The 208,292-nt window shown below is 39.3% G+C and overlaps 1 protein-coding gene across 6 annotated transcripts; it reads left to right on the top strand.

The window, feature by feature from the left end:
• Nucleotides 1-17,481: 17,481 nt before the first annotated feature.
• PTPN3 (protein tyrosine phosphatase non-receptor type 3) lies at nucleotides 17,482-194,513 on the top strand. 6 transcript variants are annotated; one of them, XM_048046028.2, is made up of 27 exons: nucleotides 17,482-17,723; nucleotides 87,908-88,062; nucleotides 97,878-97,985; nucleotides 98,102-98,159; nucleotides 99,245-99,323; nucleotides 100,765-100,809; nucleotides 101,738-101,790; nucleotides 118,448-118,568; nucleotides 122,956-123,043; nucleotides 127,986-128,074; nucleotides 132,328-132,391; nucleotides 137,141-137,313; nucleotides 139,014-139,148; nucleotides 140,150-140,326; nucleotides 152,924-152,947; nucleotides 155,117-155,315; nucleotides 155,884-155,961; nucleotides 156,902-156,958; nucleotides 162,992-163,148; nucleotides 164,870-165,030; nucleotides 167,773-167,863; nucleotides 168,121-168,182; nucleotides 169,515-169,661; nucleotides 176,376-176,504; nucleotides 183,839-183,984; nucleotides 184,618-184,753; nucleotides 187,687-194,513. In XM_048046028.2, exons 1-27 carry the CDS (start codon nucleotides 17,597-17,599, stop codon nucleotides 187,762-187,764), a joined length of 2,937 nt encoding a protein of 978 aa, XP_047901985.2. In that variant the 5' UTR covers nucleotides 17,482-17,596; the 3' UTR covers nucleotides 187,765-194,513. The 6 variants fall into 6 exon arrangements, with proteins under 6 accessions (XP_047901985.2, XP_047901984.2, XP_013050786.3 ...); XM_048046027.2 differs by having other exon boundaries at nucleotides 17,485-17,723; nucleotides 164,867-165,030; XM_013195332.3 differs by having other exon boundaries at nucleotides 17,486-17,723; nucleotides 98,117-98,159; nucleotides 164,867-165,030.
• Nucleotides 194,514-208,292: the final 13,779 nt, after the last annotated feature.

Genomic DNA, 208,292 nt, shown 5'->3' with positions numbered 1-208,292 from the left:
TCGACTGGATTGCATACAGCTAGGGCAGCTTTCTTCTACCTGAAGGCCGGGAGACCCAATTTTCCATGGCCTTGCTGCACATCCACACATGTCCACCACCACCATGTTTCTTCTGCTCTGTCCCATATGCACTGCTGCAGGAAAGCAAAGCCATCGGCTTTACTGTCTGTGTCACTCCCTCCACAGGTATGTGTCCTTACCAGGGACGGCACAGTGCATGTGAAATTTTACCAGAGCACAGCTGTACCATCTTGCCCCTGCTATATCAGCTGCATTTTTCAGGCAGCTCCAGTGCTTGTGGCCTGGATCCCTTTCTGTTTCTATGCTCCAGGTTGAAGTAATCACCTCGTAATCCACCATTTTATCTGCAGCTCTTGTTTACTGGCCTCTGCCCTTTCCACCGATGTGCAGAGTTTTGTCAGAGTCTTCTGTGCTGATACCTGCTGTTCAGCCTACCTGCAGCTCATCTTGGAGGTGAGTGGGATGTTAGAGCTGGTGAGAGAAGGCAGCCAGGACCATGGGAAGTGTGCTGGGCTGTGCAGCTGAGCACATCACAGCCCCATTCTCCACCAAGTAATCTGCTTCAGAGGGTTGGTTACTCGGAGCTGAGGTCTTGGGAGTTAAGAGCTTGCCTAAGATCTATAAACTCCATGTGGTCTAGGACTTGTTCCATATCTGTCTCTGAAGGCTGTTTATATGTTTTCTTTTTTTGTTTTCTTTACTCTGCTGTTTGTGATAAAAACCATACACAAGTGACAGGGCTTAATTATCTTCATTGATCCACAAGTGGATGAGGCAGGGTATCCTTATCCTTTGGCCTTTTCCATGATCTAAAGACTGTCCTTCATGTGGAGAAAGAATAGGGAATAGGGAATTCCCTATTCTCCTGGAATAGGGAGAGGTTGAAGCAAACAAGGGAACTGAGCCCCAAACTTTCATGTCCTGGGTCAGCATTTGGAATGGCAAGCTCTGGAAAAGAGGAGCTGCTAGTGTTGCTTGTATAAGAAACATATGCAGGGCTCCATGGGATAACTTAGGCTGGAAGAGACCTCTACAGTGGGCATCTCCTCCATCCTCCAGATACCACCTCACCTAAAGGACAGGCAGAGGTCACCCCACTGCTGCCCATTCTTGTCATTGCACAGAAAGCAGTAGGACCTGGACCTTGTGGTGGAATATATGCAGGGGCAAGATGGAGATGGGTCCTTTTGCAGGATAGGAAAAGAGGAAAAGGTTGAATGGTAAAAAGAGCAAACTGAAATCAGGTCTCCCAATCAGCTTGTTTAAACCTCTTCAGTTGACCAGTTACAATCAGTACCAAAATGTGTTCCTTGCTTTAGTTGGCCTGCTCATGTTCACATGACTAACTGCAAAAACAGATTAAGTAGAAAGAAAAGTGGATTTCTGTACGGTTCCTCTAGATGGCAAACTTTATCTGTTCTATTTATCTTTTCAAAAGCAAATATATTCAGCACTGGAAAAAAAAAACACACTATGTTACCGGGACCATTCAGTCATTTCTGGAATATCAGTTCCTAGAGTCCTAAGCAAATTGCTGTAGGGAAAAGAAAATGTGAATCATATATCAAGCCACTGAGAAATATGTTTATTGGTGGAGTATGTTGGAAAGTAAAAGAATGAAACTTCGTTTGTTAGGCGATATATTTTGCAAACCTCCTTACCGCTCCCGATGATGAAGATGTTGTCCACTTTACTGCCAGAGGGATTTTGCTGTGGTAAATACGAGGGAAGTCTCTCTTTCTGCCCCAGCCTTTCTAGGTATTTATGCTGATCACTGCTTTCACTGTGGCTATACCAGTAAGGAACAAATGTTAGGAATCTGAAATAGAATGAGAAAATCAATAACATTGCCCTGAGAGCCAATCCTGATCTAACTCCTGTGTAATTAGTGATGACTCCAATGGACTTCCTGGCATAAAATTACTGTAAGATGTCTTTAGATGCACTCAATATTTGCATCTTAGATAAGAACAAAATAGATATTCGCTATTTTGAGGCCTATGCTGTCTTTTGAATTTCTATAAAGTATCTGTGATGGTAGTGTTGGGACATACATAGAATTGTATTACCAACTTCATGGTATTAAATGATTTACTGGGAAGCAAGACAGCAAAGAATCAAACCCATATCTCTGTCTGGAAATCAGAGCACATCCTCAGGCCTATGCTTCATGCAACAGAAGGGAAACTTTAAAAACTCTCTTGGTAATTGCAAAAACTCAATTCTAGCTATATATCATCATTGTAGTGGGGGTTTTATATGACAGTAGTTGCCATTCTGCACTTTCTGTGGACAAATTAAATGACGTCTGCGAAGACTGACGTTTGTGTCCAGTCCTCTGATGTTTGCATCTGTTCTGCGTGGTCCTTGCTGAGACTCCAACTGTTTTCCTTCATTTACATGAAACAGTTTGTGAACTCCTCCATGGAGAGATCACCTCATTCATTTCCTGGCTGTACACAGCATTTTGCCCAGGTGTGATGAAGGGAATTCTTGATCCATTCTCTTGGGAGATTCTTGTATGACCCTGTTGTGGTTTAACCCCTGGCAGGTAGCTAAACACCACAGAGCTGTTCCTTCACTCTCCCCAGTGGGACGGGGGAGAGAACCAGAAAAAGGTAAAACTCATGAGTTGAGATAAAGACAGTTTAACAGGAGAAAAAGAAGGGACGACAATATTAATTAATAATAACAATGTACAAAGCAAGTGACACCCAATGCAATTGCTCACCTCCTGCTGACCTGACACCCAGCCAGACCCCAAGCAGGGGCCCCACCTCCCTGGCCAACTGCCCCCATATTTATTGCTCAGCACGATGCCGTATGGTCCGGAATATCCCTTTGGCCAGTCTGGGTCACCTGCGTGGGCTCTGTCCCCTCCCAGCTCCTGCTGCACCCCCAGCCTCCTCGCTGGCAGGGCAGCACGAGAAGCTGAAAAGCCCTTGGCTCTGGGTATGTGCTGTTCTGCCACAACTAAACCATCGGGGTGGGATCAGCAATATTGTCACCCCAAATCCAAAACACAGCTCCACACCAGCCACTGTGAAGAAAATTACCAATATCCCAACCAAAACCAGGACAGATCTTAATGATCTATTTGAAATTTAATGGTCAGTTTAAGCTTGTGCTGCCCTAGTTGCAACCCATTACTTACTATTACATCCCTCAATCTCCCACTCCCTGTTCAACTTATGTGCACTGTCATGTGCATGCCATACTGTAAGGGTCTCAAACTATGGATTTTTATTTGGTCTATAAAATTTCTGAGCAATCTCTAAGCACTGTACGTACACACAATGATCCTAGCCATAGGATTTTTTGTTCTGCCTTAAGTGATTTGTCAGTTCTTTGTCTTTCCACCCTTCAAATATCTAGCAATTGCCTAGCCTGCCCATACTGTCTTAACTTTCTTCAAATCAGTCTTCCCAGCCTGCAGATCGTTGCTGGTGCCATTTGACCTCCCTCTGACTCAGGATTTGCTTTCTAGCAGAGGGATGCCCAGACCTCCGTGCACTTTTGCTGATTACAGCTCGGTCGAGTCACCTCGAGAGAGTTTCTTATCTCACCTCTCTGACGAGATGCCTCCTTGGTCAGCTTCCTGCCGCGTTGTGTTGTGTGCTCTATCCCTGACAGTGCCTCTTCTTCTCGCTTTGAGCTTCCCACCTTTCACTTCCCTTGTGACTGTGTCTGCCCTAGGCAATGAAGTCACTCTTGCATAACTTGGTCAGGGAGCCTGTTTTCTTGATTTCTTCCACTTAGAGCACTTTGCTTGTTCTCAGACATGAGCTGTCCCCCAAAACAGCAAGGGAATTGGATGAATCTAATTCCTCTGGCTTTTACTGAATCATAGGGTTGACTGATAATGAAAAGGAGAATGTGCCATGTCCTTATGTCAACACATAAAATGTATGAAATTATAGTTTTGGACATCATGTTGGCTTGATCTCAGCCAACAAATCTACTTTTCTCATGATTTTTTTCTCCCAATTTTTTTTTTCTCGCAATAGATTCTCCCAAATCTATTTTTTCTCCCAACATCTGAGCTGCCTCTTTTAGAGCAGCAGGTGTTTCTTTCACCCTAATTAAAAGATGTCCATGGCTAATAGATAGGTGCGGGTAGACCACCTCTTTCAAGGTCAGAGTGTCTCAAAGCATCATGATGAATGCCAGGAAATCTTTCAGAGTTATGTGTGTAACTGCTGAGGAAAAAAAAAAAATGATGATGACGTTATTGACTCTTATGCTGAATAAGCAGTGAAGGAAACGGTGGCCTCTGACAACATGCCAGCTAGAGAATTTGAGAAGAGGATATATTTCCTCACAGACTGAATGTGAAAAATGCTGTGGTTGCTGGGTACTGCAGCTGAACATTACACAAGTTTAGTTATTCTTTTCTTTCCTTGTTTTTAATACTTTGGATACATGTGTAACCACCCCCCCCCACACACACACACACACTTTTTAGGTACTTTTATTTTCTTTCTTGCTCACATTACATGGAAGAGGATCTGTCAATGTTGCTTGAATATTTATATTTCTTGTATTGTATTTCTACAGCATCTTCAAGTAAAAATCAATGGAAAGCCCCTGAGGAAATTATTTCCGGCCTATATTTCTAATCACAAAGGAGTACATCATGCAAACTAAACACGTCCCTATTTCCTTTGCTCCAGGCTATTCCCCTGGCCTGGAGTAGACCCAGAGGGCAGGATGTCTCACAGGGAGCTTAGTGCTTGGAGGCTACACTATCCTTTCGTGGGGTGCAAAAACAATTGCATAGGTATGTTTTTCTGCTTGATGAGAAGCAGGAGGAAGGAAATGGGCAGGCAGGTTACAATCGCCTTCTTCCTCTTACATTGGGCAATGAGTCTGAAAATTTGGGCTTTTGTTTAAATCATCTCCCTTGCTTTGCTCTAAGTGAGCAGTAACTTAAGCACAGCATCTGTGAAGTCTGAGCTCAGGTTCTGCTGTCTCCTTTATTAAATGTGTATTAGTGTGGAGGACTGCAGTTCTTCATGAGCTGAGTCCATCAACAATTTTTTCTGATGAGGTCTATTTTAAGAACATTATGTAAATATGTGTGTATAGATATATTATGGTACTTCTTACAAATGAGAAATGTCTCATAATGCTGATAAAATGGTGCTTTGGAATAAACAATTTCTTTACCTACCACAATAACAAATGCATTGGATGTCTTACCCTGTGCTGCACTGCTGTATACATTGATGACTGTGTATCATACTTCTAAATGTGCAATGAAGGCAAGCTAACAAATTCTGTGCCTCTGGACAAGCGATGCTTTGCAAGTCCAGCCTATACATAATTTTATACATAAGCTGCACTCATGCTGATAGCCAATACTACATATATTTTATGATGAAGAGAATGGCTGCTGGCTCTACGGCATTTGCAAACAATCCATCCCTAATTTGCTCTTCAGCACACAACCTACATCTTGTTGCTATTATTCCCCTTTCCTTTGAACAATTAACTCTCAGTTCATGAGGCTTTTCTAAGCAGGACCCATCCTTCAGGGTGCCTAGTAAGTACCAAGTGCTTTTGGCCACTTGCATTCAGCTTTCTGTTTCCTGCAGCAGAACCATCACAGATCTTCCAAAAACCAATGTCATAAGCATTAAACAGATGTCCCGTGGACGTGGTGCATTACTTGATCAGAAGGTCAGCACTCTGGGCACTACCATGGTCATACATTTTCCTATACACAGGAATAGGCTGGGATCACAGACAGGAGCTGGTATCTGAAGCCCAGCACAATATTCAGAGTAAAGCCAAGGCTGTAAAGTATCACCAGAGCTGTGAAGAAAAGGAGAAATCTCCACCGAATTGCTAACCAGTGGTCATAACCCAGCCTTGGATTCCTTTGTAAAGAACTTTCCTAATGTAAACAGCGCTCTTTGGGCTTCAAGGAAGATGACTGGGAGAATGACTGCCCGTACAAACGACTGTTGTTGTTACTTGACCTGTTGGCTCACTCAGCATCTTACATGTCCTCACTGCCTCTTGGTCAGAGTCATGTCATTATGAGTATATAATTGTGTATTTAGTTAGTAGCTCCGCTGTTAAGACTACAATTTAAAATAATGAAGGAGTTTAATTTGTATCGGTGATGCTGCCCATATGAGCTCAACGCAAGGCTATAATGAGCTGATTTATAAATGACACATATTTCCCTCAAACCCAGCCAAAAAGAAAAATATAAAAGTGAGGAGGACTGACTGGTTCTGTGCTCATTAGAGCTCATTCCAAAAATAGGAGTGAGCTGGTTAAAAATGCATTTGCTGAGGCGTATGAGCAATTTGAAAGTTTCTTCATAGTTTTTGCAGGCAAAATTAGACCAATTCAAGGATAACTGAGTCACGGGGCATTTTGATTGGCCCTTTCTTAGCAAGAATTAGAAGTAACATGTGCTTCATGCACACTGTTGGCATACATTTTAATGGTTTGTAATTTGATTTTTGAGAACTAGTCAAGCTGAGGGTTAAGAGGAGGCTCTTAGACATGGGAAAATTTCCAAAGCAATCTGAGACTCCATTCACTAATTGAAGTCAGTGTCAGGAGGCACGTTTTAACATGACCTTCAGGAAGTTCTTTAATTTGTTGTTAATATATTAATCTTCTCTTTTCCCTCTAGTATATTCAGCAGTTTTATAACATCTTTTTTTTTTTTAACTCTGTGCCCCAGCAAAGGCAGTAGAAGGAGCTACTGACACCAACAAGGAAAAAAGGAAGGCGGTCACTCCTGAAGATGCCTCTCTCCCCCAAAGAGACTGACACAGCAAGGTGGATGCCCACAGATTAGGAAACCGTTTCCAAGGCCCATCCTTGCCCAGGCGAGGCGGCTGCCTTTGGGTTACCCAAGCAGCCACAGCAGGCCAGCCCTGGATCTTCCACCCCTGCTGACCAGGAGCCTGAGTCAGGCTCTTCCAGCTCCGGTCACACCATTGTCTCATGCATTCGTGAGAGTGAGTTACCTTTTCAATGATGCTCTAGTCCTGAGAGGATTTTCCCCCTCTGGTCCTTGCTTCCTGGTCCCTTGCTTAGCTGAAGGTCAAACATAAAGCCCATTTCCCCACCCAAGCTGCCTCACAAAATTTTGTAAAACATTGCAGAGACATTTTGTGCCAAGAAGGCTATTTAACTGGTTGTAGAAGTACAAATGCAATTGTTCATGCTGTTATTTGCATGCCCTAAAAGAAATGCATTATAGCACCTACTTTTTCCTTTATGGTAACAGTAGTACCAGGGTTAAAAAAATAAATAAAAAATCTTCCACATTAAAAGTGGTGCAACCCCCATACATTAGAAACTGTAAATCTTTCCACTGCTTTGGCAAAGCAAGTAACAGGTGACTTCTGTGCTCTCCAAGATTCACACACTTTTGCATTAATGTTTTTAATGCCACCACTCCCAGGTTGGGAAGAGAAACAACAGTCTTTTTTGACCTCAGGAGGAGCCCAAATACTTGCAGGGCATCAGGTGAGGGAAGGAAGGGAGTATTGGCTCTTCTGCATGTTCAGCGATACACTTCCTTGGAAGGGGCAGCGCCTGGCACCACTGGAAAGAAATTTGCATTCTTTTGACTCTTTGCAAATGCACAAAGGTTCATGAATACAGAGCAATATATCATTTGCTGTAGGAGAACCAGCTAACAGGAGCAAAGGTGAGGCTCCTCAGGCATTTACCACAAATTCGGATGTACAGCTTAATTTTCTGCTGCCTTTTCCTGGAAAATAACTCACAACAGACTGAAGGGTTTCTAGGTAGCAGCAACTGCTGAAATGAATTGAACCATGTAGTTTTGTTATGAAACCTGCACTAGGCCATATCTGGAATACCAGTGTCAGTTCAGCAGCAGTTTAAGAACAGGGCTTTCTGGAAAATGGAATTAGGTCACACAAGAAACTCTGATATTACAAAATATTATGTTTTACTGTAGAAGTAGATCTACAGAGCATACACACTTGTTGTCTCAGGAATTTTTTATTCTGTGGTCAAAATGCATATTTGTGGCTGGAGCTGGATGCAACTCACGCTCTCACAGACCAAACCAAAGCACAGGAACTGGGAGAGTCACCAGCAAACCCTCCTGACCTGGATCAAGATGCTAATGCAGATGCATCCCAAATATGAAACACACAGTAGCAAAAAGGGACATCTGTTTACATTATTAGCTGTTGAATGACATTATAGGCTGAGGTACCCCTGACTACTGAGTTAAGGTTTCCAAGGCATCCTATAATTTTTATTTATTTTTTTTCAGTAGTGGATCTTTGGTCAAACACAATGTATCAGCTGTATTCTCTATCATTTTTATGTCTGGTTGTGTATTGTTCTGCAGAAACTTTTAATGGAACAAACATTACCTTGAAGTAAATCACTGAGCAGAACATCTGGGCTTTGAAGCAGAAACACAAAAAAGATGGTGGTAGATAAGACTTTTTTCTAATGCCCTTGCTACATAGCACTAGGCTGAGACTGGAGACTCTTGGTAATCACTGTTATTTATTTCCAGCAGTGAACACAGTAGAAGATCTCTTTTTCTTAGGGCATATAATAAATGTTAAATAAGAATAGGGTCAATTTTCCTATTGATTACTTCATCTCATTCATTTACTCAGCACCAGTGGACCATCATTCCACTTCTGTTTTTCAGACTCACTCAGTTAAAAGCTCTACCTGGTCCTTAAGGGCATATCAGAAAAGGTTGGGCTGAGAAGCATAAATGATTTGTTTAAACAAAACAAAACAATAGATAGTCAGCATTGTCACTGTAAGAACAAGGAGGTGAAAGTTATCAAAGTAAGAGTAATGAAACACGTCCGTCAGTTCACAGATTAACCTGCGTTATCAGCTATTTTGGTTAGAATTCAGGACTTAATGATTTTCTGGCTTGAGTATAATAAATTCTTTTTATTATGAGTAATTATACTGTTAACACTACACCTTAAAACACAAAACCCAACCCCCCTTGCTTTTATAGGCAAGTGTTGTTCTGAGTTTCCTCGCCCTCATAGTCTATTTTGGTTACACTTACGAAAGGACGAAAACATCTGCCCTCATCGCGTTATGGTAATGCCTCATGCTGCATTCATCTTTGGTTGGATTACTTACTGGTTTTGAGTTGAGTGTATACACTTCATGCTTAAAACCAACCAATGTTGTGTGAGGAGTGGGCAAGTTTCATATGCCTGTCTCATAACTGAAGTCTGTTTTTTAACTCCTGGTAACTCTTACACAAGCAGTATAACAAACTAGAGTAAAATCCTATTTTGTTCATTTATATGCCAGCAGAAATAATGAAGACTAAAGCACTACAAAGTCACAAAAAATCATGTTGTTGCAAAGAAGTAACAGACAGCATCACTTGGGGCATAGCACAGACCCACCCTGGGAAATTTCCCAAAGTTTCAAATCCTGAGGGAAACTTGCAACGTTAACAGAACAAACACTTTTAAGCTGATGAGCACATTGCAAGGAAGCACGTTAAGACAACGTATTTCAAATCCTTCGCTGCTACATATGTGACTACTTTTTGAGGCAGTCCCGTCGAAGTCGGGAAGGTATCCTTGTGCAGATAATAAGCAAGTTTGAATTGTTTTCCAGGAAGATTTTAAATCATGGCATCGGTGTGGATTTATAAGATCTGGGTATTTAAGAGCAGAAATACCGAGTGGTATATGTTGGCAATATATCACAGACATCCTTTATAAGCCATTAAGCACTGAATTGTATTTGGTAAAACAAGGCATAGTATTAGAACTGTAAAAATTCATAAAGTAGCATAAAAAATAGAAGTGTAGCTCTTGTTAGATGTCGGATTGCAATCAGGATAAATTGGGACCCTTGTTAGATGTCTTGGATCAGGATAAATTAAGAAATATTAATGGTTATTTTATTTGGTAGAATCAAAAGAAGTCACTGTAAAACCAGTAGGATAATTCTAAGAAACTGAATTGGAATTATTTTGTTAGCTTAGCTGAATATCTTTGTGAATAAGTAGTTCACCTTTTCAAAGTTAATGTCAACTCAAACATTAAAAAATTCTCCTTTAAACAGTCATATTTACTTAATAGTCTAGGACACCTTCTAGAACAACCTCTCCTTTTTTACAGAATATTGAACTTTTACTTCTAAGTTACCTGAACGGATAAAAAAAAGTTGAACCTAGACTGAATTTTTTGTTTACATCTTTGATCAAATCTCCTGATTCCCGGAACGCAGAGCATAGATGCCAAAGAAATCAGTAGCAGAGTGGATGATAAGGTAGAAGTCGTTACCTATTGCAGAACACTTGGAAATATAAAAGAATTCTTAAATTCACAGGTCTATGGCTAGCTGCAAAGACATCAATGGATGCACCACTTCAAAGCGCTGAGTTATAAAGCGTATCACACATCTGTGATAAAGCTGAAGAGCCTTGTGTGTAAGATGAAGCATCATCTATATGTAATGAATATAATAAGTGAAGACTGATTAAACTCAGCAAACGTATCCCTAGTATCTCTAAGAAAATTACATTCTTGAAATACTGGCCCTATGCAACTTTTAATATAGTTTCTTACTATCCCTCTCTAAGCTAATTTGTACCCAGAGTGTCACTTCCTTTCATCTAAGTGTAACAAATATCTAACTGAAGGAAGAGGCAAAACTTACTTGCTTTTTGATGCCACACTATCAGTTTGTGCAGTTCTTAGTTAGAGCATTAAGCAGCCGATGCCCTGTCCGCTTGCTGTCTGAGGGGTGAAGGACTTATTTGCTGGCCTGAGTGGAGACATTTGGCTTTCTAGCCCAGGATGAAGATGCACAAGGGCATTTCTAGCTCCTTCCTTAAGTGTAATGCTCAGTGCATTTGGCGCTTTGAAGGCAAATAGTCTTGTAGGGACAAAGACTTAACTAAAGGTTGCCTAAATGTGGATTGTCTCTGTAGGGACAATCTTTTCTCTGTTCTGGTGCTCATCTCCTTCTGCACTGGGTCTTAAAATGCGAAGATGTAGCAAACAGGGTCAGCCTGCCTTGTAGTGGGTTTGAAAGAGTCATGCTTGTGAAAATGAGCATCCAGAAAAAGAAATTATGGTATTCAAATCTAAGTTGTGAAGGAGTCATGCTTCTAAGGCTTGTGCCTATGGAAAAGAGAGAAGCACAACTCCGTGTCATTAGGGTGTCACAGGCACTTGTCAGTAGCATAGCCCTTTCTTGTTGACATTCTGTGTGATGATAACATGATGGCGATGACAAATCACCATTTTGCTGCATGAAACCATGTGGCTGTCATTTGGAATTCGTCTACCCTAAGGTATTTACTAAATACAGTGAAGCTTACACATATCCTCTGGTCAGCACATTGAAAAGAAGTCAAGAAGCTTACTCACTCAAGAAACGCTGTGTAATTAAACCCTCCAACTAACTCTGAGCAACCTCCTACACCATAAACGATCATTTTTATGATTGTTTAAAAATAAGCTTTTTTATTTCTTTTTTATCTTTTTTGGTAATATCTCCTTTTTTCACTTCATATATATAATCACACTAGTAGTGATCTCCTGTATATTTCACACACTCAGATGTGTCCCCCAGTTTTAACCTATCATCTCCAGCAAAGATTAGAATTATCTAGTCTATTTATACTTAATTACTGTTTTCTAATGAACTTGGCTACATGCATGAGCAATAGACAAGACTATTCTCTTCCTCTTGTTATTATACCTTTCTGGTTTTTTGTTCCCAACAAAAATAATTTTCAGCACTAAGGGTGAAGAAGTGCCAGTTTATGTTGATGGTAGTTAACTTTCAGATGAAAATCTAGAGCTTTACACAAAATGGCAAGAAATGAGAGTGGGACATGTACAGCACTGGTTTTGAACCAGCTTTGCTTTCCCATAACCCAGCACTGCTCAAAGCAGCTTCTGACCCCTGATGTACACATACATGCTTTAAATTGTGGGTGCAGCTGCAAATGGGATCTGAGGAGCCAACCTAACTGAGTGTTTCCATGGCCAAAGGAACCATCCATGCCCCCTGTCCTCTGAATTAAATTAATTGGGCTTCACAAATCCTTTGCTATAGGCTGATCCACAGGGATAAACTGGAAAATAGTCCCAGCACAGCCAGTGGTGGAGAACTTGTTCTCTATCAATGCATTTTGAATGAAAGCAACTGTGGTCTTTCCTTTTTCTGTTTAATGTAGGAACATTGAAAATGAACATATGTATTGACTTTATTTGTTAATATAAAGAGTCCCAGTGCTAACACTTGGATATCTACCTCTCCCTAGGTTTTGCAGCAAGAACAATCTTGACCTGGAGAGTTTGATATTCTGACTTCAGCTTGGGTCTTTTGCAGTTTATGTCTGGCTTTCTTTTGCCCATATGGGACTAGTACAATTCACTATGAGCAAAGCAAACAGCTACAGAGCTGAGAGATGTTGGCCCACCAGGCATCTCAGCACACCTTCCTCTGTAATGGCTGTATGAACTCTGGGATATCCTGAAGCTGGGTTCAAAGCCGTAAGTAATGAAGCCAGCCAGGAGAGCTCCGAGGAGACCGGCTGCAAATGTGAGAGCATAACTGAGCAGAGTTATGGGGCATCAGCCTTCTTGGTTCACCAGCCCATTGATTGGAAATTCATACCACATTCAGAGAGAAAACAAGTTTGAAAGAGAACCTAATACTTAAAAACAATCCTCCAGATGGTGCCCCCACTGACAGGCAGGATTAGACAGTGGAACAGCATGCAGAGTTAACTGGAAATCTGCAGGTGCTGGCAGCGATTTGTTAGTGAGTTCATTATTCTGCACTGTTTTGCCATTGCAATCACTGCACCCGCCTCCTTTTTGCCTTATGCAGTCTTTTTGTTTGCCTGGTTTTTAAGTCTGAGGTTTGAATCCATTCATATCTTCTTTGTTTAAACACATCCTTCATGCCTTCAGGTGTGTTTGCTGATCCCTTGAACTGCAGCTAGGAAAAAAAAAAAAAACACTTCTGGATTAACATCACATTGCATCACCTTCAAAGAGGGTGGGAAAGCACATCTCTTCCTCATAGCCTTTTGTCCCCGGATCCCTTCAGCTTTCTGCAGCAGCTCAGCAGGCTGATTTTATTCCCATGGCCCTTCCAGCATGGGAGGTTTTTCTGCTCATTAATCTAAAGCAATTGGCATTTTAGGAGGAAAAAATTTGATAGTAGTGTTTAATGGGCAAGAATTTAAAGCTGAATTCATTGAAATGTCTCCAGATGAAGTAGACAGTGAGCCAAGTGTCCGACTGCGGTTTGCAGAAATCTGTACCATGTCTAACAGCAGATACGTGTCACCAAGAAATTATCATGTCAATGGATGCTTGAATTAGATTTTGCCTAAAAATACATGATGGCTTCTGTGATCTTGAGAAACCAAGATGTTGAGATGATGTTCAGTTTAAACTAAAAAAACTAACAAACATTAAAATTGTTTTATATCATCTTCAGGATATCTTGTCCTAGGAAGAATTTCAAATGTTTCACACATGCTCTCTAGTTTTGCTTCTGGGCGGTGCCATGTTCAGCAGTGGTATTGCCACATATTGCCCTGTTAAGTCTTCTTGATTTTTAGGGTCCAAGTAGTCAGTCTCGGGAAGATGATGTCCCAGGGTCATCCTAGATTCCACAGGGCACAACTTAGTAGAAACTCTTCACTTCTTATCTGAGAAAGGGAACAGAAAAGTGTGTCTAGAAGGGTAAGTGCAACCTATTTGGCTTTGTGCCATGTCTGAAGAGCAGAATCCATCTCAGTAAATGTAGAGGTTCACCACAGGGATGGTCCCAGCAGGTCTGCTTTACAGGGCAGGTCTAATACACAGAGGGGTATATGGCATGGCTCTCCTCCTAAAAGAGATGCCTGGTACAGCTCAGGTGACTGACATCCTCAGCAAGCCTATTTCTCTCCACTGACTACGTAGACAGCCTAGGCTGAGCACCTCACACACCTGGGGATCTGCACTGTAGATGTCCAGTGCACATTGCCATGAAGCCACACTTACTATTCTGCTGAATTAAGCATTTTAGGGTCCTTGAGTTAGAAAGGCAAAGCAAAGATTGCCCACATGATCTGGCTGACTCTATCACACACCTCTCTGGACCAATATATTCAGATTTCACCTTGTTCCCATGGCACTGGGTAACAGAGCTGTTACCCGAAGTGGGAAACCCACGCTGTTTAAAGAAACAACTGGTTAAATCTGCTTCATTTGCTGCCAGCTAGGGTCCGCCCTCCAGCTTTTGGCATATTCCCAAATCAGCCTTGAATTGGACCACCTTTGATCAGTTCCACGGAAATCTAATGACACGTAATTGTAGGTTAGGGCCAGATATCGGGGCGAGGACAAATGGAGCATTATAAGGAAGCAGATGTGAACACGGCTTGGTTATTTTGTCACTTCAGTGACAGAAGTGGAGACAAGCATCAATTGCACAGTTACTGTAACCCTGTATTGTTTTTTCAGACAATGATTATAATTATAGATACGAGCTTCTTGGAGGATAAAGCACCACAATTATGGGATGTTTGTCATTTGAGCTCTCTTTGCAAATAACTCACATACAAATGTACCCATCAGTTCGAATGCTTGGAGTCTGTCCAAAGATATAAATGGCTGCTATCACTTCATATTTTAATTTCATGATTGCAACAGAATCATCTTGTATGTAAACTTAACTCTTCCTAGTGTTTTTGCTGCAGTTGACAGTACTGCTTCACTTAGCTCATTAGATGGTTTTCAGATTTTCAGGATTTGGTTTAAATGCATTCATTCATCCAAACATTATCTCAGGCACCAAAAAGCCTAACTTCACATGCTATTTTTCACTTCTTTGCTGAAAAAGTTGCAGTCAGCTCCCACTGTGCCTTTCATTTCCAAAGGCAGGGTAACGGCTTTAATTCCTGACCTGTTTCATCCACAGGCAGAACGGCAGCTCAAAACAGAAAGAGAAAAAAAAAGTTTTTAAAGGATTTTTTCTATCATTTTTATAATATCTCTCTACAATAAGCCTTTCTTTTTTCATAACAGTCCTCTTCACCAAAATTCAAAGCAGAATATGATAATATGATACTCGGTATGTTTGCAAATGTCATAAGAGTTTGTTTTTTGAGAAGTTGCCTACTGCAATTGTATGCATTCACACAATGCAAATAAATGGACACTCTTCTGTAGATGTAGTTCCAAGAGCTTCTGAGCTTGCAGCTCTACATGATTCAGTTCTCACTATAAATTGTCAGCGTAGTAACCTTAGGACATCTCAGAACATGGCTCTGAAGTTAATGGATTATGGAGTAAGAAGCGAGTAGGTTATACATTTACCAATCTCCTGGTCTGTAATAAACGTGGCTGGCTGTGTTAAGTCATGTAGAGAATTGTTTCGAGACTTAGGTAAGCTTTCAGTGTGCCAGCATTAACTTGCAAGCAAGGGGCATTTCACAAAAAGCTACTTCCCCACAGCCATTTATCTTCGATTCAGCGTTGCCCAGCTTAATCTCTGAGCTATCTTCCACGTTAAGAATTACCCAGGATTTTAGTTTAGGAGACTAAAGGAGACTGGCAGGAGAGTAGATAAGCAAATTTCTGGTGAGAATGCTGTTATAGGAGAAGGATGCAACATCCCCATTGAGAGGCCCTCAATGAGCAACACTGTAGAATTGAGGTGAATACAAGCATCCCTCTTGTTTTGTTTGCTGAAGAATTAAAACAAGTACAGGGCTCCCATGGCTTTAAGCTAAAAGAGGGTAGGTTTAGATTAGATATAAGGAGGAAATTCTTTCCTGTGAGGGTGGTGAGGCACCGGAACAAGCTGCCCAGAGAAGCTGTGGATGCCCCATCCCTGGAGGTGTTCAAGGCCAGGCTGGATGGGGCTTTGGGCAACCTGGTCTGGTGGGAGCTGTCCCTGCCTATAGCAGGGGGGGTTGGAATTAGATGATCTTTAAGGTCCCTTCCAAAAACCTATAATTCTATGGTTCTATATAAGTGAATTCAGCCACTGAAAAATGCAACTTTTTGTCAATCTGTCTATCTGCAATGAAGAAAAAAATCTTGGTGATCTTTGTTGGCTTTTATCTTTTAAAGAGAGAGAAAGAGAAAGGGGGTGAGTATTTAGATCTGTTGAGTGTAATGTAAACACTCACTGGCTGAAAAACGAGAGATATTATTTACCCAGGTGAGAGAAAAGCAGGAAATAGCCATATTACATCATTTTCCACCAGAGAACCTCTGGTAAACTTGCTGTTTCCAAGAGGGTGTAATGTTCCTAGAAGTGAGAATTGATTTAGATTTTTCTCTCAGCGCTCCACTGTGAAAACAGAAACTGGATTTGTGCCAAATTCTGTAAATTATTATTTTTTTAAACATAATAATAAGGTCATGACAATAAGGTCATGGTCCTCTTACAACATAACACTTCGTATGCACGAAATCTCAAACGCTCGCTGCTTATTGTCTGCCCCATCCCAATATTTAACAAGTGTGCAATAATGATAACTTCCTCTTTCATGCTGCATTTTGTACACAGATTTCAAAGCGTTTTCCAAAGAAAGGGAACTATAATTATCCATGTTAGAGATGGAGAAACAGAAGCACAGAGAGCTAAAGCAATTTGCCCAAGGTGACAGGACAAATTAGAGGCAGAGTCAGGTGTAAATCCCGCGTCTCCTGCTTTTTGGTTCCTTGCTAACCACTGCCTTGCTTGCACTTGACGATGGTACCACCAGCTTGTGGGAGCAACAGCGGCAGGAAACTGCTATGGGGATGCTACTTGATGTGCCCTGGTGTGAAATTGGCACAGGGCCTAGCGAGGGCCCAGCTACAACCACTCTTGGCCATGGGGTCAGCAGATAAGTGGTACCTGAGCTGCAAGGAGGTTGCAGGGCAGCGCTGGGGCCCCTTGCTGAGCCCCAGATGGGGTCTGCTGAAAGGCAGAGAGACCTCTGTGGCTGCTGCATGGAGAAGGCATCTCTGCAGGCACTGAAACGCCATTAGCCTTGTGTTCCTCGTGATGCATTTCTCAGAAATCAGGCTCATGTAGTTTGTTCACATCAGTAGCAATCAGAGGTGCTGTTCAGAGACACAGAGGTCTCTGTGGCAGAGACGTGGAGCTGTTCTGTCCCACCAGAAGTTGTGCCTTGGGGAGATGCAGAGGCAGCCCTTGCCACCTTGGTGCATAGCGAAAGGATAGCTGCTCTCCCACGGTGCAGGAGCATCCGAATTATACCGCTAGCTGCGGTTTATTTGGCACGTAAGACTGATTTTAAATTATTTCCTGCATATTCTCAAAGCAGTTTCCCTTTAAAGTGCAGCAGCTGTGACATATTTTAGGTTCTGTAATTTCAAATGAGGCACTAAGAGACGGCTCCTTTCAACGTCTTTTTTTTTTTTTTTTAATGAGGGTGGGTACCTGTTGCAATGAATCAATTAAAACTCTTCTGACACACAAGATGCGTGTTGCCAGACCTGTTTCACAGGTTCCTCAGGAGGGAGGATAACATGTGACAGCACACAGAAGCCAAGAGGACTGGGGAAGATCAGAAGCCTGCATGAGCGAGCTTAGGTTTCCAAAATATTTCCTTGAAACGCTATTCAGAAGACCACTGAACTCTCTGACAGACGGCGCCATGGTGGAGCAAGAGATGCTGCTGTCGTGTGCTTATCCTCAGGAAAAGTGTAAGTGACCAAATGTGATTTCGTATAAGGAATGAAACCAGGACGCTGGAGAAAGGAAATGAAAGAAGCAATCTAGCCATTATAATTGAAAAGACTGAGGGAGTAGAGGGGAAATGCTAAAATGAGGAAATAAGGAAGCTATTAACTTTATATTGTAGGCATGCAATTGAAATACGATTAGTGTACTTGCAAGCAAAAGAAAGGATGCTTGTATGAAGAACTCTGATATACAAGCATCTTGAGGAAACTTGCTTTAATCTTTGACTTTCTGCCTGTATTAGCAAAGCGCTGTGGCGTAGGGCTGCTTGTGTGGTGGAGAATGTGGACAATGGGCTTTGATTACCTCTGAGTAACTGGAGTGGCAGACTGGGGTGCTGGGAAAGCATTTTCTAGAAAGATACAGTAAAAAAAAAATAGTAGATATGATTAAGAACAACAGCACCTTTATTTTTTTATTTTTTTTTGACAACGCAAGCTGCCCAGAACTTTACCCAAATGTCAGCTAAGACTTACGGTATGGTGGAAAGATTCCCAAATCCATCCCCCCGTCCCAAAGGAAGCTGTAGCAGAATTTCTTTGCGAACGAGAAATGTTATTTCTCTTACTAGAAAACGTAACACGGGCTAGAAGGAACAAAAGAACAAAATCTGTATATTCTGTTTTTTAAAATGCTAAAAGACTTCGGGAGACCAGTTCCCAAGGTGCCAGCGAAGAGTGCGCCAGGCAGGCAGGAGCGCCGAGCCTGGGCTGGGCCTGCCTCAACAAAACGCTAAGCGAAGGTAGGAGCGGAACTGGTATGTCCTGAAGCCACTTCGGTGCGCTGCCAGGGCAAAGTTCAGCACAAAGAAAAACTTCTCTCTTTGAACTCCAGATACTTTGCCTTTCGAATGGGAAGGCTGGTTTTGGCAACGCAAAGAGGATGTTATTTAGAGCTTACTCCAGATCGGCTTTGTTCTGGATGTAAAAATGTCTCTGCTCAGGGTTTTCCACTGGATATCAAGAGCAGGGTAGGGCAGGGATGTCAGCAAAGATGCAGTCCGCCTATGGAGAGATGATTTCTCCTCCCTGAAAAGCCCCATATGCAGAAGATGACAGTTAAAATCCTCCCTTGCATGCAGCATCCTGCTGAGACGAGCTAGGAACCAGCCCTCTTGGAGCTGGATGACTCCAACAGGGCTTAAGCCGAACCAGGAGCTGTGATATTTGCATTATAAAAAGGCAGCGATGCTTTCTTTTCTGCTGACTAGTTGCTATTAGAGGTTTTTATAAAGCTTTATATATGCAGGATATCAGTGATCTATGTTTAGCCTTGCTGTAACCTAAACTTCACAAGTGGGTGTTTTCTCTTTCATGGAGTGATTTCCATTTTTTTTTTTTTTGGTTCCCCTTGCCTGTTGTTCACTTTCATGTTGAAAAAAAAAAATAAAAAAATAAAAAATCTAGAGCCATACTGGGTTAAAAACATCCAATTGCCTTCCACGGAAGAAAGAAGGTGACTGGAGCTCTCAGACTGCTCGGTTTTGTATACCGTATACAACTTAATACTGTGTGTCATTGTTTTTGCATGTGTAAAAGAGAGAAAGATTTCTCAATCTTTCTGGCTCTTGGGATCATAGGAATGTGCCAGCTGCAACACATGCAGCACTGCACGGTCTGAAAAGTATGCATGAAAATATCAAATCAAACGCAAAGGAAATAAATCCATAGGAGGAAGGAAACTGTGTAATACCTCGGGATGGACAAGCTGGGCCCTCTAATTACACCTTCTGGTGGTGTGAGTCAGCAGTGATCCCCCCGAAGCCAATGGAGCTGCTCCATGAGGACTGCATGGAGGAGCAGCCTCGTTGCATTTACGGCATTAAGCACTTGCCAAGGACAGGTAGTGCATGTTTCTGACACGTTAAAAACACACATTGAGCACTGAATGTATCCATTCCAGTCATAAAAGGTCAAAATGCCCCCAGTGAGCATTTTGCTGCATTTCAGCTCAAAGCTACGTGCTTTTGTGGACTGATCCAAAACGTCAGCCCATTGAAGAGCTTAGCTTATAAAGACAAAACTCATCCTTAAAAGAAATTCTTTCTGCTGTAGCATGACGGGCATTGTACATCTTTGGGAGTACATCTGGTACATCTTTGGGCTACATATCTGTTGCTATGCAAAGTTAACAAGAAACTTGAACCTTCATACCTGAACCATTGTGTCTAGCTGTCCATGACGGCATATTTCCATGCAGGTTCTGCTTACTGCTATTTGTTTCCCTAAATGTCTTTCAAGGAATAAAATAAGACATTTATGGTGTGGCTTTGGTTGGTTGGTTGGTTGGTTTGGTTGGTTTGTATTTTTGTTTTTGGTCCTCTAAGACAAACCAGGATGGTTACAAGACTGAAAGATTAGGCCATAGTTAGTCATAGAGCATGTTTTCCATAGGTCCGTAAAGGTACAATGCTGTAGTGCCAGGGTATTCACTCCACAGCTGGACGCTACTCTTTCCTGTGAACATGAGTTGGGGCCTTCTGTGGTCTGTCACTCTGTTTCATGTCACCCAGGCAGATGGAGAAGACTACTGACTACTTACTTTTGTCATGCAGCAGGCTTGTCTCATAATAGATACAACAAGAACAGGAAGATGAAATGTCCTGAAACAGCAGCACGCTGGCTAAGATGTCACCAGATCTTGCTGGTTTTTTTTTCCTGTCTCCGAAATTATCAATTGCCAAAACAATGTTGTTTGTGCACATACCATGTGTAGGCACAGCCGCCTAACTAGGCTCAGCCCGACACTTTCCTCATCAATCTCTTCAAAGCCCTTCTCCTAGGCCTTCTTGACAGAGATGGTTTCCAAAGGCAAATACCCCAGTTAGTCATTGAAATGGCTTTTACACCACTTAAGAAGCAAAATGTATGCAATAAATGCAGCTTCTTCTGGAGCAGGGGTAAACAAACTTCTCAAGTATATGACATAGTCCTAGATATTCCTAAACAGCTGCTTGCAAACATAAATTTTAAAGGAAAATAATAGAAGCTACTTTTTATTTATTTATTTCTCCCTTTGTCTTAATGTTTACTTTTATAAGTTTCAAATTTTTTCTCATGCACAGCTTTTTTGTAAAACAAAACAAAAATTCTAAGTAACAACAAGCTTACCACTATACAGAGAATTTTCTGATATTTTATTTGCCTGACTGATGAGAAATTGAATCTTGTTCTACTTTTACCTTCTGAATGTTTGCTTTTCAGATGAAAGCACGCTATCAAACCATGTTTCCAGTGTGTTAAGCACTTTTGCACAATTTCTAAATCACTTCTTTCTGTACTTGCCAAAAAAAGCCATGTGTGTTGAGCACCCTAAATTTCATTTGGTAAGGCTGACCTCTGATCTTTGGATCAATTTTTGGCCCTCCTTTGTAGCCTGATCAAGATTTCCATGTTAGTTGACCAACCTTTCAGTACTTTTTTGCTCAGGAAGTGGCAAATTTCAAAGGAGGAGTCTTTAAAATGTTCTGCTCTGGAACAGCTTTACCAGATGTTTGCTCATCCTCACTTCACTATTTTCAAATATAAAATCTCTTGTTTGATTGTATCAGTATACACTTTGACCATTTAAATAAATGATCACCCTCAATGCAGGAGTGATTCCCTATTAACAACCCCACTGGTTGTTTGACTCACCTAACAAATTTGCTGGGAAAGGCGTTCAATTTTTTTTGTTTGGATTGTGGACTGTAATATCAAATCATATTTCAGCCTAAGAACTGGTCCCTGGTGGACTATGAGAGAAATAGCCCCACTTATCTTCTCATGGACCTCTTGAAGATCTGCCAGTGAATCAATTTGTAAGCCATCTAACACATACCCTGTAGGTTCCTGTGCATGAACATTTTACATCAAAATGCCACGGACTGTCTTGGAAAAATCAAAATATACTGGCCTGACACAGTAACTGTTCTTGACCAGACCTGTCAAATTGTCAAAACAAAAGGTTTATTTAAGTAGTTAAGTTCCTTATTTTCCAGGGAACCGTGGTGCCTGACTGTCAGACTTTTTGGCTCTCATTTTTGATAATGTGCCAAATTAACACATCAGTGCATGTCAACCCAATCTATAATTGTAGTCAGCTAATAAGAAATGAAGTTGATTTAATTCCTTACTTTTTATATGTTCAAAGGAATAAAAAATATACCAAAAACAAGGCAGAAGTAATACACATGCTCTTCATATGTTCCTCATCTGAAAGCCATGTGGAAAGAGATATTTCCATGTGAATTCCTCTCTGTTGACTTATTTCTGGAAGAAAGACTTATGCAACGCATGGGTGGAGCCCAGGTAAAAATGTAAGCACAACTGTGCTGCCCAAAGGTGACTGAGAAGTGTATTTGGGAAAACTGTTTATGTTCACCCTGCAGAGACTGGCCACTAAAATGCTCCTCTGAAAAACACATAAAACGGGTATAACCAGCACTAGCTACTCATTCTGCACACAGATGGTGCTAGTTGTCCCAGAATTGTGCCAGACTCAGCTAGAAAAGGACCTGGAGCAAGCACCCGAGATGTGCAGGGGCTTGGCAGATGCATCCAGGCTGCTCAAGAACCCGGAGGATTCAGGGACTTTGCCCACGCAGCGTCCTCGTGTTTAATGTTTTGCTGTTCCTGCTGCTGTGGTAACGTGGGTGGGAATGCAAGCAGAGGAAAGCTACCAGCAGCTGGATGCGTTCAGCTCCCCGTGCAGGAGGACAGGCTCTGAGGGACAGCGAGCTTTGCAAGGGGGGAGATGGGGGGGGGGGGAAGCTTGAGGAAGAAAACATCAGAAAGAAATTAAAATGGGCCTGGAATATGTTTGCCATACTGCTCAGCATACACTTGGTGTCTCAAAGGCACATCCAATGGTTAGCTTCTGGGTCTGGAAGGCTTTCTGGCTCTTTGGAGTGATTTCCTTCATCACATCTGTGAGGTTTATGCTACACTGGAGATTTCCAGGGGACACAGACTCTGCTGCAGTGGACACATGGGCTGTTGCTAGTGGCAGGGTCTGCTTACCTGCGTTCTTCCTCACCGTACCATGGCCTTGCCTCAAAAACAAACAAACAAAAGAACACACTTCTGCTGCTGTATTTTTGGCCCAGTTATGCTGTCATCTGCAACACCACCACCACCTCGAAAGTTGTAATGGGGTAACTGAGAGCAAAGCTTTGCAGGGGGTTTCCTTCCAGAGAGATGATCTGGTCTGCAGGGGACTCTGTCCTCTCTCCTCATGTAGGAAGGAGCTAGGAGTCAAATCCATAACAGATTTTTGGATCTGGCACTTGACCCAACTGAGATGCTTAAGACTAAAAATCCAGCAAAGCCGGTGGAGATTTTATTTCAAGTATTTATTCGCTGTTTGCCTCTTCAGTTCACCGGGAGCCTCAAGCTGCACTTCTGTGCATGTCCTGAGTTGTCTCAATCCTGGTGGAGCTGTGTGAGCAACTCGAGCCTTAATTTGTACATATGTGACTGAGGTGCACCTCCTAGAGGGACAGCCAGTGCCACAGCAGGCCGCAGAGCTTGCCCAGCTTTCAGCACCCATTGCTCACCTTATCACACACCACAGCTGTTGCTGTTTGCTGCTGCAATGCAAAACACACATGGTTCCTCTTCTCCACCTTAGCAGTACAGGATGACCAGATTATTTATGTACAGGACATGGAAATTGTCATTCCCTATATGAGCAGGTCCAAATCTACTCAACCTCTAGAGAGAAAGCCTGCCCAGCGGGCGTGAGGCCTTGCTGACACGGAGCAGCCCCGTCCCTGCCCTGCCAGAGCTCCCTCAGGGCAGGCCGCAGTTTCAGTTCCCCTGCTGGGACCTCCTTTTTTTTTTTTTTTTTGTAATTCAGATAAAACAGCCGCTGGTTAAAATACAGAAAATCAAGTGCAGACAAGGGCCAGAAAGCTGGATGCCCTCATGCCAGGTGAGTGCCCTAGACATGAGGAAACATGACTGGGTTGCTTAATGTGCTCTTTCTCTTTATGGACTAATGAATCTTGAATTGTGCTGTGCACAGTTGCAGCTGGAGGATGAGGAACGTATCCCTCCAGCCCACTCACCCTGACCTACTTTAGAGCTGCTAATTGCATAATCCCTGGGGGGTGGTGGGGGGTTGAAGTTCCCTTTTTTTTTTAAAAAAAAAAAAAAAAGGGGGGAAAATAAAAGTTGATAAGGCTGTGTTTGGAAGGGATCCGGCCTGTGGATCCAGATGGAAAGGTCTGCCAGGTGGGTTTTCAGGTCGGTCCCCATGCCAGGCCACCATTATCGGCCAGGTCCAAGCAGATGCCGGCTGAGCTGCTCGGGGCTGTTATTGCAGGCACTTACCGCTCTTTGTGCACTTTATAGATCTGTTGCTCCGGATTCAGACTCTGCTCAAAGGCCTGCAATCTTAAGTACGGGGTATTACAACAACTTGTGCTGAGTCACCTAAGCCCTTTATTGAATCTGGCCCCAGTGCATTTTTCAGGCTTATTTACTGAGCAGCAGGTATTATTACCAGCAGTAACTGGGTTAATAACAGGGCCTCTAAGAGAGAAAGCAATTTGTAACACCTGTGATGCTTTGACTGAAACACGTTCATTATCCCAGTTATGTAATAAGAAGAACAATAAAAAAACGACTTCTCTTCGCAGAGATCTTGGCGGTGCCTGTTGCCTGTATATGGCCACTGCATCCTGTTTGCTCAGTACTTGCACAGTTACATTTGCCTGGAATGTCCTCAGCAGAATGCCCCTTGAGTTTTAGTAACCAGGCATGTATTAAAGAGATAAATACAGCAAATGCCAAAAAAAAAAAAAAAAACAGCGTTTATCTTTGCTGTGGACAGACAGTTGTTGTTGCACACGAAGCCTGACAGATGTGGTTTGCTGGCAAGTGGGTGAGAAAAAAGGAGTATCTTAATTCGTGGTAGGAGGGGTGTCAGGGTTTTCTTCAGTTCAAGACAAAAAGTTCTGAAAACTTTCAAAGTCGCTCTTAGTAGCTCCATATATGACATACGGTCCTTCCTGAGCTATTGACCATTCCCAACGTGGGACTCTGCCAAGTGAAAGCTAAACAAAAGTTACCCTTACAAAAATATTTAGGAAGCCCTGTTTTAGAAGCGAGTGCACATGTTGGCTGTGACTCAGAGCACACCCACACACTGGGTAGACAGATTAGCATCTAACCACTAGGCAAGTTCCAGTTCTCACTCAGAAGGTCAAAAAAGCCTGGGAAATGGCCACTGCTCCTTTTCTCCTCAGCACAATTATTTTTTTCCAGATTACAAAGTCATTTTGGATGGCACAGCAGCAGTGAAGTCAACTGATTGTCATAAACAATTGTGTTCTATGTTGGGAACCAATTCTGTCATTTCTGGACAAAGGAATAAAGAGGGGGATAAAAACAAACCCACCAAACCTCAAACCTTTTCCTTTGGACGTGTTTGTTTTAACATTTGTTTCTGCTTCACAGAAACCACTGGGATCTGTAAAAGGTTTACTAGGGAGGCACGTATTAGATGGAAGAGAGATGAAAGCCACCCCCGCCTTGATAATATGCTTGTTTTGTCCAGAACTGGAGAAGGTCAAATTGGACGTCTTTGTTTATTTGTTTGATTTGGTGTCATATTATCAGCACACATCAGCTCAAAAGAGCAAGACTGCCTTATGCATTTCTCTTGGTGTTCACATGCTGTGGCTGGCTTGTTTCCACGCCACCTGTGAATAAAGTCCCTGCGGGTCCTCAGCATTGCCGTGAAGGTGGTGGGTACCCACCTATTCTGTCCTCCTTCCTACGCTGGGAACACACAGGAATGGTGTTTGGAGTAGGACACAGAGCATTAAGAGCCTTTACCAGGCCAGACATTCAGCTGTCCTGAAGTCTGAGGTATCTCCTATTAAGGAAAAAAAAAAAAGGTATCAACCTGTATTTTCTGTTCTGATGCATGTTTTGTATCTATGCTAGAAAAAAAGGGTCGGAAGCTTGTGGGTTGCCCTGAAGCCCTTGGATAAGTCTTTTCTACAAGCCTTATGCAGGGAGTTCATGCGACTTAAAACTGAATATTTGTGGAATCAAAATAAAATAATGAAGCTTAAAGTTTCTGGAGGTGACAAAACTACGTAAATAAGAGACAGGTAGGAGTAAGGTCAGAATCAAAAACAATTTTGAGATTTCCAGCCACGGTATCAAATGAAAATCTGATTGCAAGAGGGAGCTGAGTTAGGCAATACTCATCATCAAGTGTTCTCAGCTATCTTCAGGGGTTTTTCCTGCACTTCGTCCAGAACTTTTACTGCTGCAGTCCAGCTAACAAGGAGATAGATGATGTATGGTGGGCATGGAGACCGACAGCAGAGTCTCAGTAGAAGAAATATTTTTTTCATTTTTCTTCTTAATAGCAATGGATAAAAAGGGACAGAATCACAGTGATGTGAGTTTCAGTAATATAGGAACAGCCCAGAGCTATACTCACTGCCGCAGACTCGCCGTGGAGGAAGTACAGCAGATCTATAAGATGAGTGCCTGTTATTATCGCTGCAGCTGTGCAGGCAAAGCAGAACTTAGTTAAATCTTTGCTAATAGCTAATCCCCTACAAAACCGTGGGTGGAAATACTAGCTCACCTTGCTGGCTTATGGATAAGGTTTCTTTTCCCCCCGGTATGGCTTTTCACTGCGCTGTCCATTGATCTCAGCTTCAGAGACAAATGGCCTTATGATTCCCCTCTGCATCCCACTGCCGGTGTTAAAGCCAGAGAGTAGGGGAGAGAGAGATGGTGAGGATGACATGGCTTTTCTACCTTCATTCCTCACACTGGTACTCTGTCAGAAGTAGCCCAAGAACTTATCCATCCACATCTATAAATCAAATGTCTCCAGAAGTGCCTAGAACCAGCGCTCTGCAAAACCTGCTTTTCTTCTGCGTTTGCAGCACCATTTCAACAGGCTAGATCTTGTTTCCTCTTCCAGAGTAACCATCACGTATGCAGCAGTGATGGGGCTCTTGCCAAAGCATTTTTCTTATCAGGATTTTGCTTTTGCAGGATGAAATAACAAAGAATCTGTATGGTTACTCTTTTGAACTTTTCCCATTAATAAACAAGGAATTCTCTCTGGCTTCAGAAATGCTGTTCATTAACCCTTTTCTTTCAACACTGAACATAACAAAAAGTTTTGAAGTTTATCAGAGCTCTTTGGGACACTATTCCTTCTTGGACTTTACTATTCTATTTCTTTTCTTTTTAAATCTTTCATTAAGACTATTTTTCATTTTCATTCATTTTTATTTTATTTATTAAACAGGTGTTGGCAGGACCTTTCCTCCCATCATAGTCCCGCAGGAAGTGCTCCCCAACCTCCCTTCAATCAACAGTTCACTCTGGGAGAAAGCTAGCAATATTGGGCAACTTTGTTATGCTTCGTTACAGAGGAATTACCCAGGAAAAATATAAAAATAAAAAGCTTTCTGTAGGAGGTGCCGTGCTATGGGGACAGCCCTAGGCAGCTAAGGATCATTGCAGCCCCACCATGCCCCAAGCGTGCGGGCTGACATCAGCTGTGGTCGTGACACACGGCGGGCTGGCAGTGCCTATCTTCCTGTTGTTTTGCAACCACCTGGGATCATAGGAAGCTATCGGCCTTTAAGGCTGCTTTAATAGCTAGTAGTCATAGCCCCCATGTCTGAAAAGCCTGTAGGAGCTGTGCAGAGTGGCTGCTCAACCATTCCAGATTTTGTCCGTGGCATTTGTTTATGTGTTGTGGCTGAGCTCTGACAAATTGTCTTTCTTCTTTCCACCACTCAGCGTTGTAGTATTCTTGCTTTTATTTCCTCCCCCCTTCCTTGTTGACTTTTCCTCCCTTGTAATACCAGCTCCCCTTCACTCCTGATCAGAGAGGGGCTTTTCCTTTGCCACTGGAGGAGAAGCCCTTATGGACCTGGGGTGAGGGCCGATGGCAAATTCACTAGGTGGCCTTCTCTCAGGGACAGGAGAAGGGTGGGATGCTGTTTGCCTCCAAAGGCTTCCTGGTGGGGAAGCTCACCCGGCTTTCCTGCAGCCTAAAGGCTGGCGAGGCAGGCTTAGCTCTGTGCAAAGCAAGGCACAGTCTGTCCTGTGCCGAGCCCCAGATAACGTTCTCCATCCTTTTGGAAGGAAAGGGGTCAGGCTGGAGTCCCGCAGCTTAATCTGTAGCACCTTGCTTGTGTAATTCGCTCCAACTCTCGTCTGAAATCACACCAGTATTTCTCAATCAGCATTTGGCATTCGTAACTAACTGTGTTCTGGCCCACGAAGAGGAAAAATGAGCAGGTTTCTCTCAAGGCATTGTCTCAGATGACCTTTTGCAGCTTGGTCTTGCCGACCCCAAGAGACAGTCAGTGGGAAGGCGTTCCTTGGGAGCAAAGTGAGGCCGTTAAATCTGTTCCCGTAGCCACGGGAGTGCAAACCTTTTGGAGAGCTGTCAGGCTGCTGTGCCACAAGCATGTTGGGAAAAAGAGTGGGAGAAACTACAGGCTCCTTGTGGCAGGGTAGAGGGAACAACCGTGTCCAGGTTCCAGATGGACTATTATCAGAATATAACGCGATTCTGATTTGCTTCTCTTTCTTTTTCTCTGCTATGTAAAGGCTTAGCAGCAGTAGCAACTACCAGACAGCAATTTTATGGCAAAACCATGATATGTGTGGCAAAGATTAAGTAGATAGTGCTGTTCCCTCTCTCCCAGATCTTCCTGGGAATGTATAACATACATGTGTGAAGTAAAATCTTATTTTCAGCTCTACAGAAGCAAAAAAATAGGTGTAGTATTCAAAATAATAAGGCGTTTTAGCAATCTTGAGCATACTCTTTTATTAACACTGGAGTGTGCCATTTTACCTGACGTGTGCTTGATTCCACTAACCTGGAAGAGATGACACATTTAATGCCCCAGGTCTGCGCTAGGTTTTGAACAATAACTTTTATTGCTATTCTGGTACTAAGGCTGGAATTTTTAATGAGAGCAACGAACCTGTATTCATCAGATTAATTTCTCTGAAGTATTTTGTCAATTTTAGGAAATGAACAAAAAGTTATTATACAAAGGAAATACATTGTGTGTCTGAAACCTGAAGCAGAGCATATTAGCAGTAATCAAGTTCATGCTTATTATCTTTACAGCCCCATAGGTGTGCATGGTGCTTTGTTGGCAAATATAATGACAAGCCTGTGCTTTTTTCCCTAGGCAATAATCTATCAGGTGACTCACTCTATCAGCTTGATTTTATATGCTCAGATAATCTAATATTAAAAACAGGGAAAGAGGCACCAGACGGGTTACTGCGATGAGTAGGCAAACAGCATGCACTACATGCTGACACTGAAAAGGTAGGGCTCTATTTTAATGTCAGTACAGTTTGGTATTGTCATGTCATATATTTTCCAAAGGTGACCACCGTGCATTTTACTAGATTAAATCTTGCTTAACCAAGGGGGGGGGGGGGGGGGGGGGGGGATGAATCTGCAACACATTACTTGAATCGAGCACGTCCCTATATCTGCCACAGACACATACAAATACCCTTGCAAATATAACCCATAACAAAACCCTTGCAAATACTTCCCACTGCCCTCATAGCCATAATACTTTCCTAAACTGGGGTGCAGGTGTTTACAAAGGCTCCATTCTTAACAGGGTGGTGAGGAAGTGAAAGAAAGCTAAAAACAGACAGCAGAGAGCCCCTGCATGGCCAGTTCTGTGAGCCTGAAGGAAAGAAATCTACCAAACTGGACTTGATACACTAGTTTCTTCCCTCCAGAAAGATGCTTGCACCATTTTCCACTGTTACTGCTCCGTGTGGAACGTATCCGCTGTGTTTTGTGTCAGACAAAATGAGTTAAGCAGAAATCTGATTCATGAGGCTGGAATCTGGAGAGGATAAGCTTCCTGGCAAAGGGAGACTCCTCTTCTCTGTGGTCTGATTAGCACTAACGATTCTGCTGGGGAGTTGTGTGCAATAACTAACATCTCACAGCTTAAAGAGGTGCATAGGAGTAGTGGATGTCGCCGTCACCCCTGGGCAGCTTGCACGTGTCAGTGAAAGAGGAGAGTTCCCAGCCTGGCAGCTGGAGTGACTGGGCACGTACGGAGAATTGGACTTCACAGGGACACGGCAAATTCCTTCTTCATTTTCTGTGCCACTGGAAGATTTGTCCGGTGCGTCCAGGAGGGGATGTAGTGATTTTCCTGAGTCTGAGCCATGAGACATCTGCTGGAGAACCGAAGGGAAGAGGCTCGCTGCGAATAATTGGTGGCGACGGATGAGAGCGGCCTCTCCAGCACCGTGGGCTGTCCCCTGTGGGAGGGGACGGGGTGAGCAGGCAGCTGGGTCCCAGCCCAGCTTGGCAATAGCAGCTTCAAAGCAACTGGCTTGTTCCTCCTATCTGCGGGGCTTCAGCCCCGTGCTGCTGCAGGCCTGCTGCTGGCCGTCCCGTGGTGGAGGAGCTCGTGGCTGCACCCCTGCCCTAGAGCTGGGTGTGCCGGCTGGCCAGCTAGAGCTTGGCCTCCAGTTCTGAGTATCTGCAAAAACAGGGCCAGGGCGATGGCTCTGTGCTGGCTTCAGAAAAACTCTGATAATTTGTGGTGTCTCCGCGAATCTCCCTGTCACCTTTGACAACACTCTTGCAGGTGGAAATACGACATGGGAAGGAGTCGCAGTTCTTTTGCATAACCCGCTGTCAGCCGGTGAGCGTAAAATGTGGTGAGCTGCAGAGGGTTTTTTTTAAATTATAAGCTTAGTGGAAAAAAAGCTCATTTTAAAAACAAGTGACAGGAAATCAGCTGTGTACGGTGGTTACAAATTGGAAATGGATTAGCAGCCTTTAAGAGAAAATCCACCATGTCTGCAAAATACGTGGAAAAATAGAAAAGAACAGATAGGGCAAGCAGAAAGGACAGGTGAAAGACATTACTTTCATTTGCTGGTACCGTGCCAATTCACAATTGCTAGATATTAGCAAGGTGAAAGGTGTGAGTTACAACGACAAGAGTCATTAAGCCAAATTTCAACAAATACCTTCATAGTTCGCCTTGTTTCTGATGTAACATAATCTCGTTTCAGATCTGTGTTTATGTTTAAAGGCAGGAATTAACCCACTTGGTAATTGCAGACCAGCTTATCCTGCTGCTGCGTACTGCGGGGGAGCGGTGTCACGGGGACGGTGCTGCAGAGCGCCTGGCACACCCTGTTTGCCTTGACTCGCACAGGCAATCCCTCCATCACTTAGCCCTCTACCATCCCTAAAATGTATCACACTTTATAGTAAAGCCAGGCAGTGAACCTGCTATAATGAAGGATGAAACAGGTCCGTGTTCCTATCTCTGAGCATTCCCCTGAAAACACGCCTACCTTCCTTTCCATCCAAACCTCCATCACTGTTGTGTGATGGGGAGGCTTTCTCTTCTCTTCCACTGCCTCTCCCTGTGTGCTTGAAACTTCCCAGTAAAACTCATAGTTCTTCCAGTTTCCTTATATTTCTAGATCCAAGATGCAGCCACAGTTTGCGATTTTATTTTTTTTCCCCTATGGTGAATTGTGGGAAGACAACATCCTTTTAGACCATTCCCAGCTGGAGGCAATTTCTCAATATTTGGCTTTGCTGTTGTTTCTTCAGAGCCTCATCCTTGTCTCTGTTTTGCTGTTCCCTTTTGTTTCTTTAAGGGTTTTTGGTTTAACTCTGTGCAGTCAGCCCGGAGACCATTGTGCAGACAGCCTGAATTCCCTGACACTGGTAACAACTTTTTCTGTAAGTGGTGGGACCCAAATGCAAACTGTGCTGCAGATTGTCCCACGTTTAATGGGGTGTGTATTTGGTTTCCTACCGTTAATGGTGTATTAAGTGTGTTTCTTTTGCAGCTGTACTCACCAGCCTATCTTCCTGAGATTATATGAGCTGCAGAACTTTCTGACAGCTTTGATCAAAACTAGATTCAAAACCTACTGGGGGAGTGGAAGGAGAGGAGGAGGACAGGCAAGCAGAGAAGCACACTCAGAGCATGGTAATGTAATCCTTATTTCCACAGGATAACAGTCCAAAGTGTTTCACAGCTAACTCTCCTCCTCCACAATATTCTGAAATAAAATTTCAGCGAGTCCAAATAAAATGTCAAAAACTGAGTTTGTTGAAGAGAAACATTTCAACAAATCCAAAACAAAAGTGATTTGGAACTTGCTTTTGGAGAACTTCAGAAAATTGCAGCCTTCTGTTCTTAAGTAAAATAAAAAGAAATTGAAAAAAAAAAATCTCCAAAACCCTGCAGACCTCTATGGGAAAAATAACTTACTATTTTACTTTTTTTTTAAACTCTTCTAATCCTTACTAAAAAGTACATAAATGAACTGGATATTTGCTAGCAAGGTATGCCTCAAGTATATCAGCTCACAAGATATGCATTTTCTGCTCCTACACATTCAAAACATTTGAACAAAGGCAGGTCAAGCAGATTTTTTTTCTCCTTTCACATCATGTCAAACTTCTTGACTAAATTTTTTATCCTCTGGCCAAGATTCAAAGACAGCACTTAGATGAAAAGCTGGGAAATATAAAATATTTAGCTTATATAAATACAGGGATTAACTCTTTTTTTTTTTTCCCTCCTGATTATAATGACAAAGACCTTAGCAGTTCCTGTTCATCCATGTTTCCAATGCAAAACCATTCTGAGTGTCGCTCTTTTTGAGCAACAGACTAATAATGAGATTCTGCTGTTAGGAAGCGAAAGCTCCATGACTTTCCCAAATAGAGGATACTAATGCAGTCTCGTGGTTCTTTTCTTTCCTTCCTTCCTTCCTTCCTTCCTTCCTTCCTTCCTTCCTTCCTTCCTTCCTTCCTTCCTTCCTTCCTTCCTTCCGTCCTTCCTTCCTTCCGTCCTTCCTTCCTTCCTTCCTTCCGCCTATTTTTAGATTTTAATTGAAGCTGATTAACATGACAATTCCATGTTTATTGAAAATGCAATGAGTCTGAAAAAGGACAAATATTTCATTCTGGAGGAAAAGAAAAAAGTTTCAAAAGTTTTCACAGTGGCAGAACAAAATGTTTTGGAAACAATCAAAATGTTTTGTTTCTGAATGAAATGGAGCTTGGGAGCCCACTTCCCATGGCTTCCATGTGGCCTGTAAGATCCAGTGAGAGGAGGGACCAGGCAGGAGATAAAAGCCGAGAAAACACTGGCTGAGTCAACTGGGATTTGAGGTTTGCAGCCTCCATACTGCAGAGTTAAAAGCGAAGCTGCAGTGAAGCTAAAAGTCCCAGGGTTCTGTGGCAGGACCCTGAGGGTTTTTTAATTGCACGTGGCAAAGCTGTGCTGGAATCCGACTAAAAAAAACCACAAGTATTACAGGCACTATGAGCTGTGGCAGCACCACAGCCTACCAGGTGTGTTGTCAGGATATCCTGTTTTGTTGGTAGTTTTGGGTGATTTAAATTTTATTTATTTTTTAGCAGTTTTACCTTGGATAAATGTCTTAGTTCTCAGAAATTGAATTTTCCAGTAAAAACATTCTGCTGGAAAATCCCCAATCGCCCAGACTTTCACTGCCTTTCTCAGACATGTTTGTTCTTTCAGGGTTGGGACTGAGGATTTTTAGGAACAAACAGGGTGTAAATGCGGTGGACTTGGAGGAGGAAGAGAACTTTTCACTTAGACATCTGGAGGCTGGACAGTAAGGGTGCTATCCTTCAGTGTGCTGTGATTACATCTTATGTATTATACAGGTTTAGCCACATTTTTGTGAGCTATTATTAACGCTGACTTGCAGCATACGCCTTTGGAAGCAGTACAGTCAACGTATACCTGCTTACAGTGGGAAACTAAAAAGCCTCAAATTTCCTCTTGGCTGGCTCCTTCCTCCTACGCCCAGCTCCGTCCATGCGGTTCGAAAACAGAAGCTGACATCCAGTCATTTTCTATTGTTGGAAGAACACTCATAACAAAACCCACATCCCCTGTTGTAAATGCATTGGGAGGCCGTGGAACAGGTAAATTTGCAGACTGCTTCTTTTTGGATTGTTCAGAAAGGTGTCATCTCCGTTTTCTTGCCTTCATGTGATGCTATTTTGTCAGCAGTAATAGGAATGGGCATCTTAGCTGCTTTCTAATCAAATTAGCCAGGCATCCTCCCACTCAGATGGAAGTCTGGTTGGATTTTCCAGCTTGGATTTATACCCTATGGACATGAGTTTGGAGGCACTTTATCTGCTCTCACGGCTTTAGGTGCCTTGTCACTGAACTAAAAGTACTGTGGCAGCTATCTATGTTACTTGTATATGGCTGCACAAAGATGAAATAGCTCCTGTAGGGAAAAAAAATAAATCTGTTTAAACCAGCTGAGATGATCAGACTTTTCATTAAGTGCAAAAACGAGACTTAAAGCAGAAGCATAGAACGGAATGGCAGGGATTGGCAGGTTAACAAGAAAAATGCTTGACAGATTCAGACAGGGCTCATCTTAGTATCAGGAGGCATCACGTAGGGTTTGAGGTAGCCGTAGACCAGGCAGGTATTGATCTGCAGCCCTCCTTTGCACAGAAACACAAATGGCTCCAGTGCTCTGCTGGGATTTATCACTACAGCCCCAATTATTTCAGCGATACTTTGACACTTCACAACAGTGAAGATAATTTTGTTTAAGGCATGTTTCGTGTCACAGCCTTAATTTTGCAGATAGAAAAGATTATTTTTAAGGACATACTGATAGTCCAAAGTCCAATTTCCGCTTTACTGGTATAACCAAGAAGAAAAATATGGACTTTCTACTTCAGATGCTTGTGTTCTAACAACTACTTTGCATCTATTTTTGTACTAAAGCTATGCTAATTTCCAGCCTCATTAATTAATTGATGCCATGAGTGTTGCTTCTTTAAAAGATGAATTTTCTAACTATCCCTTTGGAGACAGTTCTTAAACCACCAGGTATTTAAAGCCACCTTCCTGTCTGAGATGGATTCACTTTGGGAACAATCCCTGTGCAATTAAAAATTATTTTTGGATTTTTTATTTATTCATAATTTTTTAATATGTCTGAAACTCATTAGGATGCTAGACTTCATTTATTAGAATATCCTTGAGCAGGAGCAATAGCAGTAAGATTCACTTCATTAAAGACAAGTGTAATCCGTATAGTAATCAACCTACTGTTCACAGCAAAGAACTTCATTAACCACTTTTAATTTGAGGCAGAAAACTGCAAAATCAAAAAAAAAAAAAAACAACAACTGAGAGTGAAGGTAACTGGCTTTCTTTTGGTCTTCATTCCCTAGTGGCTTGGCCATTGCGAGCTTGTCTTTCCACATATCACATACAATAAAGCAATATAAATTAGCATGGGCTTTGATAAAGCTTTCTTAGACTACTTTAGCTGTACACTTAATCCCAGCAGTGATTTTACCTTTGGGAGACTGGAGATGTTGCAGTTGTGCCTGAACCAGCGTTGGATCTGTTGTGTAAAAAAAAATATATTCCTTGTTAAAAGGAAAAGTAGGCATTGTCTTAGGGCTACTCTACTACTACTTTCATCAGTTCATCCTGGGGACCAAGTCATACAGACAAGTTAAAAGGTGCGATGTGTTCTGCAGTCTCCCTTCCCTGCTTTTCTGGATAAATGCTGGAGGCTTTAGCTGGGTAATTCCCTCGAGTGCACTTCATACATCCTGCCCCACTTGATCCTGCCAGCACCAGGGCCTGAGCTGGTGCAGAGTAGGAGGAGGAAACCACAAACTTCCTTGCTACCTAGCCCTACAAAGGATTGTACTTTTAGGAATGTCCTTTTGTGTCCGGAAGGACAGGACCTGGTACAGGGCTAAGTCCCAGTTTTCTGCTGCTTGCGCCATCACTTTGCATTTCCCAGTTGTCTTAGGGATGAAGAAGGCACAGAGTTACACAACTTCTGTGCAGCACCTAAATCATAATTGTCCTCTGAACCCAGTCCATGAATTCACGTATCATTTACAGATGTGCAACGAGTGTAACCCTTAGGGAGACCCACCCAAGACTAAAGAGAACATGTCCCTAACACAGAGAATTGGGCAAGTACAAGCCAAGCAGCAGCTGCCAGTCACTGTCAGGAGTTTCCACAACCAGGTACATGAAGGTACTAGCCCAGCATTCAGAGATGCTTCACCTTACTGAGTGTATTTCCAGTGGACAAGCTACAGATTGTCCTGACAGCTAAACATTTCTTCAGTGGCCACCCTTTCCCTGGATGGTATTTCATATACTTACAGATACAAGTTGCCTCCAAAAAGATGTTTTGGTTTATTTTTCTTAAAGTGATGTAGAAATCCAGTTAAGTGACTGCACACTGTACATATTACTTTACTAGTGCTTTTACAGTTACAAATACTGGAAAATTACCAAAAGTTGTGTGTTGGAAACTAAAATTATGAATGAAATCCTGCTTTGATTAATTCTGGAGCTCCAGCTTCGACAGCAGCACCTTTTGGATTTGTTATTGAAAAGTGCTGGGCACTCTGTGTATTGCTTTCATTGAAAGCTGGAGATGTTTAGCACCATAAAGAACTGAAGAAATGTAAAGCTGCTGAACCAAAGTTGTGCCCGACTCTCATAAGGCCATATGTTTTGGTGAGGAGGTACCAGACCCTGGCCTTTTATCCCCAAAACAACAGTAGACAGCATTACAGCCTTATGAGTTTGGAGAACCCAGGTGCAGAGGCTCTTGTGGATTTCCCTTTCAGTACAGCATGTTGTGATGGCATTTTCCCTCAGGCATGCAGTCCCTAAAAGGCCATGACATTTATACCCTTGTTCCTTTCTGAACTTCAACATTCTCCACTGTTGCATCTCCCTGTGACTCACACGGTTTATTTATCCCAAGAAGCATTATACATTTGATACTTAGTTCAGTCCTATTTTGGGTAGTGTTACCGTTAGCCTTTCGGTTTTACAAGCAGCTGTATGCAGATGATGAGATTTTTGCAGGCTTGTTGCTGTTCTACACATGTGGAGAGCAGTGAAGAGCTCAAGCACCATGCAGAAGCCCAGTGGTAGGGCAGGGTCCTCAGGGAGGCCGTGACAGTGGTGCTTCACATCTTGATTCAACGTGGCTGCTGCCAGCCTGGGTCTCAGTCAGTCGATACGGATGACTTGGGGCAGGGGAAGGTTGGCTGGTTGTGCTTTTGGAGATCATCACTGCTCACATACTGGTGCCTGATCACGGCACAAGGTTATCTGCACCATGACTTTCTGGACTACAACTTGGATTTAAAAAATAAATAAAAATGCAGCTCTGAGAAACTGTGGCTGGCCATGTCCCACACGTAACTCACAGATCTCTCATGGGCACGGCTCCATCTACAGCAGCACCTGCAGCAAAGACCACAAAGCCAGGCCAGCCAGCGCTGGTCACACAGGCCTGCAAGGAGGGGGCGAGCAGGCAGAGTTCAAATCACAAATAACGTGGGCTGTACACGGCTCTTCCAGGGAAAATGGGAGTAAACCCAGACCCAGAATTTCTTTCTGTGGAAGCAACCGCATTGCAAATGTTATTGTAAAACAACACAGTAGTAATAGGAGCTGACATAAACTGAAATTGGTTATACTTTGCTTTCCCTCTCCTTCTCCAGTGTCTGAATTGGAATAATATGCTTTCTGCCTGTGATAACATTTCCTATGTTTTTTTTTTTTTTTTCCACATTATAATGCAGTTTCATTCATTAATTTCCTTAAAGCAGAGAATGCTTACTTCCTTCCTGTATTTGGCATTAGTCAATGAAGTGCAAGCAAATGTTAACTGAATTCTCAGAGATGTGGCTTTCCTTTTTCTAACTGAGGTTCAAAACAGCTGAATGCACATGGGGAAAATCCTATCCCTATGCTGGAAACAAATTCAAGATTCAGAACCAAACAAATGTTAATTTCAAAGCTATTTGTGGCCAAAAATAGGAATAATGACTGTTATGTGAGAATCAACAACTGGAAGAGCTTAAAATTAAACTTGGGTCTAAAATCCAGAAGTCACCAGGGTAGCAACCTTCAAACTGTTCATGTCTTGGAAATGAATCTCATCCCATATAAACAGCCTTCGTATGTCTTGGTATTTGTGGATGGATGAAAACAAATGCGTAGGAGAGGGATTAAGAAGAAGAAATGGAGTGAATCTTCAGGAACAGGGGATCTTGAATAGCTTCTGTTGTGAGAAAACGAAGTATCTTTCATGTGGGGCTACATAAGGCACCCACGCACTATCCCAGTTGCTTCTTTATAAAGTTGTGCTTCTTTATTTCAATGGTTAAGTAAGAATCAAAGATACAGCTTCTTTCAAGTAACTGAAAAAAAAAAAAAAGTAATTTTAGCAATCATTCTGGGTCATGCCTTTACAATTTTAGTAAATTCTTATGTCCTTCCTTATACTTTTCATCTTCTGTACTGCTGTTAGAGCAAAGTTATTCACAAGCTTAAAGCTAAGCCAATGTGGAAATGCTGCAGGATTAGAGAGTAAAGAATGTTTGAAGTCTCCTATTTGAAAACCAACCTTGTGAGATTAACAATTGAAAGATAATTTCATCAAAGATAAAGATAAATGAGTGTTTAAAACCCATTCTGCATTAATACAATGCACCTTGATTTGAATAAATAGGAGTCTGAAAATCTGTGCTTGTATTGACCATGTTCCAACTCACCTTGGAGACCCATACGGAAAGGTGAAAATATAACCAGAAAATAACACCGAGGCACAGAGTATCATAGTAGTTTGCCAAGACCTTTGTTTGATTTTGCCGATCCAGCTGCATTTCTTTAAATGTCACAAAAGAACATTAATTTTATCTAGCTGTGTTGATTGCAGTGCTGAGTGGTAAATGACTACTTCTTTCTCCAGTGCCAGAGAGGGAAAATGTTATGAAAGAATGCATAGGATGTATTGTCCTTCATTTTTTCTTTAGATCTCTGTACCTGTTTACATTCCTTGTGCTGTCAGGAAGGATCTTTCTGCTGCCTTCAGGGAAGAGATGGATCCAACCTCTAGCCCTCAGCCCAGCAAGACCTTATGCACATTCACAGCTGTGTTACTGGTCAAGGAGCCAAGTGGTTAGCACAGTAGGAAATGCCAAGGAGAGGGCGAGGGACTAAGCTGTCAGCTCGGAGAAGGCTAGGAAGCTAGCTCTTGGCTGAGTAGAATTAACAGCCGTGAACACTGTAATGGACATAGGCATATACGTCCGGTTAAGTCTTTAGCAAAAGTAAGGCATATAAGCAGCTATAACTTTGGGTTTCTCCCTACAGCTTATACTGGAGACTGATGGGTTTGTTTTTTTCTCCAATACACCTTATTTGGAGATAGGATTTGAATCCAGATCTTTAGGAGTTTTTGTTTGTTTGTTTTTTAAGTGTTTGCCAGAGCTGCTGTTTTACAGGGCCTGCCCTGAAGTGAGCCTTCATTTCTCCTGTGAAATCTGTCCCTCGTTGTGCCTAGTATTTATTCACCTGTCTGAGAGAAAGGTGAAAGATTGAAAGCTTGCCTCTGCAGGAGAGTTTTCCTCAGAAGCAGTCCTCAGAGGTGCATGGGAGGCAAATCCTTGGTCCTATCAGCAAGGTGGATGGAGGAATAGCTAGCCTGACAATCTCTGTGCAGGTGGCAAAAACTGGACTGCACGGCATTGCCCAAGCACAGGTTATCCTATACGTGACTGTAGAGTAACATTTCCTCCTCAGACCCTGTATGTGTGTAAACAGTAGGGAGAGAGAGGTTGGGCTATTGTGGGTGTAACCTCCACTTAAGCTCATACGCTTCCAAATATGCTGCTATCTTTGTTGCATTCCTGAGAGTGCAAACCATCTCCACCACATGAGGTGACCCAGAACTGGTATCCAGGCTGCAGCACTGAATAATTTAAACCAGTTTACCACAGTGGCTTGAAAACTAAAAGTAAAACTTCAGAGCTTTCAGGAGAATTCCAACAAACCGCTCCGGCACAAAGGTATTGCCTGTAATAGAAGCTACAGTAGCATTGCTCATGTCCAAAGGGAGGTCATATACTCCTCGTGATAAGCTTGTGTGTGCAGTTATGGGTGTTCCTGTAATTACAGGCAATGCAAAAAAGTATGGCTTGCTCAATAGCATACCTCCACCACCATGGCAGACACAGATAGGAACACGTCTCATGGTGGAGTGGTCACCTGGGTGTCCTGCTCCTCCTGGTCCTCTCTGTGCTGTGAACTTTTTGCCCTGAACTCCTCTGTTCAGACGTGGGTCCAAGCTGTGCTTGCTGCTGAGCATCTAACTACCTCCAGCAGCTCAGTACATCACACGTGTCATGTGCCCGGTCTCCTGTTTGTCCTCATCTCAATTTACATTACTTCCTCTCTGCAGGGAATCTAATTAGATCTATATTTTGAAGCTCAAACACACTTACAATAGAAGTGCATCATCATAACAAAGATAAGAAGCAAAGATGCAGAGTGTCTGGGAGCATCCTAGGGAAACTGCAAGCTACTTTACATGAAAAAAGGCAAAACTCTTGAAGATAACCTCAAAAGAAAGAACTGTGCAGAGGCTCTGCTGCAATACACTTCAGAAAGAGACTTGAGGAGAAAGGAAGAATGGAGCTGTAGAATAAGACACTTAAACATGAAATACAGATCCCGTATCTGACTATTTTAGCTGTTATTGTGCTTGATTTCAGCATGAACACTCCGGCAACCACACAAACATAAGCAACAACACACTCAGCTCAGCTTAACAGGGCTAATACAGCTGGGAGGTTCACTATTTTCTTTACGGCTAATGTCACATAGTTAAAATAAAAAGAAAAATACACCACCCAAATCAAAACCCCTTCATTTCCAGGAGCTGTAAATGATTATTACCATGCTGTAAGCTAGTGTAAACAGGTTCCTGGCCCATGACTAAGGCTTGTAGGCCGTATTGTAATACAACCAGCCGCGTGGAGATGTTCCAAAAAACATGAGGCACGGAAAGAATTCGGCTGTGCTTGCAGGGCCCCGTATCCAGTTTCAAGCTCCTTGTTTGATTAAGGGCATTTCTGCAGGAAATTGAAAGCTTGAGGGCGATGAACAGTGACCTTTATGGTTCACAAGAGAGGAACCGAAAAAGCTAGCGGGGACCGGTGGGGCTGTTTCCGTGTGAAGAGCATAAGCACATGGACATCAAGTGAAGAAATGGGTTTCTCAGGAGGTCCACGTCTCTCTAAACACCACCCCAGGGGAACAGAGCCACAGGGGCAGGAGTGGGGCTCCCTGGACCAACAGCCTCCCTTTTTTTCCCCCTTCCTCTCCCTTTTCCTCCGGAGGAAGCGGCGGAGCCCGGAGCAGGCTTCAGTCACCAGAGGGCGGCAAAGGACTGGCAGAAACACCCGGGAGCCAGTGTCCCTCACACCGGGGGGGGGGTGGGGGAAGCATCACACCTTTGTGATCGTAAAGAAGGAAAAAAGTGCCCTGTCCTATAAAAGCCAGGATACAAGAGATTTTTCCTTTTTTTTTTTTTTTTTTTTTAATCTTAAAAGCTACATTCATTTTTATTTCATGCTCTCTTTTTTTTTTCTTTTTTTCTTTCTTTCTTTCTTTCTTTTTTTTACAAGCTAAAATCAAAATCTAAACAACTCCAGCAGTATTTTGACCTTACAGTCGCAGAGTGCAAGGGCTCTGAAGGATATTTTTTTTTCTACAGCTCTCTTAGACTATGGTCATTTTGCCCCCGACTTTCTTTATACGTGCTTTTGGTAACTTCAGACCGCTTTTACAGCCTTGGCTGTTGACCGACTGATCTCATCTTTCTGAATAATCTGTGAATATTATTTTGCTGTGGGGTTGTAGCACTAGTGCGTACCTTTCAAGGTACTTTCGTCATGAAGGGTACATATGCGAACAGCACTTCCTTCGGGATCGTCACCAGGGCTGTTCCTGACTCACCCGTGAGTTACCGACCTGCAACAAAGCTCCCTTCTCTCGGGATGAGTACAGTCACACACAAAGTTACTCAAAAATACCTACGGTTGTTCACACCCTCTCTGCCGTTCAAGTGTTGACTTTACCCAACAGGTATTTCCCTTTGCACTCAAAGTGAGATTGCGCTGCTCTTGACTTGTGCTAGTGCTGCAGAGTGAGCAGGGCTGGGACACAGCTTGAGCCTGTTCTTGTTAATCACCCAGCAATGGCAAATTACTTGTAAATACAGCCTTAAAATCCTTATAATGCAGGCACAAATGGAAGCAATATCTTTCCTGTTTAGAAAGATGCTATAGACCCTGCTGGTATGGATTATCGCTGGGAGAGTCTATGACTAAGCACAGCATGCCTCGACCTCTATCAGCTTATCTAATAAAATATTACTCCCCTCTAGAAATGCCGTCTTCTTGTATTTTACCCTTCAGAATCCAACAGAAATCTTTAATCTTTGCAGCTAGCTTGTACAGTTTATCCATTTGACTGGATGGCACTGGTAAATGATGACCATGAGCTCTTCTTTCTCCTTCACACCTCTGTGTCCCAAGTATACAGACCATTAGTTTTCAGCACAGACACTTGCTATAAGCACTGGCTGTGAATTAAAATAAAAACCATGATTACATCATAAGAAAGGTATTTTTGGCCCCCAAGGAAGCAGAGTATCAGTGCATCAGTATCATCTGCTGGCCAAGTATAGTTTTGGCACAGATTTCAGAAAATCTGTATTTCTTGCTCTTTAGTTAAAGTACTGAAAAGGCAACTAGCCAACAGAAAGACAGGGAAAATATGGATTGACAAAAACCTAGAAAGAAAACGTTGGCAGAAAACCATAGTGTTTTTGGCTCTAAATGACTAGTGGTTTTCCTAGATCAAATTCTTTCAAATACATTAAGAACATCCTGAGATTAGTTTCTTTTCCTTTTTTTTTTTTTTCTTTTCTTTTCCCTTCTAAAATCTCTACATGTTCTTGGTGCCATCAGAGGAAATGCTATGCTGTCATTTCCTGCATACTTCCTAACTTTTCTTTTTTTTTTTTGACTGCTGTAAGTTTCTGATAATTTTCACTCTTTACAGTATTTTCCACCTGTTTTCCAGAGCAGTGAGAGCACAGGAGGCAGTTTTCTAAGGGGAGGATTTTCTGAAGGGTTATCACCGCATCAGATTAATCGCTAGGCTTTTTGTTTAGTCATTTGATTGAATATAAGTTGAATATAAGCAGACCATACCCAACCTGCCACCAAGCACATTAAGATAACAAGAAAATAAAACAATGCTTGCAGACTGTGACCCAATACAATTCTGCTGCTATGCATAGAAACCATATCATGAACTTTAAACACTCCTAGGTCCTATTAAGATTATAGCATTACATTTACATTGCAACTACAGAGCAAAATCACAACAGCCTCTGCAGTAAAGGACAAGAGCTGATGGGAAGAGTCCTTTAGGTTTGGGAGCAGGTAATGAGTTCTTTAAAACACCATTCCCTAGATTAGACTTTCAATGTGGATCACTTTAGCAGACACTAGAAATTAGGACAAATGACTTTCATGTAGTTTTACTTCAATTTCCTTGTATTACTGAGAGGTCTTCAAACTGGGGCAGAGTCAACTAAAATATCTCTCTCCTCTGAGATGGCTAATAATAGAGGTTTAAGGGATTCATTTCTGAACCTCGCTCGCTGCCAATAAAACAGCTTTCTTCAAATATAATCTATTTTCTCACTTTCAACTTACTGTACGACCGTTTAAAAAGTGTTTTACCCTCTTCTGTACACTCCAGACAAACATGATGTAATTTTACAATGGAAAGTATGATTTGATTGATCATACCATCATATATTAACAATAAGGTCATTTTCTTTCAGCAAACCCAACAAAAATAGATTTGAGTCTAGAACCTCCCTCACCTAACAAGCCCAATTGTCTTTTTCCTTTCAAGCCATTTTTCTTCTATAATGGTATACTCTGCAAATGGTAAAGCAAATCAGAAATATAGCTTCTGGGCAGATGGAGCTTTCCACCTGCATTTTGAAGTGGGCTATTAAATCACAAAATCTGAGTCTTCTGTGTAAAGAGTATTTTTGACATTACCAGAAATGAGCAACACATATGTTGGCTCTTTTCAAAAGTAGATGGGGCCGTTACAAAACACTAAGGCCTGGTTTCTCAGGCATTCAGCATCATAGAAACTTTTGCTCTGATTCAGCTTGACCAAGTCATTCGAATTCCTGCTCACTTTATTTCATTGCATTAATCCTTTCCAACTCATCCTCAGAAGGGGCTGGCAGGCAGTAGTTTCCAGTGCTCGGAGCTCTGATGTCACTTTCTAAGCTCATACTCTTACATTGTCTCCTGAAATCCAAGCTGGAGGAGTGGCTTCAAGAAGTCGAAAGAACATGTCCTGCGGTAAACTGCTTGTACAATTGGCTCGACAATGATTTTTATTTCCTGCATTTCGTCTCTCATCCTGTGATGTGTGGAGTTAAAGTGCAGCTTTATCTGATGAAAAAGATTTGAGATACCAAATGCTCTTTTCACTGGAAATAGAAGCATAAAGGGGAAAAGATGATGGATCATTAATGAGGTTGTTAAACTAGCCCTTCAGCTTACAAATGCTTAGGAATATGCTTTAACTTTATGCATATGAACAGTCCTCCTCAGCTTCCACGGTACTCTTTATGGGTACAGAACAAAACACAGGAGTATGTGCAGCTGAGAGTCCCAAAGTACATGCTGTGCTTTTATAATATCCATTTCAATACAAAAATATTAGTTTTGTCACCAGGGGGCTTCTTTTTCCCTTCCTTTCTTAGAACAGAAATAAATAACAACAAAATTTGAAAGAGGCTAAAATGGTTATTGATTTCTGGTATAATATCACAGTCTGCTTGGCTGCAAAATTTCATGAAAATCACTTCTCATGTCATACTATGTTTTACATCCTTGGCAGAATATTATTTTCAGCTGTAAAGTGAAACAAGTTCCATTGAAACAAGTTCCATTTGGCACTCAAAACAGACGAAAAGTGTCTGTAAAGGTTACATTTTTATATGAAAATGGCATGAGTTTTGCTCTAACGTATAAAGAAATAATTGCCATCTACTTCATCATGTAATTCTTTAAAAATTTTTACCAAGATCCTCATAACAAGCCAATCAAAAATTACAGTTATGTTTTACTTAAGACTTTCCTAGGCCTTAACTATAAGAAATAAATAAATAGTTACAGACATATAACTGCTTTTGGATGTGATGATATGTCATACTACCACTAATATTTCAGTGTTTGGTATTGAGGGCATCAGCCAAACTTTTCCACCATGTTAGATCTTGCAAAGATAATTGCAGCAGCACTTCACAGCCATATTCCACAAAGCTGTTTGCATTTTAACATCCCTATTTTGTCATGCACTACATTTTTTTTTCTACAGCAAGCTATGAGCAGTAGGAAAGCAGGTTATTTGCAAAAGCCTGGTTTTAAGAATACTAGATTTTCATGTTTTTCATTAATGCCTGTCTAAATTTACACAAGATACATCTTCCATCGTGGCAACTGCCTCGAGGTGTGGGAGAGAGAACAAGAAATGTAACCCCTGAACAAACTCTGGACATACCAGTGGAGCCCATAAGAGCCATGCACAACTTTTGAATGAAAGGACGCATAAAACCGCCTGCCACAAATCTCCAGAGACCCTCAGGCACACGTGACTTGCAGGAAATGCCTCGCTGTTGTTCGAACTCTTCACATCAATAAGCACAGGGAGACCGTAAGCTCCTCATCATTTGCTTCATGCCTGGTATATACCTCTTCCATTTCCCTGAGCTGCGCAGCCAGCATTTCCCAATAGGCAGGAGAAAAGATTTTTATGGATGTGCAGTCAGTAATCCTAGTGCCGGCAGTCAGCAGTGCTGCCAGGGATGAATTTATTGAACGTACTGACTGAAAGAAACTGTGCCTGTAACAGTTGTCTTAATATTGACAGGGACGAACTAGCCAGACCTGCACATGCTCAAGCATAATGCTGCAGTATTTATTAACTACTCTTATCTGTGAACGTCCTATATGTTCTCAACGTGAGCTCGTATATAAACAAGGTGACCTGAATACCAACAAAGAATACGTTTAACTCAGGCACTGTTAAAATATTCTCTCTTAATTACCCCTTTGGTGTCATTACAAACAGTGTGCATTAACGAGCTACCAGAGAGCTTAGGGACAGAGCCCACGTGCTCAGCTAGGGGCTGCACTGAAGCAGGGGATGAAGCTCTGCTCTACGCTGCTTGGCAGCGGGATGCAGCCATCATTCACAGCCTGGGTCAAGCTCTGTGCCCTCAGCCCAGGCGTACCAGGAGGAGTAAGCCGATTTATTTCTACTGCAGGCATGAGAAAGGCTGGCTGGGCTGGGTTCTTAACAGCTACTCAATACCAGATGCTTTCTGTGGTTTCATATCAGTAACTTGCACCAAAACTTCCTAGGGGAAGACAGCTGTTCTCCTTATATTTGTTTTGAGAAATACATTGTTTAAGTTTGTCTCTGTGGACCTTTGCAGCACAGTGGCAATGAAGCTTGTTCCTCTTTTCTCTTTAGAAGTATGCACATAAGGTGGTAGAATAGGGGAAATGGGAAAAAGAGGAAACAGGTTTCCCTTTCTTGCGATTATTTCACAGGTTCCTTTCACTTCTTCAAATGAACAAAGAAAATCTCTTGAAGTGGTAGCACCCACTTTGCATATATGCTCTTGAAAGCTTCTAGTAGCAACGTGTGGTCCCCCAAAACCAAATCTTTTAGCAGGCACTCTGAATTCCTTCCTCACTTCATGCAAATTGGGGCTGAAATTAGAAATGACCTTCAGAGACAGCACTGCAAGTGATAGTAAGAGCATTTGCAATAGAGTCTCTGGGTTTATGTTTCCAAAGAGCCTTGTAAAATTCTTTTCTTCTTCGCCTATGCTGTTTTGGTGGCCAGCAGAGCAGAGGTCATTTTGTTTGTTTTACCCCTCTCATGATTTTGCTTTGCCAGACATGTGTCTATAAGACACATTACAATTCTTTAAAAACAAATTGTGTCATGTTGTAAAAAATAGCTTTAAAATCACTGTGTCAAAGGCTATTTCTGTTCCCAGCTATTTAAACTGTAGCACATCTTTGCTATTTTCTTTTTTGCCTTTAGAAAGCTGTTGATCTCATACCCACAAGTGAGCCTAACTTTACAATTGGAACAACTGATGAAATACAGCGAAATCAATAGCGACGATGTTAAAATAAATATTGTGCGGAAAAATAAATGTTACTATTTATGAAGCAGGAAAGGTCACAGGCTATAGAAAATAATGAGCGCATTCATCTAAACCACTGTATCGCAGTTAAAATGAAAGCCCTCTGATCAGTGAGTCATCTCTTTGCGAGTGCCTCTCTGCTACATCACTTGTAACAGAAACCACTTGTAGATCCCCCGCCGGTGTTGTCAGTGCTCAAATCACCGAGGCACGACTGTAGGACCCCGTGGTATGGCGCTTGCTCCTGTTTAGTTCAAGTGGAGCCTTGTTTGATGGTGAAACTTGCAGCAGGGAACTATATTTAAAACATGGTGACTCATTCATCTTATGGCTTTTTGGAGTCATTAGTGGGTCATATAACTATATATATTTCATTCATGTTCCCATTATAGTTCCTATTTATAATTGTAGCTGTTTTCCTCCACTTAATTCTCCTAATAAAACAGCAGTCTCTACTTGTCTCACTGTAAACAATTCCCCCCTTTATTTTGCTGTCTGCTCTTCAACATTTTTTTTGACAGTCTGAGCTGAAATTTCCAGATAGGAACATACCAGGTCGCAGCAGAATTTGGCATGAGCTGTTTGGAGCTATCGGCTCATAGGGAAAGGTTTGGAGGAGGAGAATCAGGAAGGGTACTGTTCAATTGTAGGGAAACAACTGGACTTCACTTTTCAAATTATTTCCAAGTAGCCTCCTTGTATCAGCTTAATTAGCTTCTCTCCATACTTAAATAGTCTTTCAGCAGGTTGAAGATTTCAAAAATCCCTTTGCTTTGACATTTCCATCAAGGAAAGAAGTTATTATCTTTCTCCTTTTCTTTTTTCTTTTCTTTTCTTTTTTTCTTTTTTCTTTTCTTTTCTTTTCTTTTCTTTTCTTTTCTTTTCTTTTCTTTTCTTTTCTTTTCTTTTCTTTTCTTTTCTTTTCTTTTCTTTTCTTTTCTTTTCTTTTCTTTTCTTTTCTTTTCTTTTCTTTTCTTTTCTTTTCTTTTCTTTTCTTTTCTCTTCTCTTCTCTTCTCTTCTCTTCTCTTCTCTTCTCTTCTCTTCTCTTCTCTTCTCTTTCTTTCCTTTCCTTTCCTTTCCTTTCCTTTCCTTTCCTTTCCTTTCCTTTCCTTTCCTTTCCTTTCCTTTCCTTTCCTTTCCTTTCCTTTCCTTTCCTTTCCTTTCCTTTCCTTTCCTTTCCTTTCCTTTCCTTTCCTTTCCTTTCCTTTCCTTTCCTTTCCTTTCCTTTCCTTTCCTTTCCTTTCCTTTCCTTTCCTCTCCTCTCCTCTCCTCTCCTCTCCTCTCCTCTCCTCTCCTCTCCTCTCCTCTCCTCTCCTCTCCTCTCCTCTCCTCTCCTCTCCTCTTTCATTTCTTTTCATTTCTTTCATTTCTTTCATTTCTTTTCTTTCTTTTCTCTTTTGAATAGATATGAAAACTTAAGATATGTTTCAATAACAAACACATCAGTTTATACAGCCTCATCATGACAAAACATCTTTATGCACAAGCATCAGCAATGAGATCAGCTCTGCTTTGAAAACAGTTTTGTTAGCTATCTATCGGGCTTTACAGAGAGAGTAATGTTACCAGCGGAAGTGTTGGCGGTGAAGTCATATTTGTAATTCTAGCATTATAAAAGTCCCATATGGAGTGGAAGGCACGAAAGGGAGAACATGTGATGGTGCTATACACAGGTTTATTTACAGAAACAAAGCCTGAGGTAGTTAGCCAAAGCTACCCAAACTGCTCAGATTGGCAAGCTAGCGCCACACAGGAAACACAGGTGTCTGAGCACTGAAAACTGCAGTTCCTAGCAGGGCTTGATTGCCAGTGGCATTCCAAAACCTGCTTACTTCCTAGACTCCCTGACTTTAACAGCAAAACATCTGTATGTGATCCTTCAAAGACCAGCAAAAACCTCCCCCACCACCCTGGGGATTGCAGAGCTGTTAGATGTCACCCTTACCACAGGTTTAGTCTAGAAATGCTGCATTTGATCCTCGACTGGGAAAGTAGAAAACACTGACTGGCTTCTTTCTCTAACTGAAGCAATTAAAAAAATGTTTCTTGGGTACCTGACCACTCTGGGGAATGTCTTGCTCTGCTTGGAGTAATCAGGAATGAGGGTTTGGGACTGCAGTGTCAAGACATGGACAATAAATCTTCTTACTCTGGAAAGGAATGATCAATCTGAGGATCCAAAGTATGGACCTAGGAGTGCAAAATGGCAGCAAAGTGCTTCCTTCCCTTGGCCCACTTTGTAGAAAAAGGCAATAGAAACATTCATGGCAGAGTAAAGATGAGCAAGCCAAAACTGGCCAGTATTTTAGAAGGGTTAAAGAATACCTCTAGAGATACTTTCGTGACAAAGAGTATGTGGCACTCCAATCTATCCTCCAAAATTCAGTCCCTTGAGGCCCTTACTTTTTCTTGCACCAGAACAAAAAACTTTGAGCTGAAAAAATCCCTTTCCCCTTCCTTACTATTTTTTGCTTTCAGAAACTATACTAAAAAGTCTTTTCTTAGCACAGCACCAATTTTCCCTAATTAATCCTGCAAAAAGCATAAGTTGGGACTGTAAGTGATTGACAATGGTAAGTAATATTGTGCTGCGCTACCAAAATATGCAGGTGGGCAAATGTGGGGAGAGGACAAGTAAGAGCTTTTGTAAAATGTATGGACAAGTATGATGATAAATATCCACAAACTTATTCTGTGGTCTTGAATTTCAGGAAAACAAAAAAAAACACAACAACAAAAAAAAAAAAAGAAAGGAAAGAAAACCGTCCAGTATATGCTTTGCATCATTTTTTTACCCGATAGTCTAAATTTGTACTCAAACCCGTGTAATCCTCTCCAGTAGAAAGAAACCAGTATATAAATGTTTTGTGTGATGTTCATCCTCTCAGGAAAATATATTGGAGAACTGGGAAATATTTAATGTGACCCTATAATTGGTATCTATTCCAGGAGAGCAGAATTATAAATCTGTGAGTGATTCTAACACTGATATTTCCCAATTTGTGGTTGCATGTCTCTGCAAGCCGCATGTTCTCTTTTAATGCTTCTCTTCTATGTGTGCAATCCAAGGAATGACAATAGCCCCCACAGAGTTTCAGACCACGATAAGTCAGGTTAAGTATGAAAGGCATGTAAGGCCAGATACAATGTGGGTTTTCAGAAAGATTAGAGAGAGTGAGACTTGGACTAAATTTAAAACTCCTGCATTATAACCCTTAGTGTTTGCATGGCAGCTAACCAGACTGCCTGATTTTGATAACGCTGTCTCTATGTACCTTGATTTGCACTCCTGCAGTCACTCATATCTGCACGAGCAGGGCTGTGAAAGCACGACTCAAGAAATAGGTGAACCTAATTAGAACCCAGAAGTATGGCACATCAATCCTATTTGTGTTCAAGGGCACGCTTCCAGGAAATACATCCCGAGTGGACAGAGGTGCCTCCCTGGAGCACCTGGGGCTGAGATGTGAGACTTAGCAGGTATCCACGTACGTAGCACTTCCACCGCTGGCATCGGCATCTCTCTGCTGAATATGTTGACTAAGCATTCTCAGTTCAGCGTGCTGGCAGCTTTCCAGCATGACACGAGCTGGAAAATGTCGCCTGTGTACTCTATTGAAACAGCCCAAAAGCTGCCTGTGGGAGTCCTGGTATTACTCCAGAGGTGGGGATCTGGAAGTTCAGTGCTACAACATCCAGCTGTTGAGTCCTTTGACACAGACTGCTTTTTGTGCGTGTCACAACATATAGAGCCAGACAGTCATGTCAGAAAAATACAAGGTATCTTTGGATGGCTCGTAGCAAGAAAACCTCTCCAGTTGCTTTACACCTTTGAATACCCGGAATACAACTCTTCATAGTTGCTGAAAGCTTATAGCTAAACTGAGAACTTCTCCTTCCAAAACAGGACCTCATTAATATTTTCACTGTATAGATTTTTATAATACTAGTCTGGAAATCAATTAATGTAGACAAGCTCTTGCCTTCTGATCCCCAGACTCTAGACCTAATTCTTTAGGGCTTCTCCCCTTGGGTGCACGATAACCCTGTGTGCTGCTGGACTGGAATGTGCTGAATAGGAAAACGCTGAGGCATTTGCACATTTCATTAACAACCTCTTAAAAGAAATATAGTTACGTGATTTTTTTTTCCTTTCCATTACTTGTGATGCTCCGAAAGAAGCTGCTCTATTACTAATCTCCTGAAACATATGGTTTCCTTGTCGGGGGTGGAGAGCGGGTGGGAAGAGGGAGCTGATTTTTTTTCCATTTCTGAAAGCATTAATGAACACTGCTGTATGATAACACAGGCAAAGGAAGGCTATTTGTGCCGTTTATGTAGGATGCCAAATAACACAGAAACTCTCGTGTCATTAGTTGGTCTATAAGCCATCTGTTGGAAGGCGCTTTTGGTTTTCACGATGGTCACAACAGCATTGCTGGCAATGCAGCAAGAACAGTTGCCCAGTTAAACTCTCTGGGCACTCAGGAAAATAGCAAGTGTGGAGTTGTTTTGCTTTTGCTTTTCTAAAGAAAGCCTTATTACAGTAAATGTGCATGTAACAAATTAGGAGACTGATTCAACTCCTCTTAAATGGAATGATTTGATGGGAAATCAAGCAGCAGCAAAGCACGGTGATCTGATGGCACCCAAGTTAGGTTTGGCATACTTTGCCATGTAAATCAGAATGCTAAAATAAGATTTAGTTTTTTTTTTTTCCCTCTAGGGGACACATCAAGTCTCCTCATTAAGGCTTGTTGGTTGTCTGCTAAATTCAGAGCAGCATTTCCCAAGGAATTAGGAAAGGGACCTGTGTTAAGTTTAAAGACATTTATCCAGCTTGTTTATATACACGTGAACCAGGAAACCAAATAAAGAGAAGGGAATTATTCAATACAGGAGAACAAGGACAAAGTATTGCAGCTTACAATGTTCTGAGTTCACTTAAATATCAGGCTTTTCAAAAGAGTGTAAATAGTGCTGTTTTACTTTGGTCTGCGGCACAGTGTCTATTCCAAAGCTGACATACTTGTCCCTCCCTTTAAAGCTGAGCTCGTACTTCACATTAAAGCTGACACGACTAGTCCAAAATTAAAATGGACAGCCAGATCAACAACATTCCCCACCTACATCATGCAAATCGATCAACCAGAATGACGAGAAAAGTGCCCAACACTCCCTAAAGGCTCAATCCCGTATCTTTCAAACTTCAATTAAGGCAGCTTTCTGCAATGTTCCATCTCAAATTCAAATGATACAAGAACCTAAATGATTCAAAATGATACAGAACCTAAAATGGGCTCCTGCTGTACTTTAAGGAGTGGTAATTTTGAAAGAAACAAAATACCTTTTACAGAAAATTAGCATAGGGCTACATTGTTTCTCTGGTGCAGCTGTATATATAAACTATATTCGTTTACATAAGAGCCATTTAAATATGCTTTTCATGATTAATTGCCAAATGTAAAACTTTTGCAAATTTTAGACAAAGCAAAAATTATCTGACACTTCTGTCCTATGAATTGCAATTTTTTAAGATTAAAAATATATAACCTGAAGTAGGGAAATACTGTTACAGGTGAATGCAAGAAAAATATACGGGTTAAAGCAATGTCTTCAGAATAATTACATATTACTGGTAACAGGAAATCACAGAGTGGCCATAAGGTGGAGTAAAGGAATAGCAAGCCAAAAAGATAATTCGAGATGTACACTTCTCAGCGACAGAAAGGCTAATAGTCATGTAAATACGTATTTGTCATATTACTGATCAGATAAAGTGGAGATAAAAGTGATCACTTACTTTTTTGTATGTGCACACCCAAGAGAAATTTCCCAGCAATATATTTTAATCTGCAATGTTCTGCTTAAGTTTAAATGGTTGAGTTGATTGTGCTTTCACTGTTTCCCTTAGAGATATATTTCTTTACAGTCTGGAACATTTTCACTGTTTAGGACTAAGCGAAACATTGTAGGTACACCCCCAGTGTCTGTGTTTTCACGTACTCTTCTGTTTGCTCAGGCAATCTTTCATGATGCACAGTTCATGAATCAGCACACAACATGACTTGCTTCATATGTGCCTGTAAGCTAATGCGGGCACATTTGACAGTCTCAGCTGAAGTGAGGGAGCAGGATAACATCCACAAAGACCTGGCAAGCACGTAAATTACTTTGGCCAGACGAGTTACTGCCTAATTGCTGAGCAATACTCCCTGCCTACATATATACTGCTAGTCTGTATTGTCTCAAACTGGCGTTTTGCGATTGTGGGAACTTACCTTAAGTCACTTAAGGTTTTTTTGGAAAGCTCACTGTTAGTGTATATGCTTGGAAAAGATTGAGACTTCAAAAGGTATCTCCTAAAGTTGAGATAAGGACAGCTGTTAGAACCTGAGTGCCTCTGTGACCGGACTGAAGCTTAACCTGTGCATGCATACTGCAGATGTATCTATAAGGCAGACGTGACCGTAATGTCCAGAACTTGGATCACCTAACATTTTCCTTAAAAAGACCCTATTTCAGTCACAGCTACTCCAGAGTTTAATTATTTAGGATGAAGTTTCCCATCATGAGCTTTTGCCTTAGGCTGAAGAGTTCAAGCAAGTGTAAGCCACAGCCTTTTCCAGGAAAAGAGTTAGGATAAAGAATTATTATCTAAAACCAAACAACCCCCCTCTTTGTAAGTATCTATTGAGAGGCTTTAGCATGACCATGATTCGGACAGCAAGGAGTCTTTTGCTGATCTAAAGGAAATTCTTTAAAATTTGGCTGATTAGCTTCTGCAAATCTATATCTATGTGTATGTATGTATGTTTGTAAACATATATATATATTTACTTACTCTGGAGAGGCTTCCTGGGTTTGACAACACAAGCCTAAAGCCTAAAGGACTTTGCCTCCACAGGCCATACAAACAATGGACATGGGTTGAAAGAGGCTTCATGCAGTCCTTTTTTTTTTTCCACTTGGTTCTAATATAGACTCAGACCTTAGATACAGGATGTTTAATTAAGCTGTACGTAAAACATGACATGAAAGAGGTTCTGCCGTTTGCCCATCTAGCTTGGTTTATATCTAGTAAGACTTCTTCTAACATGGAATTGTAATCTGCTTTGCTGTGAATGAAGCTGCTTGCACTACATCCCAATCCCAGTGGTCATGGAGAATACTGTACCAGTGCCCTGCTCATGTGCTGTAGATAACCAAAGACAGTTGTTTTGTTTTCTTGTGCCCATCCCTATCCTGTCCAGATCTTTAATTTTTCCTCACTAGCCTTCTTTCTAAATAACTTACTCTTATTTCTTCCCCTTTAGGTTGTCCAAAATTGGATACTACATGTAGCAGAATCATTTTATACATCTCTTAAAACATGCTCTGGGATTCACTTCCACCTAAGTCACGCCCCAGCAGTGATCAGGACTTTTTCCTGCTCTACTTTCCCCAGCTACTGACACTGAGAAAAGAAAGCCAGTCTAAGCTGTGAAATGAGGCCATGGTTTCATGAACTCTCTGACAGGTGGCATAACCCAGCTATGCTGCTCAGCCTTCTTTTCTGCCTCAGCTTTTTACTGCGCTACACCTTTTTTCCTCACATCGCCACAAATGCAGGTGCAGCCATGTGGTGGACCTAACTGGAGAACTTGAATCAAAAGTAACACTACCCACAATTTTTTTCCTTACCGAGTTTTCATCAGTATGAGGTCCCTGGCCCCATTCAGCAGGTAGCTGCACAACTGCTGTTGCCACAGCACTTCTGGGAGATGCTGCTAAGTCACTGCAGCAGGACTTTGTCCCTTGGATCGGTGACTCGGCCCATTCCTTCCAGGAGTAAACTGAATAGAGATTCAGGTTTTGTTTTTTTATTTAAATAAGTGTTCAGAGAATAAACACATGCAGGAAGAGTGATTTTTAAAACCGTCTCCTAGGTATCTTCAGTGGGCTGCTCAGCAGAAAGAGTAGCCATCCGGTTCGTAGGTGTTAACACGTGCAGCGAAGGCAGCTGTTGAGACATGCAGTGAATGGGAGGTGATCCTGAAAAAAACAGTGCTTATGTAATTACAGAATATAATGGCTCTGCTGTGAGAGGTGAAATTAATAGACAATCTTTATCTTAGGCAGTTATTAGGGACATGGCTTAGTGGGTGATATTGGTGGTAGGAGGATGGTTGGACCAGATGATCTTGGAGGTCTTTTCCAACCGTAATGATTCTCTGATTCTATGATTTTCATGCAATTAGAAACATTTCCACGTTTGTTGATTGTGTGGTAGGAAAAAGAACTACAGGTAATGGATTTGTATTAAATTTAATCTAATTTAGCACTTTTTTAACAATAGAGGATGCACAGACAAATGTGTTCTTGAAACAGACATTTTGTTCTTAGGTGACATCACATGTGGTGGTAGAGATCATCTGCTGTTGGGACAAATTCATTAGTGCTCCTACAGCAACCTGTGTGCAGAAGTCACAGCTTCTGCATTCCTTCTTCTTGTCTTTGCTCTTAATATATATAGGACTCTCTGCCTTTCCATACCACTGAGAAATTTGGGAACGTGCTTTCCAAGAACAGTTTTATACCCGTAAGTAATTGTGTGTAATAGAAAGCTGTTGTTTGTTCCCATTAAACCTGTGGGCGATGCTCTTACTCACTGGTAGGCCTGACTGTACTTGATACCACAGGTAGCAGTTTTAACATACAGGGAGACTGCGATCATTTACTTTCTTCCAGGTACAGCAGTGTAATTTCTGATGTTGCAATGAAGTAACTGTCTAGCTGTACAGTGTTAGTGCTACTGAAAACACAGGTATTTTATAAGTAGATTGAATGCTTAAGATATTTCATCTCTATAATTAATCATGATCATAATTTATAACTATGATTAGTCAGAAAGTATTAGCTATCATGCCACTAAATGTATGCTCTTAGATTTACATGGGACTATTTGGAGGGTGAGATGCAGTAACCTTTATTACGGAGAGCAGCAGCCTGGCCCTTGCCCACTTGTTAACTGCGTTTATCTGTTAAATTGAACATTTTATTGCATTCTCCCTAAAGGAGGAGGTGATGACTACTGTTTACAAAGTACTTTGCCTGTTTGCAATATGCAAAGTATCAGTTTAAAGGAAGTTTAACTTCCTTCCACGACATGCAAAGTGCCGGAGGGCTCCAGCCCTCCGTGGCAGACGTGAGGTTCTGCTGGAAACATGCTGACCCAACGGGCTGGTCTGGGATGGGCTTCTTTGCAAACCCTGCCATTCTCAAGCTGAACACTTACACCCTAGAGGGATGTCAGGGAGTTAACAAATGAATTTACTCCTGCTTAGGGTCCGGTTCTCCTGCCTTCAGTTCATTGGGGTGTTCTACCTTCAAGTTTCTTCATCCAAACTGGCCAGCAAAGCGGCATAAGGGGAATCACAGAATCACAGGTTCACCAAATGGCCGAGGCTGGCAGGGACCTCTGCAGATCATCTAGTCCAACCCCCCTGCCTCGCAGGATCACCTAGAGCACACTGCGCAGGACGGCATCCAGGCGGGTGTTGTGTATCTTCAGAGAAGGAGACCCCACAGCCTCTCTGGGCAGCCTGTGCCAGTGCTCTGTCACCCCCATAGTAAAGAAATGCCCTTATATTCAGCCAGAACCTCCTGTGCTTCAGTTTGTGCCCGTTGCTTCTCGTCCTGTCACTGGGCACAACTGAAAAGAGACCGGCTCCATCCTCTCAACACCCTTCTCTCAGACATTTATACACATTGATGAGGTCTCCCCAGCTGGCTGGGTGGGCAGCGCAGGGCCAGCAGGTTGCAACAGCTACGTTGCATTTTGGAAAACCACACCTCCATCGCAGGTGAATGTATACCCTGGGAAGGGAAATTTTGGAATTTGGAACAGTACAGGGATGTACAGGGGCAGTCAGATAACGCTTTTCTCTGGCACACCGCTGGTTTTCTCTGGTGCTGCCTCTTGCACAGAGCACCCTGCAGGTGCGTTAACAGCGAGGGCCGGGGCCACACGCATTTTGGGGTCAGCTCTGCGGTGCCTCATCGCTTCACCCCAGCCCTGCCACGAGGGCAAGGGCGAGCGCCTGGAAGTTTCCCCAAGCCTCTTCCCCGGAGGAGCAGCACCCGGTGCCGCCGGGCCGCCCTGCTCCCGCTAGGCGGCGGCAGCGGGCGGCCGCCCCGGCCCCCCCGGGCCCCTCCGGGCCCCGCTCCGCCCCGCTCCGCCCCGCGCAGGAGCCGGCGGTGGCGGCGGTGGCAGCGGCGGAGGCTCGGTGCCGGGCTGTCCGCACCTGCTCGCCTGGACTCGGGGGCCTCACCGGCGGCCTTCGGCGCCCCCTCAGCGAGCCGGGCGGCGGCGGGCGGCAGGTACCGGGCGGGGCGGGCGGAAGGCGGGCTGCGGGGAGGGCTGGCTGGCGCCGCCGGGGCGCCTCCGGCAGGGCAGGGCAGGGCAGGGCAGGGCGGGCGCTGTCCCCTCCTGCCTGCTTCGGGCGTCCCCGGCCCCTCCGAGGGCCGGCAGGGGCTCGGCGGCGGCTCCCGGAGCTGCCCTGCCCTGCCCGAGGGTCGGCGGCGGGGAGCCCGTGCCCGGGGCGTGCTGCGGGTGCTGGGCTCGGGAGCCGGCTCTGGTGCTCCTCGCCGTGCAAAGCAGCCGCTTTTGGGGGGTTTTCTTCTTTATATATTTTTTTTTTCTGTGCGAGGTGTTACTGCCCTAACACCCGTGCGACGGGGACCGGGACAAAGCGGTGGCTTCGGTGACACAGTGCGGGGACTGCTGCTCGGCCCGCTGAGCACGGCTTGGTGGGAGCAGGTATTGGGGAAGTACCGATTTGGTCTGCTCTTGGGGAGAAAAGTTATGTGCAAGTAACTTAATCTTTTTGCGGAGAGTAACTGTGCCTTTGCACTCGCTCTGGAGCGGAGCTGCGCTTGGGAAAAAAAAAAAAGTAATCCGGCACCGATCAGTAGAAGCAGCAAATTATCCTTATTACCTGGGTGGTTTTGATCCTAAAGGGAACCGTTAGAGGAAAGGTTTGCTTAATCACCGTATCTGGAAAAACTCGCTACCGAAACACAAATACTAAATTTTTTATATTGCTGACATCCTCTGGCGCTGTCGTGTGGCAAGAAGGGCTTGATGGGCAGGTGACAAGCATTGAACGTGTCTCTGCTTTTTAGTTCTTAAAAAGAAAACTCAGTGCTCCTGGTATTTCTAAACACGCTTAACGGGAGCTCATTTGAAGAAACAAGTGGCTTGGATAAGATTAATTTTGTTTCATAAAGTGCTGGAATATTGCTGGCAACAGTTTCCTGGAGAAACTCTTAACACTTGTCATCTCTCCCTGTGATATAACTCGCGTTTATTACGTGTCCTTTATCACGTTTTATACGCATTCTGAGACTGGGCTCATGGTTTCAGAATTGAAATTTTGGGTAATATCACAGTGATATGTTGTACTTCACAGTAATTACTCTGCCCCTAAGCCTCCAAAATACTTTTAGTGCAAATTAAGACTGGCATAAGACTACAGTTATTTGTAATTTTACAGCATATACAGGAAGCTTCGTATATTATCGGTGTGTTTTATTGGTGAGTCAGTAACGATGCTTACTGCTAAAGATGATAACAAAACAGCTAGTGTGGTGGTAACATCCCTTTCCATGTGTTCGTTACTTGCCACGTGGTAGATCTTGTTTTCATCCACTCCAGTGATCTGAAACAGCAGATAATTTCTGAAGATCTTCGATGGTTTTTCTTAATAATCAAAACTGTAGGAGAAACAGTTGTCTGTACGTTTCTAAGCTATGACCTACTTTCTGTATTGATGGGTAAACAGCTTTGCACAGACACTAAAAGAGCAACCTTACGTAGGCACAATGGTGCAAGGGTTGTGTACAGAAGCCGTGAATGTTAAATTCTGCAAGGTGGACCAAATGCAGGTATGGTGAGCAACTCTTCTCTTTTGTCATTCTGTGTGTTCACAAATGATGTTTGCTATGCTGGCATAGACACGTAGGACTATTTATTCATTACATATCAAGAAGTTAAAAGGAAATGGAACATTAATGGGTGAGGAGGACCCAGTATATGCAGTTATCAGCTTTGCTATTTGAAGTGCCTGTTGTGAGTTTTGTAGGAACCTTGCAGCATGTTTTCTGGAATGAAGAAAATTCTGTGAGCTTCACAGCTTCGCAGGCGAGGACTGGGCAAGAGATATGGTCATCTACTGAAAAGTTTGCACTAAAATGGAGCAGTAAGAGAGTACAATGTCCAGTTACTTGCATAGAACTACAGCAGCTAGCGTGCTACGCTGTAATTTATTTTAATTCTTCAGTGTGTTGGTGTTATTTTGTAGTAGGGGTTTCTCTTTATACTCCCGCACACAGGCTGCCAGCAGATATGTGTATGTTTCACTCCACTGTGTTAAGTGCATCTGGTCAGCTGATAAAAGGGGCTTTGGCACAACAGCGATGAGCACTAGAGCATCCAGTTTGCAGTTGCCTAACTTGTGACGAAAATCTGTAGCTCTGGAGTGTTGGCCAGTGATGGGTGCATTGGCAGCCTTGGGCTAGAGCATGGAACATTTCTCATGTCAGTAGGAAGCTACCTGAATTAATCAACAGATAATTCTGAACTGGGGTTGTGTCTTAAGCCCACAGGAAAGGCAGGGCTTAGGCAGCCTAATCCAAGCTACGTGGAAGTGTCAGCATCAGCCAGAAACACTGCCTGCAGTTTTGTTTTGGATTTGGATGCTTTTCATTAGCTGTGGTGTTTCTTCTTATCAAGGCCTAAAAAAATCAGAAGGTGTGTACAGACTTAACTCATGACAAGTGGGAATTAATGAGAGGTAGGTTAATCTTTTCTGTTGAGGTGTCTGCTGAGGGGAAGGAGCAGGCGCAGAGGCATTGGAGTGGAGTAACAGATGTGCTGCAAGTTTCATCCTGACTTATCTTGAGATAATTTAATCTCCCCATACCCTAAGATACTGTTGGCTTCATATCAGCATGTACTGAACCTTACAGGGAGTTCTTACTTCTATTATTAGTGTTGTAATATGAAACTCAGTCATGTGTCCTGTATAGGACTTTGTATTCAATTTCTTTCTTCCCTCCTTTCATATCCTTGCACACAGAGTATTTCACAAAACGATAGGAAATCAGATAGTAGATGAAACATCCTCCAATAGCTCGCTTTATGAAGCTTTCTGGTTTTAGTTTTACTTTCTACCTGTTGGCAAACTGCATTCAAAATCTTGAAGAGTCGTCTCCATGAGGAAAATGGGGGTGCTTCTTTACCTAATTCAGTGGCTTGAGCTCTGCAGAAGCCTGGTCACGCATATATGCTCGTTTTTATGTTTTAGATTTCTGAACATTGCAAATGAGTAATAGAAACAAAGGGTTCCTGTCTGCTGGACCAGGGAGATTGAAGAAGAAGTTAAAACCCTTACTTAGCATTGATGAGGCCACACCTGGAGTATGGTGTCCAGTTCTGGGCCCCCAGTACAGCAGAGACATGGACATGGAGAGGCCACGGTAGGGCCACAGAGCTGTTGAAGGGCCTGGAGGACTTCTCCTGTGAGGAAGGGCCAAGAGAGCTGGGACCATTTAGCCTGTGAAAGAGGAGATTTGGAGGGAATCTCCTCAATGGCTATAAACATGTGAAGGGAGGGTGCAATGAAGGTGGAGCCATGCTGCTTTCAGTGGTGCCCACCCTCAGGACAAGAGGCAACGGGCACAAATGGGGACGCAGGAGGTTCCCTCTGAAGGTGAGGAAGCACTTTGCTGTGCGGGTGTCAGAGCACTGGCACAGGTTGCCCAGAGAAGTTGTGGAGTCTCCTCGTCGGAGATGTTCGGAAGCCACCTGGACATGGTTCTGGTCAACTGGCTCTAGGTGGCCCTGCTTGAGGAAGGGCATTGGACCAGGTGTCTCCAGAGGTCCCTGTCAACCTCAGTCATTCTGCGATTCTCTGTGATGCTGCAAGCACTCAGTGCGCTGCTGATCTTCTTTTCATCCTGTGTCCCACGTGCTTTTGGCTTACAAGTTTAAGAAGTCTATGCAGAATCTGAGTTCTGGGCATATATTTGGAATGCAAGTTCTCCATTTGGCACTCCTCAGTGAGACATGAGGTATTTTTAAAGCATTCCAGAAAAAAATTGGAAAAGAGGTGGATAGTATCTGTGCTGTTCACCGCTCTGACAGTTCTTCAGGCTTTCGTTAGCGTGTGTCCATAGTTCTAGGACATTCTTCTGTTCGTGCACGGCCTTGCTATCTTGTATCTTCACGCTTCATGTCTGGTAGCAACACCTCCATTTTATCAAATACAGTCCTGTAAAAGAGTCTTCACTGTTGGTTTAACAGGAGAGCATAGCACTGAATGAGGAGCGTGGTGGATCTCTGCAGTCTGAAGCCAGCCATAGTTATCCTATCCTGTTTGAAATGAAGATCAGAAGGACTGGGCTGATCTGATCATTCCTGTGATTAGGTTCCCCCTGATCCCATTCCCCAAATCTCTCTTCAATAGGAAGATTAAAGAACAGTAGACATGTAGTGGAGTTTTACAGGCCACAAGAAACAACAAAACTTATGTGTGGTGCAGATATACGTTAATATCGCATGTTGGCTATCATTTAATCATTTCCCTCTCTTGGTAAATTTAGATTTCATACAAGAGCTTACAATAGCATATTTTAAAGAGAGAGAGCATCCCAGGCTGTGAAGTATGACTAAAAGCTCTGCTGAGGAAACTTTTTGAGAACCTGGAATTTGGAGGAGCTCTTCAAGCTAAACGGTTATCACCAGTTTACTAGTAGAAGGAATTCAGGACAGTTTGAAAGGTGCTGCTTTGCCAAAAGCATGACAGATATTATTCCTTAAATCAAAGAGTAGAAATACAGCCAAAGTAGTATGTCATAGGTCTGCTTGTGTGGATCGATTAAGTATGTTTCAAGGGGTAATGTAGTTTACTGTTGACACAGCCACCTACTTTCTATCATCTTTATCAACAATCAGCTTTTATCGTCATAATTTAAGTTGGTGGTCTGTACATTATAAAGCTGGATAGATAATCATTCTTAATCAATACTGTTTGGTATTAAGATAGTAAGCCCAGCTCTCTCAGCCTTTCCTCAGAAGAATCTTGTTAATTCATCTCTGTACATGTATTATCAAAGTGGGCAGAAAGTTTTACAAGAGGTTTGAAGGTGTTTCATGGAAGTGAAAAATCAGTATGTTAAGTTTTCTGCAAGACAAAATTGGATGTACAGAAAGTGGTTCTAACTCTCCTTTGCTCTTCTATTTTCGTGTAATATGAAACAACGTGCTCTTCCTCTGAGTTCAGAAACTTCCAAACAAGCTAAAATGCTTTATTTCTGAAATGGTTCGGTGGACAAATATTCAAGTGTTTCATTGTTGTTTTTCACTTTCTGAAAGACAGGTAGTAAAATTGGTGTAGAATGATAAAATACTTCAGCCTTCGTAGTTGGCAAATAGTGTTCCAATGCTTTGGTAGCAGCTTTAATTTTAGTGACTCTGCCAGAAGCTAGTAGTACTAAGAAAGGCTGGATGCCTCAGTGGTGTTAGAAATATCAAGCAAAACATGCCATGTGCACAAAGTAAAGCTACTTTTTTGTTTGTTTGTTTGTTTATTATCAAGGAACAAAAACCTCCTTTTTAAGTCTCTTATTTGTTATTTGCACTGTTAACCAGGAGATTTCTTTTTAACCTAAACAAGACTTTTGTAAAAGAGCAGCTATAGGTAACTGAAATCCAAGAGCAAAGTATTTCAGTATGACGTTGCACAATGTCTTATTTCGCACTTGGAAGCATTAGAGGGGTTACAATTTGCCATCTCATTCCCTATTTCCCGCTGCCCTCTCCCTCCACCCCCAGGCGAGGTCTCAGCCCTGTGCGTGGTTCTGTGGAAAGCAAGCGGGTCGTAACACCCAAGTGCGATGAGTAACCACGGCTATTTCCCTGGCAAGCTATGGGATGCAGTTACACTCTGTGGAATGACGCATTTTATGAATCAAAGTTGGGAGTGTGAGCTGTGACTTGCATGTGCGTGGGGTTTTGTACTGTAGCAGTTGCGCTGTTTTGCCTGCAGTTGTGAATATGGATCCTGTCCTTCGATCCTGGACATCTCCCAGAGCTTAGCCCTAATTGTTCAAAAGCCTGATCTCTGGGGTTTGCTTTTTAATTTAATTTTTCTTTTTTTTAAGCACAATATTTTTATCCCACGTATTGGATGAACATCTGGTTAGCTTCTATTTCAATCGCTGCATTAGTATAAAATGTTTTCCCTCATTTATTTATTTACATTTTTGCATGTTATAGATGGAAAGATCTGCACCTCTTGAACTCAGATGGTACAAGTAGAGGTACAACTTTCGAAGGCAAACTTGGATGTGCACCTGAAGTTAAGCACTTGGAAGAATTTTTTTTGATTGCTGGAATTGCATCAGTGCTGTAGTCGTTTGTCTGGAAGAGGATATCTTCGTGCATGTGTTGCTAATGTTCTAAATAGCATATTCAAAATGTCCACTCTGCCGATAAAGCAGGTTGTACTTTGGTCAAGTTGAAGATCAGCTAGCACATGCTAAAGTACAGCTTGCCTTATCGCCACGTTATTATTTCCGACTGTGTTAGTCCATATTTGCTTTAGGAAAGAAAGGAGTCTTTGCAGCAACCCAGTGAGCACAAGTCGTCTTGGTTGGCTTTCATGTTCTTGTTTGTAGGATAGGATGGTTTCTAGTTTTTACACATAATTCTAGCTGTATGTGCACCAGGAAAGCTTTATCACAGCACCTCTGATGCTTGTTAAAATTTTTTGACTAACATTCTGGCTTGTGGATTAACTCCATAGTTATGGTATGGGTAAAATTTTATCGTCTCCCTGGTTTCTTATTTGTGGGTCTAGAAAGACGGTGGATTTTGCTAATTATCAGGAGACCCTTGGGTTTTCAGGAGATCAAGTTCTCAAACTCTGATAGTTTGCTCTTTCATGTGGGGGTCTCTAGACTACCTTTGTTTGATCTTATGATTTCCACCCTTGGTTATTATTAACTCAATATTAAATCTAGATTCTCTCGGTTTTTCCATCAAGTGATGTGATGATTAGAACTGTCCTTCTGTTAACATGAGTGATGTGTTACGCCCTGCTGGAATTTGATCTGTTTTACACATTGCCACCTTTAACTATGGAATTCTCAGAAACCTGGTAAAAAATAGTGCCACAGACTCAGCTTGGCAGAAACTTATTGATCAACTTCAGTTTAAGTAGAGCATAAACCACTTTTGGAATGATCTTGCACGTTATTAAGGATATGTTTGAAAAGAGGCCATGGCTACGTGGAGTCCTTTTATAGAATGACCCTATTTTATTGAGGAACACAAACTTTTTTCCCTTCAAAATGTTTCTGTAAGTATAATCTGTTGATTATATAATGATAATGTCTGATAACGACATCTGGAAAACATTGCTAAGATTTCACTGATGTGTCCGTTTGACCATCTAGTTAAGAACCTAAACTCTTTTTTCATAGTAGAACGATACAGCTTAGGCTGATCACAGAGGTAGGCATGTTTTTCTTAAGCTTAGTGTTTTTATGTCAAATGTAGGATGTCTGTGTAGTTGGCTTCTATTTCTACATCTGTATAAATAGTTTTTATTACAGTTTATAATTATGGGAGCAGCTGTATGGTGGAGGAAGAAAATCAATACTTTCCATCTTAGTCCAGAAATGATAAGTGATTTGAGGTGTCACTGATGTAATTCAGATTTGTTAACACTGGGCAAGTATTCACCTGTGAAAATGCTTGTGATACATATACCATGTATATTAAATTAACAGAGACTTTTAATAGGGCTGAACATAAGGGTATTTTTTTAATTTGGAGCCACGGCAGAATATTTTCTTTTGCTGTTTTTTTTTTTTTTTTTTTTTTTTTTAAGAAAAACAACTTTAGCAACAGATACTTCTTGCTTTTAGATTTGTTTGACTTTAGTAACACAGTTGTTCTTTGAAGTAGTTGCCAGAAATCTTCATAAGCTGAGAGCAAGCCTGTGGGACCGTGCCAGTCGGGGTGCACTACTGATGTGGCAAGAGACCAAAAATCCACGACAGGTTTCAGAAGTCGGCAGCAATACTTGTGTAGCTGTCTTAATTGCAGCTTCCTGTTCACTAACTTCGGTGGATTTTAAGTTTATTCTTCAACTTTGGTGGCATCTTTCATATTCATATTGAAAATGCACACCTGGGAAAAAGATAGCTATCTGAAGCAAGCTGGTGGCTTGGCACCTGAGAACTGATAGGGCTCCAGGATTATAGGGAACACGTGTTTTTTTTTTTTTTTTTAGTAAGTAGGAAGCGATATAATAGTGTTTAATAATGGAACCGGTTAACGCGCAGCCTTTTGACATCATGTGCTTTCACAATGTGGAGCAAAGGCCCTGCTCCAAATTTATTGATCGCAGGCTACTTCTATTAACAGCGGGTGCTTTTATGGAGCATTATTATACGATAACACACACACACAGAGCTATTCACGAATGTACATTTGCATTCTGCATAGGACCTTTGCTTTGTAGTGAACTATCTATGCCCTTAATGTAAGGATGGCTGTGTGTTGTGAAATTATCCTTTTGATACCAGCTTCACCTGTTGTATCAAGCATACAGTGCTTTGAATGCTTTTTTCCCCCATCTCCTTAGAGATTTAGTTCTCTGTCAATATGCTCCATAATGTGAAAGTGAAGGTACACACGTAATTTCTATTTCCCTAAGTAAAGATGAGAGAACTGTTTTTCTTTTTCTAGCCAGGTTTTTAGAGTGAGTTTTCTGAAAAGTTTGTAATCTCTTTCCAAGGATTTCTTGTTTTGTTATCTGAGTGTAGAGCAAAAGTGCTGGAAGCAGTGTTAGGGTTTCTCACGGTGTCCTGACCACTGAAACAGATTTCTGCCTCTTTTATTGGGGCAGTTGGTGTGTTTTTTTCTTTTATTAGTTGTAAATTTCTTGCATATTGAAGTGATGGAAGTAGTAAACTTAACTCTGTTTTATAATGTGAAATTCAAGTTATTTCTTATCAATATGAACAGAACACAATTACCAAGTTATTTAAAACATGGTAAACTGATAAATTCTGTTTATGAAGTGTTAATTTCTATTCAATTGAGTATATTGGCTTCAGGTCTTTTGTTAGCAGCAGTATGCTTAGTTTTACGGTAAAAGTGTCACCTGTTTAGAAAAGGAGTAGTTTGGTATACTTGACTTTGGAGCAACCTCAGGTTTTGTGGTAATGCAATGGAACATGAAACTAGATATATTCAGAATAGGACAAGTAGTAAATGCGGTTTGTCACTAGAATAAGTTGCTGTTACTTATATTGAATTCTTGATTCTGAATTCGTAAACGATACAAATAATAATAAAAAAATCCTGTTGGAGCAAAACAGTCGCTGAGCAGGAAGTATATAGGAAATGAAACTTATTTGTATTGTGTCACATATTTTTTTAGATTATGAGTGAGGAGTCAGACTCCTTCATAAAAGGAATTTTGATGGATAAAACCCGTCAACGTCTTCTGGGATTAATGAATGAATTGAGGGCTTAATAAATGAGCCTTTAAAATCTAATAAAGTCCAGTCTAAAGTTAGCTCTATCATCAGGTATTCTGAAGAACAAGAGGTTTTGTTACTGCTATCAGTTACAAACTCTGTTACTTGTTAACTAGTGCGTGCTCTGTGTTTGACTTGCTTAGGATAGTGCCATGTTTTATGCTAGGGTCATCTGTGTGTTTTTTTTTGTTGTTGTTTGTGGGTTTTTTTTGTTCTGATTTGTTTTTTGCTTTTCTATTTACCAAGGACATCTTACCCAGCATAAGAAAGCTTGTTTAAAATTTCTCTTTTGGGTGTTGAAGAAAGCAGCCGAAGACAGATCTAAGCTTTGTTAAGCTGGTGTGGAAAAGAGAAGTCGGCGTGTTTCTTGGAGTCTACCAAGTGCCCAACATTACAGCTTTTAACACCTCCGTTATCAAAGGCAAAATATCTCTTTTGTGTCCCCTGTCTTTCCCTTCCAACATTTGCAAACAGAAAACATTAACTTAAATGCCAAACTTGGCTCCGTCCCATTTCTTCATTTAGCCAAACTTACCTCTAAACCCAAACCAATGTGCATGTCCTAAAGACTTTCTGTGCACAAGCAGTCACTGGCCAACCAACTTCGCAACTGCGTGGTCTGCGGTCAGAGGCAGGGCTGAACTCCTATCGCAGGAAATAAAAAAGCTGGTTTTACTGGATTGCTCAGACAGTGGCTGCAAGGCAGCCCAGCAGGTAAGGTCGGATGGCACAATGAGCCTAGCTTTACTGGTCTCTTCCTTTCCGTCCACTGAGGTCCCTTTGGGCAGTTGATGTCCAGTGAGTGAGGTGAAAGCTTCAGTTTCTTCAGTACTTTCAATTTTTCATGTGCTCTCAGGTGACCCCAAACAGTGTTGGATCAAATGAATTTTCAGCTCCTGAATCTATTTGGTTGTCTGAAGAACATGCTGGTGGTTGATCCCTACTCTCTTCATCTCTGGGTCTGTTGGTTAGTTTCAACGTTTTATTAAAAAAAAAAAAAAAAAAAAAAGCATATGTCCTAAAGATATTAAGTTATAGACTATATGAAAAACTGAAGTATAGAAGAGGTTGTCGGGTTAGTGCCTGCCCTAAGGGAAGGGCTGCACTGTGGGACTCGGCAGGTTTATATACAGTTGTGCCATGGGGTAACAAGGGAGCAGGTGCTTGACTTGGTTTCAACCACTACTTCTGTTTCGTCTCTTTGCATCCTTTAACTAAAGGCTGGGCAAGAAAAGAGAGGCCTGGCAGTGCTGAAATGTATGTGGAACTCAAAGACTTGAGGACTGGGGCCAGTTGCATTGTACATGGACCAGCTCGTTCCCATTGCATTCAGATGCGTGTCTGTTCAGGAACTATCATCTATGTTCCGTTGTGTCGTGCTAGCTTGGTTTGTGAAGATGGGTTGCTTTTGTCTTTCCGTTGTTTTTTTTTTTAATTTTTAAAAGTGAAGACCAGTTAGCTTGTTCCCAGCTGTTAGAAGAGGTTAAAAACAAGCCTTGTAGGTCACGGCATCCATAGCATAGCGTTTGTATGTTACACCTCTTGTGTATGCCATGAGGTGAGTTTGTGATTCTGCTAACTTTGGAACTCTTCCTTAATATACATAAGAAAAAAGACATTTATGAAATGCGTGCATTGTCAACTGTAGTTGCTTGGAGTAAGCATTCTGTAGACCTTAACTTCTAATACCTGTCTGTGCCGGCTGTGTTGCTAATGTTAAGACCTGATGCTTGTCCAGTGTTGGGTAATTCACAGATTCACAGATTCACAGATTCACAGATTTTTCTAGGTTGGAAGAGACCTCAAGATCATCGAGTCCAACCTCCGACCTAACACTAAGTACTCCACTAAACCATATCCCCAAGCTCTACATCTAAACGTCTTTTAAAGACCTCCAGGGATGGTGACTCCACCACCTCCCTGGGCAGCCCGTTCCAATGCTTAATAACCCTTTCGGTAAAGAAGTACTTCCTAACATCCAACCTAAAACTCCCCTGTCGCAACTTTAGCCCATTCCCCCTCGTCCTGTCACCAGGCATGTGGGAGAATAGACCAACCCCCACCTCTCTACAGCCTCCTTTCAGGTAACTGTAGAGAGCGATGAGGTCGCCCCTGAGCCTCCTCTTCTCCAGGCTGAACAAGCCCAGCTCCCTCAGCCGCTCCTCGTAAGACTTGTTCTCCAGACCCCTCACCAGCTTGGTCGCCCTTCTCTGGACTCGCTCGAGCACGTCCATGTCCTTCCTGTAGCGAGGGGCCCAAAACTGAACACAGTACTCGAGGTGCGGCCTCACCAGAGCCGAGTACAGGGGCACAATCACTTCCCTCGACCTGCTGGCCACACTGCTTCTTATACAGGCCAGGATGCCGTTGGCCTTCTTGGCCACCTGGGCACACTGCTGGCTCATATTCAGCCGACTATCCACCAATACTCCCAGGTCCTTCTCGGCCAGGCAGCTTTCCAGCCACTCATCTCCCAGCCTGTAGCTCTGCTTGGGGTTGTTGCAGCCCAGGTGCAGGACCCGGCACTTGGCCTTGTTGAACTTCATGCAGTTGACCTCAGCCCATCGCTCCAGCCTATGCAGATCCTCCTGCAGAGCCTTCCTGCCCTCGAGCAGATCGACACACGCACTTAGCTTGGTGTCATCTGCAAACTTAATTCCTGCAGTATAAAGGTTTCACAGTCCTCACTTCAAACTTAGCCTATGCTATCGGATAATATGATATATTAGGGTAGTATGTTGAAATTTAAGGGTGAAATTCTTAGCGAACTAAACTACTTATTGCCTGGATATACGAAGAAAAAAAATCTTTGCCTTGAACCGTTAAATGGTGGCATAAGTTGCCTGCACAAGTGGTGGAGTCTCTCTTGCTGTGGAAATATTCAAGATTTGACTTGGTGGGACTTGGGAAAACCTAATTTAAAGTCCTGCTTTCAAGAACAGTTGGACCAGATGATCTCTGGAGCTCCCTTCCAAATTAGACCGTTCTGTGATTCTGTAGCCTAGGTCATGTATAGCCATGTTTTTTCTAACATATTGGTGGCAGCTTAATACTATGAAAATAACATCTATCTTATTAATAGCGTGCATTTTGTTCTGCTGAAAATAAATGGGGGAAATAAATTAATCCACCAGCACAAACCTTTACCGCTACTCAATGGTACTTTTAAGGGAGCTGACATTGGTTTTCTGTATTAGAGAAACAGGTACAATACTGATGGTCTGTTGTTCTGATTTATATGAGAGCAGAGTCCAGGATGAGGAAAGAGCTCTCAGGCTGCCTCTCAGAGGATTTTGCCTGATAGATAACATGCTATTAAAGCAATGTTTAAAAATGCTTATTTCAAATATAATCTGAAAACATTGATTAGTCCTACCAAAAGCTCATTTTTTTTTGCTTTGCTATTGGCTTTATGTAAATGGAGAATGCCTGAATGGAGAGGATTTTATGGCAGAATGTATATTTGTTACAGAACAAACTGAGCATGTTAGGACAAAGCTGTGAATGGTGGGAAAATGTATACTTTTAAGACACTTTGAGGTGAACAAATCCTTTTTATGTGTGTTTGGCTTTTCAACCTACTGTTTTCAAAATGGCTGGTGTTAGTGGTTTGCCTTCCTGAAGCAAGGCGTTTTGGTTTCGCCCCAGCAGCTCATTGCAGAAATCATTCAACAGTCGAAGTACGCTTCTGACTTTCCCTGTAGCAGTGTGCTGGCTGGGCTTTCGAATTTTGCCAAGGAAATTCTGCTCAGGAAATGGCTCAGGAAATACTCTTAAGATCTATGTTAGCGTGGTGGTATCTTTGTATATAAGAAATGAAATGTGTGTAGTACGTCAGAAAACGTGAAAATTTAGACCCGGCTTTCAGAATGGAACTTCATTGTCTCTTACTGGAGGTAACAAGTCCTGTAGGCTGCTTTATGGGAAAAATAGACTTAAATATTCAATAATCTTTTGTGCTCTTCTGTCACATACTTGCATGTGAAATTAAATGTAGGGACTGCTTGGCTTGGTTATGATTTGGGTTGAGCTTGGATAACAAATTTTGGGTACTGCTTGGAATGCTTAACTTTGCAACCAGAACCTAGTACGTGTATATGAGTTTACTTCATAAGCCTGTTTTAGAATAACTTCTTCTCCCTTAACCCCTGAGTTATGCTGTTGCTCTTGGACACTCTTTTTCTTTTTTCTTCTTTCTTTTTTTTGAAAGGGGAAACCATGGCAGTTGTCCCAGCTAGTAAAAAAGCATTTCAGTAGGGAAGAAACAGTTACAAGGTCAGCATTCCTCGGATGTGAAAGCCTTCTATTTTTTATCTCCTATATTGTTGCTGTTGACTTTTTTTTTCTTTTTTAAGATCTTTCTCTTCCTTTGCATCTGGATCAGCCATACCTATTTTTTTCCTGGCACCTAACCGTTTTAGGACCTGTTATTTAATTTGGGAGTAAGGTGTTTCTATTCTGTTTGCTTGTGAGAAGAGATGCTCAAGGGAGATGTTTCCTCCTCTTTCCTGACTTGTTAGCATAATTGCAGCCACTGCAGCCTGTGTTCAAGCAGACAGCACTGCTTCAGGCGCTGGCATGCTGTCACCTTTCTGCATTGATAGCTGGATTTATAATTAACGACTGTTTGCACAACTACAAATAGAATAATTTAGGTGACAGCTTCCCGTGGCGAGGAAGAAAGGAAGAAAAGATCCTCAAACGGGCTAACCCCGCAATAAAGAAGTCGCCTGATTGAAATGCCTGCTATTGCCAAGTAGTCCTTTTTCCACAGGCAGGGAACATGCAGGATTCGTTTCGGGCTCGCCCTTGGCAATAAGAAGCCGGCTTCCTCAGTGAGCACGTGTCCTGGTGTGCAGCGGTATGGGGCAGTCAGATCCTCCACGGCACCCCTCACTTCGGTGATTAAAGCTGTTCTGGGGAAGCTGGCAGCGCGAGGAGGTTTGTGGTGCTTGTAAGCAAAGGGTGCTTGCAGAGGTTTGCCTTGCCCAAGCAGTTGTCAGAGGAAAGAGCCCAGCTGCAAGTGACCTTTTTCCAAACTTCAGAACAGGTGTTTTGCCAAGAAAAATAGGCAGTTCTCTATTTTTATTGCTCTTAAGTAATTGTCACCTTCAGGTGAGGTATTAGTTGACTGTAATATAACAAATTTATTTTTTTATCCTTTCTTCCTGTCATTTCCTTTAGTTTAGCTTTCACTTTTATTCCAAAAGATACAAAACTTGTTTGGTTGTAAACATTTGGAACCCTTTCTTTACTATGTTTGTTATAGGAGGTATATTTTGATAATGAATTCCTTACACTTGGTAACAGTAGAGTTGAAGAAGAGGGATTTGGAATAAACTTAACAGCTTGTGGCTGGGCTCGTGAGTTAACCTCATAAAGGTGCCACAGCCTTATAGGATCTTCTTACTTCAGCTGTTTTGATACCCCGTTCTTTGCCTTCCAAACAGTTGTCTATTATTATTACATTAATAATACTTTCTATCAGAAGCAAGTTGCAGTATGACTCCTGACTGAAACCTGCTCAAGTAAGAATGCACATTTTTTTTCTTTCTTATAAGCTCAGTAGGTAAGGCTTGTAAGCTTTCTTGCTTACAAGCAAGTAGTGTAATGTTTTCACAGTATTGTCAGCTTTTTCCCTGATTTAGTATTGATCACTTAGCATTCTTTTCATGGCAGGAGGAAGGTAGCTTGATAAACCGTTACGTGTTTAGTTTGGATATTAGGAAGAACTTCTTTACTGAAAGGGTTGTTAGGCATTGGAATGGACTGCCCAGGGAAGTGGTTGAGTCACCATCCCTGGAGGTCTTTAAGAGACGTTTAGATGTAGCCCTTAGTGATATGGTTTAGTGAAGGACTTGTTAGTGTTAGGTCAGAGGTTGGACTAGGGGATCTTGGAGGTCTCTTCCAACCTAGACGATTCTGTGATTCTGTGTTGAAATGAGTGGAAGCTTGGGGTGAAGGAAAGTAATTAGTATGGTGTAAGATGATAGTTGTGATTATGCTCCTGGATGGAGCTACCATCTCTGCTCTTCTGAGCTTTCCATTTCCTTCTCTTTCAGGGGATGGTAATAAGGTGGAGTTGGAAAAATGGTCTGGAAGTGTTAGAAGTGAATGCTGACAAAATATTTTATGCTTCAGCAGGTCAAACCTTTGTCTGTTTGGAAAACAATAAGCTAAGATCTTTTTTTAAGTGTAGTAGTGTGTTTGGCACAGAAGGTAATGCCCGTGTCTGGTCACTGTGAGTCAGCTGTATGTACACTACATATTTGAGTAATGTTGTAGAAAAAGATGACAAATTGAGCCGTAAGAGTGCCAAATAATTGAATGAGATGCATCCAAGCCCTTACCAAACTGCAGATAATACTATTTGACTAAGACTCGAAGGCAGTGCTGTCGAGGAAACAAATTCAGGCTCAGCATGAAATCATACTGTTGAATCTTTCTGAAGGGAAGCCCACAGAAAATGCCTAAACTTCAAAGGATACTTAAAACAACAAAACTGTTGGCATTTCACAGTAAGTGGTCTGTGTCAAAAAAAAAAAAACAGAAAAACAAAAAAACACTTTTTTTCTAGTGTTGTTACTAAGAATTTGTACAAATGAAAACATCACCTATCCTAAATCCTTTATTTTTTTTCCTGGCTCCGTTCTTCTAGCTCGTTAGGGACAAACTTTCTTCATCGTGTTAAAGATGCAAGGTAACTCCTTTCCACTGTCTTACCTGATTTCTTCCTCTTCTAGTCTCTACCTTGCTACTGTACTTTTGTTGCTGTTTACTTTGTTCCAATCCATCCCCTTATGCTTTAATTCATCCTGTACTTGGTTTCATGCCTGATCACCTGCTTATTCTACTTGAAATCCCTATACTCCTCAGCACCTCTGCTAATCATTGATTCAATTGACCTTATCAGTTCTGGTGTAGATTTTCATTTGAACATTCCCTGATACAATGCTTTTAAAACTTTAGGAAGGAGAACCCCCCTTTTTTTTTTTCATGAATGCAATAAGATTCAAACCAGGAGGCATTCTCCTTGTGTTTCCTCCTGAAGGTTTTGAACTGCATTTTAGCCAGTGCTGTGTCGTGAAGCTCCCCCAGACCTCCCTTTCATGTTGCTGATGTGCTTCTCTGGCTGCTTTTCCTTTGCAGGTGCTGGACAGGCAGCCAGCCCGTGACCACATTCAGTCCCCAACAAAACTGTTCTTCCACTTACTTTATCTAGTCTTTCCCGTGGCATTTATGTTTAAACTCTTCCTGCTCTTGACACGTTGCTTCAAAAGGGGGAGTGTAAGTTACCGCATGAACTTACCCTGGTTGAAGGTTAGACACCTTACATATCAATTTCAGTGAAATTTGGGCTAGATTTGACAGTTAATCCCTATTACTTGCTAAAGCTGACTATTTTTTCTAGTTTTTGCAAGGGACAAAGTTCTTTAGGTGAAATTTCTAGGGTTTATTAATAGTAGAAAAGTGTGTATGGCCTAGGCCAGAGTTTGTACTTTGGTTCCAAAGATCAGATGCGGGTTGAGTGCATTCATCATGTGTAAATATTGATGGCACATTCAGAAAGTTCTTGTGGGCAAGCAGATCACTTACATGGTCGTGACAAGGTACATTTTGCACTAGGAAAGCAATTAAGGTTAAATAAACAAAGCTGAGTATTTTTATAGAGGTGTAATGTAGGGTAGACAGTCTGGAATAGGGGTCGTTAACTCTGTTGCTGATCTTAGCATAAGCTTAAATATTAGGAACCTGTATAAAGGTTTAGCTAATAGCTTTTAAAATAAAGTAGCTAATCTACTTTATTCAGTTATTGAGGCAAAATGAGCTTGACAGCATTGTTTGAAGAATTGATTTCAAATTAACTTGTCCTTTAAAGCTCTCATGCCAAGCAGTTCTTTTCAGGGAAATGGGCTTTGGCATTGATTTGCCATAGTGATTGCTTTTGGTTGCTTGACTAGAACCGGGAGTATTGTGTTTTCAAGTACTTCTTGTTTTCATGCCTTTCCTTTAAAATGTGCTTCTGGTGTGTTGCAGGGTTACAAAGAAACACAAATGAGAGAGCGTTGGTAATTCTGGACTTGTGTGTTATTTCTCAGCCTAGCTGTGACTGTAGCCCTGACCTGATAAGGTGCTGCAGTCAACTCCCTCTTCGTCTCTCCCAGCCCGTCCATACCACATTTTGAGGAATTTGCCTATTGCAAGGCATTACTTAACATCACTGCCACGCAGAAGTACCTAACGGTGGGGCAACCGCTGGAGAAAGATTGGATCTCAGCCCCTTGTAAGCAAGCTCTCCCTTTCTGCTCCTGTTTCAGCATAAAGCAGCAAAGTTGGCCCAGTGTCTGCATTCCTCTGTAATCAGTTGCCACAGCATGCTAAGGTTGCTTTGAGGGAAGTAGATAAATATTCTACCTGCCAGCCAGGGATATAAAAGCCGAAATAGGAGGGACTGGGGAATGTAAGATCTACTTGGCAAAATTTGGTGTTCGTGTGTGTGTGTTTGGAAATGCCTGGCATCATCTCACGTGTTAACTGATTTGGAAGCTAAAGTTGGAGGCTAGTTTGTTTGTTTTTTAAACTCTGGAAAAATAGCAGCAGTTGATATGTAGTGGGTAATATGGATGTGTTTTAAAATAAGGAGGTGATTTAATTCTGTAAATTAAACGAGCCTTGCTGTGCATGGCAGCCTTAACAAGCTCATAAAGACAAGGTTCAGGAGACTTGCAGTACTTCAGATAGCAACGAGAAGCTTCGTTACAAATGCTCCGTGGTTGGGTAGCTGCGCTGAAAATGAACAAGGACAACAAAAACCCGAAGTGGGCTTGAATTACTTGTGAATGCACTGTGTGTCAGTGTGATAGCCAAATACAAAGAAGCCCGAAACCATGGAGTACTCCACCGGGAGCAAGCAGGTCCTCACCGAGTCAGCTCTCCGCAGCCGTGCTCTGCCTCGTCCGGACTCCAGCCAGCAACACCACACGTGCAGAGCTTGCACGGCTCAGAGAAGTAAGCCTGTCGGTCTGGTAGCCTCACAGCAGAAGGTTGCACGCACGATAGCTTTATAGACAAGTGCTCTCCGTGCAAGACCGCAGGATCTGTTCCCTGTCCTGTCCTCCCAGGTGCTACCTGGGCCGAGCTGCTCAGTTGCCCAGCCAGCCCCTGCGGCTAAAGCTGCACCAGGTGCTGACCAAGGGACTGCCACTTGACTGTTTAGGGCTACGTAAACTCATTTCTTCAAAGGAAGAACTTGGCCGAAAGACCACCACTCTTCCATACACGGTAGAGGGAAGACACAGGCGCATCTATTTTAGCGTAATATTTTTTGGAGTGGTTTCCTCGTGGCACAGCATGCTGTGGTCACTTGGTGCGTGTTAGTCTTGTAGGGTGATGAAAAAATTACCTAACTGGGATGTAACGATATAAATGTTTAGATTTCCTTGGTCTAAAACATACACTGTTTAAATGCTGATGGAAAAACGGAAAGCACAGAGTGTTTGCAAGCAAGAACATGTCCAGTAATTTGTTTACTCTAATTTCTTCTTCACCGTGTGTAGGAATTGCTTTCTTTTTAAAATGTGGACAGGCTAACATGTGCAGGGGTCGGACAGATTGCTGGCTATTTTGGGTGGCAGTGTTGCTCCTTGTTTTGTTTGCCTGTCCTCCTTTTTGCAGGAAGGGGACATGCACCAGCTGTGTGCAATCAGTGCCACTGCAGGTCCTGGCAAACACTTCGATCCTGTTAGGCGATAATGAACTGATGCGATCCTGGGTGCTTTGAAGTCTTTGCAACAAACACCCCCCCACGCAGTCCTCCCCCCAGAACCCCAAAGTGTGCTTTGGTAAGTGTGAAATACAGATTTGTCAGCTGATCATAAACAGGGAAGAAGATGAGAAGACGAAGCAGGAGCAGTAGCAGAAAACCGTTCTTCCATGACGATTGTTTACAAAGTGCAGATGTTCGTCCGCTGCCTTTTCTAATTCTCAATTTGTTTTTTCTTCCTGAAGACTTACAAAACATCGCGGTTGTAAACTTTCTGGAGAAGTTGTTCTCCCCCATCCCTTCAAGTAAACTTCAAACGTGAACACCTTCAGTTTTGCAGATCTGAATATATAAAACTTATGTTCAGAGTATCAGGAGGTGTTTTAATTTCCTCATGCTATTTAGCTTCTGTCTCTAAGTTACAAGACTTCTGCAACGCATTTTCAAGCTCTTTCCTCTAGTTTGTGACGTAGAATTTGTGTAATTCTTTCAAATAAAGTACCTTTGTGAGACTTCAGAATTTTCTGAACTCGTGTTGCTTTGAACAGCCCTGCAGGATAAATTGAGCACAGGTTTAGTCTCTTAAAGAAAGTTTTTCCAGTACTTACAGATCTAAGTCAGGTTGGCAGTTTTAAGTTCCCTCCATAACATAACCTTTTAATTTTGTTTGCACTTGTGTCCTTCCTTCTTTTTTAAAAGAGGAATTGCTGTGGTTAGGTTATTCTCCTATCCTTTTTTTTTTTTTTCAGTAGTATTCTGTGCTTTGCTCTAGATCCATTTGGGGACCGTTTGCGGCTGTAAGCTTTATAGCATAGGAAGTCTTCTGTCATGCTTGAGGGAATGTATTTAAAAGCTTGTGGCAGAACATGGATTATAAAACACTTGAAGCATGAATTTATAAAAAGCAGTTCCATGAGGTTTGAAACTTTAAGGTCTAAAGGAAAAGTCTGGATGAAGGAAGAGAATTCTTAGTAATTTTAGGGAGAGTTGTGTGTTCATTAACACAGTTTACAAGACAGGATTTTTTCTGAAGTCTGGGCATTTCTCTAACAGGAATGCTTTCTTGCAAAAAATAAGGACTGGGTTTTGTTGCTGCCGCTTTTTCACAAGTTTGTAAAGAACATGGTCCCATATTGTGTTCAGAAGCAGATTGAGTAATGACCGTCAGTGGAAAATCGTGGATAACGCTGCAGAACTTGAATTTAGGGTTGTCTGGGGATCAAGAGTACTGCTCAAAATCTAGCATGTAATTAAAAATTACTTAACCTGTTCCGAGTTCGTCAGCTTAATACCAACTGCAGGAGAAAACTTTTGTCATCTGTCTTGGTGACTGCAGCTTGCCTGCTTCTGAGGTTTGTGAAAACAACAGAAAGTGTTTTAGCTAACTGTTTGGCTCGACAGTATTAGAAATCTTTAAGTAATGGGGGGCATCTGTGCAGTTTTTTACAAATTGTGGGGCCTTTTGATGTTGGGTGTGCATAGGACATTAAAAATACGGTGGTATTTGGTCTTTTTTCCTGAAGCTTGTGAAGATATCGCTGCTAATGGCTTTCTTTATTTTATGTCTGAATACTTCAAATGAACCTCAGGCAGCTGGAGATCTCAGCACTGTCAAGCTTTTTGCAGCTTTATGACTATACATGTAGATACGAGAGACCGTCATTGAAAACACGAGATTATTCTAAGGTGGGACCTTCAGCAGAGCAGGCATTGCGTCCTGCTACGCATTGATGTTCCGAGTCTGCTCCTCCTGCTCCTTATTTTATGTTTGCCTTTCATCCCGCTCGTCAAGTGACAGGAGAGCTCATACAGAGTTACGAAGCAGTGTGTTTGATCCTGAACCGTGCCCACTCGAGAAAGAAACCTCAGTCATCTGTAAACTCAGGCCATCTCTCAGGTGCTGTAGCAATGTTTCGCGGAACTTCACAGCCCGCTGCTGTTCGCTTCAGGGTTAGCTTTGTGTGGCATCAGTAACCCTCCCTGTTGTGATGAAGGCTTTTGTTCTCCTCTTCCCCCCCCAGCTTTCCAGGGGATGTCATGTCACTGCTGCTGTCAGAATTCATTAGCAGATTTCAGCTGTGTTCGGTTCTTTGTCGTGCTGTGGCAGTTAATGGTGCTGTAGCAACAAGCTCTTAACTTTCTCCACAAGCCAGTTAACTACAACATGCTTTTTTTTTTTTTTTGGTTGAAAAGTATGCTTTGGCAATTAGAGAACAGTCATGATCCATGTTCAATTTGAAGAGAAGTGACCTGTTCACAAAATGTCTGTAGTGACAACATCAGATATAAAACTTGGACACTTAGATATGGAATGTACCGTTCTATTTTTTTTGTCTGTAGCCTTGCTTTTTTCTGCCTTTTTAACATATATATATATATAAAAAAGCTTAAATTAGATTAAATTTCTTTTTTCTGTAAACAAAGATGATGAAAAGTACAATAACATCAGTTTTGATGAGAGTAATGAAATGCTTGGTGACTTCATTATGCATTATCTGTAGTTTTGACATGAAAATGTAACGTGTTTTTCAGAGGGAACAATTGTAGAAAGAAGTCCTTTAATGGACTGATTAATGTATAGAAAAAATATTTTGGACATGCAGTTGAGATGAGAGGAAATTCCGATTTTGGAAAGCTGTATTTTTTATTTATTTATTTAACATACCTGTAGGAATCAACTTAGTAAGAGGTATGACCTACAAGCCATCTATACATATATACATATGGCTTGTAGGTCATATATATATGACACATAACATATACGTATATGTATATATATGTTATCTATTAGTTGTTAACCATCGTGCTGCAGAACTACTATCAAAGGAAACACAATGTTTGAATGTAGATCAGCAGTTTTGTAACTGATGGGTAATAACTTTGAACTCTTGTCCTCTGTCACAAAACAGCATGTCTTACATAGTAAACATGTGAAGTTAATTGTTTCCTACGACTGTAGCTGGCAATAAAATTGACGTGGTGATTTTCATTTGTCATACTGTACTTTCATGAAATATAGTTTATTGCCCACTAACGTAATATGAGGACTTTTTAAATTTTCTTTTGTTGTTTTAATTAACTTGATACCTGAGTTTTCAGAATATTTTAGTAGCTTTTCTTTGTAAAGTTCAAGGACGAGTGCTTACTACTTTGGTTTTGAAGATCTGAGGACATGCATTATTTATTATAAGCTAAGGGCATTATTTGGTTACCTGAATAGTGTAGGTGTGGGTACAGGTTTGTATTTGACATTACAGTTTTAACAAAAATTTGCCTTCGTATAATTTAGTCCAATCTGAACTATTTATGAGAAGTGCTGATAGTTGGGCACTGCAGTGCTCAACTTCTGTTTAGACTCAGCTTTTTTCTTCTTCTAGTCTTCAGTGTTAACGTAAGACAACACTGAGCTAAGGAAAGTAAACTTTGACTTTCAATCTGCAGTTTCTAATTGACTTCGTTCAGTATGGTTTGTAGCCAAAAAAGGCATTATTTAGGAAATAAATGCGTGATAGATCTTGCCTTTGTCTGTGAACCACTTTTCTTTTGAGCTGTGGTTGTGTTCCAAGCTGAAGCAGACCATAGAGGAAGCTATAGAGTTCCTGAATTCTCCAGTTCCCGTGGTGCAGGAAATGGAGCAACAGCCATTACTGCGGCGAACACGCTGTTTTAAGGGGTTATTTTAAAGGTGAGTTTTTATAAAGAAACAAGGCGGATACTGTATAGATCTTGTACATGAGCAATAAAAACTACTGGAAATTTGAGAGCGTTACAAATGTTTGCTGTTCTCACCCGTATTTTATAGTACTTGAGGTAGTGTAGGGAGAAGGTCTCTGCAATTACTTCAATTGCTTTTTCCTCCTGTTTGTTTTTGTTCTCTGACTCATTCTGCATATAGTAGATGGTATCGGCGGACTACTGCTAATCCGGTATCTCAGGTCTGACTGTAATGCTCCGCGCTGTGTAAGATGACACACTGGGTCCGGCAATGACTTAGCTGCGTGGTTTATTTCCGCGGATGTAAAGTGGCGTTGGTGAGGTTGGTATGACCAGATTCACAGACCTGAAGTTTGAAGGGTCACTCATACAACCTGGTTTGATCCTTTGTAAAAAGTGTTTGCCTCAAAAGTTGAATTAAATGACGCTTAAGAAGCTGAGTACCGAAATCGATGGTCAGTATTGGTTTTCCACCAGTAAGCTCTTCTAGAATTTAGTTACCTTCAGGTTATCTGATTTCGAGACGAAGCTTTCAGATAAGTAGTCTTGCTGTTGAACACGTTGCAGAGGCTGTGGTAATTCTTCTCCCTGCTCCCCCATGTAAAGACTTTCCAACAAGTTTTCAACCACCTTGCAGCCTCCTCTTTGACTAAGTGGACGTGTTGAGCTCTACAGCCTTCGTATCGATACAAGTCATCTATCTCTTCCTACAAATACCTTTTCCCTCTTCTAGGCACTTGCTCCGTCCTTTGCTGTAGCATACATTATTTCCAGACCCTACATTGTGGCAAATAATATTAAAGCTCATGTTCTGGAGTTGTATCTTTTTTGCCCAAATAAATCTATTAAGCTATAATAGCAACCTGTCCTGCTTTATTTCTAGCTAGTTTGTGTCCTCTTAACAGAAAGGACTGTTGGTACACCTGAAGCTATCCATGTGTTTTAAGGCTTTGCAGGCAAGAGTCTGTAGGTGACAAGTAATGCAAATCTTTTGGGAAGAGAAGAGGAAGAAGGTTCTCAGAAAAGTTTAAGTAGAGTCTTTGTCTCTAAAACCGATCTTGGTCTATACTTGATATGAATATTCCTTTTTTAAGGGTAATTCACTTATTAAGTGTTGTTCTTCTGTCACGGTAAGTGCAGCTGTGCTTTCTGTAACTTATCCAATATTAACATATAATCAGTCTGAAGAGAGCAGAGCCCTTTTTGTTACAGCTACACAGTATTTTGAGAGCCCTGAGTGTCTTCAAGTCCCTCTCTGCTGTCCTTCCAGACCCAGTCCAGGGGCGTGAGTTTAGACAGCCTGGCTTAGTGTGCTTTGTGCCTTATCTGCGCCTGGTATTTGCAGCTTCTCACAGTGCTTGTATTACCTTCAGGATGGTTTTTGGCTTAGTGGGGTCTTAGGGACATGTCAGTCAAGATAGAGTGCAACGCCGGAATTGAAACTCATGACTCTTTCCTCTCCCACCCACCTCCTCTGGTTCATCTTTGACATTCGTGTACAGTTGTGCTGATTCTGGACTTCAAGTTAGCTGGACTCTTTGAAGACTCTGCAATACGAGCTTACCTGAGATACGTTACAGTGGAAAGCTTAAATGATGTGTGGGGAAGATTTGCAAAGCACTTTATAAATCTCAATTTTATGCGCTAATTAAGCACTAATTAAGCACTGAACCTCTTGAAGTGGTGCAGGGATTTTTAAAATTTATTCATCTGTAAGTATAAATCCTCTTCTTAGAGGCAATGACTGCTGGTAAGTACCTGATTTCTAGACATAGGAGCAATCCAGTTCGTCTACTTATGAGCGTATAAAATGAAGTTAAGTTCCAGTTTTGAGGAGTTGCCATAGGAAAGAATATTCAAAATCAGTTGTGGTTTGTTTTTTGTTTTAAAATCAAGGCTTTTTTTCCCTTATAACTGTCTATATTGAAACTAAATGCTTTTAAGTGTATTCTAAATAAGCAAATAAAGATACAATCATATATACAGTCTTCCCTGAAGGCTTATTTGTGAATGAACTCTGACATATTGAGTTGAAGGTGTAACTTAAACATTGCTTATTTGCGTTTTCCTTTTTTTTTCTTAATGGATGCATTTTCTGTAAATAATCTCTGCCTGTAAAATCTGTTTTTCGGTAAAACTTAACAGAATGACTGAAACCTTGATCCTGCAATCTTTGGAAGCTTTCTTAGGATGCTCTGCTATAACTGTTTGCTATTTGTGACAGGTAGATAATTTTGCTGTGTTGGAATGCATCACAGATGTTACCCACTACAAGTAAATAGAAGAAAGATGAATCTTTTAATCTTTTATGTTAATTTTAAATTCAATTTGGAGGTGAAAGGCTTCTATTATAGTGATGTTACTGCGTGTCTGAGGAATGATGGTTTGAAAACTTGCAGCTACTGCTTTGGAGATGTAGGTATTAACCTTTATTCTTGTTCTAAGTAAAAAGATGCTGCAGCAACAGGTGGCCTATGCTTCGTATCTCAATTTGGAGGTATTTTTACACCATAAGCTGTAATGCTTCTTCATCTAAAGCTTTTGTATTATATATTTGTTCTGTATTTATAGTTTGATTTTTTTTTTTTAAGGGATGCAAAATTTTACCACCTGATACTTCAGATTTCCAAGATGACTTTCTGTGTATTGTATGATCAATATGTCAGGCACAGTTTGTGGGAAATAACTACAGATAAGGAGTGAGTGCTAACCTGCACACATTGCTCAAAGTGAAGTTTATCTTTTACTTTGGTTGTGACTTTAGCAATGCCCCTTGATTTGTAAGGAAATTTGCAAACACTGTGTTGCAGTTAAACACCTCATGGGATTTTCCTGTGAAACATTAGAGTTGAATTTTATGTTAATGGTGAGACATCGGGTTTCATATTGGCAGTGTAGAAAAGGAGGAGAGTTTTCTCTGCAGAAGGTGAAAACAGAAGCTTGTTTTCATAGGTGTCGAGTTAAACTTCAGTCTTCTATTCAGAAAAGCTGGCTGGATAACCAACCCTCATTAAGATGCATTGATGGCAGATACGGCTCCAAGGTGTGTAAATAGTGCTGAACTACAAGGGAGGAGGAGTCAGAATGTAGATGACAAATACTTCAGGTTTCCAGGGTTGTGTTTTTCTGAGAATTTCTTGGGAAATCATTTTAACCAGCAACTAGGGAAAGCTGATGCATGCTGAAAAGCATTTGTATTGGTTGTCCTAGAGCTACAAATCGATGCAGAGACATCTTGAAGGTGTTACACATGTTTGTAATCCCATTCACTTGATTTCACATCTTTTAAATAAAGTAATAGGTAGCCACAAAGTGTTACTCTTACTGAAAGGGCATACAAGACTTAGCCGTTAAAATATGTGTGTAGTACTACTGTTTTTCCCTTTGCTGTCAGCTGGTATAATGCAAGTGGGTGAGCAGTGCAAGCCCTTCCTAAATGACATTCGCACCTGTAATACCAACATTTTCAGGAGACCAACACGGAACCGTAAATTTTCAGTGATGGATATAAAGAATACTTAGGGTACAGCGGTCTCCTTCTAGAAAAAAAGAGTGCATACTTGCAGGAGTAGAAATATCGCCATTTACCTAATGCAGTGGTGGAAGTGAGTATTTGTTACTTTTGAACCATTCGTAGCTATGCGTGGTGTGAGTCTATGTAGAATGTCCTGCAGTATATGAGCAGAAAAGCTATTCTTGATTCATTTCCTTGGCGACAAACACGTTAATGGTGGTTGCGCTGAAAATTGGGTCGTAAGTTTCTTTACCAACAGTTTCTAAGTGAGTTGTAATGATACGAAAAGCTGGCATGGAAAAGGTCTGTTAAAGAGCCAGTCTTTGATACAGCAGAGAAGGAAAACATATTTTTTTGTTCTGCTCGACTGCTGCTTAGTTCCTGGGGAAGGCATGCATAACTAGACTTGTTCAGAAATGTGTTTAACGCTCTTGGAGCACATTAACCTCTTTCTGTAGCTATGTTTGTCATTCCTGTTTGCCCGATTTGATTAGGGGATAGAATTTCATGTGTTTGTTTAATACCTTAATGTGAAAATAAGGTGTGGGGTCACTCGCTCTCTGGGCCTGTGATCCCGGGGACCCTTTGCCTGTCCCAAAGCAGCTGCAATTGCTGCTTTATGTTTCCAGGTACCGCTTTATATTACACTGGGGTTGATAAGCCAGGCCTTTCAGAATCTAGGTCTATTTTTTTATTCTTTTTAAATACAACTTTTCAAACAGATCCTGGATGAAAGCAGAGTAGCAGAGCAGGTGCTGGTAACTCATGCTCATCTCTCTCCGGTTTTTCTTTAGCACGGGCTCAGATGAAGTTGTGTCATTAATGACTTACAGTGGCACAGTAAGCTCCGGCACGCACGATGACTTAGGCTGGTGCCTGCGGCGCGGTCCCTGTCAAACAGCTCCCTGGGGAATTTTTAGCTCCTGTGCCGAATGACGTTGAAGGACACGTAGCTGGCAAGTAAAGGCCAGCTTTCTGCGCCCTGAGTGCCCAGCTGCTGGCACTTCTCTGGGGCTTGCTTAGGCTGTCTGAGCTCCAGCTAGACTGATGGCTGCGGTGTCCAAACACCCTGCCACTTATCCCGCTCTTGGCGCGGTCTCTGTGCTCGGCTGCTTCTGCCAAGGACGGCCCCAGCTGGAGACTCAGACTGGGGGCTCCGCCTGCGTTACTGACTTCACTTTGCATGAAAGTATTAAAAATAAGTAAAGAAAAATCCCAGGTTTTCATTTGTGAACTCGATTCAAAGCGGGTCGCGCTAGAAACTCTAAATTGCTTGTGCTGAATTTCCAAGTTGCTTTTTCACTTGGGGTATCCGGCATATAACCTAAAGATAGGAAACAAATCTTCCGTGAAGCTCTCAATCATAAAGGTGGGAGACTGTTAAGAACTAGCATGAAAAACAACTGTAAGTTCAGTCTTAAAGCGAGCACCTCTCTGATTTGACAACAAATAGCAGTATGTGAGGAAGTGTTACTGTTAGCTCCTGGCTACCTTCCATGGATGCTTGGAGACAGATTAACAGGTTTGTGGCACAGAAAAGAGCAGGTCTGACTCGTTAGAGGAGAGACGTGGAAGTTGTAAGAATGTGTATTGGACGTTCTCTTTGGTCACGCTAAAAATTCCATTTAATTAAAAATCTGTGAAAACCTTCAAAACGGCATTTTATTCTTGTTGCAGACAGCTTTAAGGTGGAATTCCTGTCATCTCTTGTGTGTAGGAGACAGTAATCGACAGAAAAGTGGGCTTGGATTTAGGGAGTACGTTGCAGTGTAAGTGGGGGAAGTTAATTTTGTGTAAAGGTTAAAACACATGGAGAGAAGATGTATGGGGGTTAATTTAGAAGAGGCATAGGAGGCCACAGTCTGAAAAGGAAGCCTAGCCTAACAAATCTACCTGATGTATGGGCTAGGCTATCCAGGTGACTTGCTAGGCTTTCTGCAGAGGCACCTTGATAGGAAGTGCTCTATAATTTTATGTGTTGCTGTGCACAGGCAGCTAAATAAAATTATTTATTTCTTTATTCAGGTAGATTAGGGTTTTTTTCTTCCCTGGGTAGCGAGGAAAAAAAAAAAAAAAGCCAGTGGGGCTGCCGTCCGCTCTGCACCTGGCTCATAGAAAGCTGCTCTTCATCCAGGGGCTGGCCCGCAAGAAACCGACATTTTCTCCTCTTACCCATCAGTGGGCTAGCAGGTAGGTGTAGTTTCAGGTTGGAAATTAGGAGACATTTGTTAGAAAGAGCAGTCAGGCATTGGAACGGGTTGCCCAGGGCGGTGGTGGAGTCACCGTCCCTGGGGGTGTTCAAGGAAAGGTTGGACGTGGTGCTTAGGGACATGGTTTAGTGGGTAACACTGGCAGTAGGGGGATGGTTGGACCAGGTGATCTTGGAGATCTTTTCCAACTTGAATGATTCTGTGATTCTGTGTCTCTTTCTGCAAGTGAAATGTTTTTGACCTATGAGTGTGGAAAGGGGAGGAGAGAGTACAGTATAATTTGTGCAGTCACCTGGCTTTTTGGTAAAAGAGGAACAAAATAATGAATAAGTAGCTGAAAATGTAGTTGCTAGAAACTTAAAGAATATTAAAATGAAGATTTTATATGCAGTCTTAATATATCCTCACCTTTTTGTATGCCTTTGATAATTAGGTAACTGCGTGTTTTCTTCAGCAACAACCATTCTTGAATAAGACTGGCTATTTTCTGGGTTAAAAAAAAACACAATCTGCATTGAATCATAGTACACTGATATATCAAGAACAATTTCAAAGCAATAGGAGTGTATAGTGTTTTATATGGAAACACTGTTCAGAATTCACCTAAAGATCACCTCCTCCTTTTTTCCCTCTTTAAAGAAAAAGAAACAAACCAAAAGAAATCATGTCTGGGAAAGAGTGAGAGGAAAATATTGTCGAACTGCCAGGAAGAAATGCAGTGTGCTGGCTAAATAAATCAGTCTTGGCAATTTACATACAGTTTAGATTTTAGGAAATAAACAATAGCAAACTATGAATTGGCTGACCCCCAAAAATATGAGTACTCGTTGAATGTCTGACTTGTGAATTTTCAGTGTTTTTTTTTCTGAGAAGGATTTGTTTGAGCTGCTTCTAAGTACAGATTACACGTTGTTACACGAAGATGGATCGTTGCATTGTTTTGATGCCTTTGGTAAAATTTCATGCCTCTAAAATTTCATGCCTTTCACATGTACTTTTCACAGGGAAATGTGAGTAGATATGGTGTTTCAGAATTTTAAGTAATTTTATTCTGACAAGTTCATTTTTTTTAGCTGTTTTAAAGAAAAGTCAGTCAATGTTTTACAGGCAGACGGACAAACAAGGGGAGATTCCAAAATAGTCCTGACATTGGTCCTGTCTAGCTTGGCCAGCTGTCTAGGAAACACATTATGCAAGTCTTTTTGTAGCTAGCCTCTAATAAGTGAGGTATGATTCGGTAATTGGTATGGTAATTAACCTGGAAAACTATCCTCAGCTTCGCTTGCCAACTGGCTTTATATGTTGTGATGTTAATTGGTAAACTGATCTAGTGGAGAGAGGCTTGAAATGTTTACAGGCTTGACTCTATTTAATTCACTGTTTATTTTGGTGAATGTTTGCTTTTTCTTTTCTTTTCCTTATTTTTTTTTCTTTTTACATTTATGAAAAGTATGGTTTTCAGAGTTAGTGTTCTGGAAGATTTTTCCAAGAAAAAAAAAATACAATTTTTGTGGGTTGTTCTTCTTGGTTGTAGATTTCTGGCTTCATGAATTTATGCATGGTAGGCTGTAAAATAGTGACATATTTTTATCGTTAATTCTGGCTGCCGTACATATGGTCTGTGTGTGCGTTCCTGTAACAAAATGCTATTTGACAGAATGTGATCTGCATTAAATCAAGAGTTAGAATTTAGAATAGAAAGAATTGTTTTCTTGTAGTAAAACTTATGTGGTAAATATAGAAATATGTAGGAAATTATACAGGGGCGATGAATTTACTAGGTACAGATGGTAGAAAATTTTCTTAACATTGCCTTATCTGTTTTATAGTAGGTGGGTTTTTTTTCTTATTAATTCAAATTAAGGCAACAGTCCATGCCTAACCTAAGTATACTTTGCAGTGGTTACCTGTGATTCGGTTAAGCTTGTTAGATTTGAAGCATGGAAGCCCCTCTATAGTTATGTGTGTTATGGTTTACGAACTGCTAATTTTGTATTTATTTTTATCTTTTTGTATAAGAAGCCTCTGTTAATCTAAGTATTTGGGGTGTAATGAGGCCTTCATGTTGTTGTGGGTTTCTTAGAAAAATATTGGTGAAATGTTAGTGAATTATAAGAACTGTTATTAAATGTATTTTTTGTTTTATAGGTTATTCAGCAATAGTTATGAACTCCCGTTTACGAGCCTTAGGTGGGAGGATAAATAACATACGAGCATCGGAACTACCAAAAGAGAAAACCCGATCAGAGATAACCTGTAACGTTCACTTTTTGGATGGCTCAATACAAAGCTTCAAAGTCAATGTAAGTTTGGAAAACTATATATTTTTTAAATCCATAAGTATTTGTTTGAAAGATGATGAATTGTGGGACCCTGAGGTATGGGATTTCCATAAGATGTTGAAGGCATATCTTTGTCACTTAAATTGCAGAGTTACTGATTATGAAATAGATTTATGAAGCGATGTTTTAATTTTCTCTGAAGTCAACTGACTGAAGAGTCATAAAATCACATCAAGCAGATTCTATCTGGAAAATGGTCTTCTACATGGTGTAGGAATCACTGAGAAGCAGATAAAATGATCGTGATTGGCTATGAATAAGTAATTTGTATCTAAAGGGGAATCCCTAATTTGGATGTACTACTTCTTTTCTGTCATCAAAGGACTGGTAATGCTAAAAGGAGGCCATGTAAATTAATGTAGTGAGGTCAGTACATGTTTTCTGAAATACAGAGATGATGCAAGTAGCGAAGACAGCATGGTTTAGTAGGACAGGTCAGTCTGTGGCGCTTCAGTGTGTTTTTTTTTATCGGTTTACCTTTTAGGGGAGCAGAGCGGGAAAGGGGATGGAGGATGTTGGAAATTTTGGACAGGCTTATATAACTTAATGTAGAGTAGTTCAGTTGGAAGGGACTTAACAAAGATCATCAAGTCCAACCTCTGAGACAAGTTTGTGCTACAGAATTTTTCAGGAATATCTGTACTGTGAAAACTGCTAATAGAATGCAGTTATACAGATAGGACATTATTCAGTAAATATTTAGTTTTATAACCCTTATTACTGATTAAAGGTGTTATTTCATTTTTAGATGAAAACAAAAGAAATACCTTAACTCTTCAATCAGTTTTTGGTAGAATTATTTGACCATACAGGAAAACTGAATAAACTAAAGTGTAGTGTGAACTTGTGCATGATGCTTACTTTGTCCATTTTACCCAGTTTGAGAAATAAGGGAGTTCTTATAAGGACATTCTATTGCTGGATTTCTTTAAAGTATGGCATGCATTCCTACAGGAGTCTCAAAGACTCATTTGAGAACTTATTTTCGAAAGTGTTGTTATAATTCACTTTGCAGACTGATTTTATTTCTGAATTTTGTCTGGATGTTTATTGAATAAAAATTAATATGCTAGCCAAACAAATTATTTTCATTTTAATTGTTTGCATTCCAAAACACGCAGAATTAGTCCAATATTTTAGTATATCTTTTATATAGATAAGCATATATATTGGTATATATGTGTTATATACACGTAGATTAATATATAAAATGTATATGTAGGTGTACATGCACATTTATATATGTATGTATGTGTGTATATATATATATAAATGTAATAGGAGGTAGCTAACAGTGGGGAGCAGGATGCTGGGGGGAGGTAGGAATATAAGAGAAGGAGCAGCACACTAATAGGAAATTTTCATTGTTCATTTCCAGCATGCCCTATAAGATTGCCTTGTCTGTTAATTGTGACTAGATCTAGCATAAATTTCTCGTCCCCCAGACCCATGTACGACGACCTTTGAAAAATGAGGAATTAAAACTTTTTGTGTAGTGTAGTTTTTGTAGTGTACTCTTCCCTGTAAGCAAGTGTTTACAGAGCTTTAGATTTAGCTCTTGGCCTGATGAAATCTAGCACCGTGCACCTGAACTTTGTGCTTCTCATTTCATCCTCTAAGCAGTGAGTTCTGTACAAAAGATCAAAACTGTTATGAACCTCTGGACCCAGCTAATTCATCTCCCTGCCTCGAGCGTAGCCGCAGGGTGTCCCTGCTGGTTGTCTCCTTGATCCAGGAGTCAGAAGGGCCTCCTTCCCTGCCGCTGTAACGCTGAGCTGCCCTGAGGGCAGCACAGGACCCTTCCTCGCAAAGAAGCGAGGAGCGTGGCTACCTCGCTGTGTTGTGTGTTAGTGCAGGGACAAGGTTTCACGAAGATTAATGTCCTCACAGTACTGAGCTCCCCTACCAGCTCCGAGGGAGGCTGTGCTCATCTGTCAGGCCTGCCCTTCCTGATTACCTGACCTTGAGGCCTGCCTCAGGGCAGGCTTTGCTGCTCTCTGATTGTGTCACAAAGTCCAGCTCTGAAAAGGACTGGAAGCCAGCTGCTGAAAACTCATTTGAGTTCTGCTTATATTAACAGACAGATTCAGCTTCATGAAGTTTGCATGCATGTTATTTTCACAGCCAACACCATTTGGTTTTATGTCTGTGAGCAAAGCACTTCAGCGTATCAGTGAAAAACAAAGGCTGGGAAATCTTCAGGGCTAGTTTGTGGGCTAGGGGCACCTCATAGTGATTTATGAAAGCTCTGAGTTTGGATGTATGTTACACTTTGACCTAATATTAGACTAATATTCACGTACACATAAGTATGCCTCGTATTTGTAGATGTAAATATGTTTCCACCACAAGTAGTGGAAAGTGAATGGGGAAAAGCAGACTATCCAAGTGTAAAGCCTAAGAAATCTTCGCTTTCTTTCATGCAATAGTCTAAGTGGAATTAAAGACTCCTCCAATTCTAATGACAACAAACTGAAAAATATTGAACGTTGTTTTGTCACGTAGCAGTTATCTGAGCACAGAATTCTTACTCAAGAGGATTTCTTTCAAAGTCATGGAAGTATTATAGAGAGGAATAAACATCAAAAAAACCATCAAGGATAAGAAGTAGCTCAAGAGAAACTTGCTTTGAGTTTAAGCAAATAGGTATTTTGAGGTTGTAATTTCTAATGTCTCGCTGGCACTGAACAAATGCCTAAGACTAATGAATTTTAAGTGAATTTGAATCTATCACCTTTGTATTAAATTTAATAGTCTAAACAGTCAACCTATTCACACATTGAAAATAAGAATTTATGTATTTTGAAATTTTGAACTAGTAGGGAAGTTAATGTCTTGATACTCATGGTACCACCAAATATATAACCTTCTGGAGAACAGGGAGAATAGAGAGCTGACTTTTTCTCTTCATTCTGTAGCAACTGGATGTTTATCGAGCCCCCACAGTTGAATTTCCTCAAACTTTGTTGGTAAACTGCATGGGCTTAGAAAACTTTCCAAATCGTAGCTATAGGTGTCTCTATCATTCTGCTACGTGGGACTTCTCTAAATGGTTGTACCTGTAACAATGCGAACAAAATCCAGCCGTCGTAAAATGGGGCAATGGAAGGAGGAAGATGGTTTTTGCTTGTGGAAATAACCTGAGGGACTTTGATTACTGAAAAACCTCGGGATAGTTGCTTAATTTGATTTCTTTGAGTTTGTTCTAATTAAGCTCTTACGCTAAAGAATGTTGGTAGCTTGGCCAGGTGAAAAGGAAGATTTAATTTCAAGAGAACCATTTTTTTCTTTTATATTTTGGCTTTGGCACAGTAGTGCAATAGCCTTTGTTGTTCATTGTTTTTATTTAAAGGAGCTTATACTTGGTGAATGAGAAATTTATATTGATGGTATCACAAAAAGTTAATATAACTTGTGGTATGTACTGTTCTTAGGTCATCTTTATCAAGAAAGTTCACACTGAACTTAGACATACACGTTTTGCTTCTTTGCTTGCATTCCAAATAGAAGTTGTACGTTAATTCTGCCAGGCTGAAATGGCCTGTCTTGTCTTTCCTCCATCATGTGTTCCAGTATTTAGATGGAACATGTCCAAAGTCCACCCAAAGAATAGAAGGTGCATGTAAGCTAAAATTTGGAAATATTTGAGACCAAGGCTTGACTGCGCTTCATACAGAATGTTGTATTTGAATATATTCAAATTTTCTTGAAGCCTTCAAATAAATGTCATGTGTTTGAATTTTGTGATAAGTTTAATTCATTTGTCTCTGAACTTATGACTGTCTTCACATGAGGAAAATGTTATTTGTCATTCTAATACATACAGAATGTGCTCACATACCATGTTTGGGTGTGATAAATAGGTATATATTGAGTAATAATGCAGATCTGTTTGCAACTTTTGGTGTAAACATACAGGAATTTTCCATTATTGCTCTACTTTGACTCATTTACCAGGAATGACTACTTGGGAGCTATGCGTCTCAATTTCCAGCAAACTGACTTTTGGGAAAGGTTAAAACATAGTTTCAAATAATCTCTGTATTGTATTATCTTTCTGAAACACAGTTGATGCTTATGTTTTTAGTGCCTGTGATTTTTGCTATTAAGCTACTTGGCTTCCTTCTAGAAGTAGGGTTTCCTTCTAGAAATACAATGATTTGGTCGTGATAACTAGAAGTCGTATGACTTGAAATTCAGATACTAAGGATTGGTGTTTTTTCTGTACCATTCCAATCAAGTTCCTCTTTTTAATATTTTGAGAAGGAACACGACTGTTAAAATTATCAGCAACAATTACTACTGATATGTTTAAAATAATGAGCAGAGGTTCACTTAAAGGTTCTATTTGGTTGTGGGTGTGAATTAAAATTTTAAACTGCTCATACTAAACTGCGGCAATACAGACGTGTAGCATCTTCATCACTTAAGTTTTCCTACTGGTGGACATTGTTTGATAAAACAGGAGAGGTTGGTGGTAATCTGCATCTCTGCATGTGGAAAGAGTTACTGTATGAAATTTCAGGCTAGCAACAAATATTTAGTTTTATGTTGAAGCAGATCAGGCTACTCTATGCCTGGAAAACAATAAGACAGTATGAAACTTGATGACTTTGAGGACAGTAAGAAAGTGATCTGACCTACTGCAGGCTTGTTAGTCTGATCCCTTCAGGGTGCCTGACTTCGTAATAAATGCTGAAGGAAAGTATTTGTGCAGGGGAGATATTTCCAAAGTTAGATCTGGCACAACAAGCATCATATGTGTTCAACAAACAAAATCATTTTTGAGACAAAGAAAATGCAGTGAGTCAATGCTCTGTGGGCTTAGATAACTTATTTTGTGTGACCTTTATAAAGGAAAATACTGAGCTGTAGTGTAGGAAATATAGCAGTGTTATGGGATGGGCAAGGAGTTGGCTCAAGGAGGTGCCAGTAGTTCCTGCTGAGAAGAGAAATGTTAAGCTGTATAAGGACATTATCAGTGGAGTTACCAACTGGTAATTTCTTTAACATGTTGCTATTAATTTTTTTCAGTAAACCAAAAAAGTAAGGTTTGAGGCCTTATTTAAAAACCAACCCAACAAACAGAAAGAAAATAGGAGTATGATATAGCAGACAGGTTACCGTGAAAAATGAGTAATGCAGTCGGAAAAATCAGTGGTATAAAGTAATAGCTTTCCTGAGACGTATTTAATGTGGGCTGTTTTATTTTTTTGTTTGTTCAAGCTTAGTTTTCAGTTGTAAACAATAGAGGAGGAGAACACTGGTAGTTTGTAGACAGAAATACTTCTGTTGTGGCTGTGAAAAAGGTGAGTGTTCCTGCGCATGAGGCAGGAGCTTTGAGCCAACGTCGAGGAAGTATTAGCAGTGTTAGTCTTGGCATTGGGGCCAGCCGCCATGGAAAGTCATGTGCAGATCCACGAGCAGACAGAAAAGGCAAGTTTCAGCTTGGGCAGGCAGGGAAGGGACGACTAGGATGCTCTGCAGAAGTTGGGACCTGAGAAAAGAACAGGCTGTTCTGTTTATTTTAGCTAAACAAAATCTTGCATGCTCTGAATAAAGGCATCAGGTGAGTAAATAATTTCCAGCAAGAGGAAAGGGCATTGTTAGCAGAAGAGCAAATAAACTAGCAGTGTGTAAAATCAGTGTGGATATTGGAAAAAAGTGTAGCACTTTGTTCAAGCTCTTAGGCATATAGGGACCAAAAGCTGTTAGTAGTGGATGAGTGTTAAAGGCTTAAATCAAGAAAGGATGACCTCAAACAACACTTGAGGAACAGTGGGCATTGTGTCTGTAGTGAGATTGAATTTGCAAAAGCGTAGGAGGTGCTTAATTGTGAGATCGTCATTGCCAGAAAGTGGGGCAAAGCTCTTGCAGAGGAGACAGGGAGGTGTGTTGCACTGTCCTCTGAAGGTGTTGCTTTGTACAGGTTACTCTGTGGAAGGTAACGAACTGAAAAGGATGATTTGCGTATTTACCCTTCCACTCCAAAGAGCTAAGTCTTCATTTACATGATGTTTATGCAGTTCTTAGGACAGCGAATCTTTGATCATACAAGCTGCTAGGCAGTACTTAAAGTTAAAAAATAATGAAGGGGTTCTTTCTCTTGAATTTTTAGTAAGCTACAAGATTTGAAGTAGGCTAATAATTTCCAGCTGTATTTAGGGAATTCATGTTGTGGCACAGGCGGACTGTAACAGGTATAATCTTTAAATATTAATTTTGACCTGTCCAGCATGAGGTGAAACATGTTTCAAAACAGATTTAAATGGACTGAAAAACGTGTAGTTATGAGGTGGTTAATGCAAAACTTTTAACACCAGAATAAGGATTGGTGAATGTCAGAAAGATTAAGTAAATGGAAACTTCTTTCAGAGCAGAAACAAGAAACCATCTCAGGATCTCGTGTTGTTGTAACAGTACTCAAGTGTGAAACGTGCATAAGTTTTTACCTCCTTGTAGGAAGGGAAGAGCTTTATGTCTTAACTACTTGCTGTAATGATTCGTAGGGTTAAGAACTTGGTTCTAACACCCGGTTCAGCTGAGTGGTGTTCATGTTGTTTTGTCCTCTGCCCGTGGAGGAGAGGAGTAAGATTATTTTACCTTTTAAAGCACTTGAGACTTTGTAGTGTTTGAGTACTATGTGGCTTTGGACTGTCTATTGGAATGGATGTCAAAATTCAGAATCAGTGATGTGACATACTTAGCCTGCCTCACTTTACACCTAGTTCTGAAAATTGTATATGTGCAAAACAGACTGAAGATAATGCAGCATGAGCTGTGTGGGTAACTTTATTTTAGGTATATAGGCTGAAAAATAATTCATCTGTTTCTTAAAACAAAACTAAAGCTGTGTAAATACAGGTTTTGTTCAGGAAAAATAAAAACCTTCAGATGCAGGAATTTTGACAACTGGAAAAGGTTTTAACAATTGGAAATGACTTCTTGTACTTGGCTTAGATTTCGGGAGTGGGTGCTTCATCTAGGCACTGTGGAAGAAAATTTATGCTTTTGATACCAGAGAGCTAGGATTGGAGCTACAGAAAAGCGGTGTTGACGATTGCTTGTCAAAGAAAATGGAGAGGAGGAGGAGGAGGGAATGCTAGGTAGGTAGAGGAAACTACTTCTGGCTGCTGTTAATGCTGAGCAGGTGGGTTTAGGATTCAGAATAGAGAAACAGGGAGCTTACTTGCTTTTAAAGGGAAGCAGTAAGAGTGCTTAGCATTTCATGTGTGGCACAGGAAAAGAGGTGTACCACTGTGGTGCAGGTGGGGATAGAGAAGAGGAAGGCATTTGAATCATGTTGACGAACCAGAAGTGTTAAAAATGAGAAAGGAACTAGGAGGTAATGGTGTTGTGAGGAAAGGGAATCAGAAGTGTTTGAGTTTACAGAGCAAATTAGCAGTAGAGTCTGCCCACGGTAGTCTCCTCCTGCCCTGCTTGTAACAAAACCCAAGATTCCCGAACTCTTTTGTTTCAAGTGTATGTGTCATCCTGAGTAATGACTGCTTTTGGTCACAGAATAACCATCAATTTCTCAGTTTGCTCAGTGTCAGAAGTGTGCTCCAGAGATGTGAAGTCAGAGTTGTGCAGGTGTCATGTGGTGCCACTCGATAGTTTTTAATGTTCTGCTTGTAAGCAAAAGGGAGAAAAAAAAAAGGAAAAAAAATCCCAGGTAAATGAATACGGATGAAATGAATATGGAATGAGATGCCACAATTTTTACTCTGGGTTTAAGTCTATGTATGCTATTCCAGAAAAAAAAAATGTTTTGATTGCTGCTGTGATTTGAATGTCCCAAGGGATGTTAGAAAGTGGGGAGTTGGGAATGTATAGCTTGGGAAAAGGGAGAGAGGACAGAGCTGCGTTTGATGGCAGCACAAAGTCACTGACTTGGTTTGACTTGCAGTTATTGCAAGACTTGCAGTGTTTGTTGCAGAAGTTAAGCAAGATGGGAGACTGATGGAGGGAAAAAGGTGGTTTCATACATACAACAGCTAAGTGTTGCCTACATTGGTTTCTTCTTATGGGACTTTGCTCCAGAAAATTACGCACAGCTTTTCATAGGAGGCCAGTAGTTGTTTTCCTGATACCTTACCTTTTTTTCTGGAGTCTGGTGTAGAAATAGTGAGCATTCAGATCCCAATGGAGCTAGTGAGCTCTGCTCTAGTAGTAAGTGTAAGGTAATATTCAGTACTCCAAAATAAGGTACTAAAGTGTGTCTTGTGATTGAATTTTTGGTGGTCCTTTCCAGTCTTCTAAGTAGGAACAATGTTTTTACGAGATAAGGGGAGAGTATGGTATATGTTCATATTTAAAGCACTCTATTACAGTGCTTTGGTGCCCTGTGTAAAAAGGGGAGAAAAAAGAAGAAGAAAAAAAAAGGCCCAAACCAACAAAAAGCAGGTAAATCTGTCTTCTGAGTGAGCAGGGCTTAAGTGTTGTGTAATAAACAAGGTCTAAACAAAGAGAAATGAATAAAATATTGTGTTCTTGGCTTAAGTGAACGCTCTTACACAGTGAATAAGACTGGGGCCATCCACAAAGATGTGGTGTGTAAGTTTCTATGAATGCATAAGCATCAAGTCCTTTGGTTTCTTAAACAAAGTGCTTGTGTCGCAGCCTGAAGAATTTTCCCCTGATGTCATTTTTGTGCATGTGTGCAGCTTATTTCTGATTTTAAGAGTAAGACTCAGAAAATTCAAAAAGAAGATTCAAAAAATTTACATCTATAATCTTTTATAGATTATAGAACAAACTCCTGGATTTTGTTCTGTCCAGCAACTTAGTATATAAAGAACTACACTGAAAATGCATTGCAGCACGGCAAGCTGTGTTACATGTTAGCATCTTTAAAACTGAAGCCTTGTTCAGGGGTTTTGTGCTTTGTTCGTTCGGTTTATTTGTTTATTTGTGTTAACAGCATTGATTAGCGGTGTGCTTTGACGTAAGCTGGTTAATCTCTATTCCACACTGCAGTGGTGTGGAGGTATGCTAATTTAATTTCAGGGGAAATATCCTGTGCTTGTGCATCCGGGTGTCCTGTGGCATTCTCTGGTTACACCAGTTCTTCTGGGAATACCCGGCGGGATGGGTGTCCGGGGTGGCATAACGGTAGCAGGGCGAGTGGGAATTCAGGCTAATGAAGTCCAGGATCTCATGGCTGGGATACAGCTTTCTCCTACGTTTTTCCCCCCCCCCCATTCTGGTATATACAAACTTTCCCTTCTGAAAGCTGATGTGGAAACAGAAAAAGCTGCTTTGGTGGTGACATCAGGGCCCACAGCAGCCCCGTGTGGCTGTAAGCCAGGATTGCAGGGTACAGCCCCAGAGAAAGGGTATTGCTCCTGAGGGCTGATTGAGCAGAGGTGGTCTGCATGAAAGGCAGCCGCAGAACCGACCTCAAGGACCTGAGTTCTTGTCAATTCATATTATGAGATTTCTGGTACCTAACGTATTCTGGAAAGAAAGTCTCTTAAAAAAAATAGACTTTTATCAATTGAAGTTCTTACGTTGCTGAGGAACATTGAACCAATGAATTTTTATTCACAAATTGTTTATTTTTTAATAAAACATATTTAAATTAATTGTATATCACAGTATATAAGTGTCACAGTTTAATTTTTAATAAAACTTATAGAAATTATTTAAATTGTATATTACAGTGTGTAAGTGTTGCAAAGTTTATTTTTTTTAATAAAACTTATTTAAATTAATCGTATATTACGGCGTGTAAGTGTTGCAGAGTTTCACTTCTAAACTTTTCTTGTTTTCAGAAACAAGACACTGGTCAGATTTTGTTGGATATGACCTATAACCAGCTGGGTGTGACAGAGAAAGAATATTTTGGTTTACAGCAAAATGAAACGTTGGTAGATTCACCTGTAAGTATAGTAAATAATAAATGTGTGTGTATATATATGTGCATATATATACATACACACATATATATAAAAATAAACACCAATTGTTTGTAAATATTTTTTAATCCATCTAATAGTTTTTCATTTCACAGCGGTGGCTTGAACCAAACAAACCTATTAGGAAACAGTTGAAAGGTAAGATCTATTTTTATATCTCGACTGTAGCTGTGTAGTTCAGCTTTTTTATGTTCTTATGAATGGAATAAATACAGTTGCTGCTAATTAGTGCATCGAGATGGTAGATTTTCTTTTAGAGCAAGTCTTATCTCTGCCAGTCTTTTCGGCAGAACTTTCTGCATCTCTGACTGCTCTCTGAGTTAAGTCATGACAGATCACTAACTGTGCTGTGTCAGTGTCTACACCTCACTTCTGAGCACTGTTGGACATCATGGCTAGGAAAGCAGTAGTCAGTTTGGTGCCAGTAAATTCATCCCTACATGAAAGATAAGAAAGAGGGATTTTGTTGAGGGATGTGTAGCTAATTTATTGTATCAAGTAGAATAAAAAATAAAAATAATAAATAAATAAATAGTTAATTTTATGCAAAGAAAAAAACACGCCACCAACAAAAAAAATAAGTGCTTCCAAATGCATGCATTTCTTTAGTATGTTTCATTTATAAAGTTTTAGGTAGCACAGAATGCTTACCAAGAGGAAGGAGAGCTTAAGGACAGGCCAGCCAGCATGATAATGCCCAGACAGCAGCCCAGAGGACGTGGAGTAGTAGGACAGTGTCCCAGTTTGTGCTGGAAAACTTGAGCTGTTTTTAAGCTCTCTTCTTTCTGCTGTATTCTGGAGATTGTGTAGAAATTCAAATAAAAACACATGAAGTTAACAGGGTGAACTTCTGCATTTTATATTTCTGTTATTAAGATAGAATTATCCTGGTTGGGACTCTTCATATACATTTGCTGCTTTTTTCTTTTCTAATAGCTATTAGAGCAAAGCAGCAAAGATAGCTAAATAGTGCTTTTTATGTAAAGTAGCATGTACTAAGTACTTTAAACGAAAGCATCATAATACTTAAGAATATTTTCTTTTCATAGTTGGTGTGGGGAATCAGGAAAGACTTCTCTCAAAGTAAACCACAAGAAAAACACAGGAGATTTTTATGTGGTTATTCATATAACTTTTCTATAAATCTAGACGTAAGAACCTTGGGTATATCTTTTTTTTTTTTTTTAAAGAGAAAATTGATTTGGTCTTCTGAAATATTTTAGGAGGTTTTCCCTGCACCCTTCGTTTTCGCGTAAGGTTTTTTATACCTGATCCTAACACACTTCAGCAAGAACAAACCAGGTAACTTCTGTTTGATGTTTGCTTCTATAAACTAAGTATGTGTAAAGCCTTCCCTTCCACCTCCACTGTCTGGAAAACTACAGTATATTATGTAATATAACCTCGTATAATTCTTTGTATTAAATGTGTTTTGAATTAGCAGCTTCATGTGATGATTGTAATGAATGGTTTCTGCTATAGGCAGCCAGCAATTCCAAAATACAGGCAGAAGTATAAGCCAGTTACAGAGATGTCAGTTGTTTTATTTGCACATTGGATTCCTTTTTGAACTCTTTATTGCTGCATATTGTTTTCCTACTCTTCTGATCCCTTAATTAACCAGATGCAAGGATTAAAAAATGGGGAAGTTCAATGATTAAGCTGTCTGCATGCCTGAAGTCTGTTAATTTTTTTTTTTTGTATTAGCACTGAGTCAGTTCTGAACACACTTGGTAGATTTAATTCCAAGGGTGTGAGAGGGCGTTGTTTATTTTCTTTCAGGAAGAGCAGATAACAGTTCTTGTTTTCTAGTTCACCCATTACTTGTAACATACAAAGATACATAATGGTTCAGTTTATAGCAGACCTTCAACATTTTCTTTTTTAATCTGAGTTTTGGGAGTGATGGGGTACATGAATTATAAGTAATTTTCAATTAATGTGTCAAAAGACTTGAAATACTTGTTTTGTTCAGTGTACAGGATTTAGAATTTAGAATTCACAGGCTCCCACTCATCTGGCATTTTAGTAACATTTTCATTGTTTGTCTAAATTTTAATAGCTAATTTCAGTGCCTTGAGAATATAAATAGTACAGCATTTTAAAAGGTTTTCTTACAGAGAAATGAATTATTGACCTGTTTTGGTATTTGTTAATCATGTAAGCCGTAAGCTGTTCTGTGGTTGTAAACTAAAATTATTCAAAGGCCTGCTCTGTGTGATTCTTCACTCCCAGCACTCCAATACTGCCATCAAGTAATTTTGTCAAACACCCTAATATGAGAAAGACTAAACTGCTCTTGGAGGGTTGTTTAAGAGCTTTTGTCAGCATATGCTGCTTGAGGAATGTCTCATCCTCCCTTGATCATTAAAAATAGTCCCAAGATAGACTATCGCAGATCTATTTATTTTTTTAAAGAAGTTATATCCAAGTTGGCTGCTCCTGTGAGAAAGGGAGACTGGTTCTGTAATTGTTTGTATTTTGCAGTGTTCATTATGACATTAATACTGTGGTCCTTGGGTTGTGGTAACGACTGTCAAAGATCTTTCAAAACCGTTGTGAGAAGAGAGTGGGTGTGTGATGACGTATTTGTAAATGCCGCTAAGCTTTATTAATCTGTTTGTATAATTTGCAAGGAAACCTACCCCCATAATAAAATAAAATTAATACTTGGAACCATTTAAACCATACCTTTTAAATATGAAAATTAAGTCTTTTTCTTTTCCCCAAAAATATTTCCTAGGCACTTATTCTTCTTACAACTGAAGACAGACATTGTGGAAGGAAGGTAATAAGAATCTTCAGCTTTTCCATAATTCTGTTGAAAATCAAAACCAATAAAACAAGCCTTTTTCTGATGATATCTATTGTTGCTATAAAAATGTACATCACGAAATACTGCTTTTAAAAAAATCAGTTGCTTGGAAACACTGCAAATTTTTGCATAGCTCAATTATTAAGAACAGTTTAGGAGTCTGTTGTGAATGAGCTGTAGGAGATGGTGTTTCTGCACATACAATGTCTGCTTGAGACACCCTCTTTCTGCAAAGCATGGTGTGCTAGACAGTATTGTAAACATGAGGGGTCTGCTGTCTACTGCAGTAACAGGAAGGGAATAGCAAAGGGCAGTTCATATTACTGTTTCTTACTGTTTCTCATGGTCATGGGGTATCTTTCCTATATAGTGTGAACATATATACCCAGTGGTTCTTTGGGTTGTGATTCCTGTGTGCTTGTAAATTAAAAAAAAAAAAACCACGAAAGAGAAGGTCCAGCTTATCAGCAATCCTAAATTGCCTTTAGGATTTCGTAGTAGGTGTTGTTTATGGAGTCACTTTTGCATATTATATTAGAGCTTGCCTGGCATTTGGCTTATTTTAGAGTTTGTGTCTAGTTTTAAATATACCAGACTGCAGCTATTAAAATAATGTCTAGAGCCCCATAAAAATCCCTTCTTTTGTTTCCAGAATACGCATCTAGCAAGAATATGTCCTTTTAGGACTAGATACATCTATTTGCACAAGAAGCTGTTACCCAGCTAGCCTGTAATGTTCAATCTTACTTTGCTTTGACAATCAATCTCTGTAAGAAAAAAATCAGACACCCTTTGAAGATAAACAAGTCCTTATGTACTGAACTTATGAACTGAACTGATTGCAAAGATGTCGTTAGTGTTTATACTGTTTGTCTAAATGAAAATATTTCCCTCTTTCCAGGTTGTCATGCCCCCTTAATTCTGCTGTTGTTCTGGCATCGTATGCAGTACAGTGTAAGTAATGATCTTTCTTTTGTTAATAAATGTATTTGACCAACCACCTTCTCTGCTGTTCTGCAGTGAAAACTAAGGGAAGATTTCTTTCCTTATCTGCTGGTGTGGAATGTCGAAAATGCTACAGGTGATGTTTTGTGGCATTTGTAGAGGACGGGAAAGTTACTAATGACAACCTTCAGATATTATACGTAGAAAAAGTGTACTTATTGTGTCTGTCAAAAAAACACAAATAAACAACAACAATGGTGTTCTTACATTTGTGCGCTTGTAGAATGTGTACTGCTGACAAAAAAAAAAAAAGTGCATTTTCATTGCCATTGGAAACAAAATGAAGCTTAGTGTTTGTTACAGTAACTACAGGAAGGCATTCCAGGGAAATAAGAGATCATCTAGAGAACAGTTAAGGGGAAGGTAAATTGATTACTATGATTAAGAAACTCAAATGTTCTTAGGTAATGTTTTCTCAGGAAATACTGATTTGTTAGATATGTAAAAACTGGCAGTTTGCAATGTGTTAAGGTGACTCTGCTTTCAATAATTTACATCCTTGTCATCTGCCTGCTGCTAGCAAAAAGAAGTTCTAAGGGTAATATTAGAAGAATAAAAATATTTTATTTTTGCATTTAAAAAAAAAAGATTGTGGAGCAAGCATAATAGAACAGTTGTATAATTACTTTGACATTAGCAATGTCCACAGAAATGATTATAGGAAGGCATGAAACTGAAAAATTAAAATTCAGTTTTCAAAGGAGAAAGTGTAGAGTGGCAAGCTGTGGGTCTCTCTGAAAATCCCAAGTGACTGTGAACAATCCACTTTTATGTTCATTGTGTTTTTCATCCTTCTATTAAATGGACCTTTAACCATATTCAAGATTAATAAGAACAGTTGAAACCAGAACATGTTTTCCATGGTAGGCTAGTGTCCTAGTTTTGTTGCAAAAGAGAATGCATACGTACTCCTGTGTCTTTGGAACACAGTAGGGCACTGAAACACTGAAACAGTCAAGGATGCTAAGTGCAGCATTGGCAATGTGGTTGTGCTAAAGCAAGAAGATGAGAAGGTACACTGAAGAGTGCAAATACTTTTGTTCATCCTGAACTTGTGATTGATTTTCAAAATGAGTTATGTCACGGGTAGCGTACCCCAAATGCCAAAGTAATTCCTGTTTCCCTTTGGTTTTATGAGAGCTCCCTTTTCAGTGCTTTTAATAGCTAATGATGCAGTTAGTTTTATGAAAGCAGAATGACGGAAGATCAGTAAAGGTTGTGGAAGCGTACTAGCGTATTTTAATATCTAGTGATACTTTTTAAGGAGAGTTTAAGGTTTTTGGTAGGAGGTATCTGCTTGTTGTGAGAAACACTCCGTAGCCAATAACTTAGGCTCAGGCGAGGATCTCAGTGAAGTAGTAATTTATTCGCGATTGCAATGGCGGGCGCCCCACAAGCAGGAGAGCGCGCCTACTAGTTCCAAAAACACAGTTTATATACTTTTTGATGACAGGACCCTCCCCTGTTTCCCCACTGGAGTGGGTAATCCAGGTTCACAATCTACCTGATGCTTCACAGACAATGCCTGGCCTTCAGTTGCCGGCCTGTTTTTGAGATGGTAATGTTTTCTCCCCTTATCTGGCTTGACTTAACATAGTGATTTTCACCTGATTGCTCTAAGGAGTCTGGTTGTCTGCATTTTAGGAGGACACCTGCTGAGCTTTCTTATCACTGTAAGCATATCTCAATACCACATTCCTTCCTTCTATACAATGTAACACTGCAAAAACAACATTTCTATTCCCACAATTCCCCCCTTTTCTCTTTTTATAATTTGTTGATTTTTGCAAAATTTTTCTCTAAGATGTAATCTGGTAGATGTCTTCCTCTTCTTTACTTTCTTTGCTTTCCATTTCCTCTAATATCATCATCTTATCTGAGTAGGGTGGTGGATCCATGGTCATTTGTTTCAAAAGTGCAGTTTCAATTAACCGCTGGACAAGTCCCCTTACACAGGGGATAATGCAACAACCAATGGCTGTCAAAACTCCTGCTACTACAATCAAGGATGTAAATATGGACACTACCATCCCTTTCCATTTACCAAACCAAGATTCCAACCATCCTGTGATGGAAGTGTCTGCTCCTGAGTTTTCTGCCAATTCATTGGCAAGGGTGGTAAGCCCTTGCAATGCTCTAGTTACTGTGCCATCCGGGGCAGTATTGTTAGGGATAAAAGTACAACAACGGTTGCCCAGCATCATGCACACACCACCTCTCTCCGCAAGAATCATATCTAATTCTATTCTGTTTTCCCAAGCCATTTTGCTGGTGACATCTAGTTGTTCAGCGATTCCTCTTATCGCATCTCTTGTATAGTTTATGAATCTCTGCTGATTATAATAGACATAATTAATCCAATCCACATTTTTATTAATTGTTACCCACCAGAACAGTGACTCAAACCCTGCAGCAATTTGATTCCTGGCTTTATGTTCATCAGGAACTCCTCTAGGCACCCCTATAGAATCTATGTATACTCTATCATCAAATGATATTCCTAAGCCTCTTTTACTTCTTCTGGGTATTTGTGATGTTTCGCTTTCAAATGCCAGGGTGAAGGGTATAGCTAATTGAACAAGTGCACAAGTGCCTCCCCAGTTAGATGGTAGGGTGGACCGTAAGATCTTCCCTCCACAGTACCACCAGAGATCTGCCCTAGGGATCTCAAGTCTTGAATAGTTTCCCATCAAGTCCTCGGTAGCATTCAAGGTTCTCGTGCACAAGGCAAATTCTCCCAGATGCCAGGTAGCACTCACACCCTGCCGTGAGAGGCAAGCTGTATGGTTACCTATAGCTGTGGAGAATACAGGGGGAACCCTGATATTGCTATCATGCGAGGAAGGGAATAGCAAAGAGAGAGACTTACAGGCCTCATTTCCCCAGGCAGTCTTTTCTTGGTACAATGCAATCATACATCGCATTCCCTGGGAATCCTCGGTCCACCCCAGTGGGCAGGGCACTATCTGGGCAATCAGTCATCCCGAGGCACAAGCATAGCAATTGCTATGGTTGAGACTCTGGACAGTATATTTGACCCATTCTATCCAGGCATTCACATCCCCGTACCCTGTTTCAATCTCAAATGTTTGAACTGCCGCATTTCAAAGAGGGCCTCCTGTTTTCTCTCCTGTTTTCTCCTTGAGTTTCTCCCTTTCTCTGATGGCAATAGAGGATCGTTTCCATACAGCTATTCTCAATCTGGCTGTTGGGTCTCTACCAGTTATTCGTTCCCTCTGCTCAATTGTCGTTGGGCATTTAAATCTCCACAAGCCAACACCTCACAAGCATCAAACATGGCAGATCGTGGTACATAACCCTCTGTCACATTCACCCATATTTTTATGGGGTATCCCATCTTACTATTATCTGGTCATGCCTTTTCCAAGTTGCCAATTGACCAAGGCTTTCTCTGAGGCCTATAATCACTGAAAACAAAATTAATAATTGATTTTTCCCTGTCATTATTTTTAAACCTTAGGTTTCCAAATAATTATTAATACAAAGAATAAGATATACACTACTACCATAACAAACCCCCCTTGGGAACACTTCAATTCACTATAGGCCAGTCCTTTCTCTCAATCACAAGTCACACTCACTAGTTACCTGTGAAAATAAAAGGTTAGTTTACAATCGCAAGCTCTTATCCCGCTCAGAGTCCACTATGAGATTTTTCTCTTCGATTTCAGCTTCCAACAAGTCTTCTGTAGGAACAGCTTCCCAGGTACTAGGGTCGACGGATGCCTTCACTCGCGTATAGTGAGTCCAACCTTTTTCCGCAGTTCCTATGGCTGTTTCAGTGGTTAGTAGTACTTGGAAGTGTCCTTCCCATTCGGGCCGGAGTTGATCCTTTCCAGGTCTGAATCAGGACCCAATTTCCCACGGGTCCTGAGAAATGACAAAGAAGAGGACAACCCCAGAACACAGTTCTTAAGAAAACTCTCTTGTTTCGAATTGCGGTATCTCATCCCTTCTGCCCAGATAGGGTAATCCGAACAGCATCTCATACGGTGAAATTCCTATATCGTTTCTTGGTGCTGTTTGAACCTGGAGGAGTGCTAAAAGTAAACATTTTACCCAAGGAAGTTGGGTTTTTAACACTAATTTAGTTAATTGCTTCTTTAATGTCTGGTTCATTCGCTTTGCCTTCCCAGAAGAGGAGGGGTGCCAGGGGGTGTGAAAAGCCCACTCAATCTCTAAGGCCTGCATTAACCCTTGCAGTACTTGTGAAGTGAAATTATTTCCTTGATCTGAATCAATGTTTTCAGCTATCCCATATCTAGGGACTATTTGCTCCGGTGATACCTTAGCCACCGTGTTTGCAGTGGCAGATACAGAGGGGAAAGCTTACACCCATCCAGTCACGTGGCCAATTAGGACAAACAAGTACTTAAATCTCCCTCCTTTACGTAACTCAGTAAAGTCTACCTGTATACTTTGGAAAGGTCAAATCCCTGGCTCCCGTCCCCCTCTAGGTTAGTTACAAATGACCTTTTTATTTGCCTTTTGACATATGGTACATCCTCTGCATATTTGCTTCACTAAAGTGTATATTCCTACACAGACATACTTTCTTAGCACAACATCACACATTGCTTGCATCTCCCAATGACTCTCTTGATGTAAAACATCATATTTGCCTCATTGGTGCTTTATTCAGCATTTCTCTCCCATCAGGGAGTATCCATTTTCCCTCAGGCTTTGTGGCTCCTGATTCCTTAAAGAAATCTCTCTTAAAAACTTTTTAGTTCTTTCTTAGTTTTCAACAATTCCCTGAATCCTCTCTGGATTTATTCTCAGTTTTCCCTCAGACATTAGATGCCTTAAATACCTGACTTCTCTTTCTACGTATTGTAATTTATTTTTCAATACTCCCAAGCCCTGCTTTCCCAGAAAGTTGAATAGCTTGTTAGTAGCTTCCTTCACAACTGTTTTCTCCTGTCCTGACAATAAACAATCATACACATTTTGTAACAGAAATTCCTCCTTGGGAGGTTGGAATTGCTCCAAAATCTGTTCTAGAACTTTGCCCAAATTAATCAGAGGCCCTGTAAACCCCTGAGGTAAAACTGTCCATATGTATTGTTGCTTCCGCCCCCACTTCAGAGTCTTTCCAGCCAGAGGTGAACATATCTTTGCTCTCAAGGCCTGAGAGCACTCCATTAATACCACTGTTATTCCAGTCTAACAATTTACTATTTGAATGCCCAATTTCATCATCAAATCCCTTCCCAACAAGTTAGTCCCTGGCTTGGGTACATACAATAATTGCCCAGAGATCATTTTATCCCCTAGTCTCAGCTTGGTACCCCCCAAAGGTGGCACTGTTACCCCAGCCCCTTCTACCCCCATCACTTGTTAGGGTTTCATTAGTTAATTTAATCCCTTATACTTTACAGGCCATTAATGACCTAGCTGCCCCTCTGTATTGTGTTTGATGGCAAGGTTCGGGAGGGGGCTGCAGTGGCAGCCCCCACGAGGAGAATCCAGAAACCACCCCGTAGCAGATAAGGGACAATTTCATCCGGCCCCAGAGGGGCCCACCGCTGCCCAGAGCCAAGCCATGAGCAACACAGTCCGTGCCTCTGTGAGAGCACATCCACGAAAACAAACATACAAACAAACAAAAACCTGCTGCTCAACAGCAGCTGGGAGAGCGAGGAGTGAGAAACCTCCCCGCAGACACCAAAGTCAGCACAGACGGAGGGGGTGGAGGCGCTCCAGGCGCCGAAGCCGAAGCCCCCTGCGGCCTGTGGAGAGGCCCCTGGTGGAGCAGGCTGCCCCCCCTGCCCCCCCCTTCTCGATACTTGGGAAACTGACCAAACACCACAGCAAATATACCAAAACTTCTAGACGGTTACTTAGATAATGCCTACATCCTCTTTCCCTGCTCATTCAACTTTCCCAACTCATTCAAAAAACAGCTCTGTCAAACATTACATACCACACCTTTAACACCTTCAATAACTCTTCTTAACACTTCTTCCTATCTTTCTCCAGCCTGTACTTTCTCCAAAGTCTCAGTCATTAGCCAACTTAATTCCATACCTTTCTCCCTCATCCCATTTTCCTTCTCTCCTCCTTCTTCCACTCCGGATATTCCTACCTGAAGTGGCCAGCCTGCCCACACTTAAAACATCCCATCAAAGCCTGTCCCTGCTAAGATTCAGGCCACAACACGGGTAGCTTTCCTTGCCTGCCATTCCTTCATCTCTCTTCCCCTCTTTTCCATCCTGGCCCTGACTCCCCCTGAAGATTTTCTTCCTCTTTCTCCAACCCTCTGCCTGACTACCTGCTACACTGTCAATACCATTAGTTTCACTCTCTGCTGTTCCTTCTCATCTCCCCTCTTGACACACACGTTCAGGGCCTCCCACAGGAGGGCCCCCAGTGACTGTTCACTACATCCCCCCCACCTTCTGGAGCATTTTCTGTGCATCTTGCCAGGCTTCAATCACAAAATGAACTTTCAAGAGCCCTTGGGATACCAGGTCCTCAGGATTCATCCCCAAGTACTTTCTCATTCTGACCCCAAGTCTCTCATATGATTTCTGTGTTGCACACTATTATTCTTCCAGCCAGGATCGGCAAGTGGTTATTTCTGCCCTGCCGGTATTACCCCTGGTCCTGGAGGATGAGTTCTTTCCCATTTTTGTATTGCAGCTCTCCTCCTGATCATTCCCATTTCTTTCCCTGTAAACAACATATTTATATACATAATTCCCCCTCCCCAAGAGTATAAGTTAGGCCCTAGGAAACTCCTAACCTCTCTGCTGGTAAGGAGGGGGGGAAGTTCACTTAAGAGGATACACAGATAGTGTTAGTGCTGTTAGTATCAGGGAAGGCAAAATTCTCAGTACCTCTTCTACCTTGTTCTAATTCTTTTACCAGTTTGGGGTACCTCCTGTTCCCAGAGCTAATGTTATCTATAGTTCCTGTCTCTTCTTTCGGAGAAACTGCTACAGCAGCCGCTGCTGCTGCAGCAACTTGGGGGTTATAAGGAGGAGGTAAGTTATCCAGAAGGTCCCATTTATCACTTGTCTCTTCCTTTTTCTTTCCCTCTTTATTCTGATTTTTGCTCAAAACCAAATTTATTCCTTGTATCCAACAAGCTGCATACTCCGATTCTTCTTCCGAAAATGGAAATTTGTTATTAACATAAAAATTTAAGGCCTGACATACCCAATCTTTGTCAGACCCGTATTTTGGCCAAAATACTGCAGCTCCTTTAATTGGTTCTTTCGTTCAGACTGATACACAATATTTAACCATTTTCTTCCTATCTTTTTCCTTAGTTTTGGGGTTATTCTTCCAATTTCTCAACATCCTTCCTAAAGGACAGTCGGGAGGCACTCCCCCAGGGATATCTCCCTGTCCCCTGGAACTCATATTTCCCATTTTTCCTATCCTGGAAAATGGGGGTGTACTGCCAAGCACTACCCCGTGCAAGGATTACCGCACACCAAATTTCCCTGGTGTACTGCCAAGCACTACCCTGTGCAAGGCTTACCGCACACCAAAATTCCCTGGTGTACTCCGAGCACTACCCCGTGCAAGGATTACCGCACACCAAATTTCCCTGGTGTACTGCCAAGCACTACCCTGTGCAAGGCTTACCGCACACCAAAATTCCCTGGTGTACTCCGAGCACTACCCCGTGCAAGGATTACCGCACACCAAATTTCCCTGGTGTACTCCGAGCACTACCCCGTGCAAGGATTACCGCACACCAAATTTCCCTGGTGTACTGCCAAGCACTACCCCGTGCAAGGATTACCGCACACCAAATTTCCCTGGTGTACTGCCAAGCACTACCCCGTGCAAGGCTTACCGCACACCAAATTTCCCTGGTGTACTGCCAAGCACTACCCTGTGCAAGGCTTACCGCACACCAAATTTCCCTGGTGTACTCCGAGCACTACCCCGTGCAAGGCTTACCGCACACCAAATTTCCCTGGTGTACTGCCAAGCACTACCCTGTGCAAGGCTTACCGCACACCAAAATTCCCTGGTGTACTCCGAGCACTACCCCGTGCAAGGATTACCGCACACCAAATTTCCCTGGTGTACTCCGAGCACTACCCCGTGCAAGGATTACCGCACACCAAATTTCCCTGGTGTACTGCCAAGCACTACCCCGTGCAAGGATTACCGCACACCAAAATTCCCTGGTGTACTCCGAGCACTACCCCGTGCAAGGATTACCGCACACCAAATTTCCCTGGTGTACTGCCAAGCACTACCCTGTGCAAGGCTTACCGCACACCAATTTCCCTGGTGTACTCCGAGCACTACCCCGTGCAAGGATTACCGCACACCAAATTTCCCTGGTGTACTCCGAGCACTACCCCGTGCAAGGATTACCGCACACCAAATTTCCCTGGTGTACTGCCAAGCACTACCCCGTGCAAGGCTTACCGCACACCAAATTTCCCTGGTGTACTCCGAGCACTACCCCGTGCAAGGATTACCACACACCAAATTTCCCGAGACTCTTCCTTTCTCTCCCTTATCTCACGCTTCGTCCGTCTCCGGCCGCGCCCCTCGCGGAGCTACGGAACCGCGGATCAGGACTCCACACTCGCTTCGTACAAAAGTACGTCTCAATCACACATCACACATCACACAGAGTCTCACCCGACCCCCAAGGCAATACTTAATATTTCTTACCTTGGTCTGTGCACAGAGTTACCGGATCAATTCTTAAAACCCAGAGTGCCTACCTTCTTCCTTTCCCCACTACTTCACGGATCCTGCCTCTTTAATCAGTCTCGGGCCCTCTGTCAGCTCTCTGCAGAACCGCCACCGTCGATGCACAGGACCGCTGAAATCAGCGGGGCATGCCTTCCTGCTGCTGCGGCGGTGGGGCTCCCCGGTAGGTGACTGGCTCCCGGACGAGCCCCCAAATTGTGAGAAACACTCCGTAGCCAATAACTTAGGCTCAGGCGAGGATCTCAGTGAAGTAGTAATTTATTCGCGATTGCAATGGCGGGCGCCCCACAAGCAGGAGAGCGCGCCTACTAGTTCCAAAAACACAGTTTATATACTTTTTGATGACAGGACCCTCCCCTGTTTCCCCACTGGAGTGGGTAATCCAGGTTCACAATCTACCTGATGCTTCACAGACAATGCCTGGCCTTCAGTTGCCGGCCTGTTTTTGAGATGGTAATGTTTTCTCCCCTTATCTGGCTTGACTTAACATAGTGATTTTCACCTGATTGCTCTAAGGAGTCTGGTTGTCTGCATTTTAGGAGGACACCTGCTGAGCTTTCTTATCACTGTAAGCATATCTCAATACCACATTCCTTCCTTCTATACAATGTAACACTGCAAAAACAACATTTCTATTCCCACATTGTTAAAAATCAATTTTCCACAGTTGCCATGGGTGGTTTTACCTGAGCTGTTTCCTGTTAATGCAGCTTCTTGGTGTTTTTCAGGCTGCTGTTTCCTTTAACTTCCATTGTATGCAGAGGGAGAGCTCACAGCTCTTTGATAACTTTATGCTTATTTAAAAAAGGTGGAGCAGTTGTCACTAGGGGGAGGGTTGAAATTGATGTCTTTCACTACGCATGAATGAAGCCTGATGTTTGATATTTCTGCTCTTGTATTTAACTATATTTAACTATAATCTTTACATATGGCAGTTCTGTGGTTAACCTTCACAGGCTTCTTTTGAGTTTTGCAAGCAGATACTTGGTGGTGATGGCTGCTGTGCTGTTAGGATGCTCGTTATCTCGGTTGCTCATTGAAGGGATGTTTGGGTCTAGTACTACTGTTCTAAAATAAAAGAAAACCCTGTTGTCGTAATCTTTACCTTCATGACACACCCTGTGTTGTTTGATGGTGCTAATTTACAGGGGAATACAAATGTGTGTGAATAGTGTGTCCAGTTAAATAGCATGTGACTCAACTTGATTACCAATTCAGTTCAGACATTTGTAAGTATAAGTTTGTTTTGGATGCATTTATGAATATTAAACTATCAGTGAGTTTTGAAATCCTTTTTTAAGGAGAGCTTACTAAGGTGCATTTCAAATAACTTCAAAATTTCTGAGACTGAAGCATGCTCCTCTATTAAAATAACAATTTAATGGGAGATTGTACCCCTTGTTTTCTACCACTGTAAAGTGGGAATGTTGTACAGTCAAATTAAATAATGGATGTGTATCGTGTCACTTTTTATTTTATGTCATGTAGCTGATTTAGCTACACTTACTTTCTGTTCCTGCCTGTAGTAAGTTCCCATTTCCAAGACACTATCTAAATGTGCCTAACTACAAGTATGCAAGAGGTCCCATGGATTTGGTTGAAGTTTTTGCTCGCTTGTGTGTTAGTCATTTGCTAGTCTGGGACTTGAATCTAAAACACAGCTGCAAAGCCAACATGAAATGCTATGAATACTTCTAAGCTTTCTTTTTCCTGAACATCAGTTGTTCAGTGATTCATTGTGACTGTCTTTTTTTTCTTTTTCTTCTTTTAAGCAGTATTTGTCTTATCTCCTGTGATATGGTTCCCTTCTCAGCTGTGCTTGGAGGTCTGTAGCACACTGCTCTCTTTCTTCCTGAATTTACTCGGGAAGGGGTTGATGGGTTGCTTGAGATTTAAGTGGACTTCAACCTCTTTGAAGAAAAAGAAGGCAGGCAAGGGTGAGGATTTTAGGAAAGCTGAGCTTAGCATGCAGGTTCCTCAGGAGGTAAGAGATTCTTACAGTTCGGAGAACTCCAGCAAGCGTTGGCCAAAGGTTGAGATCCTGTCAACCTCAGAAGAGGAGGCAGGCCGGAAAATTTAGGGGAACATCAGTTCATGAAAACAACAGAATATCTACAGTGAGAGTTGCACCATGTAGTTTCCCCATCCACTTTCCTCTTGCTTAATTCTTCTAACTTAGCTTCATTTTATCCTCTTCTTTTTTATAGAAAATCCATCAAAACCTTTGGCTTCCTTTGCAGAGACCTTCCTCTTTGCAGCTAGCATTTTTTTTAATTATTATTATTTTTTGTACCTTTGTGCTTGGTTCTTGCCCTTTTTTTTTTTTTTTAAGGGAAATAGTGTTCTGAAGGACGTTGTGTAAGCTGATGGATTTGTTCAAAGGTCAGTCAAGGTTCCTGCTACTCCAGGGTACCTGTAGCCCTTTTGCTTTGGAACCAAAATCAGATTTGATAAATATAGAGAACTTTGACTTGAATTTCCAGTGTTTGAAGTTATTTACCAGATGTTTGTGTGGCCTATCCATTCTTCTGAAGCCTGCAGCAATGCTGTTTAATCATAGGAGACATTTATCGTGTCCTACAGTGCTTGTCATCAGCAGTACCAGCGTGTTACCTGTGGTGGTGATGAAACCCCGAATACTAGAATCCTGCTTGGAGAGATGAATTGAAATACCTGCCCGTTTTCTTCCACATGGTTCTCTGTGGTCTAGATTGCTGGTTCAGGGCTTGCTGGCAGCTTTCATACAACAGCAGCTTTCTTGCTGTTCTGGATTGTTCTTCCTTAATTATGCTTTACAGTTGTGATAAGCAATACAGAGGACACTTCAGAAGATAATTACTTCATGTGTTGTTTGTCTGAGGTTCTTCCACTATGCTGCAAATAATTGTTTGAATCTGTAACACTTTAAAACATTGAAGCACAGTGCTGTAATCTCTGGAGTGGAGAATCCTAGACTGGGATACTGGCTAATACTGTGTGGCTGAAGGAGCTGACTTCTTATAGTGCCTTGTAGACCAGCTGCTATTTCATCTGTATTTTTAAGATAGATGAACCTTTTAATAAGTACTTCTGTGTGACATAATTAAAAAGGGGAATAGAACAGTTACCAAGGATCAAGGTCCATGTGGTGCGTTACTACGCCCACAATAATGAGTTGTAGTGAATTGTGAGGCACAACATGTGACTGATCAGTGGAGTTTTAAGGCGTTATTAGTTCCACAAATCCTCCTAGTGTTTTGGGAGTACTGATAATTATTCCTTTTCATAAGTATTTTATCCTAACCTTTGCCCCTACCCCCAAAGTTTTTCAAGAGAAATACTCCTTGTACTTTGGATATGCTTTGCTCTTCTCAACACTTTCTGATTGTGATTGGATGGTTTCTGAAGTACATTTGTATTTAAGATTTAGAAATAACAACTCACTAGAACTCATTTTCAGCTTTATTCTTACTTCCCGTGTTTTTCAACTTTTGTCTGAGTTTTCAGCATCTGATTTTTTTTTTTTTGAAATAAAATGCATTACGATGTGTTTGACTCGTTTTTCTTTCTGGAGTGTTAGTGGATAACTTTGAGACCACCGTTGTGTATGTATAGTTGCCATTTATTTCTACAAATGTTTCATTACTTTTTTTAATACCTAATTTCTCTTTCCATCTCACCACAAAGTGACCAGTTTCCATAAGTGTATTCAGCAACAATTTACAGTCGTCATCAGCAAAACAAGTTGGTTTTATCCATGTGTTAGCTAGCTCTTCTTGCCCAGTGGGGAATTTGTGCTTGCTTACTTAGTGGTTCTCTGAGTTAAGAGTTCATATTCTTATCCTTATTTAGTTACAGGTTGCTTTTGTTGAAACAGTTTTGATTCTCTTAACATCCACTTAAGATTTTTTGGTCATTTTTGTCGTCTTTTTCTGATAACTGTTTTCAACATGGTATCTTTAACTTCTGCATCTACATGGATTTTTAACCATTTCAATGCTCCTTTTAATTATTATTTTTAATAAGTGTTTCCATTCTTACGTTGGTTCTTCAAAACTGAACTCTGGTATAGCGGATTTTATTCCAGATTCCAGAACCATTTCCATAACTAGTAGTTACTACTTCTCAACAGTAGCTAGCAAAGTCTAAACTGCTTGAACTGTGGAGATGAGGATGCACCTTTTCTTTCTGTACCTCAGTGTCCTCATGAAGATAAATTTGTCATCAGCCTTCAATATTATGTTTCACTCTCGTTTCATCACATTATTGCCATCCTTATATGGAGACCAGTCATGTGGCCCTAACTATATTTTAATCCTGCATTGCAATTTTATTACCTGAGGATTTTTACTCCTTGGTAAAAAGTTAACTAATTTAACTTTTGACTTAAACTTCCTTTCATGCCACTCCTTCAACATCACGAGCAACTGCGTTTCCTATATAACTCATATTCTAAACTTGTCCCATTATTTGGTTATTTTCGGTTCCACTGGGAACTCGATCTGCTTATGTAATTATCCTCTTTTAAAACCAGGCAATTCAGTTCACTTTATTCGTGTAACCTAAAATATTCAACCCTGCAAAAAGTTACAAACTCAGTGCAGAACTACTTGATCATTTTCAGATATACTTCTCAGGTCTTCGGAAAATTGATACTAAACCTATTTTCAGGGACTAGCTTCTATAGGCATTCCTTTGGACTGAAATGTTTTTATTATCTGTGACTGATTCTACATCATGCTTAGTAAATGAAGCATTCATACATCAGCTTCTTGTATCCATAGTTATTTGGAGTGCCCATATGCATAAACAGGTTTTGGTGCTATTACTTTGTCCACAAATGTTTTTGTTATTGTTAATAAGGAAACTTTCTGGAATCGGAGACCGACTTGTCTTTTGCACCTGTAAGGATATCAGATAAATGGGGACCATTTTCTATTCCCTATATAAGTTATACAAAGCTAACAGCTTTTATTTTCTACTACTGTGCTTTGTGGGGCTGCCTGACATCTTTGTGTAAATAAAGAACAGGGCCAAACTGAATTCACTGTTTTGGTGCTGGTAGTGTTCAACAACAAATTAACTTCTAAAACCAGAAACAAGCAAATAGTTATCTTGGTCATGGAGCAGAAGGCTTGCATGTCAAAAATAACTTCATAAAAGTAGAACCAAAGAAAGATTCAGCTTGGAAGAGGATTCTTCAAAATCAGACGAGGTTGCTCAGGTTGCCTTTCCGGTTCAGTTTTGACTCTCCAGCGCTCACGCTTCTCTTGCCTGTCATCATTTCTGTATCTGAGTCTCACCAAAATGTGTACAGCCCCTCTCACCTCCCACCCAGCCACGCTTGAAGTAGCCCTTTTCTTTGATGTTTTCCTGCACGAAAGAAGTCTTTTTGCTGCCACGAGGCAAAAATATATACCTTCGCACATTGTTCTGAGAAAATTCTTTGTAAAAAGTCTGAAAAAAACATGACTTCTTTAGGCTGCACTAGGATACCCGATTCATATCCAGTGTCAACATGTTTGAGCTCAAGACTTATTGTTTATCAAGCATTCATAAATTGATATTGTATCGAGAGCTTACACAAGTGGTACTTCACCAGATCAATGTGGGACTTCACCCAAGGAAAATTATTGCATGGTACTTCACTGTCCTTTTACTGAGAGCTATAGAAGAAATGACTCTAAATTGAATACCAACTTCTAAATGAATGGTTCCATCATGTTACCTTCTTTAAAACTTTTTATATTAAATTATACAACTCTAAAATACAAGAAACTGATATTAAAGTAACTGATTTTTTTAATTCCTCCTTGGTTCAATTTTCTTTAATTTTACCTGGTTATGATGAATTAAAGAGCAATGGATGATTAGAATGGGGAAATGTTTGGAGGAAAAAAAGAAGTTACTTTTATCCTCACTGAATCAGTTTTATCTGCTGCTGCTGGCCTGTGTGATCAGAGCAGAAGCTATGTGTCAGGAGAAACTGATCAGAAAGGTCTTTACTAACAACCTCCCACCCCCTGTCTTCTGGAGAAATCCATTAAAGAGCTAGAAACCTTATGGATTTTTCTTCCTACTGAGGTCTTGATATGCCCTAACGTTTTTTTTCCTATCTGGATAACTAAAATCCTGCACAAGAACATTACTGTTCCAAGATGTCTACTAATCAGCATTTATAGTTTCTCTTCAACTGTGACAGTTGGCTGGGGAGCTGGAGAAGCAAGTAGTACTCTGACCTGCTCCCCTTGTTGCCATGACCTCAGATAGCTAGGAGGAAGAGGAAAAAAGACCAGAGCCACATCCATATTGGGAAGATGAGCAAGAAGACCCTACATCATAACCAATGAAGGAACAACAGTTGCCCTCTTTAGAGAAGGTAAAATTACAGTAAAAATATTCTTACCTAATACAAATAAATGAAGTGGACATTTGCATAGTCTAATTCCTGGCAATCTGGTCTCTTCCCATTGACAAGGATGTAATTCAAACCGACTGCAACAAAGCTCTGTCACCAGAACAACATTAAAAATATATGTTATGTTTCACAGAAAAGATGAGTTATGTTAATGGCTAATAAAGGTAAAAAGTCTTCAGTCAACTACTGTCATCCAGAATTGTGTTTCATTTTTCCCCTGTTACTAATGTGCCTACTTTGTATGAAGTTTTCTGTTGTTTCATAGTCATAGCCTTGTTCTTGGTAGAAACTTGGATTTCTGTTGATATGTAGGTATTCCTAAAATTATTTCAGCTTCTTGTTATACTTCTGGCTCTTCTGGCTTGTATTCTTGTTTCATTTTGTTTTCTTCTTCTGAGGTGCATTATTTGACAGCACTATTCAAATATGTGTTTTAGTTCTAATAGTAAATATTTACTCTTTTGCCAGCCATTCTGATAATTTAAAATTCAGGCTACCTTTTAAAAAAAGTCAAAGCGCTGCAGGAACATCTGTATTCAAAATATACTACTTAATGTTTATCATTCCAATTTTTATTTAAGTATTCCATGCTGACAACTAGGTGGGCAGCTGTATTAGTTTCTGACTGTATTTGCTTAGAAACTGTTTTTTATCATGGTGGTTCACTTTCCTAAGCTCTACAATTCATGCTTTTTGGATAAGCAAGTGACAAATACTTGTTATACCCTGCATTGCAGATACTCCATAGTTATTCTACCTGTAAGTTATTTCTGAAGTGCACAACTTTTTTTATTTTCTCACTAGCCTGAATCATTTAAATCAGTCTTCTATACTTTGTCTTTTCTGGGAAAATAGTGGTGATAGCATTGTTCCAAAATGTTTGTTCTTTGATTTAGTTGCAACCTTACATGCTGAAGTATTTGCAGTCCACACAAGTACTTTCTCTTGTGCTACTTTATACATCATACAAATAACTTCTGTGAAGCTTATTGCTTTGTAATAAAAACTTTATGCTCCTAAGCAAAAAAAAAAAAAAAAAAAGCTAAGTGACAGATCTTGTTGAAGACTTCTAATCTGTTATAGTCAAATAAAGATATTTCTGTGTAATTTCATTTGTCTCAATGAAGCAATTTGCTTCCCTCTAATGTTATAGTATTGGTTGTCCGTGCCAACATGGCACGTGTTGCCCGTGTAGTGTTTTTACAGGTTGTGATGCAAAACTGTGGTTATATGAGTAAGTACTGAGTTTTTCAGTGCCTGAGATTATAGTTAGAGTAAGCATATTTTGGGAAAAAACAAACAAAAAAAACATTTCCATTGATGTCATAAAATTTGCTGTGTTCAATACTGCTTGTCCTTTGGGAAATAATTTGTAATTCTTGCTTTTCCCCATATGCATGCATATTTTGTCATATTTTAACAAGGAGGAGGGATTTCTTCTAAATGGTAATTAACCATGGAAACTTCGTATGTGTGTTTCTTGTTTTCTAACAGCACAACTTGGAGACTATAATGCTTCAGTACATCATTCGGGATATCTGTCTAATTACAACTTTATACCAGAGCAGAACAAAGATTTTCTTACCAAAGTAGAATCTCTACATGAGCAACACAGGTAACATTAACTTGCAATTCTCTCATGCCCCATGAGTTGTTAAAAAAAAAAAAAAAAAAAAGGTGTGGGGGGGAGTGCAAAAAGGAAGATGCTAAAAAGGAAGTTTTTAGTGGTTTTATTTCTTATGACTTCTATTAAATAAAATACATAAAATACTTGTTTGTTAGCACATAGATGCAAAATACATATTTTTCAGAGTGTCACGTCAATGTGTTAAAACTTTTAAATGAATTTCTAGTTATAACAAGTAGATCAGTTAGCATTACACATTGCTAATGGTAACTATCTAGAACACTGTACTAGATGTTTGAGGTTTTTTGGTGACCATTTCTGAAATGGTACAGTTTTTTTATGCACATATGGAGGGGATATGGCGGCAGGGGGAAGACCAATACTCAAAAACTTAGTGCTTTTACTCCACTCTCCTGAGTATAATATAAAGGCTGCAATTGATTGTTCCAGTTGAAGTCTACTGCTAATTACTCTTGCTAACCCTGCTGATTTGTTCCTTGTAAGACTGCAGATTTAGAATTAGTGGTGTCGATCAGATACTTGCATGCTGCATACGAATACCTAAGAAATTGCCGCTTACATTTGAACAAATGAAATCTGAATCTGTTAAGACTCATACTCTGTCCTTATCTTTATTGCAGCAGAGCTAGTTTCCCATCCTCCCAATTTCTCTGATTTCTTGTTTTCTGCCCTGAAATATCTCCATTTTCCTCAACCCCTAATACTCTTTTTTTTTTTTGCCTTCTTTCAGTACTCTCACCTCTTCCTTGTTTCTTACCACTGGTGGAGTTAGTGAGGTATAGTGAGTAGTTCTGAACTTCATGAGAGCTGCCTAGCCCAGTCCAGAGCCTGCATGCTGTTGTCAGTTATGGAGGTAAAATGGCAATAACCATTGAACTCATGCAGCAGCTGTTCCTGTTGCATAGGTACTAATCGGGACTGTGTTCTGAGCCATTCATCTGCAGGAAGACAATACCTGAGGCTTCTATTTCTTCCCAATTAATTCAGTTTCCAAAAGGCTCAGAAGTCTTTAGTGAGGAACTTGTAGACAGGAATGAATAAATCCTGTTGTCTTTAGGAAGAAGTGGACTTGGAGACCACTGAGGAAAGACTTTGAGGAGTCTTTGAGTGGGTAGGTTGAAGTCATGGCCTTAGTGCTGTCGTAGCCAAATATATGACCAATTATGTCCTCCGGAGAACACACTAGAGATTACCATTGGTCTGCATGAAGGTGTGGTTGAGTCTGTTGGAAAGTATTTTCTTTTCTGGGACCTTTCAGTGAAGCTGATGCTTTCGTTGAATGTTTTTTGGTAGATTGAAGCTATCATGATCATGAAGTCTAAGTGCTGTATTTTAAGCACTCTATTCACGTAGGTTATGGAATTAAAGTTATAAATAACAATACTTGAATAGGCTGCATTAGCAAAAATGCTTCTTTATTCACTTACAGCCTTTCTAAAAACTTTGGTTTTCAGGACTGTTTATTTCTGAGTGCAGGGAGAGGCAGACAAGTTTTGTGTATTCTAGCAGTATTTGTTACATCTTCCTTTGGCATGTATCGTGAATACTGATATTTGAGACCTTTTTTTTTCTGTTTTTTTTTGAGACAGTGCCGGTAACATATTTGACAAGAATGATTATGGTGTTCACTGGGCCTTCTAAGAAAGAAATATGAAAGGGAAAATTTTTCATCTTATGATTTGAATCATCTTATGGCTTCTCCTCATCTCACTGAGGAGAACAGTGTTTTGAAATGAAATTCTTACTGATCTGAAGTGAGTTGGTAGTATTTGCAATAGGCCATGTGTAATACCTGAAAATTATTATCCCTTATAAATTATCATCCTTAGATTGCCGGGTTGCAAAGCCAGCCCTATGAGCATCTGCTCTTTTTCATTCTTTCATATCCATCCTTTGGGAAACTTTTGTGGAGAAAAATTAAAAGGTCGTAATTGCTGAAATGCAATATAGATTTGAGAAGCCATATTGCTTCATAATTATTCTAGCTTTGCTGTATTTTCAAACCAAATTTCATATTTTACCAGATTTGAGAAGGTAGTTAGTTCTATGATCAAGTTTATGTGAGACACTTCAGCGTGCAGTAACTGTTGGGAAAGCAACTGTTTTCATATCAAACTGGTAAAGTTTCAGAAATATTTCTTCTGTGTTCATTCCTAACTCTGTAGAGTGATTTTTTTATTCTGTATGTGTTTTTTTCATTATTTGTATTTCTTAGTTTTATTCTTTACCTTAAGCACCCAGAGTTCTTAACATGTGGCTGTTATCGAAATCGGTACTGCTATCCTAGTGCTTGCTAGATTTAGCCATCAGTTTGAAGAAATGGATGCATTTGAAACTTCACACTATGCTTACATTCTACGTGATGTTTGTTAGCCTTTCAATATCAACAGCTATAAAAACTGGTAGGAGGTACCAAAATCAGTTTCCTCTTACCTGTTTATTTCACTGAGTAACTACTGCCTGCTTAAGGACCTCTGGGTTTAGCTTTCTCTTTATTAGAGTAGGAGGAGAAACAGAAAAAAAAAATCGTAGTCTGTGCTGAGGCTTTTCTTACTGGCCTTTCAAGACACAAGACTTGATTGATCTGATGTAAATGATGCATGCAAACTGAGAATTAAAACTTGCAAGCATGTCTTGTTGGTATGCATCAGACTTTCCCCACCTTTCTGAAAAGTTCTTGATCAAAATTTAAAAGATGAAAATGATATACTAATGCAAACAGCAGGTGTTCTGTATTCAGCATACTGTTGCTGAATACAACAGTAGCCATTGTGTTGGTTTTTCCCCCTCAGCCTTTTTGACGTAAGTTGACCTTGTCTCTTTTGCTTTTTTTTTCTGAAGTCAAGGTGCAGTAGTCAGTGTAGGTGTGGATCTGAGTAAGTAGTTTGTCTGCAAGCAGCTTATTTTACTTGTAGTCTTTATTATGATGTTGTGACATTTTCAAGCCACACTTCTGGCAATGGCTTTCTGGCTCAAGATCACTTCCAGTCTTTCTAATTGGTTTTATGGAGCATAATGTAATATTTCTTAGAGTGGCGGTTTCAGGGAAGATTAGTATGATGGTCTGGGATTTACGAGGATGGATAAGTAATTTGAAGTAATAGATGTCCATCTTTTGAGGTAAAGCTTCCTTTAAAAAAAAAAAAAAGGAATTACTGCTTTATATGGAATGCCTTTCTACCTCGAGTTATTGTTACATGTGTTTCTTACAGGTTGTTGGTTTAAGTTATGTGTGATTAACATAATTTTATGTCCTTAGTTTCAGAAGAATTCTTTTATCTGCAGTTAGTTGTAGCTATGATAAAAAAATCAGATACCATCTTGCTTAGATGTGTGTAGGTAATAATGAGTTGGTCTCTGTTCTGACAATTCCCTAATATTCTTCAGTGCCTGAATCATTGTTCGCTTCAAGGCCAGGATCATTGCTGGCACAGCACGATGGTGATAGGCTACAGCAGGTTCGGGACTAGTGGGCTGTTGTCGGATCAGTTCTCAACAGAGAGAGACTCTTGGCCCTACCGTTCGTTAGAAGCAACTACCTTTTTATCATACGTAGGGGGATCTTGTGTAGCTGCACTTCAGTCCTCTCAGGTGAATAATTAGTAGGCTGCATGGGATAACTATCTAGGTAAGGATTACTTTCAGATTCTTTGTTTTTTAAAGCTCCTAGCGGATTCCATGTAGCCCTTCCATGAAGTTATAAAATCAGTTTATTAGACATGGGGATGTTTGAGTTCTTCTCTTTGAAAGCAAGCACCTCACAGAATCTTAGAAATTTCCTAGAAAACTAGGAAATAGAATCATTGTAAGTCTTGCACACATTTCACATCTAGTGGCAGGGGAAAATGTATGTTAGGACTTTCTGCTTATTAATTATGGATAAACTCAAATGGTTCTTCCTTGGTGAGTTTTATAACTTCAACTTCTTTAATATTCTCCCTCCCTCTTCCACCTTATTTTTGAGTAGATTTCTGCTTCTAATCTTTCTTCTAAACAACTTTATTCTGAGAGGCTATGCAGTATAGAATGTATAGGGATAGAGCTTCTCATTGTAGAAGAAGCTTTTGCAGGGGAATTGTTTCTTCACCCCTTTAAACAAAACAGGTAAAAATGATTTTTCTAAAAATATTGGTGCAGAATGGCTGATGTGATGACACTGTTTATGGTTTGCTCAATTTTGAGAGGCGTTTAGGAGGCCCTTCACAAGTTAAGTACTTTGTGGCACTATTTAATAAGGTTTATTTGTCAGACACTGGGCTGTAGGATTCTTTTTTTTTTCTACATTTGGAATAAAAGTAATTTCACGTCTTTTATTTTTAACTATGGTCTGCATCTTTTTTTTTTCCTCTTTCAGTGGCCTCAAGCAATCTGAAGCAGAGTCCTGCTACATAAATATAGCACGAACACTTGATTTCTATGGAGTGGAGTTGCACAGTGGTAGAGTATGTTTACATTGCAATATTTCACTTGGACTTTTTTTTATACACCTTTTTGTAGATATCTTCATAGCAGTAGAAACAGTAGCATTTTATTCCTTACTGTGTGTTATTTTTAACTTCAGTTTCATAATTTTCCCCAAATTTCTGTGAAATGTAGGTCCTAGAATTTCAACTAAATATGCTAGCTAACCTCAAAAGAGTTGCAACATGTTTTTAAAATACGTTGTTTCAATGCTGCAATACATTTTACTTAAGAATTTTACTAAAGTTCTTGAACGTCTCAGTATGAAAGAAAATGCATGTTCTGCTTAGTGCTGACACAGCAATAAAAACATGGAGATTTCTTTTATTCCTGTATCTCCTGAATCTAGGCTAAATCGAAGCAGTATTTAACAGCATGGAGGATGGCCAGTAAAAATGTGTTTGAAATCTTTCAGACACAGGGTGTTCACTGATGAGAAACACATCCAAGTACTTCTTTGGCTACTGTCATTTAATTGTTTGATTACACTGTTTGGGAGAGGAATCTCCAATATGTTTTTTTCGTGCATACAGGTGTTCAAATTACCATTTTTGCTTTTATGGAATAGCAGACTATTTTGGCATAATGTTTGTAGCACAAAAACCTAATGAAGTATAGTGCAGATAATTGATTTCCTAAATGAAGATGACTACTGTTTTTACTAACATTTATCTGAGATTTGTTAATAATCCCGTCATTGCAAATTTTAATGAAAACATCATTTTTTTTGTAATGATACCATGGATGGAAAAGGTCATCTTCTTTCCTCAGCATGATGCTTTCTTCTTGTTTTTTATTCTATATACGACCGGAAAGAAGTGAATGTTGCATTAAATTCTTAAGGATTCCTAAAGTACTCCTGTATAAAATTACAGTAACTGCATTCATATTTCTGAAATTTGATATTCAAAAACAGTAGTGCCCTTTTTTGCGGTGAGTACAAAGGAAGGAGTCAAAGTGATCAAAATATGAACAGTCTATGCTCATAACAGCTGATACGAACATCAGGAGAGGCTACTTATGGGAAAATTGTTAACATATTTTGATTCAAATGCAATGGTTGTGGTAAGTAATCTAGCATACATAATGAAATTTCTTATATTCTTGTCTTCTGACAATGTAAAAAGTTTCCCTTTAATGTTAAGTATTTTCTTAAACCTGACTTTGTCTAGCTTCACTGTGCATTGCCATCTGTCACATTTCTACTGTAGTGAAGAACCATTTACTTGTCACACTTAAGATTTCTGTGTGTGCCCTTAACTTGACCAGTCTATGCCTTTTAATTTCTATTGTAGCCTAGCATTTTGGTAAGCAACCTTAAATTCCAAACTTTCACCATGAGACAAGCATTCCATTCTCTTAATATTCATGGGATGTTGTTTCTGAAAGTACTTCAATTTCTATAATCCTTCCCAAATTGTAGGCCACTGAAATGCACCCAGGTTTTCAGTAGTGGTGGTCATACAGGGTCAAGTAGAAAGGATAGTGGGCTGAGACATTTTTAACCAAACAAAATTTCATTGCAGTGTGCTGGACTGTTCTCTGTGAGTAGCAGTGCTGTCTGGAGATACCTGCTTAAACAGTGTATTTCTGTTTTCCAGTGCATTGTTTCATATTTAATGACCTGGGGCTCAGGATGTCAGGCTGCTTGCTGGTCATAAGCCCCTACCGTGCATGACACCAGTGTTTTTTGTATGATCTGAATCAAATGGACTAGAGATTTGAGTGAAAGCCTTCTCTATTACAGGCTCCTAAGATGCAGACTGTCTTGCTACTATTTCAATCCAAATTAGTATTTTTGTTACAATTCAATTTCTTTCCTTTTTTTTTTTCTTTATAAAGCCTATGAGAAAAAGTGATAGCACTGTGTGTTTTATCAGAGTGGACATTCCTGGTATTCTGTTCTGGTAGATACTCTTTCATTTGCTAAATGCTTTGCCTGTGCTGCAGCAGTCCTACAGATGAATGTTCATCCTTTGGTCTCATTCGGTAGCTCATGTTGTCTGTAAACAGTTTTCCGTAGTTCGAATCAGTTTGCTGGAATGGTCTCTGTTTCTGAAATTTGCGGTGAAAGTTACATGTCCACGCCTCCCCATGCTTTGACTGAGGCTATTACATTATACCCCAGCTTTAGCAGAGATTTTTGGCATTCCTCTTCATAGCCTCCCCTGCTTAGTACTGCTCTTAAATCACTCTTCCCATTTTGCTGAATCCTAGTGCTTTGAACAATTGCTAGCAGAAGCTAGTTATAAAACTGTCTTTTTGAAAGGTTTTTGTCTCTGTGAATCCTTATGATTCAGCTCTTCCCTTGCTGCTAAAATAAAGTCTTCATCCTCTTAGATATTCTATATGGCAAAGAAGCCAGGTAACAACTGGGTTTTATACTAATGGCCAAAAGAAGCTGGTGCAAGTCAAGCACTTTGCAGAAATTGTGTGAGCTTTTTTCTAGCGACCAAACGTGACACTTGAAGTAGTGAATTAATCTGCGTTCAGTTTTCATCTGCAATCACTTTTACTTTACTCTGAAGATCAGTCTGAGCTTTTAAAAGTGTTATATTCTAAAATGAAATACTATTAAGAAACTCAAGAGAGTGAATTTAATACCTCAAAACTAAGAATTCAGAAAGTGTCAATAAAATCTCCTTTTTGCACTGTCATCTGATGAATAATTAGTCTGATATTAACCCATCTTTCATTTTTATGCAGAGGAAGGGTGCTTATAGAAAACAATGGGAAACTTGTAGAACCGTGCTATTTCCACATCTATGAAAGTCCAGATGGCAAATGTAATTAAAAAATGACTCAGTATTTAACTAAGAAGATCCCTGGCATGATCATTTTTTAGCATTATAAGTGCTTTTATGACTATATAAAGAAATAGGCAAAAAGAAAAGGATATGTGTGATAGACAATTCTTATTTGTGCAGTTTAATGGCACAAATGTTTTGAAATGGAAATGATTGCACATCTACATCTTCTTTCTATTGTAAGACCCTATTTCTTTGCTAGTTCAAGGTCTTGTTTTTCTTTGTTTCACAAGCCTTACTTGTTTAACACAAGACAATTCATTATAATATAATTAATTATAATAAATAGCGTGGCAGATTTGGGTTTTGGACAGAGGTGGGGGGGCAGTTTATTCTGGCACAGCTTCTGAAAAAAAAGAATAGTTTTGGCCTAAATAATCTCCATTAAATGTTTAGCTAATCCTATTTCTGCTGAATCACATAGGTTTTCTAGATTTTCTCCTAAAGCTGTTTTCCTTCAGACTATTGATTTTTTGAAAGCTGGAACTTGGAGTAAGTTTCAAGTGCCAGTAATACAGATTTCTGCCCTGCATTAGAATTAGCATGGCAGCTAAATTACATCCGATTCATCTGCTAAAGCGCCTCAGTTTTCTCTCCATTGTATTAAAATACATGGATGCCAGTTCAGGATTACTGTAATATGCTGACACAACTCTGGCAATCCAGGAGCCTCTTCAGATGGACATTCAACCACCTCCTGTAGCAGCACTCTTTGGAAAAGTGGGGCAGTGGGTATCTAGGGATTGGTAATCATTTCAGTTGATTCTGCACTACCCTGAGATTAAGCTTATTTGGACAGCAACCTACATAATAGTTTTCCTATATTAAACTCTCAGAAATAGAATCAGTGTCTCTCTCATCTTCTCAGTCTTTAGTGCCAATACACTATTTATTAAATAGGTTATGCTCTTTCTCTCTGAACTGCTGTGGTATTTCACTGGAGGTTTTCAAACTGTGTTGCAAATTGAGTTCAGCTTCATTCGGTCATATACCTGTATCATACTTTTATTCAACTATTTTTTAAAGGATTTACAATAGACTTTCCACTATTTTTAGATTGTATGGTGCATGGTCTATTCTTCTGTACCTTACAGAAGAAAGGTCTTATTCTTCTGTACCTTAGGAAGAAATAAGGATTGGATGTACAAGACGACTGTGTATTAAATGAGCACAGAGTACCATCTAGAGGAGCAGCTAAGCTACAGAAGGCTTTAAGAGAATCTGTTACCTTTGGCCATCTCTTATAAAATATTCTGAAGCTACTTTTGAGTCAAACCTGGTATTTTAACCAATGGGTTCCGTGTTTACATGTAGATTTATGCTTATATTCAGCTCTGTTTAGAAACTTGTGTATAATGTACTAGAACATGTCAATCATAATGAAAGGTAACTTCTGTAACATCAGTGTAGATTTAACTTCAAATTCACCTTTCAGCTCCTGCTCCCCGTTTTTTTGTATACTCAAATGTTCACCTTATATATAACTATGTATTTTCTCACGTCTATCTCACTAGACATAATGCTGTTGTAAACTTATGGATGAGTTTTTCCAGTTAAGCATGTTAAGCTAATACACAGTTTTTTGTTTTAATTGACAATGGATTCAGTTTTGTTTATGAAATTTTCATATACACGTGCATGTTCCTCTAGCGTACTCCCATATGCAGAATTGTAGTCACCTCCTGCCTGGTCTTGTTAAGACCTTTTTGAAAATGATGAGGAATTATTTTACTTTGTCTTTTTAAGCATCTTAGAATAAGATAATTTGTGTCTGGTTTCCAAAATTGTGACGCTTAACCTGGTTGATCTTGGAAAGTACTTCAACTTATTTCCCATCACTGAATTAATGTAAGGGCTTGAAACTTTAGTCTGATGCTGACATAAAGAATGTCTAATGTAGTAAAATGAACATTAAAGCTTGTTTTAATGATTGAAATACCTACCAGGTAGGATCAAAGGAAAGACATGCATAAGAATAAAAATCCAAATAAGTTGATTGAATTCTTGCCTCAGGAGTTATACTTTAAGTATAGAAAAATTGAAAATGAATGTATAAATAGATAACTGGGAATAACACAGACTACATCTCTGTTCTTACATTATTTTTCTCTTGCAGGATCTGCATAATCTAGATCTCATGATTGGGATTGCATCCAGTGGAATTGCTGTATATAGAAAACTCATCTGCACAAGCTTCTATCCCTGGTAAATTCCTTTATTAACAAAAAATTACATCTAATCTTTTAAATAGAATTTCCATTTGCTTTAACACTTATTCCCAGGAAGCCTGCAATACACAGATTTGTCCTTTATAGGGTATCATGGTATTTCCTTGTGCTGAGAGAAAAATTAACCTGTTGCCTAGACTTTTAATTCCCAAAGGCTTTTGAATTACTTGCTTTATGTGAAGTCTCGATCAAGTCCATTCACTTACAGGTGTGAGTATATCATTAGAAGGACCTTGTGGTTTTAAAGATTTCTGTTGTTGTACCCAAAGACACATTTCCTCACATAACTTGCAACAGTTTTTCTGGAGAATGTATTCAGTAAGATGATATAATATTCTTAATCGTGACAGGAAAGTGTATTGCAGTAGGTTGTACTGACTTTTTGCTCAATTGTACGAAAAGGTGCCTGTTAGCAATATTCCTTAAATGTACGAGTCATTCCAGCCGTTCATTATGGATCATTAGGGATTAACAGGTATTCCTAGGAAAAAGTAATAAGATAGGTTATATATATATATTATATATATATAAAATATATATATAATATATATATTATATATATTATATATATATATATATATATAAGATAGGTTTCATTCATTCATTTGAATTTCAGTGGAAAAATGTACTGCATAGTCTCTGGATTTTTTTTTCTTTGCTGTGAGTTGTCTTTCAACTCACTTGAGTATACTGTAGCCATCCTCAATACATGTCAATAATGTTTTCATACAGCACAGTAGCATCTTGCATTTATCCATCTCTAATGCACGCTAAAGCATAGAAGACTTCTATCTCTCATCTTTATGCCCTGAGCTTTGCTCTTTCATATGTCAATCTCTCAGCTTCTTTAAACAGCTGCAGGTTTTTAAAATGCTCAGCTGGAGGCACATTTTCTGCCTTCTGCAGGTCTTGTTTGTAGTGTAAGCTTTCGATTTCTTTTTAGACATCAAAGCAGGATGCATCTCGGTAGTACCTGGAGTTTTAATGCATGTTGGTTGTGTTGAAGGTGTGCAGCAATGTTCCTTACAGAACATTGTATGACTTAGAACACAAAAAATATTCAGATAATTGAAACTGTATTTAGTCGTCTTATGTAACACCATTTGTAATAAGTAGCTCTTCCTGTGAACTGGGAGAGCTTCAGCATTAATGTGGTGGAACTCAAGGTGGCAGCAGACACCATCAGAGCACTCTTTCCAGTACAGTAAGTAAAATACTCTGCAGCATTAATGGGTGACAACGATACAACTGTGCCGTATGGTGGTAGTCAAAGGGGACCAAAAGTTTTCAGGAATGGAGGCAGTGAGACTGTACTGCCTTGCAAAAGGAGGATTTTCAGTCAAAGCGACTTATGTAAGAAGCTCACTGATCAGTCAGAGGCAATGCAAGTCGCGATGGGTTTATAAAATAAATTTGGATTTAACACAGTGAGCTCTGGGAAATTATTCTTAGGGTGCTTGGCTGTTATGTGATAATTTCCAGGTCTTTTTGCAAGTAAAATATCTTAAAATATACAAGATCTCTGTGTTATGTGAGCAGCGATTAAGATGGTACATTAAATGCTATTCAGTGTATGCAGTTTCTTTGCTTTGAAAACTTCAGAGAAACTGCTACAGGAATATATGCTACATTACTAGTTAAAATCAAAACCCCACTCAACTGAGTGTTACATAGAATTTGACAAAAACTTTCCTGCTGAATCTTCCTTGAGCAAAGTATGAGACATACAATTAAATATTTTTGCTTCAGGTCAAAAACTACCAGCTGTTAACAGCGAGTGCCAGGACAGGACTGCCAAGATGATCAGAAATTAATAACTCTGCCCACTAAGTGACAAATCTGCTTTGACCCTTGTGAATGATGGAAGAAGACAGGAGCCAAAAGATTTATCATTATCCCTAAGCTTCAGCTATTGTATACTTTAAAACTTAATGGTGAAATTTAGTTAGCTGCATAGTCACTTGGACAGACTGTTGGTGAGTGATAGGGGCAGCTGAGCCACTAGTTGGAATAGGAATAACTGCATTCCATTCAGCTCATGTTCTGGATGTGGCACCTTCAGGCACTCGTTAAATCTAAATCCTTCAATACCTTAATCTCTTCCTTTTTTTTTTTTTTTTTTGTGGCTTGTGCTATATGCGAACATTCCCTTGGCTAATAGGCATGGTGCTTCAAACGATTTTGAGTTAATGTTAAATAAAACTGTCAGATTAGTAACTGTTCTTTGTCGCCGAATTAAAAAGATTTAGTTGTGCTTTAAGAGGAATGAATAGAGTTGAGAGGCATACTGTACGTAGAGGAGAGTCAACATAAAAAGACTTGAAGCCCTGATTTGACATGAAGTGATTATGTGGCCATGCAGTGAATTGTTTTAAAAAAAGTGGGGAGAGATGAGAGAGTTTTGTTATTTGTAGATGTTGTCTATCTTTTTGTTGATTGGAGGTTTTTTTGCTTAGTCTGCAAGGTTAGTTGTTTGTATTTTGTGTTTCTGCTGGTACTACATTAGCTAAGAACAGGGAGTGACAGCAGCTGTGTAAGCTGAGAACAACTCCAAACACTCACTCACTTGCTGAAGTGTGAGCTAAGCCAAGAAGCGTGGAGGGAAAGAACCAGTAACCCAAAACTTGAGCAGTACTAGTTCAGCTAGAGTAACACTAGGATTAAGATTTAAATCTTAGATTTTTAAGATTATTTTTTTTTTTTTTTAAGATTTTTAAGGTTTAAATTAGTTCCACTTCAGTAAATAAACTGAAAATTTATATGGCTTACTGGCGACATGCGAATACAAAACTTTTGTATATACAGTGCAGATCATTACCACTGGAAGCAGCAAGTCAGATGGCACAAGTATTTCCAGAAGGAGATATGATTTAAACCTTCCATTAACTTGCACAATTTGGTTGCAAAGAATGCTGTGGATGAAATTCCTGTTTCTTTGTGGCTCTGTAATTGACAGAGATTTTTGGAAATGAGCATGCGTTCGGTTTTCCACCCCTTTTGTGCAGGGGTGAGGAATTGTTTGTTCAGTTATCTTTCTTGTTTGTAACTTGCATATATAAACTCTTCTCTGTGAACAAGGGATGTTGTGCTATAACAGCGCATCACTCTTAGGAAGTGGGGAATGGATGATATGACATTCATTGTTCCACGTGCTGAGTATGCAAAAACTGTGGTAACAACTGAGATGGTCTTCAGTATACTTGAGAGCTGATGAGATCTAAGGTGCTGTGAAACATCAGTTGAAGAGAATATTTTGAGACCTTCAGCAGCAGCCTTCCAAAAACCTTTCCTGATGTGCAGATGTTCTTTTTCACAAACACATGACTTGATCAGACCTTCAGTAGTTTTCCCCAGGTATCAGTATGGTTCCAGGTGATCACAGATCATGGTTTTCTTTTTCCAAAATGCGTAGGTTTTCAGTTATTGAAGTAGAACTATTGTAAAGAAAATCTAGATAATTTAGATGAATCTTGTTTTCTTGTAGGAAGATGCCTGGGCACCTAGAAGTTTACTTAATTTAGCAAAACTGCTAAGGATATAATTAAAACGGAAAGTGTTCAAGCACCAATTGCAATGTAACTCTAACCTTAAAAAGTCTTTATCATACAGTGTATATATAGAAAAGACATGTTCAATTCTGCTACATAGTTAATGTAGCATTTTTATGCAGTATTAATAAGTGAAAAATACATTAACATTTGCATTTTTTATCCTTCAGGGTTGACTTTAATTACAATGTTTTAGTTGTTAATAGAAGTGAATTATCTTTTAACATTCTAAGTCAGTTCTGTGAAGTCTCAGAGAAATTTCAGATACTGTATGACCAACCTTGTCATGTCATTAAGGTCTTAAATTTTATTCGTTTAGTCACAGTTGTCATATGATTCTTAAGTTATACAAACTTGACACGTTTAACATTTGTGCAGCTAGTAAAGGATGTCATCAAGTTTTTGCTGCAAGAATAGATTTGGTGGGAGAGAATTGCTATGTGAGCTATTTAAAGAGTAAATGAGGAAGAATCTTAATTTTAAAAAGACCTTTCCTTCTTAGCTATTTTTTTCTTTAAGTTTCTTGAATCTATATACCACTCAGCACTCAGGAGATGGTTGCATGTTATTTACTGAATATTTAACAGCTGTAATCTTTTAGACTGCACACAGTATTATTTTAAATTGCTTTTTTTCCCTCTAGGCATTATTTAGTATTTCATGGTCTGTCTCTCTCTTTTAGGGTGAACATATTAAAAATTTCCTTTAAAAGGAAAAAGTTTTTTATACAACAACGGCAAAAACATGTAAGTAGTCATTTCACTTTGTTTTGCTTAAATGGTTGTGTTCAAATTTTTGGCCTTAAAATATAGTCAACAGAGGGCTGGACCTGTAGGTACTATGTTATGATAACTTGCCTTTGAAATTCTGTTTGGTTAATTTGCCCTTGCTGTCGTGGTCCTTTTTATGCTTATTCTGTTTCCCATTTTTGTTTCCTTTCAAACATGGAGTACTTCAACCTTCAGTTTGTTGGACCATGTCTTTTTAACGCAGGTTTATTTTCCCCTGCAGACTTGGGGGAAACACAGATGTTCATCCTCTCTAGATTTAGTAACCTAGCCTTTTTCTTGCAAGTAACTGCTGCTCTTTTCTTGGCTCACTGTGCTCTGTAGAGCACCTTACGGCAGTGAATCTGCTGAACAGCTGCTTATCCTATCTGGGAGGACTTTGTGAGGTCCCTTCTGGTTTTGGGACTCAGAATTCTGGGAGGAAGGAAGGTACCCGGAGGAAAGGGGAGCTCTGCTGCTGAAAGATACAAGATTGGGAACGGGGTTAGTACGTAACCTTGTGAACACAGATTGCTAAAGAAGTCTTTTTTTTTTTTATTGATTGATCGATTTTTTGGTGGTTGTTTTTACCCCAAAAGGGGAGCATTTTCTTTTTTTTCCACTAGTTTAGGTATTTTGAAAACTTAAGGAATGTGCATGCATGTACACATTCCTAAGTGTCAGGGCTCCTGTGTAAAGAAAGTTGAAATCTAGAGTTATTGTTGCTGCACTAATGCGTGGATGTAGGCGGGGTGCACAAACAATAGTATTTTGTCTTTTGGGTGTCATTACCTACCAGCAAAGGGTCTGGAGTTTTTTGCAAACGATATGTTTCTAAATATATTATTTATATGTAAACTTATTTCAGTGTGCTCAAATAATATATTTAACTGTATAAAGAAATGAGTTGAGTGAGTAGCAAGTCACCACTTGTGAGTTGAATTGTATTATGTGGTGTATTTGTATTACATGTACAGGTATTACTTTCTAGATTTGAGAACTAAAAATTCACTGATTAGTAGTGTTAAATTCTAGGTATTTTTCTTTATATGCACACATTTTAAAGACTTTGTCAAACTGAAGTTCTCTTTCTGGAGACCAGTGTCACCTTTGAAAAGAGCAGCATTTTTTTGAAGTTTGATCATTTGAACTTTTGTTAAATAACAAAGGTCAAGGACCTTCATTTTTTTTAAACTAATCTCCTCTTAGGTAATCATAGTTCTTTACTTTATAACACATTGAGATTACAGTAATGCACACCATGTCTTGCTTAAAATTCTACAGCACTGTAGGAAAAGTAAGGTCAGCCACATGACCTTTCATTTTTTCTCAGTAAATATGAAAAAGCAGACCAGGTGTGCTATTAAGTCTGTAGGTACAGTCATCCTTGTCAATTATCCTCCTTTGCCTGAAATGTAGGGCAGCAGTCTACATCCTTGCAGTCCTTTAATGGTACTGCTTTGAACAGCCTGCTGTTGTAATGCAGTGGGAGCAAGGGGGCAGCTGGACTACTGTTGCTTTTCTCCTAAATGCTGGGTCGCTTGAGTGGTTTCTGAAGGCAAATGTCTGAGGCAGTGTCATCTTTTTCTTGGAAGTGCAGAAAGAAATAGTTAAATAAGGCTGTAAGGAAGGAAGACGAAGAATGTGGGGAAAGCAGAGCAGATACTGCATATTAGTTGTCAAGTTTTAATTCAAGAAGGCAACAGTGCTATAACATCTCAGAATTTTGCATGTCATATGTAGCTTTCTTTCCAAAATCTACAGAAGTTCTTAAAGGCTATGGATTTGCAGTCATCTGGGATACGCCGTGTTTCATTGATTTATTCTACTCATTTTCCTCGCTCCTTTTTTTTTTCTTTCCTTATGCCACTGTTTTGAAGAATCAATTTACCTTCTCTCTCACTCTTCATTACTCATCTCCTCTTTTACCATCCCACTGCTTCAGTCTATTGATCAGCTACTTGATAGAAGTATGCAATATTTCTGTTTCTACTAAAGAGCTACATAAGGACCGGGAAGCAAGACTGATGAATCAGTGAATGTCTGATGTTTTAAAAGCTCGTGATACTTAGACTTAAAGGTGTAAGATTTATGGTAGGAATAGGAGCTGTGCTGATTTACAGACAACATTTTAAAGCTTCCAAAATGGAACTTTATATCAAATGTGCTTATGTAATGCTTAAAAATAACTGCTCCTTTTTTTGCATTGTAGCACGTATTTTTACTTCCTATGCTGTAGACATTCCCAAATTCTCTGTCAATGTAATAGGCATTGAGTTCAGAGATGAGATGAGAGTTATTCCTGATGTTCAAATAGCAAGACACTCATTTTAGCCACGGAGAGTTGTTCCCTTTGCCTTAATGGCCACAAATTTCTCTAATTCTCACTTCTAGATAATGACTAAAAGAACATTCTCTAGGAACTCACGTTGAGAAGGATGATAAGCACTAAATCCATGTATCCCACTAAAACACTCTTCATCTTATAAAATAGTGCATCGATTTAATGGCATGACTTGCAAGGTGGCCTGTTAGTGATCCAGAAGACATAGTTAATAACATATATTTTTTTAATTTAAAAACTGACTATATTTTTCTAAAACTTTTTAAAAGTATTCATCACAGTATATGTCTATATTTAAATTCGTAGCCCACTCAAAAATATTTAGGAAGATTCTTTGTCAACAGTTGGGATAAATGCACTTGTGACCAAGATTCGGTACTCTTTTCAAACCTAAATTTAAACATGGAAAACTAGGTGTACTTAATTTCTTATCTTTACACAATGGCTTTTCAGTATAATTGAGATGTTCAGATAAACTAATTTTTATGCTTATTGAAAGACCAGTGCTCTAGACCAAAAAAAAACCAACCCTGAATATTTCCTTTAATTTGTTATATAAAACACTTCAAGAGGTATTTAGCCAACAGAGTAGGTTAGAAATGCTCTTTGTCATTAAAGCTTTAAGTGCCATGTGCTTTTCATCTTGCAAGAAATTCTGAGTTAAAATTTCACAGTGCCTGCACACATTATCTTATATAAGCTAATTAGAAGTAACTGTGGTGAGCTGACGAAGATGAATTGGTTCCAGCATGCTTGAGGGTCAAAGAGAGAACCCTACTTAAAAAATAAAATAAAAATGTTGCTTGTTTTAATAGAGATAGGAAGAACATGCCTGATAGATTACAATCAGTTAAACACTTTGTAATGCCTAAGCAGAATTAAGGGGCAAACCCTTTTTAGCTTTTTCTTGTGATTCTCATTGTTTGTTGGTTTTTGTTTCATTTACAAAATAGAGAATCTGTAAGTGAAGTCATTGCAGTAGCTCAAGTGTTTTGCACAATGTGGTATTGATCTCTGATACCTGACATTTTACAAATGTTACAGAGAAAGAAAAAGAATACAAGGAAAATCATTTGATTATCCCAGCCAAAATGGTCTGTAGTTCCATTTTGTTGTTTGCTTGTGAACACACAAAAGGACCGTGCAACTAGAAATTAGGATTTTGTCCAGATGGGACACTGATTTATTGCTGGAGTGTGCGAGAAAGAGTTTTACTAGGTCTCCAAGTCATTTAATAAAGAGGCTTTGCAACGCAAATCCTGACATCCTCCAAAGTATGAACTAGAAAGAGAGCTTTACCGACATGACTACCTGCCTAATTATATGTTATGATGTCAAAATTCAGTCATAATTCAGAATAAATAGTTGCAAAGAATAAACAATGAAGTTGCAAGCTTGCTTTATTTTTTTTCACTGAAGTGCTGAGATCTGATAGCAGTGAACTCAGGTCTCCCCTTACCTTGCTTATTACCCATACCTTTCTCCTCTGTGCTTTACTCTTTGTTCTGCTTTGTTTGTGTTAATAATTGCATTAACTAGCCAAAGCTGTAGCTTGTGCAAAACTTTCTGGAGCACTGAGACCTGCAATAGTTCAACAAGTGCTATAGTTGTCCAGCACATAAGTGTGGGTGGTACAATTGTGTTACACCTGTGTACCACTGAGCACTGAAATTGCAAGTTTTCATGGAGAGACGCAAGCTTTCCATTCTGCTTCCTTTTGATCTCCTTATTTTGACCTTGTGTTATCATCCAGAAAACAGGATTGGATTTGAAAAGCAGTAGCAGCACCTCTAGTCCTTCAATTGCTTTCCTTTCCCCAGAAGGTATCACTGTTAACATCTTTAGTATCTTCTAAAAGAATATAAGGCAGATGCTTTTTGCATTCTAGCTCTTGAAACAACATTTATATGAAGTCTTACATGAACAGTTTGAATTCAAAGATAATTTTTTTTTTCCTTTCTACATTGCACACTTAATAAGATGGTTAAGAGTTTTCTTTGTCATAGGAGGTCAAGATCTGACTGGAAATCTGAAAATCTGTTCAGCTGTTTAGTATTACGCTTATATATGCAAAACCTCTGGCACTCTAGACTTAAATATTTCATTAACATTGTAATGATCAGGAACTGATTATTAATAATTTTAATATTGCTTACACTTTTAAAACGTTCACTTTGGAATTTAGAATTTTATGTACTCACAGGGCTGTTTCATAAATCTCCAGCTCAAAGTCTACTGTATGATGAATTTTTGTTTTCCTAAATGTAATTCGCTTATTTAGGCTAAAAGTAATTTCATTGTTATTTATATGATAGGTTTATGACCTTGTTTGCTCTGTTTGATCTGCTTCTGTGTATTGAAACATAAATTTTCTTACATTACAGAACGAGTCCAGAGAGCATATTGTTGCCTTCAACATGTTAAATTACAGAGCATGCAAAAATCTTTGGAAGTCTTGTGTAGAGCATCACACATTTTTTCAGGCAAAGAAGTCGCTACCTCATGAGAAAAAGATATTGTCACATTATTGGACTCTGGGTTCTAGAAATCCAGCAAAGTAAGTATTGTGTGAAAGCATGTTTTACGCTGTAAATGGGAAAGGGAGGATTTTTGTCAGAGATAGATGAAGTTGGAGTTGCAGAGCTCAGTTCTGCTTACCGCTGCATTGGTCTTTGTAAACTGTTGGATAAATTATGTATCTTTGTTTTCCTTTTTTTCCCCAACATGTTTTCATTACAATTCATAAAAAGTTATTTGAATATAAGTATGTTTTACTGGTATTTTTTCAACTTGCCTTTTCAGTTTAAGGCATAAAAACACTTGAAAGTAAATATGTTATGTGGATAATGATCCAATAAGACAGTTTGCAGAACAGATTTGTTTTGAACTGTTTACTCCTTAATGTTATATACACAGTTTAATATGTTAGTACCATGCTCTTCAGAAATTGCCCTAATTGAGTACTAGGATGCCAATTAGTGACATGGAGATGAATGTATTTTCCCCATCCAAACATTGAAGATACCACTATCATGACACTTCTTATCATTTGTTTGCTTTCTTGACTTCTGCTAGTCATTGAGCTGGTGGTTTCATAGCGGTGTCTCAAATCTAGTTCCTGAAAAGTTGTACTTCAAAGCCTGTCATTTTGCTCCTTGAAGTTAGGATTGACTCTTCCCACATGCACCATGTGGGCTGGAAGTCTTACGTCATTATCCTCTCTGAGGATAATGGTTCTGGGGAGTTCTGTAGTTCTTTGGTTATCTGTACTCTATGTAGACTTTCTGAAAAGCTGCTTGTTTTGATGTTTTTTGGAGAAGTGTTTTAATTTTCTTTCATTTATTTTTGCAGCATCTTCGCTTAACTGTTGTTCCTTTTATTTAATTTGTCTGATTATCTTTTTCATATTTGGGCATAGATTCAACTTCTAACTGATGTCATTATGCTTCAAGTAGCTTCCCAGACTTTGTGGCTGGCTTTTCATATTCTCATGTCTCTTTCAATACTGCAGAAATTTGTACCAAGGGGACTAGCATTGCCTGTAAATTAGGGCAGTAAAGCCACAAGGGTTGTCCAGCCACAAGAATGTTCATAAAATTCTATTTTCCACTGGAGTGGAATTTCCATATTTTTACCTAATAGTAGGTCATACTTTAACCTAAGTGTTTAAACATCTGTATTTTGAGGATTAGCTCCTTTATGGGTTGTTATGAACTTGTTCTTCCTGTGGTGATGGTATTGAGGAGGTGACTTTCTCAAAGCTTTCTCTGATGGTTTATTCCTGTAATGAACATGTCAACCAATGTGGCTTCATTCTGGAAATGGTATATATGTATTGTTAAAGTGGTTCTGCACTCAGTTAAGCCATTAGTGAATTGTTACCCTTTTAATGAGTTTTAACAGGGAATGTCTATAATCTTTTGCCTATACTTGAATAGTTTTGTCAGACTCTTGGTTTGGTGCCAATATAACATACCAAATTTCCTGTTTTCCCCTCCATCTTCTTGAACACAATTAGGTTAAAAATAACTCTCAGAGATGGTTATTTTTACCCAGGTTTTTAATTAGCATTGTAGCAGGGATGAACAGTTTTATTGCCACAAGTAAGGGACAGCAAATGGCTCTGTGATTATGAGGGGTAAGCACAGGGAACTCTTTAAAACATGAATTTTGATATTGACTTTCAAAGCATATTTTATTTCATTGAGTTTTCCTATGCAAAATAATTAACAGGTTTTTATTTTTGTTTCTTTTCAGGTCTGTAAACAGCCAGTACTGCAGAAAAGTCATAGGTGGGATGGTTTGGAACCCATCTATGAGGAGATCTTTATCTGTTGAGCATTTAGAGACCAAAAGCCTTCCTTCTCGATCCCCTCCTATTACCCCTAATTGGTAAAATCAAGTTTCAGCCTTTACTCTCCCTTCCAGCCTCCTACCTTTTCTAATTGTATGTATTCTAGCAGACTAGTTATGTAGTGCCTACATACATATGCTGTTATTTTGAGAATCGATATGATGACAGCAGAGGAGTGGGTATCATTTACCTCCACATTAGCAAAGTTTTTAATACTGTCTGCAAAAATGTTCTATCCAAGTTATGACACTTTGTTCTGGATAGGTGGACAAACAGATTAAGAAAAAATGTGGGTGGGGTGGGGGTGGGGGGTTGGATGACTGCAATAGTTTTTATGCTACCTGAAGACTAGTAGCAGGTGGAGTAACTACCTGAATATATTAACAGAAGCACAGATGGTAGATCAAGGAAGTGAGTTATCCCCATTTTGTTCAGCATTCACTAGACCTTCATCTAAAATGCTGCAACCAGTTTTGGGCCCACCAATACAAACAGGAGTGAGCTCAGCAAAAGCCACCAGCCACCAAGACGGTTATGGGGCCAGAGCACTTCCTCCATGAGGCTGAGGTTAGCTATTAGGAAGAAATTCTTTATTATGAGGGTGGTGAGGCACTAGAACAGGTTGCCCAGGGAAGCTGTTGATGTCTCACCCCTAGGAGGGTTCAAGGCCAGGCTGGACGGGGCTTTGGGCAACCTGGTTTAGTGGAATGTGCCCCTTCCCGTGGCAGGGGGTTTGGAACTAGCTGATCGTTCAGGTTTCTTACAACCCAAACCATTCTATGATTCTGTGATTATAACTTCAATAAGTACAGGTAGCGTTTGGGGGACACAAGTGTACTGAACCTGGCAGCATATGATCACCTAGTATACCATAACACTTTTTTTTAAACCAATATATCCACTGTTTAAGATGAGACCTGTACACCTAACATGAAGACTTTAAGACATAGATTGCAGTAGGATGGAAATCATCTTGAAAGAGTTCTACGCACTATTTGATTACAACCTACCTACTTGTGTTCACGTTCCTTTTTTTAAGGCGGAGTCCTAGACTACGTCATGAAATTCGTAAACCACGACACTCATCTGTAGATAACCTTACAAACGAGATTACCTATATTACTGAGACAGAGGATGTCTTTTATACATATAAGGGCTCTCCAACATCAAAAGACAGCGATTCGGAGTTCTCTCAGAACCGTAGTCCACAGAGGAGGTAAGAACTTCAGCAAACAATTCATTGCCTATTTTGATTTAAAACCAAACCAAAACAGCTTTAGCACAAAACAGTCATAATATTAAAATTCTCAGTAGCTGAGTTCTCAGTAAAATTAAAGAAGACATGCCTGTTCATACCTGTAATATCCCATTTCCTAGTAGCTTCTGCAGTCCTTTCTCACCTGTTATAAACTTTCTTTTCTTTTGGGGAACCTTTACTAAACTCTTAAGAGTTGATTTATGTTCCCCATTATCAGTTCCAGCTGAGCTGAAAGACTTACTGTATTTGATTAAACATGCGGACATAATACTAGCAGTCATCCATCTTTTTCTATCTCAGAGGAACTGTAGATTGCCTCTCTGAAGGCGGTCTCTTCACCTTCAGCTACTTTGCTCTGTGTCAATTGTTCTCCCTTGTGGCAGTCTAACCACTGCTAGGTTTACTTGCAGGGCTTGAAGCTCCTATCTTTGCACAGTGATTATTTGTTTGCTTATATATTTAACGTATGGCTTTCCTATTATGGAGGTATTTCTTCATGAGTAACTTCATATTAATGCAATATTAACTTTAAAAAAATAATAAATGTATCAAGTCATTGATTGGTCAATTTCAGAAAGAAAACAGAGCTACTTTGCAACTTTCAGATGGGAGAATACTGTGCATTAAAACGCAGCTTCATTTATAGTGTTACAAAAGGAAAACCGTTTCTGGTGGCCCCTTATAACTCAAAGGCATGATGTATTTTGAGCAGCAATGTATTAATGCAAGTTGAGAGGAATAACCTATCTCTTTGATAGCGTGCAGTCATTAGCTGTGGCTGTAAACCCTGGATGTACGCTATTTTCTTCATATTTGAAGACAACATTATTGTTACTACATTATAGTAGAGAGGTTTCTATGAAAGAACTGAAAATTTAACATGTATGCATATTTGGAGCTTGTCACTGTGGTCTTTGAAAATATTTTTTTGTTTTTCTTACTGGAAGTCAGAGGAACCGTAGTACTAGTAGTATCAGTAATAGCCATAATATATATGATGCGTCTAGATGTTACGAACAGTCATAGATATGAAGCCACGTCTTTCCTGTGTTCTTGTACAGGCAGATTATACACTTGCAGAAGTAGTTTGCAAATAAAGTCAATGAGAGGAAGATCATATGTCAAGATGATGAGTGTAGTAGTGTAGACAAAAAAAAAAAAATATTGCCACTCTGTGTACTGTGACTAGTAGATTGTGTCCTGCCTTCATCATTCTTGTTTTTGTTGTTTTTTCTTCAATTTTCTTTTTACTTCATCTGCATTTTTTCTCCTTCCGGTTTCACCTTTCCTATGTCTACAGAGAGTGGAGGGGAAAGCCTGTTTTTGATGGTATTTCTCCCAGTGAAAATAAGGCATTCTAAATTCGAAAATAGCACATTGATTTCTTTTCTGAGCAGTGAAAGATTCTGCTATATCACTCACTCTGGAGAAAATTATGTTACAGAAAACTAGGTTTATACGAATTAATAAGTTATTCCCAACATATTCTTTGTTTCTTTGGAATATTTATAGTATTTGATACTATGCAGAACTGAAAAAATGCTTGCATAAATCTGATGAACTGTTAGGCTTTTGTGAAGTAAAATGGTCATTAATACCTCAAAAATTGAGGTCAAATACACAGTAGCCAGACAAATCAAAAAATGTTTCTTCTCTACACTGAAATTTTCAACAGTTTATATTTGTCCACCTTCCAACTTTTATTTTTAGATGTTCTTACTTTAGCCATTACGTGCCTCACTCCATTTGTTGTAAGATAAAAAATAAAATTAAGTCTATATGTGTGGACAAACCTTTCTTTCTCTGAGTGCTTTATTGAAAGAGCTATCTACCAGCTAAATCTGCTTTATAAGAAGAAAAGCTTAACTAAAAAAGGGTAGGTTTAGATTAGATATAAGGAAGAAATTCTTTACTCTGAGGGTGGTGAGGCAGTAGCACAGGCTGCCCAGAGAAGCTGTGGATGTCCCATCCCTGGAAGTGCTCAAGGCCAGGTTGGATGGGGCTTGGAGCAACCTGATCTAGTGGGAGGTGTTCCTGCACATGGCACAGGGTTTGGAACCAGATGATCTTTCAGGTCTCTTCCAACCCAAGCCATTCTATGAACTTGCATTTCTTTAGTATTAAGTATAGACAAACATTTGTCCTGGACTTTTGCCACAGTTCAGGAATATTTTGTTATTAACTAGCAAACACCTTGCAGTGTACTGATAAATCTTTTAAAGCTATCTTACCTATTTTTGCTGTGCTTGTCTTTAGTAGATTTGAATTGACATGATTGAAACATGCTTTGGAAAAATACTGAAAATGAAAATCTGTCATTTCTTTTCTTGTAGAGGAGGGCCAAGAGTAGCTTCTTATAGTCCTGCCATCCTCTTTAGAGGGCTCATTTTTCTCCATACCTGCAGTCTCATGTTATCAAAAAAAGGTGTTAGTTAATACTGATTATAAATGATGAATGTGTTTGATGTGAAGAAATAATCCAAAACAATGTGGAGAGTTACTAGCAAGCAACTGTAAGACAGTGATTTTTAATCACTAAGTTGTTAGATCTGGGACCTTGAATCTTAATCATATAGCTGCCTTTTTTATTATTAAATATGTTTGCATAAGTTTCATTCACTGTCTGAAGCTCAGGACTGTTCAAGATGCAGTTAGCACAGCATATAGCTACTTAGTTTTCAAACCGCTGTGAGCATTTTAGGGGTAGGGGGAATGGCAGATAGTTTTTGCTCGTTTTTACTTCAGACCCTGGGTAATGTTTTAAGTCCTTTTCCTCAAGACAGAATTACCTTCAAACTGTTCTGTTTGCTTTTTTGGGACACATTTATAGATAAAACTTGTGTATCGAGACTTATTGTGTACTTAATCCTTCCAAGGCATGTTTGGAATCTTGGTGGACATTGGAGTTGCAGAAGATAACGTTGCTGTCAGAGTGTATAAACATGCTCTAATTTCCCTATAAACCTTTTTTTCCTCCTGACAATACCAAGTATAATTATTTTTAATCGATTTTTCCTTGCTGTATTTAATCATTTAAGGGTGATTTAAGGGTCTTAATCAGTCATGTTCTATTTTGTTTCTAAAAACCAGTACACAAATTAGAAAATGAATTATGGGGAACAGTTCTTAGTTTAGAAGACTTGAAACATATCAATTATTAAAATTATCTTCAATTTCTTCTTCCACTTATTAAATATATTGTACTGTATCAACGTGTCAACACCTAGAACTGTTTCCTGTTAAATAATTAAAATAACCATGCTGGAGATGACGGATATTTTTTCATTTATTATATTGTTTCCCTGAAGAACACAGCGATTGTTTTAAGAATGTACTTTGAGTGAACGTTTGACTTTCTAAATACAGTTTGAGGAATATCCTACAGGCTGTGGCTGAAAAAAAAAAGACACTTAAAAATTAGAGCGAACTTTGAACATAGGCAAACTACAGAAAACCAGGGCAAGCTTGTGTTTTGTTTTGTACTGGTGTAGCTAGACTGCTTCTGCTACCCAAATTATCTAAGGTACTATCATATTCGAGTACAATTTGAGGCTGAGCTGTAGACAAAAGAAGCATTTTTCCTCTCTCAGATTAGAGTCTGCAGGAAAGATTGGAGCTATTACATATGTATTATAGACAAAAAATTGCTCTAATCCCAAATGAACATATATTAAAGAGAGCTTTATTCACAGGGAATGAATAGGTTTGCTTTTCCAAGCCAAGCCATCTCAAATCACAGCTGCATACTAAACCTGTCCTTAAAGACAGTGCTGAAGAGGACTTCAAGAAGACTTTTGTTTAGTCCAGGGCTTCCTAGCCTTTGTGAAGAAAACTTCCCTGTCAATTTTTTCTCCTCTTGCTTGCTTTGCTGCTGTCCATCTCATCTGACTACTGCTGCCACTGAAAAGTTAACACTGATGCATGCATGGAGTCTACACTGACACGTCCCAAGTCTAATAGATTGCTTTGTTGTTATACCACGGTTTTATCATTGCTGTGCCTCACCAGTTCAGAACAGGTAATTTAGTCTGTCTTCTGACTATATCTTTACTAACTATGTTCACTATATTTTATCCTATGCCTGCATGCATATATACATTACTACTATTATTTTGTTTTTCAAATGATTTCAAGAATAATACTAAAGTAAAACATACTATTTAGTAAGTGCACTTGTTTGGTAACTGTTTTTCAGTTAAAATTAGCTTTCCCTAGTCTTGACTTGAGCTTCCCTGAAGGTGTTTTGCTCTTCTTGAAAGATTTGCATTTTCTTCATTGAAGCAGTGCTGCTACTGACTTGCTGCACATCTCATTTTAAGCAAGATGGAAAATCTGTTTTTGCTTTGTTAGGTTACGTATCTTCAGAAGTCCTTAAACATTAAGGTATACATTAGGGAAGAGTTATGAATATGAAGGCTTATGGCATTCCTTTAAGATAGAAAATAAATTATGTGGATTTATTATTTCTAAGGTCTGCTGAAAAGCTGCTTTAATGTGTTTTTATTTTTTATTTTTTTCCTGAAACTGTTTGTGTCATACCAACAGGCTACCTGACATGAAACTATCCTGATAGGTTGATTTGTGAAATGGGGAATCTTGCCTTTGGGAAAAAATGTTTCAGTGATAGATCTATATTACAACTAGTTATTTCTAAAGGCAGGCTGATGGAGTTGTGCAGGGAATTCTTTTCAATTGCACTTTTTTTTTTAAACCTGCTATGTACCTGAAGATTATCATTGTTGCAGTCTTTCTTCATAAGGGTACCCTTGCAGCTTCCAAATTTGAAATGAGGAAAACCTCTCTGGTGGAGAAGAACAAATTATTACCCATTTGTCTTTCTGTGACATTAACACAATCTCTATGCTGCTGTGTCATTTAAGGACAAGAGGCTATGGTAAAAATTAAGTAGTCCTATTGAATTATGTGATATTGTTTCAAGACCGTATTAGGATATTCCAAAATACCTTCAATTTTATTAGTAACCTTCAAATCTAAGTGTTTACCTGGAGCAATAGATTGATTACATTATGGAATCATATAATCTAACATGCTTGATCTTTTATCAAGAAACGATTTTTTGTCTTGACACAGCACTGTCCGTCCCTGTGTAAAATCTGTTTCTCAGTATTGACATCTATTAAAAAAAAAAAAAAAAAGCTGATATATGGGGAATGTCAACGGAATATATATCATACCTAGTAGTTCATGTATAAGATCCTTCAGGGCTGATTTGGTAGAAACTGGCATATCCATTGCCTTCTATTAAGTAAGAGAAAATTAAAATGACTAAAATGAGTTTGCTTGTTTCCGCATTTTGTAGATGTAAATGGTTCAGTAATACACATTTTAAACACTTTGTGATCTTGAAATCCCAATGGCCAGGGGTTGCCATAAAAAAAAGAAAAATGGGGTTTTAACTGAGTAGTATTTAGGGAACTTTGAACTTCATTTTTCCACATACGTTTCTTTCTTTTTTCTCCCTTTTTTTTTCCTCCCTTCTTGCCCCCAGCAGTATTACACTGGAATTGTTGGTGCCTTAGGTGTGACAGCAATGTTCACACTTCACGGTGAAATGAAAAATGAAAATAAATGATTGAAAGAGAAAGGAAAAAAACTGTGAAAGCCACTGTTTTGTTGAATGTTCTTAACCTCAGAGGATCCATCTGTGGGAAGCTGCATGTTTTTCAGCCCATGACTATGAAATGGGAGGAGTATCCTCTACTCATGCCCGGGTAGTATATTTAAGTTTTTAATCCAGCTCTGTGGGAAGACCATGTCATTGTTACAAACACCCACGCTTCCTCCTTAACTGAATGTTGTATCATTAAAGTTAGCTGGTGTTTCTTTCAGAGATGGCAAGGCTCTAGAAGTGAAAGGTTAGTGAAACAAATGAAGTTTTTAGTGGTTCAGGGTAATGTTATTCATGTTACTTGTATGAGACCAATTTGTCCTTTATGTGAGGAGCAGAGTTTCTTTGACCTTGCAAATTTGGGTTTAATGGCTTATTTTTTTTTAATGTATCTATACCCCTACTATAGGTTTGTTAATGTAGTGTATGGATTGTTAATGTAGTTGTTGCATGCTCTTCTAAAGTCTCTTTCATGTTTTTGAATACACATGAGTGCATGTTAGTAAGAATGTATAAATTCAACTACATGTACTAGGTGCTATTTTAAGGGAAAAAATAACTGAGTTATTGGCTTGGAAAAGACAAGTATCCCAATTAAGCTGTGTGAAGGGTATTAGTTAAACTATTCAGGTTTCTCTTGTTCCCTGTGTAATGAAATAAATCAAGGCTTTGGTCTGTTTGGTTTGGAACAGCAGACTGCATAGGAGCAACTGATTCAGGAGGGTTTTTTTTGAGTAGACTGTGGCCTAACAGAACAGATTAGCTTCAAAATTCTGCTTAATCTGTATTTCAGAAAGAAGACTTGTAAAACACGTTTCAAAGAGACATTCAAACTCATTACAGTATAAGTCAGAAAAGCTGACAAATGAAGCCTTGTATAGATCTTGTACTTATATTTAAAGACTTACTGTTGATTAATCAGCAAAATAAACCTGACTAATTATTCACAGATATGAGAAGAGGCAAAAGGTTGGAGTGAGGAAATCAGTCACATATTTAAATTATACTGCCAAAAGAGGTTTATTAAGAATATGGAGTCAGTCTCTTGGAGGCATGCAGCAAATATACATGTGAGGTGATAGACCCAAGTTACCCAAGGAAGTTCTGAAAAGACACGCAGAAAATAAAATTCGTACTGAGCTTGGTTTATTCTTCAAACATATTGACAGAAAGGTTGAGGTGTTTCTGTCCTCAGAGAAATTAAAATCTGAACAGACAAGGACCTGAGCACCCTTATCTAACTTGGTTTAGATGATCTCCCAGGCTCCTTTCCAACCTAAATTACTTCAATTCTATGATTCTACTTACTATAAATGCAACATATTCCTGCGTGAGCTTTTTCCTTAGTTAAACATGCTTGCCAAAGCTATAAACCTCTTTAACTTACAATCTAAAACTATCCTTTGCTGGTGATACAGAAAATATAAAGGCTACAGTCCCAGAGTTGGAGGGGAAGGAAACAAAAGGTTGAACTAGTGTGCAAAAGGAAATTCACTGACATTATGCTATGAATTTCTGGAAGTGCATATATGCTCCTAGTGTAAGTGTGATGTATCATCTGGCAAAGTTATTGCATTGAAAATAGATTTCCTGCACTTAGGCTGCATTTGGTCAATTCTTTCAGCTTAATGTTTTGATAAACTGTAGCCACTTAGTGAGATTTGGTAAACTTACTATGGGAACACATCATTATTTTAACTAAGATATTCATTTTGTATACAAAATTTTTAAAGCACTGCCGTTGATGAAAGTGCCCTTCAGATGTATCCAGCTAAGTTCCAGTAACTACTACCTTGGTAAAAAATTGCAAATAGTTTTAAAGAATTTAATTTAAAATGCTTTTTCCCTTGGTCCTTAATCATATACAACCATGTTTAATTCCTCATTGTTACAAATTCCCTGCACTTCACAAGTCTGTGGTCCTTGTTCATGTACTTCAATCTTTCTTAAGGAACTTTCTTAAGGAAGATGCCCTCCAAAACTAGGCAGTGGATCTCAGAACATTTCCATTTCATTTCCCTTAACCTTGTCATTCCATCACTTACCATTTGAATCCTCTTCATCATTGCACTTGAACACTTTTCTGAAACGTTTCTATTGACTAAGTTGATTAAATGGTTTACTGTCAGTAGACCAAGTGCAGAGGAACCGAAAGAATCCTTTCATTGGTAATGGCAGCAGCTTATCAATGTGGATGTTTGCAGCTTACAGAAAATCACTGAATAACTCATGTATACCGTGAAGTCCACAAGTTTTCTCTGTAATGGAATTCAAATGTGCAGCACAAAGAATCCATGTGGCCTTGCACAGTTGTTCTGTTCACAGAAGTGCTGAATGTTAGCTGTGCAAGTCATTCTGTATATAAACTTCTCTAAAAGGCAGCAAAAAAAGATGCTGTAAATATCTTCCAGTTAATTGGTTCATGAATAATAATCCTAGTTTAAATGGGGAGTTCTCATAAAAAAGATAATGGAAGTGCTGGCGTATTCAGTCTCCCCACCCCTGCAGGTGTTAGGAAGAAAAGAAGCTTAAAGAACTTTAAGAACACTGCAAGGGCAAAACCTACAGATGTTTCCTTCAGTTGTTTGTAGAGAGGGAGTTTTGCTACAGTTCTATTGTTTCAGTTGTCCCTTTTCTCTTGGGGTTTGACTTTAGCTTATCATCATCAGTTCTCAGAATAGCAGAATTCTCTGGTAGGGCACACAACTGTGGGAAGGAGGGGTCTTTCCTTGAGACTTGACACAAAAGGAGAGTTGGATTTTCACAGCAAAGAGTTTTATTGTAAAGATCATCGCTGACAGAGCAGTCCATAGTGAGTGACAGATTGAAATAGCATCTTTTTAGACATATTGTGGAGTAAGGAAGAGGAATCACTTGTAGTTTACAAGTGTTGCTTGCATGTTAGCTGATCCAATGGAAAGTTTAATCGCCTTGCAAGGAAAGTCTCTCTTTCTTGATGAAAAGGTTGATTGGTTGGTCTGGTGAGTGTTCTCTTTATTGACTTAAAATATGGTGCTTGTTGTATGTTGTGAAATAAGGAAGATAAGTTAGTAAAACGTGGGATACAGTATAGCCAGAAAAGATGATCTCAATATTCCTGTTCAAAGTACTTTGTCACGCTGGTGAATAGTTAACTGCCAGAAGTAACATTTCATTGAGTTGCGAAGATAAAAATCTGCAGCTATAGCATGCTGTCCTGATAAGAACTTTATGAATGAATACACAGCACTGATGTATCTTGTAAGGGTTGGATTTGGTCATTTTCTAGTCTAAATTTTTGGTTACCTTTTTGTATTTTGAAAGGTTGCAGAATGATTCAGTAACTCCTTCAGATGGATATGTTTGAATTAAAGTACAATAATTCAACTGATAAACCTTCAACAATATTACAAAGAATTTATATCCCACATTTAAGTCTCCAGATATTTTATTAAGATAATTGAGAATCTGCTGTGTGATTATATGAATGGAAGTGCAAGTTGTGTTTTTGTCTCAAATAACCTCACTGTCTTGCATTGGGGATGGGAGAGATATTATATTAAAACAGGGACATTGTATCAGAATTTTATGTTATGTAGGGTTTTTTTCTTTTGTAGGAGTTTTCAAATGGGTTAACAACAGCTTGAACTCTACAAAGAATTTGATAATAAAGCCGTATCTCTTCTGTGGCACAACATAGAAAAATGCACAGCTTCATTGTTCTTTCCCTCAGAAGGAAGTCAATTAGCTTAAACTAAAATAAATCCTATGATTCTTTATTTTTAGCATGACTTCCAAAGGAAATAAGGCTTATGTCATCGCACTGCCTGTCTGTGTCCCTTCCCACTTTAGAAAGTCTGGACAACTGCAGTCACATCTAATGTGGGGATGGAGCTTTCAAAGATGCTTTATTTTTTTACGAGCTTAGTGAAAACTGGTGACTAGGTAGAAAAAAACTTGATCTAATCTTCTCTCATTGAGTAATTCCATTATGAGCTCAACAGTTGTCTGTACCTCTTAGATTGGCTGCTCAGGCAGCATATGTGTGCATGGTGCCAAAGGATCTTTTGTACTGCTGGCAGTTAGGGAGTACAAGTATTACTGGGATTGCAAACAAGAGAAGTGAAGGTACTTGTGGGAGAAATGGGGGTGAATGTCAGTGGGGTCTCAAAGGTGTGGCATGACTGCGGTAAAGAAAGAGGAACGATAGTGTTTAAAAAAAAAAAAAAAAAGTACACACAACCCAAACTTCCACAAATTCTTATTGAATCAGGCTCACCATCTTTGCCTCTCAAGGAAGAATTTGTTCATCTTACAGAATACACATAAGGAAACTGAACTAGAATGAACTTTATATTTCAACTGTAGTTTTTGATGAAATGTAGTACATGAGTCTTAAGCTTATTTTAGAGAACAACATTTGAAAATATAACTGTACTGTGAATTGCTTCCTGTAATTTGACAATTCAACTCTGCATCCAAACCAAACTGCTTGTTTTTACTTTTCCAGCATGGAGTTGTATTGCTTAGGCTTTTTGGTTGCTACTTACTAAATTTGTAAAGCTCTGTTCTATCTGCCATAAAGACTTTGATTTGCAAGCACTTTTTTGGGGTAACCGTTACTTTCAGATTTATTCTAGTATCATACCTAATATTTTAATTGACTTAATACGGTTTAACTCACTGCTTCAGATGGTTTCTGATGAAGCTCCTCAATTGCTTTAGAAATCTCTTGATTGTGGTTGTCCTCTGTAAAAAGCACAGTGAAATATGTTGCTGTACATGAGGAAGACATGCCTGGCACTTGAGAGCTATCACAGGGCTTCCAAAATGGGAAGGGATTGACCAAAAATTCCTTGCTTGGAAGGGGGCCTGCTGTTTTTAAGCCACACGGACATGGTAAGAGGCCGAAAAGCCAGATGGATAAAGATGCTCGTATGGTCAGGTCTTAAGGCTTAGAGCAAAGATTCTCCTGATGAAGAGACTTCTACTATACATAACAAATTTACACATACCAGCACTAATTACTTTATTTTCAGTGTTGTGGAAAGACCTTAAAGGTTGTACTTGGTGCTTAGGGACATAGTTTAATGGGTGACATTGGTGGTAGGGTGATGGTTGGACCAGATGATCTTGGAGGTCTTTTCCAACCTGAATGATTCTGTGATTACAACTTTTGATATTTTTCTCCAAGTGTAGCTATTATTTTTTTGAATATGTTTGCCACACATACAAAAAAAAAAAAAAAGCTACCTAATAAAACAGATGAACAGTAACATGATCTCATTTTACAATCTGACAGCTAATTTATGTCTTCACTGCTGAGTAATTATTGTGTTGAAATGTTTAAAGGAAAAACAGTAGTCGACAGTATTTAAGTCCTATTCTTTTCGTAAAAAAAAAAAACTGTGTTTGTTTGTTGGTTAACTGAATTGAGTAAGAGAACAACAGTTTTGACAGAAGATATTATAAAAAAAAAAAAATGCCATAATGTGTGTAGCTAGGTTACTAAATTCAGGAGAAGCTGGCGAAGAAATACAAACTTGAGGCAAGTCAGTGCTTTGCTTTGCATGAAAGGCAGTGGTGTATTCATGTATGGCTTTCACCAATAAATTGTGTCGTGAACAGCTTGCTGTAAGGCAAATACCCTGCTATCTAAACAGTTTTAGCCTCCAGCTGTGACCTTCTTCTGGAAAGGAGGCACCCGAGAGGGTAGTTGTGGTGAGGGGCTGCTGTCCCAGCAGTGCACCTGAGTATCAGGACTACTTCTGACCAACAAAGTCTTTCTTTTGAGGTGTTTATAACAAGGTGGTGGAGGCAGAAATGGGAGAGGAGTAACTGGATTGTAAAGGGATTAGACAGACAGTCTAAGTAGAGAAGCCTGTAACTTTCCTTAACTTTTCTCTTCTGCATGTTTTAGAGAATATAAGAAAACTAGAACTTCTCCCTGATATGATTAATTGCTTCTGTTTCCAGCCTCTATACTCTATTTCAGTTTTTCATTTAAGTATGGTTGATTAAACCCCAACTTCAACTTCAGAAGTCTCAGAACTGCTAATTGATGGTGGCCATGAGAGACTTCTTAAAAAGCATCACTAAATGTTTACCCAATTTTCCAATGCTTTTCCTAAGCATCAGTTAGCTGCTTCTGAAAAAACAGAATACCAGGTTAGATAACCAATCCAGCACAATATACTGGCTTTCTGGCATTCTTTTTTTTTTTTTTTTTCCTCCCCAGTTTAAGCTAATTGTTTTTTCTAGCACAGTAAGTTTTACAATTACCTAGATTCCTTCACTCCTGGGTGTGAGCAAAAAGTAGACTTTATCCACATCAGATGCTGTGTGTGGATGTTATCTTGATGATGCTTGAGGACTCTGTTATAATCAGCCAAGCTGCTCAGTAAAGAACCCTAATTAACTGCCTTTCTTTTCTGTGCTGGATTGTCCTTGCCTGTGTAGCCACTTCTACTTTAGCTATGCTTTGTGTTAAAATTCCCTGTCAGCATCTGTTCTGCTCTTACGCTAAGTGATGCTTCTGAAGCAGCCTATGCTAATTTCTCCTTACCTACATGTAAAGAAATATAATCAGTGACATCTTTAGTCAGTGTGATCCACAGCTAAAACTTTCTCAAATGATGTAGCATGTCCTGTTCAATAATTGCCTCTGTAAGCTCCAGCAGAGTTGACATTGCAGTAGCAGATGTGTTGTCTGTCATTGGGCTTGTGCCAGAAGTGGAAGTGAGTAGTTAGAACTGCCTGGTGATTTTTTTGTTGAGTGTTTCATAAATGCCATAATTGTCTGATTCAGACCTTCTGCACAGGATTAAGTATTCTTTAATTTTCTGTGAACACACCTTCTGGCTTTCACACAGGCATTTTCTTTAATTAGAGTTTAGTTCCTGTTTTTCTGAAGATTTAACTCATTTTTGTTTACTGGTTTTTAACAGGTCTTCGGAACAGGAATCACCAAAGTGAGTTTTCTTTAAACTTTCTGTGATAGATTACTTAGCTTTAAACTATGTAACAAGATACATAAATTATTTTTTCAAAGTATTTGTATAGTTAGAAGACAGAAATAATTGTGTAAATCAATGAATATTATAAAGCTTTTTTTAAAAAAATGATATTTTGGATCAGGATGTGGGAGGTTTTAGGTTCTAACATGACCTAAGTGTTCTTAACAAAATAATAATAATTTTAAACTGTTCAATATAACCTTTTGTAAAAGTTTACTGATGCTAAAATCGGCTGGTAATTTTATCTGGTGACTGTATATAGTGCCAGAAAGCATTAACTGAAGTAATTTGTCATGTTCTTCTGGTTTTGTGAATTTTTTCTACACTGGAAAATCATTAAGAGCTATGCGCTCAAGTTGCAAGTGAATTTTTTCTTAATAACATATGTTCTGAAAAATGTATTATGATGTGTTTACATATACAGTGTTCCTGCTTACTTAACAATGACTTTACAGAAATCATGAAAACCTCTTGGAAGCTACCAGATTTAAAAAAAATAATAATCATAATAGTATAATTCTTTTCTTTTTAAGTGTCATTATTGTTTGCTGAAGTATTTTCAAATTATTGAAAGAGCCAAGTGAATCATGTCTCCTGAAAAATATTTCCTGTGGTAACTGAAAATCCTGCAAATGTTGTACAAACCATTTAATTCACATTGCCAAGAACATGTAATAAAACTGAGCATCAGAAATATTAAGGCAAACCCAAGTTTGCCTGATGACGTCTTTCAACATAAGTTGTAGTCAGATTTCTACAAACTGAGAAATAAGTGTTTGCATTATTAATGTTTGCGGGTCCTGTATGTTAAAAGTCTACATTACATTCCTCTATAGCATAGTTTTACTTCATTGACAGCTAGCAGTGGCCCCTGGGAATGGTTCAGAAAAGCTCACATATATGAATAGAATTGTACCAGAGCAGAGACAAATGTTTGAGTTCACAAATTCTAATGCCAAGGTTTACTTCTGGTGCTTCCTCTCTGTGAGAATTCGATGTTGCGTTTTAGGAATGGTGAAGTAGATTATGAATCTTATACACGCTGTAAAAAACTAATAGCACACGTGCTTCCAAGGATCAAATGTACTTCATTTCGGTGTTGGGTTGTCAGTAGCAGCGTAGAGTATTCCTGCAACTGTCCTGCCGCTGAGCATCTATGATGCAAGTGCAAGGTCAGTCTGCAGTGCGGCACACCCCAGTTTGTGCCATACACAGCACTATATGTTAATGATAGGACGCTGTGTCCAAGCTGCACTGAGCTTTCCCAAGACACAAATTTTCACAAAGTATTGTGTAGTTTTCATGAAGATGGATCTTTTAGTATGTATGGTGTCTGTGAGTTTGATCTAATTGAAGAACAATTTTAGTTGTATTAGAGGTCTGCATTTCTTCACCTTCAGAAGAAATAACTGTAGCTGAGTGAACATTTGAAAGGTCATGGGGCACTACCAGGCAGCTTGTCCAATTCTAAGATCCGATGTATTCATTTACTTACTGTTTTCTTTTTTTTTTTTTCATCATTGAATTTTAAGGTTCTTGACCCATTAGTTCAGGTCTACACTTCCATTTAATTCTGGGTCCTTCTTCATGGCTATAATTACCTCAATGACAGAATATAGTACTGTTATTAGACCTGTCATTGTCACTTCATTTCCTATTTCTCTGACAATTTACCATGGCTTTTCTGCAATCCATCTTCTCGCAGAGAGATAAGGTTGAGCTGGCATTCACGTGAGTGGAATGAAAAAGAGTACTTTGCAAAAATGAGTGGAATCACAGTATACAGTTTTCATGGGTAGGAATGGAGTGCCTTTCCCCTGGGGCTCAACTCTCATTTCCTCCATGTTACTGTGATTTCCTGTACCACTTCAGTACTGCCTTTCACTGCTGACCTCCAAGTAATTTGCTAAAAATGTTTCTGCTACTCAGTTTTGTTTTGTCCGTTCTTCTGGACATCCACAGATCAAATAACTGTTACTTTGAATGGCAAGAAGTGTTAAAATCCAAGTATGAAATTGGCTTGCTCTTGGAACCGAGCAGTACGTTTGAATGTTTTACACTGTTTTACATAAAAATCTGGATAACAATACCTTCCTAATATTTATTTATCTTTCTTAAATGAAGGAACGTATTGGGAAATAGTCCAACTCGGAATTCTCTGACCCATACCTCACCTAAAACCTTGGCTCAGTCTCCCAATGGATTTGGTAACATTTCTGGCTCGTACCCATTGGAAGGGGTGGATAAACACTTCTTAGAAACATATGACAACATTACAAAAAGTAGCTCAACAGAAGATTCTGGTCAGTACTACTGTGATAAGGTATGTTCAATTGCATTCTTTTAAAGTCAAAACTGGTGCTAAATGTAGCTTTGAACTGTAGACTTAGAATCTACAAAAATTGTGATTATATCCTGGGATGAGCGTGTTTTATGCAGTAATAGGAATAAATCTTCTTGTCTTATTCAAACTTATCTAAGACGATATAAAATATGATAGGCAAGCCTACCAACTACATTGTTTTCCCCATAGTGTCCAGGTTTCAAGGGTGTTGTACCTATCATTTTTTTTTCCTTCAGTCACCTTTAGCAAGGACAACATGTTGAAAATTTTAATAGATATCAATTGGAAAAGCTAAGATGAAAGTAACAGTGTTAGCGCAGAAAAAGCATAGAACATATTCACCATTATACATGCTGCTATTTTTTAAATTAAAGGTTACAATTGTGAACATATTCTTTAACATTAACTTCTTCCTTTTTAAAACATGGATTTACATAGAATATACTTGTTCAGCATGTCTACATTTGGGTACGCTATATTCTAATTTTGCTGCTGTCTTGTTTTAAAAATTAGAAAAGTTTGATGTTGATTTTTCTGTATATTACAGAATGAACTAATTGAGGGAGATTTACTTTTGGTGCGAATCACACCAGATGAAGATGGGAAGTTTGGATTTAATCTAAAGGTAAAACACCAATCTTTTGGTTAGTTTTACAGGATTTATGTAGATGATTTAGCATTATGATTATTTTTCATTTTTAATGTAATGCTTTGGAGGAAACAGTATATTCTTGTGGACTTAAAAATTTTTAGAAATGGCAGCCTAATTCTTAAATGATAAAGGTTTATTTTCATGTTACTTTATTAGTTCTGTATTCTTTAGCTGCCTGTACTATGGGTATGACACATTTCCAAAGCAAACTGCCTATTTTGCTGCATAAATGTGGACTCCAAAATTTAATTTAAGGTATTAATTTCTGGAAAAATCTGCTTCTGTGTTATAAAACAAGTTAAATAGTTTGTGCTATCGTGCTGAATATACCCATAAAAAATCACATTGGAGAGATGAAAATTAATTTTGGAAGAAAATGGAAATAAGTATTGATTTCCTTGTAAATTTTTGACATCCCCTCACTGAAATTCTATTTAAAAAGATAGAGTAGTGTGAACTAGCCATATCAAAATCAGGGCTGAGTTTGATGGTTTTGCTTTAAGCATTTATTGGTGGAGCAGTCATAGAGCTTCATGTAAAGGGAATAAGGGAGTATAGCTGTCTGGAAGTTTGCTACCTGATCTCTTCCAAGTTCATCACAGTATTTAAGGATACTGTCCACCTAGTGAGTTCAAATGTTGAATTAGGCTAGCTCGAAGCGTAGGATTTGAGTAATGGTGCATTTGATCTGTTTATCACGTGTTAAAATGTATGGGCAGGCAAAGACACTGGTTTTAGTTAACTGGAAAAAACATGCCCTCCTGACATTCACTCATGAAAATCCAATCTAACTGACTTACAGTGATAGAACACTAACTTTATAAAAATAAAATTAAAATAGGTGATTGCTTGTTTAAAATGCTTATGTTTATTATAATGATACATTTACAGTCATTATTTACTTGACCTCTAGGGTGGTGTAGATCAAAAAATGCCATTAGTGGTATCAAGAATAACTCCAGGATCACCTGTAAGTAAATTCTTGCCATTTTTAATCTCTCATTTATTACTTCTTCCACCAATGTCTAGTCTTTACTCATAGGAATTTGGAAACACACAACCAGTATGAAATAATAGATGAGCTGGTTTCTTTAGAAATTGATTTGACCAGTGTTTTCTTGAGCCATGGATGAAAAGATTGGGAACTGTTGAAAGCATGTTTGTTTCCCCCATCATCTCAAAAAGTGCATCTTGAAACGGCTCTGGAAAATGGAAAATGTTTGAAGAAGGGCAAAAAGGATATTTGAAGATGCAGAACAGAAGTGAGTAGTCTGGGCCTCAGCAGCCAAGAAAAAAAGAAACAGTTTCAGAGAGATATGGCAAAAATCTGCAAGGTTTTGGAGCACTATGAAACAGGTAGCAGGGGATTCCATTAAAAGAAGTAGGGAGTATCAAATTAAGTTTGTGAAAGTCAGGTTGAAAATGAATGAATAGTAGTGGTTCTTCATGAACAAGACACCTATGAAACTGCTTGACAAAGGATGTTGTGGTTAAAATAATTTCGTAGGGTGGTTAGGAGAGGATAAATGCTTGAGGGAACAACCTGTTGACAGCTTGTTGTGGTCTGACTATTCAGTAACTGAGGAAATCCGTAGAGCTAAAAACACTAAGAGGATGGGGGAATACTGAGGGCAGGGCAGGGGTTCAGGAGTGGGGAGCAGAATATGTTCAGGCATTGGAATGAGTTGCCCAGGGAGGTGGTGGAGTCCTGGGGGTGTTCAAGGAAAGGTTTGTTCGCGGTGCTTAGGGACATGGTTTAGTGGGTGACATTGGTGGTAGGGGGATGGTTGGACCAGGTGATCTTGGAGGTCTTTTCCAACCTTAGTGATTCTGTGATTCTGTGTTTGCACTCATCTTGTTCTGCCATGGATATTTGCTTATGGCAATGTTTCTGGACTAGGTGTGACATTCATCAGAATCAGTACAGCCGTTGAGTTCTTATGTTGAATTGTGAAATAATAATAGTGATTTAACACTGTGGTAACTTTTTTCTAAATAAGTGGTTCATAAGTTTGTGAGGATATGCATCTTATTTCACTCACCTTCTTCCAAAGTATATTTCCCAACTCTCATAAAACGATCTCAGTGCTAACTTGATAGGAGATAGTCCCGACTTAATCTTACAAGTCTGTTGTGCTCTACATATTAGAGACTCTTGAAATGTGATAAGCAGACACAGGGCTGATATCTGAATGTCATGATGTAAATCTAGCTAAAAGAAATTGTTTGAAAACTTGTATTCTGTCCCATTTAAGATTTGTGACTTGACTTAACGCAGTACATAGCAGTCTGTTATGAACTACAATATTTGAATAGAAGGGTAATAGGAAATTATCATTATAACTTGAATCCACAAAGCGAAAATGAAACAGACCTTAAGGGTTTGTGTTCAACCTAGCAAACTTCGTAAGGGTTATTTGAGATATTGAAGTGAATGTAAGACAAACAGGCTCATTCCACAATTAGTGAAGGAAGGATGCTTCTCCAGAGGCAGTGGTTATCCTTTGGCGGATCAGACTGTCTTCTGGGAAATATGGAAGTATCAATCTGTTTTTCTCTTTGTTGACTGGAGAAGGACTGTAAATCTAACTTAAAGGCTTCATTTAAGTATCTCCAATTAGTAATTGTAGGCATAAATAGAAGTGAACAGTTAGCTCTTTAGCCTTATAAAGCAACAAGTGAGCAAGTTATTGAGGGTCAGGGGATAAACTGGAAACTGTTATACAACGCAGTATGTATTCAATAGCAGTCTTATGTAAATCACACCATATTACAGGAAGAGGAAAAAATAGAGAGCATAACAGTATTAATGTTGATTATATAGTTTTCCATAAACTAAATTTCACTATCTCTTGACTATTTAATAAAATGTAACTGATATTTGAAAGTTTAAGTAGTTGTATGGAATGCATTTTTGGTTTATTTTAGCTCCATAGAACATCAGTGATGTCATTCCTTCATTGTATTTGCTGCTGTTTCAACTTGTTCTGGATTCACTCATTACCAAGCAAATTGTGCTCAGGGACACCATTTAATAATATTATTTGCCAAGATTATTTATCAGGTTTGTAGGTTACTTTTTTTTTTTTCAATTTTCCTTCAAAAAGATTTGTCTTTTTTTTTTTTTTGTGGAAGAGAAGAATCTGTACTCACAAAATAAGGCAGTATTTTCCCTTTGGCATCCTAAAGTTGTGTGTGTTTGTTTTTTAAATTCCTTTCTACTACAGCAGTAATCTAGAGTGCTGGAAAATTTTGAGGACAGAATAGCAAAATGAGTTGCAGGAGAGCATAAATCTAAAGAACAACAACTTCTTGCAACTGGTATTTTTTTTTAACAAAATTTCTATACTGTTTTTTTTTCCTCCCACAGACAGTATTAATGTCCAAAGGTGATAAAGAAATAGTTATGGTTGTATTTAATAAAACTTCTGACTGAAAAATAGTATGCATGCTTCTTGGAGCAATAACAAAGTGATTAGCATAAAATGAAACATTGGGTGTGTCAATAGGACAGGAAGCCTTTGACATAATTAATTGTCTGAAAAAGCTCTATATCTGAAAAATCTACAAATTATGCTTACATGGAAAGAATTAATTCCCCTTTGAGATATATTTTATACAGTCAGATGATACAAGCAAGAGAGCTGAGGCATTAACATGTCACATGATTAATATAGCTTCTTTGAGCATAGATATTCATCTTCTCCTGTAATAAAGAATAATAGCCAGCAACCAACCAAGAATTCTAAATTGTAGACAAATGTAGGAGCTCAGAAACCATTCCTTCTGTATTTTTGTTGACATCTTGACACTCCTAGACTGACCAGATATGGTCTGTGTGACTGATATGATCTTTATATCATTTATCTTTTCAAATATTACTAACAGCATTTTAGAGTGATTAAATCAGTTGTTCATAGTCGCATTCTTCAGTCTTGCCTTCATAAATTGTACAAAGTACGTCAGGAACTCTTTTGGGGAACTGTGAATATCTGGTTAAATCAGTGTTGAAGGACACCATGGATGATTATAATTCCCATTCTTCCTCTCTTTTCATATCTTTTTCATTCATCATTGACAATCTTCCATATCCTTTTTTCTTCTTTCTTTAGAAAAAGTTTGGGGAAAGCAGTCTTAATTTTTTTAATATATTTTTAAGCAGCTTTTCTGATTGGATTCTTTTTTCTCTTGCATACATCTTTGTTTTCTCTATCTTCCTTCTCTTCTCCTTTATCTGTTTTTTGGCACTTACACACGTTTTAAATTTTCTTTCCTTTTACTTTATTTTCTGACACAAGTGGTTCCCAATTTATTTTCATCTCCCTATCACTTTTTTTTCTAGCTCTGCATTTTTCTTTCTGTTGGTTCTATCATCATCACCTCTCCTTTCTGTCATCTTCTGTTTTTTACTTGGTAATGTAGTACATCACTGATAAACTTAGTTCGGGAGAGCTATCCATGCTTCCTGCAAGGCATAACCAGGATCAAGAGGAAAGGGCTAATTTGAGCGTCTTGTTCACATTTTGTTTCTTGATAGGGCTAATAACACTGGATGAACAAAGTTCAGGGAACCTGTGGTAGCATGAAGGAAATAGAGGGAACAGCTATGAATACAGAAAAAGAGATTGTAATGGACTTAGGTCTCATTTACAAAAGATTTCAAACGGAGTATTTAAGTATATGACTCTCGTATAGCTGGGTACTTCCTAGACAAACTGAAAATCGAGATAGCAATGAAAATAGAATTGTTACGTAAGTTGACTGCCTTGTCAAAGGTTGTCTTGAATATCTCCAAGGTGGGAGACGCTGCAGTCTATGGGCAGCCTGTTCCAGTGCTCAGTCACCCTCACAGGAGGGAGGAAAAAAAAAAAGTGTTTCCTGATGTTCAGATAGAAACTTCTGTGTTTTAGTTTGTGCCCACTGCCTCTTGTCCTGGCTCTGGGCACCACTGAAAAGGGCCTGGCTCCATCCTCTTTGCACCCTCTCTTCAGGTATTTATATGCATTAATAAGATTCTCCACTGAGCCTTCTCTGCTCTAGACTAAACAATCCCAGCTCTCTCAGCCTTTCCTCATGCTCTGGTCCTTTAATCAACTTTGTATATCATAGAATCATAGAACGGTTTGGATTGGAAGGGATCTTAAAGATCACCTAGTTCCATCCCACCTGCCACGGGCTGGGATGCCACCCCTAGATCAGGTTGCCCAGGGCCTCATCCAGTCTAGTCTTGAACACCTCCAGGGATGGAGCATCCACAGCTTCTCTCAGCAGCCTGTTCCAGTGCCTCACAAGCCTCTGAGCGAAGAATTTCCTCCTAACCTCTAATCTAAATCTCCCCTCTTTTTAGTTTAAAACCGTTCCCCCTTGTCCTGTTATTGTCTGCCCAAGCAAAAAGTTGCTCTCCATCTTTTTTATAAGCCTCCTTTAAGTGTTGAAGAGCTGCAATAAGGTCACCCCGGAGCCTTGTCTTCACCAGGCTAAACATCTCCAGCTCTCTCACACTTTCTTCGCAGGAGAGGTGATCCAGCCCCCTGATCATCTTCGTTGCCCTCTTCTGGACCCTCTCTAACAGTCCCACACCCTTCATGTGCTGGGGGCCCCAGACATGGACACAGCACTCCAGGTGGGGCCTCACAAGGGCAGAGCAGAGGGTGACAATCCCCTTCCTCCATCTGTTGATGCAGCCCAGGACACAGTTGGCCTTCTGGGCTGCAAGCACGCATTGCTGGCTCATGTCGAGCTTTTTGTCCACCAGAACCCCCAAGTCCTTCTCTGCAGGGCTGCTCTCAATGAGTTCTTCTCCCAGTCTGTACTCATGTCTGGGATTGCCCTGGCCCAGGTGCAGCACCTTGCTCTTGGCCTTGTTGAACCTCATTAGGTTGACATGGGCCCACTTCTCAAGCTTTTCCAGGCCCCACTAGATGGTGTCACTTCCTTCTGTTGTATCAACCACACCTTGGCATAATCTGCAAACTTGCTGAGGGTGCACTTGATCCCACTGTCTATGTTGTTGATAAAGATATTAAACAGTACCAGTCCCAGGACAGACCCCTGAAGGATACCACTTGTCACCAGCCTCTACCCTTGATATAGAGCCATTGACTAAGACTCTCTGGGTGCAGCCTTCGCGCTAATTCATCATTAAGCTATTATCATCATCATTCTGGCCATGGCTTGAATTACTTTGTGCTGGATGCAAAGCTAAGTGTGCTAACAAGTGTGGCAGGAAAAAAAGCCAAACAAATCCTAGAATACAGAAGATAAACTAAATTGCTGTATCCAGGACAAGCTATAATGCAAGTTTTCAGTTGCAATGGGGAGAGCTGTGTCCTAGCATTCTATGCATCGCAGGTAGGTAGCACCGAAATGTGTTGCAAATGCAAAGTACTTGAGCATCGTAAATCAAATACTCACCTACATCATCTTATTAAAACTCTAAGTGAATGAAATGGGGATATCATTTGATATCTACCAGTTAAGAATGATAAATAACAAAAATACGAAATGTGTATAAACTTCTTAAAATTGTAAAAAGAAACACATGTACAGGGAATGTCACGTTACTTAAATTATCCTCGGTTTAATAACCTCAGTCATATTTGGGCTTTTCAGTATTCACTGCATAAAAAGTGAAGGATGTTTACTTAATAAGTCTGTCATCTTGTATGCTTAGGATGCTTTTTCCAGAAATTCATTTGCTGATGTTTAGTTTTTGAAATTTATATCTTTAAGAGCAATTTGCTAATGGCTATCTGATAAATAAAAATTCTTTTTTTAGCTATTAGTATGCTGTTTGAACTGTTGCTCATCTTCATTGAGAGGCTTTGAAGCAACAAAAAGCTTTAGATCTGATCTCTTTGATAGAATTTCTGTAACAGAAGATGAAACTTTATCAGGAGGACTCTGAAGAATTTGCTTACATGATGAACTTAATATTCTGATTTGTTCCTGCTTACATGACTGGATGCAATGACATTAATATGTTTCTTTGGTCTTGAAACAGGCTGATAAATGCATTCCAAAACTGAATGAAGGTGATCAAATAGTATTAATTAATGGCCGAGATATCTCAGAGCACACGCATGACCAGGTGGTCATGTTCATAAAAGCCAGCAGAGAATCTCACACGAGAGAGCTTGCACTTTTGGTCAGGCGGAAAGGTAACTGGGCTTATTTTATTCACTTTTAATGTATTCGAGACTGTTGTTCTTATGCTTGGGTGGAATGCCCTCTATTTAAATACATGCGTTCTCGGTTCACTTGGAATATGTCCATGCTAGAAAGTTCTCCCTGCACTTAAATTAGTATCATAAGTAGTTTTAACTGGAGGCTCTTTCCAATGCAACAAAGAATCTGTCAAGTTAGAATTTCTTCTTATGTTTTTAGCTCTAAAAATCTACAAAACAGCAAATGATTCCTTTCAAAAGTTCATTTTGTAAATATAGCATCATTTCACAAATCTTTAATTGCATGTTTGCAAATACCCATGAGCTGCTGTTGCCCAGCACGATTATGCTACAAAACAAGTCAAATGAGCTTTTTTAAAATTCTTACAGTAGATGTTTTATCATAATAATGAGCTTGACCCATGCAGTCTACTCACTAAATTGCTGCTGGCAAACAAGACAATCTTTGAAATATGTAGGGTCATAGGTCTTTATATTTAAAATACAGAGGACCAATCCTGTTCCATTTGCTTGCTCCTATTTAAAGACGTGCAGATCCCAGGAGCTTTCAGATGAAGTGAAACTTCTGGTTTATTATTTACTTTCTTTAGGAGCTATGATGAGACCTTAACACAAATGATTATAGAAGGGTTTTGCAAAGAGTTTCTGATTACATTATGACTTAAAAATCTGGAGGGATTATGCATTGCTGGGAAACAGGAGGCAATAAAACCTCATAAATGTTATAGGCCTCTGTAGCATTTACTTTATTTTAAATTTTGTATGTTTCTTGGAAGACAGATGTCTCTGTGTTTTGTTCTACCTGAACATAGTCCTGCTCCTATTATTGCAGGCCTCTCTGCTGGCTATATGCAATATTTAGTCTTTCCTTAACCTTTTTTCTAGTCCCCCTCCTACCTGCAGATAAGTCTCTGCTTAGCTAAAGATAACCTGTGGCTCCATGCCAGTCATTTGTATAGGCATGAGTGCGAACAGCTCCACATTTTCTGTAGTTTGGCAGGTATGGGCCATTGTGAGCATTGCAGAGAATATCCACAGATGGACACATTCAGTGATACAATAGCTTTCATAGAGCAACAGAACTGCTGTGTAGTTTTTCATTAACGTTTTTCATGTTCTTCGACATGTTAGCAAGAAGTGGCAAATATAATGTTTTATAATTTATTAAATCAGTTCCCTCGGTGTTAGTATAAGAGATTAGGAAAGAGAATTCAGGTACTGTAACGGAAAAGGAGTACAGTATAAGTATGTTTGTGTTCATTTTACTGTGGGAGGTCCAAGCTTTTTGAGATATTCTATTAATTAATTTCTAAATTATTTTAGGCAAAACTCACGTAGTTTTCACAGTGGTTAATGTTGTGGGCCATAAGCCTGTCCAGCAGTTCCATCTGCAAGACTAGATGGCAGCAAAAAAAAAAAAAAAATCTGTGCATTTGAAAGTAGTGGTTTGCCATCACAGTTAACTCCTTAAGGAGTTTATTTTTCCTAAAGACCATGAGGACTTTTTACTCTTTCCCCTTCCTTCAGTAATATGGTATATAAAGAAATGAAGTTAAGTCCGTTGCTGTTACTTGCTTTCTTGAGACCTGAACTTTGCAAATCTTGTTCTCACAAGCTGGTAAATCTTAGTATGTGTTGCAAGCACATTAGTGCTGTATGTAATGGATTTTAATTTTCAATGCATCTTTCAGTAGTTAAACAGTTTGTGGAGCCTAAATCAGAAGATGAAGTTGATTCCCAAAATCTCCCAGATTCTCTTCTTCCTATCTGTTCCGAATATGCTGATACTCTGGAGGAGTCTATGGAACAGCTAAGGAAAGGACTGGAAAGTGGGACAGTACTTATTCAGTTTGAGGTAGGTAATACTCAACTCTCAAATGCTATTAATACAGACTAATAGCAGCTGTGACCATCAAGTAAAGTCAGGGCTTAATTAATTACAAAACTTATTGTTCCCTTTCAGTCTTATCTGAAGAGAACACGAATATGAGTTGCCCATCAGTTTCACACTCCCCTGCAGGAGAAAGAGGAGAATGATTGATCAGTCTTGCATAAAACATTATCTGCTGAGAAAAATGTTTTAATTACCATGTTTCTAGCTCAAGTACCCAAAGCTTACTAAATGTTGGGTTTTTTATTGAGTAGAATAGCAGGGAGTTGACAGAGGATAGTCTTGTACTTTGTTTCTTTTCCTGTGCTGCTCAGTGAAGTTTCTGAAACCTTTTATACCCTAACTTGGTTTTTCACTTTCTCATATTTTGCTGCCTTTCATGGAGTGACAGCAGCAACTTGACTGTTCCTGTTCTTCTTCTCTTAGAGGCTGATATGAAAGTTTTGCTATGTTAATTTCTATTCGAGGCTTGTAATGTGCAGTCTGTGGTATTTTTCCCTAGCAAGCTAAATTGATGCTTACTTCCTGGGCAAATTACTCTGTAGGTGAGATTCCCCCCTATGTAAGATAAGACTTGGATGAACTGCTGTATAGATTAATTCATTAATGTTTGTTATATTCTTCAAAATATCAGCAGAGAATATCCTAGAAAACTGACTAATAAAATGTTATTGTAGTTTATTAAAATAGTTCTTCAGTGTTAGCATAAGAAATAAGAAAGGATAATTCAGTTCCTTCTCTAATGGAGACAAATTAGAGTGTGAGTATGTTTGTGTTCATTTAGCTATTGGGGATCCAAACATTTTTTGTAACTTTGGAGAAACCCTGGTTGTTGTCATCTATTAATTTCACATAGTTGAAGTCTGACATAATCCTTTCTAACTCTGGAAACTTGTAGAACCGCAATGCCTTCTTTCCCTGTTTTTGATGTTTTTCCTTCATTGTTGGTAAAAATGCCATGAGATTCAATGGTGATTGCTGAAGAGTTGTGGTGTTATTTATTGTATAACCATTCGTTTTATGAGGACTGCTTTGTTTCCAAAATTTGTGAGTGTTAAGATTTTCCCCACTTTTTTTAAAAGAAATTCTAGACTCTGGTTTCTATCAGATCTCCAAAATCCACACCAGTAGTTACAATGCTGTAGTAACAAGTCTGTTAGCTACCGAAACAGTAACTCAAAAGATATCAGCTAGCCTTTGATTGTGCTTATTGTGCATAAATTTAGTCAACAACTTTGACAATGTTTCTTTAATAATCTTCATAGAATGTTTGATTATTTATGACTTTTTTTTTTCCTGATAACATTTTTAAAAGGATATTCTTGATGTTACAAAAACAAGTGCAGAACCCTTTTGTAATGTAATAAACTTAGTTTAGTGATAGCTTAGCGATCTTTTTTCTTTCAATTCATTGTTTAGTGACCTTCAGAAGCAGAGGCAATTGCAACATCTCATCAGCTTTGGTAACTCTCATAATCTCCATTCATGTTAGTAAAATAGAGAATAAGTATTTAGTACATTATCACATATAAAGTTTTTCCAGAACATATTCCTATAATTATAATTTATGTCCAGTTAAGCAGAATTTAACAAGTCTGTCAATGGTATATGACTTTTTTGTCAGGCAACAACAACAAAACTCCAGAACTGTTACTTAACATTAAGTTATTCTTCCTTGTCTTCCACTAAAAGTAGAAATCTTAACTTGACTCAGGCAAAATGGAACTTAAATTATAACTAGTGGAAGCTGTTTGATTGCTACATAGGTTATCAAGTTCTCTCCCCACATGGCATCCTTCCTCATTCACGCTGCGCAGTTGAAAAATGTGGTGAGCCATGATACTGAGACCCAGGATTCAGCAAGTCTTTTAATAGAATATTTTTGTACATTATTCCCTTTCTCTTAAAGTAGGGGATTTTAGCATCCTATTGGTTTCACTTAGTTTTATGTGTGAAACCATATTCTAAATCTTTAAACATGAAAGATGTAATTACGTCTTTGTTAAGTCTCGTGAAGTACTTAAAACTCTGGCGCAGCCGGGTTACTCATTTGTAAGTTGCTTTCATGTATATTTAATACAGCAAAATTGTAATTGTATAATTGCATTTCTTGATTTGTTGTTGTTGTGTTTTTCCTCCTGTACCCTTTATTGCCTTAAACCATGCTCCCAATGCATTTTGATCTTAAAATTTATTTTTGGTTATATGCATACTTGCCCACATTCATTTCAGATAAAATTTGCGAGGTAGAGCTTGGCCCAAAAGAAAGGGAGTCACGTATTAAGAGACTGTGATAAAGATTTGCTTTTTCAAATATTTACAGGGTTGAATGTAGTAGTTTTCGTCCAGAAAACGTTTGAATTTTTGTATTACAGTTGATTCCAAGAAATATCGGTCTGTATTTTTTTTCTTCTGATGTTTTTTATTGCTCAGTTCTTCCACGCTCATTCTCAGTTTTACTTCTAGCCCTCTCCTGTGGTACATCTTATAAGACAAAGAAGACTTTGCAAGAAAACAGTTTATGTATATCAATGATTTGCATATTTTCTCTTTTTTCCTAGAAATTCTTCTAGAGATGATGATGATGGAGTAGGAATAATAGAAATTATTTTCACATAAAAAGATACATTTATATAAATAAAACTCAGGAATTTTGCACAACCGTATCCCCCAAAAACTCACCTATTTTTAAATTCTGCCTTGCAGCAACTTTATAGAAAGAAACCAGGGTTGGCTGTTACATGTGCAAAGGTACCTCAGAATATGGACAAGAATCGATACAAAGATGTTCTACCTTGTGAGTACTAAGTACAGACTTTTTGCATATTTTTGTACTCTAAATGATAGTTTATAAGACTGTTGTATTTAATTTCTTTGTAAAGATTTAATTATATTATCCAAGTTATATAAATGTTCATTTTATTTTCTAAAAGATCTATTTTGTTTTGTAACCTGCTGTTTATGTCTGCAATTCCTCATTTTTTTGACTTAAAAGGGAAGCATGACCCCTAATTTCTAATTTAATTCCTTCTTTATTTTATTTTTTGTGTGCAGATGATGCCACGAGGATAATACTGCAGGGAGATGAAGATTACATTAATGCAAATTATGTGAATGTAAGTCATACAGAGACCTGCATTTGCTCACTTTCTATATTACAATAGCAGGCTAAATTTAGCCTTTTCTAAGGAATAAGGGTTATTCATTTTACATTTTGGGGATTCATAAATGTAATAGATGTGTAGATTCATAATGTAAGAGAGGAGATGTCTCTTGTGAAACAGGTGGTCACTCTGATACACAGCAGATAAAAGCACATGGAATCCACCATAATTTTCCTATACTGCATGACATAATTTTGTGGGTTTAATATTTAGCTCCTTATGTAGACCTGAGAAAATGGGCAACATTCCAGACTAAGCTTTATTTTGTAATAATATTTTTAATGAAAATTGTTTTCGGGTTTTTGTCTTGTGGCTGTGAATAATGATGCATTAAATTGATGAAACAGAGCAGTTAACTCTTGTAGGTTTTTGTTAGTTACTGAAAGCGTTCTCCTGTCTGATCAGAGTCTTGGAGATTAAAAATAGTTTAGCATTGCTTAGGTTAGGTATTTTGTCAACTTTAATTTCTCAATAAATACCTCAGAAAACTTGGAAGTGTTTGAACAGTTCTTGTCTGTCAATCACGTTCTCCAACCTGTTGTTTTTCTGATAGCCTTTGACTGTATATTTTAAAATGAACCTTTCCAAATTAGCTTGTTAGCTAATTTAGGTATTAGGACCAATCTTTTTCAAAATGTAGATGAAATCTGTGATTTTGATTCAGCTCTTTCTGTAAATCGTTTTTGTCTATTTTGTAAATTCTGAGGTTGTCTCCTATAACTTAAAACTAAGCCTTTTTCGTCTAGAACCACTTATAGCCTATCAGCTATACTATAAAGGGTCCGGAAGAGAAACCAGAACTCTCATTGCCTAAATCACGTGTTTAAGATGGGAGACAAGGAAAAGAGGGGGGGGGAATGTTTGTGTATCAGATACATTTGGGAAAGAATAAACTATTAACTTACTGTATCCAGTATCAACTATTACATAGCTTTTGCTAGTGCACCTTTGGTATACCTTGCCGTTACTCCTTACTAAATATTAAAGAAAACTTGGAAAGCTTTGCAGTTTCAAGTTTTGAAATACATTTTCAGTATTAATTAGCTCTTCCTATTTCAGTTGAAGGGATGTAGTATCTATAGTATAGAATTAGTTTAAATTAAATGTTTGAAGATTATCACATAACAAATTGTGATCTTGATGGTCTTCTTGCTCAGCTCGTATTCTTAATCTTTCCTCAAAACTTTGTTTGAATGAAATGCTGAATATTTAAAAAAAAAAAAAAAAGGCACTAATTGAGTAGTAAGAACAAATTTTACATAGGGCATTTCTTTCTCCTTATAGATGGAAATTCCTTCTGTGGGCATTGTGAACAGGTACATTGCTACACAAGGACCTCTTCCTCACACATGTGCACACTTCTGGCAAGTTGTCTGGGATCACAAGCTGTCGCTGATTATTATGTTAACAACTCTCACAGAACGAGGACGGGTAAGTATATTCAGGTTCTTTGTATGCTAAAGAAATATACTATGCCTTCATACTATTTCTCCCATTGTTATGATCAAATAACCCTAAAATAGGCCACCTTATTCTGTTGAATCATTTCTCTGAAGGCCAGACTTTCTGAATTACTTAGAGGAAGAGATTTTTTTTTTTTTTCTGTTATGTTTCTTTGAAAACAAACCAGCTATCAGATAAACAGAAATCACTGCACTGAGTCCGACTTTGTTGATCAGCCAGCTATTGCATGCTGTCCTTTCCCATAAGAACTGAGCTCCATGTTGCAGTGACCCAGTGGTTCAGCACGTCTGGAAGTTCTGAGCACACTGAGCAAAACTTCCAGTTGGGCTTCAAACCAGAATCTGCCATTTCACTACTTACTAAATTAAGCATGTTAGTGGTCAGAATATAACCTGTTTGCTTTTACTTAAGTCAAAGGTTCTTTCCTAGAATTGCTCTAATTCCTCTAATTTTGCTTAAATTCTAGTGTTCCGTTAGTTTCAGGATAATAGTATAATAATAATAATAGCATAATTCAGGATAATTCAGTGAAAATTAAAGCAATATCTGTTGCATTTTGTTGTAGCTTGAGTTAAGGTGTCCTTTTTAGTTTTAAAGATGAAGGTTTTAGGTGATTAAAGAAAGGAATTGTTTTTGAAGTTTCAGAAGCTAAAAACTGAATGGTGGGAAAGATGATGTTTGGATGCCTTTACCTTAGTAAAGGTATCTTTAGTTTATCTTTATTTCCTGTATCTATTCTACACTATCAAATTTACCTGGTATCCCAGTCAAAAACTAATGTTTTTGGAATGCAAGAGAGCAAATACTTGAGGTCCTAAATAGCATCATGATTGAGAAGGAACACTTAAACAACAATGTAATTCCTCATCAAAGTGTATGCAAGAAGTGTAAAAGCTGAAAAGAATAAATTTTAACCATGGTCAGACCACACATCTATTCATTTCAGGTTGGAAATAAGGAGACATTTCTTCTCAGAAAGAGCAGTCAGGCATTGGAACAGGTTGCCCAGGGAAGTGCTGGTGTCATCGTCCCTGGGGGTGTTCAAGGAAAGGTTGGATGTGGTGCTTAGGGACATGGTTCAGTGGGTGACATTGGCAGTAGGGTGATGGCTGGACCAGATGGTCTTGGAGGGCTTTTCCAACCTTAATGATTCTGTGATTCATAAAGATAGACATTATTGAACATCATCTGGCACAAAAATGCTCTCTTATCTTTCCTCTGTATTGCAATCAAAATAACTTCCTTTTCTTAAGAAGCACAGGCCAATATTTGTCTGTACTTTTCTCAGTGAGTTGGAACTTTCAAGGCAATATGCAGCTAACTTCTAACCATCCTGCCTTTACATTTATGTACCATGCGCTGAGTTTTCTTTACATTCAGATGTGACCACAGTTTGTGAGTGAATTTTTAGAGACAGAAAAAGATGTACAACTTTGCCAGAATATCCCTATTGGCAAATGCCATTCCTCTTTTCAAGGCCCAGAGATCTTATATTCTAGATATATATATCTATTTTCAACAGTGTTAAGATTTATAGCATGGGATTAAAAAAAAATCCAGTAAAGTTCCTTTTTTTTTTTTTGTAGAAACGACTGCACTATATTTTGACTTAGATTGAAAGGAGAAACAAGACTACTACAGTAAAAGTTATGGGCATAATAGTTAAAATTTGAATAATTTCTTTTTATAAGTCATTGAAAACTGAGCCCTAAAAAGGCAGAAGGAACAAACTGTAACATTTCAAAATTTTCAGCCTCAGCTGTAGTAGTTAAAAAATAAAATAAAATAAAATAAAATAAAACACACTTTAACGCACTGGCTTAAAGGTTAAGCCATTATGGGAGTGTATGAAATGAGTGTGAGACAGAGGAGCAAGTTACACTTTTCCTGCATCAGTAAGTATGTTTCTGGGCCTATGTTTATAGCTATAGCATTTTGACACAGTTAGTCCTTTAAGACATCTGTCTTCAGTCTTACATCTGACATCTTAAAAAAAAAAAAAAAAAGTCATGTTGCTTATCTTCCACAAATGACACTCAGATGAACTGAAGTTGTTCATCAGTTCTTCTAGTTTCTTAGCTCAGTTTGCCCTAGAAAAATGTGAAGGGCAGCTTTCATTATGTGACCCAGTTACTGTATATTATTGTCCCTACAATAACTTTCTGTAAAGTATTCTTGCTACAAGTGTTTATAAGCATCATTGTGTGTTAATTGTGTGTTAATCACATTAAACACACAAAATGTTGTCAAATGGAAAAATGAAGACTTTTTTTTCCCCATTCAGTGAATTGCTGTCAAAAACTAAAGTTGTGCATAGCTCTTAGTGGCATGAAAGAGGTATAAACCTGAGCTGAGGAAGTTGTCTTTACCTAGGGTTGTTTCATTTCCTTCGTCACTTTCTTTCAGGGGTAGGGGACAGGAAAGCGTTCTTAAGGACGCAGCTGAATACGTACCAGGCATGCTGTACTTCTGGAGGAGTGCATGTTAAGGAGTGACAGAGTGCTGTTATTCTTTTTCCTGCTTGCTCTTCCTGTGCAGACTGAGTTATGTTTTAGGGCCCTCAGAAACAGAGCATGCCTTGCTCTTGCCTTCAGCCATGAGACTGCAGTATTGGAAGAGGGGCAGAACAGACTGGTTTGCACTTCTGCTTGCTTTTTCTTGCTAGCACAGAGTAGTTGGGCTCTGCTGAAGTTTCCTACCTACTGTTAACTATAGAAACAGTGTTCTTACAACACTAGTAGTTCATCTAATTACTACTTAATGTTTATAATATTTATAATACAACTTATTATAATTAATATTTGTAATAAACCATTTATGCATTCCAGCATGATCTTGCTTTAAGGTTAAACTGCCTTATTGAAGGTTAACTGGGTCCCACTGGTATATACTGAAACCTGTATAGATTTTTGAACAGTGACCTTGGTGAGCATTGATCATCATTGATTTGGTAATGCAGTTTGTGTAGATGATTGTGGTCATGGAAAAGTCTGTCATGTCCTTTTGTTGAAAGGAAAGCATTAGATTCAGTTATTTAGGGCTCTGCTGAGGCAAGTCTTAAACACTCCCCGGAAAGGATATTCCATCACTTGTTTGGACCTAAGAAGTGCCAATGTTTAATTGCTGTTTCACATATTCCAAGGTTAATTGTTCTTAATAGCGAAGAATTTTATTCTTGTATCCTGGAAGAATTTCCCCCTGAAGCAACCTCTGCCCATTGTTTAGTGGCCTGTCACTGCACATCCTTGTGAAGACAGCACAGTTTTTTGTATACCTACCTTTTAGATATTGAATACCTGCTTAAATCCTCCTGGATTTTTATTCTCTAGGCTGAACAAGCCCAGTTTCTTCAGCCTTTCTTCATATGTCAAGTTACCCAATCCTTTACTGATCTAGGTGGCCCTCTGCTGGATCCTCTCCATTTTTTCATGTCTCTTGCAGTGGCATACATTCTTTATTGATTGTATATCCACACTGAGACTTTACTTACATTCACATGGAAAGGTCTGTTAAGGTTTTCTTTACTAAGTGATTTACAGCTTGGTCTTGTACTTCATTTTCGTATAGTAGCTTTTAAAGTTTCAAAACATATTTTTACATATAGATCTTTAAGTTGTGGAAGTAGGCATATAGTTGTAGACTCTGTTTTGGGGAATTAAATACTTTCATTTTGGTCTTCGAGTCGCCTCAAACCTGGAAGACTTGCAAGTGGTTGTTTTGCCTTTATGATGAGATGTTTCCTGAAGATGTCTACTTTTAATAATTGTTTCATACGCATTTTCAATTTTTAGTTTATTCTGTGGTAAAACCATCCAGAAGAGCTGGACTTAGCGCTTCATGACCTTCTGTGTAGATGAGAAAATTGTCAGTGCTCTGTTTCAGTGAGTTCAGCTCAGCTCAGCTCTTCCTCTTTCTCTAACCATATGACCCAGACTGCCTTCTCTCTTCCACTTCTTTGATGAAAACAAGTACAGATTTTTCACCTTTCATGCAGTGTCCGAACCGTTTCCACTGGTAAAACTGAATTAACAAGCTTGTTTGGTTGTGGCTGACTTGTTATAGATAGGTGTGTTTTAACTGCATGCATCTCCACATTCTCACAGACCATGTTTGCCCTATGCAGCCTAGCTTCTAATGTGTTTGAGGCATGCTTTACCAGTTATGAACCACTGTGATGAAGCTGAATGTGATCTTAAAACTACTCAGTATCTTCCAGGGAATCTTAATCAGGTTACCTTATGCAATTCAAAAACAATATATTCTCTGTACAGACCTGAAAAATAGAAAGCCACAGCTTTAACTGAACTGGAAACTAGATCCACAGCATTCCCACCTGCTTTTACCTGATCTGTATCTTTCTGCTCAGTGAAGTTCCATGCAGCTGGCTGGAAAAAACATTCAACACAGAGCAGGAATATTTCTTATAAAACATTTTACAGAGTGCTTTAAGCAGTTTATTTCTTTCAGGGCTATCCTGGTGTGTCGTGCTGAGGGAAAACCTGGACTAGCATATTCCCTTTTATTTTTCTTGCACTTTTTTTGTCAGCATAGTATTTGGTAGCATTTTTCTCTCTGTAACTGAAATCCTCTGACCACTTTGTAAGACTTTATACCAGTCTGATCAAGTCTTCAACTGCACTGTTCTGCAATACAGAGCTCTGAAACTCATTCAAGGTTTGTGATGGAATGTAAATTAGAAATGTGCTCATCGAACTTTGCCCTGCTTTTCAAATCAAACCATTTGAATAGAGCAGTAAGCAGTACATGCCAGAAAGCTTATCAGTTTCGAAGTGTAAATCCTAAAGCAAGTGAGAGAAGAGCTAGTCTGCTCTGACTGCTCATACTGACATCCTATAGAAGCTGAATCTTCTTAACAATCATCTATGGAAAATTTGGGTCGGAGGAGAGAGGAGCTAAGTCTGTACCTCTAACTTTGGCAAGAACAAATGATGGTAGTTTGTCAGCATGACTGGCAGTAGTCTTAGTGGTCTTAGGGTCTTAGATACTGTCAAGGTTTTGATTCTGAAAGAAAGAGAACAGAGGAAAATGGTGATAGTGTAGTATACTGCAGAAGAGAAGATGAGAGGTAGAGAAGATGAGATATGCCTAAAGAGAATATGTGATTGAAGTGGTAGACTAAGCTAGTTAGCTAGGCAGTGGCACTTTTTTAATGACACTAGAGGGTCAAGATTTCATTTTTCAAGGCCAATAGATGGATGTTCTTGTAAATGAAGTGGGATTTGATGAATGCCCAAGCAGGTGTCATCTGAAGATGAATGTAAAGGAAATATATAGCACCTTATGAGATTTATAGGTAAAACTTTCCCTTCAACTTTTATCTTGTCTTTCTCATACAAAAGAAAAATTGCCATCCCCTTTAAAAGGGCGGGGGGCGGGGGAAGAGGAAAACCATTGAAATGTATTAATTTTTTTCTCTGCTACCCTTGTGATCAGGACTTTACAGATGATTAAAAAGGGGTGTTAAAGCCTTTTTATGACAGAACACTGAAACAAAAACCCTAAATCACCAGTGAATCCCAGAACTTCAGAATTCCATGCTCTCTCTTCTATCTACACTAGCTGGTATACCTATCCCATTCACCAGTACGTTTACTTTCTCAACGCTTCTTGGAGTTGGAAGACTTCCCTGTAATTACTTGCATGCACATGAGCACCTACTAAAGTTAATTGTATTAATGATTCTGATCCTGGACACTTGTTTTGTTTTCAGAGAATATCTCAATTTTCACATATCTTTAAATCTGAGCATTATATGTAACGATGCATTGTTTATCGTTTTGGGGAAATATTGTTTATATGAAATCTTGAAGTAGCACTCAAATGTTTGAAGCCCAACTCCTATTTGAAAAGCAAATTTCACTGACTTAATAAAAACTATTTTGCAGGGTTTTCTAAAACATTCTTTTTTCTTCTCACATCAACATAATGCTGATGACTTTTGTTAGGCATTAAACAATAGAGACTGCATTTTTTATGCCCTTAAACTGAATTCAGTTCTGAAGGTATCTCTGGAGATATTGTTCCACCTATCTGCTTAGAAGAGGCAACTCTGAAATCCATGTAGATTGCACAGGGTCACGTTAGTTAAGTTTTGATTATTTCAGAGGATGGAGATTCCACAGCCTCTTAGAGCAGCTTGTTTTTGTACTTGACCATCCTCATCAATTTTTTTTTGCCAACATCTAATCAGAATTTTCCTTTTTGCACCTTTATGCAGTCGTCTATTGACCTTGCATTACACGCTTCTGGGAGATGTCGGTCTTCACCATAACCTGCTACTTGGTAGCTGAAGATAGTAATTAATCCCTCCCCCCTATACACACACGCTTTGCTTCTTAAGATGTAACAAATCCACGTTTCTCTTCCTAACTTATATTTTGAGAAATTGTTTTCAGAGATGGCAGTTTAGTACTAGACAGAAAACTCTTTATCTTATATCCTATTTGATTTTTTTTATTATAAATGTCTAAACCCGCAAGTTTATAGAGAGTTTAGCCCATTCTGTCATGTTAGGTTCCAATTTGGATGTAAACACCTCACCAACAAACCAAAGTAGTTGCTCCTTGAATTCTCTGAAGCATAGCATAGGTGGAAAGGCTAGAAACAGAAGTACTTGTTTAAAGTCTTGATGTGTACTTAATTTTCCTTTTGTCTTTACAGACAAAATGTCATCAGTATTGGCCTGATCCACCAGATGTAATGGAATATGGCAGCTTTCGTGTCAGATGCCACTCTGAAGATTGTACAATTGCATATGTTATTAGAGAAATGGTAGTTACAAATGTTGAGGTAAGTGCCTGCTGTCTTAAATTATATCCAAGCAAGCTGAATGAATACCTATGTAGATAGGTAGATATAGACTGGGAGTATACACATCTGTGTGTAAATATACACATTTCATAAAAGATATGTGTATAGATAATATGAATCAACATCGTATGATTATTTCTATAGAGCTTCCTGAAAACGTACTTTTTGAAGGGTTACATTGTCCTGTAATAAGTTAATCCATTATGCTGTACAGGTACTGTGATGAGCTTCATAAAGAAGTTCAGTGCTTCGCTGTTGACATTGTTGCAGTCACTGACTCTTCACAAATACTTAGATTTTCAATGAGATTTTTTTCTAAGCGTGCTCTTTCACGGTGAAAATACGGGGCACTTGGCTAATAGCACATGTGACTAGAATAGCTAGTAATGAAGCAAATCACAATAATGTCAATTTTAGAGAAGACAGAATTTCACCTGCTCCTTTTTATCATCTTTTGTTACAGTTCTAAAACTCCTTACCTTATAATAGTTTTTGCTAATGAGAGGGTTATAAAGCAAAGCAGAAGTGAAATACATGGAATACTTCTTATGTATGAGTTATGTATTTATGTAGTGAAATTTATGTTCAGATCACATCTATACTTCCCACAACCTGAATATAGGATCTGAAATTTGGCTTTTGTTCATAAGTTCTCCTACATTCTTACATATTTCCCTCTATCTGTTTTCCAAATTTCTGAGGTCACAAATATTTCTAAAAAGATGAACGGTTTATGCTATCATAAGATACTTGTATAAGAAATCACTTAACTGACCAAATGCTAATCTACAGTTTTAGTACTAGTCGATCTTCTGTGTGATTGTGCTTTAGTGTTACCAGAGTTGCTAGTATTAACAAAAAAAAAAAAAAAAAAAGGTTTTAAAGTGCAGTGTTTCATTGGCATTCTTACAGCAAGATCACCAGTCCTGTAGTCTCATAAATTTGTAACGGAATCAACTGAATCTTGACAGTGCACATAAATTTGTCTTAATGTGATTCAGATTTCTGTTGTAGTCCTAACTGTACAAGATACTAGCGCTTATGCTATTCAAAGATCTTTCAATTAGGATTGTTTACACTGTCTCGGTTTCTAGTTATGAGAAACCATCCAGTCAAGGAGCAATAGGCAAACTTCTATTCGCTGTCATTCAAATTAATGGATTGCAAATTAAATTTGGTTAGGTAATGCTTCTCCGTTCCAATGCTTCTTCCTGGCTAGTGTTTATCACTGTTTCATAATTTTGAGTAAATTCATCAGTATTCAGTATGTGTTTGCACTTCCAGTGTGTTGTTAGTAGCATGTGATATGTAAAAATCCTGTTGAATTTTTTTCATAAAAGTTTTTTTGAGATAAAGGCAATGTAAGAGCTTAGAGTGCTTTTTCAGACATACTAACAGATTTGATAGTACAAGGATCTCATACCCAAAGTTGTCCCATGGAAGCTCTCGGGTGAGAACATCATTTCTAATGCAAAGGCATATGCTTGCTCAGAGTTCATTTTCATGAGACAAAATGGGTGTGATTTTAAAAATTATTCTGAATTCTTCTAATAACTCTAAAAAGCTAGGCCGAGGTGGATGCATTTTTGTTGGGGAGGAGATTGTTTTGATTGCGCTCTGGTTTTTAATCCCTTTTTTCCACTAAGGGCAAGTTTGCTTATACAGTTAAATGGAGTGGTCACACTCAACCACTCATCATCCAGCTGCTCAATGCAGTAAAAACAGGACTCTAATAACTGGAAGCCTTGTGTGAGTTTGGTATTTCAGATGAGCAATGTACAAAGATTTTTATTTCAAAATCTAATGAAAGAAACTCTTTGAAACACTGAAGTATCTTGAAGTATCTCCTTGTTTTACATACCGTTTGACATTTGAGCTGCCTTTTTAAAGCTGATCAAATATATTCTCCTGGGGGCATCTTCTGCTTAAAAGTAGAATTTGCAAAGCTTTATATAGGCTCTCTGTCACAAATATTGTTGTTGGGTTCTTTGAAGAATACATAAAAAGTCATCTGAATTCAAATCAGGGTTTTATTAGTCCCTGAGTTAATGTGAGCATCATTGGATTGGTCTTTATGAAGTAGCTTTTAGTAGTAAGATGGATAAAGCTTCAAACCTCACAAGAGACTTGATTCCTGTTGGAAAGGCATATTTGTGAAAAAGTTTCCTGTGGATTAAGTTGCACAGGTTTCTAATTTGTCTTAAGGGAAAACAGCTAAAAAGAGAAGTTTATGAAATGATGCTCTTGGCCTTTTGTTCATATTTGTTTGGAAGATTTGAGGAACAAGAAACTTCCTAGGATTTTTCTGACACAGTTTATCTTGGTGCTTCTTCACCTGTAATTGAAGATCAGCAAGTGACTGAGGATCTATGAAATATTTGGAGCTTTTCTAAGCCTTGTGAAATTAAATATGGTTTAATTTCTGGCCCTTCTGTTTTCAAGACTAAGATTGAAATCAATCCTATAGTAAAAGGAAGAGAAAGCATATAAAGAACTAAGTTGTTTGTTTATTTATTTATTTATTAAAGCAACTTCAAAACATGTTTGGTCCATTTGTTCTGGTCCCCCAAGGAGAGAAATTGTGTAGTGCAAGTGCTAAATTCATCACACAGTGCACTATTTTGTAGAACAAGATAATTGGTTACTTTTAACCATTCAAAAAAAATAGAATGAGAAGTCTGAGGTAATCTTTCATTCAGTTTCCTTGAAGATAATTGCCTTGCAGCATACCAACCTCTCCAATTTTAGACAGTTACATTTTGAGCACTTTTTTTCTGGTTTCTTCTGCCTTTAAACAAGTGTTTTTCCTGATTTCAGTTAATTTTAACTAGAACCTAGCTGTGAAACCTAACAAGGCCGTGAAGACAATGCTTACTGAAGCATATTATTCAAAGAGCTTGAAATAAGAAGAAATGTTGCAAGTTTTTTTTTCATTCTGCTACATCTTGTTAGTTGTTTCCAAAGTGCCCTGTCATTCTCCCACCTGATTTGTTTTATTAACTCAAATAAATCATTCAACCACAAAGAAAAGAATTCAATGTTAAAAAATGGATTTAATTTAATCCTTTAAAGACCAATTACACCACTGCCATAATAACGAGTGAGCACCACAGGAGAGCACTGACAACCCGAGTCAAGGTGATTAATTAAGACAATTCCTTGTGTCATAATATGGACTGCTTAACGTGATTTCACAGACGATGACAATGCAAATAGAGGGATTTGGGGAGAAAAGTTTCTTTTTAATTTAAAAGCTATCACTTTCCATTGGCATCACAATGATGGAGAAGGTGGTTTGAAGGAAAAGGAAATAAATTGAAGTAGCAATTCAAAGAAATTGAAAATTAAGCATAAATTCACTTTGCTAAGGAAGGATATTGCTGTTTGCTGAAAGAAGGTAAAATTGCAAGACAAAGAACAAGTGGTATCTTTCTGTTTATGAATGACCAGCATGCAGGCTTTCTAGTGATTGCATTAAATTAATATTAGGTGAAACAGAGATAACGTAGATAAGCAACACTTTCTGCTGTAAACAGCTGAAAATAGAATCTTCGTAGTTTTTTAGAGATCTTAATTGTTTAGGCTTAGGCATTGCATGTCATATGGCAATTTGAGGGAAAGGTTCGGTTTGTTCATGTTACAGATTCTTGCAAAAGTTTCAGAGAAACAACCTACCCACACATTAAACAAGACCTTGTATTTTCTTTCCAATGAAATCTATATAAATTTTACAGTGTCACAACTGTCTTGAACAAACCTGCTGCACTGCAGAGGTACTTTAAATATGAAGTGTCTGGTCTAGATGTATTCTTTTCTGTCAAATACTCATGGTAGAAGAAAATAAGTTGGTTTTGAATAGTAAAGATTTGAAGAACAAGAGTAGGCTAAAAGTTTTATAGAAGGGGTGTCAAGAGGCATAATGAGACGGGAACAGAAATTAAGCCTTAAGCCTGATCATTGAGTTTCAGCTTTCAAGATATTTGTGAAGCCCATTAGCAAAGAGCATACCTTTTTCTTGCTTAGAAAATAGGTCCTTAGATAATAGGACCATTTTAAGGTTAATGTAGAAAAATATCTGTGTTTTTTTTTTTTTTTAACTGAAGATTAAATTATAACCTAAAGGGAAAAAAGAAAATGCAAACTCAATTGCTTGGACTTTAAGAAAAGTCAAAATTAATGTTGACTGCTTGAACCTAAATTTCCTTCCTTCAATATGAGTATTATAATTCTTAGCTGTGTGTGCTCTTTTCCTGAAGAACACCTGATTTTTTTATTTATCAGGGAGAGTCATTATAGCAGAATGAAATGAGGAAGCCGGCTTTATGGTGTAATTATAAGAAGCAAGGAACAGACTACCAAAAGATGAAGGATGGATATTTTTGTTGCTAAAAGTTTTGACAGATTGTCTCTTAAGAGGTACAGCAGCTATTTGAGAGATTACCTCTGCCAACCCTATACTTTGTCAGGAGTTGCAATCCCAGTGGTAGACTTATTAGAAAAAATCATGGCTCTTTACCCTGACTGTTTTTGAGCGAAATCCAGGATGTTAGCTTAACCACTGTGAAGCTGTGTATGCAATTAGATGTCTTGAATTTGCACAGAAATAGCAAATGCAAGTACGTCTCTTTTTCAGCCAGCATTTTTGCTGCAGCGATAATAATCATGAGCAGAAGGAAAATAACAAATACCATGGGACACAGATATGATGTCTTAGACCTGTGAAGCTGCTTGCTAAGTAAATGGGCGGGGGGGGGGGGGGGTGGAAGGGGGCGTCAAGCCCTGATGCAGCTAATATATATATGTTTAGACTTGTAAAAAAGGACTAACAAAGCCAGATTTTATAAAGAGAAATTTTTCATTTAGCAGTAATTAGGATGCTACTATAGCGATTGTCACTGAAAATCTTAGTGGAAAAAAATAAATCTGTGGTAAGGATTTAAACTGACTTGCAGACAGTAATGGTTTGATAAGCAACTTGAGCGTAACAAGAAGGTACCTCTTAATTTTTCATTACCAATTTTGTACAGAGAAACACGGTCTGGTAGGAATAACATGTTCAGAAATACTGGTAGTAGGGCATGCACAGTGGGGCTAACTATGGAACCAGTGACTATAATTCTACCACTTTTTTGTTTAGCTTCTGAGCACTAGATAAAGATTAAAAAAAAACTAAACATAACTAGAATTCTAGACTTCACAGTAATAGTTTTGTATTCTCTGAATGAGACATTATTAGAGTTCAAAAACAACTAGTTCTAACATGACTATGCATAGCGTTTACAACAGCTTTAGCTTACTAATAAAAATTGAAGCACTTAAAATACTTTGGCATTTTGAAAAGCAAATGATATAGCAATTAAGTTTTAACAATGTGTATCATCTCGGAACAGCACAACCAGAAGAATAACAAGCTGATTATATAAAAATGCCAATAACTAAAAAACTATGTTGAAACTTGAGGAATACCTGGAGTAACTAATGGACAAGTACGTTGGTTTCTAGGAATGAATAGGGCATGTAGCAGAAAATGGAAGATGATCACACCAGAAGAAGCTGTTTTGAGGACTAACAGCATGCTCTTACAGTGTATTCTTACTCTGAAGAGGTCTTATGCAACGTGCTTGTTGTACTTGTTGTCTATAAACTACCGTTAAAAAAAAAAAAAAAGTCAACTCAATATATTCAGGCCTGGATTACTAACAAGTAAAAATTAATAGTTAACTCTTTCCTCTTTTCTGAGCTTGTAAAATGCCTTTTTGGTAAATTTCTGTAATTACCTTGCCTGGAATAAACCCATTTCCTAGCACTTTGCTTGGTACATAAGCGGTAGGTATTCTGTCGCTTTACTTCTGTGTCTTACTGACCTGCTCCCTGGGAGTGGAACCACTTCCCCTAATGGAAGAGGAAAGCAGAAATCAAAGTCATTTGAAACAGGTCATATATTTCAGTAAATGTTAGCTTAAGGACAAAACAATAACAGCAACAAAAAACCTCTTGAAGTCACTAGCATTATGAAAGCATTCCTGCATGGACCATTAGTGAGAGGTCAGCTTTTATAGACTAACGCAGTGATAAAGGAGGGTTTTATTTCAGTAGGGTGTCAAATGCTAAATTTGACTATTGAGATTGGTAAAACACAGCTAACAGTTTAACCATTGCTAAACAAGTGGAAGAAATAAAGGGACAATGTGAAGGCTTGTTTCAGTTTGTGAAGAGAGAGATCCTCATTGTATGATGCAGCAGAGCTTTTTCTTTACATTTTGTTTTTCTCTCCACCCTAATCATTAGTTATATTTGTAGCATAGCAGTGGAGCCCAATCTGAATGCAAAGGTGACTGAGTGGTTTTCTAGTCAAAGTTAACAAAGAGTTAAATTGAAAGAACTTCGGTAAAACTGTTTTTTAGGTATAACTGAATGAAAAAAAAAAAAAGCTCTTCATATAGCAGAATCTTTCAAGTAGTTAAATTCTGTTTGTAAAGAAAAATATTTTTCTGTGATGGAACAGAAATCATATGTTTACAATAAAAACACATATCTATCTATATACAATGAACTATATATGTATTTGCGTTTTCTAACGAACCACAGTGAGCAAATGTTGCAGAAAACTTTGTAGTGTGACTGAATTTGTAAGCACACGTATATTTAGAATAGATACACAGCTGCACTTTGAGAGATTGAATTGGATTGCAGAATGAGATAAAAATGACGTTGTTATTTCTTGTGAGAGAACCTAATAGACTGCAGGTAATGAACGAGTGATATGAGTCTTACAGCGCAGAACCAGTATGCCAGCATAGCGTTCCTAAATACTATATGTACTACAGGACATATGGCCCCTTTTTTGTGAAATGTAAAAACAAAACCATGCTTTTGAGCTGTGATTGGGCAGCCCCAATGCCCTGCTGTTGTTCTGAATGCTTCTTCTGTTTTCAGCAGTTTTTTTTCTATTTTTCATTCTGTTCTAAACTCTTGCATGATACTGTTATAAGTAAGTCTTGTAGCATTTTACCTCAGGTGAATTGTTGATGTCAAGGTATAATTGGTCAAGAGTCAATAAATTAAGAAATTGAAAATCTGTTTAGATCACAGAAATTAAATTTGGTACCTCATTGATTTACCAACAGTTAGTCTTTTGCATGTTAAGAATTACATGTTTATGCTTTACTCTGAACTATAAAACAACAAACATTTTCCATGTCCTATTTCTCACAACATCTGCAGAATATGCTCACTGTGAAAAGTATAACTTGTGTCTGTCAATACAGGAGTTGTAACATTGAACACTTTTCGAAAACCTTACTATATTTTAGACAGAACAGCAGCACAACGTCACCCATCTCCAGTACGTTGCTTGGCCTGATCATGGTGTTCCTGATGACTCCATGGACTTCTTGGAGTTTGTGACCTGTATGAGACCAAAGAGAGTGGAGAATGAGCCGGTCCTTGTTCACTGCAGGTACTTGTGTTTTAAAATTCTGATTACAGATTTGGTTCAGCCTTTGAACAAGCATTTACTTTGAAAAGTGTCTGAAAGGCAGCAGATAGCTTGAATTAGATGAAAATGCTAAGACTATGCAATACCAAAAGAAGGTGTTCTTTTTTCTCTTCCTTTCTCCTACAATTTTTTGGTGAAACTGCTTAGTTACATAAGTATCGCAGAGCTGATAATCTGTAATGTAAGTTGTTCTCCATTTTTATCCTCCACCAAGCCTGTAAACTCATCGTGAATGGTACTGGAAAGTTTTTCTGTGGATAAAGAACCTGTCAAAAAGCAGTCATTTAGCTCTTACCTTTTTAGTCAAAAATATAAAATCAGTACATGTAGATTATTAGCAGTTATAACTGTTAAAAATCATTTACTGTAAGTGTTCAGGTTTTAAATTTTTTTATGCAAAAACTATTTTCTTAGTAATCATTGGCAAGAAATATTACTGAAGTTGCTTTAGAGATAGGCTTTGTGCACTGCTCTAATCATAGAAAGGTCTTTCTGTAATTTTGTAAGGCTATTTAGCATCATAATATTGTGATAAGAATCTGATGTATTGCAAAATCCTGATTTTATTGACTATTTTTCTATTATATTTCACAGTGCTGGAATCGGTCGCACTGGTGTACTGGTCACTATGGAAACAGCCATGTGCTTAATTGAAAGAAACCAACCTGTTTATCCACTGGATATTGTACGAAAAATGCGAGACCAGCGAGCTATGATGGTGCAAACATCAGTAAGTGATGGAGATGGAGAAGGAAGCCTCATTTTCTGTATATTGCACTTGTTCGGTTTTAAAAGAGATGCAAGGTGTTAAATGACCTAGTCCTATGAGTCTTCAGTTGCCGTTATATTTCATGCTTCCTACATTTAACATACCTTAACACAATGAAAAAGGCTGCTTTACTTGTTAGGTGTGTATTTAACTGTTTATAAATATTTCTTACCTTGCAGTTAAAAGGTGATTAATTTTTATACCTTGCAAGTAGTTAGAATACAGAAAGTCACCTACCAAATCATGTGTTTATATTCCTTCATCTAAATTCTATGCAAAAAGCTAAAATAATTTCTTGGTTTTCATTCTTTGTACAAAGCCTCATAGGTCATTGTTAAACTGAAGGTAAAATTAAAGGGTTTGTGCTACAATTTGTAGAGGGAGTAGAAATTTGATAGGAACAACATATGCATCTTTTTCAATTGTGCTGCTACTCCAGTTTAGGAGAAACAAAGGGCAAGAATGAAATTCAGGAAAAGCTAGGGTAATATCAATAACTGAAATATGAAAATAGGAGGTGATTTTCTTTTTAAGATGGAGATGGTTTGATAACAATTTGAGATCATGAGGACAATTCTGCTAGCTATGAAAATGAACTTCCTGATGTTAGAGATGAGGGATGGGAGGCTCCACTTCCTTGTATAGAAGTTGAATAACTGAATATTAAGTATGCGTTATCTAAAAGAGCTAAATGCCCTACAGCAAATCAAAGTAAAGTGGTCTAGACCAACAAAGTCAGCAGTTAAATCTTTTTTTTTTTTAAGAAAAAAAAAAAGAGCTTTGGTTTCCACTTGAACAGGGAAATCCCAAAATCACAGAATGTTTAAGGTTGGAAGGGACCTGATCCAGGGGGGTTGCTCAGTTATAGCAGTCTGGCCTGAAGCATGTTCAGGAGCTCATTAGAGACTGTATATGTACTCCAGCTCTACAAAGATGATATACATAGCCAGATGCATGTTGTGAGTTAAGATCAGGGCATACTCAGTAAGAATGGACTTAGCAGAGCTATTAACAGATCAGTTTAGTGTCTGCTGTTAATCATGCAAAAGCTGTAGTTTCTCAAAGATCTGTAATTTGGTTATCAGGAACAGGAAGACAAAAGCTTCAATCAGTGTAATAATGCTACAATAAAAATTGTATAGCTGTGTGGCCTTCCATTTGGGGGCGGGGGGAGGGGGGGGGGGGGGAAGCACTATATTCCATTAAAGAGAAATTAGATATATTAAACGAGGTAGAAAGTAGTGCTTTTAGGACGTAGTAAGAACTAGTTACCAACTGAATGGTAGGAATACAGGCAACAGATAACAGCAAAGAAAACAAGTAGTCAGAGCCTGAGTCAGAGGAAGCAATGCTGAAGTGTTCATTCATATTTGTTCAACAACTTGATCATACAAAGGAGTTAACAGAAGTATTGAACAGCGCTAAATATCACAGTTGACTTGTTCAGGCAGTAAAAATATGCAAATGAAAATAAGAGAAAAGTCAAGGTAATTAAGAAATAAAGACAAAAGAACAAAGTGATATTGGAGGTGGGAGTAATTGAGTGAAGGGTTGAAAGAAAAGGCAAGAAAATTGAGATGCAGAAAATGAATTTCTATCTCCAAGTTTTCCTTAAGCTTTTCTGTGCTTAAGAGAAAATGTATTGGACATGTATGGACAAGAATTAAGTTCATAACTACTGGTATTGAAATGCAACATGAGGTCCTTCACAGTGTGAGCATCGTGCTCTAGTCCTGTCCTGTGGGAGATACTGGGGGAATGTTTCCAGATCCTCTGTAAAAGGGCAGCTGGGAGAATGTTTCAAATATGTAAAAGGGGATTCAGAAAACATGAAGTTGTGCTTCTCCTAATATGACATTGAGATTTTGAGAGAGGTGCTCATTCAGGGGTTTGCAAGAGTAGTCGCAAGTTCTTTCGGAGGAGAGGTATCCTTTCATCCTTGTGAATTCATTTAAATTTCCATTATCTTGTGTTCTCAGTATTGTGTTAATCGTAAATATTTATTCTGCCTATATGGATTTTTAGTTGCGTTATCAGTCTTATTGTAATGTCAACTTGTATCACTTTTCAGAAAGAAGCTCACAGGCAAATTGCTTTTAACAAATAAGTACATTGAGACATCATGGAAAATCAGGCTTTGTAATAGTATAATTCAGAAAGCAAACGTCTAATTTGTGAATACCTTATAAAAACTAAATGAGCTCAAAATGTTGAGGGACAAAAAAATTAATGTAGCTGCTACTCTTCAAAAAATACTCATTCCAAAGGTTTTGATCACTTTCTGCTATGACAGGAGATGATGTGTGGCTCGATTACAAATTTAAAATCGAGCAACTATGTCTTCTGCAATAGTGTAGCCAAAAAAAAAAAAAACCCAAGTTTTAGTAAGGTATTATGGACTCTATCAATATATCCTACATGATAGTCTAAATGCATTTTTGGTTATGTAACTGAAATGTGTCCAGTAATATCTAACAGCAAGATTGGCAAGATTAGAATACTTGTAATTACCAGATAACAATACAGAAATATTTAGGTGAGATTTATAAAAGGTTTAAATATCTAGTTGGACTAAATTCAGAACAAACATGAAAATTTACATAGCTTTTACAAATAAATTATATTATCTGGGATTTAAGGCTGTTCTTTTAAATTTGGGTATTTGGTTTTCCTTAGTGTGAGACTTGTAATGCTTCTCATTGAAACAAGTAAATGTTCCCTTTGTGTCCTGTGAATGCAACCAGAGGAGCTGGATTTTCTCCTTCTGTCTTTTTACCTCCTCTCCTGCCATTGTCCAGGAGAAAAGGAAGCAGTGAGACTGTTAGAAGTATTAAATAATAACCGTAAATCAGGAGTTTTAACTAATCCACCAAAAATGTTTTTTTCTTTTACAGAGTCAGTACAAATTTGTTTGTGAAGCTATTCTTCGTGTTTACAAAGAAGGTTTGATTCGACCACTGGATTCCAGTTAGCACAGCAGTGAAGGATGAAACTATTTTCCCCTAAAAAGACTGCTTTTTAAGTAAAGCAGAGGCTTGTTTCTCAAAGCAACTAGAATGGACTAGAAGCCCATGGGAAGACAGATGAGCACATTTGAACAGTGGCACTTTAAATTTCTCAAGAAAATTGCTATATCGTGTACAGTATAAAGAAATCGTGTAGATAAATGAGAGCAATTGTGTGTAATATGCTTTATTTACATAAGCACCATAAACAATCATGGAAACCTTAATACATATCTTATCTTTCACTGCCTTAAAACACCCCTTTCTTTGGAAGTTACAAAAGTCCTTGGGTTTCTTCTGAAAATACAAAAGGAAAACTACTAGTATTGAAATTATTCAGTTTAAGAAGGTTATTTAGTATCTTTGTATTGTATGGAAGTTCACTGAAGGTGAATTTGTAGCGTTCTTATTGGGACACTAAATATTCATGAGAATGTAACCTTAACTTCAAAAGGCTGATGAAAATCTTCAAAGGCTAATGCATAACTACTGTACGTTAAGAGCTGGATAAATTAGGTATTCAGTTTCCATAAATCTATTAGTATGCCAGCTGTTATAATATGCTGTATCACTGCTTGTAATGTGCAAAATGATGTTGCATTTATACAGGTGGTACAGTCTGCATCTTTTCTTGATCAGTTTTACTTGCAGTTTATCCTTTCAACAGTGACCTACTTCTTAGTGTTAGCTATTGTATTTCTTTTCTTTCTGTTTCTGCTGTCCTCCTTGACACTTGTTTTTCATTGCTGTTTCCGTATGTGGACTGAAAACATATTAACCTAAAATGAGGTTTTATTCTCTTTCACCTTTGTTTCCATGTGTATTATGAGTTCTCAGATGTAAATGTGGATTAATGTTGCACACAAGTACTAGACTTTTGACTTGCTGTATATGCAAAGTAGTCTAATCCAATACTGGAAGAAAAATTACTACTGAACCCATCAAATATGTTGCTGCTAATTCAAGGTGTGAAGCCTACAAGGGCATGGGTGTTGCTAGTGTTCAGGTGGTGATAAAACATTGACTTGCTGCCCTTCAGCAAAAACTGTACTCTTATCCAGTGAAACACAATTCTCTGTTGCAAGAGTTCTGTGGATTTACTGTGTTTCTTGCTTTATGGAAATGCAGGTAAATTCACATGAAGATTGACATAGAAAGAGAGAATGAGTTTGTACATTGCTAAATAATTTACCCTAAGGTACACTGGTCTCCATTTCATTTCAAATGGGAAAATTGGACTTTCTGAACAATATAACCACATTTGTATGATGTTAATTTATTTTGTGTGTGCTTTTTGATTACCCTGAGATAGTTCTTCATTTTTGAATGGTGTTAAAAAAAAAAATAATAATCTAAGGGACTGTTTAAAACTATGTTATTTAAAAGATTAGTCCTAAAAAAGGTAAAACATTTGAGGCATATTAGCCAGATGTTTATATGTATATAGAAGGGAAAATTAGACAATTTTCTTTTTAGATATATATATATATTACACATACACAAACTTTCAGATATATTTTAGAACTATGGTTTGTATTATGGATATTGTCATATATCTGGCGTTTCATTCTAGAAACTGCCATGGCTGTACAATACGCATCTTTCATGTTACCAGAAGGTTGTGTTTGTTGGGTTTTTTTGTTTTGTTTTGTTTTTTGTTTTTTTTCCCCAGGATGACTGAAAAGTGAATGTAGTATGTGCTAAATTGCTAACCCTGGTCTCCTGTAGGCCTAGTCCTTTCTTCCAGGTTACACTATTAGTTATAAGTAGAGAAAAGAAGATACCTGGTTACTATTTATTGATCAAAAGAGAGCTTGTTGGTTGGAACACACAGGGTCATTGGCAACACAGAAATCTTCTTGACTTTGGAGGTTGAAGTGTGAATAAATTTGTATTCGTTCTTATATATTGCATTCCAGATTTTACCTTTGCTAAAGTTTTTATAGTGCACTGGGTTTTTAAACTCCTACTTGACTGGGCACAGATTAGAAGGCAGGAGACTAACTCTGGTTCACTCTTCACTTGCTAAACTGCATCAGGTCACTCAATCCATCTGTGGCATCAAATGTGGAATACTTCTGGAACTGCACATTTTGCTTGGGAAGCTTTTTTTTGAAAAATGCATGTGGAAAGTTGTTGTACAAGTTGTCTGCAGTTGTTTGGAGAACACTGAGGAGTGAGAAAACGTGGGTAGTGGGCACTGAAGAACCTGTGCTTGCTGGCTAGTTTTTTAACAAAAGCTCTCTTTTGTTGTAATGTATGTGCCTTTCTGTTAAAACATCTTGCTCTCAAGTTGTGCTGTGACCAGATCTCAGAGTTGTTGCTTGCAGGTGGCATGACTTGTAATTAATAGTTTGTCAAGAAGTGAAAGAGGCACAGGAAAAAAAAAAAGGCAAGAGAATAAATAGTAAGAAAATATTTAGAGCATCTCTGTGACATTTGTTTCTTTCATAGAAGTAATTGATTACTTACCACTTGTGTTCAAGGTTAATGACATATTCCTATCACTATTTATGTTACTTCATGTTGAATATATATTTACCAAAACTTGGTAAATTTCTTCAGTATGTAACTCCAGCCTTAAGATACATGGTATGGGTTGACTTGTGTTAGTGTGTGTGTTTTTATTTGATGGTGGTCGTATTATGACAACTGCTGCTCTTGTTCTGGTAAAGTTAGATGGTTTCAGTAACAGCATTCTTGAACTCTTACTTGGATTTTAATAACTTGAAATTTCTAGCCACTGATACTCCGCTTAAAGCTATAAAAATGGTAATCTCTGTATTTGATATATTTTTTTTGTAAAACCACAGAGCAAATATTAAGTACACAATTATCTTGTGCAGTGTGTCCATCTTTATTTCAGTCTTGCTGGGTTTTGCACGTGTACCTGTAGGGTCCTATGAGAGAATGAAGGGGTTTTTGTCTTCTCTCTGTACTGTGTGATGACTTTGCACTGAACGATGTATGCCTTAGATTTGATCTTGCAACCTAAGGATAATTATGAAACCATCATCTTAACTGCTGGCTTTTGTTTCTGAAAGAACTAGAAAATTAAAAAGGCACAGAGTTGCTTGATTTTTCTTGTAAGAGTTTTAACTGCTAACACACAAAACGTTTAACTGTGCCAGACAATTGACAAATAGCAGAAAATGCTGTGAAGTCAAGATTCTATATAATCTTCCTAAACTTTTTAACCTTGATTTTTTTTTTTTGCCTGTGCCTGTGTGAGCACAACAATAAGCATTCAAAATTTCTAGCATGGTGAAGGATGAGGAAAACCTTTGGGATTTTCACCACTGTGAAATACACTAACATGAATTCCTCAGAATTAAACATATTTTGATTAAGTGGCTTAATATTTGATACAGAAATAACTAAAATGCCTATTCAGTGTGTCTTCAAGAATATTAAAAGGGAGCACTTCTGAGATAGAGGTGGGAGGGAGAGGTCTTACTATTGAAAATTAGAAAAAATAGAGCCATAAGCCATCAATGCCCTTTGTGTAATAGGATGTATAAAATACAAATCATTAAAATACAACCAAACCTTGAATAGTGGTATTTTACACCAAAAAAAAAAAGTTTTTTAATCCAGGATTTTGCTCTCTGTAATCTTGTCTTTAGATGTTGGTACTAAGCTACATTCAATCAAAATATACCTAAGAGTTCTGCAGTACCTTTTAAAGCACACTCTTTTTCTTTCTTTAACAGATGGTTTTCTTTTCTTCCCTCCTTTTCTACTATACAATCCTTGGTTTAAAATAAACTTGGTTTAAAATAAATAAATAAATAAATCTAAAGAACTGTAGCTTTGAAATATGTAATGAATTGTGCATTTGCTTTATTACAAGCATAATACTGTTTTACAAGACAAGATCCTCCTTGTAGATAGTGTTCTTAGGAGTCAGACGGAATGCATAAATGGTCCACTGGTTGAAAATAGACATGGTGTGGTTCATTTTCAATCAATTAAAATTTAAGCATTGTTACTTCACTGAAAACAGCTTTATTGTCATATCCTTAAATGTAACATTTAGGTGCAAATTTATTTTATTCATTCATACAAAGCTTTTCCAGAGTGCACGCTGGGAAGTGTTTGTGCTTCAGTTGGTAACCTGCAATTAGTCTACTTGGTTAAAAGCATTTATGAATAGAAACTATACAGAAGGTAAAGTTGTGTCATGAAGCACATTGTTCAAAGGCAGCTGAAAGCCAAGTGAATGATTAATTCATTATATAAAGCATAATGTTTTGATTAAATGAATTCTCATGCATTTAAGTTCTGACACTGATAGTGTTAAGCCATCTCAGATTACTGTCTATTTTAACAATAGCATTATATTAACAGCTTAAATATAGCAATTTAATGAAATATGGGTTAGTTTTAGTGTACTTTAAAAATATTTAATGTTTCATTTGTTCAGTAGCTGTACAATCTTCAAACAACAGTATCTTCAATCACTATAACTTGCCTTAAGAGGGAGAAAAAAAATCTTGTAATGCAAGGGAATGACTAGCATGTGATTTTCGATGGACTTCACCATTCTTCAGCTCAGACTAACCCTGTCACTGTAGTGCTCTGATCTGACCATTGGTAAAGAGCAATGGTTGAGGACCATGAATGTAATGGAAAAAACAAATTCTGTAGACTGCTGACACTGTTTAGTTTGGGCTATAGTTAAGACACGGGTAGCTATTCTTTTTTTTGTTTTTAATAGTTTCAAGTTCACCTTGGGAGGCAACTCCAGGAATGGGAAGCAGAATGTACCTTTTTAGACCTCTCAGATTTTGTTGCAGACTACTTGGATAAGAGTCTTAGGCGGCATGCTCTTTTGAGCTTAGCTGCAGTTTTTGAATCTTCAATGAAATTTGTGTTTAAAATATTAAAGCATTGCCTTTAATGAAACACTTCAGTTTACTGTTAGTTCCTCAGTTACTTTCTTGGCTTTCATGATATAATTTCTTGAGTTGTCATTGTTTTCCCTTATCAGACACTTTCAAGTTTCTCACAACTGTAAAACTGTAGGGAATGTCTTGTTCAGGGCAGATAAGATTTGTATTTTTATTTTTTAAAAAAGGAAAGAAGATGTTTTAAACAGCTACAGTAAGGATGGGAAATGCTTTAATTCCTTTATGGAATTCCTTTATGGAATCATTTTCTGTGTACTAATTGCATCATTTCTGTTGGAACGATTTCTTTAGTAAAAAGCTCTACTGTAGGGATTTCATTTTTGTAAAACTGACCCAGAAAAGAATTATGAGGTGAATATTTTCCTCACTTACTGCTGTTTTTAAATAACATTAACCAAAATTGAAATCTTTCCCTTATAAAAAAGATGTTCATTGCTTTCAATTAGTGTCTTTTTCTGTGATATATGTATGGAACTTGTATGGGGCTGGGTAACTAGTGAGTTTGCCACGCATGTAAAGGGGAAATATGTTCTGCTAGATCAATTAAAGCCATTATCAACATCAATTACCAACTGAAGCCAGTCTGTCATCATATTTCTATCAGCTGTTTCTTGATAGGAAGCCTTTGGAGCTTGCTCTCCAGACATCAGGAAGTCATCTTGTGTTAAACTAAAATAGACGTGTTTTTTTTCTTTGTTTTTATGTTTGTTTGTTTGTTTTTTTCAAGAAGAAAAAATATCAGTAAAAAAGTGAGGTAGGACTATTTATTAAAATGTACACACGCTTATACAAAAAAAAAAGGCAAGCTGATTGATGGTAGCTGTTGAGTTATTCTTCATCAGTGCCCCACTATTTCAGAGCTTAGCATATATGAATGAAAACCTGGTATCTGATGCTTTCTTATCTTTTATAGAAATTAAGTGACTGTATGTAGAAATTGGGTGGGGAATTGGTATATGTGCTCAAATATAAATATATTTCAAATCCAGATTTTGCAAAATAAATGTCAAGTATCAATGCTCATATTCCAGAGAGCTGTGCGGCGAGTACTGAATGTAATTTATTCAGGTTTTCACACTTCATTGTGTAACCTTAACAGAGGAGATGTAAGATAAATAAAAGGGACAGTCCTATCAAGGCTTGAAGTTGTTGGGCATTCATAACAACAAATGATGTATTGTTTAAAACTGACCTTTGTTGCAACAGAGAGGGGAATGCGCTTAATAGTGTTTTAGTAAATTACATAAAATCTGGGAAAGCTGAAGTACAAGCAAGCTTTGTACAAGATTCCACTATTCTAGTCACTAAGTTTGTATTTCCTTATGTGTTCAGTTAATGTTTTCTGTCTGAGATGTAGAAAAGCCTCGAAAGGTAATATTCATTTAGTGATACAGCTGGTTTTTTTTGTTTTTTTTTTTTGTCAGTGGATGTTTCTGTACCACTCTTTAGTTTCTTCTTCTGAGATCTTAGGTGCCAGTGCGTTAAAGTAATAAAAGAATGTATCTGATGTATTTGGAAGGTAAGGAAAGAGTTTATTTTGTATCCCAAGCTGTGCTTTTCTTTAAAATCATTTGAAATGTAAATTCATGTTGATATTGCAAAGCCTAATTTATTGATAAAGATGTAGACACCTCCTGAAATGAATGTATCTTTTTTATTATTATTTTTATAGGAATAAAGTATTGGTTAATGTTTCCAGTATAGTTTTCTTGGGGTTTGGAACTGTTCTGAACAAAACTATTCCAGCCACCATTTTATGCTTATTGGTTAAAGGCTAATGGTGAAATAAAGCATTTTTGTTTATATGGCTTTACTGTGGCTTTATTGATGAAATTATTGAGTTGTATGAAAAAGTTAATTTTTGAATGCCTTTTAAAAATCACACATGGCTGTAGCTTGAATTTTATCTAAGCAAGCAAGCTGGTATGGGAAGTGTCTGCTCCATAAAGAGTAATTTTTTTATAAAGAGCTTGCTGGAGAAGTAAAGCAACGAGTAAGCCTAAAATTTGTAGGACTATTCCCCTTTCAAAAAAAAATTTTAATGAGAATTATCTTGATTAATTAAACCAATAAGCCTTTGTAGTCGTGACACATATGGCCACATACACAAGTGTTTGAAAGTAGATTTTATTTAACTTTTTTTTTGCCGCTGCCTATGAAATGTGTAGATGGGATTTCCCATCCGTCACAGTACTCCCAGAGTCATCTGAGTAGCCATATGTCCAATACCTGCTGTTACTCTGGGCTTCTTGTCATGTTTTCACACCAAAGCAGAGACTAGTAAAGCCGTTCTTGAATTATTTTCCTTTGTGTGTGTGTGTGTATGTAAAATATAAGTTTATAGGTTTCAAACCAGAAAATACACTGAAGACTGAACCCAACACTACCAGATGGATCGAGCATTGACCTTTAAATGTTTGGAATTTGGTTAAGAACTGGAATAGCTGTTAGTAAGCACTTTTTGCTATTGGCAGGAGATGGCTCTGCCTACTAATCTTTTTTAAACTTGAGACCAGATTCTAATCCTTCAGAATGATTGCTGAGCACCCTGATGAAGCTACAAATTCAATGAAGTCTTGGTGAGAGAAAGCACAAGGCCAAAACGAGCCATGTGGGCAGCTGGGCCATAGAATATACGTAAGGTTGGAGTCTCTTACAGGTGCAGAGCAAACTATACGATGTTGGAGGTTTTGCTGAAAATCCACATGAAACAGCTTACAGAAAGAGGTGGCAGTGTCTTCACTACATGTTAGCAGGATAGGACATGGAAGAGCCTTTTGAAGGATATTTAAGGCAGAAGTAGATGTATGCATGCTTCACTTGCTTGTATACTTGACTCCAAACCCAGGATTGTGTTGTCAAGGCTTGCCCTGAGCTTTTAGACTGTTCTCATTTAGAACTAAATATTGAACTGTTGCTCCTTGCAAACTACAAAGCAATAACTTGTCTGAGTATGTGGATCCTCAGCTCTGATCTGAGTAGCTTGGATTATGCATGTTCAGAAGCATTAACATAAACGTAGTGTAGCTCTTTGGATTTACGTTCATTTATACAGATTCCAAGTTATCATCTGCTCTCTGGTTTCAAAGTGGGCTAACTTAAATATAATAATTGGCCAAAGCGGATGTAGTGACTCCAGCCTTCTGGTGACATGCCAAAAATTGAAGTGTATTTTGTTTTTGAAGCTACTTGTTGCTGTATCCAGACCAGATGCAATGTTATTTTGTGTTCAGAAAGTCGTATCTGCATTATTTTCACCTGTGCTGCTGCAATATGTATTAGTTTAAGAATTGCTATTACAAGAGAATCCACCCTCATTGCTTAAGTGTTCCTCAGAAATCTCATTGCTGAGGGCATTTGCATTTTGAATAAAGTGTCATTTTTGTCCTCACGGGGATTTGCTCACAGAGTTTCCTGTAGTACTGTATCTCCGCTACATCTGTAGTGCTGCCTGCGTTTCATGAGGTACCAGAGGATAGGCAGGAGGCTCTGGCTGTCTCGGGCATGCAGCTGGGAACAGCCCACTTGTCCAAGAGCTCTCCATTGTACTGTGAAGCCATGGGGCTACTTTCGAAGATTAAAGCGGGAACTGAGGGAGAAACAGAACCGCCAGCTCAAGGCAAGTTAGGACTGAACAGAGCCCAGATGCTACACACAAGGACCACAGAAGGACACTACATGCTACAGGACCAGAGCATGACTGGACCTTCTGAAGCAGCAGGTGGATGACAATTTACAAGGAGCTTCTTCCTCTTCTTCCTGTTCCCTTTAGATTTTTACTTGAAGGAAAGCAGGCAATTAGCTAAATTTCCTGTGGTAGGAGTGATAGAGCTGGTCTGAGTCCCCTTTGGAGTGGAAAGGTTTCCTCTCTGCTGTAAAGCCAACTGTTCTTTCACAGCCTGATGCAGGTCATGTTACTATACTGTTACCTTACAGAAGTAGCAGTAAGTACTTAAAACCAGCCTGGTCAAACCAACAAGCAAACAGTTAGAGCTCCTGAGCTGTGTGAGCCATGTAACCAAGAAACCCATCTTAGCAAACCCTATTGCAGCCTTGAAGACTCGCTGAAATTGCATGACTTTCAAATGCTGTCTTGTTCTCTATCAAGTGTATAGTGGGGGTGTGTATAAACACATGTATATACATATATGCATGTGTGCATATATATGTAAAAGAATATATAAATGAATAATGAAAGTAACTCCAAATAGGGCAGAGCAGGCATACATTCACTTTGACTTCTCAAACACAGAATCCAAAAGGGAGGAGTCTATAACCAAGGTGGCAAGGCAGGTAATATAAGTTCGTGTATTAATGATGAGTGCTGTCTTCCATGCCACTGTAATCTTTGTACTAAAGTAAAAGCTTGATCTGAGATACTGAAAAAAATTCTGTATATCACCTGTTTTTATAATTTATATGCATAGTGTTTGCTTTTGCAGATTCCTGTAATATATGTAGAAATTTACTTGTTTGATTAACACTGAATATTACTTGCTTTTTTTGCCATCTGTGATAAAGTATGTTGTTGTGGTTTTTTTTGTTTGTTTTGTTTTTGTTTTATCATTGCACCAAGGTTATTTAGATTGAGGACTTTTCTAAGACTTCACTTCAATAAGTGAATTTCCTGGAATTTGAGGGAGTTTAGATGACAAAGAATAGGGAAGATAAAATACTCTATGTAGCCATAATTGCATTCAGCCTATACTTAAACTGACTTACATACCCTGTCTTGTGTTCTTAATCAAACCACTTATTTGAGTTTATGTGATACAATTAGGGTGCTTGATGCTGTGCAAATAACTATCAGGTGCAGTCCCAGTTCCAAAGGGCTCTCAGATTGGCTCAGAGCAGAGACAAACGGTGTATATGTGCACAATCAACCAGACAATGAGATGTAATGAAGCAGGTATACAATATCCTTCTAGGCTAAATAAGAAAGCAAGTAAATGTACTCTTCCTACATCATGGCTCAGTAACAGAACCAGTCCCACAAATCATTTCAGTGTGTTAGGAGCAGAAGCCAAGCCACGTGAACTGAGAGGGTTTCTGAAGCATCCAAGTGCAAACAGGGAACAGTATTGTTTGGAGCCTGGGTTATCCAAGCACAGAAAGAAGAAAGTCATAGAAACTGGAAGTAAGGCATTGGCACAGTGCCTTGAGAGGAAGCCCACATAGTGCAGAGCACTTTCTGGAAAGAGACTTGAAACCCTGCACAAAAATTTGCTCCTGCTGTGATCCTATTTTTTAATGGAAATAGGACCTTGGTGAAACTGTGCTGATTACTTAAAGATTTGTACAAAAAAAAAAAAAAAAGATTTATTTTCTAATACAAGGATCTTGCTAGCTTTTTTACATTGCTTGTTTATGCAAAAAGGAGAAAAAAAAAGGTAGTAATAGCTGAAATTTTGCAAAGGAGAACACATTTCGTATAACCCCCAATGGATAAAGTACTGTGAATATCTTGTTGCCAAGCAAAGTCTGATTTACCATAGTGTGAGATGCGGTTATTTATATCCATTCTCCAAAGGGGTAAGGCTAGGTACAGGGACAGTTGCTCACAGCAAAGCTATCAGATCAGGGATCTGAACTTGCAGGCTAAATTCTGGTCCTCTGCACATGCCGGGGGTAATGCCAGGGATAATACCAGCTCCCAGATTGCTTTACTTGTTCTGTGGGATATCCTGTTTGTAGAAAAATGTTATGTGAGGTTCTGCTCTGGAGAAGGCTTGTATTAAAAATGATTGTGTACTGGCTATAGCTGGTAGTAAGGAAGCAGTAGCTTTGGGGGGCCGCATCGGGACAAAACGGTTTACAAGGGAGTGAAACATTTGCTTTTCCCAGGGTGAATTTAAGTGTAGCCCACTCAGCATCCTCTCTGTGCTAGCCGTGGCCATCCCTTCCTTAACCTAGTTTGTTCTCCTCCATCGCTCGCAACACATGTGCCTCCCCTGCGTGCACAGCATGCAGCGTTAAATTCTGGCTCTGGCGAGTGGGCAGAGGTGGGTGAGTTGCTGTTGTGCTGGAACAGATGGTGTCTGCAATGCAGCCACCAGCCTTGTGCGTATGCTGTAGGTGGTTGCTAAAGGAAAAGGGAATAATTCAGCGCTTTTGTTGAAAAGCTTCGTTGCCTTTCTCTTATTTATTTTGGGGGGGGGACAATTAGGAAGCTGGGGTCAGTTTGCGGGCTCTGGTGGCTGATGGTTGTCAGCGATGAGGCTTGGTTTATTTAGAAGGGAGCTTGATGCACTGGGCCAAGGTGACGTGATGGGGATAGTTAAGGGGAATCTAACCAATGGCTTTCTGCCTCTTGATAATTTGCAAGGAGATGGATTACTGGACCACAGCCCACCATTTCCAGGTGTTCCCATCTTCCTCTAGTATGTCCCCATTACCTGTCGTAGCCGAGGCCTGCACTTGGGCCACCTGCCCCTCGCCTGGTACCGTGGCCTGCACGCTGCCCCTCGCCCTGCCAGCAAACAGCCTGTGGCTACCAACAGGTTCCTCCTCCCACTCGGAGGCCTGGGGCAGGCAAGTGAGGACATTCTCCATGCCCCTGGCATAGTGGCTCCTCTCCTGCCTTGCTGCCCCTCAAGTGACACCGTGCGGGCACCTGCTCCAGGCCACAGTGACCGCCTGGCCACTGCCACAGGGCCGGGTGTGCTGCACACCCTCCTTGCAGGGTCCCCTTCCACGGGGGGGTTGAAGAAGGTGTAAAGGAGATGTTGAGAGTGATGGCTGGTAAATAACCAGGTACATTGGTGATCCTCCATTAAAAAAAAATGGAGGATCCATTATGGATCCTCCTGCTCCTGCCCCCTGGGTTTGAGGTCCTGTGTTGGTTTGTGGGGCGTTGGGCATGTACCCCATGCATGTCAATGCATCTGTGCTAATCGCTTTTGTTTGGGAAAGGCGTCAAAGGTTGACTGGTTGGGAGTAGCTTTTCATGAAGGTTTTTCTGTAATGATGATAAATATCGTGATAAATGTGCTTTTTGTTGCAATATTTCATCTGTGGCAGATAGAGTTTCTTTAGCTAAAGAAACTCGAATCTACATGATGGAAAAACTGACAAAACTTGGAGGAGGAGGTAGAGTATTCATGTCCTACAGCCCATGAGCATATTTTTTTAGTACAAAAATTGCAGAATATCCTTGAAGATCCGTGGCATTGAAAGTAGGCACTGAATTCCCTTGTTTAATCATGCAGCAAAGGGTCTGACTTCAGCTCTTCGCTGAGAGCTGTAACACAACCTTTGCTGATTTCCCAGTAACGTTGTACTGTGAGCTCCTGCCTAATAAAATTAGAAGATAATTCACATATGTTGTATACTTCACGGCTTAATGTTTCATGCTGAGTGATGTAAGGTATTTATCAACTGGTTTAATAGATCAGATCTCTGCCTGCATCTCCCCACGCTCGGCTGCATGTGGATTGAGGCTGACAACTCTGCCTTTATGAAAACGTTCCTTCCTCAACCCTGTGACTAATGCAGATAATTATTTTTAAGACAACTCTGGATACCACTGCAGTACGCGTTCGTGTGCACACAGAAATGTGTATTACATTCATCTGGCATTTGTGAACCCCAGGGCTCTGTATAAATCTTGCTCTTACAGTGCAGTTTAAATAAATATTTTGTGGGGCCAGTGCCACAGTGGGGAGCCAGTTTGCACAGTCTGGATAACCAGAGGAATAAAACAGCGATTGTGAAATAAATGAAGATAAGCTTCAAAGAGATCTCATTTCATGGCATGCTATTAAACTCTTGTAGTCCAGAAGACCCTTGAGGTTGGTCTGTTTCCTACATTGACCTATAATTTCTCCTATCCAAACCCAGCTGAACTTGGGAAAGGCTAAAACCATCTTCTAAATGAGTGGAGGACAGTGGTGGAATGGAAAAGGATTTGAAAAATCAGATGCAGAGCCCTTCACATGAGCTTTGCCTTGCTTTGCTTCCAGGGCTAGGCAGGGTGTCACAACAGCAAGAAGGCAGGGGGACTTTTGTTGTGATTCTGCATCTGGAGAAATGGCTGGCCTGACTTATGCATTGGAAACAACAGTGAATAAATTCTTGTGACATTTACATAAAATAAAGAAAGAAAAAAAAAAGTCACTCTTAGCTTTTTACATCCCAGTATGGCAATGGGTTGAAAGCTAGATTGATTTGATCTGATTTTTAATGAGTTGGTGTTGGTGGCTGCTTGTATCTCGGTTGCTTGCTGCATGTTCACATATAATTAGATAATTTGTTCCAGTGCTTTTCTAGGAATTGAAATCGAAACCACTTGCTCTATTATCCTCGGACATTTCAATTTCTTTTTCTTTTTTAAGGATGTACATCTTGCTTGTCTCTTTCCCATTATCCCACACTTTCTCCAAGTGCTCAGCAAAAACTTCTAGTGGTTCTGACGAGCAGCCTGGATGTATCTATCTCTGTTCTGCCTTACCAGAATACTCTTTGGCTTGCTCCTCTTCTGGAATCATCTTGGCACTTACACCACATCCCTGGGCATTATTCTCCTACCCATCCATGCTCTAGCTGGATCCCTTTCAGTGAACACTAAAGCAGAGAGGCGTTAATTGCTCTGATCCTCAGTGCTGCCTGCTCCTTTCCCACTGAGAAGTGATTATTGTCTTGCTAATATGTTGATTTACATACTTTCCTGTTAAGATTACCGTTCTCTGGGACTGGTTTGAGTCTTGGCCTTTGATTTTACCCTTATGAATTCATGCACTTCTGTCATGTTTACCTTGAATAACTTAACACATTTCCTAATTTTTATATTCTTCTTAAGTTTCAGGCTGTTGCAGAGCTTCTGACAGAGTCAAGTTATGCTTCCTCCGCACTGGCACAGCATGCGCACGTGCTGTTAACAGTGTTCCTGTAAGGAGCTACAGAGCCTCCTAAACTCCCTCGTCTCTTTCCAGAAAACCATTGCTGTCCTTGAGTGATGAAAATCATTGAATGTCCAAGAGCATTCCAAGAAGATCTTGAGTCTTTTGCCTGTTTAAGAGCTTTCTTTTGGGAAAGGAAAAGGCAACCAAAGTCTGCACCTAATGGCTTAGGGAAAAAATAAAGGGGAAAAAAAAAAAAAGGGCAATTGAAACTGTCTACCTAATGTTTATTATTAGATAACCTGCCACAGAACTTGAGTGTGTCCCATGCTTCTTTGCCTATTTTCATTACTAACTGGGGACTTAAAATAAGTTTATCCCTGTGTCCCGTCAGAAAAAAAAATAAAAAATGTAGAAGATAAAAATAAAATAATCCACTGATACATCAAACAAAATAATTCCTTTTTCCTTGTTAGCTTTTTCTATACCGCTATAAACTTTTTTCCTAATACTCATGTTAACAGCAAGAGAAAAACCAAGGAAAAATTCTATACTTGATGCAGCAGGAAATGTGATCACTGAGGGTAAGGATAAGGCTGAGGATCTCAATGCCTTCTTTACATCTGCGTTTAATAGTTGGATCAGTTATCCTCAGGGTACTTTACTCTTTACTTTACAGGGTACTTACAGGGACCTGGACGTCCCCTGTGATTCAGGTAGAGAATCCCCCCCTGTGATCCAGGAAAGGACAGGTAGAGACCTGCTCCTCCGTCTGGAGGAGCATACCTTTAAGGCTTCACCAGACAGCCTCCCTCTCCTGCCGTGGCCCATGGAGAGCAGCAGTACTCCTCCGGTCCTGCACCAGTCATGCAGCCCTTGCACGAGCCTGGCTGGCACTACCCATGTGCAGGCAAGCATGGGCTCAGAAGCAACAAATCACAGCTCTTATCAGGCCCTCAGTGGCTCTTAGAGCTAAAACCACTTCAGTGGTTTTTTTTTTTTTTTTTTTCTTCCCCACTCCCATCTCATTTTCCATAAAAAAATATTAACAATGTGGCTTTTTTCATCAAACATTTTCTCCTGGGGTAGAAATTCATTTTCTGCCCTCTTGAAATTCTTCCTTCCTAGACCCCAGGGGAGAAAAGCAATATCAAAGCCCGGGCTGCTGAAGTGATATGTGCACAATGTTCTGACAAGCAATGGCAAAGAGACTTGATTGTATTTGCATCTCACAGCAGCTGACACTAATGTGCACAGCTGAAATAAATCCAAACGATACCGCACATTTATGATCAATGCTTAAGCAAGTTGCTAGCTTAGTAATCAGACAGGCTAATGATGATTAAATTTGCCTGGAAATACACTAGCACGCAATAAGTAATATTTTTATCTCCTCGCATAACTGAATTAGATTTGAAAGTTACACAAAAACTACACAGAATCTTTCCTTTAAGCTGGATATATGCTTCTAGATGCCTTAGAGGCAGCATTTATGTATTTTCTGAACATTAGTAAGTGCACTGGAGGCCAAGCCTGTTGGAGCACTTCTGCTGGAGAGGAAGGAAAAGCAGGCAAGGCACTTCAGGCAGCGCCGGGGTGGTGATGTGGGCACCAGCAGGCTGGGCTGGGATGCAGCGAGTGAGGGATGTGTGAGCGAGGAGTGAGGGAGGTGAACCTCTGCTCATCATTTCAGGAGTAGTTTCCTGCTGATAGACAGCAGAGAGAGGCCTAGCACCCAGCCGAGGCTGCCCTGAAGGTGTTAGCCTGACATTTTGCAGCACACCAGCAGAGCACCTGTGCTGGTGGAGCACAAGTGAGAGGATTAGTTTTATTCCTTTGCACATCATGTGTTCCTGTTGTCAGATGGGTGAGAAGGAGTTCAGTTAATAACAAAAGTGAGGCACGATCTTTTTCCTCCTGGCATAGTTCTCTGCTCTGGAGCACCAGGCATGGATGTAGCTGGGTAAAGGTTTCACCTTCCTGTGTATTACTCACTGTCAGGTCTGGATATTTTACCTAAGGCAGGTTCCTGCTGTTCACTTACCGACTTACTGTGATTTTTGTCCTTCCCCTTTCATCCTGCACAACCCAGGGAACTGCTCAGGTGATGGCCCAAGCCAGCTCCTGCAAGCAGTGGGGGTGAGAAGGACTGGAGGAAGCTGGCTGTGCCTGGAAACAGCACCTAAGCCAATAAGGCAGAGACAGGATGGCTCTAAGAGCTCTTGCGCTTGCCTTATGCTTAGAGGTATGTGGGTAGTTTATTCCTGGGGTGACGGGTGCTACTGATGGAGAAGGGGATGCAGGCACAGAAAGCATCCTCTCTGGGAGGTTTTCTTGCATTAAGCCTTCTTTAATCTCTGTTTCTGCTGGCCATATCATTGTGGTGCTTAACAGGGACATATGCTCAGCCTTAAAGAGTGACTAAAACGTGACACATTTCCCTGCAGCTTGGCTTACAGCCAGCCCTGCCTGCAGGCTTTAGTGACTGTGGGTGCTCCTGTGGTGTTGGGAGGGACCCCTGTCACCAGGATACGAGCAGGACTCGCTGCTCGGTCCCCTGCAATCACAAGAGCTGCTAAGTGGTAAGTCCCTCCTGTTGCACCAAATTCCCTCATCACTTGCAATTGCAGGACCTTCCTCAAAGCAATTTGTGAGCAAGGGGGTTTCTCAGACAGCAGGTTTACAGCTGTCACTTACTGCGATGGGTTAACTTCTTCCAGTGGAAATGTGCTGGCTCAAGGCTCCAATAAGAAAGAGACCCTGGAAAGCCCTTGCCAGCTGCAAGCAGAAGGGTGGCCATGGGGTCACCTCAAGGCTCTTCCTTGGCTTGTAGCTAAGTTTCTAAGGAAAGAAGAGATCCTAGAGGCAGTCTGACCTAACATATAGCTTCTCGCATGCTTGCTTGTAGTTCTGACTTATTGGTGGGTCTAGGACTGCACCCAAGAATCTCCTTTACCTGTCAGCTTGAAAGCACCATCCTGCCTGAGCCTACAGAGCAAGTACCCAGGGAAATCCCAGCACTGTGGTAATAAAATGGCTTGGAAAAATTGGAGTTTTTGCCATGGGTCTCAAGCAACCACTTGATATTTTTGTTAGTCAAGCTATTCGGAACAGAAATGTTCTGCTTTGAGAAGCTGGGTGTTTTTCTGTTACTAGGACTGATGCTCTTATGCCACCCAAACATCAAACATCAGTATTTCTGCAGTCCCCAGGATGCATTCCCCACCTTCAGAATTAGCAAATGTCGTTTGTGGGTTCGCTGCCTTGGATGCATACGCAGGAAACCCACCCCTCATTTGGTCATTCCATGTAGAAGAACTGATGCCACATCAGACCTCAGTCTCCTTTCAGAAACAGTGAGCTTTGCAGGCTGCATCAGTCAACTAATTTATCTGGCCACATTGTGCCAGCCATACCAATATAGTCTGTGTTTCCTCCCCTCCTTTTGGCACATTTTGGGGACCAAAATTTGTTCTACTTACCATTTCTGTGAATAGGATAGGGAGATATGGTCTAGAGCTTTTTGCTCATTTGTGTTTTTTTTTTCATCTTCTTGTCTTGTGATGGAGTATCTGGCCTTCTGCAGCATGCACAGTCTCTGATTAAAACAGTGATCAAGTCTTTAGATGACTGTGAGAAGTCACTTCACTGCTGTGGAAGCCAAGTGATCTTTGGGATTTCCTTAAGTGATGCAGCACCCACCGTGCTTTGGCAGCAAAGGTGGACACTTGCAGGAGATAACTCATCTCAGGAACTTTTGAATTCTTGTATCATCTTCTGCTCAGCAGCCCCTCTTGTCCTATTATATTCCCCCAGCCACTACTGATTTTCCCCATCCGACTTTTTAGGTCTTCCTTCTTGCAGCGGACCCAAAAGCAGTTCAGCACAATGTGCTGCTGCTCTGTGCTCTCCTGCAGATTTACAGCAATGAATATTCAAGCAGGAGGGGTGTGATTGTGTGGGCTTTTCTGGTTGCAAACTCTTACACTCTCAAGCTGCTTTCATGAGAGGCTAAAAGCTTTGCTATATGTATATGAAAATTGTAGCCTCTTTTTAATTGGAAAGAATTATGATCAAAAGCTGAATGTTGCAACAGCATCATCCACTCTTTCTTCCACAGAAACACAAATAACCTCTTAGAGGAAAGGAGGAAAGATACTGTGTGGCACACTTGCAAAGCTGGTGTGTTGTCCTTCTGCTTGTCCAGGTAAATATAGAGGTGGTACATGTAAATGCTCCTGTCTTGGAAGACAAACAAACAAACAAAAACCAACCAACCAAAAAAAAACACGAAAAACCCAACACCCTGCTGCTTTTCCTCCCAGCAGCAGTCCAAATCACAGCAAACCAGTGGATTGGCTTTCTTCTAAAGCAGGAGGGAGCACTGGCTGCTCAAAGCCCATCATATTTTATTGATATGCATTTCCTAGCTTTAGAGCAAAGGTCATCTCAAGCAGTGTACAAAGAAACCCCCTGCTCAAAGAAAGATCATCCTTATGAGCCCAGAGTTACGGTTTCATACATTTTCTTTCTAAGTACAGGGAATAAGCCTGAGAGCAGGCTCCCATTCTTCATACCACAATTTCTCTCAAAATAATTTTTTTTATTATTATTAAAAACAAACAACCAACCAAGAAAGCCTCCAATCCCTTACAATGCAATATTTTTTTGAAGATTAAAAACTTGCTCAGAAGAATTAGACAATCTAACAGGGCCACCTAGTGATGCCACCAGTGACAACATACAGCAAGGACTGCAGCAGGTCCCAGCCTAGCCACCAGCCTGCAGTATGCAGTCAAAGAGGGATGGAGAAGGACACCTTGGAGTTTATATTCCCCAGTGCTCTGGGGCGTGTTACAGCATTGAGCACAGCTGGGGCACCTGATCTGGATGTATTGATGTTGTTTCTGCAGATATTATAATGAGTACTTCTGTTGTGAAAGCTTGCAAAGAGCCTGCACCAGATCCCGCCTCTTCCAGGGCCCAAGATAATACTTTCTCTGCAAGGGAGAGTTGCTATGTTGTTTTCAGTGCTAAATTATGACTAAACCCAGCTTCTTATATGCTTTTTTTAATGCTACCTGGCAAGCTATATAACATCTTTATTGCTTTTTGCTGCTCGATTTCCATGTGCCTGTAAGGGCTGTGTAGTGAGCATATTGCAGGTTGCACTTTTGTATAAACAGGCTGGCATTTAGCTAAGCTTGAAGGAGAGTCCTTTATTTCTCCTATCAATTTCACTACAGCCAGATGCACCTCATCTTCTCACTCATAAAAAAGCTATGTGCAATAGTGTTCATGCCTGAGGAAGCAAGCAAAAGCCTTGAGACAACCAAGCCAGAGATAAAATACTGAGCAGCTTCACTGGTTTCTTGGGGGCTCCAACCCATGGGCTGGACATCATGGTTACCTTTTGCAGGAATACCTGCAGGTGAAATTAGTTCGCCTATTCCCCCTACAAGCAACTGTGGGGTGCAGTTATGAGCCTGTTCAATGCATTAGAAGGGAGATAGGCAGCAAGGTATCAGACTTTGCAGAAGCTGGCAGCCTGGCTTAATAGAGCTGTAATACTTTTTTTTTTTTTTTTTTTCTGGGAAAGATTTGGGCCTGGTCAGCCTCAGGACTCCAGTTTGGAAGCCCAGTGCTTCCTGGGAACGTGCACATTTTGTCCCATGAGCATATTTGTCTTCAGTGGTCACCTGATGAAGCACACCCTTCACGTGGCAGTTGTGTTCTTCTGGCATGAAGAAACGTCTTGCAGTGTTTACCTTGACATCTGGTAAGGCCATAGGAGAGGACCCTGCTTCTCCAAAAGGTCTTGGGGAGAGAAGGTTCTCACGTAACATGGAGAATGCCTGGCATGCAAGTGTGTCCTCTTGCTGCTGACAGTGTATCATCACAATACAGGAAGGTCTTCTTGAGAATTCATTCAGTCTTCCTTGTGCCAGCTGTTACACTCACTTTTCTATGACTCAACTCAGAAAACAGCACACAGCTCTGTCTGCTTCACCTTTGCATATAACCTGTACAGATTTGTAAATGGAAAGATACAGGTGTCCTGGCCTTTATTCTACTACTTAGAACAACATTTCTAATTGCAAGTCTTTAAGAAGAACTGAACTACAAATAAAATCTGAGTTTTGGTCCTAAAAAGACCTGGTAACATCCTTTCATCTTGTGAATGCCATGAGACATGCTAGGTCACTGTATATTTTGTGGGGCAATGAAATTGCATGGATGGATGATGCCAGCTGATCTGCCCCAGACCAATCCAGTGGCAGTGAGAAGGGGAATGACCTGTATCCTGACTCTATGGCCTGCTCTAAAACCTCGAGTAAGATTCTGCATCGCAGACAGTATAGATCAGTCTTCTCGAGTCCTCCTAGAGAATTAACTTTTCTCATGTTGTTCTGGATTGTTTTTTTTCATATGGACAGCTTGTTGTTTGGCATCTGCTATGCTAAACATGATATATGCTTTTGTTTTCCATCTCTTGCTTGTGTGAATCATTGCATGTAGGCTCCTGGATCTCAGAGTTACCCAAAAAAATGTGCCCAGATCTACTTGAGGCAATGTTTTGTACCAGAACAGCTTAAATTTATTCCTTTTCGCTCAATTCATTCATCTCTACTTGTTTTAATCAGGCTGACCTGCCTGGTTAGTGACTGATGTTCATTTGACCAAGTTCCACACATCCTTCTGAAGGAAGGATGAAAATGGAGCGCGCTGCAGGTCTGGGGTACTG

This window comes from Anser cygnoides, chromosome 2 (assembly GCF_040182565.1).
Source record: "Anser cygnoides isolate HZ-2024a breed goose chromosome 2, Taihu_goose_T2T_genome, whole genome shotgun sequence".
NCBI lineage: Eukaryota > Metazoa > Chordata > Aves > Anseriformes > Anatidae > Anser > Anser cygnoides.
The sequence above is the reverse complement of the archived record's forward strand: the minus strand, read 5'-3'. Positions and strand labels throughout refer to the sequence as shown.

Coding starts and splice junctions, on each gene's coding strand:
- PTPN3 (XM_048046027.2), top strand. CDS start 17,597: ATGAGCGAGCTTAGGTTTCCAAAATATTTCCTTGAAACGCTATTCAGA. Junction 17,724..87,907: donor TGCTTATCCTCAGGAAAAGT/GTAAGTGACCAA, acceptor TTTGTTTTATAG/GTTATTCAGCAATAGTTATG. Junction 152,948..155,116: donor TCGGAACAGGAATCACCAAA/GTGAGTTTTCTT, acceptor TCTTAAATGAAG/GAACGTATTGGGAAATAGTC.